General features: G+C 42.5%; 25 protein-coding genes and 30 non-coding genes across 91 annotated transcripts; 15 read left to right on the top strand and 40 right to left on the bottom strand.

Annotated features, from left to right (window-relative positions):
* Positions 1 to 56,364: 56,364 nt before the first annotated feature.
* fam72a (family with sequence similarity 72 member A) lies at positions 56,365 to 59,969 on the bottom strand. Its single transcript, XM_037251009.1, has 4 exons — positions 59,211 to 59,969; positions 58,981 to 59,058; positions 58,293 to 58,417; positions 56,365 to 58,197 (listed from the first exon to the last, which is right to left on the bottom strand). Exons 1-4 carry the CDS (start codon positions 59,480 to 59,482, stop codon positions 58,103 to 58,105), a joined length of 570 nt encoding a protein of 189 aa, XP_037106904.1. The 5' UTR covers positions 59,483 to 59,969; the 3' UTR covers positions 56,365 to 58,102.
* A 492-nt stretch (positions 59,970 to 60,461) lies between these two features.
* On the top strand, positions 60,462 to 94,334 carry srgap2 (SLIT-ROBO Rho GTPase activating protein 2). Of its 2 annotated transcripts, none has more exons than XM_037251007.1 (23): positions 60,462 to 60,979; positions 80,383 to 80,575; positions 82,726 to 82,888; positions 83,723 to 83,785; positions 84,234 to 84,449; positions 84,535 to 84,663; positions 84,736 to 84,957; positions 85,040 to 85,141; positions 85,226 to 85,423; positions 85,486 to 85,570; positions 85,832 to 85,859; positions 86,084 to 86,114; positions 86,988 to 87,048; positions 87,245 to 87,322; positions 87,411 to 87,545; positions 87,633 to 87,738; positions 88,662 to 88,886; positions 90,218 to 90,297; positions 90,559 to 90,757; positions 90,910 to 91,047; positions 91,168 to 91,381; positions 91,456 to 91,566; positions 91,767 to 94,334. In XM_037251007.1, the coding sequence occupies exons 1-23, from the start codon at positions 60,913 to 60,915 to the stop codon at positions 92,313 to 92,315; spliced, it is 3,393 nt and encodes a 1,130-aa protein (XP_037106902.1). In that variant the 5' UTR covers positions 60,462 to 60,912; the 3' UTR covers positions 92,316 to 94,334. The 2 variants fall into 2 exon arrangements, with proteins under 2 accessions (XP_037106902.1, XP_037106903.1); XM_037251008.1 differs by having other exon boundaries at positions 60,463 to 60,979; positions 90,577 to 90,757.
* A 414-nt stretch (positions 94,335 to 94,748) lies between these two features.
* Positions 94,749 to 100,186, top strand: ikbke (inhibitor of nuclear factor kappa B kinase subunit epsilon). The gene is made up of 21 exons (XM_037251547.1): positions 94,749 to 94,937; positions 95,228 to 95,321; positions 95,421 to 95,558; positions 95,656 to 95,785; positions 95,863 to 96,044; positions 96,272 to 96,432; positions 96,499 to 96,609; positions 96,740 to 96,919; positions 97,007 to 97,203; positions 97,314 to 97,372; positions 97,468 to 97,559; positions 97,661 to 97,762; positions 97,856 to 97,913; positions 98,104 to 98,216; positions 98,278 to 98,354; positions 98,426 to 98,465; positions 98,540 to 98,641; positions 98,870 to 98,966; positions 99,210 to 99,304; positions 99,380 to 99,451; positions 99,524 to 100,186. Exons 2-21 carry the CDS (start codon positions 95,232 to 95,234, stop codon positions 99,585 to 99,587), a joined length of 2,160 nt encoding a protein of 719 aa, XP_037107442.1. The 5' UTR covers positions 94,749 to 94,937; positions 95,228 to 95,231; the 3' UTR covers positions 99,588 to 100,186.
* A 413-nt stretch (positions 100,187 to 100,599) lies between these two features.
* rassf5 (Ras association domain family member 5) lies at positions 100,600 to 120,366 on the top strand. Of its 4 annotated transcripts, none has more exons than XM_037251548.1 (6): positions 100,600 to 101,399; positions 111,457 to 111,578; positions 117,098 to 117,211; positions 117,414 to 117,717; positions 117,794 to 117,909; positions 118,140 to 120,366. In XM_037251548.1, the coding sequence occupies exons 1-6, from the start codon at positions 100,670 to 100,672 to the stop codon at positions 118,281 to 118,283; spliced, it is 1,530 nt and encodes a 509-aa protein (XP_037107443.1). In that variant the 5' UTR covers positions 100,600 to 100,669; the 3' UTR covers positions 118,284 to 120,366. The 4 variants fall into 4 exon arrangements, with proteins under 4 accessions (XP_037107443.1, XP_037107444.1, XP_037107446.1 ...); XM_037251549.1 differs by lacking the exon at positions 100,600 to 101,399 and adding an exon at positions 104,400 to 105,118; XM_037251551.1 differs by lacking the exons at positions 100,600 to 101,399; positions 111,457 to 111,578 and adding an exon at positions 113,273 to 114,012.
* A 2,237-nt stretch (positions 120,367 to 122,603) lies between these two features.
* Positions 122,604 to 132,055, top strand: dyrk3 (dual specificity tyrosine phosphorylation regulated kinase 3). Of its 2 annotated transcripts, XM_037251378.1 has the most exons (6): positions 122,604 to 123,394; positions 125,249 to 125,358; positions 128,099 to 128,304; positions 128,404 to 128,707; positions 128,810 to 129,226; positions 129,310 to 132,055. In XM_037251378.1, the coding sequence occupies exons 1-6, from the start codon at positions 123,352 to 123,354 to the stop codon at positions 130,042 to 130,044; spliced, it is 1,815 nt and encodes a 604-aa protein (XP_037107273.1). In that variant the 5' UTR covers positions 122,604 to 123,351; the 3' UTR covers positions 130,045 to 132,055. The 2 variants fall into 2 exon arrangements, with proteins under 2 accessions (XP_037107273.1, XP_037107274.1); XM_037251379.1 differs by lacking the exons at positions 122,604 to 123,394; positions 125,249 to 125,358 and adding an exon at positions 125,800 to 126,566.
* An 11,261-nt stretch (positions 132,056 to 143,316) lies between these two features.
* mapkapk2a (MAPK activated protein kinase 2a) lies at positions 143,317 to 151,928 on the top strand. The gene is made up of 10 exons (XM_037252874.1): positions 143,317 to 144,093; positions 147,821 to 147,960; positions 149,050 to 149,114; positions 149,204 to 149,283; positions 149,366 to 149,492; positions 149,583 to 149,658; positions 149,735 to 149,859; positions 150,167 to 150,252; positions 150,333 to 150,413; positions 150,494 to 151,928. Exons 1-10 carry the CDS (start codon positions 143,854 to 143,856, stop codon positions 150,641 to 150,643), a joined length of 1,170 nt encoding a protein of 389 aa, XP_037108769.1. The 5' UTR covers positions 143,317 to 143,853; the 3' UTR covers positions 150,644 to 151,928.
* Positions 151,929 to 154,862: 2,934 nt separating this feature from the next.
* il10 (interleukin 10) lies at positions 154,863 to 156,855 on the bottom strand. The gene is made up of 5 exons (XM_037252904.1): positions 156,576 to 156,855; positions 156,429 to 156,488; positions 156,176 to 156,340; positions 155,088 to 155,150; positions 154,863 to 155,004 (listed from the first exon to the last, which is right to left on the bottom strand). The coding sequence occupies exons 1-5, from the start codon at positions 156,744 to 156,746 to the stop codon at positions 154,894 to 154,896; spliced, it is 570 nt and encodes a 189-aa protein (XP_037108799.1). The 5' UTR covers positions 156,747 to 156,855; the 3' UTR covers positions 154,863 to 154,893.
* fmoda (fibromodulin a) lies at positions 156,187 to 183,862 on the top strand. Of its 3 annotated transcripts, none has more exons than XM_037252880.1 (9): positions 156,187 to 156,295; positions 157,783 to 157,850; positions 180,856 to 180,928; positions 181,385 to 181,752; positions 181,885 to 182,007; positions 182,588 to 182,728; positions 182,790 to 183,057; positions 183,242 to 183,435; positions 183,505 to 183,862. In XM_037252880.1, exons 4-8 carry the CDS (start codon positions 181,408 to 181,410, stop codon positions 183,391 to 183,393), a joined length of 1,029 nt encoding a protein of 342 aa, XP_037108775.1. In that variant the 5' UTR covers positions 156,187 to 156,295; positions 157,783 to 157,850; positions 180,856 to 180,928; positions 181,385 to 181,407; the 3' UTR covers positions 183,394 to 183,435; positions 183,505 to 183,862. The 3 variants fall into 3 exon arrangements, with proteins under 3 accessions (XP_037108775.1, XP_037108777.1, XP_037108776.1); XM_037252882.1 differs by having other exon boundaries at positions 181,379 to 181,752; XM_037252881.1 differs by lacking the exon at positions 180,856 to 180,928.
* Positions 160,738 to 163,208, bottom strand: il19l (interleukin 19 like). The gene is made up of 6 exons (XM_037252907.1): positions 162,883 to 163,208; positions 162,496 to 162,654; positions 162,348 to 162,410; positions 162,087 to 162,239; positions 161,377 to 161,439; positions 160,738 to 161,156 (listed from the first exon to the last, which is right to left on the bottom strand). Exons 2-6 carry the CDS (start codon positions 162,643 to 162,645, stop codon positions 161,055 to 161,057), a joined length of 531 nt encoding a protein of 176 aa, XP_037108802.1. The 5' UTR covers positions 162,646 to 162,654; positions 162,883 to 163,208; the 3' UTR covers positions 160,738 to 161,054.
* LOC119123625 (proline/arginine-rich end leucine-rich repeat protein) lies at positions 164,601 to 170,359 on the bottom strand. Its single transcript, XM_037252877.1, has 7 exons — positions 170,092 to 170,359; positions 167,551 to 167,968; positions 167,283 to 167,468; positions 167,046 to 167,203; positions 166,638 to 166,834; positions 165,563 to 165,638; positions 164,601 to 165,495 (listed from the first exon to the last, which is right to left on the bottom strand). Exons 2-7 carry the CDS (start codon positions 167,962 to 167,964, stop codon positions 165,405 to 165,407), a joined length of 1,122 nt encoding a protein of 373 aa, XP_037108772.1. The 5' UTR covers positions 167,965 to 167,968; positions 170,092 to 170,359; the 3' UTR covers positions 164,601 to 165,404.
* zgc:113307 (uncharacterized protein LOC553753 homolog) lies at positions 175,616 to 178,349 on the bottom strand. The gene is made up of 5 exons (XM_037252878.1): positions 178,060 to 178,349; positions 177,244 to 177,572; positions 176,852 to 177,176; positions 176,430 to 176,747; positions 175,616 to 175,809 (listed from the first exon to the last, which is right to left on the bottom strand). The coding sequence occupies exons 2-5, from the start codon at positions 177,544 to 177,546 to the stop codon at positions 175,658 to 175,660; spliced, it is 1,098 nt and encodes a 365-aa protein (XP_037108773.1). The 5' UTR covers positions 177,547 to 177,572; positions 178,060 to 178,349; the 3' UTR covers positions 175,616 to 175,657.
* A 6-nt stretch (positions 183,863 to 183,868) lies between the features above and the next one.
* slc6a14 (solute carrier family 6 member 14) lies at positions 183,869 to 188,514 on the top strand. Of its 2 annotated transcripts, none has more exons than XM_037252833.1 (15): positions 183,869 to 184,530; positions 184,659 to 184,803; positions 184,868 to 184,999; positions 185,461 to 185,622; positions 185,690 to 185,804; positions 185,881 to 186,013; positions 186,100 to 186,240; positions 186,367 to 186,502; positions 186,670 to 186,762; positions 186,853 to 186,978; positions 187,067 to 187,185; positions 187,248 to 187,347; positions 187,433 to 187,542; positions 187,898 to 188,065; positions 188,178 to 188,514. In XM_037252833.1, the coding sequence occupies exons 1-15, from the start codon at positions 184,465 to 184,467 to the stop codon at positions 188,337 to 188,339; spliced, it is 1,908 nt and encodes a 635-aa protein (XP_037108728.1). In that variant the 5' UTR covers positions 183,869 to 184,464; the 3' UTR covers positions 188,340 to 188,514. The 2 variants fall into 2 exon arrangements, with proteins under 2 accessions (XP_037108728.1, XP_037108727.1); XM_037252832.1 differs by having other exon boundaries at positions 184,647 to 184,803.
* A 6,836-nt stretch (positions 188,515 to 195,350) lies between these two features.
* On the top strand, positions 195,351 to 198,339 carry LOC119123634 (sodium- and chloride-dependent neutral and basic amino acid transporter B(0+)-like). Of its 2 annotated transcripts, XM_037252897.1 has the most exons (11): positions 195,351 to 195,425; positions 195,516 to 195,648; positions 195,820 to 195,960; positions 196,201 to 196,336; positions 196,433 to 196,525; positions 196,596 to 196,721; positions 196,808 to 196,921; positions 196,990 to 197,088; positions 197,174 to 197,283; positions 197,640 to 197,807; positions 197,891 to 198,339. In XM_037252897.1, the coding sequence occupies exons 1-11, from the start codon at positions 195,385 to 195,387 to the stop codon at positions 198,041 to 198,043; spliced, it is 1,314 nt and encodes a 437-aa protein (XP_037108792.1). In that variant the 5' UTR covers positions 195,351 to 195,384; the 3' UTR covers positions 198,044 to 198,339. The 2 variants fall into 2 exon arrangements, 1 of the variants encoding a protein (XP_037108792.1); XR_005098111.1 differs by lacking the exons at positions 197,640 to 197,807; positions 197,891 to 198,339 and having other exon boundaries at positions 196,808 to 196,917.
* Positions 198,340 to 201,477: 3,138 nt separating this feature from the next.
* lrrn2 (leucine rich repeat neuronal 2) lies at positions 201,478 to 206,476 on the top strand. The gene is given in 3 exon segments (XM_037252811.1): positions 201,478 to 201,632; positions 203,278 to 204,965; positions 204,968 to 206,476. Coding segments are annotated over 2 exon segments (2,319 nt in total). The 5' UTR covers positions 201,478 to 201,632; positions 203,278 to 203,590; the 3' UTR covers positions 205,912 to 206,476.
* A 195-nt stretch (positions 206,477 to 206,671) lies between these two features.
* elmo2 (engulfment and cell motility 2) lies at positions 206,672 to 219,395 on the bottom strand. 7 transcript variants are annotated; one of them, XM_037252812.1, is made up of 23 exons: positions 219,246 to 219,395; positions 217,509 to 217,576; positions 217,285 to 217,381; positions 217,147 to 217,187; positions 216,540 to 216,612; positions 216,413 to 216,463; positions 215,797 to 215,966; positions 215,540 to 215,639; positions 214,960 to 215,111; positions 214,456 to 214,534; positions 213,953 to 213,988; positions 213,520 to 213,570; positions 212,704 to 212,826; positions 212,415 to 212,534; positions 212,200 to 212,304; positions 212,005 to 212,113; positions 211,798 to 211,934; positions 210,591 to 210,754; positions 210,343 to 210,455; positions 210,143 to 210,250; positions 209,904 to 209,986; positions 209,596 to 209,673; positions 206,672 to 208,983 (listed from the first exon to the last, which is right to left on the bottom strand). In XM_037252812.1, the coding sequence occupies exons 3-23, from the start codon at positions 217,360 to 217,362 to the stop codon at positions 208,783 to 208,785; spliced, it is 2,172 nt and encodes a 723-aa protein (XP_037108707.1). In that variant the 5' UTR covers positions 217,363 to 217,381; positions 217,509 to 217,576; positions 219,246 to 219,395; the 3' UTR covers positions 206,672 to 208,782. The 7 variants fall into 7 exon arrangements, with proteins under 7 accessions (XP_037108707.1, XP_037108712.1, XP_037108708.1 ...); XM_037252817.1 differs by having other exon boundaries at positions 214,966 to 215,111; XM_037252813.1 differs by lacking the exon at positions 219,246 to 219,395 and adding an exon at positions 218,660 to 218,893.
* Positions 219,396 to 219,555: 160 nt separating this feature from the next.
* trnay-gua lies at positions 219,556 to 219,643 on the bottom strand. The gene is given in 2 exon segments: positions 219,556 to 219,591; positions 219,607 to 219,643. It is a non-coding gene; the product is annotated as a tRNA-Tyr (tRNA).
* An 89-nt stretch (positions 219,644 to 219,732) lies between these two features.
* Positions 219,733 to 219,820, bottom strand: trnay-gua. Its single transcript is given in 2 exon segments — positions 219,733 to 219,768; positions 219,784 to 219,820. It is a non-coding gene; the product is annotated as a tRNA-Tyr (tRNA).
* An 82-nt stretch (positions 219,821 to 219,902) lies between these two features.
* trnay-gua lies at positions 219,903 to 219,990 on the bottom strand. Its single transcript is given in 2 exon segments — positions 219,903 to 219,938; positions 219,954 to 219,990. It is a non-coding gene; the product is annotated as a tRNA-Tyr (tRNA).
* A 94-nt stretch (positions 219,991 to 220,084) lies between these two features.
* On the bottom strand, positions 220,085 to 220,172 carry trnay-gua. The gene is given in 2 exon segments: positions 220,085 to 220,120; positions 220,136 to 220,172. It is a non-coding gene; the product is annotated as a tRNA-Tyr (tRNA).
* An 82-nt stretch (positions 220,173 to 220,254) lies between these two features.
* Positions 220,255 to 220,342, bottom strand: trnay-gua. The gene is given in 2 exon segments: positions 220,255 to 220,290; positions 220,306 to 220,342. It is a non-coding gene; the product is annotated as a tRNA-Tyr (tRNA).
* An 88-nt stretch (positions 220,343 to 220,430) lies between these two features.
* On the bottom strand, positions 220,431 to 220,518 carry trnay-gua. The gene is given in 2 exon segments: positions 220,431 to 220,466; positions 220,482 to 220,518. It is a non-coding gene; the product is annotated as a tRNA-Tyr (tRNA).
* Positions 220,519 to 220,792: 274 nt separating this feature from the next.
* trnay-gua lies at positions 220,793 to 220,880 on the bottom strand. Its single transcript is given in 2 exon segments — positions 220,793 to 220,828; positions 220,844 to 220,880. It is a non-coding gene; the product is annotated as a tRNA-Tyr (tRNA).
* A 94-nt stretch (positions 220,881 to 220,974) lies between these two features.
* Positions 220,975 to 221,062, bottom strand: trnay-gua. The gene is given in 2 exon segments: positions 220,975 to 221,010; positions 221,026 to 221,062. It is a non-coding gene; the product is annotated as a tRNA-Tyr (tRNA).
* A 90-nt stretch (positions 221,063 to 221,152) lies between these two features.
* On the bottom strand, positions 221,153 to 221,240 carry trnay-gua. The gene is given in 2 exon segments: positions 221,153 to 221,188; positions 221,204 to 221,240. It is a non-coding gene; the product is annotated as a tRNA-Tyr (tRNA).
* Positions 221,241 to 221,333: 93 nt separating this feature from the next.
* On the bottom strand, positions 221,334 to 221,421 carry trnay-gua. Its single transcript is given in 2 exon segments — positions 221,334 to 221,369; positions 221,385 to 221,421. It is a non-coding gene; the product is annotated as a tRNA-Tyr (tRNA).
* Positions 221,422 to 221,515: 94 nt separating this feature from the next.
* trnay-gua lies at positions 221,516 to 221,603 on the bottom strand. Its single transcript is given in 2 exon segments — positions 221,516 to 221,551; positions 221,567 to 221,603. It is a non-coding gene; the product is annotated as a tRNA-Tyr (tRNA).
* A 94-nt stretch (positions 221,604 to 221,697) lies between these two features.
* trnay-gua lies at positions 221,698 to 221,785 on the bottom strand. Its single transcript is given in 2 exon segments — positions 221,698 to 221,733; positions 221,749 to 221,785. It is a non-coding gene; the product is annotated as a tRNA-Tyr (tRNA).
* A 94-nt stretch (positions 221,786 to 221,879) lies between these two features.
* Positions 221,880 to 221,967, bottom strand: trnay-gua. The gene is given in 2 exon segments: positions 221,880 to 221,915; positions 221,931 to 221,967. It is a non-coding gene; the product is annotated as a tRNA-Tyr (tRNA).
* A 94-nt stretch (positions 221,968 to 222,061) lies between these two features.
* Positions 222,062 to 222,149, bottom strand: trnay-gua. Its single transcript is given in 2 exon segments — positions 222,062 to 222,097; positions 222,113 to 222,149. It is a non-coding gene; the product is annotated as a tRNA-Tyr (tRNA).
* A 94-nt stretch (positions 222,150 to 222,243) lies between these two features.
* Positions 222,244 to 222,331, bottom strand: trnay-gua. The gene is given in 2 exon segments: positions 222,244 to 222,279; positions 222,295 to 222,331. It is a non-coding gene; the product is annotated as a tRNA-Tyr (tRNA).
* A 90-nt stretch (positions 222,332 to 222,421) lies between these two features.
* On the bottom strand, positions 222,422 to 222,509 carry trnay-gua. Its single transcript is given in 2 exon segments — positions 222,422 to 222,457; positions 222,473 to 222,509. It is a non-coding gene; the product is annotated as a tRNA-Tyr (tRNA).
* A 93-nt stretch (positions 222,510 to 222,602) lies between these two features.
* trnay-gua lies at positions 222,603 to 222,690 on the bottom strand. Its single transcript is given in 2 exon segments — positions 222,603 to 222,638; positions 222,654 to 222,690. It is a non-coding gene; the product is annotated as a tRNA-Tyr (tRNA).
* Positions 222,691 to 222,784: 94 nt separating this feature from the next.
* trnay-gua lies at positions 222,785 to 222,872 on the bottom strand. The gene is given in 2 exon segments: positions 222,785 to 222,820; positions 222,836 to 222,872. It is a non-coding gene; the product is annotated as a tRNA-Tyr (tRNA).
* Positions 222,873 to 222,966: 94 nt separating this feature from the next.
* Positions 222,967 to 223,054, bottom strand: trnay-gua. The gene is given in 2 exon segments: positions 222,967 to 223,002; positions 223,018 to 223,054. It is a non-coding gene; the product is annotated as a tRNA-Tyr (tRNA).
* A 94-nt stretch (positions 223,055 to 223,148) lies between these two features.
* On the bottom strand, positions 223,149 to 223,236 carry trnay-gua. Its single transcript is given in 2 exon segments — positions 223,149 to 223,184; positions 223,200 to 223,236. It is a non-coding gene; the product is annotated as a tRNA-Tyr (tRNA).
* Positions 223,237 to 223,328: 92 nt separating this feature from the next.
* trnay-gua lies at positions 223,329 to 223,416 on the bottom strand. The gene is given in 2 exon segments: positions 223,329 to 223,364; positions 223,380 to 223,416. It is a non-coding gene; the product is annotated as a tRNA-Tyr (tRNA).
* Positions 223,417 to 223,510: 94 nt separating this feature from the next.
* On the bottom strand, positions 223,511 to 223,598 carry trnay-gua. The gene is given in 2 exon segments: positions 223,511 to 223,546; positions 223,562 to 223,598. It is a non-coding gene; the product is annotated as a tRNA-Tyr (tRNA).
* Positions 223,599 to 223,692: 94 nt separating this feature from the next.
* trnay-gua lies at positions 223,693 to 223,780 on the bottom strand. The gene is given in 2 exon segments: positions 223,693 to 223,728; positions 223,744 to 223,780. It is a non-coding gene; the product is annotated as a tRNA-Tyr (tRNA).
* A 93-nt stretch (positions 223,781 to 223,873) lies between these two features.
* trnay-gua lies at positions 223,874 to 223,961 on the bottom strand. Its single transcript is given in 2 exon segments — positions 223,874 to 223,909; positions 223,925 to 223,961. It is a non-coding gene; the product is annotated as a tRNA-Tyr (tRNA).
* Positions 223,962 to 224,055: 94 nt separating this feature from the next.
* On the bottom strand, positions 224,056 to 224,143 carry trnay-gua. Its single transcript is given in 2 exon segments — positions 224,056 to 224,091; positions 224,107 to 224,143. It is a non-coding gene; the product is annotated as a tRNA-Tyr (tRNA).
* Positions 224,144 to 224,237: 94 nt separating this feature from the next.
* Positions 224,238 to 224,325, bottom strand: trnay-gua. The gene is given in 2 exon segments: positions 224,238 to 224,273; positions 224,289 to 224,325. It is a non-coding gene; the product is annotated as a tRNA-Tyr (tRNA).
* Positions 224,326 to 224,418: 93 nt separating this feature from the next.
* On the bottom strand, positions 224,419 to 224,506 carry trnay-gua. Its single transcript is given in 2 exon segments — positions 224,419 to 224,454; positions 224,470 to 224,506. It is a non-coding gene; the product is annotated as a tRNA-Tyr (tRNA).
* A 94-nt stretch (positions 224,507 to 224,600) lies between these two features.
* Positions 224,601 to 224,688, bottom strand: trnay-gua. The gene is given in 2 exon segments: positions 224,601 to 224,636; positions 224,652 to 224,688. It is a non-coding gene; the product is annotated as a tRNA-Tyr (tRNA).
* A 94-nt stretch (positions 224,689 to 224,782) lies between these two features.
* On the bottom strand, positions 224,783 to 224,870 carry trnay-gua. The gene is given in 2 exon segments: positions 224,783 to 224,818; positions 224,834 to 224,870. It is a non-coding gene; the product is annotated as a tRNA-Tyr (tRNA).
* A 94-nt stretch (positions 224,871 to 224,964) lies between these two features.
* On the bottom strand, positions 224,965 to 225,052 carry trnay-gua. The gene is given in 2 exon segments: positions 224,965 to 225,000; positions 225,016 to 225,052. It is a non-coding gene; the product is annotated as a tRNA-Tyr (tRNA).
* A 156-nt stretch (positions 225,053 to 225,208) lies between these two features.
* arfgap1 (ADP-ribosylation factor GTPase activating protein 1) lies at positions 225,209 to 231,820 on the bottom strand. 9 transcript variants are annotated; one of them, XM_037252863.1, is made up of 14 exons: positions 231,625 to 231,820; positions 231,246 to 231,314; positions 230,894 to 231,003; positions 230,487 to 230,658; positions 230,074 to 230,174; positions 229,920 to 230,006; positions 229,718 to 229,832; positions 229,580 to 229,636; positions 229,453 to 229,485; positions 229,214 to 229,243; positions 228,675 to 228,731; positions 227,792 to 227,851; positions 227,307 to 227,362; positions 225,209 to 227,220 (listed from the first exon to the last, which is right to left on the bottom strand). In XM_037252863.1, exons 2-14 carry the CDS (start codon positions 231,303 to 231,305, stop codon positions 226,881 to 226,883), a joined length of 1,278 nt encoding a protein of 425 aa, XP_037108758.1. In that variant the 5' UTR covers positions 231,306 to 231,314; positions 231,625 to 231,820; the 3' UTR covers positions 225,209 to 226,880. The 9 variants fall into 9 exon arrangements, with proteins under 9 accessions (XP_037108758.1, XP_037108760.1, XP_037108762.1 ...); XM_037252865.1 differs by lacking the exon at positions 227,792 to 227,851; XM_037252867.1 differs by lacking the exon at positions 227,792 to 227,851 and having other exon boundaries at positions 227,307 to 227,356.
* Positions 231,821 to 232,915: 1,095 nt separating this feature from the next.
* rh50 (Rh50-like protein) lies at positions 232,916 to 234,658 on the top strand. The gene has a single exon (XM_037252853.1). The coding sequence runs from the start codon at positions 233,067 to 233,069 to the stop codon at positions 234,507 to 234,509; it is 1,443 nt and encodes a 480-aa protein (XP_037108748.1). The 5' UTR covers positions 232,916 to 233,066; the 3' UTR covers positions 234,510 to 234,658.
* Positions 234,659 to 240,131: 5,473 nt separating this feature from the next.
* LOC119123633 (translocon-associated protein subunit alpha-like) lies at positions 240,132 to 243,248 on the top strand. The gene is made up of 9 exons (XM_037252896.1): positions 240,132 to 240,275; positions 241,070 to 241,188; positions 241,257 to 241,350; positions 241,421 to 241,548; positions 241,628 to 241,762; positions 241,885 to 241,961; positions 242,260 to 242,338; positions 242,447 to 242,540; positions 242,625 to 243,248. The coding sequence occupies exons 1-9, from the start codon at positions 240,206 to 240,208 to the stop codon at positions 242,687 to 242,689; spliced, it is 861 nt and encodes a 286-aa protein (XP_037108791.1). The 5' UTR covers positions 240,132 to 240,205; the 3' UTR covers positions 242,690 to 243,248.
* Positions 243,249 to 243,471: 223 nt separating this feature from the next.
* Positions 243,472 to 247,323, top strand: LOC119123645 (neuritin-like). Its single transcript, XM_037252911.1, has 3 exons — positions 243,472 to 243,738; positions 244,269 to 244,422; positions 245,154 to 247,323. The coding sequence occupies exons 1-3, from the start codon at positions 243,687 to 243,689 to the stop codon at positions 245,386 to 245,388; spliced, it is 441 nt and encodes a 146-aa protein (XP_037108806.1). The 5' UTR covers positions 243,472 to 243,686; the 3' UTR covers positions 245,389 to 247,323.
* A 393-nt stretch (positions 247,324 to 247,716) lies between these two features.
* sys1 (SYS1 golgi trafficking protein) lies at positions 247,717 to 250,407 on the bottom strand. Of its 2 annotated transcripts, none has more exons than XM_037252908.1 (4): positions 250,253 to 250,407; positions 249,386 to 249,626; positions 249,233 to 249,300; positions 247,717 to 249,097 (listed from the first exon to the last, which is right to left on the bottom strand). In XM_037252908.1, the coding sequence occupies exons 2-4, from the start codon at positions 249,545 to 249,547 to the stop codon at positions 248,857 to 248,859; spliced, it is 471 nt and encodes a 156-aa protein (XP_037108803.1). In that variant the 5' UTR covers positions 249,548 to 249,626; positions 250,253 to 250,407; the 3' UTR covers positions 247,717 to 248,856. The 2 variants fall into 2 exon arrangements, with proteins under 2 accessions (XP_037108803.1, XP_037108804.1); XM_037252909.1 differs by having other exon boundaries at positions 250,326 to 250,388.
* Positions 250,408 to 250,979: 572 nt separating this feature from the next.
* On the top strand, positions 250,980 to 255,393 carry LOC119123619 (peroxisomal succinyl-coenzyme A thioesterase-like). 6 transcript variants are annotated; one of them, XM_037252860.1, is made up of 12 exons: positions 250,980 to 251,127; positions 251,637 to 251,757; positions 252,551 to 252,754; positions 252,980 to 253,079; positions 253,380 to 253,570; positions 253,631 to 253,803; positions 253,948 to 254,064; positions 254,264 to 254,349; positions 254,515 to 254,608; positions 254,690 to 254,770; positions 254,854 to 254,989; positions 255,077 to 255,393. In XM_037252860.1, exons 2-12 carry the CDS (start codon positions 251,649 to 251,651, stop codon positions 255,175 to 255,177), a joined length of 1,392 nt encoding a protein of 463 aa, XP_037108755.1. In that variant the 5' UTR covers positions 250,980 to 251,127; positions 251,637 to 251,648; the 3' UTR covers positions 255,178 to 255,393. The 6 variants fall into 6 exon arrangements, with proteins under 6 accessions (XP_037108755.1, XP_037108752.1, XP_037108757.1 ...); XM_037252857.1 differs by having other exon boundaries at positions 252,521 to 252,754; XM_037252858.1 differs by having other exon boundaries at positions 251,001 to 251,127; positions 251,626 to 251,757; positions 252,521 to 252,754.
* Positions 255,394 to 255,666: 273 nt separating this feature from the next.
* inpp1 (inositol polyphosphate-1-phosphatase) lies at positions 255,667 to 258,439 on the top strand. Of its 2 annotated transcripts, none has more exons than XM_037252876.1 (6): positions 255,667 to 255,884; positions 256,759 to 256,964; positions 257,045 to 257,105; positions 257,174 to 257,374; positions 257,450 to 257,624; positions 257,704 to 258,439. In XM_037252876.1, the coding sequence occupies exons 2-6, from the start codon at positions 256,761 to 256,763 to the stop codon at positions 258,191 to 258,193; spliced, it is 1,131 nt and encodes a 376-aa protein (XP_037108771.1). In that variant the 5' UTR covers positions 255,667 to 255,884; positions 256,759 to 256,760; the 3' UTR covers positions 258,194 to 258,439. The 2 variants fall into 2 exon arrangements, with proteins under 2 accessions (XP_037108771.1, XP_037108770.1); XM_037252875.1 differs by having other exon boundaries at positions 256,753 to 256,964.
* Positions 258,440 to 258,744: 305 nt separating this feature from the next.
* On the bottom strand, positions 258,745 to 265,707 carry dnajc14 (DnaJ (Hsp40) homolog, subfamily C, member 14). Of its 3 annotated transcripts, none has more exons than XM_037252829.1 (7): positions 265,597 to 265,707; positions 263,077 to 264,460; positions 262,856 to 262,962; positions 261,745 to 261,864; positions 261,501 to 261,661; positions 261,316 to 261,418; positions 258,745 to 261,145 (listed from the first exon to the last, which is right to left on the bottom strand). In XM_037252829.1, the coding sequence occupies exons 2-7, from the start codon at positions 264,271 to 264,273 to the stop codon at positions 260,848 to 260,850; spliced, it is 1,986 nt and encodes a 661-aa protein (XP_037108724.1). In that variant the 5' UTR covers positions 264,274 to 264,460; positions 265,597 to 265,707; the 3' UTR covers positions 258,745 to 260,847. The 3 variants fall into 3 exon arrangements, with proteins under 3 accessions (XP_037108724.1, XP_037108726.1, XP_037108725.1); XM_037252831.1 differs by having other exon boundaries at positions 263,077 to 264,456; positions 265,597 to 265,678; XM_037252830.1 differs by lacking the exon at positions 265,597 to 265,707 and adding an exon at positions 265,518 to 265,578.
* A 565-nt stretch (positions 265,708 to 266,272) lies between these two features.
* nab2 (NGFI-A binding protein 2 (EGR1 binding protein 2)) lies at positions 266,273 to 271,143 on the top strand. 2 transcript variants are annotated; one of them, XM_037252843.1, is made up of 8 exons: positions 266,276 to 266,486; positions 266,636 to 266,692; positions 267,235 to 268,149; positions 268,216 to 268,349; positions 268,643 to 268,694; positions 268,806 to 268,920; positions 269,017 to 269,205; positions 270,863 to 271,143. In XM_037252843.1, the coding sequence occupies exons 3-8, from the start codon at positions 267,241 to 267,243 to the stop codon at positions 270,958 to 270,960; spliced, it is 1,497 nt and encodes a 498-aa protein (XP_037108738.1). In that variant the 5' UTR covers positions 266,276 to 266,486; positions 266,636 to 266,692; positions 267,235 to 267,240; the 3' UTR covers positions 270,961 to 271,143. The 2 variants fall into 2 exon arrangements, with proteins under 2 accessions (XP_037108737.1, XP_037108738.1); XM_037252842.1 differs by having other exon boundaries at positions 266,273 to 266,486; positions 267,235 to 268,349.
* Positions 271,144 to 271,353: 210 nt separating this feature from the next.
* zgc:113184 (uncharacterized protein LOC553745 homolog) lies at positions 271,354 to 274,113 on the bottom strand. 4 transcript variants are annotated; one of them, XM_037252902.1, is made up of 5 exons: positions 273,953 to 274,113; positions 273,555 to 273,680; positions 273,194 to 273,477; positions 273,049 to 273,100; positions 271,354 to 271,790 (listed from the first exon to the last, which is right to left on the bottom strand). In XM_037252902.1, the coding sequence occupies exons 2-5, from the start codon at positions 273,664 to 273,666 to the stop codon at positions 271,690 to 271,692; spliced, it is 549 nt and encodes a 182-aa protein (XP_037108797.1). In that variant the 5' UTR covers positions 273,667 to 273,680; positions 273,953 to 274,113; the 3' UTR covers positions 271,354 to 271,689. The 4 variants fall into 4 exon arrangements, with proteins under 4 accessions (XP_037108797.1, XP_037108798.1, XP_037108796.1 ...); XM_037252903.1 differs by having other exon boundaries at positions 271,590 to 272,414; positions 273,953 to 274,112; XM_037252901.1 differs by having other exon boundaries at positions 271,734 to 271,790; positions 272,902 to 273,100; positions 273,953 to 274,112.
* Positions 274,114 to 274,330: the final 217 nt, after the last annotated feature.

Here is a 274,330-nt window from a genome sequence, read left to right as displayed (position 1 = left end):
GTTATTGGAATTCTGGCTATTCTGGCTCACAAAAATATGGTAAAATCATGCCTAAAATTGTGAAAGAAAGAAAGAAAGACAATTTTGATACAATACTTGAATGTAATGCATATGAGATGAACAAATTACACTTTTTGTTTTCATTCTACCTTTCAAAAGCTTTCTGAGGTCATTTTTTGTGTGAGAAGATTTTCAAGAATCTTGAAGAGGTCTCTTCACTTCTTTATTTTTTCTTTACCATTCAGGACACTGAAAGTGAGGTCATCTGTGTGTATACTGTCATTTCGTGTACTGTATAGAGACTTGGAGCAATACCGAGTCAAGGCTCCTTTTTCTTTGATGAGGGACACTGAAGTTGGTCAATTGAAATAAAGTGTGAGTGGGATTGGAGGAGGCACAGATACAAACCAAGTGACAACACCTACAAAACCTTGCTGATTTGTTGTAGGGTGTGTGCTCTTACATTATTCCAAGATGAATACCACGAACTATACAGCGTTGTGAAAAAAATAAAGAATAGCCCAGTGTGTGCGTGTGCAAGTGTGTGTGTGTAAATGTATCCAGTGCTGTATTCATGTGGCCAGTGGCTTGTAACACACACCTTGTGTGTTACCCGACACCCCAATGCACACGAGTCTGAAACACACACACACACACACACACACGCACTAACACAATGGCCCATTATCTTCTGCGTGTGTCACCTGGCTTCAAGAGCCCCATCGCGTTTTTATTCAGAGTATTTAGAGACTAGCCTGAAGCCGACTATTGCGCTCTACTTTAGACATTTTTTTACCCCCCCCCCCCTCCCCTCGCCTCCCTCCTCCCGCTGAGCCCATTAAAGACCTACAAGTTTATCAGACCTAATGTAGCTTTAGCATAAGCAGCCTTTGCCTGTGACGCACATTTTCTGCCTATCTGTACCACTCAGTGTGCAGAAACCTCACCAATACTATCTCCACAATTCACAGCGAATGGTCCCCGCTAACAATGCCAATTAGTAAGTGCACACAATGCACGCTTCATCTCCCCTCCCACCTGTCAGAAGTACACGCGGCACAGCCTCAAAAACCTGAGAAAATAACTTCCCTCTTTTCTCTCCTCCTCCGTACAACCTTCTATCTTTTGCGTTCGGCTTGTTTTATGTTTGTTTGGTTTGTGCTGTGAAAACTCCAGGAGAAAGTTTCATTCCTCTGCCTGTTTTTTGTGTGCAAAAAAAAAGAAGTGTCTATTGGGTTACCAAACAAAACAAAATCGCAAGCGACAAGGTCGTACCCTCCAAACTCAGCACTTGGCAGTGAATGGAAGGATTTCACAGATATCGTAGATTGAGAAGAAAACCGTTTTGCCACCTGGAGCAGTCCGCAACTCCCTACTGCCTATCATCTTCACTCCGTCATCACCTTGAGGCCATTCCTGAGTTCATCACACAGATGAAAAAGTGGATACAGCCTTTCTGATGCTAAATGACGATGCGTTCATTTCCCCGGAGGACGCGGAATCCTGTTTCAACTATTCTGTTAGCTGCCCACACACAAAAATGCTTGTTGAGTGTGTATGCGGGGGCTATTTTGCGTGTATGCATGTGTGCGTGTATGGGAGAGACTTTAGTGTTGTGTTTCGTTTGTAAGAATGCAGTGGAAAATGTGTCTCTTAAAACCGATGCTCGTATCTGGAAGGCCCTTTAGGTTTTAGTAGCGTTTGCTGACGAGGCATACATACTACTGGATTACTTAAAACACACACATAAATACACAACTTTACCCAAGCCGGCAAGTGTCTCACACGGAGATGACTAATCGGGGTGTAAGGTGGTCTCCAAGTGGTCACTTCACAAATGTATGATCTTCCTAGGCAACAATTTGTCATCCGACTGGGAAGCCTTCTTACCGTTCCTTATAAACGTACTTTGACGTGCTGCAGGCATGTCAAGGATGAGCGGTCTGTGCCGAATTCAAAGGGAAATAGAGGTGCCACTAATCGGCATCTAATGAAGTTGCCTGTGTTTATGCCCACAACGGCGCAAACTACTCTTTGTTAAATCCACCAAACTCTCAACTTAAGCGCGTAACACTTCCTGATTGGCGCATTCACTTTTTCATCTGCCTTAAGTTTCACATGCCTTTTACTTTAGTAATACTGACGTGACTAAAACCATGACATAAATAGTCCTATAATACTGTATAAGGTTTTTTGTATACTCAAAGATGAAGAATGAGTTTAACTTTCATTTTTAAGTTTTCACATCCTTTCATGTCTTTCATCTCAAGGTCAAGAACTTTGGACCCAAATAAATGGCTGCAATTTCACAGTGCTCATAAAGTAGTTCCCTTTCTCTTTCTACTTCATTAGTGCTGTGTGTGTGTGCGTGCGTGCGTGCATGCGTGCGTGTTTTCCTGCGGTCTTTGTGTCCCCCTATCCACATTGATTTCGCCTTACGACAGACGGGGTGCTCTTACAGGGGACAAAGATGGAGTGATGAATGACTGAAGGACGCTTGTTTTCTCCTCTCCCTTTGATTAGGTCACAGACAAGACGAAAGGTCGGAGGTCTTGAAACCATAAAGATTGACGTCTAAAAAACACAAAAAAACTCACTTTACTCGGTTCAGTAGGTCTCCACTTACAATTACTGATAAATTGTCAACAGCCTCCACACGAAATCCCATTTGCTCACACACATGGCCGACTGAAGTGTATAGAGAGCACACATGCTCACACACTAAAAAAGCCTTTATGGTGGTCTGTCTTACTGTACATACCCCTGTATATAATGTCGAGTGTATGTGTTGGGGTCAGACAACCAAATTCCAGCGGAACAAAGTGCTGTTTGTGTAGTCTACCATGAAAGACTTTTGGAACACACTAAAAAGCTGCACATACATTCATGTATTTTTCTATTTTGATGTTTTGGCATTTCTCCACACTCAACTAACTCGCACAGTATTTATTTTGTCTTAAAAATTCAGCTTTTCCAAAATTCTGTCTTCTGTGTTTGTTGTGGTGAGGGCAAAAAAAAAAAAAAAAGAAGCGTTTTGGCTTGTGTCAGTAGAAATGTGCGACAAAATTGTGACGCAATCTGTAACTTCATTTGGGAAAGAATATGCCTGATGTCATCGCCTTATGCTGATTTCATTTTGTGTAATGGCCGAAGAACCGCCACTTAAAAATTCTATCATGTTGGCCACGGTCTCATTATAGATGAGAATGCATGAGCAAATCTGCTTAAGCTGCTTTTTCAAAGTTCACAATAGCCAAAATGAGTTCAAGAGGATTTTTTTGGTTGACTTCCCAAATAAATAATTGTTGCCTTTGGGATGCCCCAACGTTTTAACTTGATTGTCTGAGTTCCTCACAGGGTGATATTTGTGTGTGCGCGTGTGTGTGTGTGGTCTTAATGTAGTGGCGGGCTGTGGAACGCAGAGGTCAAGAGGAGGCTGACCTCTCCACCATCTGAAAACTGGTGAGATGGAGGAGGGGTGAGGTGAAGGTTGTTAGATGCATAACAAACATACAAACACACGAACAGCTACCTAAGCACCACTAAAACTATCGTGTTTGAAGTCCACATTATACGACTTCTGCATTCTGCATCCAAGATGAGTTTGGTACGGCAAAACTTGACAGCCCTGACCTCAACCCCATCAAACACCTTTGACACGAATTCCAACAGAGATTGTGAATCAGTGACTTTACAAATGTTCTTCTGGGGTGACCACCTCCATATTTTCGCTTCCTGTTTGTATAACAACCAGGTGTCCGCATACTTTCAACAATTCATTCACACCTGACTGCCTCCACTTCCCTTTTTACTTGCCTCTCAGTTTTAGGCCCCTCCCCGCCTTCACACTTTTGTCTTTCAGACTAAACAAATGTAACTTAGCTGGGAAACATTTCTGGATCCAGATGCTGCTCCTCTCTTGGTCCCTCATCCCTCAGTGCACACCCCGTACTACTCCACACCCACCCCACTGACCTTTGACCCCACCACTGAGTTGCTCTGAGTGCAGCAGCAACTTTCTCATTGTGACAGTTGGGAGTCTTTTCTCAAGAAGAGGCCGGTCTTCAAGTGTTTTTAGATGTCGGTATGATTAGGAATAGAGAAAATGGTCAAGGTGATGAGATAATTTACACCCTCAAAATTATACAATCATTTTTAGGGATTTTTTTGTGTGCATGGTAGAATTTTGAAGATACACTTTCACATAAACATTCACATCCAGTATTGACTACAGGTGATGGCAGGGCCCACCATGACGGTGGATGTGACGCCATTCCAAACAGAAGTGGGGGCCACCACAGCGAGACCCACACAGACAAGCATTTCAAGCCCTATGGTTATATTTCCCACGAGTCTGTCCAGTTTTACAACGCCATTAATTTAGAGGGTGCAGATTTTAGCTCCACTTCGGCCCACATTTGTCCTGAAATAAATCAGAAAATGAGGAAAGTAAAATCCAAAATGTGGGTCCCTAAGCACCCTTGGTATAATTCCTTGCACTGGAGCAAGGGGAGTGAGCTAAATATTAGTACAAGTACATCCTTCACAGTCCAGGCTGGCCCACCCTGAGAAGTATAGCATTTGCCCGACTGACCCTCATCATTTAAGACCTCCTTCCTCTTCACCCATTCCTTCAATTTTGCCTTATGTGTATGTTTTTTGTGTGTGTGTTTAGGGGGTCTCCAGTGATTCCCCCGCAGCCGCACAGGCAGCCTCATTTGAGCGCTTTTCTAAACATCACCACCTTCCGAATAAAAGACAAAATGGAAAGAAAAACAGGACAGCAGCAGAAAAAGGAGGAAATGTTATTTAAAAGGTACCAGACCGCAGCATTTTCCACTGATATTATATACTCCCTGCCCAATCCAATATATATACAGGCCACAGGCCAAGAATGTAAAAATAAAACACATAGACCCAACATCTGGAGCAAAATGAACAAAACCTTCATTTAATCTGACCTGAATACAGCATTTTACCATTTCTACTCTGGCCTGTCTCACACACTAACTCACTCGCAGAAATTCTTTTACATTTACACATTCTTCACAAACAACCTATACGGGGACTTATTTAAATTTGCGCGTGCATAAATGGGATTGAATTGAGTTCACTTGCAAACGGATCTGGAAGCTGATCTATTAGCCTCTGAATGAGCTACGGCAGGGGTGTTAAACTCTGGCCCGCGGGCCGAAACTGGCCCGCAGTGTAATTACATTCGGCCCGCGAAGACAAATTGTGCAACGAGTTTGTGTCAATACTAAAATCTTCATTTTCAAAAATAAAGATATTTCTAGCCATTTTTATAACCATTCATTCTTTTTTTAATTTTGAACAATTCTTACTAGATTTTAAAAGTACCGTAATTTTCGGACTATAAGTCGCGGTTTTTTTCATAGTTTGGGTGGGGGGGCGACTTATACTCAGGAGCGATTTATATACATATATATGGTTTTTTTTCACTTTTTTGGGCATTTTATGGCTGGTGCGACTTATACTCCGGTGCGACTTATAGTCCGAAAATTACGGTAGTTATTCATTAGTTTGTTTTGTAGCCTACACTGTATATAATTTGAGAATTCATACCTCTGCATTTCCGTTTGTCAAGATTCTTTTGCCATACGGTGACAGTTGGTGGTCACTAGAGCAGTTTTTCGGGCAAACTGTCCCGAGAAACTGTCCCGAGGTTTAATAAATGCACATACCTGTAGTACTCACTCAGGGTGAGTTAGATCGAGCAAAGGCTGGCAATTGCAGTTTGCCAAAATTACAAACACAATCGATTTAGTAATATGTTTGTTTGCCTTTCCCACTAAAACTTCCAATTCTGCCACTTATATATAATATTTGGTTTTGGCTATCTCCCATGGTTCAAAACCCTCTTTTAAATATGGGATACTTTATGTGCAAAACCATCACCATGGCGACAACAAGCCGGCCTGCCGTTGTCCTCGATCAAAAAGGTACATTGTTTCTTGGAAAAAAGCTTTTGGGTTTTTGTCTGTGTGTATGTCCACATTGTTGCGATTCGACAGATCTGTGGGTGTGTTTTGCTTTCTCCACTGTCCTCCCTTCCTCCTCTAGAATCAGTTAATACATGAACAGCATCATGATTGAATATTAATAATTCACATCAGCTCTCCCTGATGACTCATTACAACCCTTCAATCGGGGAAGGAGCTCGAGGAACGCAGACGAGGCTTTGCAAACGCATACACACATTTGATTATTTTCACATTTTAAATCCTGAACATAAATATAGATTCAGATATACTATATAACATTCCAGCATATTCCAACCAATCATGTGTCACTTGTAAAATGATCATCAAATATCAGCAACTCAAGAAACACACATTATCATCCACGGGGAGTTCAGGTGCACTTTATGTGAACTTGTCTCCCACCGACTCCTACATGCAGAGTTAAGGTAGAGAGATTTTGCTGTTTTTATTCTTGCCAGTGGTTAACCTTTTCGACACCCATGCAACAAGAGCTTGAAACATTTAGACGGTGTGTTTGACACCTTTTGTCAATGCTAGTTAAAGATCCTTAATTTCAAAATGCTATGTTGCATGTTACAGTCCCAGTGCCAGTAAAAGTTTCATGATGATGACAGTTTGACCTTTAAAAAGATAACAGTATTTGCAGTTCCATTATTTAAGTTGTTTAGACAACTGAAAAAAAAAAGAGGAAGTCCATGCTGGTGGAGCACCCTCTGAGGTTACACTGTATTCCAAAAAAAGTACTCCTGCATTTTGTTGCATGGTGTTCATGTGTTGCAATGCATATCATCAATATTTTAGCTAACTGTGCAACATTAGTTTCTACATTATGATTATCTAGATGTAAACATAAAAAAATATAGTGAAGCCCTTATGTGTGTAGACAGCCTGTTTAAGTCATCTATTTTTTTCCTACAAGAGTGCTTTCTTAAGATTTCCTTTAATTTAGCGCAAGATTTATTGGCGTGTGACTGCAAGCGTGATAGTCAGCTATGCATTAATACATAGCTGAAGTGAAACCTGAATAACTTTTGTAAATCTTCCTTCACTGAAAAAATAGTATTTTGTGAAAACGTCTGTATTGTGTTATTTTTGGCTACGGCAGATCAGTGAGGAAATCGCTGGTTACACTTACACTACATTTCTCACTCAAGCACACACACAGAGGGACACGTTCACCGCCGTGCATGCCGAGCCATTAGCGGAAAGCAAAGTTGAACACCTTGCCGACTGTGAGGTGCGTGTCAATCGATGGAGGTTAAACCCGGGGTTCAAATATAAACAGCTGGATAAGTCACAATCGATAGCCGCTCTCCCTCAGCAACTGGTCAATACTTCCGCACCCAGACACAGTCCCAGCAGACCGAGAGAGAAGACACTGGCCGGATGTCTTTTTTTTTTTTGTCTTGGTGATAAGGATGTTAATGAATAAATACAATCACACACACAAACATTCTCCCTGAGTAGATAACACATTAGTGACGGTAACTCAATAGACAGTTGCGCTAAAGAACAAAATGCTTTGTATTGATTTTTTCTGACAAGCCACAATAGCTTCCAGCTCAAATGCACTTTATCAAACCATCTGTCTTACTTATAATACAAACACAGATGAAATATGCACAAGCAAATAAGAGTATATTTATCATGGGTTACACCGTCAGGGCAAATTTTGCTCACATAACAGTCAATGAAAACTTTATGATGGCGACTGTTTGTAAAGTTTCAAGGGGTACCCCAACATAATGACTAATAATGCTTGTTGTGAGCATATATGAGGTCTGGATTGTATATTTTGCTGCTCCATGTTTGAAAGGAGCAGTTGTTTAAAAAAGAAATTGCAATTCGATCACATTATCAGAAAAAAAATGGAAGGCCAGCTTTTCTGTCACAGTAGCACGGTCAAAGTGGAAAGACTCTCTTTGTGAGTGCACGTGTTGATGCTGTGTGTGTGTTTTAGTGTCTACAGTAAGCCATAGAGGAGATGGACTCCATATGTAGTGTGTTTTCACAGCCCTGAAGGAAATCATGACCATAGCAGAAAACCCACCAACTATTCCACTAAGGTCTCATTTGTCTGTGTCTTTGTGTATGTGTGTGTGTGTGCACCTAGTGAGCCAATGTGTGTGCGTGTATCGGCATGTTATTTGTACAAGCCCGCTTGTGCACATAATAAAAATATACTTTGCTTCACGTTTGCATGCCCGTCCAAGTATGTGTGCGCTCGCATGTGTGTATGTGCTTCTCGATGGTGATGAGTGGGCGTTGGTGGCGTGACACTACTGCATAACCGCTCAAATTAAGTGTTCTCCACTTTTGCGGAAATGGTTTTTTTTTTAAATGTACCCAAATGCAAAAAGTAATGCCAAGAATGGACACACACACACACACACACAATCAACTTTCAGTTTGATCATCAGAGAAACATTTGGTCAGTGTTTCTCGCCCTCTGTGTGCAAGTTATCAAGGACAGACATCGTGGGATCGCATTGTCATCCTGTTCTCAGTCTCGTCTCAGTGAAAAGAATATGTGGCGACCATTCTCACCTAGACACAAAAGTGAAGGAGAGATTGGCTGATTGCTTCTAATGCAGGCTCCAGCTAAGCTTTATCACGCTGATAAAGTTGGGAGCTCAGAGCTATCAGTGGTGGCAGTCCGAAGCCAGAGTGAAGCAAATCATTTACAGCAGTCGTCTAGAATGCAGAATCTATTAGCTTAGCAATAGAAAATATGTTAAATTTAGATCTGTGAACATAAATCGATTAATCGACAGCTATTTGACGATCAAAATTGTAATAACTTTAATAATGGAGTAATAGTTTAATTGTTGGTTAGTTATATTTTTAGGATGAAATAACAATAATAGGTTACTGAGAAATTGAGAAAATTATTTTGTAAAACATTTTGAAACAAAAAAAATTCATCCGATTATTCGATGGGAAATTAGATGGTATAATCGATTCCAAAAATATTTGAGAGTGAATAGATGAATATATGTGACAGAGAAACAAGTAGGCTACTGACAGGTCCTGTTTTTGTAGGGAAGAAATAACCAAATGGGAACTATATCGGGGATACTGGATTGTGCTTAGTTTGAAAAATATCAAAAGCAAAACGAGAACAGGTGTAAGATATGAAGCGGTCAGAGGGCCATAAAAATAGAACAACGGGCATCAGTGATTACCTAAAGAGCCGTACACTCAAGAGACAGAGGCTCTTTATGATGGGATCAATAACCATTCATGGCTGGCTGCTCTGGAACCAGAAATTTTTCCTCTAACACACACAGATCAATAGAGGTGATTACCGAAGTTAACCCTTCACACTCTGAATCTCGTCATTTGACTGAGGACACTTAAAGTCTGATTTACTCGAGGGTTGCAAAAAAAAAAAAAGGATGTAAAGTTAATTGGTCATGTGGCAGCTGATATTATTTGGGACCACCAAATTTTATCCCAAAAAAAAAAAGAATCCTTTTGAATCATAATAATAAAGTCCACTGTCAACACTGAAAGGTAATTAAGTAACGAGCCATTCTTCTTTTGCAAGATTTCACCGCACTATTGTGTGTTTTGTTGCGGGATGACTCAATGTGTAAGGTCAAGCCTTCTCTCTCATTAGTTGCGACCCTCGGCAACCTCTTGTCATCGCAGGTGACAAGCGGGTCAAAGAAGATTACACTAATTATGAGAAATTCGAGATGCAGAGTAGCGAAACGTAGGCAGAACGTTAGGAAAACAAAAAGCCGATGTTGTGGTAAATATGAGGTTGTGACATGATGGGATAATTCCGTGTTTTACTTCTGGTCTTAAGGTTATTATTAGCTAACGATAAGAGGTAAGTTGGTCCCTTGACACAACTGGGACAAACAACAATCATATGAACGGGACTTGCTGAGGTTGACCCAAATCCATTAGCTTTCAATCACAACTAATGGCGCCATGCTTCAACTATTTAGCATGTACATTTGTTAGCTTCAACACATTTTTTGTGGCACTCTTCTAAGATGAATATTTGCAAAGTGTAGGAGGAAGTACTAGCAAATGAAACAATAGGTGATCCCTTCCTGACCGTGAATTATGGCACTAATATAAAAGATTTTTCGGAACAAAATTTATAATAGACAATATTAATTCAAAGTGTAGCGTCAAATTAAACCTGATGGTGAGTGAACATGAACAACAGCCAGAGTTTGCAATAGCAAGATTTGAATGTAGCCTCACAAATGTTGAGAGTCTGACCAGAGCCACACTCCAAATTTACGTGCTCAAGCGCGATTCTCAAAAATGGCCATTCACATATCCATGATCGTAAAAGTGTTTAGCGGTGCCTGAGCGTGCACGCCAAACGAATGAAACCCGTCAGTCTCTGCTTCTGTCTCTGATAGGTTGATTTTCTTCGGGTGCTCTGGTTTCAACAATCAGTGAGGTTTTTTTTTTTTTTTTTACAATTGATATTTACCATATTTCAAATAAGAAATGATAAAAAGTGATTTTCTGCTACATTTCCTTTTAGTCGTGGTGGTCATTTATTTTCAATGCAACGACCTTCGATCTAGGGCTTCCTGAGATCTTTCCATAACTAGCATAGGACGTGCCGATGTACAAACAGACGAGCTTAAATATCTGAGCGCCTCTGGTCACGACGGCTGCGGGCACGGGGTGGGGGGCATTAAAGGTGTTTTATAATTCAAAGTCACTCTAAAGCGATGTATATTCTGAAACGGCAGGGTGCCAAAGGAGCATGCTTGGCATCAGAGGGTAAGAGAGCCAGAGCGAGCCTCAGAGGGGCCAAGATAACGAACCATTAAACTTGGCACCGCTGTCCGAAATCCTGAGGAGAGCGCGATGGAGCATCTTTAAACACTGTCATTTGACTTTGAACAAAGTGACTTTTTAAGTGAAAGCAGCCATTTCCCCTTTTCCCCCTGTTCTTTTTTTCTTCTCTCCCGTCCACATTTTAATGCTCCCTGCTCTATCATGTAAATCCCCATTCAAATTAGTTGGGCATTAGAGCCCTCAGCAGTAATGTCAGAGAGACTGAATGAGATGGGGGACTTAAGCACCTAACGAACAATGAAATTCCCAAGCCTTGGGACAGGACAATTAAGAAGCAGGCTTAGCCAATGATGAAAATTTATTGCTATCTAATACATATTTCTATTTTCTGAACACTAACCAATTTGAATGTGATTAAGGGGGGTGGGGCGCTTCATTAAAGAGATGCGGGCTCTCAGAGGTCGCTCGGAGAGGAGCCTTTTGATGTTAAATTACAAATACGGAGGAGAGAGGCATCGCCATTGTCTTTCGGGGTTCCGAGTATTGTTTTCGGCGGTTCCCCTTAAATGGGTTAGTTAACCCATCGCTGTCCAGAAGAGATGCTAATGTGAGGAGCCTCGGGAAGCCAGAGGGGGGGGTTGCGGGAATGGAGAAGGCTTTTTAGTGGGATTATGGACAAAATAAATGCCTTTGCAATTCTTCCTTTCATCTGAATAAAAACATCCAAGCATTCATTGGTTTTTCCTTTTTCCGGCGCATCCAACTATCTACCGGCCATGCGCTCAGCGGGCGCCGCCGAGCGCTGCTGGAGCCGACTGCACAGGAAGCTTTTTCCAAAGGGGAAAGCACAGATGGAGTGAGACTAACAAGACAATTGAGTGCAGATTTGAGCTTAATGCTGCGGACAGTTTTCTTTTTAACTTGGCGAAATATGTTTTATTCAAAACTCCAGACGAAAGTTCAATGACTGAGAGGCTTTTATTTTTGGATAGGGTTTGTCTTATGAAGTGTAAACATATTGGGTCAGTTAAGCCTTCTTTTGACCAATTTGGGACCGGATCCGTTTTATTGCATTGGTATTGAGAAGATCAATGATGAATTAAACAGAAATGTCCATCTTGGCGGTTTTGTCATCAGTCGATTAAAATGTTTGTTTTTTCTCATGATGAATTAACAAAGACTGAAACATTTCCTGCTAATTCTGATAATTCTCAAGCAAAACATCAATTCTCGGTATCCCAGAACCAACCTGCACGTCTTCCCGGAATGTTTAAATGTGAGCAAAAGCAACATAGAATTTGTTATCTAACCATCCCGCTTTAAACGAGGTGCCATAATTTAGGTCCTCCATGAGCACGGCAAACTGCGCATATATCTTTTCCCCTGAAAAGATTAATTTGTGTTAATAAATGCGTTCTCAGGCCTAGTTTGGCGAGAGTAAAGGACATTTTCATTAACTTTCTTTATATTTAATGTTCAATTAGTTGCGGGTATAACCGGACCATAATCAGATGGAAATATGGGCAAGAATTAATGCCCTGACAGGAAGAAAGAAAGACCAAGGGACCAAATTGAGTGTGTGTGTGCGTGCGCGCACATGTGTCTTCATAAGACTGTGTAACTCTGCTCAGAATGCTAAATATGACGCACAAGGTATTAGGTCTCATAAATATATTTACAGAGATTAGTTAACTTATTTACACGAGCACACATATGTGTCAGGAGCGATGCCTGGGGGAGGCAAGTGGGAGGGAAAAGAGGTTTAGCGCAAATGCATGACATGGAAAATAGAAAAATCAAACGCTTCCTCGTGCGGGTGACGAGCACTTTTATCATCCTGATAGGCGCTGTTTAGTGTTGTGTGCATTCGTGTGTGTGTTTCTCTGTGACTGATGCGCCGTGTTGTGTTGCGTGTCACGCTGAATGATAGGATTACTCATTTTCCCCTTAGCGGAACACAAATCACTCTTTTATCCGCCATCATTGAATCTTTCCAGGGTTAAGTGTTCATGCTCGCAGCTTCTCACTGCGCTCCGATGCGTGTGTGCGTAATTGTCTACTTTACACAATGTGTTTGTGATGTGCGGCAGAATATTCCATCACACTTTTGGAGGCAACGTGACAGCAACAACTAAACGATTGCTAGAAGACAGTGATGTGTTGTCTCGACTTGTCAGAAAAACACACACAAAATATGAAGCGGCTTGATTTGAGTGACATGTTGAATCAAACACAATAGATTTCCAGGGAAAGAAAAGAGAATTGTGTGTGGGTGAGGGATATCGGACGAGATATGAGGTCAGCGTCTGGTGATTCTTGGCCTCCAGTCCAGCAAGAACACCAGAAGGGTTGATGGAAACCATTTGGGTCATTTTTTGAAACTTGCTGGTTGTTGTGTGGGTCAAACTTGAATTTGACCAAACCTTATCAATGCTTCATGTTTGCATCCTTTGTGCTGAATAGGAGTGGAGGTGGGCATTGTGATTGAAAAATTGATTGTTGGGATTGGTGAAGAGCAAGTTCACTTTAATATTTTGCAGGGGCAGGAATGTTATTGTAAGATGCGATGATCAACTCAGCAGTAACTAAATTCAGTCACACCGTGAATAACATCAGTCGTCGGGCTATTGCCGTCCATGTAAACAAAGCCACTGTAGTCTCTCACGTCTGTGCCACGATAAGCGAGTTAAAAATAATCTCCGGTCATAGTCTGTGAAATTTCTCTACATACGCGATGATCATAGATTTCAAAATTCCAAGGCTTGGTTTTGCTTGTTTCTATTTTTTTGATGCACTCCATCCATACGAATTACTCTCCTAGTTTCAAACAATTTCATGCTCCAATTCGAAAGCCTACTTGGTTCAAAGATAACAGGGGGGAAACATGGAGGAATTTCTGATCATTTGGTTAAGATCCCCTCTGACTTCATTAGCTGCCTGTAATAATTAAAAACAAACAGGATCAAATTGACCACAAATGGAATTTTGGGTGAAAGCCTGTCAGCAATACAATCGTGTTGCGTAGGGGGAAAAAAACATCATTTCAATTACAGTCTAAGCTGTCTAAAGCGGGGGTCCGCGATCTGGCCTTCTGCTATGAACTTGGGGGGGCTTTTGCAGGCTGTATCTAGCCGAGGGCTCGCAGGGACTTGAACACAGACGATTACTGAGGTAATTTGGCTGAAAGCCCACTTGAATTGGCCCGGACCCTCGATACTATCAGCTTCACAATTAACCAACAAAAACAGATAACCTCCCAATCTCGGCAAGGCGTCGCAGCTATAATAGCTCGCCGGTGCTGGCCGACAACACACACGCGCGCACACACACACACGTTCATAAACAGATACAGTAGCGATGCACACGCAAACCTAAATACACTGCAGGGATTTCTCTCCAATTAACATGCATGCAAAGCAATTTAGAAGCCAACAAGATGTTTTTGTCTGACTGCTCCAGGGTAATTTAGCACTTGTGTTTCCGCACAAGCCCGCCATGGCGAGGAGGAGGAGAAGGAGGAGGAAGCAAAGAGGGGGTTAGCAAAGTGGAATGGATTTCTTGATTAAAAGTGCCCCTCTCACCCCTCCTTTCTCTCGGCATACAACGGCATGAGACTGCGGCCGAGCACACGCGGCAAACATGCAGCGAATCCATATGGCCTAATACAGAGGCGGCATCATTGTTAATTTCCTTTGTAAGCCGTCTGCTCCCCTGGCCGATTTAATTTGCGGTGGCGTTTTAGAGAGCGCTGGATGGGAATTGAATTAACAGACATTCGTCCACTCGCACATTCTCACATGGTGTGTCCGTTTTCCGTCGCGTTCAATAATTGGACTTGGATTACTGTTGATGCGAATGCATGATCACACCGATCACGCCGGCCGGCGTGCAACAGATGTCCACAGATGGTTCGAGGTGTCTGATGCGCTTTCCGTACAGTTTTAGAATTTACGCAGTCCGACGAGGAATGTTTGTGAGATGGAGCGGCACTTTTGTCGCGGCTTTTATCTTTTATTTGCCATCTTTGTGACTGGATCCCCCGTGGCTGGTTGCGCATCTTTCGCCCACGCACTCACGCAACAGACTGTTTGTGATCCTGACGAACTTGCCAGGCAATTATTTGTCGACAAAAGACGAGTAAACGGGCGGAAGCGTACAAAACTATAAAAGCTTGGAATAAAAAGGGAATATTACAAGAGAAGACAAATATATCAGAGTTTCCCACCTTCCTCCTCCTAACCCTTTGACGTAATTAAACCTATAGTCACTTTCAATTAGGCAGCCTTTCTCCCCATGCACGCCGTTATGTAAAAATTAATTAGTCAATTAGCCAATTAACATGCGAGCGGGCCTTTGTGTTAACGAGGCTTTTACAAGCTGCAGCAACCTTGAAGGAATGGCCGACAGGCAACAGACGCCATGGGACTAGTTTACGCCGCAACGAGTCCACACACACAGACACACACGTGTACGCAGACAAACGCACACACAAACGTCACCTTTAGAGATGCTGGAGAGTCAAATACAAAATTGTAACTACAATACATGCCTAAGCCAGCATAATGGCTTTGCATAATTGTTCTCATTGAGCACCCAGAAAATATATCACACACATACACACACCACAAAATTAGGTACACTTGTCAAACCTACAAAAAAATAAAAATTAAAAATAAAATAATTGTGATTTACAATGTCTTGGAAAACATTAACAGTTTATTTTTGTGGATTAACTTGATAAGTGTTCTAATATTTTTATAGTTTTCTACATAAGGAGGGACAAAACAATTTGAAATTTGATGGCTTTTGTAGAAAAGTGTCGCACTTATGTTCCAATAAATGAAACGTTTACTGCCTTACTCCCGTGACGTCTCATTTTAGTAACATTGAACATCCACAACTTCAAAGTCATTGATGTGTCTTTAAATTATTTTTGTTGTTGTTGTTCCCAATGCAGCCTCCCTGGTCCACAGATTTTTTCATCTTTGACCCTCCCTGGACCCCAGAAACCTACGCAACATCCCGTTACCACATACCACATCTGCACTTGCTTACTTATTTTACACCCGGCGGTTGATTCGACATCTTTCATTAGCTGAATTATGAATTTAGTAACTGGCCTGCTTTCAATGTTATCTCTCTGAGCGCCGCTGATCAAAACTTCACAAAGCGGGCCTTCCTCTTTTAGGCTCACGCAAATCACAGCAGTTTATCTTTACCGTGCACTGTACACATACAATAACACCCCCTCGGCAAGCCACTTCTTTCTTGAACTTTCTGACACACCGAGACAGAACCAAGTCCAGTTGTGTCAGCGAGCGTCTGGTCTGTGTCTGTGTATAAATACAGCCGCAGAGACAGCAGTAATGGCTCCCGCTTCAAATAAACAAAGTGCAAAGAAGCCTCCCTTCCCTGCCTCTCCATGACCTAAATCACAATTGGACGACACCCCACTTCCTCAAAGATGGACGTTCTCAAGGAGACGGGCGCTCCGCCGGCAGACCTGTGGGCGAGAACGCGTGTGCGAAGAAGTGAGAGGGCGAGCGAGAGGGAAAAGCGGTGGCGGCCGGGGTTGATATATACCACATGTTGCTAGCGGCCCAGACACAACAACTCCCCTGCATGAGGAGGGGTGTTCTTAAAAAAAAAAAAAAAAAAAAAAGTCAGGAGATGGCGGAGAAGTTTCTGCTGGAGTTATTCACGGTATAGGAAGGAGCTGTCGCACTGGCGAGTTTTAAAAAGGGATTTTAAATGTGCCTTATAGTCCGAAAAATACGGTAAATTTGGTAACCCCGCTTGGCGGGAGGATGAAAGTTTTTACAATGTTGAAGTTGGAGGTGGAAGGGGAATAAAAACGCCTAGAGGTCATAAAAAGGTTTACGTAAAAGAGTCCAGTGATCAGCCGAACAGTCCCAAAAAAAGAACCTGTCATTTTACGCTCAACACACACATACAAACACACACACACATTTTAATGCTGGTAGTGGAGATCCCTCTTTCAGTGGAGTGTACCGGCCTCCTCAAGAACGTTTATTTTTGCGTTGGGTCAATCTAAACAATCCCTTAAAAGGGATCGCAGATGTTTATAGGGCTTCGCAGAACAAATGCTGCCTTTCTGACCTGCAGATGCACACAGACACACACAATGGAGGACACACGCACACACACACAAACACACTCCCTCAAGCAGAAGAAATGGTGGCAGCTGCTTATGTCAGATCATCTCAATCACGTGCAAACCTTTGTTGAAACCTGCAGAAACTTTGACCTAATCACGGAAATTGGAAGTTATTTTTACAGTGGAAATCAAATAAATAGAACGAAGGCTGCTATGTGTGTGTGCTTGTTTTGTTTATTTTTCCTTCTTTTTTTAGCAAAAAAAAGGCTTGTTAAAAAGGCTACCCACTCTGCTTGAGCACTAAAGCCTATCGGACAAGCAGTGTTTTAGTGTAAACATACTGCTTTTCCCCTTACATGGCCATGTGCTGCCAGACTGCGTGTATGTGTGTGTATGTGTGTGTGTGTGTGTGTGTGTTGAGGATGGTTGATTATGGTCATTATTAAGCAGCTCCGAGTGTGTGCGGAGGGAGCCGATGTTGGAGAAAAATGTTGTTTAAACAGTGCCAGGTGTTTTGTCATTGACACTGCACCATTTCACGGAGCTTGCCCCTTGCTCACACACACAAACACACACACACACACACACACAGCTGTATGCTCCCACTGTGGCACCAAAAAGCCCATTTAATAAAAGAAGAAAGTGGAAGAAGTTGAAAGCTGCCGAGATGCCTTTGTTTGAGTCAGTCGAGGCCAGTGGTTATATCATTTGCAAATTGTGTCTTGATTCGACACTTTCCTGTCACTTCATTACTTCTATCTGTGGCCATATATGGCAAATAAATTAAGTTGGAGTGTTTTTATAGCCTTAAGAAAGTACAGTCCCCCATCAGAGGATAATGCGCCTTTATGATAGTGACTATTATAAATTTCGGAAGTCAGGCAGGGATGGGAGGGGGCGGGGTGTCGGTGGCTCCCCTAAGTCTTGGTAATGAAGCTCAATCCATCTCTCCTCCTTCACGCACACATATGCTCAAATTGGCTCTGAGGGCACCCAACACTGAGATTATGACCGCCTGACCATGAAAAATTAACAGGTTTATCTCTTTCCCCCCTCTCTCTCTTTATGGCTGTTACACCCTCAGCCCCCACTCCGACTGTCCATTCCACTCGTCTCCAACTCCGGCCCTGTGATACTTTTCCAATTTTCCTTCAGTGTCTTCCAGAAGCCCAGGGGAGGACCGGGGGAGAATGGAGCTGTGATTAAGTTGATACATTCCAGATAATAAAATCAAACTTGGCTATCGTTCTCGCCTCTCTGCCCCTCCGCCCCACCCCTTTTCCTCTCTGCTCTGGGCAGTCTGGTCAACGATAGACGAAGCAGACGAGGACAATGAAGGAGACGGAGCGGTCCAGATACGGGACGGGTTCCTGCGGCTCCCTTTGGCTTGATAGCTTCCACTTGGCGGTGTCACCGACGTTGGCGAAAAGTTGAGATACTCTCAAGTTGTGCTATCAGTAAAAGCTTCTGTCTGTCTGCTTGATTTGATGCTTTTAGCTCCTGCTCTGCAACTTTAACAATTAATTTTGTGTAGATTTTTAATGAGGAAAGTCTTAGGTTGATACGCCAATCAATCACATGGTTAATGTTAGAATGATTAATTAGCGCCTCTGCTGGTGGCATCTATGTAGTGCGCTCTATTTTGTCACAATTGTTTCAAGAGGCACTTCATGTTTTTTTTCTTGATAGAAAAATGACAAGCAGAACAATTTCAAAATCATGTGAAGTTAAAAAGCAATTAGTGTCACTTATTAGAGCAGTATCAAATTTACATTAATGCAAGAAGGCAATTCAGTTCCAAAGAAAACAATGACAATCAGCAACAAAATCAACCCACTTCCACAAGAAGAGTGAATGACAAAGCGTCATACGCAACAATTCTCAAGTTACATTTTTCTATCGAGCTCCTTGGCAAAAGACTTGATTGGCAAAAAGAAGCGTCCTTGACACACACACACAAACACAAAAGGCTCAGGTAAAAACAGAGCAAGGCGAAACGGACAGACAAGTGCTCTCCTGCCAACGGAACACTTTGTTCCTCCAGAACGTAAACATACTGATTTATTTCAACAGCGCTCTTCAAACAGGGCTGCCGCTCTTCCTCACATCCTCCTCCTCTCCTGTGCAACTTTGCTTTCTCCACAGCTCTATTCCCTGCTGCTCCCCAGTGCCCTCTCTCTTTTTTGGAAACTTGTGATGTCTGTGTTAAAACTCACAAACAGCGGTGGCCCTGATCGCCTTTCTTTCATGTTCACCTCAGCGCCATTCCCATGCGTGCAAAAAGGGAGCCAAGCACTCCAAAGCCACAAACCGGCCATCGCACAAGATGGCGAGATGCTGAAGAGAGCTTTGCGCTACAATGACAACTCAAACCCACCAAATGAAGCTTCTGTCATTTTTTTTTCCCCCTTCCCCTCATTACACACTGCACTCGTTGCACCCCCCCCCCTCCCCATTTCTCTTAGGATCCAAGTTTGATGGCTTGCGCTGATTCCAGCATCAGCCAGATTGACAGTTGACATTCTCCCTTCTTTAAAACCATGTCCTACTCTTTTATTTCCCTTGCTTCGCTCAGATTGCAAGGCTATTGTCAGAGGTATAGCACTGGTTGCAGGGAGTGAGATAGCAGCTTTCACCGTCCTCCGATTGTCTGATTTCGGTGGCTGTGGTGAGTTTAAAAGAGGTGAAAGTGAACACAGGCCGAGTACGGCGGGAATAAAAGGGACAAAAACTATGTTGGGGAGTAGACAGATAATAAAGCAGATGACACTTGCTTTGCTTGTCCGGTGTGCTTTCAAATGCATTTTCCCCTGCTGTATACATTATTGACGCCATCATTGACCCCGCCCCCAACTAAACCCGAGGAAAGGCTTCCATGGCACTTGTAATTGAGTTTGTCCATGTGGAAAAACAATACGAGGCAGAAAAATACTTAATGCCCGGTATTTTGTATACATGTCAGATCGCATGAGTGTAAGTTTAAATTGGGGCCGTTGGTGCATTGTGTGTAAAAGAAAGAAAGAAAAAGAATGTACAGGACCTGCCAAGGGGATGAAGGAAAAGTATGTTTCATTATAGCTCGACATTGTCTAAAAGTAACTTCTTTGGACAAGCAAGCTTCATGTAAATATGATCAAACTGTGTAAGATATAAGATGTACAAGATTTTGTATACGATTTTTTGTTTTAATCATATAGTATTTGGAACCGCCAGACCTTATGGAATAAAAACCTAATGACTAATTTCAAGACATTTTCTACCAGGCTCCAAATGTTACCATCATAAAACTTTTGTTAACTGTACAATGTTTCAGGTAACATTTTTCTTGCCATTTGATTGATATTGAATCTAAACTAAACATCAAATCAAACAGCTCGCTCAGAAAGTTGACAACAGGAATTCACTAATTAATTGTATTTATAATATTAGAACATGCTTTTTTTTTTTTGTTTCCTTGTCATCATCACACCACCTTGTCATCGGTATCATCATTTTGCATACCAATACCATCATTTTGTTTTGAAATGGATATGGTATCGTATTCGCCCATCCCTAGCTAAAATCACATTTTTATTATTGTCTTTTGTCTCTCATGACAATCAAGCTCATCAGACAGTACAATTGAATTAGCGACATGGATTTTTTATTTTTTTATTTCTTACAATCACTGGAACACTATTTATCCAAGCTTTGATACAGAATTTTGTCTATATTATATAAAAAGATGGCAAAGTGGATGTGATGCAGATTACTATTTAGTTCTGACAGACAAAGATAAAGAGGTGTGTCCTCTCTCGGGCCTGTCTGTCGTCCTTCCCCGTGCCACTCGTCAACCCGTGCGATGTGTAGAAGCCAATCCCATAATAAAGAATGCGGCCATACATATTCATGATAGAAATCTAGTAATTAGTAAAACCCCCATGTACGCACACACACACGCACACACACACACGTACACACACACGCTTCATGCATATGGATGTCCTTGGCAAACAAAGGCAATGGCAGTATGGGGCATTCGCTATTAACAGACACGTCCACGTGTGATGTCACAGATAGCTGCCCTTCCACTCTTATCCACACGCTCACAAACAAATGCACAAGCACACACACACTTTGATACACACTCGCGAGCAAGATTGAGAAGGAGGGGGTTTTCCCCGGCTCATCAATGTAGACCCTATAATTTCCTCCCGGGGTTGAAAAAGTGCATTAAACAGCGCAAGATGACGACTCGCTCCGACGCACAAACACACATTGACAGCCCTGCATCACTGTTGCATCACTAAAAGATCTTGAGGCATATTTAAGAATCTCAACCCTGGTGGGATGCTGCCTTCTCAACTCCCATGTCTCCACAAACACTCATCCGCAAGCATGCGTTCTTTCTTTAACGTGTATCGCTCTCTGCACGGAGAAAAGAGAAAAAAAAACATGAGAAGGCCTAAGAGAATTGGAACAATCAATGCAAAATTGTTGCGTCATGCGAAGGGCGCTTGTTGCTTTGAACCTAAAAGGTTTGGTGGGTTTAACTTTTGTGGAACGCGGGTTTTACGGCATCTGACATTCTGAGCCTATCTCCCTGGAGAAGTTGCATTTCAGTTTTGCTGAATTAGATTACACACAAAGACAAGGAAGGCAAGCGAGGAATGAACAAGAAGCGACAAGGAGACAAACTCATACGAGAGTTTTGTTGAACTTTTGCAACATTTCTCACTAAAGACCGACTGACTGCATGTTCCTGATTGACCTGATAGAATTTGTTGCAATCAGGGTTGATTATGTGGAATGGATTGATTAACCGTGTTTGAAGCAATTAAATTTAATTATTTAAAAAAAACAAAACAAAACATGTGATGTGATGTGTTTTCTCTGGAAATGTGAAAAAGGGATGTCGGTACAAGTGAGGGACACCAAGATTTTTTTATTGGGATGATTATTAACTGTTGCCGTGGGGACAGTCACCAACCAGTTTGGCTTCTTCTAATGTGGGGTTTCTACAAATTATTGCCATTCAGAAGGATCTGAGGCAATCGTAAATCTCACTCATGAATAAACGCCTGCTTTAATATTCATTTGGCTAAAATGACTCAACACGTTTCAGACTGCAGACACACACAAACACACACACGCGCACACACACACACACACACACAGCAACCTGTTTGTTTTATGGCTGAATAAATGTCCCGCTGTTTTGCCTTGGACTTGGTCGACTGCCAACCATTTATACCTGTATAAAATAAATCTGTTAAAAGACGTCAATACCATTCGGTGCAACGACCATCATTTCTTTTCTTCTGCCCGTGTGGGTTCTGAAGGACTCAATATTATCTAGAAAAGAGTTCATATTTTACAGTATTTTCTTTCCAAAAAATAATGCCTGAGCATTTCATTTAACTATTCAACAGTTAAGTCAATAGCTGAGCTGTGAACATCGAGCAAATGACCCTCATTTAAGTATTTTCGAAATGTTAACGAGCCGGTACCACTTGAATTACGGATTTTCATTTATTGAGCAGAGCAGTAAAAACACAGAACATCAGCTTGTTCAGTGACTGATGGATCTTTTTTTTTTTTTTTTTTTTTACTGGGTTCTCAGAATCCGTCATCACGAGCCGGGACCGATCTCCATATGCACGGATGCCAAATAAGTCTCAATACGAGCCGTAATCTTTCTGAGCGGGGTCGTCTACAGTTGTAATAGGTAATGTATAAAAGAGCCTTTTATGTGCTTGTCAATCAGACGTGAGCATAGTGAGAAAATGAGGTTTGCCACAAAGAAACCTAGCCTTTTAAAATAATAGCAGTCAAGATCAATTTAGCAGCTCGGTCACGTTACCATATGAATTTAGAGTTGAAAAAAATAAGACCGTAATACTTTCTGTCGTTATGTGAGAACGGATTGTATGATCTAATGTTTAAGTTGTTCTAAATGTTTGTGGGTTTATTTTTTGGGAATGTACAAAAAGATATTCCGCAATAGTTTCAGCAAAGCTGAAGAAGCCCTGTTTGGTTGCTTTTCTGCTATGGTTTATTAAAAATAAATAAATTGAAGGTACAATAAGATTTTTCAGATTTGTTTTTTTTTTTGCCTTCCTTGAAGTGTTTAACGGCACATTAAGAGTGTTTCATTTTTCACTAAAATGAGAATGACTAACCTTTTATGGCAATTTAGATGAAAATGTTAAATACTTCAACTTAGATGGCATGTGCAACAAGTAAAAAATATTATACCAAATTGTTGGAGCAAATGACTCCAACTATACTTAAATTCCAGTTTGTTTTGAAATCCCCAAAGAACACACTGCATTTGACTTTGGCGGTTCCACTAGAATAATATTGATGAATGCAATTTATAGATTGTAAATGTGTGCAGAAGATATAGCCTAGAGTAGCTTGAACATTTGGTATTCTTTGAACTTTAAAGGCCTACCTGCAGGCTTAAATACACTCCCCTTTAAAAACCCGCCTAGTTCATGCATGCAGCATCATGCAAATAAAAGATGAGCAAAAAAAAAAGCAGAGGCTGTCAGTCACTAAATAAAGAAAGACATACAAAAGGCTGCATTTGCAATCAGATGTTTATTGCTAGCAAAGGCCAGCATATGAAAAGGGGATAAACCATCAGATGGGGAAAGATGGAGGGGGGAGGTGGCGCAAGAGTAGTTCAATTCATCAACCTACCCCCTCCTAATGCAATGGGAGATTAATTAATTTGTTTGTGTGATTGCCACAGCTCACATACACACACACACACACACACACACACACACACACACACACACACACACACACACACACAGACACACACGCACACACCTCAGCATCCCGTCGGGTTCTCTCCCTCCTTCACGTTTGTGTTTTAATATGTGGCTGGTGCACGCTATCTCAGGTTCCACTTCCTTGTCTTTTGTTTTGTTTTGCTGAGCCTTATTTCAAATTATTATTGCCAAATTGAGTCTTCAAATTATCATTTTCATTCAGACTACTTGCCGCACAATTGTGCGAATGGATTGCATCGATGGCTTTTTCCGAGTATGAATCATCGCAGCCAAAATATGAAGTAGAAAACAAAAAAAGCGACAATATTTCAAGATTTTTGATTTAAATATTCTCTCTCTCTCTGCTTCTCTCCCTCTCCCACACACATTTGGTAATAGTTATTAAGATTCCAAGCTGTGTTCCTTCCTCTGTTGGTTTGGAACTTCAGCGTCACACTGGGAAGTTAAGGCTCTTAGGCTGCCTTCAGTCCACTTCCCTCTTCAGATGGGACACCATGACGAGCGGGGTGCTCAGGAGGAATGTGGAGGACTACTAACTATTTTTCCAACCTCAACCCCGCGCAGATGACAATACGATAGTTGGGTGTGTTCTTATTCTCTCTTCTAGTGTGTGATGTTGATGACAAAAACGAGAAGGCCGTTGTGGAATTTAGTAAGAAGAAAAGAATCGGGTCTAAAAACATCCACATTATCGCAATGTGTGTACCCTGTTTGAACTGGTCATAAAAGTCTTGGCTCCGAGCCACAAACATTGGACTACACACACCTTGTGAGTGCCTGAGCGAACTTTGGAGGCCAATAATTGGAAGTTGCCTCGCTTCAGAGAGCATGACAGGAACCAAGAGCTTTTTCGCACTGTTTGTTTGCAGCAGTTGGGCGCGACTTGGGATAGGTCAGAGAACCGTGTGGCCCTGCTTGGCAGTAGAGGTGTGGAGGGAGGGGGGGGGGGGGGCAGGAGAGGGTTAAATCCGGGCTGCCATGGCTAATGCTTCAATCTTCTCCCCCCCCCCCCCCCCCCCTCCTCTCTCTACAACAACACAGGATCAACAAAGACAGGATCAACAAAACTCTGACCAAAATCCTCTGACGCACTGACACAGAAAATTCCCAGTCTTCCTCAGGGTGCACAGGGGACAGCAAACACACGCACACTCTTGCACACACACACACACACACATACACATATATCTCTCCAACTGCTTAGGGAACAACAAACAAAGGAGGTAAATACAGCTGCAGACGAGTAGGCAGATAAGAGCCAATCCCTTTCCCCAACTTGTTCCGTGGCTCACTGGCTACTGACTGCCCTCTGCGGCCGGCTGCCTCAGCCATGCCTCTTACACAGCACAAACACCTGCTGCTTCGTGCTTGGACTCTTTCAACCACAGCATCCTTTGCCAAACACCAGAGCTCCAGAGCTCCATCCAAAACTTTCCTCCAGTTGCGGCCTTCCCTTTCATCACAACCCATTTTTGTCAGCTCACCAGTTCGGCTGCGTTGTCATGCCAAGTGTCTTGACTTGCCGCAACGCAGATTAGTGACATCAAACGCAGATCTCAGCACTTTGGGGATGAAAATGCCAGACGAGCTTGTTTTTGAGTGGCGCAGACAGAGCCGGACGTTACTGTGTTTGTGCACATGTCTGGATGGAAAGATGGAGTGATAGACTCCCTGCAGATAGAACGAGAGAGTGATAGGGAGAGGTGGTGGAGGAAGACGAGGAGGAGGTGCTGCTACACTCAGACGAACTGCATGCAAAGGGCGTTTGATGTAAACCAGGAAGTTAGTTCTGTAACTCCATCTCCCCGTCCCACCGACTTAGTGAAGGATCGCGTAAGGAGGGATGAAGGAGGCCCTTGTCTGGAGAGCCAGGGGTTTTCCACATCTGTCCTCCGCATTGTAGCCAGCCTCTCTAAACAGCCCGGGAGTCTGTTATGGCTGCGGGACACACACACACACACACACACATACACACACAGCAGCTCCGTCTGAGTGAGCCTTGTGGAACGCTTTAACACTGATTGCAGTTAAGCGTTAAATCATCCATACTAAAGTTACCAGAGAGAGAAAAAACATCAGGATGCAATTCCTCCCCCAGAGATGTCTGCATTGGTGTGTGTGTGCGTGTTTATGAAACAGCAGTCATGCAACACTTCCCTGCCTTCTGAAGGGATCCTTGTCTTCCTTTTTTCTCTCCTCTGGAATGCTTTGACACACACTCGCCCATTCTTCCTTTGAGGCATTTGACATGTTGCCTCCGCACCCCAACCTATCCCACACCGTGCCATGATCTACGGACCCTCACCTCCCAAAAACTCTGGAGGGAGAAGAAATGGCAAGCCTTTCATACTTTCAGTGGGTAGGTGCCAAGTCAACAGGGATGCGTACGTTCACCAACACGGAGGTAAGAACAACTACAGTTACGCAGATACACAAAAGTACTCACGTGTGCCCCCTGTGGGCAAAACAAGAACATCATTCAACCCAATCTCAAACAAAAATGAATTGTGTTAGAGAACAGTGAACGCTTTTCCTGTAATTAACAGCTTTTTAGGATACAAAAGATTTGGATTGGTATATTGTGATGGGTGTCAAATTTGAGAGCTTCAGATTTTCCATTAGCCACAAACAGAACCAAATTATTTCAAAAACAATCCACCGCAACTGGAAACTCTGTCGAAAGTCAACCAAATCCGAAATCAATCAGCGTCACACAGACAGCAGTTGTTCCGCAATTCAAATTCCACAAGTCAGGTCAACTTGTCGCCATTTCTTTTGTCTGAATCCATTTTGCAGCAAAGCAGCCCAGGCGTCGCTATTGTTTCTTTCATTCTCTCCATTACAACCATTTGATGCTCATCTCAGCAGGCTGACATGTCATTGTAGTGGGCGTTTGACAGTCAAACACATTTCAACGTAATTGCCACCTCATAACGTCATAATTACCATCGACGATGCAGTTCTCACTCCTGAGTGGCTTGGCAATAATGGGAGCGTTTTAATGATAGGTATGTTTCATGGCGTGCGCGCGCACACACACACGCACGCACGCACGCGAGCTACTCTGGCTCTTGTCCAGGTTTGCTTTTCTTATCATCTTGCCATTTCTCTTCATGAGGATCTCTCATTTAATTCAATTAAAACTTTTAAACAATCTAATTGGAAACAACTGCCTCGAAAAATTAAATTACATAAACAAAACTATCCTGAAAGATTACGTCTAATATTGGGCATCTGGGCCTTATTAAGCGGCAGTAATAACAGTATCAGCACACGGGGAGGACGGGGAGCATTTTCTGCTGTATTAGCTTTGACTGGCCGTGCGAGTAGAAGCTAACCTGTGTGTCGCTCTACAAGGCTAAGTTTATTTATTCTCTATTAGGGCAGGAGCAGACATTAAACCCAAACAAGCCAGCACGGCTCCCTCCCCTTTCCATGTGGACATTATATATTTTTTTTCAAACCTCTCTCTGGCCCTTCCAATTAAGAACATATGGAAATGGGGCACAGTAGAAGTGAACGCATGTCAAGCACAGGTTTGTGTAAGAAGGTCAGAAAGTTTTCTTGAGTCTGAAGGATGAGTGGAGTAAACATGTTTTAATTTCAGAAGGACAATGTTTGAGTTTGGCCAGACAATTTGCTTTAAGTGCTTAAAAAAAAATTCCCATCTCTGATCAAGCAATGTTCCAGAACACTTTTGACACGCCGATACCAGATTATTTCAAGTTATGGGCACTCGCGATGACAACCAATACCAGCATCGGCTGCCGCCTTGTGTCTGTTTAACGATAAGGAATGAGAAATTAGAATAATAGAAAATTGTCATTAATTTCATGTGATTTAAAGGAAAATGCCAGATTGGTATATTTTCACTCGCTCTTTCTTTGAAATGATCTGTTATTGTTTTGGGGGGAAATTTTATGTATGCAACGAACTAGTGGTATCGGAACTTGGTATCAGTGACTACTCAGGAATTGAGACCTCGTACGTGGATCAGTCTAAAAAAAAAAAAAATAAGAATGGAATTTTACTAGTTTTAACCTGAGAGGTTCTCTTGCATATGGTGCTACTGAGCTTCAGTGAACAGTGAGTGGTTGTCTACAGCCCATACCTGCTGTCCAGTGCAGAGCAACACTTTTGTTAGCTGCAGCTGTTGTCAAGGTCAAGCTTCTTTCTCAAACCTTCTCCCCTCAAACTTTCTTTCCCTCTGATCTCTTCCTGACCCCGGATCAGCCTCTTGTTGCCTGTCTTTCTTTGCCTCTACCACTTCTCTGCGTCTCTCCTTCCCTCCCCTGCTGTGGTTTCAACCCGTGTCATCACATCAGAGTCGACAGCTCTAATCACTGTGCAGGCTGTAAAACATGGCAGGGACTGACAGTGGGGCTCAATGTGCACACACACACACACACACGCACACACAGACACACACCTTTCCCTTCCCTTTACACGCACATCCAAATGCAGCAGACACACTTTGGTGGGCACACACAATCGTGCACATTTCCACTAATGCGGGCATGTGCCCAAACATATTCAAGGAGACTTCATCTTTTACACACCCGCTCCACCTCGGGTGTATTATTGCACCAGTTTCCCGCCTATGTTCTTGTGCAACCCCAAACATGGTGTTCCTGGAGGAACAAAGGAAGAACTGCCAATCAAGGCCTGATCCACCTAATCCTCAGGTAAGACAAGAGCTTTACCATGAAAGACTGTCACAGGCCAGACAGAGGAAAACACACTAGCGAGTGACCCGGTAAAGCAACTTTTTTTTTTTGTGCCCCCCCCCCCCCGAAGCAGATTTCACTGCTTACCGGGTCACTTGTGGCCCGCAAACCAGGGGTTTGACACACATAGGATTTTTGAGGGCAGACAAGTAAAGTTTGGCGATTTCTATGAGTGTTCCCATTCAAGGCAAAGCAAGGAAATCCGCAATTAAGTTTCATTGGTATTCAAAATAATTTGAGTCAGCTCCGAGGAGGAGAAAGGACTAGTAGCTCTCAAGGTTAGTCTGATTGAGGCTCAAGTGGGCTTGGTGTCCTTGTGTGGTCCAATCCGTGCATTCTTTTTTTTTTTTTTTGTATTATACTTTGTGTTTGTAAAGCTTTATGCGAGTGTTGATGCTTTGCTGTTTGCTGTGTGTGCATGTCCATTAATGAAAAAAGAAAGGCTATTGACAGCCACTGGGCACCTGATGCAAAAGGAATCTGATTTCAGTGTTGGTAGTTTATTACAAACCTTTCTGCATTCATGGCAACAAGATCACATCGTCAATAGAAGACGTATGCTTGAAAAGTTTAAAAGGTTTTTATTCAGCCAAACGCAGATAAGACACATAAAAACAGTTCAAGGAAACAGGCAAGATGGTCATATGAAATGTCGAAGCACAAATGATCACAAGCGTAACCGGAAGGTTGTCCACAGATATCACACAAAAAAATATTTATTTTTTTGCAAAACTCAAAGAATATATGCGGACAAAGACGTGAACTGATTAAGCCATCTCGGATTGTTTGTCCTTGAGCGTTATTGTGATGGAGAGTAACATCAATCCATCCCCTTAAAAAACATTGGCACAAGGAACGATCTTTCAGGCACCTGCGCTCAAGACAGAATTTCACCAGCGAAAACACCTCAAACTCTCTTTCAAGGGGGAACAATGTGGAGTGCCTCCGCCAATCAAGGCGCAAGGCTATATTTTCAAAAACTTTGAAATGCCGTGTATTGATGGCACGGGGATGTTTACTTCCCCGAGATCGGCCATTATACGATTCCAATGTATAGCTTGCACAGAGCAAAAGATGAATTTCAAGACGCTTGAAGCCTTTGAGAAAAACTCGCAACAAGATCAACGTTGCCAAAAAGAATACAAGAATCTCAAACCACAATATTTATCCTGTAAGATAAGACATATGGCAGACGGTGTAAGTGATGCGCGTATCGTTTTCCATGAGGCCCTAAGGGTGTGTGTGTGCATGGCGCGTGTGTGTGAGTGCGTCAGGAAATGGACAGCTTCACGTTTATCCTTGCTCGATCAGGTTGCAAGTGAGTTACTGCCATCACTTCACCCCCCATCACCACCTCAGGGGCTTGGGTGGTATGTCATCGTCGATGTGACACCCATACTCAGTGGCATGCCTGTACACACACGTGTGTGTGTGTGTCACCCCCCTCCATCATCATCTGGCAAGACAGTAATGGCCGCCGTAGCAGATTCGAGTTTCCCTGTGGGCTCAATCCAATATACGTCATCAGTTCCACTGAATGTGTGTTCTTCATTTATCAAAACAAAATCTGGAGACCACAACAAGATTTGTTGAAGTCTTCACTGAGGTCTCATTGGACAAGAATGTCATGCCAGTTTGAACTCTGCAACTCAATTTGTTTAGAACGCCACACGTGCACGACCACTGTGCCCTGACTGGCCAAAATTTTGATTGTGGGCTGAAAAGGTGTTGTATGGAATGTTAATGATGTTCTATTCAAGGGTGTCAATAAGCCGTGACAGCCACCAGAATGAAACCCAAGCGGCTAAGTGCAGTCCAGTCATAACTCATTGACATTGTTTAGAACTGTGCTCTTGTCTACCTCCAACTTTTGTTTTTCAACTTAGCTTTTGAAGGCCTCCTTTCGAGAGCTGCTTGCGTGATACACTACATAACCACAATTAATAATCCCACCAGGGATTTAAATTCGCATGCTAGGCCCAACCACCACAAGCTACAACAACCCTGCGCAACAGCTGTAACAAAAACCTCGCAGACCTCACAGACTAGTTCAAAGCAGAACTATAGAATAAAATACATGTACATGCACAAGAATGAACGCACCACAAAGTTCTTCCCTGCCATGCAAATAAAGTTTCAAAGATAAACACAATTTATTCCAAGCATTATTCCATAACGTAATATGTTCTGTTGTTTACTGTCCAATGTCACCATTGTATATAATTTACAAATTATAGAAGTGTCTAATAGAATTGAGCATATTTATTTTATTTGTTCAAGTCCAAAGTTGATTTTCATTCAAATATAAATGGATGGATGGATATGAATACTTTCCGATTTCTTTAGTCTTCCATGAGAGCAAAAAAAGGTTTTTGAAGCGGTTTTTTTTTTTTTTTTTAAGAACTTTTCAGAGGTATTTATTTATTGGTTTATTTGATATATATTTGATATTATATATTATTTTATATATATATTTATTTCTATTTGAACTCAGTTGTAATCTTTTGATGTTGCACCTTGGGAATCTGTCAATGCAGTAAGGCTGCCATAGCGTTTTGATGATGTTCCAGCAATTGCCCCCAATCCGAAAGAAGAAGAAGAAAATCCATTGTATCGTAGCAAGGGAATTGAAGCCGACAAATGGGAGTTCACCAGTGTATTAAAATGAAATTATATGAAACAAAGCTGTGAAATCATGAAAGGTTGCAGCTCTGATATCAGATAATAGATTATTTCTTGTTCAGGTTCTGCGGATGCGCCTTTCCTAAACCATTTCTCTTGCAGGGACACTGGTGCCATACATTATGTCAGTGTCACGGCAAATACGTGTGAATGGGATGTAATTCCCCCAGTTTAAGTCCCTTATTTCCATTTTGTCATGTTTGAGCGCCTGTCATGCTTTTGAACAAACATTGACATCATTAAAATGCAAATGCGCTTTGGATGGCGGAGGAGACAGAAGGAGATCTCCGGGCTGATACGCACACAAGAAGAAACACACACACCCAAACTAAGACACACACAACTGCCAGTCGATACGGCAAACATTCGTGAGGAAGCGATTGAGTACAGTGTGTACAGTGTGGGAGCGTTTACGTTCTAGCATGGTCTGAATGTGCTCCTGCCCTTTATTAAGAAAAGGGGGGGGGGGGGGGTAGCGGCCTTCACTTCAGGGCCCCTGCAGAAGCTCAGGGAGTGGCTAAGTGGGTTAACCCAGAGGCCCAGTCAAAGCCTGTGGAATGGGTAAGTGGGTCACCCGCCCTCCACTGAACACTCAAAGGATCCACTCTGACTCCTCTCCCTTTTTATTATTAGAGCTGGTCTAATGTGTGAGGGGACCACAGGAAGGAGCATGACACTCATCTCCATAGAACTAAGGCAAGATTGTCGCAATGTATGGAGAGTATATGTTTTTGCAACTACAAAAAATAAACTGCTGACTCTGCTGAAAATTGAACCAACCCAGGGAGTTGGCGAAAAGAGAGCCACCATACAAGTCACTGACAGTAAATAATGGAAAACCTTACCTGACCAGGGTGCATCTGGCCCAAAATCAGTCAGCAGGGATTGACTCCATCATGCCTGTGACCCTAAAGAGGAAAAGCAGTGAACAGAATAGTATATGAAATATGAAATGTAACCACTATTAGACCACTATGAGTTGTAATATTGTGTGCAAGTGGCTCCCACACAAACAGAGTGAGTGTTTCGCAACGCAGATCAACAGTCCCTGAGGTAACAGCCGAAATCAAGATCTTATTACTTAAGTCCCACTCGCTCGCTTTCTCTCTCTGCCTCCACACACACACACACACACACACACACACACACACACACACACACACACACACACACACACACACACACACGCACAGTGGCTTGTCAGCTGCCAGACCCTGACGTCTCCTTTCATGTCGGCCAGGCCTCCGAGAGAAGCTGAGAGATGCTGAGGGGCGCGCCGAGCCTCCCAGGGCTTTGAGCGGCGTTTGATTCCTGCTAGATAATAGCTGGTTCACTGTCAGCTTCTGGGATGATCAGTTAAATCCTTAATCACCGCCTGTCCACTTGCATGACAGTTGTTTTTGGACCCGATGAGAAAAGTAATCCCACGTGAGAAGCAACAGGGTTGAAAAAAATATAATAATCATGTGGTGGAAGGGATCTGAATGCAGGTTTATTTACAGGAACTGAATTTTGTCATTGGAGCGTGTGATTCTCCAAGCCAAGAACTTTTAACCGTCAGCATGACAGGAAGAAGGTTGACCGTTCCACCTGTCTTCGAACCTCCTTTTTCTCCTATTTCAGAGGAAGAAAGAAAGACAAAAACGGTAAAGTCGTCACCTGTCAGCCTGTCCTGTAGTCCCGTCACGGGCGGAGTGGCGTGGGGAGATGAGCGGCCTTGATCAAGGCTACTTCGAAGTAAGGTGCTGCCACCGCTGACAGCCTCTCAACTCTGACCGCCGCCTCCTTTAAGATGGGGGGAGACAAAGACGGAAATTTCAAGTTGCTGTCTTTTTGTTCAGTTCTAGAAGTCAAGTTCAGGTTCAGAGGGCATCAAAGGAAGTTTGGGAAAATTTGGGCACTGACACTTTTGGAGAGTCGTGAATTATCTTTGTACAAATTCAAAGGATTAAATTAAAGTGAATGGGGTGATCTGGAATAAAATCTGGATTGTCATGTTTGTTGCAGATGAGGATAAACCAATTTTATGAACGTGATCAAGCAAAATCATTTACTCATTTCATGTGATAAAATGAACAGTCAATCCCCCAGAATTTCGCATCGGAGCTTTACTCACGGCTGTTTCTTGGAGTGCATTGTTACATTGCTCGAAATAAACCCACTTCAAATACAGTGTTGACTTTTTGTGGGATTTCCGACTGAATTCTTTTGAGAACACAAGGACTTATACAGCTTATTCCTTCCGCCTCTTCCTTGTTCCTGCACATCCATCCTCACTTTCTCACAAGCACCATCACGCGCACAGAAAGATGCTATTGTGGCTTCGCTGTAAAAGACGGTCCCGTACTCAATCGCCTCATTTCCACATCTTGACCTTTGACCGCTTGATTCTAGCCGACGGCGCTCGGCTGCAAGGCACAGGGATTCTTTCAGCCAATCGAATCGGAGCGCAGCTGAAGGTCAGCGGGTCACCGTCGCACCGTGTATGGAATTCCATAGAGCGGGAAAGGTCAGGGGTCACACTCAATCACAGCCCGCAGAGCCAAGGAAAAACATGACTCCTAAAGCCACAACGCACAACAAACGGTGATACATGATGACGCAACCTGATGATACAATCTAATGGAGGCTCTGCATTGTTTTATTTGCCATCAATAATGGTCACACCATGTGGGACTTTCCAGGATGGGAACATTTGGAAAGTACATTAGAACCTTGTAGTCATACGATTCAGGTTATGATCCAACGCTTAAGAAATTCCATCAAATAAACAGAAAAGTGTTGAGCCTTATTTTGATTTGCAAAGAGTTACAGAACATCAAAATACATTAACCTTTCAGAGTGGCTTTTATAAATGTTTTCCACGGTACGCCATGTTTTTTCTTCTTCTCACAATTCAGCAGGTCATCAACACCGCCAGAATGATATTCAGTTACGAACTAAGCAAGGGTATTTTTTTTTTTTCGTGAGTGTGTACAAGTGCATGTGTCAGTCAGTGAAGTCTCAGAGGTGCCATCTGCAAATCTATTGAACGATCGTCAAGAGAATTCCAATCTGTGCGCGAGTGCAATCTCCGAGGGAGCATGCAGGCCACGTCTGCTGCTTAACACTCACTTTCATCACGCACACGCTCAGAAGTGACAGTCCCTGTCTACAAAGAGATTTAAAGCATCGCCAAGAGACCTGCCATCTCTTTTCCCCTCTCTGTCTCTTTCTCACCCATGCAAACACACAAACATGGAGAAATACCCGCACAAAGCTTGCAACAACGGGCCCGATGATGTCACCCAGAGACGTCTTTTAGTCCCACATAATTTGCCATTATTCTTCCTAATGAACAAGAGTGAAGCTGTTAAACGGTTCCCCTTTCCCATCCCTCCTCTTGTCTCCCATAACCCTCCGCAACCTCACATCCCGTCATCCCCGCTAAATCTCCCTCGCATTCCGGGCTCCCTATTGACAAGTATCCCCAGAACGCACCGGCAAACACAAGGCCCACAAAAGGCGGAGCGCCTCGGCTAACAACCGATACACAAAAACACAACAACAAAGCGGTTGTTGTCAGGCTGTTAAGTCCTTGCCACTGTATCCGAGGGTCGGGGAGACGGTAAGCAGACAGTGAGAGGGAGAACGGGATGAGATGGGCTTTGGAGAATAAAAGCCGGCTAATCCTCACATTTGGATATGGGGAAAACGCAGGCCCGCAGGAGGAGGCATCAAAGCCCAAGCTAAATTAGCCTCCATCCGGCGAGGCAGAGGAGCAGAGAAGAGGCATGCGGAGTGAGAGGAGCGCGGAGAGCTAGTCTCCTATGGGCCCAGATTAGCAACACACACTCATTATTCTCCAGCATTGCGCGCAAGCACACATGCACACACCACCGTGCCCACAGATTAGAAACATACACTCATTATTCTCTCTCAGCGGGACACTAAACCCCAAAAATCCAGCACGCTTGCTGGGAGCACTTGCACGGAGACTGGCTAACCGAGTAACGGGGCCCATCATTGCCTTTGTGTGCATTGTTAGCTAGGCTGGGAGCTAGCACCTCGCTGGGAGTATCTCCGTGTGTGCGAGTGTGTTTGAGGCGGAAGGGAGAACAGAAGCTGGCAATTTGGATGGGAGGAGAGTGGTAGTTTCATTCAATGCCACAAGTGGAAGCCCTTCAAAACATAGTACATTAGGAAGTTGGGATTTGCACGTTTGGGGCCCTTCATCATCATTATTATTTTCCATCCATCCATTATCTGTACCGCTAGTCCCCACGGGGGTCGCGGGCGTGCCGGAGCCTATCCCAGCTGTCATCAGGCAGTAGGCGGGGGACACCCTGAACTGGTTGCCAGCCAATCGCAACAGCCATCCGCAGTCGCACTCACACCTAGGGGCAATTTGGAGTGCTCAATCGGCCTACCAAGCATGTTTTTGGCATGTGGGAGGAAACCAGAGGACCCGGAGAAAACCCTCGCAGGCACGGGGAGAACATGCAAACTCCACACAGGGAGGGCCGGAGGTGGAATCGAACACGCACTCTCTGAACTGTGAGGCGGACGTGCTAACCAGTGCCCCACCACGCTGTCATTATTATTATTATTATTATGTTTATTTATTATTTATTCATTATTATTAATTATGATTAATTATTGATTAATATTATTTATTATTGTGGAAGTGAAGACAAAAGCTAACAAGTTATCCACACACATCGCTGCATTGATACGTAAGTCCCAACATTTTTTTTTTTTTTCTGGCATTTCCAAAATATTTGTGAGCAGTCATCCTTGCACCTGCCTCACAGATGTGATATTTAAAGACGTAAACTCTGACTTGTAAATCATTCAGATTTGGCAGGGTTGCGCAAACTCTTTTCCGTGATGTGTCAAATAAACAAAGGTTTTATGATGCCAATTAACAGTACGGCTCTGGATTGGATGTTTCAATATCTGTGTGACTGAGCCGTGTTCCAAAATGCATTGCGCTTGACCTTTGAGGTTCGACTTCTTTAAATCATAAAACAGACGAAAACAACCATAGTGGTCTGTGCAGAACGCTATGTTACCAAGCAGGTCGTTTGCTCTCCCACTCACTCACACACCCTCACACACCACCAAGCACACACAGTAGCAATTATGGCAATCAGCAAGCCGACCCAATTAGTGTTTCCTGCTTGTTAAGCCCTGGGGGTTGGCTGCTCGACCACCTCACTTTGCATAACTTAATCTGCAATGACAGGGTGTGACACCCAGACTTCTGACCCTAACTAGCTGCCTGTGCGTGCATGTGTGTGTGCATTTACAAGGCATTTTATGTATTATAAGGAATTTTGCAGGTCCTCAAAATGTCAAACGGATGTTAAAGTTGCAATTAGGTCCAGGGATGGGGAAACTGGTTTTTAGTTACGTTATGAAGAAACACATCATAGGGAGACCGTCTATCGATTGCGATTGTGAATGCGAGCGAGCGCGAGAAAGAAAACGCCTATTTGTCCAACCTATGTGTGGTTACAATTTACAATCACCAAATTACTCCCAGGTTGAGGGAGACCCGCGAGTTCACAGATCCAGGAGAGGAGTACGAGATCTGGGCCTGATTTTGCAGCTACCTCCCGTTTCTCTCATGGGGGCTTTCTCCTCCCTCTTCTGCCTGTGCTACTTACAGGCTGATGGACAAGTCTGTTAATATGCAGCACGTGAGGCGAGGCAAAACAAGGTCTTTCCAGAACAATTCGCTGCCGCCCCACACACACACACCTCGAAAACTTCCACTCTCGATTGCGACGGGAAGCTTAGAAGTAAGCTCACCTCTAGCAGTGGTATGATTGTTCAAATTAGTTTCATGGTTAAACACTTGGGCTGTTATGGAGTGAAAGTGAGGCCCCTCCCCTTTTTGGTGAGTGGTTGCCCCCGTGACACATGTTGCCAGGCATTAAAGCTGACAGAAACCATGGTTACTGAAAACAAAAGAACTATTGTGGTGGTGTGTTTGATCGTAGTGTGTGCGTACATGCGTGTGTGTGTGTGTTTGAACTCAGTGTGAACTGCATGGAGTCTGCGGAAGCGGGAACAAAAGCACAGCGGCGGGCAAGTGCGGCCATCACCCGGATTGCAAAGAAAAGAAGGAAAACAACAACTTGTATCTTCTTCGCCTCTCAACTTCCTCTCCTTTCTGTACTTTGAAAGTCTCCATTTTGCATTCATCCCTTTCTTGACTGATTTAAAAAAAAAAAAAATAAAATTATGTTGTTGCTTTTTGTCTTCTCGCCTGTTCCGAAGCAAGGAAGGCATAGCGGGAAGTGTTTTCTACAAATATCTCTCTGGTGCCAATTCCATTAAAGGCAGGCTGATAAACAGGCTAGGATAATTAAAGGGGAGTGATAAATAGTCCTGCCTTAATTAAAGGGGAGTGATGAGGACACGTGTCGAAATGTTTTGTTAGCGGGCCAACGGACAGATGAAGGAGGAGAGTAATTGCTTTGGATTAATTATTTGGATATGGGCAGCGAGAGGGTACACACATCTCTTGAGGGCTCTTTCAGGATGGCGGGATGCACGGGAAGGAGGGGCGGCAGGAGGAAGCATAGCGGGCTTGGTATCAGAAAAAAAAAAAAATGGCTTCTATCGCCCTTTGGCGTTTAACAGCCTTCTGCTGTTCAATGAAAATTCTTCTGGCTGGTCAAGGGAGAAAAAAAGGCTTTTCATATTTTCCAGTAAATACTTTCACACCTGGAGGCCGAGCGGCTTCACTGCAGGTTTCCACTGAGGAGCTGTCAGAGGCCAATTACCTGAATCACGGCTGCCTCAACTTCAGTTATTCTTTCACTTACCCTTCTCGTCTTCCAGAAACCTTGTAGGCCTATTCGTCTTTTTTATAGGCCAGGTTAAAGCTTCAGATGAAAATGTCTGAGATTTAGACTCATGGCGGCACAGATGAAAACTGAATGATGAGTTGCAGAGTAGCAGATGTGGAAAAGCAGATTGGTTGGAAGCAGGGATGTGAAATTCAATTTTGATTATTGCACTCCACGATTACAAATACGGCATCATCTTAGAAAAAAAAAAACGATTCATATGGAAAAGAATATTGGTTGTAAGTAGGGCTGTGCAATTAATTGGATTTCAATTATGATAATCGTTAAAAAAAACAATTCACACTAATTTTGAGTTGTTTTCAAGCAGGCGCACATGAGACCAGCTTATCAACATAAAAGTGCAAAAAATATATATTTTTGATCAAATTGGGGAAAAAAGGCTTTGATTAAGGGTCATACAAATGATAGTCCTAAATATCAAACAATGTGTTACTGTGTTTCTTTGCTATATCATTTTTCAAAGCTAATAATAAGAATCCTGAGAGCTTGCGACTGCCCCTCTGACGCACTCATAAATGTTACCTCAGTGCAGCAAAGAAAGATTTACAGCCCATATACAGTACACACACACGCCTCACCTTTCCACCTCTGTCCATGTGTGTGTGAGAGCAGGTAGGACCATCTGCGGTGCAGATCACAGACAGATGTGCACAGCTGCACCACCAGCCCAGATCACCTTACATAAATACTTTACCATGTGAGGGATTCATTTGGCCGCATTAATTGACGGTAAACTTGCTCCGTAACGCCGGCCCCACACTAATGCGGGCCCACTCACACACACACACACACACACACACTTAAGATAAAAAAGGAAAACACAGTCCTGCATCACAGGTGGCTTTCTTCACTCACAGGAGCAACGAATGGGTAGCCGGTGGTAACTGGACGCTGATCAAAAGCAAGATTGACATAAATAAAGAGCCTGCAGGAATGCATTGTGCAAACAAAATATGAGCTGGGCCCCCAAACATTCCCCAGAGGGGAGGGCTGAGGAGGGGTCGGCGAGGGGGTGAGAGGGACGGGAGGGAAGGAGGTGGAGTCCAATACTTCCCTTTTTCTTTATTCCTTCTTGTACTCCTGTCCCTCATTTGCCGCCTCGGTGAGACAGACAGACAGACAACAACAGCGCAACAGATGTGATCGATGTTTCCTTTTGGGCAGCCAAACTAAATATTAAAACAGATGTTAGGAGGGCACAACGGAGTAGATTTCACCCCTCCAGTGACTGTCTAATGTTCTGCCACCTTTTGTTGTCACTTCTAAACTGGACTAAAACTCGCTTGATATTTAATCCTCGCTCAATGAACCTTTGATATGGTAGCCGTCACCCAAAAGCCCCTTGAGGTTTGCGTACACACCACACACACATATCTACACGTGCGCACACACACGCGCAGAAAATTGCCCTGGGGAGTTTCTATGTATCTTTCGGGTGTCTGTTTGTCTCCATGTAAGGCTTTAAATCTAGAGAGGAAAACAAAGTGGCATAGTCCATGTAGACACACACACAGACACACACACACGAATGGCCGCAACACTACCATAAGAGGAATTTACTGTTGGCACAGCATGACCAGCCCGCGCTGGGACATTTTTAGTTTTTCTTTCCAAAACAGAACCAAAGACCACATCATTGATACAAAAAAGACACTCACGTAGCAGAGAGGACACGTGTTCCGAGGTGAACAGATTGCACTCATCAACACAAAGGATCCCAAAAGAAAATATTTTCCTTGAATTTGTAAAGCAGGGCTCGCTGAGCTTTTGGAAATCTACTTTTTGGGTACTGATTGAGGTGAGAGGGCAGTTTCAAAGTCAAAGTCAAAGTCTGCTTTATTGTCAATTTCTTCACATGCCAAGACACACAAAGAAATCGAAATTACGTTCCCAATTCGATTTCTTTGTGTGTCTTGGCATGTGAAGAAATTGACAATAAAGCAGACTTTGACAGTTTGATGCACAGTTCTGAAATAAATTCATGCAAATAACTTTTACTTATATTGTTTGTTATTAATAATTTATCTGAAGACAGTGATGGTGTTATTTCTCCTAATAACAACAAAGAATGAGTGTCTCAAACCATTGGGGAGCAGCAGCAAGGCGGTAAAAAACAAATTGCAGGTTCGAGTCTACAGGGCCAACACACACACACACACACACACACGTCTCCACCTGTCGACAAACTCTCAGCGGGGACTGAGGCAAACCTGTCAAGCACCTGTTCACCCTGAATTCTGTTTATTTGGATGTTTGGGAGTGTGCGTGCCCTGGAGCAAGGCACCCAGGAAAGGGTGAGAAGCCCCTCAGGTGGCAATAGCGCTCCTCGGGGGCAGAGGAGAGGGTAAATCCCTCTAAGGTGCCCCCCAGTTCTAAAACAATTGTGTCTCCGAGGTGACTGGACACATGGGACAGGTGAAAAATAAAAACAAAAATCCAAGTTGAGCACTGAGGGGAGTCTGGGATTCTCACCTTATTGTCTCCTCGTGGAAGAAAGAACAGCTTTGATGAAGGAAGAGCGGGAAGACCGGAAAGAAAAACAAGGCAAGGTAAATCTAATTACAGGGGGGCCAGATATGGCAGCAACGTGAGTTAACACTAAGACAATAAACACGAGTCCCAGGCAAGCATGCTGTGTGCGTTCGCACGAGCGATAGGCACAGGAGGAGGGCAAGAGGGAAAGACGAGCCCATGTTTGTTTGTACGTGGCTGTTTCTCAGGCCCCGAAAGCTGGCATTCCTGAGCCGCGCAAACACTCACAACTTAAGCGCTGACATTTCATCACAGGCCAGGTCAGATCTCAGTACACGCCCTGTGGCAAAGCTACACTACATCAAGACAGATACTACAAATGGCCGTCAATAAAGCACTCCGCTTCATAAAGGCTGTTGGTGCTTTATGGAATCCACCGGCTTGAAAAGAATCTGTTTTTAGAACACCAAGTTAAAGACAGAGTTTGGAAACATGATTGTGTTTGCAGCAAACTTTGCATAACGGCCAAGAAGACTAAACAAAATGCCTGAATGACTTCACTAATTGATGAGCAGTGCTTAAAAACGGGACATTTCCCACTATCGTATATCTTCCTCCGTTCCATCACGCTCGTTCCAACTTTGGCCTCGCAGCAGGTCTCGCTCACTCGCACCTGCCTGCTTTGTCCGTGCACGAGTGTGTCAGTGAAACCTAAACACTTGTAAGAGGAGCTTTTTCCAGTACAGACACTCAAAAACAAACCGCTGCCCCACGCAGCCACATAAAAATGGTTAGAATTGCAAACTGAATGCTCCACAGAGTCGAGTGTATACGCGTACTCCATCCAGACTTTCCAGGAGGTCAGAAATAAGGAGGGGCAGGTGGGCAGCAAGCTGTCGTATTCATGCGCTTTCATCATGGATGAAGAATGGCCGTAAAAGGCAAAAGCATCACGCTCGCAAATGCTTACTGTAAAGAAACGGGGAGGGAAGCGGAGAGGGTACGAGATGCCATCGGAAGAGGTGAAGAAAAACGTCATCATTGGTCATCACTCGTTACGACTACGGTCCGTTAGGAACTTGAGGGATGATTTCCGAAAAGAACTGGGATAAAGTTGGTGCACCTTACCTGGAATTGGAACTACTTGTAAAATGGCATTAACTTAGCAACCCCAGTGACGTGTCTGTTTTGGCTGCTCAGCAACAATATGTCTCAAATCAACTGAACTTCTATTCACATGTTCAGAAACTAATAAAGAAGAAAAAGTGACAAGCCACTCCACTTCTAACACGCCGTTTGCCAATGTATCGCTAATGTGTAAATGCTTTTATGTGCTTTTGTTGTTATTATATTCACTGACTTGAATTAGCCTGGACCAGTAAAAAACACACACACACATACACACAATAATGTAACAATGCAAAGAGGAAAAACATGAGTACGAAAATTAAGCGTGAAAGTAGACATCCGCCAATGAATAGAGTAAACCACAGCAAATGAAGAGATGCATCAGGATGGAGGAGTATGAATGGAGGCAAAAGGACAAAACGGCGTGAGGCTGATTTGTGTAATGCCATTGTGGAAATTGACTTTTAAATGCAATGTTACATTTTGGCACTGGTGGAGAAAGAAGATGGAGGGTCTATTTTTTTGCTTAATATGAATAACAAGATGGAAAAGCAAATAGAGGAGTGAAGATAGCGGCCAGGAGGAAATGCATTTGTGAGGCACAAAAACAAAAGTGCAACAGATTTCATTAATGAGCTTAAGAGTATTTCTTGCAACTTGGTCGTTTGGGTGCTACAATTAGGAGCATTTTCTCAGCAGAACATAATGTGAATGTAGAATGGACAATATTGTTGTTGAAAATTGGGTAGAATGGGCAATATTGTTGTTGAAAATTGGGGATAATGTGTTTTGAGTGGTGTGCTGTGTTTGTTTTCCTAATCACAGCCAAACTAGTATTTTTTAATAATTCTACAGAATGTTTTTAAAGTGTAATTTTCACTTTGATTATCAGTATGTTTATGTGTGCGCCTAGTTAAAATAAGTTAGACATGATTTATCATCATTTGCAATCATTTACAGTCCTTTTATTCTACTTTTTCATTTTTGGATTAATTGTCAAATTTGAAAAAAAATAATTTGTTGTCATTCTGCTGCTGTACAGCTAAATTTGTGATTTTATGACTTATGATTTTAGGTTGTGGATTTGTGATTCTGCCATACGTGTGTGAAGAGATTTTTTTTCTGTTCCTGTATATGAAAGTTAAAAATTTTAACACTTTAGTTAAAACAATGAAAACAGTGAAAGGTGTCACAATGGTGAAAATTTGACGATTGGTGCCAGATTACTATTAAAAAAATCCATTAATTCTTGATGAGAATTGTTAAAAACCATCACCATATTGCAGTTTGACTCAACATTTGGATTGCGTTTAATCCAGACAATTGCAAAAACAAAAATGCATAAACTCCAACACAGGTGGCCGTATCAGGAAAGAATTTGTAAATATAAACTTCCTGGAATTGAACTTGCAAAATATTTCATCTCTTCACCCTGAAAGCGGATTTGGAACACTTAAATATATGGTTTACTGAATGATGCTTCAGAGTTTACATAGAAACACAGGTGCACCCTTAAGCAGTGCCTTCGCGCCAGTACAATCAGCATGTTTATACAAAATGTCAAGAAGAGCCGGCTCGCTCTGACAAAACGCACCGAGTAAAATTGGGAATTTCCACCACCACGCGTTAAATGGCGTAAACCGCATTATCCGTCTGGAAACTACACACACAGAAACACACACACAGAGTGCGTCGTCACTGACGACGACTGATGGTGGAGTCGGCGGGGACAGAGGAGTCAAACAAAGAGGAGAAATATGAAGACAGGAGGAAACAGAGAGCCAAAATAAGCGAGGAGGAAGCAGAGCGACGGAGCACAGGATGAAACTGACACATATTAGAACAAGCAGGACACACAGAGAGAGATTTCCCTTCCTGAGCGCTCATATACAGAGATTAGTGGGGGCGGGAGAGAAAAATGGAGAGCGTCGCCTTTTTTGCTAAAAAAAAAATATATATATTAAACTGCAAAGAAAGGCGAAACTTTTTAAACCCTAAAAGCGTTCTTGTCACTGAGTCTTCTCCCATAAATTTACATTGAATTATTAACGTGCACGATGTGACTGAAGTGCAATCATTTTTGATTTGTGAGACTATCAACAGCTTAGATGTATTTGGACAGGTGATGCACTTGGAATGAATGGCTTGGTTAGTTTAAGAGAAATTAAGTACCGTCTGGAGTTGGTATCAGGCAATGTTTATAACACACTGCAGATGAATAAAATGGACATAAAATGGACATTAGCACACAGAAGAAGATGCTAAAGTGGGAGGAAGCTAGGTAAGAGGCCTAATCTAAAAAAGTGAGATTTTACATGTGGCAAATGTTGAAGCCTTGGCGAAGGTGGCGCAGTGTGCCGTCCTTTATTTTCCTATTAAACTGTGAAAGTTATTGAGTGCGGATTCTATTGTCGGATCCTATAATCATTTAAACAAGCAGCATTTTAAACTGCTGCGAAAACAAGGCCATTCTCACCTTACCTTCTGCTTACAAATAAAAGTGTAATTGATGTGCAGTCAGCTCCCAGCTCGACGTTTTGTCTTACGCTTCGCCGGAAAGATTGTGACATTGGAATCTCAGCGAATATTTTTGTGGACCTCCGGCGGGATCTGAGGTAAATTTAAGACGAGAAAGAACTTTTTTTTTTTCTCATTGCACATTTCCACACAAAGCTCCGTGGCCTTAGCAGGTGTGTGTATTTTGATTTACTTCAGGGAGAGACTATGAAGGTGAGGAAAACTAATATTTCTCTTGAGAGAGATTGATGTGATCTGTTCACAAGCGTCATTGTTTGCGGATGATTTGAGACAAGAGCGCCCGTTCTCAGCAGACATTGCTGTCGGCGTGTGTGTCAACAGCAGAGCGCGAGCATCAAGCAAAGAAATTGCTCTATTATTTTAGCGACTGCAACAAATCAGTCTCTTCACCTTTGTCCCTCTCGGTTGCTGGAGCGAATATGGACAAACGGAGCCGGCGCACATGGGAGCGGCTGCTCGTTCGTGCACTGCATAAGCCCGCCGGAGTGAATAGACCCTTTCACGTCCACAGATAAAGGAATGAAGGGCAATAAACTGTGTATACTTTAGTCACTAATACACTTGAGCTGTCCTTTCATGCTATTCAACCGAAGCATCTCCGAGGGGAAACATGGTCACACACTACTGAATATGAATAAGAAAAAAAATGTTAGCATTGCTGGAATGTTTATTTAGTGTGATGCCACTGTCCAAATGGACATCTGCAATCTCATCATAAATGCCCACCACTGTTAATGTTTCTTTAAGTGACAACATGAATGTGAAATGCAATGGAACAGACAAATATAATTTTGTAAGCAACATTTGACCCAGCCTTAATAAATGAAAAGGGAAAAACTAAAAAAAAAAAAGAATTAAAGTACTTACTCACCTTTTAATATAGTGAACCTCTTTGGATTCTGTTGATATGGTGGAACTTTCCATTCCTTTCCTGTTTGAGTGGAATGATCTGGAAGTACATGGAGAAAATGTTTGGATTTTAAAGTGCAAACTTCCACCCAATAAAACCATCTCATCGCAATATGGGTTCCTCCTGACCAAATTGGATGGAACAATTCGTTACCCACAATCCTTAGCAATATTTAAAACATTGCTACGCTTACTGTCGTTCTATGCTAAAGTAGATAAATATTGAACAAGTTTTCAATCTATAATTGTCAACTGAGACGAATCACTCTGAACTCACACCATGAACATGATTATCACTCAAGATGATAAATTTACTTTTACTTTATAACACTTTTGTGCCAGAATTTTCTCTCTATATTCAACTGGAGCAATAATTTAGACTCTGACATCAGTCTTATATGGGATTTCATTCCAAATCAGTAAGCTTCTTAAAGAAAGTTGGAAGAAAGGTCACATGAGGTTTGGAAGCCATCAGCTCTGAACGAAACTAACAGAAACTAAGACGAAAAGCAAATCCCATTGTAGTCTTTCGTATCCACACTCTACGACAGACACAATCAGGTTTCGAATTGTAATGGAGATGGCTCTGGATTGAGTGGGTCATGTGATTACTAGAAATGTTTTATATAGGTGAGCATCGGAGGTGGACACCAACAGTCGCTTAGCGGACGAAGAAGAAGCAGAAACATATGGCGGTCACATCTGTTCTCCAGCAAATCAAGTTGGCTGGAGCACATTCAAATGAGACAGATGTTTGCAAGAGAGCTGCTTCTGGCACAACGCTTCGCGGTGTTTAGATGTTTCTAGCTAAGTGAAGATGATGGGTGACTACAGCGCAGGTTTACTGTTACATGTTAAAAGGCGGATCTTTGCATTTGTAGTTGATAGCGTGATGGCTAAAACTGCCAGGAATGGATTTTTTTTTTTTATGTATGTTGTAAAATTTGAGTTTTGTTTTTTTTGCAGTGGTTAACTTCTTTTTACACTTGTGTGACAAAAGTCACATGGGCAAGGTGCATGTAACAGGACTCCCTATATCTGTGCCTTTTTGTTGATCAAACTATTTTATTTTTTAGATCCTATTCTCAAATGTGTTTTTTGTACTGATTGAAGTGTTTTCAGACTTGGAAGTAAGCCCAACTCCTTACTCATATTCCAGTGTTCTAAAATTACTTGTAAATTGCTAACCCAACCTAATGTTTTTTTTAATTATAGTGCATTTTTGCTTTGCAACATTAATGCATTTATTGAAATTATTTTTTTAACTTAATGTGGATTTTAAAAAAATGACATTGATCAGAAAAATAATGCACTTTATACATACATCATTTTGCTAAAATGCTGCATTTTGTTTATTTATGCTGCTTTTCATTGGCACTAACAAAGAGGAAGAATTTACCTTTGTCTCAGCTCATTGTGTGCAGGTCTCTGTGGAGTATCCCCCCCACACTGGAAGAGACAGAACCATATAAAAGCTTCATTAACTCACAACAATTAATACATTCATTTCACAAATCAGTAATCAAGGCTAGTGATAAGACAATGCAACACACATCCTGACTGCATTGACTTCAAATGCATTCATGCAGGCAAAATGCAATATTATGTCTTTCAAACCTGCTTTTCCTTATGCTAGGGATAATTTGAGTTAACTAACCATCCAACTGCCCTGTCGCCCTGCTGTCAGTTAATATGAAAGCTTACAAAGCATTTAAATTAAATATCATACAAACCTTGTGAATTAGGCCAAGCTCGCCTGAAGCTCACCTGTGTTATCACACCAACTTCCTGCAATGGAACAACTTCCTATTTAAATACTGCCCCTAGTGTTTGGGAAGGGAATATACAGACTAAGAACTGACTTCAGGCAAAATGTCAGGGATTACACAGCATGCAAAAGTGGATATCTTGGAGTTTAAGCATAAAGACAAGACTTTGTTTGGTTTTGCTTGGGTTGGGTTCTATTGTTGTCCAAATCATGTATAAAAATTGAGTTAGGATATATTTTGTACTTTCAGACATCATGGAAAAACATGATCATTTATGATGCACTGGATAGTTTAAGTGAGACAGATTTTTTTTTTTATTTAATTGCATTCCTGAAAAGTTGGAGAGTTATGCTTGATTATGTGCTGTAAATTCAACATAACACCACATGATCTGTGAGACAAGCAGGTGGTTGTCTCATTAAATTGTCACAAAATGTATTTGTTGAGGAAAAAAAATCAGCTCAAACCAAGCCAGTTCTCCATCCATCCATTTTCTGAACCGCTTAGTCCCCACGGGGGTCGCGGGAGTGCTGGAGCCTATCCCAGCCATCATCGGGTAGTAGGCGGGGGACACCCTGAACCGGTTGCCAGCCGATCGCAGGGCACACAGAGACAAACATCCATTTGCACTCGCACTCACACCTAGGGACAATTTGGAGTCTTCAATCGGCCTACCAAGCATGTTTTTGGGATGTGGGAGGAAACCGGAGTGCCCGGAGAAAACCCACGCGGGCCCGGGGATAACATGCAAACTCCACACAGGGAGGGCCGGAGGTGGAATCGAACCCGCACCCTCCTAACTGCGAGGTGGACGTGCTACCCAGTGCGCCACCGAGCCGCCTCCAAGCCAGTTCTCTTCTAAGAAATTTCACCACTATTTCAGAGAATACAAAAATGGAAAAGAGAAATGCAAGACAAGTTTTAAATTATTGTTGCAGCCTGCAGGTAAAGAGAGCATTCAGCAAAGTAATGTAAAATGTATGTGAGAACTACCACTACCTGTCAAGCCTCTCAAGCCCTTTTGCACAAGGAAGGTCAAACATCCTAGCGAGCAAAACCTGCTTGAAATTGAAGGATAACGTTTTATTTCAGTAGCAGCAATAGAATATTTGTTAGCACTTTAACAAATGTTCAAAAGTACAGTGTCACTTTTAGTCATGTCTTCATAAAATGTGTTCACAATTCTTTATTAGGCTTGATGGGCCACACTTGAGGAAAAGTGTCGGTACTTTGTTCTTTTTTTTTTCCAGATGTGTCACGATAATGAGAAGCGTCAGGTTCCATCAAGCAGAAGAGGCCCGGTCCACATTACAGATGCATACATCACTGCCCTCATTTCAATATAATAACACCTGTCAGGCCTGATGATGGCCGTTCATGATGGCTCAGTCCCGGACCCACGTGTGCCCTCTCACATCACACACCTGCACGCACACGATTACCAAATCAACAAAACACATGTATCGTGCGACACGAGAAACTCAAAAGAGAAATTACTTCACATCTCCTTTGGTACATACAGTATACGTACCGTATTTTCCGGACTATAAGGCGCACCGGACTATAAGGCGCACCTTCAATGAATGGCCCATTTTAAAACTTTGTCCGTACATAAGATGCACCGGACTATAAGGCACACCATTAATGCATCATGTCAGATTTTTAATCCAAATCAAATCATTCTCCATTTTATCTTTTTTATTTCAACTTCAGACGCAACAAATTACTTTATAATCACAAAATAACGATCCATAGTCTTTTTGATTCATGATTCATTGTCTTCAGCGGACCGCTTATGATTGATTTCATGACACAATGCATCGGGCCAGTTTAAATTTAGGAATTTGGTCCATATATAAGGCGCACCGGACTATGAGGCGCACTGTCGGCTTTTGAGAAAATATTAGGTTTTTAGGTGCGCCTTATAGTCCGGATTATACAGTACTCCAAATTGCCCAGAGGGGTAAATGCAAATATGGACGGTCCTTGTGATTTAATAGCGATTTTGCACGCTGCCCAAATGTTTTAACATCATAACCATCAATATATGTTACAAATCAGAATTAAAACGGAAGAAAAGTAAAATAAATGTGGAAAAACATGAACACCTCTAACAGTATCACTTAACAGAACTGTGCGGGGGGAAAAAGTTCCATTGTGTTTAAAATCAGCCACGAATCAAATGTTTCTGAGAATATATCACACTAACTTCATTATTACGAGATCATCTCTTGCTGTGTGTACTCGAACGGTGAAGAAAGGAATAAAGCGAGCAGGTCTGCTAATGAACTTCATACTGAGGTTGGTCACTGCAGGCTGCTGTCACCTGCTTTTAACGTTTAACCAGCGGCCGCATATGTAAAAAGTATTTCTCGTGCACCGGAAACCAAGAAAGTGTGTTGTTGTGTGCACAATAGACACACACACACAGCAGGAGCAGTAGAACAAGGCATTACCATAAATTCATTAGAGTGGTTGGGCAGCATTTCTAAACATGTAGAGATGTTGTTTACAATGTGCGACTGGATGGATTACACAAGTACACACAGACTAGCGCGGGGAAGGCTCCCATATATACACACTGTTTACACTGACGGAGGAGGAGGGAGAGTGGGTTCGAGCACATCGCGGCACAAAAGTCCCTGAGTGGCATGTTTTACACAGCGAAATAAACATTGAATAAAATAAACAGCACTCCACTGTGTCAGGCCGCCACGCGCATATAAACTCTGTTTCGTGTGTGCGTATGGGCGCTCGCAGGTGTCGACGCTTCTATGCGTTCATCGGGGCCAATAATGGTATTTAAATGATGGTTTATGACATAACCCATGTCTGGATATCCTGGTTGGGTTTAGGTATAAAAAAAAAAAAAAAACTCATTTAGGGTGTGGGAGGGGGGTGCTGAGGCTTGGTCGCCATGGTTGCAATAATAACAGGAGCAAAAAAAGAAAATCAGGCTGCTGTTCTGGACTGTTGCGTTAAAACGTGCGACAGAAAAAGGAGGAACATGGGAAACAAACAGTGGTCATGTGAGTTGATCTCATTGTGGTCTGTAACTTTTAGAAGTGGAACATATAAACAGGCTCCATAATTGACTTACAGCGGAAGTGTACACACCCCTCTTAAAATAACTGCTTATTCGTATGTTTGAAATAAAAATGACACTACGATAACTCGCACCACTTATTTTTCTTCACTAAAAAAATGCAGATGACCTTTGACCTCCACCCATTCAGTTTTGAAAGTCCTCTTTAGGGTTCCAGGTGAACTCAAACCTAATTTCCCAGTTTACTATTGGTGTGATGTTGCCCTGATCTGGTCAGCAGCCAATCACAGGGCATTTACAGACAATACTGTTTGTGTTATTTTGTTAACTATTTTGCCAACCTGAATGTACACGTCTTGTTCACTAAAATCACCTGCTGAAGTTTATTGGTAGACTTGAGGTGCGTTTAGTGACTGCTCACAAAATAGGACATCTCAATGACTCGTAATTGAGCACACTGCAGGGGGTACGTGGACACGTGGTTGGGTGATTTATTGATATAAGCAATCGTTTCCCTTGGGGGTACAAGCTTCCCCGGGAGAGGAGATGGGACTTAAATACGAGCATTAGATTTGAATTACTGGTGGTAGTGGCCTTGACATTAAGCATATGAGGCTAAAGAGAGGATGTGCACCAAAGGTGACAAGGGTGTTGATACAAAAAAAGACAAAGGGATTCAGTGAAGACAGGATGAATTTATCGCTCCTTGGAGAAGTGTATCTCGACATGATGGGAGGAGGAGGAAGAGAGGTGAGGGCAATCAGACAGGTTGGAGGAGGAGAGCACACACAGACGCGTCCTGTTTAATGTCTGGCTGACATTTCTGCTCTCCATTGCTTTCCCGCTCCCGATGGAGACAAATGATCCGAGGGGAAAAAGGCGGAGCCAACGGCGTGCGGATGGTAGAGTCGCACCTCTCTGCTTTGCGCTTCACTCAAGGGCACAAGTCCCAGACAAGGTCACGGGTCAAGGTTCACAGCAAGGGCGACCAATGGGGAGGTGAGCAGATCTAGGCGGGACCAGCCATCAGAACTCTCTGTGACATTGTCTCGTGATTTGTCGTATTGAGCGTTTGCACATCCGTCATCTGGCATGCGTTCGGGCTATGTTAAAGATGCATTTGGAAACTTGGGAATGCTCTTAAGGGCAGTTGAGAAGCTACCTTGTAGCTCCCTACTTCAGTCCTTGACTAAAATTCCTTCTGGATTCCGTCACTCTATTAACCCGTGCAACCCGGCTCCCTGCATGCGTGTGTGCGCGTGTGTGTGTGTGCGGAGAGGCTCGCATTCACTGTCACTGCTCTGTGTCTGGTGCTGATTTCATTGCACTAAACGAAACCATCTGCATGCTCATGTGGAATCTCACACACACTCACACATGCACACACATACAACACGCACACAATGCCGCCTCCTCCTACCCCATCAATTGACCTCTAAATGCCGGTGTCCATATCAGCAGGTGAAGGATGTTAGCGACCAGCTTCCTCAATGACCCTCATATTCATCCTGCATGAGCGCAGGCTGCTACGTAGGTTAGCAGTGGAGTGATGATATTAAACGGGTGCCATCATGGTATGTTTTGTCTGTAAGCAATTGCATTAAAAGTACAAAGGCAATTTTAGCAAAGTATAATTGAGGAGCATGGAAAGACAAGGGTGAAAACAAAAACTGTGAAGAGACAAGAATTTGTGTTGGTTGGCATGCAAAAATTAGTTGACATCACAATTTGTCAGGGCTCAGGTAAAAACTGTGATGTCATTTTCAAGTGTCAAAATGGCCGCCACCTGAGCTGAGTAAAAATGGGTGAATTAATATTCTACAAACACAATGCCCAGCAGAATGCTATGTTTAGACTAGTGGATGTGCATAAAACATACTGGAACAAATTTTGACTTGAAAATTTGCTGTTAACCAGCGTCACAGACCACCCAGCCAATCACAAGGCCCCTATAGACAAACAACCAATCACATGCAAGTACATATACTGTATGAACTGTATCTATGAAGGTGTTCAATTTAATGATGAACCAGATGTTTGGCCTTCTGCATTCCACAGAGTGTCATCCGAGCCGGTTCAGTTTCCCCGTCTGGTTGAGTCACCGATTCTCGAGAAGCTGCCGTGAGCGACAGAGACAACAGGCAGCACAGGGCCTGAGAACACTTCACTAACCCGAGCGGTACCAAGACAAATAGAGGGGTGATTGCTTCCCCGTGGGCCATCTGGCTTCTCTTAAGGCAAGCGGAGGGGAGAAACAGGGTGGGCGTTGAATGTGTGCGCACATTTTAAAGGCTGCCACTTTACGTGGGGTAGTTCAAACACATGTCTGACTCGCCGACCAATTACAGCCAATCGCTGCTGTCGGGCCGACTGCTTTCGCCCGTCAATAAAAAACATTTTGTTTGGGCCCGCTCAGGCCTCACTTGGATGGCCGCCCAGCGGCGCAGTGGAATAAAGATCAGCGTGATTCAACGGAGGAAACCAAGGGGTGAGTTTAGTCACTGAGGAGGCAAAGGGAGGGAGGGGGGGGGGGGGGGCGGAAGGGGGGCACAGTCTGACCCTGTGAGCATGACTGGGTGTGCAGACTCAGGTAAGGATGTTTTCCATAGCATGGGCGTATTGCTTTCCTATAGCATGGCAGTTATTTTAAGTGTTTGGACGAGGTCCCGGGTGAAACCTTGAAGCCGCCACCTCTGAGCTACAAAACCAAGCACCCAGGACCGCAGATTTATTTCAGCTCCAGTGGAACAGACAGGAAGTCCAACGCTTCACATTCAGGGGCAAGCCTGGGTCAAATCAGGGCCCTGCTCCATGACGGCTTGCTGGCCACATCGCCACCTGGTGGGTCACTGATGAACTGCGTCATCCACATCATAAATCCAATGTCGTCTAATCCTGTACTTGATGCTTTGTAATTCATATTTCACTCCAAACAAACACACCTCTCACTTCCTGTGTCGCTGCTCTGCGTCTTCTCTTTCTTTTGAGACTTAATAGTAAACAGAGAGGCAGTGGGCAGGGAACAATCCACACAACGGGGAAATAATAACTTAGTTGTCACCACAGATACACACTTTTATTACTGCCAAAGTACAATGATACATCTGGCTTCTGTTAAGCGTAGCCCGGCATTACGATTATGTTTGCAGTAAATCACCAGAAAATGAATGTGAGTCCGTTTAGATCTACACGCCCAAATGGATGCACACTTAAATGGGACAGGCCTTTGCGTTCCATATGAACATGAATGGACTCTCAAAGAGTTAAAATTTTTGTGCGAGTCAGTTGTTGTTGTGAATGCACATGAGTGTGTGTATGGGCTGAGGAATGCCCCTCCCAGATAGAAAGTAGGGGGCCCGGGCCAGGGGCCTCACAGAGAGAGAGAGAGAGAGAGAGAGAGAGAGAGAGAGAGAGAGAGAGCTTAGCAAGGGGCCCATCGTGTTTTGTTCTGTTCCGCATCAATGGGACATCAAGCCGGGTTTGGGCCTGACAGCACCCGGATTAGTGACTCTCTCTCCCGAGCCCTCCCCCTGCATACATGCACAAACACACACACACATACACACACAAGTGCGCATGCACTGACAAACATGCAAACATACTTGCAGAGAATGGGCCGACACACAAGTGCTTGAGTGCTAGATTGTAATTTGCAGGTGGCTACAAGCAGAGGACAGCAGTTCTAAATAATGGTGTGTGTGTATGTATGTGTGTGCACGCGTGTGTGTGTCTGTGTGCGTGCGTGCGTCATTGCTAGAAATTACGGGAATTTTTAGGATTATAATCTCTTTAAATGTTTCTTTCCCAAAAATTGCTTAATCATTCTCATTTACATGCGTAATAATTTTGAATTCCCCCTCAGGGATCAATAAAGTATCTATTTAATTAAACTACGACAGGCTGCATCAATGTTAGATGGTGAAAATAATAGTCACTGGTCAGAAATAAATCATCTCATTTTATTGTATGACAGTCTGCTGATATCCAATAACAGAACACGAAATTTAAATAAATAAAATTAAATTGTCAGAATTTTGATAATTAAACGCTTCGAATTTTGAATGTCATGTTTTGCTGGACTTTCAATGGGTTGCACTCTTTTGTGCACTTTTTTTCCTCCCAACACTGCAACATTAAATGACTTGAATGAATCTCATTTGCAACCAGTAGTCCACATTAGGGGGGTGTTTTGTATATGCCATAGAAAATATTGATTCTGAACCAAAACTCAAGGTTTTCTCACAAACCTGCTGCTCTTTTGTTGAGCACAGGATACTATTAATTGATGTCCTGAACTGCAATCACACCAAAGATGAGATTTTATATGTTGACCTTCTCATGAAGTGAGACAATAATCACCATAATAAATTATAGACATTTTTTTTAATAATAATTGAAAACCATTTTTTTTAAATAACCGCTAAAATCATTTAAATTATTTGGTTAAACATAACAGCATTGATGTGCAAAATCTATTGTAAGGGCTTTTGGATACACACAGTGTTTGAATTGGGAGGAGGCTTGAAGTTGGGGGGGGGGGGGTCTTTGGAACTGCTCCCTAGTGTGTGTATGTATGCAACAGTTCATACCTCGACTGGACCTTCAGCTGACAACAAGTACGTTTGATGCCGACTACTGTTGGCCTGTGAAGTTTTCAGAGAAGCAATCCCCTCCTCCCTTCTTCTTCCGTCGGTCTGGGCTTTGGGGAACACATCCATGTCGGCTCCCTCCGGTTCCCCTATGACTTAATTAGAGCTCTCTGATTCTCCACATTAGTTTACTGTATAGGAACAACTTTTATCCCTTGCTGTAATCAGCTTGGCCACAAGAACAGAACACAATTTAAAAAAAAGGGGGGTAGAGGCTGTTTGAAGTTTTCTTTTGTGTGATCTTGAGCACTTGAGCAACAAAAGCCCAGTGCAGCTGGTCTCACAGTGGAGCGCCGCACGGACGAGTAGGCACAGAACCTGCAGCCTACAACACCTGCACGGTTCGGTTTTCACGACTCTCCACTTCCTCGCATTTCACTGAATGTGTTCATATTCCACATGAAAATCATTTGGATGCATTATTTAAAAGATGTCTCCCTGATGAAGTGTGTCCCTAAAGGGAATACATTCAGCCGTTTATTACCATTTGCCCTCCTCACCCATTGTAAAAAGATTTTTGTGATGAATTCTTGAGGTGTCATTAATATGCATAATCAGGCAATGGCAGACATTAGCCCTTTTAGCTCTATTATCGGGAGATGGCCATGACAGACTGCCTAGTTTTATGAACCTCCTCGTGTTTCTTGTATGAAATATTCTCCTCTCTATGATGGTCAAGGTGACCTCCAATTTGATGGTTGTCTATGCTATCTGCCTTTAAGGGAGTAGTTCATTATTACGCGTTTAATATCAATAATGACAAAAATAGTATAAAGCTGACAAACTTTATGAGGCCTTTTTGATAAACAAGGCGCTTTGGATGTATTTGTACAATATTGCTTAAAAGAATACATGCACGTTATGGAACGTGTTGAATTCAAATATTACAAAAATAATACAAAGAGTATTGTTGCGAAGTCGAAGTCCTTGTATTTGCGGTTATTAAAATGCAGATTTTATGATTCTTAAAGACAGGTTTGCAATCTGGTTGTCCCTCCACTCCTGCGAGACCTCGGGTTATATTCATGGTACAACTACGCCATCTAGCGTCACAGTATTTTGTTGAAACTGATACATTGACGTATCGCAGTCATTCCTATTCCATGCAAAGACTAAAATGCTTATTATTCAAATATTATATCGGTGATTATAGTCTTGAATAAAATGACTCTAAAATGATTTTGTGTGTAGTAATTCTTGGCCATTGAAAAGATTATATGAATAATGCACCCACATTACTGGTTGGATTTGAAGTCTCTCTAAATACAAATTATGTATCAATAAAATTAATTTCTGCATATAATTTGTGTGCCCCCAATTTTACATTCCAGCAGACTATAGTTTTGTTGCAGTCTGACTCATGCCAAACAAAAATCAAGGTGAAACTTGGAACAAGGCAAAACAAAAAAAGAAAACTTAATTTACTTACTGGTGTCGAGTTGCCGTTGTCACAAAATAGAAGTGTATGGACTATGAGGTATAGAGTACGTTGAATTTGTGTGTAAAGAACTGGTGAGCCTTTCTATTCTATAGAGCCCATCAAAACTATCATGAGGAATTGTTTTGAGTTTTAAACATATAAATGTTATTTTGAAATTGCATAATCAAGAAAATAATTTTATTTCCAATTTGGATCCATAATTATCTGCTTGACGCCAATTCCGCTTGTGCATGCAATTTTATATCTCATCCACAAGAGGGCGGTAGAGAACTGATCAAAACGTCAATAGAGCACTAACACTTGTTTTCCGGGTGGTGTTTGTTTTACCTTTTTTTTTTTTTTTTTTTAAATAAGCGTATAATTTGTCTTTGACTTGCACTATCGTTTCCACGAGTCTGATATTCAATTAAAATAAAAACAGCTTTCAATTAAAATAACCTGTGAAACTTGACGTCCTGTTTCAAACAACCCCAAAAGAGTGGTGGGGAGTGTATATTTATTATTTATTTTATTTGTTTTGAAAAGGAAAAAAAAAGCTTTTGATTTAATTCAACAATAAGCAAACAAAACAACAATCGTTTTTCCAAATTATCAATTCAGTTTCAGTGCAATTCCAAAATATAAATTTTCAGCAGGGCAAGAAATTAGTTATTCACTTCATAAACACTAAAAATTTTTTTTATCATTATTATTATCATGTGACTATTGTCATAACCAGAGAAAGTTCAGATACCTTCTTGTGGTAGACCGACACAAACACACATACACCCAACCGTACAAAAGCAAACATCGAATGAAATATGAAATATATTAAATGCACATTACAAAACAATGCACTTGTAAACGAAGATTGTAAACAAAAAGGAAGCATGTGGAAGTATTTGGTCTTAAATAACAGTTTTAGTGGTTCACTAAAATGACAATTGTTATGGAGACTGTCAGTCTTATTGATAAGTTTGTTTTGCTTGTGCACAAACGAAAGACAACTGCAGAGCAGGAATTTGTTTTTGCTTCAATAGAAAGGACAAAAGATGCTAACTTTAGCATCTTAGCATGGTCTCAAGGAGGGCAACGTGGATTTCAAAAGTTACTATAGCCAAACGAATGTTGAAACATCAAAACGTGAATACCACAATCGTCATATGATTCAGAAATGAGGAGCATAAATAACTTGATTCTTGTTGAATCACTGATTAGTTTTTTTAAATATATTTACATTTTTTGGTTGCAAATTCTCTATGTGTGTGTTAATATTACAGGGTTAGGGTCTATCTTTGACACCTTTGAAATGTTAAACTGTTACATTAAACACATCCTGTAAAGTCCAAACTCATTCCCCCAATATTTCCGATGAGAAAACCGATTTGGAAATCTAGCTACATGACGATTGCACTCAATTATGATGGAAACCCAAGATTCAATGTTTCACTTTTTAGTCATTGTCCTAATTTAGAGGCGCTATCGTGACACGAGTACATACAAAATCAAAACAAAACAACCAACATTAGGCCCCTTTCAAATGTGCTAAATAGTTCAGGCAGTGTCACAGCATCACACATCCAGTAGGACTTGGGGCATACGTGCGTGCACATGTCAATGCATCCCACATACTCTACAATTTCACTTTGTGTAGCCCATGTTGTCCTTTAAAGCCACTTTGCCATTTTTTTCCTCCATTCAAAGAAACGGTTTCATATTGCCACACTTGACTGCTAAATTGATTCTTATTATACTAGACTTGGAGTAATTGTGTCAGAAATCCCGGCTTAATTTAAGCACAGTATGAGATTTAATGATTGGAAACTGTTTATGGGCGTACCTTTAGCTTGACAGCAAAAGCTGGTGATGATTTAATCGCAATTTACACAGCATGAACACATCGTGATAAGAAGCACAACCATCGCGCTGTTTTCTGGGGAGTCAACCTTTGGAGTGTGCCATCCTTCAGGCCCGACTAATCCCCGTGTGTGTCAGAGCAGGTGTTCTGCCGCTTGCCCAAGGCCAAACACTTGCTGTGACATCATTGATTGGGGCGTGGCTTCAGGCGTAATTTAGCCGAAATAAAGCAGCGCCTTTTAAGTCCTATGTGATTTTAAAGTACACTTTAAGGTCGTCCTTGTCTTTCACTCATACGATTCCACCTCTCCACTGGTAGCTGCTGCAAAGTGTCTCTGGTCATCCATTTCCATCTTTACCTGATGCACTCCTCCTCGGACGGGCTTTCAGGTTCCTCGTTTTCACCGTCGTCCAGTTCGGGCAGATCTCTCCACAGAAGCAGATTGAGACCTGCCCACGTGGAGGGTTGTCAGGTGATTAAGTACACATATTTTTGTGACTTTAGTGTACTGAAATTCTATTGCAACCTTACTGTTTGAACAGACCTGAAGCATCCAATCTGTTGACAGTGGAAACGGCGTCACTGTTGAACATCCACAAGTGTCCGTTATTACAGGAGAGCAGACAGGGTTTACAGGGGGCCACAACATGATAGCCAACTACATTACCACTGGGAGGGGAAACAAAGCAGAAGCAGAAGTCAGCACTTTACAATGAACCCCAACTCAAAAGTGCTAACTCCACTATCGGCTGCGGAACAAACAGTTTGTTTTCAACCTGCATGTGACAACAACAAAGGAACGGCACACAAAAGAAACACCGCGTGATTTGTTATTTTCACACTACTCTTCAGCTAAAGAGAATTATACTGGAATAGTTTGCAAATTATAGTGTAAACAATCGTGACAAAATCAGTCAATCATAGATGCTTCTTATAATATTTAATATTACATGTGTGCCACTGTTCTGCTGTTCCTTGTATGTTTTGGTAACCTTATTAAGAGAGGGACAATTAGAAAGACCTCAATGTGATTCTACACCACTGGAAAGTACATGTCAGACCAGAAATCACAATTACCCCATGAACTGTGGGCAGCAAATGATTTTTATTTTTAAATAAGAATACTTAAATTAAGTAACCGCTGTCTTTGTTGCTCACTGCCATGATGTAATTTAAATAAAAGCTGTATGATACGGCCCTGGTGAGGAAAATGAATGAACCGCTTTACATACCACTTGAGACATGCAATGTCTCTCAGTGCGCACTTGCAGCTTTCAGTCGAGTAGCAGCTGGCCACAAAGTCAACAGTTCTGTGTCAGGTTGAAGAAAAATAAGTTAAGAACCCAGAAGACATTAGACAGAACTATATCGCTCACACTCGCTGTTGCAGGAAAATCTCGACTTGGCAACAGCTGCGTTTGTAAACAAAGCTAGCAGTAGTGCTAACGTCATTAGCACTTACCTATTTGGAGGTATATCAGTGGAAAAGAGCTGAACCTCGGAGTCTGCAAGAAGCACCGATTTCATGCCTCTCGTACAGAGCACGCTGTCACAAAAGATGCAGTTAACCTGGGCGACGCACTTATTTTTGAAATTAGCGTTGGACGTCGACATGCTCGTCCTGCACACCGCCTTGATGTTGCAATTACAGCAAAAAGAACAAAAAATCAGTGACGTTATCCGATTTCTTGGCGTTTTCGGATGACAGGGGTGACTTGAAAATCCACTGTACATGCGATGGTGTGCCTTTCTCAACGCGCGAACACAGCTAATGTTAGCTCTTCCAATATAGTACAAGAAACGAAATCCGAATTAGTATTTTAACGTCAGACAAAGAACCAAGTCGGCAAATTTTTAAAAATACACCCAGAAATGGCGAGTAACACGATTGTTTACACAAGCAGTTCCGCGTTCATGCAGTTGTAGTTAAAAGCTAACCGAATAGCTGTCAGTGTTTTGTTTACAACTTTCTGGAATTAAAACCACTTCCTGAAACAATCTTTGAAAAGAACCCAGGCTTAGCTCTGATTGGCCAGACGCCACAGCGCCGCACACGATTGGTCAGGCATATCATAAACCCGTGTTTAATTGGTTATATATTCTACATAGGCGTGACCATTCTCAGTTGATTCCTATGCTGATTGGTTTCTTTCAACGTCATTTAGACTATTACAGCCAACCGCAGACTCAAAACCTCTGTTCTATTCAATTAGGCGGGGCAGGCTTCATGACTATGAAAAGTTTTTCCTTGACCGGAAGTGTAAAACAATGGTTACGTTTTAATTGACACATTACTATTTCAATGTCAGTGAAATTCTTATCAACGTTATAGAGATAGTGTCAAGATAAGACCAATTTGTATATTAGTTGTAGCTTGGTAGCGTTGGTGACTACTTCCGGTCTTTGCAAGTTATTTGGCACTCTAAATTATTGCATGCAGCATATGGAAAAACATTTTGTCGTTTAAAATAAACTGCTCTCTCGCCCCCGTTTCAAAGCAATTGTGTACTTAATGTCTACATTTGATACAAATATGTGTGACTGGCATTCATTAAATAAAAGAAATCTATTATTGTTTAAATGAATTAGACAAGTATTATTTTGCTTTTGAAGGTTGCCTTAAGTGCTTCAAAGATAGACTTGCACGCGTCCATCCTTATGTCATGTGCAGTACGTAGTGTGGAGGAACTGCCAACCCCTCCACTGGTTCCTCCTCTCTCTCACTACTTCATGGGGTGAGCACAGATCATTTCAGGCGGGATCGAAGGAGTAAGCGGACGCTTCTGGAGTGCATACTGACAAGTTATCGCCGTTTCAGAGGCGGGGATGTATCTCCCTTTTGACTTTAAACGCTTTGCAGCACAGCCGGTGGCTTAGAGGAGGCGCGCATGAGAATTGTGCAGCAGCAGAAGCAGCGCCAAACTCACAATGCGCCCTCAGTGAACACACGCAGGGAGACAATACGGAGCGGCGGGCTCAGCAAGCGAGGAGACACATTTTCTCATCTGGATTCCCCCCTTTTTTTTTTTTACCCCATTCCTTCTCACCTAGCCGCGACGCGGATATTCTCCCCCAGTCCCCCCATCAAGCTTGTTTTTATTGCCCAATTAGGAGCAAATTGACTTTACAGCGTGGACAAGTGGTTTGCTCTCCAAACTCCAGCCATGACGTCTCCGGCCAAATTCCGAAAGGACAAGGAGATCGTGGCCGAATATGAAACTCAAGTTAAAGGTAAAACTTTTCAAAGCTTCCCAAGCGAAGATGCAACGACGCTTTAATAAATGAGCAATTTTGTCGTATTGATAGTATTTTTTATCTGCTGCCAACATCTCCCGTTTATATGTCAATTATTCGTCTTCTCATAATGTCTCTTTATTTATGCGTAATGATCGCAGCGACTCTGATCCGACGTGTGCTCGCTCATGTGGTCGCTCGCCTGCTAACGTTGAGCGCAATCCGCCAACAAAGACAGAATGGGGGGGGGAAACGCCCAAGCTTCAGTGTTGTTGACCACCAACCGCTTGTTAAGGTGTAAAAGCTCACGCGTTATTTGCTGTTTGTCCGCTAAGTACGACAAGCAGAAGGCTTACAGTTTCAACATGGAACAAGGCAGGGCGTTTTCTCTCTCTCTCTCTCTCTCTCTCTCTCTCTCTCTCTCTCTCTCTCTCTCTCTCTCTCTCTCTCTCCCTCTCTTTCTCATCACTGTCTCCCGCATGTCTGTGCTGCAGGCTGCTGAGCTCCGCATACCGCCCGAGCATGTGTGCCTTACACGTTGCAACTAATCGGAGATTGTTCCTTAGCGTCCAATGGTGTTTTGTCCCCCCCATGCAATGCATTGGGGTGAGTTAAAGCCCCATTGGTTGTGTTTGTGGATGCTTCTGTCGTCAGGCAGGCACGCTGGTAGTGGCTGCGCTCACTGGCCACTTTATTAGGTACACCTGCACCGCCATCTGTTGAGGTCCAAAACAAGAGATGCATCAAAAAAGTCTTCCTTTTCAAACATAATCATTCTTGACAGTCATTATATAGCAATGTATTTTTGTCATTGTTGTAGTTTGCAATGGGGAATGTGTGAGAACTGTTTAAAATAGAATGCCTTACTTTAACAATGTGGAAATGAGAACTTTTTCTGACCTGTTTGGTGATCCTTTGCCCTGATGTTCGATTTAAATAATGGTCCTTGTGATGTCATAGTGTATAGATTATCTCCCCATTAGAGCCTTTTTTTTTTTTTTAATTATTGTAGTCTTCAAGTGGTGAGCATATTTGCATCACTATAGAGAGGTCCAGGGTTCAAATCTTAACCCAGGCCCACCTGTGTGGAATTTGCATATTCTCCCTGGTGTGTGTGGTGCGCCAACTTTCTCCCATAAACATGGTTCTTAAGTTTATTGAGGACTAAATTGTCCATAATTGTGTCTTTGAATGCTTGTTTATTGTGTAAAGTGGTGAAGAAAATGTAGAATGGAGTCTGTGTATTTATTTCGATCTATTGCAGGGTTTGAGGAAGTGTTAGTCCTGCAGTTGTTGAGCAATGTAAATATTGTGACGTCCTCTTAGCGCTACCCGCCAAGTAAATCAACAATTTAGACCGTTGACATTAGCAAACAGGAAACACAATGGGCACTGAATCCTCTCTCTCATGATGTGCAGTGTTTCTCAAACAAGCAAATACTACTCGTCCAGATTGCCATGTGTAGTGGTCGGAGCAAATACATGTGCTTCCATTTTGTTCTTCGTTGGCTGCCAGTCATGTTGCAGCAAGCTGAAAAGCAAGTGAAGTTTTCTGCGTTCAGTATGGATGTTCCATACCACTTTTTTCAGAACGATACTAGTATGAGTAGTAGTTATCGATGCCGATACCAAACACCGATAAATGTAGTAACTAATAGTTTTGATGCATTAACCCCCCCCCCAAATTTGATAATAATAATAATATATTTTTCAATATATGATTAGTTAGTGGAAGGCAGGTACACCAGGAAAGAGAATGAAAGGCTTTTGGAACAGAAGGTTTTGGCTACCGCTGTAATTGGCCTAGATGAGTAGATAAGATGGGTCACCACCTTCTCCGTCACATGGGCTTCTCGTGTTCCATTCAGAACAAGTGGTCCAGTTACTCCCAATCCTCCTCCTTGCCCCTCTTGTTGTATTTGGGTGTGAAAATCTGGAATCGCTCAAATCATGTCTGTGTTTATCTGGGAGCTGGAATAATCTTTTTTGCTTCTGCGTGGAAGGTAAATAAATGTAAATCCCACCTCATGGCTTAAGTCGATAAGGCTTCTGCAGCGTGATGGTGCAACTATAGGACATACAGACAGACTTGGGGGGGGCGGACCTCAATCAAAGCAGCCCACATTTTTGGCTAGCTGTGAGCAGCCCTCAAATTTCTTCCATTTTCACCATCTGTAGAAGTAATGGCCAGGTGTTCAAATACTTTGGTCTTAAAAAACAACACACAGGATAAAGGAAATTTGAAAGAATGTTAGGTGAGCAGTGTGAACCTTTAGTAGTAGAAATGTTGCAACACAGATGCAAATGCTTATACACCAAGGTAAGTAATGAGCTTTTCATCTCACGTTTGGAGCGCTTACTGTACGTACTTTTGGAATTGAATCCTGAAGTGGACTCTGCTTTTCAGAGAGACTCCGGCTCGCTCAGAGTTGGGCACTGTCACAGTCTTCATGGAACTGCATTTATTCAGCCAACACAGTACTCCTGTTTTACTAATCAGCCAGCTCGCCATAGTAGCCAAAAGAAAAAAAAAACAGGAAGCATTCCATGTGAAAGCCTTTCAGAATCTTTGACACACTTTGGCATTGCATCTGTTACGGTTCCACACAGTTGTTAATCAGCGTCTTCCTCTGTGAACCAAATTCCCATTCACCATTAATAAAGCTTATTGATCTTGCTGTTTTTGTGGTCTGTCTGAGACACTAATAGCAATATCATAGCCGTCCGCTCTGATGGTCTGCTTGAATAACTCCTATTGATCGTTCGACTCTCAGCAACTCGCAGATGGCCCCAAAAAGGCATTTGGGAGCAGCATCTGTTGAAAATTCACAGCAGCAGACATGATGATCTTTCACCCTGAAAGGGGACGCGAGGCGTGTGTGTGCGCGTGTTGGTGCGTTAACTGAAATGGTGTCGACTTGCCTCCACGCACACCGTCAGTCAACCGCATGTTTGCTCGGCAACCAGTGAAACATACGATTTCGGATAAATGGCCGCTTTCACTGGCTCACAATAGGAAAGGTGTTGACACAGCACTGGGTTTGTCCGCAAACAGGCTTGCGTGCACGCGCGTCTGTAAGACTATGCCCGGACATGTTATTTCTGTTGTGTTTGATTGATGCACTGTTGGTGGAGAGAAAAATCGAGTGCAGTTAGGATGGCAGCTTTGAAAAGCACTTCATTACCTGATGGCGTTTACAGCGTGATTGTTATTGCAACACTGACCCATCTTCATTGTGGCTGTGAGAAAATGGGGAGCTGTTTAATTAATGACACTTTTTACCGATGATGTCTGTGTTTAAATGTTTAGCGTCTGCCTGTCATTTAGAAAGAACACCAGCTAGTACAATTAAACAATCACAAGAAGTTAATCACACGCCTTTAAACCAAAACATCTGCTGAACATAAATGGCATTGGTTTATCACAGTTCATTATTGTGCTAGGTGAGGGATTGCGAGGTTGCTTTTTGGAGTGAGCAAAAGTGTTTCAGTCTGAATTAAGGATCTGCTGACAGAGCTGAAAAGAATCAGTCGGGAAGGATGCTAGCGTGAAAGTGGGGGTATGGAGTCGGGCTTGAATACACACTGATTGTGCTAGGAAGCTTCCTGTCTGTACAGTACTCACACATCCACGTACAATTGAGCTCTTTACGTTTGTTCGGCAGCATGACAAAAAAAAAAAAGCACTGCTGAAGGTTATTTTCTTTCTTTCAATGACTCAAATTCCGTCTTTTCCTGTAGTAAATAACAGAACCAGCTACTCCGCCTTTGTTTCAGGTGCAGTGCTGAGTCAGCAATGGACTTGACATGGCTAGGGGGTGGAAAAAAAAACATTGATTTTCTCTATCACTCTACCAATCTGCTACTTCCTCATTCTTCACGAGTGGGTACACTATAATAGCTCACTATGTGGCGTCTTTTTAGCTGTAGCATTTTTGCCAGTTATATACAGTAGACACTCAGCCATGTATGGTCTAATCTGTCCTCCTACATGCTGTCAAAGGATGAGAGATAAAATGAGGAATGTCAGCCATCAAGGCATCCTCCACGCTATGTCGATGAAGCGGGACAGGTGAACGACAACATCTGGCATATCAGATGTTGCGCACGGTCGCCTGATTAATGTCAGCGAGAGATGAAGCGATGCGAGTGGAGTACCGGAGTGGATCGAGAAAGGGAAGTAAACACGCCAAGAAAAGAAAAATGCACACGGCCGAGCCGGGTAAGGTCGGAGTTCGGCTGCGAGATGACTGCTGTTCATTCGAGCCAGATGCTCGCCGTGCTCTGATTGGGCAACAGATGTTCAGTTTGCCGTGGTCGGCTGACGGAATTCCTCTCGGTTTCAGGTGTGTCAGCTTTGGTTTCAAAAATATGACGATCGAAGGCAGTGACAAATCACTCGATAGATTTTGGAGCGCTTCTGTTTTGCACGATGTCCACCGAGACATCGTTTTGTGCTGCCTATCACTTTAAAAGGAGACATCTGTTTATTTTCTCTTTCATTTTTTTCATTCTGGTACTCCCTGCTAGTGCCTGCGTTTAGTTAATACTCTGCCTTTTTCTCTTTGGCTCTTCAGTCTCTTTAAAATTCCTCTTCTGAGTCCACATTCTTTTTGATTGGCCAATTTGTAGAAGCCTGCTGAAAGGTAGAGCGTCCCTGTGCATTGTGGGGGAGCGGGAGCTGATGACCTTATGAGGTCACCCTTATCTGGATGACCTTCAAAATACATTGAGACATATTTATATGTTAATGCTTTGTTCCAGAAAATGGGGAAGTCCGACATTTCCGACCCCTGACTAGAAAAAGTGCAATGGTAAGCAACTGTGAGTTCCTCCTTGCAAAGTAGAGAAAATCAGTCTGGTACACTCGTCTGACATAACATGATGCCTACAGAAGAACACCGCTGGGCCTTGAGTTTGAAATATAATACACAAATAAATCGGGGAAAGAGGAAATAATGTCTGTTTGTTGTAGTGCCATGCCTTTGGGGGGAAAAATGTGTAAATAAGCCAAGAGCATATAATAAAAAAAGACTTGACCCCTTTAGCCACTGCAACAGCACAACAACCACTCAACAAGCGCAAGAATGTGAAAAGCTGTCGATCCCTTCCTCCCTCACGCTCATTTTCAATCTTTTTCTTTCTCTCGGCCCACATCCACTGAACAATCGGAGCATTGTGAAAAGAACCCGCCGGTTCTCCGCTCATACTTTTTGTTTTTCTCACTCCTCCTTGCTCCCCCCCCCTCCCCTCTATCTGTCATTCCGTCTCCCTCCTTTACCCCTCATCATGTTTGACAGCGGCGATGACGTGTGACACACACCAGCCTCCTGTTGTGCTTCAAAGCGGCTGAATGGCCTCTCGGTCTCCGCATGTGCAGACCACATTGCTGACACACAACCGGCCGCGGATGTTTGTGCGAGTTGACGAATGCGTCTTTAAAAGCAGATGGGTCTATCTATATAAAGGCGAGGAAAACTGCTCATATCCTCTGCAAAACAATTAGAACGGCGAGCAGATGAATAGGAAGAGGCCGAGTAAGGGGTGCGAGAAAAAAACAAGTGTATAAAAAGCTGCACAATGGAGACAGGTTGTATTTGAACAACCCTTAGCCCGACAACAAAGGGAGGAGAGGCGGTGTGGAAAGAAAAAAAAAACACTTGGGAAATGAAAATAATTCTAAATAAAATCTTAACCCTCTGAAATCATTGGTGCCACCTTTCCTCTCCGGCAGCAGCTTGTCTGTGCACGTAGGCACACTTGGTTGCTACGGTTACAGAATTGCCCCCATTTTTCTGGGTTTGGAAGGAGCATGAAGGAAAATGAGGAAGAGTAATGTAGATTTGTCTTCCGTGTAGGTCCCTCTGGCTAATCACGTTATCGCGCACGCACGGAGCAACACGTGCACGCACAACGCCCGTTTTGAGTTCTTCCTCTGTTTTCCATTTCTTTGTTTCTCCATGTTATTGCTGTTGATTCATATTTTTAAGGCTGTGTGCACTATAAATATAGTTGAAGGATTGTACAGCAGAGCGAATGTCTGTATTGAGTCGATTCTGCACGTTCAAACTCGTAAGCAAATGGCTCCCGTTTGCAACCCCTTTCACCTCTCCTAATGCTGTTTTAATGAAGCCATTCATCAGCTCGTCTCCATTGAATCTGCATTGCACACACACGCGCACACACAGCCCGTGTACTCGCTCGCCTCTTTTCTTCTGCATAAAGTGAGGACACAGTGTTCTTTCCCCCTGGTTGCCATGCGGATGCACCAGTTCTGCTGTTCCCAGCATCCACGCTCGTCCAGAGGGAGGCTGAGTCTTCCCCCTCTTCTGCTGGTGTTTGTTGCCACACATGCCGGCTTGTTTTAAGTGCTGAAACCGAGATTTGCTACCAAGCCGTTTTGAATGTTGTGGTTTTCTTTCCCACAAGCATCGGAGACAATCGCATGACACAACACGGTGGTGTGGTTCAAAATGGTTTGGAAGTGAGCCAGCATCAAATATGTTGTTTCCTTGTAACTTCTTTAATTGATTGAATTAATTCTACGGAGTAGTCTTTTTGTACCCTTTCCAAACTATCTGACTGAAGTAAAGCTTAATGATTAAATATGATGGCATGTTAGGAAATGCCATTTTATAATGAGAGCCTCACCGGTGACTGCTGCAAGGCAACGTGGGCTGGGCCGTTCCTCATGAATGTGGTCAAACACGCCTTCAGATGAAGTCTTTCATGTGCACACTCGTCCCGAGCCTCATGTTTGAATGTGGGTGTGGCAAACATGTTTGACTTAAATATTTGTTTGTGTGTTGGAGGAGCTTGTCGGTGTAGGTGCCAGGAGAGCTGTTAAGGAACTCGCAGCGCATACCTGGGGCCCGATATTTATCTCAACGTGCCCGTTGGAGTTCTCTTGTTGGTGCTTCTTTGCAAGCATCGCCATGGGGTGTGTGTGTGTTTGTGTGAACTCCAATCTGAGAAGTGTGACTCGTCTCTCATGCATGTTTAAGTGCATCCTGAGGCATCAAAAGTATTTTTCAGAACCTTGTATGAACTGCGCAACACGCGTCAACCACCAAGAGAGGGACATTGATGGCAACGTAGACAGTTCTGAAGACACATTTGGCTGACTGTCCCTCAGCAAGTTAATAAGTGAAGATGTGTGGAATTTGCCCTTTGGCTCACTTTTAATATTACATCCTAGTTGCCTTTCAGTGTGGTACATTTCATTAAAATCTTCAGAAGACCTTGAGAGATTTTTTTACTAAAATATACCGTCGATATAAATATTTCAAATGCTTTTGATTGAGGTCCTCAGTGTCTGGGCCACCGCTACCAATGGAGCTCTCCAAACGCTCTTCGGTTAACTGCATCTCAAATTCTTCCTGTCTAGCGTCCTCCCCGTCGTCTTTCATCTCCGCTTCCATCGTAAAGTATGCATAATTCATATTCTTTACCCCAGAGTTGGTAAATACTGCAGCGTGTTTTGGGCTGCCATTTGTTTGCTGCTGCTGGGTTTTCGCATTTTGGGCAATTGTAATCCTCACGGAATATCCATACTCTAATTTACAGTAGGACTGAAAAGCTTCTTTCATGATGTCATTTTCATACCTGAGATTTTATCACGTGTGCCACGGTCGCTTTGTCGTAGCAAAGTTCACAAGCTTTTTTGTTTGTATTGGCAGATGGATGTTTAGTACACAAGCTAAATGTTCATGTTGCCATAAATCAGCCAAAGCATCTCAATTGAGCGGCGCACATAACTTGAACGATGAGCTTTGTTTTCTAATAACGGGACTAAATGATACCAATACGTCATCATTATCTTTATGTAGCCGAGCACGCTGAGTCTGCTGTCGTCTCGCTCTCTCCTCCATGCGCCAAACCGACTGTGGAGGGTAGAGGACCATGTGCCTGCCCGCCCTGTGGGACTCCCCTCTCGGATTACGGCCTTCGCCTCTCCCATCATTCTCCCTCTGGTGCCCCCTCTCCTCTCCCCTCCCCTCCCCTCGACATTCCGGCTCAGTCCGTGTGCTTCAAACAGAGTGGAAATGGGAACATCCCTCCCCTTTATACATGCGAGCACACATACTCATTCCCGTTGTGCAGTGAGCCATGCGGGGCGGGAGTTGTATGAACTCACGGTGACATTTACTGTCGGGCACAACATTAGGTGGACCACCGCGAGTCCATTGGGCAAATATAAGAGCTGTATAAACAACTCGGACTTCAACCAAATTGAATAGGAAATAAAAAATGATCATTACATTTGAACAGGGGTGTTTAGACTTTTAAAACTTTCAGTTTCATGAAATTGCAACCTTTATCATCATTACATGACTTCACTCATTGACAGAGAAATCTCACGGCTCCGATTACATTACATAAGCGGACGTTTGTCTCAGGTTCAAGTAACCTTAAACGGTTCCTTCACCTTTATAGAGCCACAAGGAAATGAATCGTTGGTTTTGATTGACAAAAGATAACATCACATTGGCTCACACAGCCAGCGCTATTCATTTAACAAAATATTTTGTCTTTTCTCTGCCGAGGAGTTGTTTGTTATGCATGAAAGTGAAAGCCCATGGCGGATATAGGCCAAGGAATAAGATCACGGTTCACTATGTATTAAATAATGCATGAAACTGAGCTGCGCAGTTCATATGTATTCAAGACGTGGGCGATAATTAAAGTCGACTTTGGGACCGATCCAAATCGGGATTGTTGTGGCTTGGCTTGGCGGAGGACTGGATGTGTCATTTTAATTGTTTGCGGTGATGTAACAATACACTGCGTCATGCTAATATTACAACCACCGCATTGCAGCGTAGTTCTACTCTACTCATCATTTATTATTTGGATGCGTCTCTTGGGGAAAATATTCTCGAGTATATCTGATTTGCTGCATGTTGAGTCGTTTCTTAGACGGGACGACTAGGAGGAAAAGAAAAAAACACGGGGTCTGAGGGGTGCTGACCTTTGGCACAAAGGATTTGACCATCAATCACCTCATTTCATTGGTGACGGCAGGATCAAGAGGCACACGCATTTTACTGGACCCCCCCTAAGTAGCTTTTTTTCCCCCTGAATCATTCCACCCACTCTCTCTGTCATCCATCTCCTTTTCTCGGAGGACAGTGGTGTTAAAGGTGGCAGTCTGTGACACACAGATGCACGCACACAGCCACTTACTGTGTTCAAAGGTTGCAGTGGGTGGCAACGGGGCTTGAATGTGTGTGTGGGACTCTTGTCATGCTCTGGTGGTATTCCCGCTAAGGAATGTTGTGGGGAGACTTTCCCACTGCGGTGGTTGAGCTTTTTAATTGATTGTAATCTTGGAGTAATCCAACATGCCGCCAGTTGAAAACTACTATACTAAAATTACTGTGTAAATAGAAACAGCCATGTTCACCCACTGTGCTCTAATTTACAAACCGCAGGCGCAATATCAATGAACGGGCCTATCTTTAAAAAAAACAAAAAAAAACGTAAGACACGCCGGGTTAAAAGACTTTTTTTTTTTTTTTTTTTGTGAAGAGTTAAGTTAAATATTTTATTGTAATTGTACCATGTGTTTATTTGATATGATTAGCGCTATTCTGCTAGGATCTGTCCGGTTGAATACATCAGGTAGTACTTGCCATTTTTAGTAATTTTCAGGTCCATTACCTTTTTCTGAACTAACAACCTAAATCAAGATCTGGTAAAAAAAAAAAAAAAAGTAAAGTGTGGAAAATAGGTTCCAGAGTACCTGTTAGCTTGAAAATAAATGCTCATATTTCATTAGTTAAAGTGCACAAGCATACATTTACATACACCCAGTCATTGGACGAAATAATTTTGTCTTTCCAATATCAATACCCAGCCATGTATTCCCTTTTTTTCCAATCATGAATGTCCGCAATGATTCCTAAATGAAGACATTAAGAAGCTTTTTTTTCACGTAAACAAATTTAACAATAATGCTGTTTTCTGCAACACGGCTTAAGTCCCAAATTGGCATACGTAATGCTGCTATTGTTTAGCTGTACAACGCGCGGACACTTACTGCCTATTGTTTGTCAGCCGTAATGGTCAGGAGGGCTTACAGTATGTATGAGTCATGTTCCTGCTTGTATCCCGCTCCATTGTCTCCAGCTCTCGCCGTAGAAGACAATGATGGCTACTGTCCGTGCAGTGTCATAGCTCACATACTACTTACGTGGTCCATATGCACGCTGCAGAGCTGGCATCAGTCCAATCGTTCCACAACATAGAGGCCATTTTGAATTCATGAATTATGGTCTTGTCTTTGGTACAAGAGGGAGAATGCGCCTCGTTTCTCCGAGGGGGTGAGTGATGGAAAGATGAGCGACAGTTTTTTTTTTGTAAAGAGACATTGAAAAACCCGGGGAGAAAAAAGAGCAAGCTCTTGTCTGAAGTGAAGCAAATGAACAAGTGAATGCCTGATGCATTTGAGCTTGGAGCTTCAGAACAACGGGGAGTCTCCCAGATCAAACAGGCTTCCTCTGCGGATAAGAAAAAAAAGGCAGGCCAACAGAGAGAAAAACACTGGCTGTAGAGAGATAAAGCAAAACAACATGACAGCCTTTTGTAGTCTCTCACAGTTTAACAATAAACTCGAGTAATGACTGACTCACTTGTCTACTTTACCTTGTTTTGTTCTCCTAACGACGTGACTGCGGGGTATCTTTGAACAGGTGTGGGCCACATGTCGTCCTCCGGTCTGCTATGACCTTTGACCTCTTCTAATCCCGGGCTCAGAAACATGCTACGTGCTCAATTATGAAGTGTGATACGCTGCCTCCGAAATGAACTCGTAATAGGCATCTCATTACATTCCTTGTGGAGTAGCTAACATTCACACCAATCGCGAGCGGAGATACAACTAGTCTGCTTTCTTCAAAACACGTTCACGTGATATTACTAGCTGATAATTATATTTTGAAAAGTTTGTATTCCGGAATCGAGATGATCCAAAAAATTGACATGTATAACTTGTAGTATGACATTCATTGCTACCATGTCCACGTTCTCTTGAGCCTGAGCGATGATCGTGTTCTTGTCAGCCTCAGGCAGCTCTGCGTATGTCGTCGAGATGCATTTTTATGACGCGGCGATTACACCCAGCGCATCAAAGTGTTGTCTTTTCTCACTTCCACTGGATCCAGCGTTAATAATTCAGCTCCACCAATGGCAACAGCACTGCTTTCCTTTCCTTGCTTCTGTTTAGCTCCTTCCCATTTTTCCTTCCATCTGCTGTCTCAGCTGTCTGTCCAGAATCGCTTACACCTCCTCGGCCTTTCTCGCACTTCCTGTATTCCTAAGACTTGCTTTCTGTTTTGATAAGGATTTCATTCCTGATGGGTCCACTCCCTCTCTCCTTATTTTCCCTTTTCTTTTTGAGCCTCCTTAGGGTCGTTTTGTAAGGTCATGGAGCGAGGAGGAAAGGGTGTGACCACCCACGGGAGAGGACCCTATTGTGTTGGACCGACTGAGACATGTCCTGTCTTTGATACGGGACACACATATATTGGAAGTCTCCGCGAGGGATTTTGTGGTATCAGACGGTCCATGACCAAATCCAGATAGCTTTGTTAGTAGTCAAGGCAGACCAGGCGCCATCTTCCCATGGCGTCAAGGATGCCAGGAGAGTTACTCAAGGTTCTAAATCTGAAAGTCTTCCTGAAGCAAATTATCAGCAACCTTAGTTCAAAAATGTGTTTGGAAGGAAGCAGCCTCCCAAAATGAGTGCAGCAGTTCAGATGAATACTAGTGGGCATGTTGCTTATTACCAGATCCACCAAAATGCAATTTATAATTCAGGATCCAGTTTATATGAAGGGAAAAGATGCCTGAGATGATGACATTTGAGCTGCTGGGACATTCATGCGGGTTGGTATGTCAGAACTGCAAAGCGGGAATGGTTGTTATGCGTGTGGAGGCAAAACAATGGCAATTTTACCAAGCAAGGTCATTCTCAGAATCACCTGAGGTGAGTGTTAGTCACTCTGCATCAGTTTACAAACCCATAAATAGTGAAAGGGAGTGTGGTTTTTTTCCCTCTCATTAATATTGTGGTGCTTTCTAAAGGGAGATTTCAAAGCTTGCTTGAGGCGAATGTGAGTCTTGCGTTTTGTGGAAACATGAGAAATGCGTATTAAGTGAAGCTATTTTTCATGTTTAGCCTTGAATTGCCCTACGCTGAGGTTGCGTGTGGTACTTTTCATTGTCAGTTTTGCTAGTATAAGCTTCATTGTATCAATTCTAGGCCTTTGACCATGAAGACCATCCTTGGCATATTTAACGCTCAGTTTTTTTTTCTTCCGTTTTTTTATTTGTACAAAGCTCTGTGAAATTCTTGAATGCCTATTACACAGCACACAATCCTTTTAGTTCCACATAACAGGGGCATGAATTTATTTTTCATCTGTCTTCCTTCCTGAACAGTTTTCAATGAACGATGTCAAATGGAATTTAACCTCAGATTATTGCGCTTAATTTAGAAGTAGCCTGATTGCCATCTCAGTGTATGTAAACTTTATTTCACGAGGTATGTTAGCCAGATACTATATTTGACGTCACTTTTCTGCAGTTGTTTTAATACTACGAAAATCTTGAGGAAAAAAACCAAATCCCAGCCCAGCCTTTGTCTGACTAACACCCCCCCCCCCTTTTTTTCTATTGCAGTGGTTGTTTTGTGCTGAGGTGTAGAGTTCCAGTCTTTCCTTAGAGCCTCTTCTTGCAGCTTGCCCCACTTTTTCCTTCCCCTCCTGTCAATGCACCACTTCCAAAGATGCTTTGATGGGAACGGCAAGGAGTGGCGGCGGGTTTGGGGAGAATCTTTATCAAGATGCTGAATGCGATAATCACCATAGGGATTTTTTTTTCCCACCGTAGTAGTGTATTTAAACATTAAGCTGTATAAACTCCCCCAAGCCTGTGATACTGCACATCATCGCCATGTTCTCCACGGAATAACAACAGAGAGGGTGCGGCTGTTATTTTCCTCATATGCTCCATTTAGCTGTATCTCACAAACAAATCTACAAAGTACTTGTGTACTGTTAAGAGGCTGTTACTGCTATACAATGGATGTACAGCAACTCCGGAATGCTGACTCGTCATTTGTGAGGTTTATCCGACAGCCTGTCTTATATATTCGGTTCTTGTACGTTTTGCTGTTGGCGGCTGTCTCGGTCATCAGTGCTCATCGTCCTCGTAGTTTGAGATGAAAGTTGGAATATTTTTCAAAGAGGAAGAATTCCTTTTTTTTTTTCAGTGTCTGAGAGAATGTATTCCCTTCACTCATTGTCTTCTCGTGGCATGCAGATAAGCATCACCACTTGCCAGCCATCAGCAGATTTGACCCCTTGCCTCCGTCTCAATGCTTCTCATGTCCCTCGGAATGCCGCGATAGGAATTTTCTCCTTTATGCATACACGCCAATCGAGATGTTACACGCGTGAGAATCCGCCGTGTGATTGAACCCAACCCTTCACAACTTTCAGCTTTTAAGATGAGAACAATTAAAGTCAATGTTGCATTCAGACAGCTGGTGAGTTCCTCCAGCAGCTTGTGCTGACGAATCAATTTCCGCGAGAAGTAAAATGGAAAATTACTATTTAATCTACAGAGAGGGTGTTTAACGCCATCCCTCAGTCAGTGGAAATATGACAAATATTAAACAGCTAATGGAGACATGAGCTGACCCTTCGCCCGCCAGACGACGTGTCTGCATTTGAATGGCGTCCACTCCCACCCACCCATAGCTACTTTCATTTTGTCGCATCTCTTATAGATCAACGCTGTAATGCAGAGAAGGTTGAGCCTGACACACACAGAGTGAGACAAGCAGACACACTCAGCGGGCTTCTTCCCATGCTTGTGTTGGGGATTAATCAAATCCCCTGACTGGCTGCTAAGCTGATTAAGGAGGGTGTTATGCACTGGCCATTTGGAAACACTGGAAAGAGTGCACACAGAAATATACACGTGCGCAAACACACACACACACACACACACACACACACACACACACACACACACACACACACACACACGGGGAGACAGTATAGCTTAATATTGTCTCTACAGCTGATCCAGGATGGTATCATACATGTGAGCTGGTCTCACCAGGTTTTGATATTTCATCGAACCTTTCCCAGACAGATGGCACTGATGGCTGTGTACGGTCGTGGTTTGCATCCCTTCGGCAAAGTGTGTGCGTGTGTGAGAGTGAGCGTGACAGAGATGGAGCCTGCTGGAAGAAATTGAAGCCCAGATGGCTGCGTCCATCAGGGACAGGAAATAGAAGTGACACCAGGTGCATGGTCATGCGAGCAAAATGGAACATCATTATGATTCTCATTTTGTGATTAATTGAATTGTGTGTACACTACAGGATGAGCACTTAGTTTTAAAAACATCATGTTATGTTAATTTTGGGATCTCCCGCAGATAGTAATTAATATAATGTGCATTTTGCTGCTGAAGTCTCATCAAGTGTTAAAAGACTTTGATACTCATTTTTCAAAGTTTGCAATTTACAACATAAATCTGTGTGAGTATGCATCCCCCCAAGAAATGGGTTAGTGGAGCAGGCAGGCACACCAAGTGAGTGAAGAGTTAGTTAACTTTTGATAAGCAGCCCTTTTCATTATGCATAGAACCCCCGCCTTCGCCTCCCCTCAATCACAGCCGGCCGGCAATGCCGCGGAGAGTAAAAGAGCAAAAGCAAAACGCCTGCCTGGACTGAAAGTGATCTGAAACTAAGTTCTATTGTTCCAAGTGTTTTATACCATTTGGTTGACATAGGAGACCGACCTCTGCCTAGTAGCACTGCAAACTCTGACCCCCTGACCTATAGTCCAATCTCGGGCAAGGAACCCCGGCAGGGAGTCCACACGGCTTAGAGCCCGGCTCACAGAAACTTCAACACCCTTCCCTAGTGCAAACATCTCATCTTGCACTCTTCTGACTGAATCATGAAGCCTATGAAAAGGTTAATGACTTCCTGGCCTGGTCACCAAGGTGAAGAGAAGCGTAGAGGAATGTACTCCTGCTGATCACGCCCCCCCCCCCCCTTCTATCGCTGACCTTTTGTCATCTCCTCACTCCTGTTCTTTGAAACATTTGCATAAAATTTAAAACAAAGTATTCTACTGATTTGATGGTCACACTATCTTGGAAGCACTTCCGGAAATTGTCTTCCCATCACTTGTTTTACATTCCTTTGGTCATTAGTGGTTTAATTGGTCCATGGGTAGTGTTTGTTTGTGGTTCTTAAAAGTTAGATCTGTCTTTCCATGCTTGGTCAGAATATTCCCTTGAGTTTCAGTTCTCATTGTAATAAACCAGAACTCACATAGAAAAGAAATCACATTGTGACATCTGAAATTCCCCTTGGTCATAGGGCACACAAAATTCCCCACTTCTCCATTGTCCTCATCTTTGCTTCTCACATACTTGATCGGGCTTCTTTGGTTTTGGCACACTGGCAAATTTTCCATGTCTTGAAGTCAACCAGCCTCATTAAGACAACACCTCGTTTCCTTAAATTGGTGCGATTTGGGTGACAGGTTTCATTCCTTTCAGTCCATGTGTGTGTGTGTGTGTGTTTGCAGAGGAAATAAGTCGACCCAAGAAAAAGAAATCGTCTGGACTCGTTCATTCCGGCAATACTTTCCCCTCCAACACTTTTACTGTACTGTAATTCTATCTTTTCCTATACTCCCCCTCTTCACATACTCCTATGTGTCTCTAAAGTCAAGTAGTATTCGCAAGGCATGTCTGGAACTAATAGATTCCACCCTTCTTAAGAATCCTTTTAGGAAATACTACCTGCAACCTAAGGCCATTCGACTGCCTTGAAATCGCATCTGATAGGCCAACCCAGCATATATATAATACAACCAGCAAGTTGAGTATTTTTCTTCCGTTTTTTTTCAGTGACTCACTCCACAGCTGCCTCCTTTTCTTCAGGTTTTTCATTCAGACCCTCCCGCCCCCTACACAGGCACAACTCCGGCCTCTGTGCACATACTTCCTGTCGTTGTTTTAATATAACCCTCCCATGTGCTCCCTATGGGCAATGAACTGACTTCCTGTTTCTCTGTCGTCTCTTCCTGCAGAGAGAACTGAATGACTGTGATGCTGACCCCCCCAACTTCACTCGCCAACGCTCTGTTCTCCTATTTTCACTGTATTTCTCTCATACTCTCGAGCATCGATTGTCAACCTGTGGTCCGCGGCCCTCTAGTGGTCAGTGGCGGTATGCCAGGTGGTCCACAAAATTGGAAATGGAAAATAATTGTAACATTTTCAAAAATAGAATTGATTTATTATTTAAACTTGATTTATTTTCCAGCTAATTTTGTGAATCCCATCCAAACTATGTCAAATGTAGCTGGGGTTCCCAAAATAGACATACACATGCAAATAAATAGCCTGTATTGGCCTATTCTACTTCGGTGCAAAATAAAATAATATGGTCCCTGAATTGCTTCTTGGTTATAATGGTGGTCCCTTGGACAAAACCATTTGAAAATCCCTGCCCCAGAGGATAAGAGCTCACATCGGTACAATTCAAACTTGTTATAAGCCCTGGAGAGCGTTCGGCAACAACTGACTGCAATGCCATTGTTTTTATTTAGAATCCCGATCATCTGTATTGACCAAGTATGCTAAAAAAAATAACGACGAATTTGTCTTTTGTAGCATAAGCAACTATGACAAAGACCATTTACGTCATGCAAGGGCACTATTAGTGACCAATGACAGCTGTGCAAACAATGATCAGAGTCATAAAGCAAAAAAAAAGTGAACAGTAGTGCGGTAATTACAACGCAACAGCTGTGCAGATGATGCAAATAAATCCAGTTGCAGACAAAATTTTGACCTTAGCAAGTAGCAGGCAACTTTTTGTAACATTTACAGCTTGTGAACACAGAACGTGTCACACTGATGGGGGGAAAACCTTTTACGTTTCTAAATTAAAACTATTATGAAGGTATCTCAAAAATGAATTCACTCATTAATTTAGTTTAGCTCAAAGCATCAGCTAGGCACCACCAGAATGGTGGACAGATTGAGTTTTTTTCGCAATGTCATTTTAGAGAGAGAGGAACGTCCATTCTGGGCTCCACCCAGAGATTTTTATGTGACAGGCCCTTTGGCAGCACCTTTGGATGCTTGAAAATTTCTAACCGCACGCTAGCATGCGTTATGTTTGACTGATTTGAGGCAGCAGCCTTAAATCTCAGACGTTTGCGGTGAGCAAAATCTCTGCCAAAGACAATGGACCATCTTTCAGCTCCGTGCAAAATGCGCAAGTGAAAACGAAGTCGGGGTTGTATGACTTGATAGAAATGAATGAAAATGTAAAACAAATATGTCGCATATGGAGTTATCATGGTGGAGCATCAGTAAAGCAGAATCCCAGATCCAGTTTGCAAAACCTGCTCTCATCTGCCTGGAAAATATGACTGGGCCTCCTCTGGAGGGAGTGGAGGCGCCACATTCCACTTCACATCCCACTTCTTTCTGGCTGAAGGGATGATGACCATTACAGAGGGACGGCATCGACCTGCGCTGTGAGCGCCTCGCCTCCTCGCTGTACGATGGACATAGATGAAAAAGCCGACTTTTTATTACGCAAGGAAATTAAGCTCAACAGCCAGGATCAACAGTGAGCTTGTGGTTGCCAGTGGTTGAGTCATATACCCATAGATTTGGAGTGTGCTTTTAGGAACACCTCGGTGTGTTCCAGAGCTTAAGATGGAATTTGGGCCTTTTTATTACAATAAAAATTATGGGAGTAGTCATAATGTTGCATGTCACTCCTAAACCTGCTTCTCAGCGCCCGCCATCTTGATTGCGGTCCGCATGTCGGAGTGCTGCAGTGTTTGCACAGTGTGGTATGCGTTGTTGTTGTCCTGTGACAGTTAATTACAAGGCTGTCTGTCACCTTGTGGTTCTGTGGTCACAGTCACAAGAGGCCGCGAACGATGGGCCCTGACTTCATCCCTGTCATTGACGGCGTTTTGCAATGTGGAAAGAGCTCACAAATATGCGCACACCCACACGGGACGGAAACAACAATTTTTCACAACAGGTTATTTATTGATTCCGACACTGTGTGAGAGACAGATTGGGGATGAAGCATGTGCGCACAGGCACCTTTACAGATATCCCACCTCTTTTGTGGTAATGAGGAACTGCACTCTCAGCTATAAAGCACAATGGCAGCATCAAAGAGGCTCTTGGCTCAACAGACGAGGGACTCTTGCCAAATCTGCCTGCAAATGTGCGCTGCAGTCTGCGCTTGTGTGTCAGGGAACTTGATGGTGAACAGGAGCCAGGATGGAGGCTAAAACACATTGCTTCCTGCAGAGCCAACATTCCCGAGGTAGGGCAGCCGCGGTGGTACACTAGCCGTGACCGAACAGCCCGGTTTGTGCGTGCGTGCGTGAGGTTTGTTGTTTCTTCCCTCTTCCAAGGCTACACGTGCAGAGTGCACACAAACTGTTGGCAGGCGGCTAGGAGAGCATAGCATTAATCTGTCAGCTGTCGGCACTGATCCATTTATCATTGATGTGTGTGCGAGCGTGTGCACGTGGCGACTTGCTTCCTGCGACAAAGCTGCATTACACGCCATTCTCCAGAGGAGTTTTTCATTGTGATTGAATATATCAACAGAGTGCACTCTATTATAATTAGAGATCGGATTGGGGGGCGCGTGATAAGCCACAATACATGTGCGGAAGACAATTTTGGGTTATATATAGAGAGGCATAAGAGAATTGTAATTATGTGTGTAGTTAAAGGATGACAGTCACTGAGGCTCTTCGATTGCTTTATTCCTCGAACAGGATGCACATTCATTAGCGGAAGTATCGGTCGGCCAGTCACTCTGCGCGCACAGTGACCTGACTTGAACCAATGGTCAAGTTTCTATGCCCATCCTGTCCTTTCATCTGAAATATTCAGTTGAGCCTTTGTATTGTCATTAAAGACATCTGACACACTATACAAAACAAATAATTTTATGACATTAAATGAGTCATTCCTCTTTACATTTTTGTACAGTGTTGTTAGTGGCGGCGCTAAAGGGGGAACCGCAGGGGCGGCCATCCCCTCCCCCGAAACATGCCCGGCCAGATAATTTGCATTGCTATAGTGATGACGTGTATTATAAATATTAATCTGTCATCATAAAACTGCAGACATTATAGATTACGTTCATGTGTCACATGACATGAACAGATTTTGGGTGGTTATTTTTTTTTTTTTAATCAAATGCAGAATTTGAATTCAAAGACATTTGACATTCAATGTATTGTGGTGCATTGAGATCATCTTAAAAAAAAAAAAGCCAACAAACTTGTCTCTCCCTGTCTTGACAGAAATTCGCGCCCAGCTGGTGGAGCAGCTGAAATGTCTGGACCAGCAGTGTGAGCTGCGGGTGCAGCTGCTCCAGGACCTGCAGGATTTCTTCAGGAAAAAGGCGGAGATTGAGATGGACTACAGCCGCAACATGGAAAAGCTGGCCGAACGCTTCCTCACCAAGACACGCAGCACAAAGGACCATCTGCTGAAGTATGTAACAGACACACACTTGGCTTAAAGACGACAATCCAAATAGTTATTCTGTGTTCAACTTTTATAAATTGCACGGATGAAATGTGTACTTGCTCAAAACACAACCAGGTTGTGACTGAGTCAACGTCTGTGTGGTATGTCCAGCTCCAACACGTGGCACAAAAGGTAACTAAGATAATTTAGCTAACTTAGCTTATTATCATGTGGATTTTGTAAAATTACATTGTCATACCATATTTTTTCAAACCCAGACACAATTTTTTTTACTTTTGACTTCAAAGTCATTGATATAATCCCATTTTTGTAGCCATTTTAAAAATCCATACTGATTGCCATATTTTATTTTTCTCAAATCCTTCAACATCTGGAAAGTTCTCCACCCGGCTGCTACTGCTGTTCTGTCTGGGTGCCACATTGGAATTTGAGCTATTTTTCGGCTATGTGTGCACACGTCCCCCTCCCCTTTTTTTTTTTAACTCCTAAAAGTGTGTGGTCACAACACACTGAATTCAAACACTGTAAGGTACCTAAAGTTCTCAATGTAACATTATATTTTGATATATTTGATTTAAAAAAATAAATAAATAAATTTACACTTTGTGTGCCCACGCACCTCCTCACCACATCTCTCTCTCTCTTTGCTTGGATGCCTCCAAAGGACTCTCCTTTGAGTTCTTGATCGGATTTCACGCCGAAAATCCCCTCTCACGCCGGGCAGCACAAATGAGCAGCATCAGCATCACAGTTCAAGCATTGTTGAGTTACTTTTCTCGATCGAGTGTTAAAAGTATTTTGCTATAAGCTGCTTTGGAACTTTACATGAGCCTGGCTAGTCACGTCATTGAAGTCGTAAAGAAGAATTGTGCTGGCAGCAATGCTCCAGCTAATGCTATGTGCTTTGATCCCGACTGTAAATGACCATTTAGCATTTCCCTCGAATGTGACTCACTGCCTTCACCTGACCCCAATGCTCACTGTCGTTCCACTAAGTGCACCATGTGACCTTCAAAAGAGGCCAATGACATTTTCGTGTTTACATTGCGAGAACCCAGAGCTGGGCAGAGGTAGCTTGTTATTTTATTTCACCGCAAGTGCTGCAGTGCCACTGTGATCAGGAATTGGCTCAGGGTTGTGAAATTAAAGTTAATTTATAGTTTTCTAGTAACCTTTTAGATTTTTAGAACATGTTGTGCTTCTTTGATTGTATGGTAAGATCAGCGATAATAATCAATTTGAAAATGTAAAAAAAAAAAAATTGAAAAATGGAAAAACCAATAATACAAAAGTCTAAATTGTTCCCACATATGTATTATGCTCGGCCGTGTGTGACGACTATTTTCCATACCACACACATTTAGTCATCTGACCACTGAGAGCCGGTACCAGCCTATCACATCATGGTCGATGACTCAAACTTAATCCAACAATTTGACTCAGTGCCCCTCTCTGAGTCAAAGACTTCCTCTGTCTGCGTGACCCGGTGACCTCATCAATGTGTCCACTATTGGCCTCTTCAAGTCATTTAATGCACCTCTTATCACACAAAGACTTTCTGTCATCCACTTAAACTCATAATCCATTTTGCTTTCCTGATTAGCCATAGATAACCCATGATTCTTTTTTCCCCCAATGGGCACAGTGAGGCGAAATCAGTGTGACATTTCCAGTATGAGAGGAACTTCCGAGTCGTTTTCTCATCTCGTTCCCTTTTTTTTTTTTTTATGTGTCCTTTCTTCTCTGCAACAGCTGTGCTTTTTGGGGAGCCTTACCACTTCCTGCTGGGTTTTGTACCCTGGCTGAATCCCCTGTTTGGGTTGGCTCACTGACCTGCTGTGTGTGTGTGTGTGTGTACGTGCGGGAGACACACAGGGTGGCTGTTTTCTGTATAAATCTGTCTGGGCGTTCTCTCCCACCATGGCTGTTATTCCAACGCTTGTTTCATCTTGATGAAAAACAGCGTGCTGTACAATGAACTTGTTTCTACCTTTAACAAGCTGTGGGGCCTCATGGGCATTCGTCAACCGGATGAAAAGCGGAACTTCAAATCAGATGAAAGACTTAATGCTGCTTTATCCGAATTTATGCTTCGATGGGGGTGCCTTGATTGCATTTTAAGACTTGTTCTCTATCATTGTCATTCTGTGCAGGAAAGAGCAGAGCATCTTATCTCCGGTGAACTGCTGGAATTTGTTGCTGCTTCAGGTGAAGAGGGAGAGTCGTGACCACGCCACTCTGTCGGACCTCTACCTCAACAACATCATTCCACGCTTCGCACAGATCAGCGAAGACTCAGGACGGCTCTTCAAGAAGGCGAGCAGACGTTGTGTCTCATTTGGCTGCGAACATGCACATGGCATCTGCTCTTAATAATTCAAGTCATTTTTATCCAAATTCCATCATCGGCGCTTTTTGTCAAGTGTTGTATAAAAAGAAATCAGGATGTTTTGTATGTAAAACGTCAATGACAGTCCAGCATAGAGCAGCTCCACAGAAAAAAAATAAACATCACTATATTTTCAAGGGTGTTGAGAATTTGGCTTAGGAATCAAGTGGAGCAAAGTTTAAAGACTGGACTTAGCGGAAGAATGTCGCCCGTAGAATGCCTTCACTTGTAAGAAAGATCAGTGTGTGTTTTAAGCGGTCTGGTATGATAGTTACAGCCAGATGGGGTACGAAAACTGGATGGGGGGGGGGGGGGGGGCACTCAAGTCAAACTGCATTAACAAGCTTTCTGTCAGGACATAAAGTTGTCTTAATATGTTTTTTGGCGCGGTCTTGTCGAGCCAGAGGGGCAAGCACAGGCCAGAGGAAGAAGTTCAAAGGTCAAGATTCACAGTTGACGGATAGGACGGCTCAGGCATAGCTGATTACTTTTAGATTGCTGTAGGCCGACCGCTTTAAAGCCCGAGGCCGGGGCCGGGGCCGGGGCAACCTCACTTGTCCCTTGTGTTATCTCGTTTGTCCACTCCAGAACCCTAAATCGTTTTGCTGTCTCTTTCTCTCCACACACACATTTATCCCACTCATCCTCATCCTGACCTTTTTAACTGCTTGGGATTCAACTTCCGGCCATCCAAGTCTGATTTAATGCCTCTTGCCAGTCTTTTCTTTTGATTCTGTAACTTATTTCTTTTGTCTACCCAGAGCAAAGAGGTCGGCGTACAGCTGCAAGAAGACTTGATGAAGGTTCTCAACGAGCTTTATTCGGTAAGACAAATCAAAAAGTTGAGTGTGATCTTTTGTTCGCTATGCTACAAGACCGCTAACAACTTATTTGTGATTCAGCATAATCCTCCACCAACTCGCGTCCGTCCAGCCAAGTTGTGACGTGTGCTTGCCTGTTTGTCTTTGCGACCAACGTTTAGCTGTAGCTCAGCCCGCCAATTATAGTTTGCAAAGAGTTATAAATAAATCTGGTTTAAATGACATGCACATGCAGACAGACTCATAAACAAAACAGGGACTCTCTTGGGAGATTTGAATCAGAAAAGTGGAGTGCCGGTCGCCCAACTTGGGCTGAGCAAGCTTCGTGTACTACTTTCATGTGTTTGACCGCTGGCGGGTGGAATGAGTGTGTGGCTACGACAATTGCGGAATGCCCCATCATTTTCCCGGGTGGGGAAAAAACGTTGTGACGGAAATGTCATGTTCCCAGGTGATGAAGACTTACCACATGTACAACACAGACAGCATGAACGCAGAGTCCAAGCTAAAAGACGCCGAGAAGCAAGAGGAGAAACAGATGGGGCGTTCCGGTCGCCAGGACGACCGCCAGACCCCACGCTCGCCAGACACCCTTGCTAGCATAAAAGCTGACGACAAACCCATCCGCCGTTCTAGTGTCAAAAAAATCGAAAAAATGAAGGAGAAGGTGAGTGGCGACAAGACGCCACATGTTGTGAGAGCAACCTGTTTTGGGCCCTTGTTCTTTACCGCGCGTTCCGTCGTCATCTTAGAGACAAGCCAAGTACACGGAGAACAAGCTGAAGGCCATCAAAGCCAGGAATGAGTACCTACTTGCTCTGGAGGCCACCAACGGCTGCGTCTTCAAGTATTACATCCATGACCTCTCTGACATCATCGACGTGAGGATGAAAACACTTTAAAACAACGACGGGCAGGATTAAGCACTTAGATCTACATTTTTTTTTGCACAGTGCTGCGACCTGGGCTACCATGCCAGCCTCCACCGTGCCTTGAGAACCTACTTGTCAGCAGAACAGAACGTCGAGGTGTCCAAACACACTGGTCTGGAGACTCTGGAGGGCGCCGCTGAAAGTCTGGAGCCCAACGGAGACAAACAGAAGCTGATGGAGACCTACAACAATGTCTTCTGCCCTCCGGCTCGCTTTGACTTCCAGTCGCACATGGGAGACATGGTATTTTGGAATATCAGCGGCATCTCAGTATTATGCCATGCGCTTCCACACCACTTCAAATTAAACCTTTATGTGTGTATAGATGGGCGTCATGTGTGCACAGCAGCCATTGGAAGGGGAGCTTCTCCAGAGGTGTCAACAGCTTCAATCCCGACTATCCACACTCAAGATAGAGAACGAAGAGGTTAAGAGATGTTTTAGTATTACTTCTCCCCTTTGGTAATTCATACCATGCTGAAGTTTTTCCCCTCTCTTTGCTGCTCATCAGGTGAAGAAGACTATGGAAGCCACTCTGTCCACCATCCAGGACATGGTGACGGTGGAGGACTACGACGTGTCCGATTGCTTCCACCACAGCAACAGCATGGAGTCTGTCAAGTCGACGTTCAGTGAATCCTATCTCAGCAAGCCCAGCCTTGCCAAGAGACGGGCCAACCAACAGGAGACGGAACAGTTCTACTTTGCGGTCAGTTGTTGCTCTTCGGCGCGTAGTTGAACTACACACTTCTAATACTGTGCGTTGTGTAGAAGCTGAAGGAGTTTCTTGAAGGCAGGAACCTGATCACCAAGCTCGAGGCCAAACATGACCTCATCCAGAAGACCATAGGCGAGAGTAAGTGTCCTTCAGACATGTATGTGGAGGTCACAGTGACTGTGACCATATGTGGAGGCAGATGTGTTGAGGAGGGGAAGGGGGGGGGGGGGGGGCGCGATTGGGGGTCTTCCTCAGGAAATGTCTGCATTTCCGCTAGCGAGCAGGAAGGCCTTTGTATGTGTACGCTGACTTCTTCCTCTCGTGTCTCCCACTTCTATTCTGCTATATTCATCTTTTATTCTCCAACGTCCACATTTATCCTGTCTCTCCCCCCTTTAGGTCAGAAGACCGACTGTTGCCTTGCCAGGTACGTGCGGTGAAGGAAGGAAGTACAGAAAGGCACACTATCTTGGATACATATGCCTCAGTGGGGTTTTCTTAATTTCTTGGCACTCTGGGCTATTATTTTCAAGATATTCTCAACATATGTGTCTGTGTGAGCAAATTACCAGAGTTGTGCGCGTATAAATAGGCACTCTTGCGACTTAATGACAGAGTGCTGTTTCTCTCTCTCTCTCGCTCTCTGAATAGTGGACGGAGAAACTCTGCAGTACGGAAACAGGTAATTATCTGTCGTGTGAGTGCGTAGTTTTGTTTTGAACTCATTTTCCCACCGTCGCCACCCGTAAGATATATTATAAATATATTTAAAAAATAAATAAATATACAACATATTTGGAAGCATATACACACAGATCTGCGATGGAATTAATACAATCTAATGGTCTTGAGTGTAGTGAGAGACAAGAGGATAAAAAAACAGGAAATAATGTTTGGAGCGCCCCCTTGTGGCATGAGGTTTGCCGTGGTGAAATACACAAGTGTAACTCACTTAAATTGTCAGCAACATTTTAATTATTAAAATTGATATGTGTTCTAACTGTGCTAGCAACATATTGTGACAGGCAGGACAATTATTTGGAGGTACAATACGTGTGTTTATCCACCGATTGTACAACAGAATAAGTCATTTTCTCGGCTTTGGCCTAAACAAGCCCAGATGTCACACTTGAGTATACCAAATTGTGAGAAAATTGCAATGACCTAATTTTACTATATTTTGCGACACTCTTGTTGGGAAATTGTGAGAATAAACTGGGTTGCAGTGTCGAGTGACATTAGATGTTTTTGTAATGGATTCAATTAACTCATTAGTCAATTAAATATTCCCTCTGATATACCCTCTGAAAAATCTGAAACAAAGGGGAAAAGTGTAGTCTCCTAGCAACAGCAGCCCCTCCCCTCCCCACGTCTGGCACCCTTTCCTCCTAAACGTGTGTGCTCTGATGCATGTGCAGCAGCAGACGTGTGATGTAGTCAGACCTCCAAATAGCAAGCATGGTTGCTTTTGTTTTATGTCCTTGGCAAGCTTCCTATTTGTCATCCACTGTTGGGTGCACTTTGTGATGCAAACAATGTTTCCCTCCAATTTTAGGATGCAGGTGAAGCCATTCCCCTCATGGTTGAGAGCTGCATCCGTTTCATCAGTCGCCATGGTGAGGAAATTCTTCCGTCGAGCGATAGGTTTAGCGGCAGCCTTTACTGCGCACCGATTGGTTGCATTGCAGTCACGTGACCTGTTTTGACCCGAGGAATCTTCGAATGAACAAACTAGATATCCAATATCCAGCATGCCAATCCCGAGCATGAAAAATGGATGTCGTAAAAGTAGCTGTGATTATGCCCCTGTAGGTCTGCAGCACGAGGGCATTTTCCGAGTATCCGGCTCCCAGGTGGAGGTCAATGATATCAAGAATGCATTTGAGCGAGGTTCGACTGCAATTCATAGAAAATATACATCCCTGCTTCCCTTCCCTCCATCTTATCACTTTGCTTCCCTCCATCTTCTGGGTTACAGGCGAAGACCCACTAGCAGGAGACCAAAACGACCATGACATGGACTCAATTGCTAGCGTCCTCAAACTCTACTTCAGAGGACTGGATCATGCCCTTTTTCCAAAGGAAGTGTTCCATGACCTCATTTCCTGCGTCTGTAAGAGTCTCCGCCGACAATCTTTTGTTTTTCCAACTCGTTATTGTGTGACTAATCCCCCTGGGTGTCATCACGGTTCTGTTCCAGCAATGGAGAGCCTTCAGGAGCGCGCTGTCCACATTAAGAAAGTGCTGCAATCGTTGCCGAGTGAAACACTCATCATCATGAGATACCTGTTTGCCTTCCTCAATCAGTGAGTAGCAGGACACACACGCACACATTAAATGCAATATGAGAACCTCAAAAATATTAATAGTTGTCAGTCAATAAATAATAATAATAATTGCTATTTTACAGTAATGGTAATAATAATAATAATAATAATAATAAAAGTGCAGTTTGGTAGTTTTGTACCTTTTATTCTTTCCCTTGAATACTTCCAAATCAGATTTTTCCTTTTTTTTTTTGACGCTCGGGCATCTGCCCCTGACATCAGCAGCTTTCTGTCTGCACACACTGTTAAAGGTAAAATACTGTAATCCAAAATTCCCATGATAACTGAGATGAGGTAAACTTCCTGTGAAAAGGCCGAAGGAGGCCCTTAAAGGATTTTGTTTTCCACCATTCCACTCTTGAAAAAAGACCCCCCCCTCCCTTTTCTAGTTGATTTATAACCTTGTATCATATTCAGCGTCTTGATGAGCGCTGCAGGCTTACATTCCCTGCAAAGCCAGACTTTTTGTCAGCTGACATTTGAAGCCACAGAGATAGTCTCAAAAACTGAAATAAAAAAATCCCTAACAAAGTTGATCACAGGGCAAATGAAACTAGATGGACAGCTGAAATGTGAGACGACTGAATAAACAAACAGACAAGTCTTGTGAAGCCAGAAGAGGAGCTTCTACTTTAGCCCCGGGGTGATTTACAGCCTCCCAAACAAATCGGCTTCTTCTCACACACTCCAATACCCTCACTTGTAACTCAAGTGAGGCACTGATGAAGGAGTTAACAGCAATTTGACACAGGCATGCATTCGGAGTTATCTCACAGGCCTCATTTGTGATTGGTTGCTAACCAGTTTTTGGCCAGGACCAGCAGTAGAGAAAATAAAAGGATGCCCCATAAAATGAGGATAAAAGGTGAATTTGACACTAAAAGACTTCTTTTTCCTTCCAGTTTGTCCCAATACAGTGAGGAAAACATGATGGACCCTTACAACCTTGCCATCTGCTTTGGCCCCACCCTGATGTCTGTCCCGGAAGGTCACGACCAGGTCTCCTGCCAGGCCCACGTCAATGAACTCATTAAAACTATCATCATCCACCATGACAGCATCTTCCCGAAACCGCAAGACCTGCAGGGCCCCATCTACATCATCCCCGGAGCTGGTGACGACTTCTGGTCAGTGGAGGCTCAACAATAGAAGGCGCTCGGGCGCAGAGCTACCTACCGCCCAGCTGAGTCACAGTGAAAGGGACAAAAATTAATGAAAAGTCCTAATAAAAAGATTTCAAAATGTATGAACAATTGTTTTTAAGAGGAGCAGGATAGTGTAGTTACTGATGAGGTTTGTTTACCTCTGGCATCTCAAAAGTAACGTTGAAACTGAGCAGCTGTTAAAGCCGACGTCATTTCCTCCCTGGCTCCATTCAACGGGAACGTGACGTGGCGGCCATATTGGATATGGCTCAGCGCAGATTCTGCAGTGTATAAGATCATGTTCGACTCAAGGAAGTGACTTCAACATTTTTTGAGAGGAGAAGTGCACGCCCAGGCAGCGAGGATAAGAACAGGTAGGGTGGATTTGTTGACTTAATCGTAGGTTTCTCGAGTTCGAATCCCATCTCGAGTAAAGTTCTTAAAAAAGGCAAATGTAAACACTTTTATACGTACATTTAATTTTTATTAAAGTGTCCGTCCTGCCAAAAACCGCCAGCCGCGACTGCTTCTAGTAAGGTGAAAGCGAAGATAAGAGTGGTTAAAAAGTTGAAATGTTGAAGTAGCAGGACTGCTTCAACTGGCAAGAGGAAGCTGCAATAACAAAGCCAGAGTAGAGCGGTTGGCAGATTTCAGTTACAGAGGATTTGAATGATTTGGGGGTGAGGAGCCTCAAGTTCTTTTTTTGTGGTTTTGGTCGGTTGGGGCCACGAGGATCAGCTTACCCGCCATCACGCTGGAGATTAAAGTGGCGCCTGACCACATGTCACATGCACATATAGACAGACATCTACATATTGTACAAAGGTTAACCTTTGCTGTAATGACGAACCACAGCAACAGTGATGAATGCCTCTAGTAGTTGCAGAATTCTCCAGATCGCATTTATGATTTCCAGACCCCACCTGATTTGGTTTGCAAACTATATTGTGTTGTTGAGAGATTTTTTTAAGACTCTTACACTCAATACGAATGTTGCTCTGAAACAATCTCCATCAAACAAGAGTCAGAGGTCAGGTCAAAAAATAGTACATATTTTGCGTAAATCCACACACTTTATTTTTGTCATACATTTGGTTAGAAAGTGTGTGTCCCTATGTGAATCAACACACACACAGTAAGGGATAATCTTGGCCCTGTCCGACAACAGCATTGTCAGGTCTTGCGGGATATGATCTCAGTGATGTGTTTCATGTAACTTCATATGACTAAAAAGATGAATGTCGTTCAGTCTGCAAATTGTACACACGGCGACATTCTGGTGCAACTTTATCTGTTCCTTTTGTCTATTTCAGTGACAGTCCGCACTGTGAGCCCCCACTTGTGCAAGAGCCGGCGCCCGACAATGTGTCCGTTGGTCACAACAGCGAAGATGGTGCGTACTCCCAAGAAACCTCATCAAATTGCTCCTCTTATGATATCTTCTCTTTTGTGGCTGAAAGCTTTTGAACCAGCTCACATCCCGCTGCTTGATTATGCTGCTTTGTGTATTTTTTGCAATGTGCGTCGTCACCAAACAGAAGCACTAACCTGCTCGACATCGCTCTGGCTTCCCTCCCTCCCTCTCTCTCTCTGTCTGTTTTGCATCACCCACTCTATCGCTTCCTGTCTCTATCCGCCATCCTCTCAACATCAGGCACCTTGGCTGTTTCAGAGTCCGACCCAGTTGAAGCCATTGCTCGTTTCGACTATTCCGGCCGGACCAGTCGCGAGCTGTCGTTCAAGAAGGGCGCGTCATTGCTTCTGTATCAGCGAGCGTCCGATGACTGGTGGGAGGGGCGACACAACGGAGTGGATGGATTGGTGCCACATCAGTATATTGTGGTCCAAGACATGTAAGATGACAACGTACAGTGTTGACAACCTGCCTCAGAGGGAGATTCCATTTGTAGCTAGTTGTGTATTTCTGAGTCAGCAATATGAAGTCATGTATTGAAAATTCATTCAAAGTGGAAAAAGGGGAACATCTCAGACTTGATTATTTTAGGACTGATGGCGGCCGTGGAAGCCCAAAATCGGATGCGGACACCAGGGACCAACTGGAGGAAAGGGTTTCCACCAGAGGCAGCGCTGCATCTCCTACTGGTGCCCATGTGGCTGATATCTACCTGGCCAACCTCAACAAGTGAGTTGTACCAAAACATTTTATTTGTATTTATTGTTCACAGACAAAGTTACAAAATGAATTCAAAAAATCTGATTTGTCATTAAGATAGAAAGGTTACTTAATAATGATCTCATTCAGGATGAGGAAACGTCCCGAGTCCGGGAGCATCAGAAGAACATTTCGGAGCTCAGACAGCGATAGTCCAGGGGCCAGTGGAGGTGGTGTGGGAGGGGTCAGGACCGCATCACTTCCTGTAGGCGGCGCTCTGGTGAAGGAGTCTGTGGAGAAACGGCCAGTTAGTGCTCACAGCATCCTCAATTCTATCACACGCCATTCCTCACTGAAGACCAAGGTACTGTGACTTGGAGATTCAAAATGATCAAGCCAGGGACTTGCTACATTCATAATATGTTTATGATGACTTAGGTGGAAAGCCCTCAACTGCGCAAGTCAACTCCGGCAGGACGCTCCAAGAGCTTCAGCAACCATAGACCTCTGGAACCTGAGGTCATAGCTCAGGTGGATCACAGCTCACAGGTATTAAAAAAATATTGGTTAGAAACTTTAACTGATAACTATTACTATGTGATTGGCTCAGTACTGGCATATCCTTCTTTTTTTTAAGGGCTGTAAATAATTGACAAATTCCGCCTAGCAACAAGTGACTCACAATAACTTTGGATGATAATTTACAGCCGCTTCTAAATTCACTTAATGCTTCTCTCTCTGTATTGCAGGACATCGAGGCAGCCATGAGTTGCGCTCTGAATGAGCTGAGGGAGTTGGAGCGACAGAGTAGCTCCAAACACACTCCCGATGTGGTTCTCGACACACTGGAGCAGCTGAAAGGTGTGAGCGGTGGCGGAGGAGGGGCGTCGGAACCCTCCAGCCCGCTCCACTCCCGCCTGTTGCGGGACAGCGAGGGAGGCTCCTCACACGCCCACCCACTCCAGCGTAGCGCCTCCTCGGCCAGCGACGTGCCCTCCTCCTTCCGAGCTACCAAAAGCCAGCCGAGGACCCCCCTTCCCTCCGCCACGTCGCCTTCCCTATCCTCTTCCTCGCTCTCCTCGTCGGTTCCTTCCTTTAGAGAGCTGCGCCCGCCGGCGACGAGGCCCAAGCCGGTGGTGTTCCCGAAAAGCGGCGGGGGGAGTGGCAGTCCCGCCATGGGTTCCCCGACATCCACCGTGCCACCTACACCGCCGCCACCGGGGCACTCACATTCCCTTCCTCATGCGCCTCCTCCACCTCCTTCATCCCAATCTAATGATAAATCCTGCCCGGCTTAGCACCTCATTGCTCCAATTGGAATCTGATCCTAACGCTTAAACCAGCAGGTCGGAAGCACTTAGTTTGTTATACATACAGTAGATACTTGCTAACCCACAACACACTGTAGCATTTAGACAACACAATCCATTTTCCAGCGGCACATGGTTGCATGACAGACATCTTGTCAATGATCGCAGCACGGAGAGGATTTTCAAATCTTTTAAAAGGGAACAGGTCAAACGCGCTCACATGAGGAAGAAAAAGCACTGTGTTGCTTTTTTTCTTGAATACTTTTTAAGACCCCGTAACGATCAGAAGGAATTGTTTGATTCCTAAGACGAGACTGTGAAAAGTTTTAAGCGCTCTTGAAATGAAACACTGTCTTGCTGCTTCACACGTGGAAGACTGGAGATGAACTTCTGTATTTAAAGACTGGGCCAAATATCAGCACGAGTGCTATATTGGTCTAATAAAATGTAGCCTAAAGAAATACAAATTTAGGGGTGGGGAACTGCAAATAACAAATAAATGAATTCTCAGTAAAACTTGTATAAAAATCCCAGAAATGTTGAAACCATAAATATCCAGTATATAATAACAAACATTTGCTTGACTGCATTATTTTTTTCATGAATTTAATACGGCTGTCAGAGACGGCCACTGTTAATAAAATGGTTCCTCAGCCCTAAATAAAGCAATAAGAATAATGAAACGCTGGTAGTTTGAGGCATTATGCTGCTTTTCTCCTGCAGCTCTTCTTCTATGTGTAGGGGACCACTGAAAGCCAGCATTTTTTTTTTTTCTTCTTCTTTGTAATGTTGGACTGTATACACACATGTTCTCCACAGATGTGTGTGTGGTGTTTTGTGGCAGCTAAACACCTTTCAGGTTGCATGCTGTGGCCATTTGACAGCAGCTTACGACTCGATGGCTGACATCGTTTTATGTATCTGTGTAATGCCAGCGAGATGATAACTTAAAAAAAAAAAGACAGCGTGCTCATATAATTATACTTCACACAGCAGTAAAAAAAAAAAAAAAAAAAAAAGTTGAATTCTTCTAATGTTTATGTATGTTAATCAATAGGGCAACTGGAACCTTGGTGCTGAGGGCTTTTGTGTTTTGAGCACAACCAACCACTTCATCCAATTTCATGTGAGGCACCGTTCTGTTGTGACTTCTTCACTGTTACAGTTTTATGGTCAAATGTGGAGCCTTGTTGCTGTCTGGTTGTGTCCTTGTGTGTGCCGCGATGAGAGCATGATGGGTGGATGAGTCCATTACAAGAGGATGGCCAAGGCAAATATTTTTTGTCACCCGTGTTTTAGAATTTTGCAATAGCGCCACAAAACCTTTAGCTAAACAATCACAGAACTTATAAAGGTGGCCAAAGAACCCGTTTGTTATTACAGGGAGTAGCACCAAATAAATGTATCTTTCCACAAGTATGTAAATTAGATGAGGATATGAATTCATAAAAGGGTAAAAATATTTTTCTGCACATCAGACACTGCATCACGCTCTCCCATGCATTGAATTACACTTTTTTTTGTTTTCTATAACTCTATCATGATTGTGTATTACTGTGTATTTTTGTTGCTCTTACCTCATCGAAACAACTGGAGGGATTGTGACTGCATGCTTGTGCACACACACAAACATGGATGTGGGTGGTTGGTGCATTTGTCTGGTCTCGAATTAGTCATGCACTTGAACAAAGTTGGCTTTGCGTGTGGACTAATTGTGTGCAGTTGACTTACCAGATTATGCATTTGTGTCCATTTGGAAACGGCTAAAAAAGAGAGAAAGAGACTGTAATTTCAAATTTATTTATAGTCGTCTTTGTATTACTGGAGAATCCTGTGTTCAGATGTACTTTGTATATACAATGTTGTACATTACAGAGGTACACTCTTGTTTTTTGGTACAATATTGTACAGTAATATCAATGGTGGTTTAATCAAATAGGCCTTATATAATTCTATGTGTAGTTATTGTTGTAGAACTTTTTTTAAATAAACATTGCTTGCTATGAATTTTGACTTGTATTGTCTTTGTGTTCAAACTGACAGTTTTTTTGAGTAGCTTTCTGTACTGTATAAAACAACCACCAGTGCTGTAAAATGAACATTGAGCACTTTAACTACAACTCCCAGAAGCCACCTCGCCCGACTCCAGCACTTAGGGGATATTGCTGTCGTAGCGTTTAATTATTTGAAAATAAACAAAAGTGATTTCAAATAAACTATTTTAAAACATATTGCATGTTTTAATATTGGTATTGCAAATATTGTGATTTCCCATTTTAACCCACGGGGCGAGCTATTTTCTCTCGCGAAATAAATTGTTGAATCTTTGCATCTGTTTTCTCTAAAGTCCACATCATCCGATTTTTTTTCGCTTAGAACAAACATTTGGACATTGTGTCGCTTGTTTGAAATAGTTGACGTTCGCATAATCAGCTTCATTTCCGCAATCAAAACTGAACCATAGCAGCGAGCAGACACTTCCTCCAAGAGTCGAAACAGTGAAATGTGGTTAGCAACACCGCTTTGAGATAAAAATACTAAACGTTTTGCTCATAAACGAAGGAAAGAAAATTCCGCAGCAGCAGCCAGCGTAGACATTCAACCATTCAGGTGTGGTTTATTCTTCAACGGATGTTTTTAGTCCATATCGATTTACAAGCACTTTTCGGAGACGGACGACTGCTGACACTACTGAGCTGTACAATATAAATAGAATCTGCCATTCCTGCTAAGCTAATAAAGATCATGGAATTGAAATGAGTTGTAGAAAAGTTCTGGTTGACATTTTCTCATGACTAAGAGAAATCACTCTTCCTAAACTATCTTTTGTATTCACTGTAACGATTAAGTAACTAACTTGTGTCCATTTTTCTTATGTTTATTTTATGCTGCCATGTCAGAGAGATGACAGCAAGCACCCCTAGCTACCTGTGGTCCTTACAGGATGTCCTGGGTCAAGGGGCGACTGCCTGCGTCTACAAGGCTCGAAATAAGGTAGCCTCTTGTTTTTTTCAATACACGTGTTTGTTTACCTCATCTCCATATCTCTATTGGCCTTTTGTTACTATTGTGTGTATGATGTCATTTGTTTAGCGGACGGGTGAGTTGGTAGCCGTCAAGGTGTTCAACTTGGCGAGCTACAATCGCACACCCGAGGTCCAGATGAGAGAGTTTGACATGCTGAGGAAGCTCAACCACAAGAACATTGTCAAGCTGTACGCTGTGGAGGAGGTAAGGCTCCCCTTTCATGCAGGGACATGTAATCGAACGTTGTGAAAACTGGAGAAGTTAAACATGAAATGCCAAATGGAGTTGTTCTCTTTTGCAGCTGCTATCCAAACAGAAGGTCCTTGTCATGGAATTTTGCTCAGGGGGAAGTTTGCTCAACCTGCTTGAAGAGCCAGAAAATGCTTTTGGCTTGTCTGAGACGGAGTTTCTCACTGTATTGCAATGTGTTGGTAGGTGAAAGTTGTCATGTCATTCAATGTACACGGGATCCTTTGTCCCTTCAGTGCCCCCTCCCATTCTATTTTAGTGCAGGGAATGAACCACCTTCGTGAGAACGGCGTGGTGCATCGGGACATCAAACCCGGCAACATAATGCGGCAGACGGGCGAGGACGGCAAGTCGGTCTATAAGCTGACTGACTTTGGAGCAGCGAGAGAGTTAGAGGATGATGAGAAGTTTGTGTCCATCTATGGAACTGAAGAATATCTGGTAGGAAATCTCAGTAAAAGGAGCTGTGTGTGATATTGGTGTGCAGCAGAAATAAGATTTACAACGATTGTTTGAACTGCCAGTCATTTCTAACTTGTCTCATTGTTTTCATCTGTAAGTAACTTGAAACATTTGTGACCTCTTCTGGGCAAAATGATTAACGCACCAACAAAGTTTTATTTCACTCCTCAGCCATATTTTTCTCGTCCACTTTTGTTTATGTACAGCACCCAGACATGTATGAGCGTGTGGTGCTCCGTTCGCACCACCAGAAGTCCTACGGAGTGAGCGTGGACCTGTGGAGCGTCGGGGTGACCTTCTACCACACTGCCACGGGGTCTCTCCCCTTCATGCCGTTCAGGGGGCCTCGAAGGGACAAGCAGACCATGTAAAGTCATAAATAATGCCAACACTTGTTTAAGTTATTGTTATTAACTTGCGATTTGTTGTGCAGGTACAAAATCACCACGGGGAAACCGACGGGGGCCATTTCTGGATTGCAGCGGGTCGATAACGGCCCAATAGAATGGAGCTCATCCTTGCCAGACAGCTGCCAACTGTCACAGTAGGTCACGTCCCTGAATATTGAAACTTGGTTGTTATTTTAAATAACATGTATGATTCATAAAAAAATCATTGTGGTTATGATGCTTTTCTTCATTCTCAACCCATGTCAATTTTTAATGTCTCTATAGGGGTCTCAAGATGCATCTGGTTCCCGTACTTGCCGGTATACTTGAGGTAGACCAGGAGAGGTGTTGGGGCTTCGACCAGTTCTTCACGGCCACGACGGACATCCTGCAACGACAGCCGGTGCACCTGTTTGCTCTCCAGCAGGCTATGGCGCACTGTGTTTACATGCATCACTACAACACGTGAGCCTGCTCCAAAGTTTCTTTAACAACACACGATTGTTTGTGTTGGATAGCCATAACAGTTCTTGGTTTTGTCCATCTACCTAGGGTGAGTGGTTTCTTTGAGGAGGTGGCCATGCAGACTGGAATGGATGTCCAGCACCAGCAGCTGCTCTACTTGGGCCATGAGCTCCCACTAGAGGGCAGCATGAAGGTGGTCAACCTCCCTCACACGACAGCTGCACGGCCTCTCATCCTGCTGAGTCACGGGCTAGAAGCAAACAGCAGCCTCCCCTTCAAGGAACGTAAGACGCACTTTGATTTACAGCACATCACTATAATTGTCTGCTACAGTCTGCAAATTGATATGCAAGTATATGTCAATAACTTTCACATGCATGTATCCCATCTGTAGCAGAGACGCCGATCATCCCGGCCAAGTTTGACGTCATGGCCGACTACAACTTCACCAAGGTAGCGCCGCTGTTATTCGTTACGTTCTTGCCACATGGGGAAGAGAAACACTTCATCAAGTCATTGTTATCTTTCCCTTTCTAATGATATTGAAGTTAATAGTTGGAGTGGTCCACCAATATCTGAGGATGATACAACTGCTGCACTCTCACAGAGAGCTGTTACTGGAGGGATATTACAGTTACATGTGAGGAGCATTCTTGTTCTTAATCGTGACCCCAAACCGGAATTTCAAATAAAAGTAGTGACAAACAGAAAGCACAAATAAACACGACGACTGTATTTCAGGATGAAGTTGTGCAGGGAGTGTGGGGAAGCTATGCACAGTATTGCCCAAATCAGCATTCGACTCAAGTCCTGCCTCGGCTTACAACACAGGATCGGCACCCTGTGAGTCCGCTTGCACACAAACTGAGCAAAATAAAAAAAAAATGTCCCCCTCCCATCCTAACGTTTTCCTCTCACGTCTTTCCTATGACCAAGAGATCACCTCGCTTCGGAAAACCAGGGTGCAGCTGATAAGAGTGACAGGTTGCAGCAGGTAAGCAATGCCATGAGGCGCTTAGCTTAAATTGGGTCACCGGAAATGTTCGGACTAGTTTCAGATTAAAGACGAGGGAAATATGTCTTCGGGTCTGACCTATTTTGGTTTGGCTGGAGAGGGAGACAATATTAAGCCCAGTAAAGCTGACGTGATTCATGACACAATGTCGCCGTCGTCATCCTTGCAGGTCAATGAGCACCTGCCCGGGTACGCCGCAGGCATTCGGGAATTTCAGAACCGCCTGGATCGCTTCCAGATAGAGCAGGCCAAGCTTGCCGAGACCCTCAACAGTGATAAAAGGTACAAAGCAGGAAGTTGCCATTTTACGCTGGTCTAACTTTTTATCTTTCGTCTCCACCAGCTGTCAGAAAATGCAGATGCTTCTTCAAAAGATCGTGGCCATTCATCAGCTTTACCGTAAAGACAGACTCGCAGGCAGTATGTACGCGTCTCTGAACTTCACATCCATATTCCTGTTGGCCCAACTTGACTTGTTATTTTCTCCACAGAATTGTTATACAACGATGAACAAATTCACAAGTTTGAAAAGTATGTGTCACACTTAGCCGCCCTCCCTGCCTGAGAACTTTTTCGTCTCACCTGCTTCTCATCGTCTTTGCTAGAATCCACCTGTCCTCCCACATTAAGCGGGTCAAGTCTCTCACCAGAGACAACTGTGTTCCAAAGTACAAGGATCTCTTGGACATCACTCGGACATGGAGCAGGTCAGAGCATGTTTCAACCACAGAACTAAATTCTTCACCTTGGCCCATATTAGCGTCACTTTAGACAGAACCTTTTGGTCAATACACATTTAAAGTCCCCGTAAAGTGAAAATAAAGGTTCTCTGAATTTGACACACCACTGAGAAAAGTGTTGTTAACAGACATGACACGTTTGAATCATTTCAAAAAGAGGCAAGTATTTATAAAATGTTCCTACTATGTCTGCAGAGTTTTACTAGAAATGCAGAACCATCTACAGGACTTCAGTTCCTTCAGCACAGGCATGGTGGCTGATCTTGAGATAACGGAGCAGCACCAAAACAAAGTGAGTCGGAACCTGTGGCTACTTGTCAGTATCAATGAAAACTATTTTGTTGTGCGTGAATGTAGTATAGTTTCATTTCAGAGGTTTATTCGATTTAGTGGAAAAAAATAATTGTCACAATGAATGGCAAAATTGCCCGTGTGGAATTTGACCTCATTTTACTATTTTATATTTGATATATATTTTTCGTGACTATTTTTCGGTTGTAATTCTTTTTTTTTGACTTGTTTGAATGCAACATAGACTCTGGACAGAATCTTGGTCACGCTACAGCCAAGCAGAGCAGGACCGCAGCAGCAGGAAATACCGCTTAGGGACAAGGAACAAATGGTGTCCAAGTCTGTATGCTTGTCCATCTGTACAAATGTAGATGACATATAGTTGGCATGCTAACACGTCTATCTTTGTTCCAGAATGTACCACCTAAAGGAAGAAATGGAAACTCTGGTCCAGGAACTGCAGTGTAGCAACGCTATTATTGAGAGGTCAGTAAACGCCACCGCGCTTAATGTACTGATTTATTTCAGCGTACGGCATATCCTTCTTTTTTTCCGCAGTCTAGAAGCGGTGAACTCCGCAGTGGCTGCGAGGCCGAGCTTGAGCCGGCCCGCCACACTGTGACGGCGCCTCGTTTTAATTGCCTGGTGAAGGCTTGCGGGATGACTGCTGTGATGCTATCAAAGACTGCCTGCTGCAAGGGGAGCTGAAGACAGCAGATTGTGAACCAATTAAGAGATAAGATTCACAGTTGGGGGGCAAAACACCACAGAGGGATTTTTTTGGGTTGCCAGCGTAATACATCCCTATACCTCGAAGAAGCAGAAGTTTTCCATCTCACTATCAAACCAAAATGATCAATCTTCCATGATGTTTTATTTACTTGAAGCACACAATGTGATTGATCAATCAAAGCCACTTCAGTAGTTTTCATTTGAAGTCGTTTTCTAGTTTGTCCCTGTGTTTCCATGTAGCAAGTAGTACTATTGTTTTTTATGTTATCTGCACAAGAAAAACAGGGTACTTACTCACAAAAGGATATTTTGTTAATTTAAATGATGTCAGGCTATAATGTACTCTTTCAAACGCTTCAATTGTACATCAGTGAGTCTACCGTATTTTAATATTTGTTGCACGAGTAGCTTTCATTCTTATTTGTTCTAGGGGGTAATTTTGTCAATATAAGAAAAGTGAAAGTAAATACATATTTAATGCCCCCTTGAGTTTCCATGAACGCTTCTGTGATTATGACTCACTATGTTCTGAAATGTTAATCTTTAAAAAAAAAAAAATGTTGGGGGTGTTTATGTGCAGCTCGGAGAACAAAATGTCATAAGTTTCATACTTAGTCTCTGCTTATTTAAATGTCCTTTATGAATTTGTGAGTCTGTTTATGTCCGTGGGAAATTATGGAATACCAACCATATGCAAGTTATTGTTTGATTACTTGTGCATTGGTCTAATTGGTAGCCAAAATATTTAATTTGAAGAAAATATGGCATGGTTCAGTCAGAGCTGTCCTATTATAGTCCACTTTTGATCGGAGCGCATTCACTTTGCTTTGCGAGCGCGCCCGCAGGTTGTGAAAAACTGTACGAGGCTGGTGACGTCACGGGGACTCATTGGCGTCAGGCGCGAGTCGAGTCAACATTCAAGGCACGGAAGGAGCACAACACGCCAGACACATTAAGCACTTAGCAGTCGCGATGGCTTCTGCGAGTGTGGTGGGCCAACACCCGGCCCAGCACAGACTGGACTCGGAACCGCTTCTCCGAGTCTTTAAACCGGCCGCCAGTAGGAAGAAAATCACCCTTCCGAGGAAGTCTTCCTGGGAGAAAATGATGTTGAGGAGATGCGGTTCCGTCACCGCTGCGAATCAAGCCGGAACGTGCCATTTGCCTGCAGGATCAGCGGCTGATACGACAGTCGGTGGGTGCCGGGGAGCTTCGTCTGCACCCGCTTCGCCACGTAGCCCGGACCGAGCCGGGCAACAAGGCAGCGGCGTGCGCTCCGACTGGCGCTCCCCGGTGCGGGGAGACACTCAGGACCGCAACGCGGAGGCTGCGCTCCAGCGTTCCCCCGTCGATGTCACGAACAGCACGTCGCTTGCTGCGCGGCACCGGCAGCATCTGCACAGCGGACGGGAGCATACCAACAAAGAGGTTGCACACCAGAGCTTTTTTACCTCGGGGTCCTCCCGGAACGAGAGCGGGGGTCTTCCTTTGGACCGGCTCACACAAGGCAGGACCGGAGTGGTGAGGTTGGCCCGCACCGAGCCTCCCCGCAGAGAGGCCTGGGCCATCTTTCCGCGGGCGTCCGAACTCCAGCTGACGGTCGACAAGGGCGCAGGACACCGGTTCGAAGCCAAGGCAGTTACGCAGGACTGGTGTGACGCTTGCAGCCGCCAGATCACCGCACAGGCCCTCGAGTGTCAATGTGAGTACTCCAATATGTATGTGTATGCTTTTGCCACAGTAGAGTGGTTGTGCACAATTTTACCACACTTCTAGTAACAATGGACTCTCTACTAGTGTGCCCATAGTTGTTCTACTAGTCCACCCATTTGCAAGGACAAAGAGCGTAGTAGTAGCCAGACCTTGACTGCATGCTCAAAAGTCCTTCCATATACAAATAGGCATTTTAACGACCTCAAATGTTGCACATTTTATGGATATCCAATGTGTGCATACTCCAGTATGAGTAGTCGCAGCCTCCCATCTCACAAAGGGAGTACAAGTTGTTGTGGTAGCTGACATTTTGCTCCACAGATGCTGCCAACATTTACCCATGGAAAGCTCATTATCTTGTCCTTCCAGCTTTGCCTCCTTGTTCTCACTCCAGGATTTACGGCTCTTGTTTCAAGAGAAAGACCGAAAGGGAAAAAAATGCTGGTTTTGTCATCTTGAGCGATGTGTTGTCTTATGCATTCCAGAAAGAAGCATTTAAAATGGGGCCTATTTATTTGCAGCCTGGTGAATATGTTGGAAGTGTTCTGCCGGGGTCACGTGCTTACTGCTGACATCACAAACACCTGTACTGCCTCGGTCAAGCCAACTAGGTCACAGTGGTTTTGGCTGCTTTGGTAGACATGTTTGCAAGCAGTGTGCAATAATAGATTTAGCCTTTCAAAAGGACCTATTATATGCATCTATAAAGAGATTTTTGCTTTATCATCCATTGAAGCAGTATCATAGATTTTAAAATAGTTGTAGAGAAAAAGGATAAAAGGGATGATAGACAAAAAGTAGCGTAAGATGCGAGTCAGAAGGGTTACAATATAGAATGCGAGCAAAGCCTAGCGAGGAGGTCCGCAGCACTGCAGGGCTGTCTGATTTAATGTTCCATCAGCGAGTGGCCGCCCAGTGAAGCGAGAGCAGAAAGATTACCACCGTTCATGAGTTTCTTTGGAACGCTCACACAAAAAAACTTAAATACTTTTATCGTTTGCAGTTAAAATTCCAGCTGCTGACCCTAAGAATAAAAGGTCCACTCACTCTGCAGCGTATTCTCACAAAGCATTAGATGTGCAGAAATACGGGGTAATTTAAAAGTCGCCATTTCTGGACTAAAATAGAAACTGCCCATGCATGCGCACATGATCTACTTTCAACTACACCCATGAAATAACAGGGATGGAGTTGGGAGTTCCTGCAAGCAAAAACAATCATTTTGTGATGCGCGTGATACTTCTTTATTTTGTCCTGTCCTTCACTCCGTCTGCCCGTTTACGCTTTACGCTTTTCTGCATGTGTGGTTTCTCAATGTTGTCTCAGATATTATCAAGAAGAACCGATGGCTATCTTGTTTTTAACATGACTTTACACTGCATCTGAAAAGCCTGGGAGCGAGGGGAGGGGGTGGGGGGCAGGTTGGCAGCCAGTTTAATCCCTGCTATGTGTCTCCTGCCTGGGATTATGTCTGATGGATGGAGGGATTGGGATTACAGGCATGGCTGACGAGTCAGATGTCACATTTGGTTTTAATTAAGGCTTTGAGGCCGACCGTGCTGTTGTGGCACCATTTAGCAGCTACCTGCACTACTTGTACTGTATGTTGACTGACATTATAAAGTTTTTTGATTTTTATTGTGCTGGGCAAATCTATTTTAGCATGCTTGTCAATTTGGCTAAAGCTCCCCTGGCACACTTGCCAATTAAATGGAAAAAGAGTAGGCAACATTTTAGAGTTCTGAAAACCAGGCCTAATTTGTGGCGCAACGCAATTCCTAATAATTCCCATGGAGTCCGGAAGTTGGCTCTACATGTGGTAAACAGTGTACATTTGTGACAGCGTGTTCTTGGAGCACCTGAACAAATGTTGAGTAGTCTTCATTTTTCAGTCCATCTCTTCCTTGGTCTCTTTTGGTCTACAGTACAGGCCTTGTTTGGGTCAATTCTCTCATCTGTTCCACATTGGTTTTCCACAATGCGCCATTCACGGTGGAAGCAACCCTCAAAAGAAGCTTCTGTTCAATGGCTCACAAACGTCTTGTCCCGATCAAAGTCTTCTTAAAAACATTCCGCTTGAGCTAATGAGTCTTCAGTCGGAAAGAAAATGCTGACTGAAGAAGAAAGACCATCATCCTTCTAACTGACCCCATTTAACATCTGTTATGGTTCATGTGTTCACTGTCAGGTCTTTTTCCAAACGAATATTAAACAGTACAAGAGTTTCCATCATGCAGTGGAGTTTGGATTTATGATTGTGATGACAAATTGAGGTTAGGAGATGAGAGACATGGTATAAGGAGCAGGACCTTGTTGCCACCGTGCCCTGCACACAGGAAAGACCTTCAGGCAGTCTATATTTAGATTGCCCTTGGCAGTTGCATAGTGCGACTGCAGAAGGACAAAGCAAAGACACTCCTCAGAAAATGTTACCTTAAAGCTTTGTGATTGTAATAAACAGCGGGAGCACAGGTGAAATTAAAATAACGGCGGAACCTTTAACTCAGTGGTTCCCAACGACTCTTGAGTAGTCACTCATACCGATACCAAGTACCGATACTACTAGTACTTTTGATGCATCAAATCAAAAATGTCAATAATGATGAAACATTTCAAATCATTTCTAAAATACCTTTATATTGCATTAAAGCATTTTCCTTTTGAAATGCATGAAATGAATGCCCTTTTTCTATTATCTTTTTCTATTTTCATGCATGTAAGTTACATAAATTGCATCTTATCAGGCATCTGTCAAAGATGTATGTCTTTAGTTCATCGTAAAAACACCACAAGAGGGCGGCCAGTGCCTCGATATAAAACCGTGTATCGGCCCGATACCGATACATGGTATCGGTAATCGCCCATCCAACAAGATCTTACATGCCTATTGGACCTATGAAACTGGATTGCAAAGAGAGGATGAGAATGAATAAAAAACAGGTTGCAAGAAGGTGAAGGCTGGAAGGAGCAGGAGGAGGAGGAGGAGAACCGGTATGTGTCGTACAATGACGTTGATATCGCATGCTGGGGTCTCTGTCTCTTTAAGCCAGCCACACAGCACTGCAGAGTGTGGGTGCTGCAGTACAGACCGTCAGAGAAGCGTTGAGATCACAGCAATCGGACCATGGAGAGAAAAGTAGCATCTCGGGGCTCGGAGGTCCGAGCAAAGTGAGAGGCAACAGAGCACTAGCGGGGCGAGGAGTACCGGCGGAGGGGTGGCAGAGCGAGCGCAGAAGGGGCTCTTCGTTCGAAGCGTGGCACCGGTGGCAGAGTGGCTGCGCTGGGATGGCAGAGGGGGGCCATGGGGGGGCTGGCGTTGGGGCAGCCCTCTGGGGGACAGGAGCAGGCGGGGGCAGCAGCAGAGAAGGGCCAGCGAGGGCTATGGGACCATGCCCTCCAGATGGTGCCACCATGCTCAATCCATGGCACAGATAGCACCTGGCCAAGACGGAGGCGGGAGGGACACAGGGGGCAGGTCCAGGAATGCAGAAGGAGTCACGGTGGGGAGAACATTCTTTGGTCAGGTGTCTCTTCGTCTGGACGAGGTACGGGGGGACTCGGAAGGGGAAGTCAGCGGCGCCTGCTTCGGGCAGGTATCGCGCCGGCTGGGCCGACTTTTGAAGAGGCTGCCCAAGTCCCGATCGTGGAGTGACGGCCTGAGGATCCTCCGGAGGTCGGCCTCCAACGGGTCGCTGCTGCCCACGGCAGGTATGACCGCAAGAGTGCAGCTCAGGCAGAACCGGCAGAAAACTGGGAGTTCAAATTGTGCATGAACGGAGGTCCGCGTTGTTGCGATGAAAAGACGGATCGGTATTTTGTTTCCCAAAGGGGAGATGTGATGAGTGGACACTTTTTGTCTGCGTGGCTCAAAGACAGGCTGGGAGCCAAAATATGTGGATACTGTGTGTGGATTGTGACCATTGCTCACTTTCTGTGCCCCATCATGTGTGAACAGCCTGCACAAAGAGTCCAGATGTGCTGAAATCAGCAGAAAACAGAACAAACAGATGCAGACGGGTCTGCAATCGACAGAAAGAAAAAACTGGAAAATCCAATTAACTATTGAATTTCATATTTGGAGCAGGATGTTCATTCGTACGGCATCGATTGTTTTCCCTTGTTTCCAAATCCAGCTCAACTAATGTAGCTTGGGACAGCAGATTGATGAATGCCTCATGTAACTCAAGTGCAAACTGGTAACAAAAAAAAGCTGGCCTCTGCAGTTTTATTGATTGGCTTCCACTGCAGGAAACTGACAGCTGAAGTTAAAAATAGATAAATAAAAAAGATATTCCATGTTTTTGAGCCTTCCCCTTCCCAAAGCAAAGCAGCCTGTGTTGTCACAAAAGGCTTTCGAAAGGATCAATAGCACAGGATACCGCAAGAAGATAATAGATATTTTTAGATGGCGCTCCCAGTAAGGAAACCCAGTTAATCCTCGCTCCCTCCTTCTTTGCTATCCTATAATTATCTTCTGTCACACACGATCTTGCTTGGTCCTACTTTAAGGACATTTTCTCAAACGCTACGATTGAAGTTGGTGACTTTAGTGGTTAGACATTATGACTTGGCAAAATTACCTGCTTGAAACCGAGTTTAATAAACAAGTCTGAAATTTGAAAACAAAAAAAGCACGGGTAGGTTGATGCTATAATAAAACTGGGTTGTCGGCAAAATGGCACGCTTAGAAGCAAACGTGACATACTTGCCAAACCGTGTAATTATAAGGACGGCGTCGCCGCACGATACATCGGCCTACATGAATTTCCCCAAAGACTTACCATCTGTAACACAGATAACTGGTTGAAAGGATTGCGTCTACCCCTTGGGGAGCTAAGAACAGTTAAAACTGTTTTCATCTGTATGAATTGCCAGTTTGATCTCTGATTTAGAGATAAGCTCACTGAGACTGAACTAATACGTTAACCTTTAAACCTTGACCTTTAAACCTTGTCTTTAGTCGTAATCTTGAGTTGTATTCTGGCAAAAGTTGCAAAGAGGCATTACAATAATATTTAGGTCATACTATTTTTGGAAAACCGACTGTTTGGGTCCAAATTTCAGTGGGACTTTACCGAAAGGGCGGAGCTTAACAAAATGCAGTCTGCTGATTGGCTGACAACGAGTTGCAATGGATTTGTATTGTGTTGAAATCATCAGTGGCATAAACCGAGTCACTCTGCAGTGATGTCACACGTTAGATCTCACCAGCCCACCCACACAACGTGCTTTGGAAGAACAAGCCGGATGTATGACGTGTTTTTTTTTTAGAGGACTAAAACAAAAATATGAAAGTAGGTCTGAAATAAGAAGCGAGTGGGATCATTTTAAGTGCTCGACGTGGGCGAGTGTTTCACAACTAAAACAGTGATGTCATGCATGTATTACACAATATAAATGTCAACTCTGTGTCAATTTACTTTGCTGCACTAGTTACAAATGTACATAATTTGCCAACTGATTCTAACTTCTGGGCTGGAATGCACACTAAAGCTTTTTAAGTCGTTTTTTTTAGAGATCCATGTGTGTCAATTCCATCATTATTGGTCAAATATCTGTATATTTAACAAGAAACAGAATGCACCCCAGTCACTGTTAACTTACTCACCATGAAAGCTTTTAATTCTATTCTATTGCGCGGTCTGAATTCACACGGTGAAAATAACCACCAAAGTAATGGTGTGATGGCCGCCCACGTGAAAGCACCACTTTGAGACTTCAGCTTCTTCCATTTGCATCTCAGCCAGCAAAAATCCTTTCCCAAACAAACACAATTAAATTCTCCTCTTGTTTATTTGGTGGCGTCTGCATCTGTTGCCAGACAGGGAGAAAGACCATGCAGTAAAATAATATATCATGTTGCATCCACAAAGAGTTTTCTTACCGCGCACTTAGTAGGTGAGTGCTTATTAAGACAGCAGGCAACAATATGTTAAGTGCATCAACTTTAATTCCTCGCGATATCGTGAAGGGATGGGCTGCATTAGCTGCGCCGAGAATATGGATAGCTCTTCTAAATGAGCTACGATAGGATGATGGGATCAGACCGGCTAAAAGATGCTCTTAATTCCCTCATAAGACGCCTTTTGGGTTCTTTTGCGACCGCGTTAATAGCATGGCTTCAGATTTAGAGTTGCTTAAACTCGGATTTACCCCTCCCTCCTCACCTAGATATGGTGAAACAACAATGCGACCACATCATGTCGCTATCTGGTGCCGTACAGACATCCTAACACAACAACCAGGCTAATCTCCATCTTTCCCCTCCGTCTCTGTTCCACACCTACTGTCTGTATGCTTCAAAATAAAATACTCCAGTTATCCCCAGCCTGTTTCTTGAAGAGGCCATCGCAAATTACGGAAGATTTGGCTGATGGCAAAACATTCCGACTCCCCGGGCTTCCAAAGAACTCTGAGAGCATTGAGTTTGCAAAATTGGAGTATATCTAGAAATGTTCCACTTAGCAGGCCTCCAAAGAGACAAGCTGAGTGCAGTTCACAACTCAAGCGCAGTGATGGCTCTTCACGCAAATAGCACATTTAATAATACTGTGCTAAAGGCTAGCTTTGTTTTATTATTTTCTACAGTGTGCTTTCGACAAAGTTAAAAATAAAATAGGACAGGATTATGGAGTTAAAATCAAAAAGCCGATGAGTCACACATGGGATCAAGGGGGTATTTAAATTTTGGCACAAAACTGGATTTCTACTGGTGTACCACATGGTTGCGTTCTAGGGCCTCATCTGTTTGTTTCAAGTCCCATTTTGTTAATGTATAATGAGGTGCTTTTGTTATTTGGCTTCTCTGATGTGGCTTAGTAAAGTACGTGACAACATCACATTATTGCTGTGATTGTTGGTACAGCTGTTATTAGGATTTTTGCAACACACCCTTGGCTCAGCCTCATTGTGTTGCGTTTTTCTTTCATTTCACATATTCATCCACATCATCACTTCTCTCTGTCTGGAAGCAGTGTCATTGACGTTTGGAAGTAGTCTGACTGGAATGTTGGGATGCGGGACGTGTTTGGTGGGGGTTATGGTGGCGGTTGGGAGGCATCTTGCAATGGAAGATTAGCCGAGGTCAGCGGATTATAGCAACACACAACATCGCAGTAGACATAAACTTACTTCCTTGCAAAAACTGAGACTGAAATTGAAACTGTTGTCAGTGGTTGGCAAAGAAGAAATGACAATTTTTTTTTGCAGAGGTATTTGATAAATGGCCTGTTTTCAAGTTGTACACCTTGAGGCTTCTGCTCCAATAAATACAAATAAGAGTTAAATCCTGTCAATGAGATTGCAGGAAAACTTGTAAAATCCACACCGAAACAATCAGTGACATCATGAAAGCTGGGTGGAAAAAAAATGTGGACTTGAAACTGAAACTCGACTCTAGCGACTTGTCATCGTAATGTCAGGTTTCTTTGTTTGCGTAACCACAAAACTTTACACAGATACCCCCTCAGAGTTCTCACACTACTAAAAACCAACAACACAGTAGACACGACACACTGGGAACAAAAGAAAAATTGTCAACATGCCTCACTGACCTTTACAGACATGTGGGTCCATTTGCATTCACAAAGGCTGAACTGCAGCCTATGTGCATGCGCACAACAAAGTGGATCCATTTTGATTATGACCAACATAAAAAAAAATCCAATTTGTCCGTGCAGACTGCACTCTTGAAATATTGTTGTTTAGTGTGATACAAATCTGTAGCTTTATCTTATCGGCGTGGGAATAATGTGATTGTTTGGTGAACCATGACATGCTGGTAGAAGCATTATCATCCTGCTGTGGGCATGTCAGAAAGGAACATTTCCAGCTCCGAGTGTTCCTGGTGTTTTCCTCACACTTCACTCAACAGTAAGACAGTTAAACACTCCTCCCAAAGTTGTAGCTGAGCAGCCAACAATAACCATCATGTCTGGAATTGAACATGACTGCGCCAATTTAGGGATCTGCTTTTGTGGTTGCTTGCCACAAGGGGGCAGCAAAGCGTTTTATTTGCAGGTAAAGCAATCGGGAAAATAGATTAATTTACTCTAATTAATACGTTACAGTTTAGGAATTGACATGGCACGCTTTGGCGGGTACTAATTTAGTTCATGTCCCCCCAGAAAGAGCATAGCTCAAGTAGACGACATATTTAAGGAGTATGGTAAATGATTAAAAATGTTTTGTCCAGTTTAAAGTGAATTATCTGTGTGGTTCCAAAATGATCCCTGCTTAGTGATGCGCCGCTGTATTTTTTTTAAATGATGTCATGCTAAACCAAAGTGACTAAATCGAGGCAGGAAAGGAGTTCCTCTCCTCCTTTCCTCTTCGAATTTCCTTACCCTGCCGTCTTTCTGCAGTGACCTCCAAAGAGGTGAGCGCAACACAATCGCTTATCTGAGCGCTGGCCTTTCCCTCCCCGACACATCCCTGCTGTCAGCAAGACGCTGCCTCCCTGAGCCATCACTCCCATCACATTGCGACTCTTCTCACAGGGCACCTAAAATGTCTGTGTGTACTCTGACGCACACAGCACAGTGCAACACCCAAAAGGTTGAATAGTCCGGAAACTGTTCAATTTGATCAAATTGAAAAAACTAAACAGCACTTGTGGCATTTGGCGTCATCTGCGTTAAATCATGTTTTTATTTTTTTACAATTGGTGACAGGGGCATTTATTGAATTGCAGCTGCAGGAATATGTACATAAAATATGTATACATGTTTATGTACTTCGGTATGTTTCTCCTGATTGAAAAAGGAAGTCATCTATTTGAGGGGGCTGTTTATTTATCTATTACCCGCCAACTAATTGCAGCACAACTTTCGTTGGAGTCATGGCCTCTATTTGAGAAAATATTACCATACAATGAGCCAAGGGAAGCTTGTTGCCATGGTTACAGGGCTGATGCAGCGCTCTCGCTATGATTTAGAATTTGATACTTCTGCATCGCAAAAGTTGTGCTGGGAAACATTTTCTTAAAATGACCCATAGCTGCATCTTTTGTCTACAGTTTATTTTGTCATTCCCCATGCGTGTGAAAAATTTGAAAGGATTAAGAATCATTGTCGCCTCCAAGCTGCAGTCCTATCGTTACCCGAGTGCTTTTAGAATCTCATTTTTTTTGCCTTGTGCATGGACTTTGTGATCAAAGGCAAAGACACTTTGAGTTTGCGTTAAGCCTCTGGCCACAACAACATTATTTTGGGGACGTTTTAGGAGCAGAATGTAAATGCATTCCTGTCAAGCCAAGCAGTAAAAGATAGCTAACAGTGCCAGTGCTGCTATTCTGGTACCTTGTGTTTGTAAGTGAATTGTCAGTATTCTCGTGTACTGCATTGTGTGGTATCCATTTCATGGTCCTTTGCATGTGGGGTCTGTTTGAAGGATCTGGTTTATTTATTCAGCTGCATTTGTTCTTGCTAAGAAAATATAAAATAAAACGTGATATTGCTGTGCTTCTATATGGATCCAATCACAATAAAATGTAATCTGGAGTAATGAGGTTTTTAATCATGTAATTGAATGTGAATTTGAATCTTGCCACTAGGGAGCGCTGTTGTCACTATTTAAAGGAGGTTTGCATTTGTGCAGTGGTTTTCAAAATGTGGGGCAATGAGTCTCCCACGGAAAGAAAAAACGAGAAACGTTTAATACATGTGCACAGTTACACTCTTCATAAACGAGGATTTTATTCATGCTAGATTACACTCAACCCAACATTTGCCCACGTCTACACTTCAATTGTGTGCAGAAAGCTATTGCTACGGTATTATTCTTGAATTGTTGACTTTTTAGTACTACTTAAAGGCAATATTTTATAATAATTTCAAGTCAGGTGAAAAGTCATCACGTCAAGTTTTTTTTTTTACTGTCTCAACTCACGATACCAAAACATTTGTCTGATAGATGCACAGGAATTAGAACCAAATTAACTTTGTCCTAACAAGATATTTTGCTCTATGCAGTACCTTACAACATCAATAATGCAATTAATCTGTATGATGCATTTAGTTTGACTGCTATGTTTTTGCTTTCCTCAGATTGCACCTATACCTGCCATCTGGAATGTGAGAGACAAGTCCAGTTGGACTGCAACCAGAAGGACAACAAGCCTGAAGAAACTCCATTTCCCAAAAGCCACCGCTCCACAGCAGAACACAGAGTAAGCATTTGAAATATAATGTACAGATGCATTACATATAAAATAGCACAGGTGATGTTTGTGTCAATTGCACAGTGCTCACCTCAACATCTCTTCAAGCCCACACTGTTACGTAAGCACTCTCTTCTTTTAAGACATTGACAGTAAAAGGAAGTCCTCTTAAACATAAACCAGACCTCCATGACTGGCCAAATTTGTGGCTCAAGGATTATCTGATATCGTTATATAAATCACTTCTCCAGGCGCTTCTATCTATTGTGTGCTAAGCGCTCTTGGGCTCACAGCTGCAGTCACCCACACACACACACACACACATGAACATGCGCTTCAATTCCACACGAGTGCGAGTCATACGAACACACATACCTGCATCATAATTTTAGAAGTCAGTGGGCTGACGAGACCAAATTAGAACCTTGGTAGCGAGCCAGGTAGTACTCCACTTTGAGAGAGCGTGAACAAACCCACTTGTGTTATCACGCTGACCCCAAAAATGTTTGAGATAAGGGAGCGAGTGACAAATGAAGGCTTTTTTTTTTTTTTTCGCCAAATGTCACAACAATTATAGAGTCTAGCTATAGTTGTATGAGCGAGCGGAAACGCTGCTTAATGATTCAATTTAATGAGCTGAATATACAGCTCAGTGCTACTGCGAGGAGAAGGAGAGAAGGCGATTTATTTCCGTTGTCTTCTTTACTGTCTTACTGTCATTTGCTTTCCTTTATGGCTCAGCGTCCGCGTTTGTTTCAGGGATCAACTGTGTGTAGGTCAGCAGAAAACAATTCTCGATGGCGCGATTACGCTTGTAAAATGATTTGCCTTTGTCAATGTGTGTGGCTTTACCCTTTGTTTGTGCCGGCGTTTGGTTTTATTATTATAATGTATTGACACTTTAAATAATCTTACAACTATCTTTTGAACGTATATTCAAGAAATCCATTATGTCAACCACGAGAATGTTATTGTAATTTAAAGCTCAAAGTGCCACAGTGAGAAGCTCTTATGTCAATGAAACTTTTTGTGGCCAGCGCTTTTCATGACTGGCCTTACAAACACAACTCAGAGTGCATTCGATGAATTTAAAACCACTTTGCCTTCCACGTAGCCACAAGGACATAGATGTAAACTGCGTAGAGAGAATCCAGATGAGGAGACCCTATCTCAAGTTGCGAGTAAATCATCACCTGAGTAGATTTGAACCTTGAATTACACACACATAGAAAATACATGCACATACAAATGTAATGAGTATTCATACATTTGAGTGTTTGGGGAATTGGTGCCTTTCGGAGCACGGGTCAAAGGGTCGGAGTGAGGTTAGAGGTCAGTTTAATCATTCTCGTGTAGGTAATCTCATTTTTATTACCACTAGATCAACTCTTGGTGACGGATTTACAAAGTCCATTAAAATCGAGCCATTTCGAATATTTCGAACAATAGTTTTGGCTATTTTGTTTTCCTGTCATTCAGTGTAATCATGAATTGAGCTGAAATGTCATTCGCTATTTGAATTGTTAAAAGATGACATAGCAGAAGCTTCTCTTTTTTTTTTTTGTGCTGGTTATTGTAAACTGGAGTCACACAGCCCAGCTGCTAACTTCTCACACGGCGCTTTCAACCTACACACATAACTGCCATCTTCCCCTACGGTACGACCGTCTACGCGTGTTCCTGTCATTTCAGTTCAGTTGTGGCACGCAACGATATGTAAAACAGGACCTCAGTCATTGACTTTCCTCTCTCTTGCTTCAGCGAGAGGAAGTGATGTTGCACTGCAGAGAGCGGGGGAAGGGGGAGTCTGTTCTCAGGCTGATAACCACAGATGGTCGAGCGAGGCTGCACGAGAGAGAGTGAGCCAGAAAAGCCCGTGAAAAGAAAGAGGGAGAGGGAAGCACCACCGTTCCTGGCTTGCATTGCCAAAGCGACACACTGAAGAGGAGAACGTACGTGGCCGCACGATGTAGATCAGCCGCTCTGCAAACTTATCAGCATCACTCAGATGATTACCAAGAAGACAGGATGCGGTGACTGTTAGTTTGCAAGTGCAGTCAGGTGGGTTAACTTGACACCCAACTGTAAAGTGACTCCAGGACACCGGAGGACAGGTAGTCTCGAGCTTAAATGGTGTCAGTGCAACAAAAGTCTCGGGGAGGAAGTGAGTGACATCTATGCTGCTTCGTGGATTTCCTGGTCCCCCAACTCCTGCAATCGCCGTCACAGGTGGGGACTCAAAACCCTTTGAGGGAAGTCTAGTTAGGTTCAAGCGGGACTTTGTCGAGACCTCTCCATGACTGTCAACACGGAGCCGACCCCTTCCATGACCAGCAGTAACAGCATGAGCAGCGGGTATTGCAGCCTGGATGATGAGAATGAAGACTTCACTTTCTTCACGGCCAAGACCTCGTTCTTCCGCAAACCGGGGCATTCCGTTAAGGTATGAAACTTTTGTGGGTATCCATGGCAGTGAGCAAATGAGTCGCCGGTGGTTTTTTTTTTTGGCCAACTTTGGTTGTGAAGACAAGAAAAGCAGAAGTCTGAAGAGGAAGTGGTTATTACTGTAAGCAGCCTCTTGCTGCATGTACACATGGAGAGTCATCCATTATTTAGTAACATTGATCACGTCAAGCCTTGATATCTCATAACTGTATCCGTCATGGTAGGGCGCACATGGATCTAATATTGTGGCATGTATGAAGGCCACAACATCGTTTTTAAAATGAGGTAATCATGTCAACCTCTTCGGTGCGTGGGAGAGGTTTCCGTAGAAACGAAGCTAATACTCTTCAGTGCGTGTGCGCGTGTATTGGCCACCGCTTAACTGTAGCAGGTCATTTTTTTGCCGTAACCACGGCAACTCATTTTTTTTTTCATCACGCAACACAAAGGCTAAACATGATATTTGCTTGTGGCAATACTATGCATGCTATTGCTCTTGATGGAGCACTAACTCGTGTAATAGATACTAACCTCCTTGAAAGCGTTTTGTTCCTTCGAGAGGGATTTAATAGAATTGCATCACTGAAATGTTTTTATTTCTGAAGACACTGATCATGTTAATGGTTTCTATTGATGGGGAAAATGAAGCTTCATATTTACTTCATGAAGCAGTTGTATTGTATTTGAACCATATGTATTTTTTGACTCCTCTAGATGGCACTCGCTGTTCAACAAAGACTACGCTGACTTGCCTATATTTAAACCAAATGTAGTGAAGGCCTATGTCAGAAAGGCACAACCCACCTCTGTATTTCAGTCATTTTTGTCAAATTTAAAAAAGAATTAGATGAAAAACAACGATTTATAATTTTAGTTCGGCCATTCTGCCAAAATGAAAAGAAAACAAAAGCTCAAGTAGCATAGCGACTCCACCATCGTCTCGCCTTGTGTGTCTAATTTGGCCAGGGAACAATCCCTAAATAATTGACCGGCTGTGTAATCAGCATGTGCGCTTGGCTTTGCTGTTAGCCAGCATCACTGTTGTCAGCTAGTGAAGCATGTTATCGCTTATAGCCTGAGGAAGATGGTTGTAAATGACATTATGGCACTGAACTATAGAAGGGAGTGTCTCCTCTCTACTGGACATTGGCAAGCATGCATGTCCTCTTTTCCACGGGTTGGAATATGAAAAGTAGTTTGTGTGTACACTGTGAGCTGCAGCGCAGGTGTATTGGTTAATGGTTAGTGCATCGTCTCTTTGCATTTGAGCTTTTTTGGATGTTATGAAACACACATGCAAATACTGAATGTTACTGGCAACCTTTCAAGCAGTCACATGACCTCACTTGTCCGGTCTCATCAAAATGAGAGAGCATTAACACATCCTTATGTCACCCTGAGGTGTGAGCGTGTCTGGAAATATTTGTGTCCTTACGTCACAATCAAAGCTGGATTGAATTCTGCAACAGGATTATATTCTTGATGTGCTCTCATTTAGTTGCCATCAAGTATCTGAAACAATGAGATAAGAAAGAAGTGAATCTGATGGCAGTCCTATAAAAGGGAGAAAGTGTGGTGGGAGGGTCCCACAAAGTTCGAAGCTACAAATATTGTTTTGTAATCACTGTCGCTGGTATGCAGAGAAACCTGCCTGTGCCTGTGATGCATTTCAAAGCTCACACAAACGCAGGAATTCCTGCGAGGGTCTTTTCAATGTGCTTGCCTTTGACATGGGAGGACCTTTAGATGCATATCATACATATTCCCCAGATGCTTTTCTTAGCCTCCAATTGTTTCTGTTCATGCTTGAGTATTACGTAAGCAGCTCAACTTTCAAAGTCTGATTTTAAAGGGGATGTCAACTCAAATATGCTCTTTGTAATTTGTTCTATGCGGCACCACTAGTCAAAACAGTATTACAAGTATATTTGTGGAGACTAGTAACTCGTCATGAATCAGGATTAACAAAATGGGCAGGAGGCCACAAGTTGCTTCATGTTCCAAATAAATTTGCTCTTAATTTGAAAAGAAAAAGGTTCTCCTCCTGTCACCAATGAAATGAAGACTTTTACAAAAACATCATATACCCTTTGTTTAAATATAAAACATGATGTTCTTATCTTGCCGAATACTAACCAGGATGAACTATGTAGATATGTGAGCTTTGTGTGCTGTCTATATCCATAGACATACAGTACACACATTTTCTCACGTGATAAAAAAAAAATTCCAGTATTCCAGCACGCAACCTGAGGACTTCCCTTTGGAAGCAATTCCTGACCTGCATTCGCTTACTCCTTTTCACAGTCTCTTTCCCGCTCTCTCTCTCTCTCGCTGGCCCAGATAATGCAAAGGAACAGAGGAAGGAAAAAAAAATATATATATATATATAAGATAGAGAGGATGCATCCCCGTGTACTATAAATAACCTAGTCAAACTGTGTTGCTAAGGCTGGCTCAGCAGCTTCTCTTTCATCATTTCTTCTAGCCCTTCGCCGTTCTCTACATCCCCCCCACCTCCACCTCACCCCCTGCTTCTGCTGTCATTGCCTCTTCCATCCCTCACCCTCCTTCTCTTCTACATAATAAGTGCGAAACATGGCACGGTGTCAATATTCGGGTGCAGTGATGCCGACTGAGTTGTTTGTGCACTTCATATGCAACATTTCCTGTTCCACTTTTCAACGGCAAAGCTGTTAGCCCGGAAGAGCACATTTAAATATGAATATAAAAATGTTGCCATGCATTCTAATCAGCTTGAGTCAGAGGAGCATATTACAATACATTTCAATACATCTTTATTTATATAGCACTTTCACAACGTATGGGTTTGGAGATAATAGGAGACAGGAATTTTATTGAGAAGCAACCACTGCAGCTACAAAACGAGGATGCGCTGACTGTGCTAAGCCAAGCAGAGGCCCTCATTCACCTTGTGTTTGTATGAGTGTTAAAAAAAAAAAAAAAAACTTTGCCATCAATTCATGAACGGAGTTGGTGCCTTCCTGGGGGAGGCAGCACCATCTTGTGGCTAAGATCAACATTGCATGATTGCGTCTCTCTTTCTTTCTTCCTGGCAACAGAAGAGTGAGGCAAAGGAGGAAGAGCAGGGGGGCGTAAAAGACCTTCCTGAAGGAGAGGTGAACACCAGGATAGAAGAATATAACTCCAGAGTGTCAGAGAATGGCATGAAATTGGTGAGTTGTCATGTCCTGATCTTTTCAAAATAACAAATATAAGAGAACTCGGGAAAGGATATTGGAAAACATAGAATTGGGCAGTAATCCTTTTCACAAAATGTCATGCCAGTTCTTTCAAACTTTGCTAGCTTCATAGCAAACAAACATTGACAAGCTAAGGCCAGTGCAAAATAATACCCACCCTTCTTTGTGCTTGCAGGCTTCAGACGGCTCCTACACGGGTTTCATCAAAGTCCATCTTAGGCTCAGTCGACCCGTCACAGTGCCGGCTCTGGAGGAGCCGGTCCTGGGAGCTCCTGATGGCTCCCCATCAGAACGCCAAGACTGTCGGCAGGGTGAGGACAGAACCTCCTTCTACCTCCCATGTGACTGCGTGAAACAGTTGCACATCAGTTCCACGACGACAACCAGAGAGGTGATCCAGGGCTTGCTGAAGAAGTTCATGGTGTTGGACAACCCTCGCAAGTTTGCCTTGTACAGACAAACGCATCGTGATGGACAAGGTGAGTAAACACCTCGAAATGTCACACAAACATACAATGGAACACATTCCAATTGGTTAGGTTTTGTTTTTGTCAGATTTGTTCCAGAAACTTCCTCTGTGCGAACGTCCCCTTCTTCTCCGACTGTTAGCAGGGCCTGACCCAGAGCAGCTCAGTTTTGTCCTCAAGGAAAACGAGACTGGAGAAGTAGAGGTGACCAAGCACACATTTGTTCACATTGATTGTACGCTTCTACGGTCTTTCCAATTAGCCAATGCTGTGCTGCCATCTTGTGGCATCTTAGGACATTACAGGAGTACAAAAACTGCAAATAGCTTAGTTTGGCATCAGCACTTGTCCGAAACCTTGGTGGTCTTGTTTGGAATGAAAAGCCATTGACACCCAAACGACTAACCGAAATATAATGTGCATTTTATCAACAGTGGCATGCCTTCTCCGTCCCGGAGCTCCAAAACTTCCTGGTCATTCTGGACAAAGAGGAGGCGGAGCGTGTGCGAGCCGTGCAGTCTAAATATACAATGTATAAGCGCAGACTACAGCAAGCTCTACAGCAACACGACCCCTGACCCCCCCGCCCTCACCTGGTACCATGTGACCTCAACACGGGGAGAGATTTAACCCTTTCAACACTGAATGGCCACCTTTCACCGCTCCAGTGACCTGCCATCTATTCAAACAGCTTGGAGACGTACACACAGACACACACGGGCTTTCTCAGGACAAATAGTACACACGCACACACACTCTTTGCTCCAGGAGACTTTCGGGGTGTTGGGACTTTAGCAAGACTGGGACTACAAAGTGTTGTATTGCTTTTAAGAATGACCCCTTCTCTTCCTGCTACTGCTGCTACTGCAAAGTGTTACTTATGCATGAGTCTCTTTCAGCTCCCAAACATAACCAGACACCCATTTAGAATGAAATTGAACGCATGATTACCTTAGTAGAATGAAAGGACAATCATTCCGAGTGTGTTTTCTTTCACTGAAATGTTGGCTGTGATGCGCAAGAATTAGGTGTTCATTTGATTGCTTGAATAGAAGAGGAGGGATGGAGTGGTGCGAAACGTTCGGGGCTGTCTGGTGAACAAAGAAAAAAAGCTTTAAAAGCAATTTATTCAATCCTAGAGTTAAGCAAGTGATAAGTGTGTGTAATAAGGTCCAGCCTCCTTTCAGGTGACGAATGTCCGAGGTCCACCTGCAATTGAAGCCATTTTATGACTCAAAAACACTGTTTGTGCGCATTGGATGATTCTATTTGCAGCAAACTCAGAGGAGCACATCCAACATGGTGATTTTAAAATGTGGCAAACATATTTGTATGCTTTTTCAATTGACAAGTGGCGCTTACATTGACCAGCCCCAACATTTGGCACAGAAGTTTTCAGAGAGCTCGTCAAGTGTGCTGTTTATTTAACAATTGTTTTCTATTGTGGTTGTAGTCATTATAATCCTAGCCGTATCTAATTACACATAATTATTGGCTCACAAGTGGTTATTAAATATTTTTGGCTGTACCAGTACTACAAGTTTGATCAGATTGTGCTCAACTCATTTTAGGACTAAAAAACCCCAAATCTACTATCTTAAGAAAAGGCTGTGGGCAGCAAAAAAAAAAAGAATGAACCACCAGTTTGAAATTTCCACAGGTAACTTCCACGTGAATTAAAAGTAACAAAGAGAAAATCATCATGAGGGTTATGATGTGCCAATGATGGGTTTGTGATGCATACCATGTGATAACTACCCAAAGTAGACACTGGAAAATCATGGTTTGTTGTGTTATGATGAATATCATTGTTCTTTTGGCATCATTGTGCGTGTGGAGATAATGTGAATTTTTATTTTTTTATTTTCTCTCACACATGCTCATGTGGCCTCTTATCAAAACGTGCATTGTGTGCATGACTTCCATCTTCCAATTAAGTTGCATGAATGATAAATCTGACTTCAAATCATCTTTTTAAGCAATTTCATGTAATATTTCAACCAAAGAATTTAATAAATTCTCACATAATTATGTTGTCATTTTAAAATAAACGATAAGATGCCACTTGTCCATTAGCACTTTGTTAGCTTAATACCATAGTTGCGTGAGTCATATTTGGACATTTTCGGCAAACAAGAGTTCAGGTATCTCGATTTAACTCTTAACGTGGTATCACAACCTGACTGACAGAGAATCTACACAGATTTTTTTTTTTTTTGGACTGGTGATTTTGCTATTAAGCTAACAAAATGCTTGTTCTACTGTGCAAAAGCAGAGCTGATCCTGCAGGCAGTGCCTTTTGTTCCCCGTGTGCTGATGTAACTGCACATGTGCCCAATGGATGAAGTTTGTCCCCGAATACAGGCGGCTCCGTATGCGTGCGCTTGTATGTATGCAAATATTTGGTTTTCTTTGAACTACTGTCACATGTTACTTCACTCTCTTCCATCATTTGTCATTCCAACAAACCATGTAGGCGTGTGTCTGACTGACTGTTATTTATGTAATTATATGCCCAAGGGTTGAGGCGTTGGTTGTCACGCTTTTTGACAACTTCTTTCATTTGACTTGAAAAGCGTGTGATAATTATATCAATAGCGATGTACAGACTATCAAAGTGAAATAATTAATAATAATAAAAAAGTTAGCTCTTTATGGAAATCATCTTGATGGGTTTGTCATTTATAGTGTGATTATTGCATACCAGTGTTGGATGGTTCTGTCACCTTCTTGAGCTCATATTTCAGTTTTTTTTCCTTGTACTACATGACTCCACGTGGATAGACAGATTTACTCTTGAGCAAAAATACACCTTAGGTGGGATTAGGTTTCAAAAATTCCTTCCGCACAGATGGTCTTCCCATAAAGTTGCAAACGACAACAAATAAATAAAAGGAGAATTTAAAAGTGTCACAAAATCAGATCAACAACTTTACTCATCATAAACTATAATCCCCGCTCATCTAAAAACATAATGCACACATATGTGTGCACACAGAATACATTTATCAGAACATCATCAGCCACAACAGAAGGTGATGATGTCACATGTTGGGCTTGGTGCAAATGCATGCAAAATCCTCAAGTTGTGATTTCGTGTTCACAGATCCTGATAGGCTCAACACATACATGTGACCTAACACCAACATTCCAACCCTTTTCTAAGGCTTAAAAGACCAGTTCTAGTTTGAAATGGCATTCAAATCAACAGGTGCTCGTGTCGATCACAGACCCTGAGACCAAATACAGTCCGGGCCCTTGAGCCACCCCCATAGGCTGCACCTGGTCTAATCTCTTGGTGGCATGTTTGTTAAACACGGCGAGGTGAGGTCTGTGATTTAGAATGCTGACACTTACACCTTGACCTTTTTGGAAAGAAGCGCACGTCTATCGATTATTACACATAGTCACCCCAAGTCCACGGGCTAAGAATAAGGCGCATGAGCTTCAGAGTAGCTGGAGGGCAACGTGAAAGTGTGTCAAGATGCTTATTTATGGCAGTGAATATAGGCAGGTCCCCTTTTCTCAACTATGAGAAAGAGTTTAGTTTAGCATCAGCGCCTGTCCAGCATCTATCACCATCTTAATTTAGCCTTGAGCCCTTCTCACGCCGGCCTGATCCCACTGTCTATCCTCTGCACTGCTGCTCACTATATCTAGCCCACTGTCTAACTCCATATGCTCACCAGTTTAAAGAAGAAGCCAAAATACACAGGTGAACATAATTTTTTTTTTAAAAAATCCTACCTGTGAGGCACTCCCCGTTGATTCCGGACTAGCCCATGATTAATCAGTTCATCATTCCTTTGTATTCATCATTTCAAATGATGTCACCGATTGTGTAACAAAGCCACTCAATGATGATGCGGCCTGTGATCCTTGCAATGCCGATCCCCAAAGTCAGTGCGGACCGCCAGACAGGGACGGACGGGCGGGGGCAGAGGGATGCTTTCATTTTAGTGGGGAAGATGGACTAAAATGAGAAGCAAGTAAGGAGAGAAGAAACAAACTCCAGGGAATAAACTGAATACTCTCAAAGTAATCGCCAACATTAGACGGCACAGGGCATGCAGGGAGCAGACCGCCAACAAGTCTAATGAGGATTGGAAATACCAGGTATACCTGAGGTTTTTTTACTGCATGCATTCTTGTGGTTGACACTGACACTGGTGTACTGTAGAACCCTATTGCATCATAGTGAAAACTGTTTCTAATGTCATCTGCCATGCAGGTGGCGCAGTGCTGCAAACTACAACTTTTAATCATGAAATAACAATCCAAACTCGATTTGGATCCTATCGTGTCGGTGGCACTAATGTTGTGATAGGACACCATTATTATTTTATGTATTCAGTTGATGCATTGGAGTTCTACAAGTGTGCTAACGCATTTTCTCTGTGTTCTCTGCCACTCCTTTAAACACTTCCGAAAGAATTCTTCTGGGATCTTCTGCAGGTCCATCGTCACAGCCGTCTTGATGCCGTCCATATCTTCGAAACAGGTGCCCTGATGTCCACCTTGAGCATGTGAAAGAGAGGAAGAGGGGGAATCACACGGAGCTAAGTTAGGTGAGTTGGAAGGTTGCTCCAACAAGAGGAGGAAAATTGGTGGTTTGTATTTTTTGTTTCACCGGTCCTTTTCCATCAAGGCTCGTTTATGAACTAGAAGGTCAGAATCCTATGCATGTATTGGCTTGTGAGTATTATCATTCATTCAATGTTGAACTGCATCTCATGAGTTCATCTAACAAGGCTTAAGCAGCACTGGCTCAAAAGTTGGGAACTCGATTCAAAATGCTGTGCACATTTCAGCGCCACCAGGGGGCGCGCCTTCCTCTTTCTGACCTGGAGTTCCCTCTAAGCCCCTCCCCGTTCCCCGTCCCTCTGCCCTCCCTACTCTCCGCCTGCCTTCTCGCTCACCCCGGGAGTCTCCGAAGACGCCCATAGCAACATCGCTGCGTCGAATAAGATAGTCGCACAGTCGAGCGGACGGATTAAACGCCGCCGCTTCGCCGCGCTGACTACAGGTGTTCTGCGGAAAGGCCACACTTGGGTCGTCTGCGCCGTTAGCATGGGGCGAGAGCACCGTTCGCTAGCTTGTTTTGGATAGCCGAAGCGAAGCAGCCCCCCCCCGCCCCTGAAGCCATCCCGACGGAGTTAGCGTCGCCCTTCGCTAAACACCAAGTCTTTAACGAATAAAGACGGGAATGGTGCTCTGGAACTAGTTGTTTGGCAGACAGAGAAAGGCGAGGGGCGCACGGAGCACACCGCCGAGCTGTTCCGTTTGGACTTGAAGTGGTTTTTTTCGAGAGAGGGAGCGGCTCCCCCGACGGACGCGGTTTGTTTTGTGGCTAGCTGGCTAGCGAGCTGAAGGAAGCGACCCCCCATCTCCAGCGTCTCCCTGCTGCTACCTCGGCTAACATTAGCAATCCACACAATAAAAACACAAGTGTGTGGGGGGGAAAAAAACCGCAGTTCGGACTAACTTTTAACTCGAAAACTAACTCCGGGCAGTTTGGTGGACTCTGCGCCTGATACAAGCTTCGATAAAAGTGCCATCAGCTCAGTTGGCCATGTAACTTTTTCTTTACGATTTTCTGGGATTTGTCTTCATTTCGGATGCTGGCATCACAAACTAATTACAACCATGATGATCATAAGCAGAAAGCCAGAGGGCCCAATCGCAACAGGTAACAACTTTGATGTCTATCTTTTGTCGTGCTTTTGTTTTTCTTGTCTTTTTAGCAGGAGGCCCTCGTGGAAGTTTTCACCGTCGGGCGACGCTTTGCATTTGCATAAATGCCTTGTGATCGAAATGGCAGTGAATTCGCGATTCAGTCACGTTTTGGCACTTTATGGTCAAGCAGCCGTCTTGATCGTGGAAACATGAGTCACTCTTTCTTAGAAGTCCAATACGAGACTTGCTTCTCCGTGTTTTGGCACACGTTCCAGGAAACGCCGATGATTTTATTTACTTGCACGCTTTTAATTTGCTCCCTGCACGAGGTCATTATCAGGAACACGAGTTAGCTTTTATTCTATCACGTTTTGGCTGCATTATGTTTGAACTTGAGCGAAACTGCAGTCATATTTCCTCCTATACACTGGCCTTTACAGCCAGAGACAGTCTGTATAGTGTCCCGGTTGTAGATTAGGGGTAATAGTAGCTTATATTAAGGGTAAGGTGTTTATTTCGGGGAGGAAACCTATGTCCAAACATCTCATTAAAATTAATTTTGCATCATTGCTGTCTAACATGAAACTTGTATCTCAAAAATGTAATTAACTGAATTTCATTTTTATCCAAACACCACCTAAAATTTGCTGTTATTTTTGTGATTGATAACAACTGACTCATTATTTTATGAGACAGCCTTGGCACACTGTATTACACACATTAAATAACTACAATATGTTTAAAAATCAAGAAATACAGCCACGTAGTAATTGAGTATTTGTTTATTTGAAGCGAGGCATCTGATACTTGTTTGACTTAGTTTTTGTTGCTGTTTTTTTCCATGCATATTTTATCATGTGCTCATCTAGCACGCAAACAGGAACTGTTATCTCTTCAGCATCATTTTTTGAGGAAATAGCATTTTTATTTTGTTGTTTCCCCTTTTAGGGGTTTGCCCCGAAAGCGAGCGGATTCTGTTTGAAAGTGCTGTGCCCCCGCTGAGTGATTAGGACTTTTCAGAAAGCTAATGGGGTTCTGTGCTTGGCTAATATTTTGCACCTGAGACCTAAAGCCTATATTTGCTGTGCTGTGCTGCGCACGTCTAATGCGTGGGTATCCAAGCAGCAGGTCTAATCTGTTCCGGTGCAGGTCTGTTGACTTGGGACACAAACTGTGACACACCTGCCCCGTGCCCAGAACCGCTCTCAAGGGCCACTCGTCGAGAACACCAGTTGTTTGGTTAGCTGGAAGACAAACACGTCGGCAATGTAAATGTTCATCGGCTGGCTCCTTGCGGCGGCGGGACGCTGCCTAACAACCGTCGAGCCCAACAGCCAGCTGACAGCCCTTGTCATCTGAGAAAGCACCTACGAGCTTGACTCATTCATACGTTCAGCCTGTTATCATCTCAGATGAGGCGACGTGACCCCCACGCACGCCTCGCTATTGAATGAGCCCCTTTTGGGAGCACACCTGACCTGGTAGCAGGCTGGAACGGACAGATGGGCAGATGGAAAGATGCTGTCGTCACACGGGCATCTGTTACCCCCATTAGGCCAATAATACCACTTGCAGCGCTTGCAATCTGGGACCCTAAGCCCTCACCTAAGCTGGTCAGGTCGCTGGCATGCTCTCGGGTACAATGTACTGCTCACAATACACGCATCAGGTGGATTGTCGCAGGAACTGTGCTTTCTCCAATTTGTTTTCACAACATTGCAGTCGATTGACGAGATAATGAAGGGGACTTTGCGTTGGCCTTTTTCCGTCGAGATTAGATGCCACGTTTTCATGCATCCTTGACTGACTGCGTTATTGATCGGATGCTTTCCCTTTGATCACGTTGCCGTGTTTGTTCCCCCTTTAGCGCGTCACGGTGATGGACTTTACGACTCGTACATGAGGACGGACCACATCCTCAAAGAGGAGGCAGACAACAACAGTCCTTCTGGCCTGCCCCCCATGCCCAAGCTCGCAGTAAGCAAACACACAAACAACCCGAAGGCAAACAAAGCTATGTTTCCTGTCTTTGAGTCTCCAGACATCCTGTTCCTCGGAGAGATGCACCCCCCCCCCACACACACACCTTGTTTGTTTCTTGTCATCCCATTAACTTGACTCTGTTTCTCTTATACGGTTGCATGGCAGTGAGATCAGCTCATCCCTTGACTTCCGCCTGTCTCGTGTACTTTTTGTCACTCTGAAGCTTCTATGGGGATTAGCTACCGTAGACGTGTGGAGCCGTTCACAAAAGTCACGGTTCAGTTTGACAAAACTGAAGATGCGGTGTTATGCAAGTATGACAAGTATGAAAACAGTAGCTTCTAATGACATGTTTGGTAGTTAGTGTTTACATTCTATAGCTTTGCATAAAAACGGTTTTCAAGCCACTGTCATAATGCTCGTAAGAAATACCAATCATTGATTTAAAATAAATAAATGACTTTGGCAACAATCATGATGTTTTGAAACGCCATTGTCCTCTTCAATAAATTTCGTATCAATCAAATGGGATGAATAATGCCTGTAGATTCAAGCTGGCTACCCAGCTTTATATGCCACCTGAATGGCCCCGTTGGCACAAAATGTGCACGTAATGAATGTCTAAAGCCTCTCGTGCCAAAAGGGGCAAAATGGTGTGGTTTAAAGTCTAAAGATTTATTGGACTTGAAAATGTGACCCACAAACAAAATCACTAATCAACAACCCCCCCCCCATCACTGTTGTACTGTGCAGTGTAATCCACCATCAGTGGGCCTGCACAGGGGTTAGAGCATGTTCATTCTACCACAGCCACTCTTCTTCTTTTGTATGTGCTGTCACGCTGGCCGAGGTAATATCCTCAATTGAATGTAGCTGACAGAAGCGCGCCCCAGTTCCGTTTGTTGGAATGCACAGAGATGCTCGCTTGAACTAACAGAACCACGTTTGTCATTGCTGGCCCATAAACAAATTTGCGTGGGATTGTCCTTGTTGAGGTTGCTGGTGCTAAAAAAGCTTTTGTTTTGTTTAGCATTGAGACAAGTTTTGCGGGTTTGCTGCACGTGAGGAGTTGTGCAACTGCCAGCACGCGCTTACAGGCATTTCTCTTACAGCGAAGAGATAAGCTCTCCATCTGTCGCACTTTGCGCACGAGGAACTTTGTTGTCCCCCTCGTTCAACAACGTTAACCTTTGGCTCACTTGGTGAGTTTTTTTTTTTACCCCGAATTGCTCCCGGAGGCCCGTCAGATCAATAATCAATCACTATTGGCGCGTCACTCACTGATTGTTGTGCTCGTACATTATGTGCGTCTCAATCGATGATATTGGCAGTACAGTTTTGGGAAGAGCAGCTGCGGAAGGCCACAGGGTCAGCCATATAAATCAAGATTTTATAGTTGCTCGTATGGAAACGCACCCTGAGTTGTCTCGCTTTGCCGGAATGCAGGATCAGTGCTTTTTATCTTCATGACTTCTTTCTAATTAAAGCGCAAATATTACCATCCATTGTACATTTCCCGATGGTGCGGCTCTGCATCGAATAAAACCAGGGGTGCGGCACCTTTTCTCTACCAGGACCTATTTCACTCGTCACAGGTCATACTTAATGTATTGTTAAGAAGCGAACGAACAGACACATCTGTGGGCTGTCGTGAACCCCACCCCTGAACATTTCAAACCGGTTGCAGTGAGGGTGGCCACTACCATGATAAGTGGAAAGCTTGACGACTAAAATGTTAATATATAATGGTTAACATATACACAAGTATATTTTTTAATGCAAAAATGAGTGCATAGCAATGAAATCTGCACATTTAAAACATACAATTAAAGTTTACACCGACGTGATCATTATCAAAATTCTGAACATTCTTGTATTCACTGCAAAATTGGATCAAAAGCTTACTTTTCAAATGGATGGCATGTAGAAGTACCCTCATTTTAATAATAACTGACCGCAGATCTCATTGTGAATATTTCTCTTTCCACCAGTCAAGAGTTTAAAGGACTGAATTCCAGGCGGTTGGTCAAACAAAACTCTGATCTGAAACTCTTCTAAACATTCATTGTTACAATGTCACCAAAAATAGTCAATCTGAAAATGTGAATGACTTCATCCAGTCATACACACGATCTGTTCCGATGTAATTGTTAGATATATTTGTGACAAGCAAACAGAAGTTTGTCAAGTTTGATTGTTTTGTCCGGGTGGGGTGGGGGGGGTTCAGGGTTTGCCTATCAGACTGGATCTCCATCCGGTTTTACTGGTTTAACCTTCTGCAATGGCAGACGGTCTGTGTGATATTTACTTTGGTTGTCAAAATGTAGGCCAGTGTCGAGAAACAAGACTTCAGACTAGTGGTGCGCCAAACGATCGACCACCAATCATGATTAGTCGATTTACGTGGAAAAGTGTGTGATTAATCAAAGCCTTTGATGGAAGATCGCACAAACTGATGCCGCTCGTACTTTGAAGCCTGCAGCCAATTAGAGGCGACGCCTTCCCTTTGCTTCACAATGGATCCTTGCTAAATTGATATCAACATTTCTGTGTAGGCCTGCCTGACGTCGGCTCATCCCAAGAAGCCGAATGATGGCTCCATTTCCAATGTAGCCATATTTCCTTTAGCGTTTCTAATTCTGAAGGTTTTGTTGTAGAATGGCACAATTTCATGTGCATTCATTGTTTCAAACCTGTTCGGTCCATCTGATTGCCTCTTCTTCCTCCTCTTCAGGCAGTCAGTAACAAGGGTGTGATGAGGGATCAGATAACCGTACGAGGTGGCCAGCTGAAGGTCAAGTATCTGTACGAGGACTCGGCTAACAATCGCAAGATCAGTGCCATTACCACGGTTGCACCTCCAAACAACGGGACCAGCGGTCAAGCGGCCACTAAGCCGGCACCACCCACCACCTTGTCCAAGGACCACAGCGGTGACAGGTGGGAAAGAAGAAAGAATTTTTTTAAAAAAATGTTACATTTTGACTAACACGAAAGGGTATTTGCTCACCACCTGGCGTCTGCTCTCGTTTATCACAGCTCCGATGCCAATAAGGGCTCCAATGACAACTCTGGCTCTCAAGTGGTTGCCAATGGAGGGAACACGACCAAGCTGTGTGGCCCTCTCACGCCAGAACAGGCCGTGAGACTCTACCGGTCTCAACTGACCAGCCTTGAGCAGACGGAGATCCACTCCTACTCGGACGTCTACTTCGTGGGACCCAACGCCAAGAAGAGGTCCGCCGTCGCCGGCGGCAGCAACAATTGCGGATATGACGACGAGCAAGGCGGTTACATCAACGTCCCCCATGACCACCTGGCTTACCGCTACGAGTTTCTCAAGGTAAGGCAGAGGAGATGCTCAAAAGCATATATTTGCACACGTATGCAATGTGTCAGATCTTTACAGTGCCCTATTCATCTGCCTCCCTTTTGCTGTCCTCAGATTATTGGCAAGGGCAGCTTCGGTCAGGTGGCCAAAGTCTACGATCACAAACTGCAGCAGCACCTGGCTCTGAAGATGGTCCGCAATGAGAAGCGTTTCCACCGCCAGGCGCAGGAGGAGATCCGTATCCTGGAGCACCTGCGGAAGCAGGACCGCAGCGGCACAATGAACGTGGTGCACATGCTGGAACATTTCACCTTCCGCAACCACATTTGCATGACCTTCGAGCTGCTCAGTATGAACCTCTACGAGCTGATCAAGCGCAACAAGTTCCAGGGCTTCAGCTTGCCCCTGGTCAGGAAGTTTGCTCACTCCATCCTGCAGTGCCTGGAAGCCCTGAGTAGGCTCCGAATCATCCACTGTGACCTCAAGCCTGAGAACATTCTGCTCAAGCAGCAGGGACGCAGCGGCATCAAGGTATTCAAGCGCACCTGCTCCACGAGGCCCGCCGGCGACTTCCTTCTCTAACTCGCTCACCGTCTTGTTTCCTCTCCCACCAGGTGATTGACTTTGGCTCCAGCTGCTTCGAGCACCAGCGCGTTTACACATACATCCAGTCTCGCTTCTACCGGGCTCCCGAGGTGATCTTCGGCGCTCGCTACGGCCTACCTATCGACATGTGGAGCTTCGGCTGCATCCTAGCCGAGCTGCTGACGGGCTACCCGCTTTTCCCCGGAGAGGACGAAGGCGACCAATTGGCCTGCGTCATGGAGCTGCTGGGCATGCCTCCTCAGAAGGTTCTGGATCAGGCCAAAAGAGTAAAGACCTTCATCAACTCCAAGGGCCACCCCCGCTACTGCGGATCCAACACCCTGCCCACGGGGGCCACAGTGCTGACGGCGTCTCGCTCCCGCCGTGGTAAGTTGAGAGGCCCTCCGGCTAGCAAAGAGTGGAGCGCTGCGCTCAAAGGTTGCGAGGATGCCACCTTTATTGACTTCATCAAGAAGTGTTTGGACTGGGACCCGTCATCTCGGCTGACTCCCAGCCAGGCCCTCAGACACCCTTGGCTCTATCGGCGGCTGCCCAAATCGCTGCCCGCGGCCGATCGGAGCCAAGGGGCCCCCGCCAAGCGCCTCCCCGGGGATCACCACAGCACATCCTTCCCTTCCATCACAGCCAAGGGAGGATCAGGCCTGGGCACCGCCGCTGCTAACAACAAACTGAGAAGCAACATGTTGGGGGATTCAGGCGAGGCCATACCTATTCGCACAGTCCTACCCAAACTCGTCACTTAGAGACAGACAGAGAGAGAGAGCGCCACTCATCTCCTCTCTCCCTCCTCCCCTTCCTCCTCCTCTGCACTTCTCAGGAGGAGTCAGAGCGCAGGAGGAAGTGGAGTCTAGGTTTTAAAATGGTCGCTTGTCCTTTGTTTTTTTAACTGAGCGGTGTCGACACCCCAGTTTTGGCTTTTTGATATTAGCTAAGCAAACGAGAGACGACACAAGAAAGAAAAAAAACCCTCTCATTAAGTTTTTCTACAGAAGATTTCCCCGGGCGGCTGTGCGGTTTCTATACAGTCGTTGATTTAGATCATGCTTTGTACAAAGGTGTGAGTGTTTTTAATGTGAATTTGTTCCCACGTGAGTGTTTTTAGTTGGCCGCACTCAAATGCCTCACTCTTTCTTATCAAACGCTCTGAGGAGTTAAAAGGGCTACAAACTCCCTACTTAGCTCACTAGCAGACAAAGCTTTATTCAGTCAACAGTTGCAGTCCAAAAGAGCACACTGACACATTCAGGCAACACTTTGACGACAGCATCATGTAGTTTCTGCAATAACCTTCCACCTCTTCTCATCGAACTCTCTACCTAATCCCGGTGCTAGGCAATATGTGACATTAGTGTGTGCGTGAACACGTTCGGCTTGGCGGTGCTACTGCGGGAGACATGAAGAGCGATCGACGTATGTTTAAAGTCCCCTCGTCCTGAAGGTTGAAGATGAAGTGTCATGGTCTCACTTTGCTTACTGGCTCCTACCTAGCCTCCTGCCCGAAGCCATATAGTCGTGTTTTAGGACCACTAAAATGCACTTGTTTTTTTTTTTTAACAGTGTAATGACAGCTCATGTCTCCCTACTGGAGAGGGTGGAATACCGTTTAAAAGAAACACAAGCTTAATGTTACCGAATGTGATAATTATGAGCCATTTTCTTTCTCTTGAGAAGAGCCAGTAGCAAAGATGGCCCTCTGTGGTACCGATTAGAAGGCATGTTTCTCAGGGAGACATACTTGATACATCCCTTCATCTTACATAGCAGGGTTCCCCAACCACTAGACCACAAGCCAGCTGCACAGAGAGACTGAACAAATGAATAATTGATCATCAGAATCATTTATTGTTTTTGGAAGAAAAAAAAAAAAAAGTGTTCCTCTTTCAAAATGTTAATGAAAAGAAAAGAAAAAAGCCAAATAAGGAAAAACGATTTAAAAAGACAATATCAACAGTCCTACCTAAGGTGCGGTGTTATAACTCATTGATGCACCAAAAGTGATGACACAATAAAAGAAATTACGCCAAGATCAGCACAGAGCTCCCACTAATTACAATTCCATTCTGCCTGACGGAGCATTGTAAATGCAACCATTTGATTTAGTTTATTTGCTTGTCTGTTGAAACGTCCACTCTGCAGCGCGTTAAAGGTTGGGGAGCGCTGCTACGAAGGCTGCCGTTTGCGTACTGTATAGTTGTGTTGCCGTGACGCAGCGGCGCCGCAAATGGGGCCCGGCCTGCGTGCTCCACAATCTGACCTAGATTCACTACCCCCCTCCCCCTTGTTCTCGTACTGTCATCTAGGCCAGGGAACCTTGTCAACCCAATCATATATATATTGAATTATGGTGCTGTTCAGTCACACACAAATTTACAAAGTAGTCAGGTGCACGTTGTATGGACCACACTGCTCAAAGACTTGTCTATCTCATCCCTTGTTTTCTAAGTAAAACTGTCAGGGATTTCTACTCCATTGTTGTTGATTATTGTTTGTTTGAATAGAAGTGGTTTCGATTGCGAGTCACTCCCAAAATGTCAAGTGGAAATCAAATCCAAACACGGATTCAGAAGACAAGATGTATGCTGTCATGTTGTACTCGTGGTGTGCGGTATAGTAGCAAGATGTTTGCTGTTCCAGCATGAGATCACAATCTTAAAAAGTTAACTGCTGAGTGATGACCAGAAGAGAAATGTAAAGTAACCAAATGAAGTTGTCATAGTTTTTTTTTTAAGAAAAATAAATGAAAATGGTTATTAACTGAGTGCCAATTGACTGATTTCAATAGCTGTATCAAAATTATTCACTGGGCGGCGGGTCAATCACACTTTTGGGATATTAGGCGCATGCGACCTGAACTCCATCAGACAGTTTTGTGGATGCTTGTTGGAAGGGAGATTTAGACCCGTTGTGTAATCATCCAGACATTATCTCTGCTAATAAGTAGTTATTACGTCACTAATTTTCCCTTAACACCCTCACGTAGGCCCTTTGCTCGTATTCATTTTGGCGTGCTAACAAAACAATGGTGAATATTTTCCACTCTGACGCCACTCCAATAGATGCACTCAAGTGTTTCTAGCAAAACTGTCAGAAACAGACTTCGCAACGGTGGCATGAGGGCCCGACATTCACAAGTGGGGACCCGTGACTGGTACGGGGATACTTCATCTGGAGGGCCGGGCCGCGCACACCTCCCCGTGATGGCCGGAGGTATCTCAAATGCTCTTTGGTGGAGAGATGTGAGCCATTGTCAAAGCACATGCTGACTCAATTAGCCCAAGATTAATGTTTTTGTCATTTGACACCTTGGTTATGAAACAGTTTCCAGCGATGCTCACGGACACCTGAATAAGCTCTCGGGGTGAGATAAGGGGACAGAATCGGTGCCCTTGACTTAGTATGACACATTGTTCAATCCCTAGTACCCCAATTACCAGTAAGGGATTTTCAACCATCAAATGAACTTGGCACTTAATTACATCACTATTGTCACATTGAAACGGCACTACAAAAGTGTGACAAAACTCAGTTTGAGCCAAATTAGAAAGTAATTTTGATTAATATTTTGGGGGATTAATACGTTAGTAACGCTTTAGCCTAGTTATAATTTGTTGATTAGTTATACAGTAATCCCTCGTATATTGCGGATAGTTGGTTCCAAAAACCACCCGCGATAAGTGAAATCCGCGAAGTACGGTCACCAACAAGAAGTACTGGGCAGGCTAACGAGTTAGCGGAAAGATGCTAATTCTCGATCGTGCTTACACGCGAAATCGGACTTCTTAAGGAATGTAAATGAACATTTGGAGCAATACTACATTGTCCTAAAGGTTAGACACATGTTTCCGCAATTTGTACGTTTCATTTTGACTTTTAAACGTTTTTTTTAATTCGGGAAAAAAACCCGCGATGTAGTGAAGCCGCGATAAACGAAACGTGGAGTAGCGAGGGATCACTGTAATTTGAGTACACTGTTTTGATTGGCTAGTAGGTTTTTCGAATAAAGGACGCTCCGGAAGTGCACGCAGTGAGGTCATATCTGTTTTTGACCTTGTCAGTATCCGGTGCCTTATGAGATCGACGGTGTTTGATGAAGTGAATTGGCCGTGTTATGTTAAACGTCTTATGTGGTGTATTAAGATGACATTAAGAAAGTAAACTTAAGCGAGCAATCCTGAAACGGAACCGTCAAACTTTGGTCGGAAAGCCGCCACGCACGCCATCACCCGTGGTGGGGAAGCGCAAATCGAGCAGTGTGAGGCGATCGTGGACACGAATCAACCAAGGCGTTCAAAAGTGAAAGAAAACTCAACCGTTCCGTGAGTACACCGAAGTAATGCCGAAAATGCATTGGATAAGGATACGAATCAGAAAAACTGAATGGTGGTTCAACAGAATTATTCAAAACAAATTCATGAAACCAACCTGGACAGAAACGATGGTAGTGTGGAATTCATGTTGGGCTTGGTGGGCCAACAAATGTGTCACAAGTGATGACTCAATGTTATCCACTTCATGTTTCTAAATTACATAGAAAAGCACACGGACTCCACATAAAAATTCCCAAAAGTTTTTAAAAATCATCTTGATGGTATTCTTTTGGTAAAGCTGCGGCCGCTATTCTGATGGGTCAAATGCACAGGTCCGATTTTGGTTACGTCTGTGGGTGTACCTGACAAATGAAGATAATGAGTCTTATTTTTATTGCCCTTTTAAGTCATCATGCCATTTGTGCACCATTATTTGACATTTAATAACTGGGCATGTCCTCACCATGTGACGTGCAGCTCCAACCAAAATAATCAAAATGATGAAATAAATACTTCGCCAACAACGCCTGGATATGTTTTGAAATACAAAGGTAAAGATCCATTGTATGCATCATACCCATTTCTGATAACTTGGAACGATAAAAAACGTTACCCTGTTAGCTATTGTGAACTAAATAAAAAATAATTTATGACAAAGTCAGGAGTCAAAAGAATGGACTGAATCTGTACTTTTACCACTTTACTTTTTTTTTCCATCACAGGTGCAGAAGCAAACAAGTAGAATTCCCGATGTGCTTGCAAAAAGCTGATGACTAATTGTCGAAAGCGCTTATCGGCGTCACTTCATACGCGCGACAGCCGAGTTGCGACTTGTCAAACAGGTTTTTGTGAACGCCAGTCTCATCTTTACCCGCAGGCGTACAAAGTTTTTGGAATCTACCTATGAGCGACGGCCTGCTCAGCTTACACACCATATCCCGTAACATTTGAGTCCTTCGTGTTTTCGTGCAGGCTGGTGTGTCATATCTGCAACAACCAGTTGAGCAACCAACCTTACCTCCATCACAGTTATTGTGGAGGCTGTGTAATCATCCAGACATCATTATCTCAGGTAGTCAGTAGTTACTACGTCAGTATTTTTCCCCTGACACCACCACGTAAACCCTTTCGTTCATTTTAGTTTCAGTGTGCTAATAAAAGAATGATGAGATTTTCCACTCTGCCACTTCAGTAGGAACACCTGCACAAGTGGTGTATCAAGAATTCATAAAGACAGCAGTACTCCAGTGACCTCATTTGATTCATGATTGATGTGGAGGCTAACCCAGCTAAGTAAGAGGCAGGCTACAGCGTCGATCATGCAACACATCTCATTTCAGTTGACATTTATTAAAGGTATAGTGACAATTTGATCATTTACTGCTAAGATTGTCTAAATGCTTCTGTGCACTAACTGTATCCTAGAAAAGAATCCCTCAAATTGTGCAGCCAGTCAACTATTATCTAAAAATACACACAGTTCAGGCTCAAACATCTGGCAGCACTGTTAAGTTGCAGTAAACAGTTTCTGGAAAATCCAAAGAGAATGGAACTATAATTAATGCTTATCACACTGTTTGTTATGTTTTCCTCAATGCAGGTCTTCCTTCGTCATGTCAAAGAAGCTTAGATCAATCCCATTACGCAGCAACCCAGTCACCTTTCTGACCATATGCTTCGAAGCTCACCTGTCGCTATTTGGCATACTGACTTGTGCTCTAATCTCACCGCTGCCATGCTCGCTGAAAAACAAAACAACAAAGTAGCACAAACACATTGGACGTGATTTATTCCTAGAGATTAGTTGACTTCCAAATTTAGATGTAATGCTGTTAGCGAGCAGGGAATCTAAGAGAAATGCTAACAAAGAGAATTGACTCAATGAAGGAAGTAAGAAATGACTAAAATTTCCTGGAACAAGTCATTAGAATGTAGGTCAGTGCTTCGTATTGGGGTTAGGTCATCAGAGAACGCCTCTTTTGTTGCACTGTTTGCACGTTATAAAGCATTGATAATCTCATTTGTCTGATGTTATGGCAATGAGGGCAAGTGGACAAGCTCAACTTCACTTCTATTCTCCCCCCGTTTTCAACTTTAGAAAGCATGCAATGCAGCTACGCCCACACAACTATAATAAACTCACATAGTCCTGGGTCAGCGAGTGTATACACACAAACACACACACGAGAGAGACGTACGTGTGGTGCTTCTGGCTGTGGACCACAGGGACAGCTGACTCTACCAGTAAATGGACGAAGCGGGACGTGCTAGCTTGCGTGCATTTAACTCACCATCCATTTTCCCCCAACAAACACACACACACACACACACACACACACACACACACACACACCCTTCCAGACACATGTCCTCACATGCTCCACAGCAGATTGCAGTCTACTTCTTGGTCATGCATCACCCAATGACACAGCTCACACGCCACAGCTGGGCACGTCTTTACAAGTTAAACCCATCACACACAGTTTGGCTGTCGTGGGACCATTTGCCCACTCAATCTATCATCGTTTGACTTCCCTCACAGGTTGGAGAAGGAGCTTTGGACATGTGCGAGTGGTTGAGAAGGCGAGCTTATTTACAAGTGATAAAAGATACAGCTAGCTTTCTGTTGGCATTAGTTGGTCCAGTTATTCCGGTTATTAGTCCCCCGACTGGAATAGACGCTGACTCATTCTCCGTCTTCACGGATGAATCTGTCTGTCTGTCTGTCTTACTATATATAACTCGATATACAGTATATGTGTGCTTGATGTGTTTTGGTTTTATCTTTCCAGTCCTTCTTATAGACCCAAATGGTGGAAGGTCCCCACGGCAACACTCGAAAGAAAGTTTGAGGAACATTACCGGCATGTTGCAACATCAGTTATCAACCTTAATGAGGATGTCCAACCACATTTTTTTTTATTTGTACTAAACAAATAAGTTCTGTGTGGACTAATTGACATCACAGTTGCCAGATCTCTGGTCACAACCAATCACGGCTCACCAATTTACTAAAGCTGAGCTGTGATTGGTTGTGCAGCCTGATTGTATTGAACACCAATTAATATGAAAATTAGTGGAAGATTGTTGAACTGGGTCGTACCAGTGGAGTCTAAGCACGGTTCTGCCGTTAAAGATAATCGTACCTAATACAAGAGTGAAAAAACTTTTTTTTTTTGTTCAGTTTATCATCAATGAAGCAAAATCTATGGACAACAGAAAGTGCTGTGTTTATTTCACATGATAATAAACGTGATTGAACAAGGTCAACATTTTGACGACTGGACCGGTGTCCCGTTTTCATTTTTTCATCCCTGTCTCCCTTGGAGCAGCTGCTGGGTGAATTGTTGTGCTGAGAGCTTTTTCCATGTCAGACTTTGGAGGGCTACTTTCCGTCTGCCTGTGACAGGAAATACACTGACCTACTGAGGAGAGAGCCAAAATGAAGATCGTATTTTATATTGTGACCCTCCCGCCAGAGCGCACACACTCCCACGGATTCCTCTGAAGGGGACGCTTGAATATGGCCCACCAACGCCACATCAATAATTCAGTGATTCTGCTCTATGTTCGTGTTTGTTTTACCGCTGGCTGAACATGAAGCATCAGCGCTATATTAGTGAATTAACAGTGTCAGGAAATAATAGGATGCTTTGTGACTCACAGTTGTGAAATTGATTTTTTTTGGGGGGGTGGGTTGTAATTTTTATACTTTGAGGATTGCTGGTCACATGTTTTGCCTAAGGCAACAACACAATCAAGACCTTGTCATGAAGGCGTATACACACACAACATGTGCACCATAGAGCAAAGGCCTCGTGAAAGCCATAAATAATGAATGGTTTTCACGAGGAGCCATTTTAACGTGAAAATATAAGCAGTTAATTGCAGTATGTTAGCTAAGACTTTAATTTGCTATTGAAGAGAGGCAGGTTCTTTCAGGTTAAAAGAAATTCAAATAAATAAAAGACCAAATTAACTGTCAGTGATTCCTCCATTGGGCTGTATTAAAATAACTTTTGTTCATTGCATAATTTTCATGGAGCTTTGAAAAAATTGATCAGTACAAAGACCTGCTTAGGGTTAAAAGTCACTCCTTCACTGATCAATACGTCTGAGAGTCAAGCTGGAGAGTTCACTGCTAATCCCGTCCACGGTCACGTACACTGGATGCAGTGTATTTAGCAAACTAAGGGCAGCATACACTAATAATTTCTATTTATGCCCCCCGTGAAAATGGCTCGTGATCCTGCCTTATACATTAGCACGTGTGCGCCATACGCTTCAAGTGTATATAAGCACTGTTTATTTTTACATGCAAAAACAAGCAGTGGTCATTATGTGCAGCGGGTCGTGATCTTGACTTGAGGGCAATGCAGTATGTGTTTAAGGACAAGGCTCCGGGAATGGAAAGCCACACCAGAGGGGCCTGCTGGTGTGTGGGTCATATGTCCGTACAAGGACATAGTCAAGGCAGGAGGGCCTTCATACCAACCCTGTACACACATGTCTGCGAGGGTGTGCACAACTGTGGCAGCGATGGGAGGGGAGACGGCGGCAGTGCCAGCTGGGAAGCTTAAAAATAGCGCCGAGTACGGGATTGCAACTGCACGGGAATCTAAGAACACATGGCCGCCGGTCCGGTTGTAATTCAGTGCGGATTTCGCCAGGCTAAGTGACGACTGACGAGCCGAGGGCGGGGGGGGAGTGATTAAACCGAGTTGCCGGAGAATGTCTGTGCTTTGATGGGATTTTGTAAGAAGTCACGGATATGACAGGCAGGACCGTCTTCAGGTGTCACCCGGGCTAGTAAATAGAAACATACTGCGGTGAGGATGCTGGCTTGATATGGCGGGGCAGTGGGGCACTAGGTTGAGTGTGAGGAAGGTGAAACGTGATGGGGATCAGACTGGTAGGATTAAAGAGCACTGCACTGACCTCGACTCATGCACACAACAGAGGGAAGGGATGAAGAGCCGAGGGGAGGCTGCTCAGAACAGAACAGCTGCTCAGTAAGAGAAAAGAGCAATGTGCCCACCCTCGAGTTAATACAAAAATGAAATGACAAATGCAAGCAAGAAAATACATGCACGTGCATTCAGAACTGCCAAACTGTAAAAGTGATTTCATTCGGAGGATAATCTCATGCACAAAGTGGCTCTTTCACCTCACATAATCTCCGTTTGGATTAAGATGGATTAGTGGATTACAAAGGTCTACCCATGGGCGAGAGATACAGGCAGACAAGAAAAGAAGATAGCTGGAATGCAGATTCAACGGATCAGAGCTTGGAGGCACTCATTTCTGAATTATGTCAGCGCTAAATAATTATTCATAGCCTAACTAAATGTTGTGCTTTTTCATTTGATCAGTGGATTAGTATTTAGTGCAACGATTGTCAACCTGTGTTCCGCGCTCCTCTAGTGGTCCGTGGGGATATTGCAGGTGATTTGTGAAATTGGAAATCGAAAATAATTGTAACATTTTTAAAAATAACATGTTTTTATTACATAGACTTGATTTATTTTCCAGCTAATTTTGCCCATCCAAATTATGTCAAATGTAGCTGAAATTCCAAAAATAGACATGAGACAGGTGCAAATAAATAGCCTGTATAGGTCGAACTACCTTCGGCACAAAATAAATTAATATTGGTCCACGAGTTGGTTCTTGGTTATAATGGTGGTCTCTCGGACAAAACCAGTTGAAAACCCCTGATTTAGTGATTCTGTAAAAATAACGCTGAGGAAGATCAGTGTTAAATCCGCACAATGCTTTTAAACACATCCTGTAAATGTGTCACTGTTGGTCATTAGCCATCATGCAAGCCTGAGGCCCGAGATCTTGTGTAGTTTGCGTCAGCTGTACTAAACACTGAAGTGGCTAAACACTCGAATGTGTCTGTTTATGATGAGCGTGCGTGCGTCCTCTCTCCAACACTGGGTCAGCGGCCTGAATGAATCATGGGGAGAAACGGCCGCATGATATTGTCACGTCTGTCTGTGAGGAGAGCCGTCATGGGCCAAAATGCCGATAACTGCAAAGACTACCTCTGTGTGGGACAAGTGGAGCATGGTCAGCAAAATCCAACCTGCGTTATGAGGCTCCGAGCCAATGAGAAGAAGGAGTGGGCGTGTGTGAGTGTGTTTGCTAACAGCGTGAAAATGAGGGCAAAAGAAGTAGGCTAAAATAATTGTCTCTTGTTATCAAAAGCCCTCTTGTGCTGTTGAGAGCAATATGGGCTACAGGAATGTTCATGTGACTAAAACGTGACAGCCACTGCTCACACATACACTAACTAACAAACTGTCGCCCTACTGACCTGATAACAAATGTCGAGTGGTGGTGGGTGGGGTGAAGGTTAACTTTTAGAGAGCGAATTGAATTTTCACTGTGTTCATATATGAACGAGGGATTCCCGTGGTGTGTTGGAGAGACGCTCTTTTTATGGATGACAAAGGTTACATGGTGCTCTTTGTGTCCTTGCATGTGCTGAGTTGGTTGCATTGTGGACGATTCTGTCAAAGGTGAACGGGGGAAGGTCTTTTCTGTTTGGCTTATGCACTTGCACATTTGTGTGTGTGGGAGAGAGAACATGCTTTTACTCATGTCACATGGCTTTTAAGAGTACCTCACCATCTGTTTTTGGACAAGTGGTTAGCGTATCCACCTTTTAATTCTGAGTATGAATTTGAATGTTCTACCTTTGCTGGCACCGGTTTTCTCCTTTTGATCTACTGATCAGAATAAGCTTAACTAATTCGACTTTGAATAATGGGTTTATTATTTCATTTTCACATTGTTTGTTTACTTGTTTGTTTTTATGACATTTATTTGCGTGTGTGTGTTTGAACGTTTGTGACCTTGCCGCTGATAAGTGTAATACAAATAAAGTACAATTAAATTCTGAAAATAATGTGGCCCTACTCCAACTGACTTTTTCAACATGGTTTGACTTTGGAATTTCCGAGTCTGTGTTTGCGGAGTGTTCTGCGGCGGGACTTGCTATTTTCTTTGGGGGGGGGAGTGTCACTGCACTTGTGGAAGCTTTTTGTGTATGTGTACAGTAAATCCTTGCAAGTATCCACCCCTTGACAAAGGCGAGTATGGACCACAGCTCACATTGCTGGAAAGTTGTGGTAAACTTTTTGTATGATTTCCTACAAAATCTCTTGTGAAAACACACGTCACATTCAAAAGCTCTGACCTTGAGTGTGTGTGTGAACACAGAGAGAAAAGGGAAAGGATTTCTACACTTTTGAAGAACTGCTAGAAACAACTGAGGTGACTAGAGAGCCAAAAAGGATGTAAATAAACCAACACAGCCGCACCAACTGACATTTAGTTCTACTTTCGTCTAAGGTCGTGAAGACGAAGACGGCCTTAAATGATCTCACATGTAAATATAGGTTTTTGGTGTTCGACATAGCAATTAGAGAGCGACGGCGGGACAAAGTGGGAGCGAGAGATCATAGCTGGGGGGGGGATCATGAGGGGATCTGTGTGCCTGCGTGCATCACAGGGGTGAGCCGGTTCAGAAGGTCCCATGTTGGCCAGGGGGCTCGCAAGTGTTCAGGTGCTAGAATCCCCGGGCAGAGCAAATGCTGACCATGCGTCTATATCAAGAGCTGGCTTGGGTTTCAAGCCCATGCGCTGATGGAGGATCATTCGGAGAAATCGCCTGGAATAACTGCTGCTCCAAATTGGCTTTGGCTAATGAAGAGCGGAAGGTATAGAGAGATGATGGATCTGTGGATCTACCCCCGACCGCCCTTGGAGACTTTCTTCCATGAGGGATGTTTGCGGAAAGAGAGACGGCTCTCCAAAAGAGAAAATGAAAATGTCAGCATTCCAAAATCCTGCAGCTCTGTGCACAAGCCACACATTCCTGGTCCTTCACAGGATAAACAGTCCAGCAGCTATGCACGAGAATCATCACAGCATGGAAAAGTTGTCTGGTTTCGTTAAATACATCTCGGATTTGCCTTGGCGGAGAAAGACAATGGGGAACACACTGTCCTGATCTAAAGTCACGTCACAGCTCTATAACTGGTGTTAATTCATCAGCACAAAGCTGTGAAAGCTCAGCCAGCACACTCAAGTTTCAGACATCTCTCACAATAGCCGGGTGTGTAAGAGTATTTAAAAGATACGTGCGTGTGTGCATATTTGGGATCCATGACCCGGGGTAAGAAGTCATGAGACGTGTTTCTTATGTAACAGTGACAAAACTAAAGTGAGCCCATATTATTACCATGGAACCCGAACACAACCATTGACACTTCATTTGGACAAGGAAGTGAGTAAATTTTAATTGAATGCAATATACACCCTCACAACAAGTTCAAATGTCTGTTAAAGATTCATCATGTTAGCTCATCTCAAACTCCCATAGCAATGGTCTGAAATTCAAATTAAGATGCCGGTTATTGTCGCAGTGGTTTACACTGTTGTCTTTTACGTAGATAACTTTGGATTGGACCTGTGATTTAGTATAAAGACAATTTAATTTGATTACGTCCAATTGTTTTATTAATCAATGCAATTAAGAGCTGTTTGCCTATTTTAGTTTAACTACCTGAGCATGTCAATTCAAATCGTGAAAAGAAAATTTAAGATGAAGTATTTTCAAATGAAAATGAGCTGCGGTACCTACAAAAAGTAACATATCATAGACGTTTATAATAGTAACGCTTTAAATGTCATCCAAACCCCACGTCCTGTTCAAATCAAATATTATGAAAGGCCTGACATCTAGTGGTTACAAGCAGAACTGCAGTAAACATCCGATGCGTCAATCAGTAAGTGAACGCGATAAAGAATTTGATCACATCAGTTCGTGTCTTGAACTTTTGTATTGCCACGGCACTTAACATAAATGTAAAACAATAAATATTATGTTTAAATGTATATAATAAATAAAATGAAATGTTTTTTTCGTTTGCGTGGAATTGTTTTACCCCTGAGAACAAAACCTTGTACTTTAGTCCATGAACCTTAATCAAGATGTATTGACTGCATTCTGAAACGGTCTTCTACATGTCAAATAAGAAGTTAATAGTTTTATTTTAAAAATATATTTATAGACCGTCATACGTGTCCATGACCATTAGGAAGTAGGGGCGACAACACTGCCAATCAATCACCTTAATTTTGCAACCTTGGCGCGTGTCCGTGGGCTGGCTGGCTGGTTATAGAGATTACCAGTTCTATTTTTATCTTTGCAGCTTTTACTATCATAACAGAACAAGTGGCTCTCGACTGAAACCGCAGTCAGTTACGACCTGAGTAAATGCATGAAGTCCAATTTACCAACGCCTGTTAAGACGCAGAATACACTTTCTTTTGAAATAATGTGAAAATAGATGTGAAATTCCCCCTGTCTTACAGTTTTGAGAACCATTACGGCTCCTCCGCTTCTCCGTTTTCTTTCCCCCCACCCACAAATCTTAAATACCCCTGATTTGTAGAACAACGTGTCAAAACATCAATATACTACAAAAAAGCAGCATACAAAAAAATCACAGGAAACATTCATTCGAGGTCACCAACTGATAAATCACTAAGAAAGAGTAGTTTACAAAGAAATTTATTTTAAAATGTAAATAAATGACAAAATACACAAATAATAAGACAAGCCTAAAATAGAATTTTGGGTCCGCTTCTCCTTTAAGTGCCGTAAACAAGACTATGACGTCAGCAGTAAAACCTGCCCTGGCTGGGTGTCTGACTTGGCCCTCGGAAAAGTGAAGTGTTTGCTGTGCCGCCTGCTAACCGAACTTTCTTCGCCGTGCCGTTCGGATTTCTTCAAGTTTTTTTTTTTTTTTAATTCTTGTTCGACGGTACCTGCCTGGCAACGTGCCTCTCTAAAACATTTTTTGAGGGGATGTTAGGCGAAGAAAAAAGTTCTTGGATGATCCGGTGATCGGCAGCCAGTACCAGAGATGGATAAGCTAACCGAGAGCTGACTTGTTAGCCGAAAAGTCAAAGGTCAAGAATAGGAGCGAATGGACATGCTAACGACGAGCTAGTTTAGCATTCTACCGGCTAATCGAGTGACTTTGTTAGCGTCCGACGAAAGCTGGCCGCTGTTTGCTTCCTCGGGCCTGGTTGCGACACCGCGAATAGTTTGTCAAAAGGAAGCTAATCCAGGAAGAAGTCCCTGCCTTGAAAACGGACTTTTGATCAGGCCGGACGGGGGAGTTTTGACACGAGAGCTTGTCGCTTAGCCCTCAGACGAAAACAATGCTATCCAACGCACAGAACCAGCCGCTCTTTCCCAACCCGACCGGGCAACAGAACCCCGCCGGACAGCCTAACCCTGGGGGCCAGTTTCTCCCCTTCCTGAGCAGACCCACCTTACAGATAAAGAAGAACGCCATTACAGACGATTACAAGGTGACCAGTCAGGTGCTGGGGCTTGGAATCAATGGCAAGGTGCTTGAAATCTTCCAGAGGAAGACCGGGGACAAGTATGCACTAAAGGTAGGCTCGACTCGAACGCAACATCGGATGTGTTTACTCATCTAAGCGAAACCCATTGTCTCACATGAAAAAAATTCCCTGCCGGTTATCTGGGTCTCTTCCTGCTTGAGCTGTCATAACATGCCAAAGCGAAAAAAAGTTCTAACACAATCTAATCTAACACAAATGTCACTCAGGAAAGAAATGCACTATGCATCTAATTCTTTCCCATTTAAAAATCGAAATGTGTCAGATCAAAAGCGATCTCACTGAAAAGTGGTTGACCAAAAAAAAAAGCCCAGTTTCTTTCACTGTGAATTGAATTACAAATAAGAGACAAGAAAGTTTACGATTTCACAAAGTGACTGATGTAATAACAGCTAATTAAATAATTCTGGCCTTTGCTTTCGCTATAGTACAAATTGGATGTAAATTCATTTCAATAGACTAAAATACTTCAGAATTAGATGACATTTGGTAATATGAAAAAGCAAGCTCCCTCTTACCAATTTGCTTGAAGAGTTATCCCGCCTGCCCGCGAAAAACACTGAACTTACTACCTGAGAATCATCAAATAAAAAAAATGAGACGACGATGGGATTCCACTGTACGTCATATCTAAAAATAGAAGCCGAAAACACTTTTTTTCAACTAGTGTGAGTGCATTTTTCTGAGATGAGCTCAACCAGACCTGTCGTGACATGACCACACCATGTAATGACGGAATCGGGCCTATTGTCACATAGCTATTTCTTGGGCCTTGACCACATGGGATGTTTGTCTTTCCAATTTCTCAATTGGATAAGGCAAGTTTTCATATGAACAGCCACCACTATGACATACTAATGTCAGGTGTTTTTCTGGTGAAATACTTCTCAAGCCGTGAAGTTCCCTAAAAGCTGCAACTCTGTTTGTGAAGCTCCTTTTTAGGGAACATGCAGTTAGTCAATGATTAATAAATACTGTCATATATTCAGGTGCTCCTGTCAAAGTGTTGGTTTTTTTGGGTGGCTATTTCTTTCTGAGGGGGGACAAAAATCGATTGCACAAAGTCACAATTTGAAAACATCCTGTAAAAGTTAAATAACTGGGTCACTGCTCTCCGGTCTTCTCATACGTGCTTCAAGTGACATGCTTTCCGCTCTTCTCTGCTTGAGACGTGTTGGGCCTGTCTTGGTCCTTGTATACTCTCATACCGCGGAAGTAGTTTGGTGGGAAGATTTCCAAGTTGCATTTCTTGGATGGATGTGAAACTCCAAGTAGTGATGCAGGCACCCTTGTGAATAATTGGCCATCTTTGAGAGAATTTGCATTAGGAATGTGAACGTACAAAATTGTTTCCTAAAAATCAGTTTTAGCTGGATTCAGCAATTCCAGTTCAGTCACAGAGGAAGTGCTTGGTCATTTTTCAGTCACGAGACGCAAAAGTGAGGAAGGATTGTGAGGGAGGCCATGAGGAAGGAAGAGGCTGTGGCCTTGACCCCCAACCTTTCTTTTGAGGGTTATATTTGTGTTATTTACGGAGTCGGGGCTTTTACTACTTTGGCAAGGATTTGGTTTTCTTCAGTCCTGGAAAGTTGTGAATGAACAACTGAATTATTACAGTTAATACAATATTACAGTAACTCGCATGATATGGTTGGCATAATATTTACGGAATACTTAAAAAATAAACAAGGCAATTGACAATTCACTCAGTTGTGTGTGGCGGCCATTAAGAGGAAATATTTTTCGTGAAGCAGTGTTAATGCTTTCCCCATTTGTTGTTTCAATTTCACTCTCACATCCTCCTCAAGGTCAGCCACTCAGTTTTATGACGACGTTGCACCCCGCGACATTTAACGTATTTACCCATTATGTCATTGCTAGCTGCCGTCATAGCTATCGAATGCAAATAAAGTTTTACTAGCAGAATGGAATCCAAAATATGTCCTGCTTTTACATCAGGGGAAATCTTCGCGGAAAAACCTGTATTTATTTACGTTTCAGAACACGCAACTATTTACAGTCAAAGTGGCTGTTTGTCGAGTCTTGTATAGTTGAACAGATTTCAGTAATCAGATTGACACATAAACATGTTTGCCTCACACCAGGCAAACACATACGTGAGCATATCCTTTTGTAGAGTTTGGTTGAATCCCTAAGAGGCTTTTATGACTGATTCAAGCTTAAGCGTTGCCTCTGTAATCTCGAGTTCACCGCCTTATCACCCTTTAAGCGTGATTTCTCCAGATCTATTCTGGCTGTGGCTCAAGTGGCAGGTGGACACTCGTGCATCTTTCCCTCACCCCACCTCCCGGGTGTCCTGCCAGTAGGCTCTGGACGGAGCCTTTGTGTTTGCGTCAGGAAGTGTATTGTTTGCCCATCTGCACCGTCCTCCTCACCAGGCTTCGGGATTTAGTCTCAAAGAGCCCACAACAGATGGGCGGGCCACACAGTTATTGACAAAAAACACTGGGGGTGTTATGTATATATTTTCTTAATGAAGGAGTAGGTGGGACGATGGGGGGAGTAGTGTTTGTTATATTTAGATTCAGCTTTGGCTATTTTAGTTCATGGCCTTGTCTCTTCTTACAGCCCTGGCTCGTTCCTCTTTGACATTTCAGGCCCGGGCACAACAGAGAAAATCACAGTTTTAATGTTACTGCAAATGATGGCGATTATTGAACCCGATTAAGATAAGCCTTTTATTTAAATGTGTTAGTTGGTTGATCTGAACATTTCAACATAAATGACATTAATCACCATAGTTTCTATAAAAGCAACAAAAGAAAAGGAATATTTTGACTACTCGCAATACAAGAATGGTGAAAGAAAGTTGAGGAAAAAAATGAGATTATATTATGATCAAGATGATTGACCATGTTGATGAATTTGAATTTACTCATAGTCTAAGATGCAACAAAGCAGAGCTAAACCTCTCTTTCCCCGACGCTTTGGAGGGAGGCATATACTTTGACACACACCCCCTTTCTTTTTGGGCTTGATGTAAAGCAGTCATTGTCAACCGGTGGTCTGCGACCCTCTAGTGGTCCGTGACGGTATTGCAGGTGGTCAGCAAAATTGGAAATGGAAAATCTTTTTACTATTTTAGAAAATAAAATTGGTTCATTATTTAGACTTGATTTATTTTCTAGCTAATTTTGTGAATCATCTACCCATTCAAATTATGTCAACTGTAGCTGAGATTCCCAAAATAGACATGAGACAAATATAGAAATAGCTAGCTATAAATAGCTGGTATAGGTCTATCCTCCTTTGGTATAAAATAATATTTCGTCAAAGCGGTGGTCCCAGAGTTGCTTCTTGGTTATAATGGTGGTCCCTTGGACAAAACCAGTTGAAAGCCCCTGACCATGATAAGTGGCAGCTGCTATTACTGCTATTCATTTCTGGTTTTATCATTAGAGAATGTGTAAATCAATGTCCCATACAATAAAACATTTGTACATTATTTATTTTGTTTGCAGAAAACCTCAAATAAATAAATTCGCGTCTAGGCTCAAAACAGAACCTCTCGCATTTTTTTTACTCGCAAGACAGCAATTAGCTGAAAATAAATCATTGGCAAAGACCAACTCCCACCACAAGAGGGCGCCATATCTGCACATAATCATCTCTGCAATGCACGGTCTACATTTCGCCAAATGATGGCAGCATTGGGCTTCTTTTTGTCTCGTGTGGCAAGTGATTCAATTTACCACATGCCTGGTCTTCATTCATTTCTTATTTCTGTCCCATTAAACAGATGCTGCAGGATTGCTCAAAAGCACGTCGAGAAGTGGAGCTCCACTGGAGAGCATCGCCTTGTTCCAACATTGTCCGGATAATTGATGTCTATGAAAACCTCTATCAAAGCAAGAAATGCTTGCTAATTGTCATGGAGTGGTGAGTTAACGAATTCAGAAAATAAAAGGTCCCCCAGATCAAATGCAAACAAACCTTTTTACCCAATGTCAAATTTAATGGTGTCATTTAACAGATGTCACTGCTAAGACAGGCAGTTTCTTCTCATAATTACGTTCCTTTATGTGAAGTCCATTACCTCGTTCATGACTATGTAAAATAAGTGTGATCGAAAGTGTGCGTCAATGTGCATTTATTGGCACCATTCTCACCTCTGATGATAATTCATCATCCCATACAGTTCAAGAACACAGATGTGGAAAAGAGACGGCCTAAAGATAAACAAAATGCAAGCCAGAGAGGCTTCTCATTTGGTGATCAGTAGCGCAACCGAGCACGTGCAACTGGCGTTTCTCCGTAAGCAAAAGTGAAAGATTTTGAGAATATCGAAGTGTGTTGTGGTTAGAGGCTGTCCCTCGCTTTAAGACCACGCGCGCCTTACTCACCTCTGATGATAATTCATCACCCCATACAGTTCAAGAACACATGTGGAAAGCGAGGGCCTAAAAATAAACAACATGCAAATCAGAGAGGCTTCTCATTTGGTGATCATTGGCGCAACAGAGGATGTGCAGCTTGCGTTTCTCCGTAAACAAAAAGCGAAAGATAATAGATTTCGAGAATATCGAAGTGTGTTGTGGTTAGAGATCCTCCCTCGCTCTTTACATGCATGCTGGAAGAAATCATTTGTGCAGTCATGCGTCTTTGGTCACAGACACAAACCCGAAATCGTGATGATGCGAAAGCACCGGGACATTTGACTGAATCATGTCAAGCCAACTGATTAGCATATTCCCATGCATCACTTCATTCAGTTGTACCGCTAACCAATGTTCACAGACACAAGAGCAGAGCCTGTGGCTAAAATGATGACTGTATTAGCAAGTGTGCGCGTTCCATAAATACAAAAATACGTGCGTTTAATGACCATTCACTTGCGCATTCATTTCAAACGGAATAAAATGATTAGAGTGTCTCGCCATCACTCATTTAATTGGATTTTCCCAATTTGAATTGCTCACAAACTAGCAATCATTTCAACATTGAAAACAGATGTATCTTTTGTTGCAGCATGGATGGAGGCGAACTCTTCAGTCGAATCCAGGACAGAGGGGATCAGGCCTTCACAGAGAGAGGTACGACATCACGCCGACTGCATTGCCGTACTATAATGTACCAGTGCTGACATTCATTTCATCTTAAACCCGTTTATTCCTGATGCCAGAGGCATCTGACATAATGAAAAGTATCGGCGAGGCCATACAATATCTCCACGCTGTCAACATCGCCCACAGAGATGTTAAGGTAAGCGTGTTCCGTCACCCCTCTGTTCGGAACAGTCCGACGGAGAAGTGACATCACTCGCTTTATGTGAAACATCCCGTAGCCGGAGAATTTACTGTACTCCACCGAGAGGCCCAACGCTTTGCTCAAGCTCACCGACTTTGGCTTTGCCAAGGAAACCACCTCACACAACTCCCTTGCTACTCCCTGCTACACGCCGTACTATGTTGGTAAGTGTTCTTAGCTGCATTTTGTAGCACGGCATTGCATTGTTCGCGTTTCTCTAAATGTTTTTTATGTATTCATTTCACTTCCTACAGCTCCAGAGGTTCTGGGCCCAGAAAAATATGACAAATCTTGTGACATGTGGTCTTTAGGTGTCATTATGTATATTCTGTAAGTGGTGTCTTTTTTTAACGTTGCATCACATGAGATCATTTGGTCGGTGCAACATGTAACTGTTCTTCTCCAGGTTGTGTGGGTACCCCCCTTTTTATTCAAATCACGGTCTAGCCATTTCACCCGGGATGAAGAAGAGGATTAGGATGGGGCAGTACGAGTTCCCCAATCCTGAGTGGTCCGATGTATCAGAAGAAGGTAAAAATACGACGCATGTTCATTTTGAGTTTGACTGCCAACATAAAATTGCCTGAGCAAAAATTAGAGTCAACTCAAAAAATAAATGAATCCAGTAACGGTTTCAGAGTTAATTCTAGAGTATTTTTTTAATGTAGTTAGCCTTGATTTAACCAGGGATCCCTCATTTAGATTAAATATCTTTTTCAAGAGGTTCCCGGACAAGAACAGCAGCACAGGTTTAAAAAAATAGAGTAAATCAACAGCCATCTAGAAAACTACAAAACCTTAATTGAAAAGAACTGAACTTGAACTATTCCAATTGCAGCTAAACAGCTGATCAGGACCCTCCTGAAGACGGAGCCCACCCAAAGAATGACCATCACAGAGTTTATGAATCACCCATGGATTAATGTAAGCACAAGCCCCTTTCAGTTCAATCATTTTGCAAGATGTTATCCATTGAAGCCAGATTGCTGCTTGTGTCCATGCAGCAGTCCATGGAAGTTCCTCAGACGCCCCTGCACACTAGCCGGGTGTTAAAAGAAGAGAAAGACGCGTGGGAGGATGTCAAGGTTTGTCACTTTGTCCTATTTGATTGTTTTTGGTCTACTGCTGCTGCTGCTGAAATGTGCCAATATGGCTCATCTTTCAGGAGGAAATGACCAGTGCCTTGGCAACCATGAGGGTTGACTATGAGCAAATAAAGATTAAGACCATTGAAGACTCGACCAATCCGCTGCTAACAAAGAGGAGGAAGAAAGCCAGCAATGCCATTGCGGACGCTCAGTCCGCTGCTCACTAAGATGCACTCGCAGATTGTAAAAAGGAAGCAATAAGTTGTCGGGGTGTGAGTCACACTGCATGGATTTTTCTCAGTGTTTTAATATGCCTAATGTTTTGGAGAGTGCTCTTTTTTTGTTTTATCAAGCATTTTAATGCCCCCCTTTTTAGATAGGTTCTTGATCTGTGGTTTTAGTTGAACGAAGAGATTATCAATTCAAAAAAGGCGAGGAGAAGCACTCTGTTTTATTTTATTTTTTTTTATCTCAAATGTCATTTTAGCACTCGAGAGTAGACGAAGCCCTCCCTGTTAGCAGTGTCTCGCTCCAACTCGTGAATGTTAAACAAAATGGCAAAATCCCCAAAACGAAACGGAAGGCAGTCCTTGACATATACACCATGTAAGCAAATGTATTTTGAACTGACGAGTGGATTGTAAGGACTATCTTGCCTGGAAATGAGCAGGGACTGTTGGCTCATTTTGTGTGTGTTTGAGGCTCTGTTTGTCTCAGTGAATGTTCCCGGCAGGGCCATTCTGACCTGCAGCCTCCGCTAACCTTTCTGGGCTCTCACCTGCCTTAAGACATCCTCATTACAGGTCCAGTCTTCGGGCAGAGAAGGTTGCGCCACCCGCACGTAGCTAAAAAAAAAAAGGAAAAAGATTCAATTGTATTTTTTCACGGATTTTTACAGACATTTCCGCACATGCCTTATTGACTTTTTGTTTGTGGCATTTCGTAACGTCATGTTTGGCTGCCAAATTGCAAGTCGATGCGATGCAGATGGTGCGTCGGCTTAAAGCACTGCTTGGACCTTTTGGCGATGGTGTTTGGTATCATTCGATCACTGTATTAGAAAGATGGGAAGTGTGGGTCCGTGTGTGTGTTCCTGTCGTCTGGTGTGAGAAGAACAGTGGGACACAAGTGGTTAGTAGCTGCCATTCTTTAATTTCTTTGAACAACAAGTGCACCTCCAAACGTCCTGCCCGAAAGTACGAAAGAGCATCTCTTTGTGTGACACACCAGCAGCAAGCTATCGTCACAATCACGGTTCCTCTTCAGTGTTCTCTCCATTTAGGACCTCCCAGCTCACTTGGGATCACGGGAACGGATTGTGTTCCTTCATTTTTCTTTCTCTTTGTAAGTACACCAACATTCTGTAGCACATATTTCGCACTGTAAAAAAATGTATGTTGACAAAATCTTTTACTTTTTTTTCCTGCACATTTTAGTCTTTTTTTTTTTTCTGTTCAATTGCAACTGCCATACTTTTGTCTGCTTGCTTTCAATTAAAACATACAAACCAGGCCTGCATCTTCACAAGGTTTTTTTTCTGCTATTTCTTTTCAATGTAAATATATTAATTACATCTGAACATTCAAATATGGTGATCACGTTTGAATAGCAACATGTCCATCATAATTGAATAAAACAGAAATCAGTTGATTAGAACACAAAAAGATGCTGTTTGTTTCCAAAAAGTTGCTGACCCCTGCTATTTAGACTCAGACTTTCCCCTTATCTCAGGGTCAACTTCCTGGAATATGCCCATTTCTACAGGCTTTGGAAACAGCCCCTCTGTACTTTTTGTGATTTACAAGGCACGTTACTGAGCTTCCTTCTCCGCTCTAAACGTGACAGTTGGCATGACAAGCACTTTTTTCAGCAGCCATCCAGTTTGTCAACGGAGCAGATTAGCTGCCAATTTGTCTGAAGAAAAAGCCCAATGATGTTAGTCAGCCTTCAAATTGAGAATCCAAACATCTGGGTGATATCTGGCGTGAATTGTCATCAAAATATCGATCAAAAAATATTAACTACATGTTTTATATATTTATATTTATTTCTTTATATATACAGTCGTATGCAAAACTCCTGATCATTTTCATGATATTCCTTTATAAATCATTGGTTGTTCGGATCAGCAATTTCCGTTAAATCTATCATATAGCAGACAAACACAGTGATATTTGAGAAGTGAAATGAAGTTTGTGGGATTTACAGAAAGTGTGCAATCATTACTTGAACAAAAGTAGGCAGGTGCATACATTTGCATATATATATATATATGGATATATATGTGTGTGTATGTATGTGTGTGTATATATATATATATATATGTATATATGTGTGTGTGTGTGTATAGTATATGTATTTTATTTTTTTTTACATTTTCAATTCAAAGTTTATCAAGATGAATGCCATGTATGCTCTACGACGCAAAAATGTGTATTCCAGCCAGCACTCGTGTTTAAAGGCACGTTTGTCACGAGTGTGCCATCTCAGAAAAAAAATCCCAAACCTGCCAATTGCAAACGTTATGACTGAGTCATGTCTGTTGACCTGTGTTTCTTAAAGTGCAAAAAAAAATCCAAAAAGGTTGTTGGTCCCCACAATTTTTTTCTTTTCTGATGCAGCTTTCCAAAAGTCCAGTGCTCATGTAACAGATATGACTCAATACATATGAGCAATTTTGTGCTTGGCATTTTTTTTTTTCTCCGACATTCAATATTGAAGATTTCTTTTCCAGGAAATGTACACATTTGTGTCATAAAGGAAATGTGCTGGACTTGATATACATAGCTTCTGTTTTCCCAGATAACCCTTTTCAGAGGATGGGGTGTGGTTTTCAAAGAGGTCCATTTTTAGATCTGTTTCGATGTCTCATGTCAGCCTCAAAACTGTTTCAATGACCTCAGTGTTTCACGTGGCCAGTGAATGACACACCTTTGTATTTATGTCACGTTATTTGCAGCGGTGCGCCATTGTGCTTCGCATCCTATGATTCATATCTGCTCACGCAGGAAGCAGCGTGACCCACGTTTGACTAAGTAGTCCAAGAAGTGAGACATTTTTTGCTAGCACGTTTTGCAAAATTCGGATCCTAATCGTTGGACTTTCCGGTTTCTTCAATTAGGTCCTCGGTCATATTTTGAATCGTAAGTTTAACGGGCTGTGAATATGGCAGCACGTAATGTGCGCACAAAACTTCAAATATCTGGACAAATAACTCAAATTGAACTTCATTGTCATTTGTCTTCTTTTGAATACATGCATCTCACCAAAAGGTAAAGGGTACATTTTCATTTCAAATTTTTATAATTAATCTACAATAGGTTTTACTTATTTTTTTCTTGCTGTTATCTCAATCGATTCATAGAGATATTTTATTTTACTTTTAGTTACTCGCTTGACCACCTCATTTTCATTGTCAGGAAGCAATGAAGGCGCCACATTTTTACACACTGATATATTAACAGAGAAGTGAATCTTGCTCTACTTAGTTTTGGCCCCTTAAAACACAGCTTTGTCATGCCATGGTCATCTTTCCTGGATAGTTATAGTGGATGTCATCCATGACTGAAAGTATCATGGCTGCCATATTTTGAAATTATGTTATTAGGTAGTGAGCTGTAAACAGAAACCCACGAAACATTTTTGTTTTCTAACGATTCAAGCTCGAGGTTGCTATCCTATTTTACGTCTTACTAATTTTTACAATGTAAAAGGGAAAACTACGGTTTAGCATCAGCCATCATCAGCTTGAGTATTATCAGTACAGACAGGTGGCAAATAGTTTCCCAAGAAACCTCATGCGCAGGTTTTATCGTTTCTCCATCATCTGCTAGTCAGTCTCATCTCAGTCACCACTGCTACTTTCACAACGTTTTTCAATCTTCAACTATGTTGACTGACACATATGTTGACTACATTTGGTCGAAATAAAACCAGTTCGGTTTCAGTCATCAAATCAATCATTAGGAAAGTGTTTTTTTAATTACGATTGTTCTGTTTAACCTTGCGTGAGTGGCATACCATTGCATATGCAAGGGCTATAGAGTTCCACTTACGGTAAGTTTAAATTAGGGTGAGGCGGCGGCGGTGCTGCTGCTGGTAAGTGGAAGATCGAGGTCACGTTTGAGGTTAGTGCAGCAGCATTTTGGCTTTACGCTAAACGTGACTCGACTGCAGTGATGTAGGGTGTAATGTAGTGAGTCATTTGGTCCTCCTTATACGTGCACAGAAAATATCAAAGGAAGCTTTACATGGTGGCAAATCCTTTATTAGTTACACATTTAAAATAAATAGAAAAGTACATTGAAACAATAAATATTTCAGCCGGCACATTGGATACAATATGATTCTGATGCAGAGGCTTTTCATAGGCACATACTGTGTTGTCAAGTGGTAAAAAAATAATATTAATCTAATTTCTTCCTGAGATGAGCAAGTTCACATTGATGAGGGTTAGCGAGTTTATTTTTTATTTTTTTTACAAGGACACAGCTTGGTTCTTGAGACGTTTGGAAGCCAGATATATTTCAATGTAGTTAAAAAGCACGTCCAGCTCGCCCATGGCCTTGTACACACCTTTGTTCTCCATCTGTGGGCAAACACAAAGCTGGCTTTAGAAAAATTAAAACTGCCGCTGGTGCTAGCATGATTGCGCAATGCAGGTGGACTCACCTGAGTGTAGGTCGTATTCAGTTTGACGACGTCAAACTGCTTCTGGCAGCCAAAGTATTTCCTCTACACAAAGAAGAGGGAAAGTGTGTTATTTAACATATCTGCAGACTTTGACAAATGCGTGCTCCAATTCACTTCCCCTTTTGGAAGAACGGGATGATGCACATAATACACGTCTTATTTTTTTTTTCAATGCGTCATGCTCCTTCCAGTGAGCCACACAAGCAGTGACTTCTTCCTTATTTTTTGGGTCATGCTGCTGATGCATGTGGCTCATCTTCTGGAGCGTCAGTGATTTATCGCACAATTAGGATGGGACTTTTGATTCAATGCTGAAGGGACTTATCCAAACACGTTTTATGACATTTATCTTTGAAACTCGAAATAACATGGAAAACAATTTAGCTCAGTGTTGCACAATGCACTGTACAACCTAATTACCACATTATGTTAAATAAATTAATCCTGCCTTAATGTGCAATAAATTCAATACACAAGCACAGCCAATGTTATATATGCTAGCACGTACCATGCATTGGTAAATATTAAATTTACATTATGCTCAAATTTGAACTTCAATCTATTTAAAAATGATTCCTAACCCTTTTTTTTAGTTATTATTTTAATGCTGGCCCACCAAAATCAGTGTTGGTGAATTGTTCGGGTATCTGTATTTTTCTTGAATATTTATTTTTGCGCCACTTTTTACAGTTACTCTCAGCTATGTTTGAAAACAGTTGTTTGTACTTGTCCTTTTTCCTTTTTAAAAACGTTCATTTAAATAGAATGAGATATTGCGGCAACAGTTTGGAACATGAACTGGGGGGCAATAACTTTATGACGTAACTGATTCGGAGAATTAAGATATTCCTTATCCAGGACCTTATTGAAGTTAATTTGTAATATGAAAATTAGCTGGTGTAATGTTTTATAACTAGCTGAGTTGTCTTTTTTAAGTGACAATAAAAATGCATTTGGTTGTTTTTTATTATTATTAATTTTTCAGTACGAACGTGCGAGTCTGATTACGAATTGGTAAAAGAACAATAGACGCGTAAAAGACGCATTTTTCTACATGCTGTACTCACACATTTGGTGACATCTCTCTTCAGCTCATCAAATATCAGCTGGATGGACTCCACATAAGGTCTCAACTCACTAGTGTCCTCCGACACCCCGGTGATGGCTGCGGGCAGAACCGTGCCAAGGTAAAACTCCAGAATAGTGTTCATGGCATGGCAGGCAAACGGCGTCTGAGTACAGAAAACAGAAACTGTTAATGGTGCTGATGATTACCAAGCTCAGATGTAAAACACTTGTCAGAAAAAAAGAGGAATTTACTTTAAAAGAGTCTTCGATTGTCTGGTCTAGCAGGACAGTGTCCAGGTCATCGTTAGCTTCCTGTGTAAATAAAACAACGCGTCAGACAAGTGCGGGGGTTTGCTTTTCGCGATGCTGTCTTCACGGACATCGACGTCTCGTACTCACGTAAAAATCCCTGATCTGCACGTAGTCTTCTCGCAGCCTTCGAAGCCTGCCGGGGAAGCTCTCCACGAAGCGGCAACATTGGTTGTTGCACTTAGGACTGCAGCACACGTTGCCGAGGAGCAACTGTGCAGTCAGGAACAAGAGAAGGACGGAAAGACAGCCGGTGCGCATGATGCTGGATGGTTGTTTTGGGCTTTTCAGTCGAGAGACCCTGTGGAAGTGGATGCTTATTTCTCTTATTATATAGGCAAATTTGGGCTGAGTGGGAAGTATGGGGGGAAAAATTCTTAATGCTTAGAATTGCTTAAAACACACGAGAAAGTCCCCCTCCCCACCCCAGACTCGTATAGGCTATTACACATAGGCTACTCCACCCATTACATAGGTTGTTGTAAATGAGTTTCCTCTCGAAATGTCCGGGGGGGGTTGAGGTTGGGGTGTCCCTAGATTTCAAAATTACAAGAAGTCGTTTTGGCGGCGTAAGTTTTTGTTGAAATTTCTACGTTTCTACAATATTATTTTGAACAGACTTGACTTTGGCTACAGTTAACATCCAGTAATTGTCAGTCAGTTGCCCAAAATCAAAAACAATCTGATCACTCTATATATTTTTCTCATACTGTAAAAATCTGACTTTGTTTAACATTTTGATGAATCTTTGGATTTACATACTTGACAACTGTCTTGGTTTAGTATTTTTACAATTTATCAAGTCATGTTGAAAAATGTGCAAAAAGTGCGACTCCATTCAGCGTTATTAATGAGATGTTTCAAAAATGTACTATTAACTGAACCCTCACATTGCAACCAAACTTAAAATTTGTCAATACAGAGGTGATATAATGATGAATGAAATTTGAACATCTTTTGCTTTTGTAATCAATGGCGTAGCCAAGCCGGGGCGAGCCGGGGCGGCGCCCCGGTTAGGACTCCCTGCGCCCCGGTTGAAAAAAATCGAGCTTTTTCGATTCTTCATTTTCATGCCGTTTTTTTCTTTCGGTCTTGCGCGAATGTGCTTGCGCTATTCTATGTGCGCGATGTTATCCATTCACCGTTTGCCTCCCGGACCCGGATGTTGTTTTAGCGATCAGCGAAAGGCGTGGGTGATGTTCGATTTTTTTTCCTGTGGGCGCGCGCCCCTACTGGAAAAATTCCTGGCTACGCCACTGTTTGTAATGTTTGTAATTTTTCTTTCGTTTTGCAACAGTAACACCAAAGGATAGAGTGACCAATGCTTACTGAAAGTGACAAGAGAAGACAAACAAGTTCTGTGAGGTAAGTTGATGCTAGTAATATAGCCACTGTCTGGTTGTTCTCATAGGCAGTGTTAAGATTTCAAATGCATTAATTGACACTTTTGGTTTAGACTTTTCATTTTAAAAGTTGGGATTAGAAAATTGCTTCAATTTCTATTGCATTCATCATTAATGTTTAAAAGATTGCTCTGTAGTGTTTTTATTACAGTATATCACTTTAACACAATTATAAGTGTAATTGTGTAAAAGTTAACGATTCTATATTGCTTCTTAAAGCATTGCCTGTAAGTATGTTTTGATAGCAAGCGTTGGCTCCATAAAGAGCTAAATCTGTGGAATCTAAACAAATCAGGAGGTTAACCAGCACCCACAATGGACTCTGCTCAGATTTAAAAGGTTCTACTTTATTAGAAATGAAGCAAACAGACATGCTTTCATTTTGTACTTTGTGGGATGTCCCGTTCTTGTGTCCCGTGTCCCCTGTCCATCTATCACGATCACAATTGGGTAACTTTGGTATTTTGAAGCGGTGCTAAGAGTCATTCACACAGCTTGTCTCAATTGGGTCAAGTTAATGTTAGATAACCTGCTGACACTTGAGTCACACATTAAATAGAAATAGTACACAAACAGTGACAAAGAGTAACAGCTAGCAGTGTGGTGTAATCTAATAATCGTTCAAAATATTTAGATTTAAATGTAAATACTCAAAGAATCAAGATAATTATTTTTAACCTGTATTCTACTGTTCTCCGTTAGTTCAAGTGTCGAGAGCAAGACCCTGACTTGGTCGTTGAAAAATATTCAGTGGCTCTGCCTTGAATCAATCTTGATTTGCTTCGGAATGGCACGCAGTTGGTGGGAAAAAAAGTTTCTGCTCGGCTAAGTGCACAAGCACAAGCGCAACATTATGCTACGCCGTTCACTTACTCAATTCTCAATCTGACTGTGCAGTGGCACTGTGGCTAAGTGTGGGAAGGAGACCTTGACCATCTATTTCCATTGTCAATTCAACCAGCAATTTTCAATTGTGTGTGTGTGTGAGAACGAGTTGCTGACTCATCATATATATTGGACGCTTCCTCTGTTTCCTTTCAAGTTGTAAAATAAAAGATAAATAAACATGAGAAGTTTTTCTCGTGTAAATTCATGCGTTGGCGTGCCTTATGAAGTCATTTTTAAATAGTGATTCACACTATTTTCCTCCAACGCATTCTTCTTAATTTCAAACTATATCTAATATGGTTGGTCTGAGTTAAAAATTCTATGCTGCACTTAGAGTATATTTTACAATTCAAGTCATATTTTCCAAATGGCGATAAAGTTTTGATTATAAATTGAAATTTGAAGATGTTTAACAAAAATCACTTTTTTTCTCATTTTGGACAAGAGCCTATGTATATGCTTTTAGGTAAGCTATGTCGTGGTTTTTCTGTGTCTGTAAATCTGCTGAGCTGAGAATTTGTGACTCACGTGCATAGGCATATACATATGTGATGCAGAAAATGAATGGCAATACTTGATTGCGTCACTAAACATTTTAAACACTGTGGTTGCCAACTTTTATCCCTCAAGTGTGGTTTGATGTGCTTTGCATGCTTTCCACCTTCTCGTGCATCACGGTTGCAATTGTCTGTGCATATGTTTCGTAAATATAAAGTAGATTTCAGACGACAAAGTAGTTACAAAGCAACAATATAGGAAAATAGAGCCCTTAATGTATTCATGTAAACATACTTAAGAACATGCATAAAACTATCTTCAGTTATTTTTGTCTTTTATTATTTACAGAATATTTATCGAGTTGATTGAGTTAATCACATTTTTTTGGCACCTTTGCTATATGTTGAAAGTTATGGTTATTTATTCCACTAAGTTCTCAACATTTCCTCGAGCTTCTTTCAAGGTTACCGAGTAAGTGAGTCACCAAACGACTGTTTTTTAAAAATGGCCATTCATCTATTCTACAAATTTTAGTTCTGGGAAATGTGACTGTAACGTAACGTTTGAGGTCACACAGAGGTGCCGTGGGTGTCTATAGACATACTGTTCCCTATATCAAAGGCTCGGTTTTGTTGTGATAATTCTGTTATCGTCAGTAGTAAATTTTGGTAAAACACTCCAGGAACACATATGCAATACATTGTGAGTCATGATACACGTGCATCAAGAAACTCCTAGAAAACTCCACGAAATGTTGTTTTGCCTTTACAGCTGACTTTTTTAGGGGTCCCAACACTGGTCCCAGACAACCCAAGTCTAGGTCACTAAGACACTCACGGTATAAACCGGCGTTTGCGCCTTTGTGGGAGTAAACACAATCGGCTTGTTTCCCGAACAATGGAGGAGGCACACTCACTAAATACAAAATTTGCTGTATGTGATAATTGCTGACTATCTATATCTCTCTCAATCTATCTATCCATCTATCCCTACCTATTCTGTCAATACCTGTACTTACAGAAGAGCCTACAGTGCACTTTAGCACCCTCTGTTGATCCAATGGAGTTGTGTATGTATGCGCGGAGGTCTTAAGTCATTTAGTATTTTCTCTGTGCGTGGGAATATATGTTTGCACTACCCTGTGTAACGTGTTGAATCAAGTGGTTGTGGTTGCACTGTGTGAACCATTTTAGCTCAGTCATGCTTTGGTTTCGCTTGAGGGCTATACTGTAGAATACGTTTTCTCAGAATTGAACATTGTATCAAGATAATTGTGAGCCATCCGTATTTCTTGTCAAAAAGGGAGCGGATTGCCACAGAGATACATATAGTTATCTCGTGGTAAGTTTGGTTGGTCATTGTGCCCCTGAAGTACTACCATCGGCCTTGTGTGAAAAAATTGCCGTGTCATGAAAAAACTTGTTAGAGTAGCTATAAAAAATAGTTTATTCACTTGTGTTGAAACTTTGAGAAAAGATACATAATAGAACAACAGGTACATTCAATTCATATTCCAAACCCTTATAAAAACATGCGCAAACAATAATGCTCATCATCAGAATCTTTTGTGATATTAATGAAAATGTACAAAAACACATTTCACCCCCCAGGTATATAAAAATTCATTTATCTACAACAAATGGTAGGCACTGGATAATTAATTCATTTAAATAATTTGGCCCAATTACACTGGCCTACAAACACATACTGTTTGGAGTACACGGAGATACTTGATCAAAGTGCAGAAATGTCAAAAGTCACTTTTAAGTGACCTTTGCAGTCATAATGGTTGCGTGCCTGATGTCTTGTCCACTTCATCCATCCAATTCAGTAGTGTGTCCAGCTCTGCTACGCCTTTTATCGCCGCCTTGCTGGTGTCCAGCTGGGTTGGGAAACAACAAAGGCATAGATGGAGAACTTGAATAATGTTGATGCAATCACATTCAGAGAAGTAGGTTAAGACCTATTACAATATGAATATTGAAGTAGAAATGATGCATTTATATTCAGAATCCAAGTCAACAAACGTTTGCCTGACTTGTTAGTGGAGGTCAGTGTTGCATACAATCAGTCATAAGGCAAATAAAAAGACATTGATTTACCTTGTCATACTCAGTTTGTAGCGAGTCGATTGCTTTGTGCGTGATCTCATTGCAGTCGCAGTGCTGAGGAGAGAAGATGGGGGGGCGTTAATTCCCCGTCACAACACGTTTATGAGCAAGCCGTTTGCGTATTCATTCATTGTCCTTCTGTTGTCATAAATTCGGTGCTATTAATGTTGTGCTGGTAAATTTGCCATTTTTAACTCATTCACTGCCAAGATCTATTTGAACGGAGTTAGTGAGTATTGTTGATGGATTTAAATTTAGGGACCTCCTGCAGTCACAATATTTGTCTTTAATCTTGAATGCAATCCATGTTTTTTGTGGACTCAGCGTTATTGAAGCGAGATAACACTTTGAATTTTTTCCCGCTTGAAAACACAAATCTCTCTCCTTCCTCCATGGCTGTTTATATGTGTCATCAGAGACAAAACAGAAAATATACAGGGCCACTTTTTGTGATTTTCTAGAATAACAGTAATCTAATTACTTGACTGGGAGAAGTAAAGTAAGTTAAGTAATGTTGGTTGGATGAGTTGTTACTGGAAAAACATGCACATTTTGGAGTCAACTAGTGCACAGTTTTGACCACACTAGTAGATGCTCTCCTATTCTTTGCAACTATAGCCCTGAATTGTCTTAGTCGTGAGGAAAAAGGTCAAATCAGCTCATCGGTAGGATATAAAATCAATGCTCATGAGCACACTTACACATTTGTTTATATTCCGCCTCATGATGACAAAAGCGTTAGCCAGGGCGCTGGCGCTACGTTGCCCCTCTGGCTGATTGGAGACAAAGTTGCGGAACACTCTCTCCACGTAGAAGCGGAGCAGCAGGCGCAGGAAGCAGCATGTCTGATCCTCCTAAGGAGATCCCAAAGGTTACGTCACAACAGTCCCATGCCAATGTTGTGTATTACTATTATCAGGAACTCCCTTTTAAGCAACAGTCAGACCTCAAATTAGACTCACCTGAACTTCTCTCATTGCTTCTGGGCTGAGAATCCTCACTCGCATCTCAGTGTCTTCCATCATCTAATATAAAATCCAAAGGAGATAGGATTAAATATCCACACCTGCCACCTGATGTCATCGCTCGGAGTGCTGGTGGCAAACGTACCGCTTGCGGACGTATTTCGGAGTAATAGCTGCGTAGCTCCGACTTGTGGACGCTGAAGGTGCATGTGTTGGTCAGCGTGAAGGTGAGCACAGGTTTAGTCACAAAGCCCATCAAGAGGCAGAGTGAGAAGTAGAGCAAATTTGTCAACATTGTGGTTGTCTGGAGGAGAGACAGGAGATAAGGAAGTGCAAAATTACAATCAGTCATTCATGGTTACCACTGCTGTGTATTTTGTGGTGCAAGTGTAATTTGGGGTTTTAAATTTTCAATGAATTTGATCAAATTTGTTATTCATTTGTGCCAACTACAGTATTTAATCTCATGAAGTTGTCTAATCTTGTCATGGAATCTGCAGCGACCCACCACCATCACTGTGTTCACACTCACCTGTGTGTTCACCTGTACTCTGGAGAAGATTCCAAGGCTGGCTGTGTCTGTGTTCCTCCATGCTACCTGTTGCCTCTTATAGTCCAGCCAGGGGGATTTTGGCAGCAATAGTATTTTCCATGCATTTCAAAAATCAGATTAGGAGGAAGTGTTGAAACAGGTATTGTCTTTTAAAAAGAGACATCAATTAGAAATCCCCTGCTCCCTCAGGATTACACAATTATTTAATGACTCATTCATACAGTAACATCAATCTGGTTCTGGTTCGGCAGAATAACGCCACCACTACATTAGATAAAATGATCCAAAGCCAACTTTTTTTTAATGCAATTATTTATATATTTGGTATGCCTGAAATTAGTCACAATATAGCCCGCTCGATATTATCAAATACTTTTTGGATCCATTTAAAATATTTTTTTTATAAAGCAGTCTTGGGACTTTACTGTAGTCAGACAAGTTCGGAGTGGAAACACCCAGTGGATTTGCTAAACTGCTAATTCCATTTTTCAAAAATTCTCATGGAGAAAGGTGTCATCAATAAACTGGTTCATGGCAGGGTTTCCATCTCTCTGAAAGTGTGGATTGAAATGCTACTAGTCTTGGCCCTCTGCCAGCTTCAATGTTGTTCCTTCATTTTTGCATTTAATTTACTCGTCAAACCACAACAAAGTATTGTGACACATTGTAAACACAAAAGAGCCTTCAATTACATTGATGTTTATTTCATAAAGTCTGCAATCATTATCTCACACCACACAACAGATGAACAATGACAAATATTCATTGTAATTATAATGTCCTTGTAGAAGAGAGACAGCTGCATTGTGTTTGTAAATCCAGCCAGCATTTAATAGCTGCAGTTTTTTCTCTTGGCCAGCAGAGGGCGACTCCACTAGTTGGAAGAATCATTTGTTCTATTACGCAACCATATTGTTTGGTTAATAGTTTCTGTCGTGTCTAGAGCCGAGTGCAATTACCTCTGCCTAAGAATAGAACCTGGCAGAAGTTTGAATAAATTTGTGGTTTTATTAAGTATCACCACCCAATACTTATAATTAAATTAATGATGGTTTTAAGTTTTTTGCAAGAACGTTTAACCTCAGTGACGTAGCCACTGGTAAGGAAAATGGAAATAATCTACCTTTACAATACAACCCCCAAAATGGCTCAGGGTGTCAACAAAGCAACCGTTTTTTTATTTTAATACAAACTCCCAAAATCCTTCCGAAAATGCAGATGAAGATGAATTATACAGGGTCCGGCAAAATAATCGGACACATTTGTAGGTTTAATAAAATACAAATAAATTAAAGAAACAAAAACGTTTTTTTGTTTTTTTTTGCAAGTATATTTCAGGGGAGCGGTAGTGCCCCCGCATCCCCCATCTAGCTCCGCCAGTGGAGGCAGGATATTTTTCGCCCACCACCACCAATTGTCAAGTTATCTTTTTTGTCGCCCCCTAAAGTTTTCTACACTTGGGTGGGGGAGTGAGCACGCTAGGGCGGACCCTGAGTGGAGGCATGCCCAAAGCCCCATGTAGCTTAAGGTTGTTGAATTACACAACAGACAATTTATATTGATCACCCATGTTTTCAGTGGGTATGCCCGGAAAGTTGCCAGTGTTTTGTAATCTACAGTAGTTGAAAGCAAAATAATAGCAAATATGTTTTCCATACAGTTGAGCTTTTAATATTTCAGGAATGAATGACTGAATATTTAAATTCAACACTGAGCCTTTATTAACACTCTTGATAATTGCTTTCATAATTGCCATAACATGACTGTTTTTGTTGAGCTGCAAGTGATGTCATTATTTCCCACGCAGCACTTGTTCCCGCCCGTCATACCTGTTTTGCAACCACACACTTTCGTTTACCTCAAAGAGAACAAGAGAAAGCTTGTGTAAAGTGTAGTACATATATTTTTAATGAACCCGTTTTATTATCAATATTATAAGGTGGTTACCAAAGAATCTTTAAATCCAACTTATTCACATATTTCAAAACTCGTAAAAGATTCCAATGCTTCTATCAATAATTCTAAATAAAAGAAGGTACAATACAATGTTTATTCATTGAATTATTATTTGTACAAAGCTTTACACAAGGAAAAAAGAATATAATGACATTTTACTTGGAATAACGTGAAAAATGCATGCACATTTAGGACACTTCCAACTACACAGTAGTTAACGTTTAATGTTATTTTTTCCCGCTCTACTTATGAACATACTAACTACATATGTGAAGTGTGTCCATCAATGCGCTTGTATTCTCAGGCTTTTCAAGCATTTGTCTTGATTTTTTTTTCTTCAAACAACAACACAATACAATAAGCACTGATACATTTATATAAACAGTAAAGTGCATCATAATATTATTAGGCAACTCCTTATGTAGATATCTACCTGGAAAGTTAATGCAATTTGGGGAACCTTGCAGTACTACGTCATAGACAGTTTCACAAAGCGCACGCACGTGTGACAGCGGTGCACGCCTCCTTGCCTCAAAGTTGTTTCCCTAAATAACGATGGAGTGGAGGTGTCTAAAACACATGATGACATCCAGCGGTATGGGAGGGCTGAGTTGATTTCCATCCAAGCGCAGGTACCTGAAGCAACACTAGCCTGACTTAACATGTCCACTCACCACATTTTGCTCCCAGGTGTTTGACTCACCTTAGCATCGGGATCTGGCTGGGATCACTCGGGTCGACCTGCAGGCTGCGTGGGCAAATTAGAGTGCCGTTGATGCCTAGCCAAGAAAAGCACAATGAATTTGCAAAACATAGGGGAAACTTAAGTCATTTCAAAGTGCACTTTCGTTGAGGATCAAAACATCCCAAAGAAATAAGGTGTGGTACAACACAGGGGATTTGTTAACATTGCTAAATGTTCACTACGTCTTTGGTAACTGTGACGGGCTGTTGAATGTCATTGAACTCAGTTTTAGTTTACACAGATGAAGTCTAAACAGTTTGGTCTATGAAGGTTCAAATGAAAGAGCGGCAATAATAACATGTTTTAACTTTACACACTCATACTGTGTAATTAGCGTCAGTCCAAATATAATACAATTATATTTATCAAGGTTGAAATTGGGCATAGGCATTAATCTATAAACAGAAACAGCAAACCATATTTACAGACATTAGGAGAAGCGATTCTATTAAAACAAACAACAACAACAACAAATTGAATGTTATGCTAATACTAATGTTTAAACTGTCTACAATCAAATCATTTTTATTTCTAACAAATTTAGTGCAGGGTTGAAATGACTCCATTTGATTTTGCATTTCTGAAGTATTAAAGAATTATTATGTATGGTATAGGAATCTGGAATTTAATACAAATTTTTCATGACCAGGTATTTTCCCCCCACCCTATACATAGTGTAAAGGTTTACACACACCCTATTCAAATTTGTTATGCTTGTGTGGAAACATTTTGTGTTGTAAGTTGATACTGAATTGAGACAGAAGTCTGTCATTCGTCCAAAGCAAGTGTTTGTTAAAGACACAAGTTTTGTCTTGTTTGATTTAGAGCAGACTATCGTAGTATAATCCCACCCATTCATTCAGCTCATCCTCACAGGTGTCACGGCTGTGCCTGAGCCTATCGCAGTTGACTTTGGACGAAAGGCAGGGTACAACCTGAACTAGATGCCCCGCACAAGTTGTAGAATTATGCAACCAAAACTAATGACGCCTACGCATGGACGACCCGTTCCAGCGAGGTGCCTTGGCCTTACTCTCAATGGTGTTGTGATTGAGGTGCAGATGCTCCAGGTGAGCGCTGAAGAGAGGAATGGAGGCCAGTTGGTTGTGAGCGAGCTGCAGGTCCAGCAAGCTGGAGACGTTGAACACGGCAGTGGGGACACCTTTGTCACTCAGGTGGTTGTAGTTGAGCCTCACAAAGGCCAGGTGAGAGAAGCCTTGGAAGTAGTCTCTGAATAGAAGAATAGAGAAGAAACTTTCTCAAAATGTTGTATTCCGACACACATCATAATATTAGAAATGGATCTTAGTACATTGCAATTCTTTATCACTGCCATTCAAAATTATTAACGTGATTGAAATTGATCTGAAGCTCTCTGAGTCCAGTGAGTTTTGTATGTGATTTTGTTGACTGTATAGCCGCACGGCCTCTGTATACTTGCTTTGGGATGTCCTCGATACGGTTTTTGTCGAGGAATAGTTGCACGAGGCTGTTGGGTACGCCAGCGGGCATCTTTTTTAGCACATTGTGAGCCAAATTGAGCTGCATCAGGCTGGACAAATCCTTGAAAGTGTTTCTGCCCAGGTCATTGTCGCTCAACTGGGAAGGAAGACGTCACGGGGATGTTGATACAAGATGCACGGAGAACACACAAGTGCATCCAAAAAGAAAGTTTCACCTGGTTGTGGTAGAGGTCAAGTAGGGTCAGGTTTCCCATCTTACTGAGGGCACCTGCAGGTATTTTGGAAATACGATTCTTACTGAGACGGAGCTGTTCCAAACTTGCTGGAAGGCCGGAGGGCACCTCTTTGAGCTGGTTTCGTTGGGCATAGAGGTACAACAGCGCAGGTATTTTCTGGAACACCTACTCAAAGGATAAAAATAGAACATTGTCAACGCTCCAAGCATTTTGCAAACCCACATCAAGCAAGGGAAGCCCGTCCTACCTGTTTGTCTATCCGGTGAATACGATTGTTTGCCAGGTTGATCCAACGGATCTCTGTGGCATTAGCGAAAGCTTCCGCCACCACCTCTGAGATGTAGTTATTTTGAAGGTACAGATAGTGGGTTCTGAACGGGATGACGGGGATCACACGGATGTTCCGGTTCTCGCAGTTGAGAGAGTTGGGATAGCTTGGGGAGCATAAACACTCCCTGGGGCAGTCGGGGTAAGGGGAAGGCGGGCCGAGGATGAGCGGGGGGATGTCCGTTGGCTCCTGTGGCTCGGGCTGGGGGACGGAGGGCATCCTGGGGGTCGTAGGGCGCCTGGTGGGCTTCCTTGGCCGAGGCCTCTGGGTCAGCACCGCTCCGATCAGAAGGAGCAGCACCAAGGCAGAGAAGAGTCCTGTGGGGGCCTTCATCCTCCTGAATAAACATGTACAAAGATTTGATATACATATAATGTGAGATTATTTATGTGAGTTTTTGATTTGTGTGTGTTTTTTTAATCTTCTAATGTAGATGAGAATCGCCACACAAAGAAAATCAATCATCAAGATCGCACAATGTACGAGCTACAGTGCCAGTTTTGACAGCATTATCACTTTGAGAGAAATCATTTCCCCACCATTGTTGAATTATTTTTTATATCTCGTTCTTCTTATTCAGTGCTGGAGAGTGAGCAGAAATCAGTAAGTCGGGAGATGAATATTTAAATGTTGAAAGAACCAAAGCAGGGATAAAGACTCTTTTGTCAGGGGCGCTCCTGAAGGAGACTTGAAGAGGGGGGAAGACTGTAGGTCTGGAAGTTCCACGTGTGTGCTCACTACTAAACTTACATACGGCTGCTTATGGCAACAGTATGTATCTGACATGCTTACATCACCACTCATGTAGCTTCATGGTGGAATTCCATGGTGGAATTTCCTTTTCCCTCTCAGTCATCCAGAGCCTTCCAGACCCTCCTTTCATATCTGACAGCGAAAGAACCCGCCCTGCGACCTCCATTCTGTGAGATTGTTGTCACGTATAAATATAGCCAAGATATCTTCATTTCCATATCGTAAGGAAGTGTTTTGATTATTTGCTTTGAATTGAATCCTCAGAATATGGCGTAACTCCGATTTGATTTATTTCTACATAACGACATTATATAAACAATGTGAATTTTTTTTCTTCTGTTTTTTTTATACGTGGTCCTCGGAAGGAAAAAGTTGGGATACCCCTGATTTGGAGTCTTCAATTAACAGCACGTGAATGCTTTTAGGAATGTGGAAGTACCCGGCCAAAAAAAACCCCAGCAAGCATGTGGAAAACATTCAAACTCTAAATAGGAAGTCCCGAGCTGAGAACCTCTTGATGGTGTGGCTGACATGAGGTATATCGCCCCATGATAACATTAGCAGTAGCATTTTACTAGTTTTATGTGGATTCCAATTTTCAAAGTGCTCTTCTATTGGATTGTTTTGAACAGAGCAAGGTGGGCCTATATAGTGTGCCACTGGTTGTAAACGGAAAATATCATAACAAACAAGTCTCTCACATGTTTTGATCAACAAAATAAGTGGTTTCATAATATACTGAGACTAGTTGACATGAATGTGGAGATCAAATGCTAATCAAAACCACATAACTCATTTTTCTGTTTAAAAGAAATATTTAACCGAAGCTGAAGTGGGCAAATGAATTGTTGAGTCACTCGACCCAACAACGTATAATTAGACCTTGCTCGGCGTGATGTCATCCAAACGGCTGCTTTTGTGTCTCTCATCAACAGCCTGGCTCGTAGGCCAGGAAATCTGTAGAAGCGTGTGTCTTCCTCGCCAACACACTGCAGCAGTTTTCGTATGTGAAGGCCAAACATGTTCTCATGTGGGTGTGGCCGGCCTGCATTGGCTTTTACAAAGAATGTACATCTGTGAATCCATCAGAGACAACCGCACGTGAAAGAATCAATAGCCTACAGTCAATAAAATTGTTAAAATCATCGACAGTGAGATCAGAGACTTTAGATTAGTTTACTTGTGCATTATTGTCCGTTGAGTGGACGCTGAACATTTAAATCCTTCTGCAGTAAATAATACTTCACAGTAATCACGATGCAGATATTAGACTAGAACTAGTGACGGAAGAGGCTCAGCAGGTTTTTTTTTCCAACACATCACAGCAAATGTTGACATATGTGTTTATAAAAAGCATGCCTGAAAGCTTTTCCCTGTTACAAAATATTCAATTCTTGCTTTTAAACCATCTGAGTCAAAAGAAATCTTTGTGATGAATGGGGAATGTGGCTAAATCAGCATCAGGCAAAATGAACCTGGGAACAATTTTGGTCAGTTTCGGAAAGTTTGGGATTCATACATGAGGAAAACAAGGATCTGCTGGAGTGGCAGGTATGGCACGGCACAGCACAGCACAGCGTTGCCATGGAAACACACTCTGGCATTTGCTGTACAAGTGCCAACATTCTCAGTACACAACACCGCCTCTGTTTTCACACCCAAACATCACTGTAAAAAACAAAACAAAAAACAAATAAATTTCCTTACCTACCTTTGGTACCTGCCCTCTTTTGTCAAGTCACAAGTTGTGTCTTTTCTTCTCTCTGCCTTTCGCCCTCCTTTCGTCTTTAGCCGTCCACTCCCTCTCTCCCTCGCTGTCCCTCACCCTCCCCATCCTTATTCCTTTCCTCTCTCTCTTTGAGTTTGGCTTTTTTCCCTTTTGAGGTCACAGTGCCTCTTTCTTCACGACCCGTGATTTTGACTCTTCAGAGAGTCCATCTCGGTTTGCTTCAGTGAGCAAGTAGCACGGTCACTGTGGTGTATTTGCACGGATGCAAAAACGTGGGAAAGATGGAACATTAGATATTTGCTCAGAGCCGCCCAGCTGGGATTGCATCGGTCCCAATAGCCCCCCCACCCACCACCCGCTCTTTGTTTCTCTCTTTCTATCCCCACATCCTTGTTTAGATGAACGCACACGCATCTCATCATGTGTTTTTCATTAGCAGCATCCAACCCCATTATGCATCCATGACTTTTTTCCATTTGTGTCTAAGTTAAATGTGCCAGACTCATACGTACCATCTAAATATTTGCAAAATGAAAATTAGGACAAACCCAATGACCTACAACAACCACCTTTCCTCAGTGATCATCAAAGTTAGGTTTTAAGGTTTATTAAACAATATACCAATTTTGACTGTTGCAATACGACTTTTTATGGGCCTTACTGTAACAGAAGTCATTCTTGGTCGTACCATCCATAGTCAGGATTTCATAAAATAAAATGCATACATAACTTTTGCAACACACTTATAATACAAGCAGAATCTAGTCTCAGTAAAAAAGTTTGCTGAACTTAATCTACCACATAATGCCGTTTTATTTGCTGTCGCTTTGCTTACAGTGTGCATTTGCTAGCTAACAGCCAATCAGATTGGTTGGTTAATTTGCTGTCTATATTGAAGACATATTGATGGGCTGTTCCCTCCAATTGTGGGTCGGTCTTGTGCTAAAACGGGTAGTTAAGCGTCTTTGGAACACGTGATGTGTTTTTGGAACACTCACCCCAACCAAGCCACCTGATTAAGAATGATTGCTGAATAACTGCCCATACAGTTATTGAAGCATTTGTGATGACATGGAACAGATGAATTCAATCCCCAGGCTTGTGACACAAAGCGGAGCTAGGCCAAACATCTGGTTAAGGCTGACCTCAACCAGAAATGGAAAAATAAAACATTTGTATTCATTCACTTGTGATCATCTCGTTGTGGTTAAAGTTGATTTCTGTTTTTAATGCATTTAAGTATGCAATCCCGTGGAAAGCAGCTTTATGTGTACAAAGAAAAGAAAGCAAAATTAACTTCAGGTCCAGTTTGTGCCACACAAATTCTGTGAAGTGTTTAAATCTGTCAAGGAGGTTTGAACATAAACCCGATGATGCTTGTTGTGGCTTTTTAGGGAACATGTATCTGCGGGATGCCTGAATTGTTTCATTAGAGGTTGTGAATACACAAGACTATTTGTGCGGTTGGTTTCTGCATGTGCAAACTGTGTCACATGGCCTGTGGAATGCAAATCTTCTGGCTCGTAGTGCTCAAATCCAAGCAGATGTTTGCACGGAGCTCCTACCTGTTGATTCTAGAGCCGCGATATTTATTGAGGGCTCGCAATTGCTTTTACTGCAGGAAACATTAAAAGCAGACGGCCCTTTTGCTAGCTAAGCAGCTGCTTTCCAAATGGATGATGAGTGAGGCAGGTTCAGGTCCAAAATGGCATCTAGTAGAGAATAATCCAAGAGTCATCTTCTGTTATCTATAAAGGAGGAGCAATTGGTGATTTGTAGAGAGGATGAGTGGAATTTTGGGCAAGAAAGAAAACAGTGGACAGGAAATGATATTCTCTCCATCATTGATCGTGTTGTACTAAAGTGGTCACATTGAGATGAGAAAACATCACATCCTGTGAGCTGTGTGTGAACATTCTTGTCTTTTTCATGCCGCACCCAATCGGTCGTGCAAACGTCGGGCCAAATTCCACGTCTCTGAATATCTATGAGCCAACAATATTGGCTGTTAAAATCCTTAGTCTCAGCTTTTTAGTCATGTCACTATGTCTGTGAAAAAAAAGTATCATAAAAAAAACAAATATTTTTGTTGTAAATCATTTACTGGTGACACAATGAAATACGACAAGAAAATTTATGTCTGATGGAAGAAAATATCATTTGTTACTTTTCTTTCTTCGGTTTCCAAGTCCTAGTTTAACTATATCAGCTGGAACAGGCCAAAGAGCAATTTTCTCACTCTCTCGCTCCCTTAAGTGAGTTGGGAAATAAAATAAACCCCCATAAAAACAGATATAGACTTCAACAGACTTCCACCAAGGCCAGAAACAAAAACTTTAGATTCAAAACATCTACGTGCTGTTCTACTCCAGTCCTGTAGGTGGCAGACGTGGCATAATGAAACACAGACGTTATTTCCCCACAGAGCGCTACCTACTGGATCTGGCGGGTCACTGCTTCACTTGACCAAAATGCAAACAGACATTGACATAAAAATATACATAACAATTCTTCAAAACACATATTTATGCAATTAGCATCAATACTTTAACTTTCATAACAAGTCATAATTATTAGTTAATAGACGGTGGTTTTTGTTTTATTAACCACCAAGGGTGATTAAAAAAAAAGCTGTGCTCATGCTTGAGTTATTTTCTTCTATTCTGACAAAGTCACCTGCACCTTTCACAGTTGACAGTTGACTCATCATAAAACGCAACACAGACGTGGTTGAAAGACTGAGCGAAGCTTATGTGTTCCGTGACTTGTGTCTAAGGCGCATTGTTTCAAGTATGCTGTTCCTGAATCCAGTTCAAAATTTAATTGTTGCCAGAAGTTTAAAAAAAACACAAGTATGTTGCCTTGTATACAGCCGTTTAATGCCTTGTTTAATCAACTGGGTAGAACGAGATCATTTTTTGCCGCCTCATTATAATTAGCCAACTTGGTGTAAGGTTCGACTGGCTTGTTAAACATGTTTCTATGTAAAACACCATTACTAAAGGGAAAATCCAGCAGAAGCTCAATTTTTAAATCCCCAGCTGATTCAAACTCTGCAAGTAATGGAAAATGCTACCTGATTGTATGATAGGAAAGTAAGACTCACACACACGCTCTAATAATATTGGTGGTGATTTTGAGAAGAAAATCTTTCCTCTCGGAAACCAACACTTGGTTGCTAATGTTCAACTGGTGTCTGATCTTGCCATCTGTTTTAACTCTTGAAGTTATGTAAGGTGAAAATAAAATGGTGTTCCATAGGAATTACAGATTGTGAACTTTACCCAATGTTGACATTCATTGTACCGCACTTTTCTACAGGTAAAAAAATAAATACAAACAAAACACTTCCACCTAGCTTGTAGAATTACAAGCTACAATAAACCTGTCAAATTACGGATGCTTTTTGCAAGCTTCAAATTATTTTTTTGTCTTTTACCTTTTGGCCTCTTGTTATTTTGTCTTGCTGGGGTATGATAGAAACTTTTGGGCCGTTGAACCTCTTAAAATTCCTAAAATATCAAGGGTCCAAAGTTCAAAGAAAAATCCACAAGTGCTGAAATCAGGCTCAAGCAAGCTCAGGCAGTAGGCTGGCTCCCTGTGAGGCCGTATTTTTCATCGTGTGTTTGGTGTTGCCAAATACTTTATTGTCTGTCCTATTCACTGAGAGTAATGATGGCGCTAGAACTAACACAAGCTCTATTTAAAGTTGCTTAGCTTGCAAAAAGTTGCCACAGATTTCCAGAACCAAAACAAGGAGCGACTAAGAAGCATCTGGAAACATTAACAGTGTTCATGTAACTGCAAATACAAAAGAGCTTTGTCTTTGGTTTTGCTTATATGCTTGAATTGAGTGCTGTGTATTTGTATGTTATGCGCTATCATTGCAATTTTTTTTTTTGCTCTGGCAGCACAGAAGCTGCTCGGCACAGCAGCTGGTTCTGACTCCAGGTTTTAAAAGTATAATTCATTCTATTAGTGAAGACTGAAGAGATTGATTCTGTTTTTAAAAGTTATCTCCTTGGTGAGTTTTTGTGGGAGAGATGTTTGTTGCTCTCCATAATAACGTTGATTTTCATCTAAAAAGTCATTGGTGAGCCTTGAAGATATTTCTGTAGGTAATATGATCAATTGATGTAGCATACGGCCAGGTCATAATGTGCTATCCGCCCCTGGAGCGCTTCCTTTTGCAGCATAAACATCTGACATCTGGAAGGTCCCTCAAAAACCTTTTGGAGGGATGCAGCAGTAGTCTGGCTTTGCAAAACAAGGCCGACTTAATGAGAAGGCAGTAAAACCAATTCTAATAGAGAGAAAAAACGTGGGGTAGGGGGGGGAGTTGGACCAGCTCCCAGCTCCTCTGAAGTACCCTCATTAGCATCTAATGCCGATATTTGTTTCTTTGTTTTAGTGGGACTGACAAGATGTGCTTTTAACGTGCAAAGCTTGGCTGCTGTACAGTGCAAAACTTGTCATGTAACTTGAGTTTGTAATCAAGAGGATAAATCCGCTCTCGAATGAGACTCGTATTTTATGTGAATCTTGGCCCAGACACTGTGAGCCTGTTCAGACCATCACAAGTACTTTTGGAGGACATGGTGTCACCTGGAAAGTGCGCCTGTGGCTGCGCAAGATGCAGACTCAAAAAGTCTAGAAAAGCAAGGTTACAAATGAAAATATTGATGGAAGCAGATTTGAACTTATTCAAATTTATCACTTGGGGTTCATAAACGTCAGGTTAGGATTCTCCCTCCATCTGACGGAAAACAAGGCCTTAAAGCAGACTTTAAGTGGGGAGAACTAGTGTCATCAGATGATTCATGCCAAAGCTATGGCACACATCGCAACATAAATAGTCTTTCTTCCATTCTCGCTACGATTTTCCCTGTTCACACCTTCACTAAGTGGGAACTTCACTCACCCGGCCTGTATTGAAGTCAAGCCAATGTACAGCATTAGTGACACAATGCAGGTACAATTGAAATGGAATAATGTTGAAACTGGAAGTGTAATGTTCCCTGTTATATGAGAAGACTGTGTGCGTACGTGACCCCAGCAGTCGATGTCGTCATAACCGTTGCAGCAATGGCTGGCTTGAAACAATACGTCGAAAAAAAAAATACGTGCGGCGAACAAGTGTTATTAGGCAAATCTGGAAAAGCAAAGGTCATTGAGGAGTCTCACGGAGAGCTGGTTACTCACTTGGTTAAGATTACACAATTATAAGGAAGCAAAGCCATTTCTGGTGCTGGGTTATTGCATTCGAGCATCTAAAAGATGAACGGGGATGCATGCTCATCTGCAATATTGGAAGATGACATCAGTTCACCTCCCACCGCCGCCGCTGTGGTGAATGAGTCAGTCTGCCCAGAGAGCGCTACCGCGTTTGTTATGGCGCCAACAATTTCTCTTGCGTGTTCTATTTCATTCAGACAGACGTGAGACAGCATGTCACACTTGATGTCAAAACATGAGGCCAAAATAACACGCTGCACAGCCACATTCAGGACTACACGCAGGAGTTTATTTTCATTTTCGGCATTTCTAAATGAAAATATCTTGAATCACTCTCAGACAGAAGACCCAGTCAGAGGGCAGATGCCGGTAGGACAGCTCGTTGCCGTCCAGTCGTAGGCTCTTCAATCGGGAATAAGTCAGACGTCCCACTTCTCTGCAGAAACTAGTCAGGTTGAACTCTAAGAACACATAAGTCAATTATTAAGTCCGCATTCTGACTTGGTGACTTAGTCTTTGGGTTCATGCCGTGCTCTGTTTGTTCATTAGAGGAACTGGGCCAGTCTGTGTTTCCTATTCCACCTCACAGGTGCTGTGGTTAAAAACCGCCGCGGTTCTTTTCAGTCATAGCGCGGCTCTCGGCCCAGACCGGGAGCGCTGGCGCGAGCAGACTTTTGCTTGGCGTTGTTAGCAAACCTCAAAGGTGTGTGTCACCACAGAAGTGTTTTGCTGTCGTTTGTCTGCTTGAGACACTTCTCACTGCAGTCTTTGAGCGCTAACTATTATCGTGAAATATGGCGCTGCAGTTGAGGTCCAATCCACAGCAGGTCAGAGTGATGAAGAGCAGATCGAGAAAGAAGAGCATCGAAAGTAGAACGCCATGTGCTTCTCGCTCATCTGGCATGACTTCCTCTAGTCTAAAACCATCACAGATGTTTTCATAGGAATCTCACTCTTCTATCTCCTCCCCTTACTCTCTCTGCTCTTTGCTGATGTGACTTTTTTTTTTATCAGCTGCTGCTTATTTAAATCTACCAAGTATTTATAAGTGCATTCCATGATGTGTTTATGCACAGCTCACCTTTGATCTCATTGGCTTGCAGGTAGAGGTGCTGCAGGGTGATGGGGACTTCGGGGATGCTAGTAAATTTGTTGTAGGACAAGTCCAGTTCCACCAAGGTAGAGAGGTTGAAGGCCTGAGGGTGGACGTTGCCATTTTTCAGGTCGCAGTGGCTTAAACGAAGGTACTGAAGGTTGCTGAATCCCAGGAAACTGTCCTCATCGAGCCCAGAGAGCGGGTTTTTAGATAGATAGAGCTGCTGCACGTAGGTTGGTAAATGTCTGGGGACCGATGAGAAGGAATTCCCTCCGAGGTCCAATAAGTTCAAATTAACAAGACCTGAAACACATGTGTCCATGCTCAGAGGTGACTTTGAACCTCCCATGGTCCTAAAACCCAAATAATAAAAACACCAGTCAACAAGATGAGTAAGACACCGGTACCTCGCAACTCTCCTTCTTTGATGGTTTTTAAGATGTTTCCCTGCAGAAGCAGCAGTGTCAGGTTCTTCAGGTTCTTGAAAGCGTCGGGCCCGATGCTGCTTATTTGGTTATAGGCCAGTCGGAGCTGCTTGAGACCGTCTGGCAGGTTATTGGGCACTGAGCTCAGGTTGTTGTGGTTGGCAAAAAGATGAACCAGTTGGCTCTGGTTTTGGAGGATACCCTGGTCCAGCTGGTCACTTCTCAAACGGTTGTGGTCCAGAATGAGCCAGTGAAGTCCGGTGATGTTTGCCAGAAATGAAGAAGTGAGGGAAGAGATGTTGTTGCGCTATAGAAAGAAATGTGATGCACTGAAATATAAAATAGAGAATGGCCTTCTCAAGATTTCTCCCTACCTGCAGAAAGAGGTACTGCGTTCTGGCTGGAAGGTGCTCCGGGACATCTGCCAGGCCTCTGTGGTCACAGTAGAGTGCCGTTGGCCACTGAATGGGGCAGTCACATTGTTGCGGGCAGGCCTGAGGGTTGTTGGCTCGGTACCAAGCCGCATCCAAGCGACCCCGCAGGCTCAGCACGCTGGGCTCACCCAGCAAGCGGTCGATCCACAGGGGAACGCCGCCGTAGTCCGGGTCGGCCAGAGTGATTGTGGAGGCCACGGCGAAAGCGCACCACAGCACCGACAAACACAACAGCACAGCCATGGAGACGAGATGGCATCTATGGAAGCCTGCATGGAAGCATGTGCGATGACAACTCAGATTTGAAATTTGCCTAAAATCAGATCCCATTGAATAATAATTGTCTTTAATAATAATACAAACAATTTTGGAATTATACATTCAAATGTAGTATACAGTATATGTGTGTGTATAAATATTTGTATTTTTATTTGAATGATACTTCTAAGCTTGGAAAGCAGCATTTACACACAAATGCAAGCAGAGGCTCTGGGTTTTTCATAACAATATGTCATCAGAGAGGCTTGCGTCATCAGTAAGCATGTGCGCAGTGTCACAACGTGCAAATGACACTCTGGCAGTGTGAAAGTACAGCACGTGCAAAAAGTCAAGCAAAGAGGAAAGTGGCGTCGAGTCATTCCAAGAAAGTAACTCTCTGGCAGATGGAAGCAAACACTAATTAGACTGCCACATTTCCAGTTTGACAACCCTGTGCAAACAAATTCACTATTGAACCAAAGAAGACCTCAAATTTACCTTGATGTTTAGAAGAAATGATTGAATTCCCAAATGAAGCGCTCAGCGTCTTGCAGGAGCACTGAAGACTGTGTGTGTGTGTGTGTGTGGGGGGGGGTCAGTGTGAGAACTTTCATGCTATGTTTATTTGCTCTCTAATACATTCCTCTTTCTCAAACAGTGGCGCCATCCCAGACTTCCTCCATGGTCTCCCCTCGCTAACTAGGCAGTAAAGTGGGGAGCAAACATGTCGCATGTAAAACAGAGATACACGTGCAAATGCATGCAAGTGCACTTCGCTGCAACTTTAGCGTGTGTTTGCGTGTGTGTGTCTTTGTTTGTATGTGTGTGTGTGGGGAGGAGGGGGTAGTGTTGCCTTTAGGCCTTTCACAGAGTACCTGGGGATCCAAAGAGACCATTCTGAATGTGCATGTGCCTGTGTGTGTGTTTAAGCGCCTGCTTTCCCACATCACAGAGGAGACAGCATAAATGACTCCAGACTTTTCTCCCAAATAGGAGTGGGTTTCGTGGTGAAAATGTTGAGAACAAAAAGAAAGATCGCATGTACAATCCTGTACAATCGTAATAAATCCAATGCTCAGTTGGATTTGAAGCTTTGGTGCACATGGCAGCTAACCATGGACAATCACGACCGGACAGAAAGAAATATTAAGTTAACAATATGTTTATTATTGTGGTTGTACTTTGCAGTGGTGTCGACATATATTGACTGACCATAAGGAAAATTAAAAATCAATTATGTTTTATATGTTTATAGCATACATATAAATACACATATAAATACTTCACACAGATTTGGTCTACTGTATTTTATATAGTGTCATATTTGCGGGCTTTTAAATTCAGCATGCATTGGAGGCCTTATAAAAAAATGGACAGCAAATTAAAGTTTTTATCGAGCCATGAATGTTAATTTCATAAAATGTGACAACAAAAAAAACATGATTACTTCACTTGTCTTATCACGCCCACATAAAGTTGCCCTCAAGTTGTTTCTTTAATGTGTGTAAATAGAAAGATACTTAATTTTCTTTTGTCTAAAAGGTCACATTTAATTGCCGCAGTTTGAAAGCGAAGTGAGTCATTTTCAAAGGAAGTGTAGTGTTGAAAGTTTCACTCCAGGGAACTCTATGTTAAGGATTGATGCTTTATTTACTGGCGATTGTGACATTAAATAAAATCTCTGCAAGCAATATTACTCAACTGTCTGTAAAAGTCCATTGTGTCTATTTGACCTATTGCGTCAAGAAAAAAAGACCTGACCTTTTTGAGTCATCCTAAAAATAGTCCATCAAAGCAGATGGGTTGGGTTAAATATAAATACAAACAAATATATATATTTAAAGTTTATGTATTTTTTTTAAGTACGGGAAGTCAGATAATATTACTTTATCAGAATACACTTTCAAAAGAACTACATTGTATATTCCATCTCCCTTCTGATTTTGTTATCTTATTAATTATTATTATTTTTTTAATTTTGAGCCCAAAATGCACTATCACGTCCTTCAGTTAACTGTGTGGAACTTCTCAGCATTCGCAGTAGGGGACAGTGTGTCTTAGATGTGTACCGGTGAATTCGGAAAAAAAATAGTTTGATCTCTAGCCTGATCTTCCAGAAAATGGAAAACCACAGCTGATTTTAATATAATTTGGACAAGTTATAAGAGACTAACAATGAAAACACCATCCATATAAACCTCCTTTCACTATGTGTGAAAATGTCTTTGTGACGCAACGTTCATTGCATTTGTGTTTGCAGACATCTGCTTTTCATTGTTTACTTTATATTGTTCATCTCACGGAGAAGCAGATCGCCCACGTGTAGGCATGCGAGCAGAGATGTGAGAGTAAAAAAGGCGCAAAAACATTGCTCCTCTTGTTGAGCTAAGGGTGGGGTGGGCAGTTGTGGGGGTGAGCGATGCCGTGCTCAAGGGCACAATGTCAGACTCAAGCGGGATGTGATCCTGCGATCCAAATCCCAAGACCTTACAGATAAGCAGTTGCTGCACCTAAAACTTTGTTTCATTCAAATTTTTTCCTGGTTCAAAGCAGCAAACTGCAACAATAACCCACATCGGCAAAACTAATACATCTTCATCTTATGACTATCTTAACATATTTTGTGGGTTTTACCGAATGCATAATCTAGATCAGATCCGTATGAAACATGTTAACATGATAAATGAATTAATATTTTTTTATGATTCAGCAAATTGGATCACCAAAAGTAACATTCTTTTGGCGAAAGGACAAAAAAATGAAGAGAGTGGACACAAAGTCAGATGGTATTAGGGAAGCAGGAAGTGACCCACATTAAGTCCAGACAGCCAACATGTGGGCAAGCTCACATGTGAGTTCAGTTAACCCTTTCGAAGCAACTGCTTGGAGAGGAAGCTCAGCAACAGATGTGAAGTTTTGCGAAACAGGCTGCATACAGAATAAATCTCAGTTTTGTTTGATTGATAGTCACTGGCAATTCAGGGAAATCCTTTCATTACAATACGCCCTCTAGTGGCTGAGAGCATCACAGGTGATGACATTATGCTCATATCTTACTCATTGCTTTAAAACATTTTTCTCTCATAAATTTACAAAAAAAATCATCAGGTTGCAGGCACAATGATATTAGGTATTGCACTTCTAACAGTATTTGCACAATGGTCGATAAATATGTTCTCACCTGGGTGTTAGAAAAGGGGTGCAGGAAGGTGGATGGTGGAGTGGAAGAAACCATCACGGTGAATGAGCAAAAAAGGGGCGGAGACGTCTATTTTTTTTGTTGTTGTTGGTTAGTGTGCCCTCCAGTCTTGGGACCATTCGGACACAGCGAGGGTGAAGCAGAGAAGGGGCCTGTATTGCTAAACAGGTAAAATGTGTAACCGTGTGTGTGTGTGTGTGTGTGTGTGTGTGTGTGTGTGTTTGCATGCATATATAGGAATATGTCTGTCAATGTGTCGCAATTACAACGGTATGAGGCCTAAAAGGAGCTCCATTAGCATGTGCTGATATGATCATACGAGCGTTTTTCTTTGCTCCTCAGACATTGAAAATTTGGACCAATTTTGAGGCCCAGCTACAAAGAGTGCATTGTAACCATGGCATTTTTTTTTTATACTTCCTCCTTGGGTTCCCTGTGGATTAAGACTTTGAAGAATGTTGCTCCCCGCGGGCAATCCCATTGCAGAACTTTGCTAGTGGTGGCTTTTGTTTCTGTATTTGTTTATTTAACTGTAGCATTATAGCATGCACCTATAAAAGCAAGGATTTTATTTTGCACCCTTTTGAGCGTGCTAATTCAATAACTGTCACCATTCAGGTTAAAGAGGATTTTGCGTGCGTGCTGCCATGCATCCGGTGATCCTCCTCTTGTCTGCCTTGCTTGCACTCCCTCCTTCCCATGGCCAAGATCCTTTTGGCTGGCTGTACAGCCGCCGGAGCTCCGTCCAAATGGACACGGCAGGAGGCGAGTGCCCCCCTGAGTGCGACTGTCCCCCGACCTTTTCCATTGCTATGTACTGTGATGCACGGGGCCTGACACTCATGCCCGACATCCCTTCCCGAATGAAGTACTTGTACCTTCAAAACAACGCCATCTCAGCTATATCTGACTCAGCTCTGGTTAACGCAACCAATCTTGTGTGGCTCATGATGCACAATAACCGACTCACATCTGATGGCATCAGCGAGAAGGTATGTTCGTTAGTTGCAAGGGCACACAAGTTGCACGTTGGCTCGAGAGTGATTTAGAAACATAGCAAAGCTTTTCAGAAGCGGCAAGATTGATTGGTGCGCTATTTATCAGGATCCACATGTTGTTTTTAGGCCTTTTCGAAGTTGGAACGACTGGAGCGTTTTTATTTAAATCACAACAATTTGACCAGCATCCCTCGTAACCTCCCTCGCACCCTTCGAGACCTGAGGATCAACCATAACAACATTCAAAAGGTAACACTTGCTTGGCAGCAGTGGTGTCGCTTGTGGGCGAGGTCACTCATTGTGGTAGATGGATACTCATACAAATAATTTCACAGAAATAATTACGATAATAATTATTCATTAAATGAAAGTATTTATTTATTACTCAAGTGGTTTGAGGAAACTGATTGCAATGATTCATTTAAGTTTAATAAAGTAACTCAAACAACTTCGATATTACCAACTAAATTTGTCTCACTCTTTTTCCACCGTTTCGGTTTTCCAAATGTATTCATTTTATTCCATCACGGCTTAAAAGGAGCTCGATGATGCACTTTGGCATCTCCCAGGAGTTTCCCCTCCCCCTTTATATAAGAACTGAGCTCCTTTGTTCACGCCGGTGATTTTCTGCCAATTGTCAGCTACTTACATTTCTACAAACTACCGTGTGCAATTAGCTAGCTAGCTAATCCACGAAATGGATGACAAAGTTTACAGAATACAAAGTTTGCCTTCTACCAGTTCTGTGCATCCTTTATCAATTTGCACCTTGTTATATTTTGCTGTTGCTCATTAGAAGACCATATAATAACGTATACTTGTTGCCTAGGTAACACCTTCAGACTTGGAGGGAATGGATAACCTCACAATCCTGCATCTCCATGACAACGCTATCACAGACATGGGTGCGTCGCTCAAGTCCCTGACATCCCTCACGCTGTTGGACGTCAGCGCCAACAAGTTGACAAAGGTGTGTAACTTTGTATGTACAAAGTAAGAGCCTTTGTATATGCCAAGTCTCTCCTCCTAAGGTGCCAGAGGCTCTCCCTGAACAACTGCACCAGCTCTACTTGGACTCCAACTCCATTGCCTCCTTGCCTGAGGCCTTCTTGGCCGCTTTCACGCAGCTGCAGTACCTGCGAATGGCCCACAACCAGCTCACAGACAAAGGCCTCCCTTCCAACATCTTTAATGTGACGGGCCTGGTAGAGCTAGATCTGAGCTTCAACCGCCTGGAGAGAATCCCTCTGGTCAGCACCGCCCTGGAGCATCTCTATCTCCAAGCCAATCACATCAAAGGTAAGAACTGGCGGGATTTTATTAGCTACCAAAACGTCACATGCAGTCAGAGTTCATACGACAGAGTGAAAATTATTGAAAGAAATGTGCCAGCTACACGGGGCCATGTTTTACGGTCCCATATGTGTACGGATGAGGTTCATGTCAGCAGATGATTAATTGTGTTTGCGTTGTGCCGTTGCAGAGTTCACATTGGGGAGTTTCTGCAACATTGTGGATGTTACCAATTTCTCCAAGCTGCAAACTCTGCGGCTGGATGGAAATGAGATCAGTCAAGAGGATATCCCGTCGGATTCCTCGCTCTGTCTGCGTTTGGCTTCCAGCATTGACGTTTAATCGTGCACTCAACCTTTTCAGAACATCGCTAACATTAGCCACTTTGTTATGCAGTACTTTGCTCCTGCCGTGGGATTATTTTACATTCAGACAGAAGAGAGTATTCCTTGTCTTGTGGTTTGTTTTTGAATATTTCTGTAATGTACTGTGACTTTTCTTTCCCTTTTTGATATACTTGAATATACTTGATAATCAAATAGAATTAGATATATTGTATGACAAGATTGACCTAACTCTTGCTTCGATCAGCACGTGTTGAGCTTTAAGGTAGCTAGTAGAGTTGCATTCGCAAGATAATTGTTCATAAGATGACAAAGCTTGATTTTGTACAAGTGGACGAATGGTATTAAAGATGTTTTTATTTACTTTTTGCATGGATAAAACATACAAAAATGATCATATCCGTGTACTTCTAGTCTGTTCATCCACCAAATGATGTATTGAGTATGACTGTAAATTTCAAGTAATTGTATGATTAGACAAATGTTTAAAGTCAAACAACATTTAGTATGTACATTTGAATTTTGTATGTATTTAGTATGTTTAGTTTGTGCATTTTGAAGCGCCTCCGTCGTGTCACAAAAGCTCCAAACCTTATCAGACATCAAAACTAAATATTGTTGCTCCATCACTATTTGGCATTGTCGAGATTCTGTGTTAATTAATGGCCTCTATTGTCAGACATAAACTCCCCCCAGTTGTTCTCGAGGTAAATAGATAAGATTCACATGCTTTGGGTCAACGAGGTGAGACAAACTTTACAAGCCTCGTGTTCACAACAAAGAAAAGGTCAAGCGTTTTCCAAATTAATGAAAACATTTTGTACTTGTCTAGGCATAGGAGGGTGACACACACACTCGCACACACACACACAACTATAGTGCAAAGGGCTTTTTGGCCCCATTTAGTGGGAAATACCAGTACGCACTCACACAATGGCATTTCAAGGGCGGTCAAGTGAGTGCTTGTGATTGGTGGAGAAGCTCCCACTTCTCAACCTGACCGAGCCTTAAAGAGAACTACCTGAGAAAATTCGATGAGGAAGAGTTCAGGAGAACGTGAGAGGAGGACATGAGGGAATACCGCTGGAACAAATGGAAGGATTTTATTTCGTCAAACCCCGCCGTTGTTGACCAGGTACTTACTCGTTAAAAATCGATTCTGTTTTGGGCAATTCTATGAAGCCACACAAGTTGCAATAGCATTGCTAAACACATTGTGGCACTTGATTAATGTTTTATTGACATGTCGAGACATTGCAACAGAATGTGCACGTGGACAAGGGTGATAAGAGTACCGATCGAGGCAACTGGGCCAATAAGAAGGAGTACATCCTTTCTACCATTGGCTATGCCGTCGGCCTCGGGAATATCTGGAGGTTTCCATACTTGGCCTATAAGAACGGCGGGGGTAGGTGTATCTGATAACATCTGATGTGATACGAATCCTCTAACCTTTTCCTATCTTTGAGCAGGAGCCTTTCTGATACCTTATTTTGTGATGTTGGTACTGGCCGGAAGCCCTTTTTACTTCTTGGAAAGTGCATTGGGGCAATTCTGCAGCCAAGGCCCGATTCACGTCTGGAGAGCAGTGCCGATCCTACAGGGTAAGATTTGCAGACGATCGTACCTGATTATAGATTAACAATGCGTTTTATTTTTATGACTCCCTTGCAGTTTTTTTTTTTTTTTTTCAAGGACTTGTGGTCACAAAATTGAAAAGGCCGCCAATTATTTACTTTCAAATAAACTAGCAAATTGTATTTCAAAACAATTGTGCCCCCCAAAATCTGTAATAACAATAAATAAATAAAAAGTCTAAAGCCCATTTTTCATCTTTACAAAACATCATGAACATCAAAAATGGTTAAAAAAATAGACTAAAGGTGGCTTTAGTCAAACCAGAGCTAATCTACAAAGTCTGTTTTTTTAAATGAATTTGTCATATTCTCCGCATTGTTTGACTTCAAGGGAATATTTCAGTTCAGACACCAGGCCAACAGGAAATTGTGCTTCAGGGGAAGGAACACAAATGTGAAGAACAACCCATGTGACTCTTGCTTTTCAGGTGCTGGCATTGCCATGGTGATTTTGACCTTTATACTGTCCATCTACTACAATGTCATCATGGCCTACAGTGTGTACTACATGTTTGCCTCCTTCCAGTCTCCTCTGCCCTGGTTCGACTGCTTCAGTTGGACCAACAGCAGCTGCAGCGACGCTCCTGGAGGTGCTTTTAAAAATGTTATAGATTATGTTGGTCATGAAGTATTGATCCATTGTTTCTTATTTTCTAGTATATTGCAATATAAGTGGTGCTTTAGTGGCCAATTGGAGCCAAGCAAACATGACCTGTCCTTCATCCGACATGATCTTGGCTGCAGTGCAAAGCCCCAGTGAGCAATACTGGGAGTAAGAATGTTCCGGCTTCAAACATGTTTTTGTCCATTAGTAGATTTGTTTTTAAATGCTGGCTCCTCTTTCACAGTCGCGTGGCTCTGCAAAGATCCGCGAGTATCGACGAGACAGGTCCCATCGTTTGGCACTTGGCCCTCTGTTTGCTGCTGAGCTCTATCCTTGTTGGTGCCGCACTCATCAAAGGCATCAAGTCATCGGGAAAGGTAAGTCAGAGTTGCGGAGCCGTATCATATAAAATCTGCTTTCTGGAGCTTTAAGCCATTTTAGAAAGTTGACCTTTTCCCTCTAGGTTGTGTATTTTACTGCAACGTTCCCATACGTGGTGCTTGTGATTCTGCTGATCCGGGGAGTGACACTAGAGGGAGCCAGAGATGGGATCCAGTTTTATATTGGCTCAGAGTCCAACTTGACTAAGCTGGCTGAGGCACAAGTATGGAACCAGTTGATTGATTGATTGATTGATTGATTGATTGATTGATTGATTGATTGATTGATTGATTGATTGATTGATTGATTGTAGTTTTGTTATGATATCAAGCATCATCATGTGTTTCAGGTATGGAAAGACGCTGCGTCTCAGACCTTCTTCTCTCTGTCTATTGGTTGGGGCGGAGTCATAACACTTGCTTCTTATAGCAAATTCCACAACAATGCCTTGATGGATTCATTAATTGTCACACTCACTAATGCTGGTAGGAGCATGATGAACATTGTTTTGGGGAAGTAGATATAAGCTCTCCGGGCAATTTATTAGGTACACCTCGATCAACCCAATCCAAAAGTTGTAACAAAAATGTGCTTTTAAATGGTGTTCACTTTTGAGCCCTAAAGTTGCAGTACTATTTTCCCTCTTTGTTAGGCACCAGTGTGCTGGCGGGTTTTGCCATATTTTCCATTTTGGGCCACATAGCTCATGTTTACAAAATGCCTGTTGGGGAGGTGGTGAAGGAAGGTGAGTCACACATAATGTCATCTAAATATTAAGTTTATGAGGCTTTTATTGTAGAGTTTGGGGGAAAAATGTTTTGGTGTTGTTGTGCAGGTTTTGGCTTGGCCTTCATTGCATACCCAGACGCTCTGTCCAAACTGCCTGGTTCTCCAATCTGGTCCTTTTTATTTTTTTTCATGCTGCTGACTGTTGGTCTGGACTCCCAGTTTGGAGCAGTAGGTGAGGCTTCACTGTGCTGGATGAGAGCGGCAAACCTCTCTGTATGGTGTGAAACTTGTTGATAAAGCTCTCATGTCAATCCTTCTAGAGGTGATCATCACATGCCTGATTGACTCCTCTCCTAAACGCCTCACCTCCAAACATGGCACCTTGACCATATTAATCAGTGTACTTCTCTTCCTCCTTGGTCTACCTTACGTCACACAGGTACATCTTTTAAGCACGTTTCTTATCGTCGTGGAAGTATACCTGCTCCATTTTGTGTCCAGGCAGGGATATATTGGGTGACTCTTGTTGACCAATTTGTCGCAAGCTGGGTCATGCTAATTTTGGCTCTCTTGGAGATCATTGGTTTCATCTACATATATGGTAAATATGACAACTGAAACAAATGGAAGTGAAGTGCATAACTACCTTAAATATGGGGAAGATGAACATGTTTTTGTTTCTTAAGGGGGAAACTCTTTTATTATGGACGTTGAGATGATGATTGGCAAGAAGAGTTGGAGTTATTGGTTCTGGTGGAGAACATGTTGGTTCTTCATCAGCCCCTGTGTTATAGTGGTAAGTGTACACTCCATGCACCTCGTTTTTAGGGCCTCTCCAAAAATTTACAGTTGACCTACACCAGATACATGATGATATAATATAATGATGTTGGGTATTAATTGTTGTTTGACTGGATATATTTTGGGTGAACTTAGTCTAGTCTCCCCCTGCGCAGATTTGCACTGCACTTTGTGCCAGACTTGCTCTTATAAAAAAATAGAGCCCTAAAAAGGTGGTGATTGTAATTAGCTTTTGACTTCAGGGACTCTTGATTGTGACAGATTGTGGCTCGAAAGCGTGGGTTACTTACTTTACACGTGATTCTTATTTGGTCTCGGATGACTAATTTTACATTACTTTCATTTTACAGGTGATTCTTATCTGGTCTCTGATGACTTTCATACCCCCTACCTATGGAACGGTCCAATACCCAGCTTGGGCTCTGGCTTTGGGATGGTGCATGGAAGCGTTTATCCTTCTTTGGATTCCGCTCATTGCTCTTTACAAGCTGATAAGAGCACAAGGAACATTGTGGGAGGTGTGTGTACGTGCAAGCATTCATGCATGTGTATGCCCACGTTGCTTGATATTTTTCTTATGAATGCCATAAACACGGAGCCTCAATTTTCTTGCTGTATGACTTTTCACAGCGTGTGAAGTCACTGTGCTCTGCCTCGGAACATTGGCATCCCTATCTAGACATTCATCGCGGTGAGCGTATGCAGAAGAACACTGCAGTGCGCAGGAGGAGCTCCAGTAATCTCAGCAAACCAGAACCAAGTCTAAATGTCATCTCCAGCTCAAAGTTCTGATTAATGTATTTTGAACCAATTTAACTAGCACACAGGTGACAAACTCACATCGAGCCACTACACATTTTGGCCTTTTTAAGCAAATCACATATTTTTGCTTAACTTCAAACAATTTTAAAAATGCAAATGATCTTGATTTGACACAAATTCGTCTATTCAATGGACTTCTTGTTGTCGAACCACTTTTTAAAATAAATGATTGCTTTAGAAACGAGTTATTCGTCATTCTGTTTGTGTATATGTAAAAATAATTTTTGACTGTATGGTTTCATAACAGCAACCAACATCGGCCAGCGTGAGTCTAGTGACGTCTAGTGGCCATTAGGTAAAACTGCATCCACCGAACAGTTGGAGTAGAAACAAAGCCAGCAGGTTACTGTTTGTTTTGAATAAACTAATGGGGCTTCCTTTGCATTTTGCAGCTCTTGAAATTCTGAGATTTAAACTCACCTGACAAGAGTTTTGGATGGAAAGAATACAGTGTGCAGTAGTGTGGCTCGTGAGTGAACAGTTCGTTCAAAAGAACGAATCATTTCAGTGAACGAGAGCAAACAAATCACTTCCTAAAGTGGATTCGTTTTTTTTTTCCAGTTCATATGACTAGGTGTCGGTAATGCGCATTGAAGCTGGTGCCACCTCGCCGTAAAACAAAACGAAGAAGAAAATGACGTAACTTCCCGTTCGCTAACCACCTCATGGACACTTCAATAGGTACACGACACGAGGTAAAAAGAAAAAAAGAATAAATAAATAAATAAATAAGAAAGTGTAGCGAACGATTCTTTTGAACAAATCTTTAGGGAGAGAACCGATTCTAAAGATTCAATTCACTTAAAAACTGGACTGCACATCACAGTACAAAGGGTGCAGACGGCCGGAGATTGCCAGGGCGATTTAGCCGACTGGTTAGTAACACGGCCTCTTGCCTGGTAAGAACCTGGTTCGATCCCAGGTATGACTTTATGCCTGTATGAGCTTGTAAATACATGTAAATGTATTGTATGTATCTAATACATACAAAAATAAAATTCACTTTCATTGAGGCTTTGGCCATGATTTTTCCCTAATGAAGTGGCCTGTTATTAGGAACACCTAAAAATGGCGGTGTATCTCATGGAGTGTCCGAGTGACGTCACAGATCAAACAGCCAATCAGAAAGTGAGGGTGAGGGCGGGTGTGGCACTTTTCACTTAAACCAGGGGTGTCGACCTCCAGTCCTCGGGGGGCCGCGTTCCAATATGTTTTCCAAGTGACCCTCGTTAAGTGCACCTGCGTGAAAGTTTTAGCTCCTGCGGAACGTGAAAGGAGCTAAAACTTTTCACGCAGGTGCGCTTAACGAGGGTCACTTGGAAAACATGTTGGAACGCGGCCCGAGGACTAGAGCTTTCACACCCGTGACCCTTTGACCATGATATTTCCCTAATAAAGTGGCCTGTTATTAGGTACACTTGAAAATGGCGGTGTACCTAATGGAGTGTCCGTGTGATTCCCTCGTTAGTGCACCTGCGTGAAAAGTTTTAGCTCCTTTCACGTTCCGCAGGGGCTAAAACTTTTCACGCAGGTGCGCTTAACGAGGGTCACTTGGAAAACATGTTGGAACGCGGCCCCAAGGACTAGTGCTTGACACCTGTGACCTTTGACCATGATATTTCCCTAATAAAGTGGCCTGTTATTAGGTACACTTGAAAATGGCGGTGTACCTAATAGTCACCGAGTGACGTCACAGATCAAACAGCCAATCAGAAAGTGGGGGTGAGGGCGGGTGTGGCACTTTTCACTTAAACCAGGGGTGTCGACCTCCAGTCCTCGGGGGGCCGCGTTCCAATATGTTTTCCAAGTTACCCTCGTTAAGTGCACCTGCGTGAAAAGTTTAGCTCCTGCGGAACGTGAAAGGAGCTAAAACTTTCACGCAGGTGCGCTTAACGAGGGTCACTTGGAAAACATGTTGGAACGCGGCCCCGAGGACTAGAGCTTTCACACCTGTGACCTTTGACCATGATATTTCCCTAATAAAGTGGCCTGTTATTAGGTACACTTGAAAATGGTGGTGTACCTAATGGAGTGTCCGTGTGATTCCCTCGTTAAGTGCACCTGCGTGAAAAGTTTTAGCTCCTTTCACGTTCCGCAGGAGCTAAAACTTTTCACGCAGGTGCGCTTAACGAGGGTCACTTGGAAAACATGTTGGAACGCGGCCCCAAGGACTAGAGCTTGACACCTGTGACCTTTGACCATGATATTTCCCTAATAAAGTGGCCTGTTATTAGGTACACTTGAAAATGGCGGTGTACCTAATAGTCACCGAGTGACATCACAGATCAAACAGCCAATCAGAAAGTGGGGGTGAGGGCGGGTGTGGCACTTTTCACTTAAACCAGGGGTGTCGACCTCCAGTCCTCGGGGGCCGCGTTCCAATATGTTTTCCAAGTTACCCTCGTTAAGTGCACCTGCGTGAAAAGTTTTAGCTCCTGCAGAACGTGAAAGGAGCTAAACTTTTCACGCAGGTGCGCTTAACGAGGGTCACTTGGAAAACATGTTGGAACGCGGCCCGAGGACTAGAGCTTGACACCTGTGACCTTTGACCATGATATTTCCCTAATAAAGTATGTCTGTCTGTCTGTCTGTTTGTCTGTCTGTCTGTCTGTCTGGCTCATGAGTGAACGATTCGTTCAAAAGAACGAATATTCAGTGAACGAGAGTGAACGAATCACTTCCTAAAGTGCTAGAGTTAGAGCTAGGGGTTAACCCTACCCTAGCTCTAACCCTAGCTCTAACCCTAACCCTAACCCTAGATCTAACCCTAGCACTAACCCTAACCCTAGCTCTAACCCTAACCCTAATCCTAGCTCTAACCCTAACCCTAATCCCTAACCCTCGCTCTAACCCTAGCTCTAATCCAAACCCTAACCTTAGCTCTAACCCTAACCCTAACCCTAACCCTAGCGCTAACCCCTAATTCCTAGCTCTAACCCTAACCCTAGCTCTAACCCTAACCCTAATCCTAACCCTCGCTCTAACCCTAGCTCTAACCCAAACCCTAACTTTAGCTCTAACCCTAACCCTAACCCTAGCTCTAACGCTAGAACTAACCCTAACCCTAACCCTAATCCTAGCTCTAACCCTAACCCTAACCCTAACCCTAACCCTAGCTCTAAACCTAACCCCTAACCCTAACCCTAACCCTAGCTCTAACCCTAACCCCAGCTCTAAACCTAACCCCTAACCCTAACCCTAGCTCTAACCCAAACCCTAACCCTAGCTCTAAACCCAAACCCTAACCCTAGCTCTAACCCTAACCCTAGCTCTAACCCTAATCCTAGCTCTAACCCTAACCCTAATCCCTAACCCTCGCTCTAACCCTAGCTCTAATCCAAACCCTAACCTTAGCTCTAACCCTAACCCTAACCCTAGCTCTAACCCTAATCCTAGCTCTAACCCTAACCCTAGCTCTAACCCTAACCCTAATCCCTAACCCTCGCTCTAACCCTAGCTCTAACCCAAACCCTAACTTTAGCTCTAACCCTAACCCTAACCCTAGCTCTAACGCTAGAACTAACCCTAACCCTAGCTCTAAACCTAACCCCTAACCCTAACCCTAACCCTAGCTCTAACCCTAACCCCAGCTCTAAACCTAACCCCTAACCCTAACCCTAGCTCTAACCCAAACCCTAACCCTAGCTCTAACCCAAACCCTAACCCTAGCTCTAACCCTAACCCTAGCTCTAACCCTAATCCTAGCTCTAACCCTAACCCTAATCCCTAACCCTCGCTCTAACCCTAGCTCTAATCCAAACCCTAACCTTAGCTCTAACCCTAACCCTAACCCTAGCTCTAACCCTAATCCTAGCTCTAACCCTAACCCTAGCTCTAACCCTAACCCTAATCCCTAACCCTCGCTCTAACCCTAGCTCTAACCCAAACCCTAACTTTAGCTCTAACCCTAACCCTAACCCTAGCTCTAACGCTAGAACTAACCCTAACCCTAATCCTAGCTCTAACCCTAACCCTAACCCTAACCCTAACCCTAACCCTAACCCTAACCCTAACCCTAGCTCTAAACCTAACCCCTAACCCTAACCCTAGCTCTAACCCTAACCCCAGCTCTAAACCTAACCCCTAACCCTAACCCTAACCCTAACCCAAACCCTAGCTCTAACCCAAACCCTAACCCTAGCTCAAACTTTAAACCTAAACTCTAAGGAAATGTATGGTTATATGGGCCAGCACACGGGGAACTAACTGTGTTGCAAATTTTCTATGATAAAATATTTTAGGTGGCCCTGAGATTCGAACCCGAGCCGCTGGGGTGAGAGCCCAGAGCACTAACCACTACCCTATGGAAGCCTCGCTCATACTGCGTGGAACATGTATGCTTTTATGGAGCAGCTCACAAGCGAATAGTATAGATCAGTGAAGACTCCACAGCAGATGTCATCACAACACATTGTGTACACGAACACCTAGCAAAGTACATTTTAAAATGACACTTTCGAAGTACCCAAAGTTAAACTTACAAAATAAAACCCATAACAAATAAAACCTGAGATTCGAACCCGAGCCGCTGGGGTGAGAGCCCAGAGCACTAACCACTACCCTATGGAAGCCTCGCTCATACTTCGTGGAACATGTATGCTTTTATGGAGCAGCTCACAAGCGAATAGTATAGATCAGTGAAGACTCCACAGCAGATGTCATCACAACACATTGTGTACACGAACACCTAGCAAAGTACATTTTAAAATGACACTTTCGAAGTACCCAAAGTTAAACTTACAAAATAAAACCCATAACAAATAAAACTTACACAAGAAGAGCCCTAACGTGGCTTCGTTGAACGATTCGTTTGAACTAATCTTTTGAGTGAACTGATTCTAAAGATTCGGTTCACTTAAAAGAATTGGAATGCACATCACCAGTGTGCAGTGAACCACTGGAGATGAATATGAGGAGCAGATACATTTGTTGAATCCTTTATTTAAAGGACAATAAAATCGACTTTTGGGCCTGCTGGTGGATAGCATTGAAGACGTCAATTTTTCCGATCAGTTTCACTTTTAACCACCTGGAAGCAGCTGCAACAATAAAATGTGGAAATCTAACATCAACCCTCCCAAAGACGCGCCTATTCTAACAGATCAGGTAAGACGGGAACTTCAAATGTCATAGTTAATTAATTTAGAGTTGAATCATTGTACAGATGGCAAGTAGAATGTAGCTCACTGTACTGGAGTAAAAGTAGTCCACCCTCAAATAAAAGTTAATTTACCCCAAAGTTACTTCTGTAAATATAACAGCAAATTTAGTTCACTTGTGATATACTTAATCAGACCCCAGAGTCCGATGGTGTGAAGTTCTTCATCATTCAAAACTACAACCACAATTAAATAATACATTGTTAAACTAATATCTCTTAACCAGGTCAATTGAAAAATGCATTATTAGCTTTGTATAGGTATACACCGAAATTTATATATAGCTCTTTTTCATCTGATTGTGGAGGCAGACATACATGTTCATATTATTATCTCTTACATATTTTCTTGGGAAAGTATTTGAGTCTGAATAGACCAAATTTAAAAAATAAAGAAGGCCCTTAGCCCTTGAGGGTCCATTTCAACTTTGACAAACATTTGCACAATCATTTCTGTCCCCCTGGCTATTATAACATTACTGTTTATTTTTTATCTTAGTTACCCGTTTTACACTTGACATCCAAAGCAAAGAATTGTTTTAGGCACCTGTTCAAAGGAAGAAAAAGTGTTGCAATAAAGAAACGGCACTGTACGAAAGAAACTGGGGGGGGGGGGGGGTGCAAACAGTCAGTACAGTAGCAATACACCAAAATCAAATATTACAACTGTTTCCACCATTAAAACGTAAAAACAGCATTGGCACGATAGAGTATCAGGTAAAGTGTTGCATGAACAACATCTCTGTGCAGGATCCTCCTGCGGTTGATGGCGGTGATGAGAATCCAGAGCGAGGAAACTGGACCAATAAGACAGAATACATCCTCTCTTTGATTGGTTACACAATCGGTCTGGGAAATATATGGAGATTTCCTTATTTGACCTACAAACACGGCGGGGGTAAAAGTTCCACGTTAGAAATGCTTTGAATGACGTGTGAGAGTTACAAATGGATTGGTGATATTTGTTTCTTTCTGTCAAGCAGGTGCCTTTCTGATTGCCTACTTGACAATGTTGGTTTTATTCGGGACTCCACTTTACTTCCTAGAAAGTGCTGTTGGTCAATTCTCCAGTCAAGGAGCAGTCAATGTATGGAGAGCCGTGCCTCTACTTCAGGGTGGGGAATCCTTGAATTCACTTGAGTGGTCTCAGATATATTCCTTTAATGTTTGTTGAAGAATCCATGCAAGCAACCAGCTAAATACTAATTTTAAAAAAAGTAAAAATGACTAAAATAAAATCCAAAGCAATATTACTGCACATTTTGACCCATTCGCAGGGGTCGGCATCGGAATGATCATTTTAACCGGCCTGATGTCGATCTACTGCAACGTCATTGTGTCCTATGGCATCTTCTACCTGTTCGCCTCCTTCCAGTCTCCTTTGCCGTGGCACGTGTGCCAAAGCTCAGCCGATACAAACTGCAGCGACGCATCTTTAGGTACTCCTTGTCGAGTTGAACAGTGTGAGATGTTTGAAGGGAACAAAGACGTCACATGCTAAAAGACAACACACACATTTTTTAAATAGAACTCTCAGTGATCATTGAATTACAACGTCAGCACAACGTCTCCTAGTGGCAACTTCCATTTAATTCTCTTTGCTGTCCATTGTGATTGATTTGTGGGCAGTGTTGAGTTCATCAATTTTAAAATGAACTTTTTCAGTCCATAGTTCATAATTAAATTAATTGTGGGGACTTCACACTGTTTTCATCAGTGCTTCCAAGGGGGGGGGGGGGGGGGGGGGGGGGAAGTAATTGACTCAACATCTCTTCCATTTTAGTACATTGCAATACAAGCAGTGCTTTAGTGGCCAACTGGACTCAGGACAACAGAACTTGCACTTCATCTGACAAGATGACACTTGGGGCCCAGAGCGCCAGCGAGCAGTACTGGAAGTAAGGATGTTCTTATTCACATCTTCAAACACATTAGCAGAACTTAGTTAATCTCTTTGTAAGTGAGAAGTGCTTTCCCTTCTCATTCAGTCGCGTGGCTCTGCGGAGATCCAGTAATATCGAGGAGACGGGTCCAATAGTTTGGCACTTGGCTCTCTGCTTGCTGCTGAGCTCCATCCTTGTTGCTGCAGTACTCATCAAAGGAATCAAGTCATCGGGAAAAGTAAGTCAAGCTCTTATCTTACATCTACAACATCAGACGAGAAAAAGCAGGAACATATAAATTGAAGTCAGTGCTTCTGATTGCGTTTTGGCCAGCAGAGCAGGCCTAGCTAGTCTCAATTGGCCACCCCTAGAATTGACTTTTGTTGATATGTACTGTCTCTCTTTACAGGTTATGTATTTCACCTCTTTGTTCCCGTATGTGGCGCTTGTGATCCTGCTGATCAGAGGCGCGACACTCGAAGGAGCCAGAGATGGCATAGATTTCTACATTGGCACTAACTCCAACCTAACAAAACTGACAGAAGCAGAGGTGAGAAGTAGTGAGCATTATGTATACTGAGTTTGGTCATGTGACATTCACAAGCTGAGCTGCGATTGGTCGGTACGTCTGAGCAACTGTGATGTGGACAGCAAGTGGCGAGATGAATAAAAAACAGGTGGATTTTAAGCAGATTGAATTGTGATACCGAAAATGATGTTTGGCCGTTGACATCAACAATCTCTGCCATCTTCGGAGCCATTGCGAAATAACAAACAAATGTATTTTTAGGTCTGGAAAGACGCGGCAACTCAGACGGCGTTTTCTCTCTCGATTGCTGGTGGGGGACTTATAACTCTTGCTTCTTATGGCAAGTTCCACAACAATATGTTCATCGACTCTATGGCTATAAGCTTCATCAACCATGGTAGGCCAACAAACGCACGGCAATCTAGATTTGCTTGAAAATAAAGCCTAATGTTTTTTGTGTGTTTTTCATGTGTCAATTTCAATGCCATTCTAGCAACAAGTATCTTAGCAGGCTTTTCCATCTTTTCCATTTTGGGTCACATGTCCTACATCTACCAAGTTCCTATTGACGAAGTGGTGAACGACGGTAAGACATTTGACAAAGCACAAAATCCAAATGCTATTGTTGTTTTACGCAATGAGCTATCTTTACGCAGGATTCGGCCTGGCGTTCATTACATATGCAGAAGCCCTGACCAAGCTTCCCATTTCCACTTTTTGGTCAATCATCTTCTTTTTCATGATATTGTCATTGGGCCTGGACTCTCAGTTCACAAATTTAGGTAAGGTCATTGGATGCCATGCAAATTGCAAATGGCCACTTTATAATGAAGCATCGTCGTCATTAACGCCTGTTGTCTTTCATCAGAGGTGGTCTCCACCAGCATCACTGATGCCTTCCCGAAATCAAAGCGGGCCTACGTAAGCTTTGGTTGTTCCTGTATCGTCTTTTTATTAGGCCTGCCATTAGTCACAGAGGTGCGTCTGCGGATAAGTGCTATTACAGCGATGTCTTGTAACAATGTTCATGCGCAGTTGTCTGTGTGATAGGCGGGAATATATGGGTCAGTCTAATGGATGCCTTTATTGCAAATTGGGTACTGCTTGTTTTGGCTCTGATGGAGCTCATTGGCTTCATCTACATATATGGTAAGATTGACCAAAAAAAAAAAAAACCACAGTAGAAACACAAGTAGAAATAATTTGTAATTTAAGTGTACACATTGTGTTGCAGGTATGAACCGATTAATTGAGGACATTGAGATGATGATTGGGAAAAAGAGCGTCTGGTTCTGGCTATGGTGGAAAGCATGTTGGTTCGTTATCAGCCCATGTATCCTGTTGGTAAATTCAACCTCAATATTTCCTTTTTAATTTAGATCATTGCCTCGCGTATTGATTTCAAAGGGAATGAGCCCGCTTGGATGCGAAACAAGTCAGTTGTGTTCACACCCACAACGGCTGTAAATTGCCTGTTTTAAAACTGCACCAAGCTGAGTCTGCGAAAATATCCAAACTTTTCATGCCCGCCTCTGCGCAGATTTTGACAGCACCTCACAATAGATATCCACTGGACATGAAAATAAAGCAATTAAAACAAAAATGTAGCTGTCGATCAGAATGTTAGTAATTTCGAGTTGCTTCTGAATCAGGAACTTGTCTGAGGGGAATTCTACTAACACCTAACTCCTGTTGTCTAGGCCATCCTGGTGTGGTCTCTTAAGTCTTTTGAGGCCCCCAACTATGGAGGAGTAAAGCTCCCATCTTGGGCGGTGGCATTGGGTTGGTGCCTTGCTGCTCTACCACTCGTATGTATCCTCATCACTGCAGTTTATAAGCTGAGCAGAGCAGAAGGAAATCTTTGGAAGGTGTTTTGAACAAATTTTTCACACAAAAAAGGTGCGGAGTGAAGGTTGTGACCTCGATCCATAATGCAAACTATTCCTTGCAGCGCATAAAGTCACTGTGCTACCCTTCGGAGGAATGGCACCCTTTTCTGGACATCCATCGAGGAGAATGCTATTCGGAGGAAAACCGCAGGAAAAAAGCCTCAAAAACAACAGATGGTGAACAAATGTCAATGGCGGTGTTCAGTAGTATGTGACAATACGGAAACGTGACACTATTTATGAAATTTGAACTTGAAGTGAAAAGATGAACATTTCTACACCCTTCCTTTCTTATCACTGAATTAAAATATGGCAGCAGAATACGTGACAAAAGGAGACATGCATTTCAAGACTACACCTCATATTCATGTCTATATATACAGTTGTTGGATCATAATTACATCAGGTACTATGCAGTGAAATAAAAAAATCCATTCATCCATAATTATGCAATTTTCTCCACTTGCTTCAAGTGCACTTATGTATGCAATCACAGCCATATAACTCTTTCCTTTATCATAAAAAGCAGCACGACTATATCCATTTTCTGCTGCAATAATTATCCTCAACTTACTGAAGCACTTAACAAACTCTCCCCTGTCACGTTTACCATGGCAACCACACACAGAGAACCTGCAGATAAACATAGACCTGTTGCTGCCACCCACGCAACACACACACACTCAACATGTGCCATGAAATGTCTCCGAGAAATGATTAAAGAATATTGCAAACTTCAACAGAGAAGTCGCTGAAAGACAATCAAAACAAGAAAGGGGAATATGTTGACGTATACACCCGGGAAGAGATGATGACAGCACTTACGGTCTACAATGTCACTGTTTCATAAAGATGTGACAGTTATGAGTTACGACAAAGTGAAAAGCATTCACTTGTTAGCCTTTTCTATGAATCTGTGTTTCCTTCTGTTGCCCCTCCCCCACAAACTGCAGGCTCCTTAACATCCTGTTGTTATTAGATACTGCAAGCCTTGTCACCATGGCAGCAAATTCCCAATTTCCCGCCCATGTGCGCATCCCCCACGTGTGCGCACACAATGTATGTGTAAGTGTGCGTGCGTGTGTGTGTTGGTGGGCGGGTTGTGCTTGAGTCCCTACAAGAAGTCCTGTACGAGAAGAGCCACCTCAGTTGATATGAAAATTTCAGACATTTTTTTATATTTTCCAATTTACGGTACGAAACAATCATCCCTTCATTTTAAATAACATTCAATTCAATTGGCGCTCTTGCAAAACTGCTGCTATTTGAACACATGCAGCTTTTTTTTTTTTTTGCCTTGAAAGAGTTCTGAGGTTGCTGAGAGGAGCCATTGGGCCAGATCTTAACAGCTCTCGCTGTGTGGTGGGGCAACTTTTCCTTAGCTGATAGCAGCAAAGATATATGGTCTGACTGACCCACATACACTAACACCTTGGTTTTTGTAGCCCCAGTTATTTTTCTCCTCTTGTTGCACATTGCGATGTAATTTGGGGAGGAGTGCTTTTAATCAGCATGATTCAGATCCCTGCTATGATTGTCAAGATATCTGTACTGCGACTGCTGACGCCGTCGTATATATGCCCGAATGCAGCGTTAGCTTTAGTAATAAAATTTAGCTTTTGGGATGCTAACAACAGCATGAGTGACAGCTGTGAAGTCCCTGAGTTAGATAAAACAAACTCATTTAGGTTCTACTTATTTTTATTTTTTTCCCCAATAATGAGATCCAATAAAAGCGCTGCACCAAAAACATTACGACGACAATTTTACGGACATTACAAACTTTATAAACGCCACACAAGTCGAGATTCCAACCTCAGACTGTGATGCAGGCGCCAAAACCACTAGTGTACCATGCTGATCATTTTTGGGAATTCAGAAATGGATCTCACATGTGCAGCTGTACCTAATGAAGTGACCTATTTTGGGGAGGGTGGAATTAACACCACACCCAGAGTAAAACAAAAAGGTGAGACCGATTCAGTATGACTGATATGAAGGCAAAATGCAACGATAAAAGCACACAACCCCTCTGTGTTTGCTATGGAGACCTCCTCTCTTTCGCTTCCTTTCAGCAAGCTACCACTTATCCTTGCTGCTTTTCAGTCAGCAGGACATGTGGGTGTGTGCAAGTTTTTGTGTGCTGGCTGTGTCGTGAATCCGGCAAATGAAGGGAAACGTATTAGAGAAGCAAGCTGGACTTAGGTGCACGCACACTCTACACGTGCGCGCACACACAATCAGGAAGATCTGCCCTAAAGCTGCAAAAATGGTTTGTACCTTAGTTGACTCACTTGTTGGACAGCCTCATGAATGTATTTCTGTTCTTCCTCCTATTTTGCACAGTTGCGTTCTCCCATCAATTCAAGTGCTGCAAACTCTCACAAATTCATAACTGTAAATGAGAGTTCAAAGAAAAATAGCAAGATTATGTCGGGGAGTTTCCTTAGGTTAACACTCTGAGGGAACGAAAGCAACAGCTGAATCACAGTGGATGACACAAAATCAAATCGTAGCACATGAGCAAACACACGCACACACACAAACACACAGTGATATTACGATATGGACAATACCTGCAATGGCTCACATGAAGCTTTCATTGTGGCGCCGGTGTTTTCTTGTTCCCAGTCCAGAAGCTGTATTTCTCTTCTTCATCATTTAATTAGCACTCTAAGTGCTGAATAAAAAATGTATGGCTGCAAGCAGTTTTCGCAGCTGGCTGCACCATTGGACTCTTGTTGCCATTCACATCGTTTTAAACTGTCTGAAGACATTTGATACTGTTTATCGCATGCTTCAAATGAAACATATATTTAATTTTTCTGTTTAGTTTACTGCCACAATGAATGAAAGGGAAATGGGCTCTTTATTGCTTCTGGAAGCTTTATTGCATCTTTTATTTGTGAAATGGTTGTGTCTGACAGGATCTTAGTTACCCACATGGGAGACTATCTATATTGAATTGAATGAAAACATGTTTTTTTTTGTTTTTTAAATGACAATAAAACAAACAAACTTGCATTTTTCTTCAAATACATCAAGAAAATGAATTTTTGTGATACGTTAACCAGCTCCACAAAACTCTGCCATAGCTATTAAGGCTACACTGAAAAAACAACTGAAATTTACAAAACGGTTTCCAAGTACTGTAGACTAGTGTGAGACTCCAAAAATCACATTCTGATTCATCTATTCATCTCTTTCAGATTTTATCCTGTTTTCAAATCACGGCTGAAGGCTTTCAGTGAGTGGATTTGTTTTGAACAAGAAAACTTATACCCAGTGGTGCACCTAATCACATTAAGGGAATGCATGAAACTACGTAAGCACAGCAGCTTTGCATGAATGTCGACAGTGTCAGTTTGATAAGAAGATAAGATAAAATATTTATTTTCCCCAACTAAACCAGATGCATACAGAAACAACCTGTCATCCACACACACTGTATCCCACTGCAAGTATTTTTCCATCAGCATGTGACAGAGGAGAAGAGAAGAGACGAGAGCGAGTGAGGCAGGCGATGGAAGAGGGGAGGCAGGATGCGAGCTCTGCTGCAGAGCCAAGAGAGAGAGGGAGAGAGAGAGAGAGAGAAGAGAGAGAGAGAGAGAAGAGGAGAGAGAGAGAAGAGAAGAAATAGAGAGAAATAGAGAGAAATAGAGAGAGAGAGAGTCACCAGCTCCAGTGCAGCATAGACGTGATATTTCAAGAATCTTAATTGTGTGGCTGAGAGGGAAACGAGAAATAACACCCTCCGAGGTGTTCAAGGCTGAACACAGCGATGGAGTGATCCTTGCAGCTCGGGTAAGAAAACAGAAATGATAGCACAGACATGTCGCCGTGGATGCATGCATGCATGCATGCATATTTGCTCGGTGTGAGTGCTTTACAGATGGAGAGGAAAAATATGATAAGTTTGTGGATACGTGCATCTGCAGCAACAGCCTGCGTTATCATGCGCCTCTTTTTTTTGGGGGGCCAGTAACAGTCTCTATCCAGGTTCTCCATCTCTGTCAAAAGCATCCCGCACTCCTGCATGTAATGCCTCCTCTGAGTACATGCAAATGTATTTACGTTCTTCATACAAGCAGTCATTTGTCACCTCCAGCAGCTTAAAAAAAAAAAAAAAAGCTTCAAGGTCTAGCTCGAGTTTGTTCTGAGATAAGAGGAACAGCAGAGATAAGCATGTAATGTTCTTATCAATGTGTTAATGAAAAAGCTGGTGTGTTTTCTTTTAGCTCAAAGCTTGAAAGCACGGGAGGCACTCAGCTCAGATGTAATGCTACAGGTGAACAAGGAGGTGCGAGTGGCATTTTACAAATATGAAAAGCTAAGGAGGAATCCATTTTTCCACGACCACTAAACAGTGTTTTCTTTTAGAATTGAGTCCTTCGAAGTGTCTAAAGAACAGAGAAATTCTTGTTTGTGAAAAGTTGCTTCTAGAAAATGCATGAGCTGCAGTATGAACATATCACAATGCTGAATATATTTCTGCAGATCTCTCTTCTGTTTTTTTAAAATTCATATACTTTGAATCAGCATGGATACAATCAATTAAAGAAAGACACAACTGTCACATGGTCAACTATGATGACAAAATGGTGGGGGGGAAAAAAGAAAAGAAAGCCAACCAGGGTGATACTGAGGAAAAAGAAGCTCCAGTTACCAGCAGTATGAATTCCAAAAACTTCTCAGGCATGCAGTCAGCGCATCGCTCTGCGTTCCTGAAACTAATATCGTGACATTTGAGAGTAAAAGGCAAAACATCCAAATTAAATGGCCGATGCATTATTGAGCAGGTTGCACGGGAAAGACGAGAGAGTGGAGATGAAAGCGAATGGCTGATGGAAGATTGATAAGGACCCCGGGAGGAAAGATCTGCACCGAGATGATGTTGACACAAACGCGCTGTCGTACAATACTCACCCGTCCATCTTTGTAGAATGTTTGCTGCCGCGGGCATTAAAGATAGCGGCGGACTGGCAAAAGTTCTCTGAGTCGGCAAGTTGAATGTAATGAATGGCTGAGCTGCACTGTAATTATTTGCATGACACATACACACGATAGAATGAGTTGATAGTCATGCTTGTTTTTTTAAATGTACAGTGGCATGATCGTAAAATGCTTCTCTCTCAGCACTCACAATTAGTCAGACAATGGCGAAAACATTGATTCGGCGCTTTATAGATGCAGTCAAAGGGTTCCAAGCCCCACTCATGACTGTCTTTAGTGTTATTCTTATCAACTGGTGCACAGATTGGACCAAAACAAATTACAAGCAAAGGAACACAGCAAGAAGAACCCTGTTTCCATGGCAACAATGCACTAGACCTTGCTTTGACTTCTTTTTACAGATAGCCATGCTTATGACAATTGCTACTTATCCATCAGTGAACTACACTTTACTCCACTTTCTATTTCTTTTTCCGTGTGTGTGTGCGCTTGATAGAGCAGCAAGCAATGAGCCAAGAGTCGTCCGCCCGCCGCCAGGATGTGAGATTGATGGCGTGACAAGAAAAAGACGGTCATCATGTTCTACCACTGCAGTCCGAATTGTTCCTAAAGAGTCACACGGTACATTGCCTGTGTGCCAAGCGCCTCGGTATGATTATCCTTCCCCGTTTGCCTAAGAATTTCATACCGGTGAAAGCGATTCTAACCATCTTCTGCCATCTGAGCACACTCTCCGACAGTTGACTTCGTCAGATCTCAACAAGATCTTAAAACCTTCTCCAAACGGCACCCGTGACCCCTTTAGGATTATGAGGCCAATGTTGATGCTTCTACAATCACAGTGTCTCCTGTTTGTCAGTGTGTGCGTGCTCGGAGCGCTGGGCTCGTTGCCTCAAGCGCTGCCATGGCACGTACCCTGCCCAGGGCGGTGTGTGTGTCACATCAAGCCGTGGTTCTCGCCAGACTCGGTTTACCACGAAGCTCCCACCGTGGACTGTAATGACCTTCTGCTGACTGGGCTCCCGTGGCCTCTGCCCTTTGACACACACACCTTGCACCTGCAGGGGAACAATCTGTCTGAAATGGAGGTGGCTGTGCTTCACGGGCTCCCCAACCTCACTGATCTTGACCTTTCACAGAATCACTTCAGCTGTGTCAGGGCTATTACGCAAAACCTGTCTCTGCCCTCTCTGCTGTCTCTACACCTGGAGGAAAACCATCTCAGTCACCTCCCAGAGGCCTCTTTCTCCTCACTGCTGGCTTTACAGGAGCTCTTTCTCAGCCATAACAACTTATGTTCTATCGCACCCGGAGCCTTCACTGGCCTGAACTCTCTCTTGCGTCTGCACATTAACAACAATAGACTCGCCACCATTGATCCAAGGTGGTTTGAGGCTTTGCAGAACCTAGAAGTTCTCATGCTTGGAGGAAACCCAGTAGAGACCTTGCCTGAGCAGGGTTTCCTAGCCTTGAAATCCCTCCGCAGTCTTGTTCTTGGTGGTATGGGCTTGAGAGGTTTAGCTGACAATGCTCTAGATGGGTTGGAGGATCTGGAGAGTCTCTCCTTCTACGATAATCAACTGATCAAGGTGCCCACTCGGGCTCTGCAGAGAGTGAAAGGACTCAAGTTTCTTGATCTTAACAAGAACCGAATCAAACTGATCAACACGGGAGACTTCCGAGATATGGTCCACCTAAAGGAGCTAGGCCTCAACAACATGGAGGAGCTGCTGTCCATTGAGAGAGCGGCGTTAGAGAACCTCCCAGAGCTGACTAAACTGGAGATCACCAACAACCCCCGACTGTCCTTCATTCACCCGCAGGCGTTTGCGCAGCTGAGCAGGCTTGAGAGTCTCATGCTCAACTCAAACTATCTCAGTACTCTGCATCGTCACACCATGAGCTCCCTGCCCAGACTCCAGGAGGTCAGCCTGCACTCCAACCCACTCCGTTGTGACTGTCTGTTTCACTGGGCCGCACAGGACGCCTCCCACCCTCACCGAGACGCACCGGCCAGCAACCAGCAACCATCTCGGGTGGTGCGCTTCATCCAACCGCAATCGACGCTGTGCTCAGACCCACCAGACCTGAAGGCTCGTAGGGTGAGGGAGGTGTCCTCCAGGGAGATGTCAGCCTCCTGCCTCCCAACAATCGCCAGCGCCTCGCTGCCCTCCAGCGTGGGTGTCAGAGAAGGAGGGAAGCTTCTTTGCACTGTAGGGCTCTCGCAGAGCCGCAGCCTCTACTTTACTGGGTGACTCCCACAGGGTTGAGACTTGGACCAGCTTTGAGCAACACATCTGAGGGACCAACAGCTTCTTCCCTCACAGCCACCCAAGGAATCGCATCTGTTTCCAGGATCTCCCCCAACCAGGACCAAGGTGATTTCCCCACCAAACGCTATTGGCTCCTGCCTGAGGGAACTCTGGAAATCAGAAAGGTCACCCCGAAAGAAGCCGGCTTGTACACCTGCATAGCTGAGAATACTCTGGGAGCTGATACACGTAGTGTTACCGTGTCCGTGCAAAGACGACACAAGACAAGGAGAAGGGTGGTGGATCCTAACCCCAAGGGCCCTTCATTACTCAAAGCGGGGACGAGTTTAAAGGTAATGGAGACTGGAGAACACTATGCTATAATGTCCTGGCAGAACAGGCGCAATTTCCCATCAACTCGTTTGTCCTGGCAAGCTATGAGCTCCGACGCACCCGCATACACCATACGCATCCTTGCCGGCACATGCAGCTTCAACTTGACCCACCTGCAGGCAGAGACGTTTTACAGAGTGTGTTTACATTTAGGCACCGGTGAGGGCAGCAAGCATACCGGCGAGAGAAGCAAAACAAGCAGGAAACCTCAATGCATCTCACTCAGAACAAAGCAAGTGGCAGAGCCTCGGGCCAGCCTGCAGCTCAGCCCGCAGTTGACGTCCACTGCCGCGACACTTCTGATGATCCTTGCGCTCGTACTCATGCTGCTGGCGGGCCAAGGATGGGACAGTGGAAAGCACCCGAGTGCTCTTTTCCAGGAAATCAAAAGTCATAAGGCTCTGATCATCATGCAGAAGACAGAGGGGAGCAACAAGAAACAGCCAATGCAGAGTGACAAACTTCTGTTCCATCACGACTGCTGAGCTCATCCAAATGACAAATGCAGAAACAAATACTAAATGTCATTTTCTGAAAAGTCACAGTGATGTAGGAAAGATTTGTATTTATTTTATATAAAGTATATATGTACAGTATCAATGACATTGTTTTGGTGTTGAGACACATTGTAAAGAATTCCTTAACCCAAACCAGATGGATTTAAACGGGGCCATGGCACTCAGTGCACAGCGAGTGCATAAATCCAATATAAAGGACTGCTTTTGGCTGCTGGGCTGAAAATAAAGAACACTTGAATTCAGTCCAAGGACATGTGTTACATTTCCCATCTAAATGTCTCGCAGACTGAACCATACTGTAACCAAGCAGACGGAACACTGTCTGATAACTGATCCAAAAAGAAAAAGTGACTGCTTGTTTTGTTCTTGTATGTCAAAGTGATTGATGCTTAGCGCTCAGTATCTTGGACTACTGTTCTTATACAGCTTTCCTCGCCTAACATCTGATATCTTCATTCAGCATTAATGATTCTCAAAGTGATTGTGTTAAATTCTATTTTGAGCTATGATACAATAAATCTTTTTAATTTAACTATTGCTGCCCCACTCTTTTTCCTTTCACAAATCTGATATAGAGAACAATTTTCCATATTGGTGTGTACTTTACACCGAATTTAAAACACCACAGTTAAGAGACTGTTGTAAAAAAAGAATATATATATATATATTTTTTTTTCCTTCAACATATATATACATATCATAAATTAGCATACTAGCACAACTAACTAGGTCCAGAGAAATACTTTGGTTACTTTGTATTTATTGACACCGAACATTATACAGTACATTTTGTCCAATTAAGTCAACACAATACTATATACTGTATACACAGTTACTATAAATGTATACCATATTTAGACTAGTTTTTTTTTTTGCTGTTGTATTTATAAATCAACAACATACCATTCAATACGGTTACAATCAAATGGAGAAAAGTACCAGATGCAAAATCATACTGTCAGCATATCTAATGCAAAAGCACTTCAGTCATTGAGGTTAATGCTGTATGCTAAATTCAGCTGGAATTCTGTAATAGCAGCATCTTTTCCATAAAAAATATGAAACTATTACAACATCCATTAGTAGTTAAAAACAGACACATCTTTCCACAAATAGCATCAATAGTACAGGGATTTGCAATACTCTTTAACCATACAAGACACATTACTATGACATCATCATTGTCTGATAAAGTGCCTAATACTAAAGAAAAATGTTTACAAAAAGCCAATATGAGCTTTAAAAACATGATTTGGTAGCATTGCAGTCAATGCAGCACAAAAAAATACTTCAAACATAAATTGCATGCTAAAAAAAGGATTATACAAAATGATGATGTTATTTCAATATCATTCTCCTCACAGTGTACAATCATTTACAAAAATATAATTCTATTCTGCATTAGCAAATGACATCATTGACATGGTTTGTACTAGATTCAACATTGACATGATGAAAAAAACATTTTTAAACAATAACACTTCAGGCTTGATACCATGGCCACTGTTTTAAAACAACAAAAGTGTGCTAATTTGGTACAATAACCAAAATGACAAAAACGTCTACAATCATTCAATATACAATACGGCAATGGTTTCTTCAGAGACATTCTCAAAATATATATAAAAAAAAAACAAATTCTGATCATTGCCACAATTGTAACCATAGTTTTAGTACAGTGCAAAGCTATGGAGGGAAAAAAAAAAAATAAAACCTGATTAGCACAGTAAAAAATAAAACCTGATATAGCACAGTATATATTACATTCTTAGTTTTTTTAAACATGATAGAAATTCTTCTGACTGATGATGGATGCATTACTACTTAAAACATACATAAAATAAGTTTTAACATTTTCCTCCAACTATATTACAGTATTGTGGTTAGCACAGCTCTTACAACTTTGAGGTTCTGTGTCCAAATTTCGGCTCACGTTAGATGAGGTGGGCTGGAGCTGAATGAATAAAGCATATTATTGCACGTCGCGGTGTTTAAAAACATTTATTCTTTCTTTACTTGGGAGTGGGAAGAGTTTGTTGTTGCCAATACTTTGAATATGCTAAAGAAGTTATGATCATTCATAGTTTTGTCTACCAGTATTTGGAAATAATTCCGAATTGATAAAACCGTAAACACACAACAATGCATGTGTACACGCACAAGATTCGGATGAGGTATGAGATTAATACAATCACAAAAAAAAAAAGTAAAATATATTAGTACAGTGGAGCCCCCATAGTTGAACGCCGCTAAAGTTGCTGAATCATCTTGAAATAATATTCCTCAGAAGTCAAAACGGGAGGTGGGAGGTTTAGTTCCCAAATATTTGACTTCAGATCAGTGAGCATTTCGAGAATGAACCCCAAGGGCTCTATTTTCATTACCACCCCAAGAGGTGTTTGACAAGGCGGCATATTTAAAAAAAAAAAAAAAAAAGGGGCAGTTTACAACGTTGTCGCCGTGAACACAGCTGACTCGGCCAATCACAGTGCTCCTCGCATTCCTTCAAATGTGGCACACTCACATCTCGCATGGAGACATTTCTTTGCAGAGAAGGAAGCAGCGATCCGTGCATGACCGGAGCATTGTCACTCTCCCTGCTGGCTGGTGTGCAGACAGAAAATGTAAAAAGGTGCCGACCTCATTTAATGTGAGGTGACTTAATATGTCCGTGGACCCCGTTACTATTATGTAATATTTTTGAGTTTTAAATTAGGACGACTTCGCCTATGGAGGTTCTACTGTCACTTTTTCCTGAATCGCACACCGCAATATTGGTCAAAATAGATAGTATGCACATTCTTGACCTTTGCTGATATGCTTTATAATCAACACACCTCAACTGTAGTTGTAAGTGAAATTATAAGAGCTTGGCTCCTTTGGAACAGGGGGTGGAGCTTCTGGGATTGTGATGTTCTCAAGGTCCAGGAGGCGGAGCTTCATCTCCATGCTGATAAGCGTGTCCAGGTCACTGCGTGTCAGGTCACTGCTCATCTCTCTGCCCAGCAGCGCACACAAGCCGTCCGTCCAGATGCAATACTGCTCCACAGACAAACGTACAGACCCGAAATGACTGCAAGAATTGCGAGTCACAAGAGGGTGTGACGTGCAAGTATGCGCCACAACAAAGCACACCACCCAAAGTCCTCTTTTCCATTTTTGGGATGAAAAAGATCCAGATGGAATTTTAAAATGGTGGGAAATTCCATGAAGTCATTCCAGTGGCATTGCAACTCGCGTTCCCTGCACATCTATCTTGGCTTTTCTGTCATAGGCTGTCTTTTAGTCACTGCTCATGCATTTGGCTACCAGTCATTATCACTCAGTACGAGATGTAAATTCTTACTGTCAGTGACCTGGCAAAAGTGGTTGCTGCAATACTACATTGAAGATGCGGCAATGCAGGTGAGAGTATAAACTGGTATTTTTGGTCTTTCGGGAATTACATCTCTAAAGCTGTATTTTTGGCTTCTCCAAAACCTTTTCCAAAATCAAGTCAAAGTCACAATCATAAGGTTTGACATTTCCTGGACAAACCCATTTCATTATTTTTTTGTTTTTAGGAGTACAAAAGTGATTTTTTTTTTCGAGATTTGTTTCCACCATCCAGTGAAAGATTATCATTAAAATAAGTTGGGGTAGTCAGCCTACCTCATATTTGTTGGGCGCAACAAAGTTGAGCGTCTCATCCGGATCGTAAAGGACCGAGAAAGCCAACTCCAGCACCTCCTGCGACAAGAGACCAGTTAAGACAGTGAAATACAGAGCAAATGAAAAAAATGTGTAGATTAGTGTGAAACTGTTCCTTGTAGAGCCCGCTCGTCGTCACGTTGTGCCGCATACAGTATTTGTCATAATTATACGGGTTCTTGGGTAAAATAATCCTTGAACCACTGAGGTGTGTTCTCAAAGCAACTATATTTCAAGATTAGAATGACTTTAACTTTACTAAAACCTACCTTGTTTTGTTTCAGAGCACTTTTCTCCTTCATGTGAGGGCAGTCCTTCCCAGTCACCACGGACTTGATGTCAGAGACGGGGACTAGAGAGAAAACAAAATGTGATGTTCTCCAATAATGGCCTAGTGTCAAACTCAAACCATGTCACATGACTCATTTTTGAGCAGCATTATGCATAAAACAATGGAAACGATTAGATTTCGATGGCATATTTTTGGTAAGAAGAAAGAGAACCTTACTTTTGTCACTAAGCATCTCAAAAGGCACTTCACCCTGAGGTGATTCATCCAAGTCCCCGTAGTGCAGCACTTTGTGATTAAGAGAAAGTCTGCAGAACCAAAATTTCTCTGCAACAAAGGCAGAAATGCTTAGCTCAACAAAGTTAACAGAAGCCATACTGTGTTTTTAAACAAAAAAAGTGATTGTATTGATGTGGTACCTTGCCTTCGGCGGTTCCCCACTTTTCGGAAACAGCTGCCCTCGCACAGCCGATTGAGTCGTTGTTGTTTAATGAGCTCCAGAATCTCAGGCTGGATTCTCTCGCGAAGCTCACTACCTCACATAGACGGCATAAACCACAAAAACACATTTGGATGATACATGACACAGAATATTTGTTTTGGAGAACATTTAAGAAGTGTGAAATTCCATAGCTAATAAGATTTTTTGGGGGGGCGTGGCACTGACATGATGGGCGGGGACTGAAAGTCATCCTGGCTCATTCTCTCGGACTGTCGTAGTCGCAGTATCTCGGAGTAGTTGAGACCTCGCAGCTTGTTCTTCAGCTGGTCCAAAGACGATGGCTTCATGGCCAGAGCTCTGGTGATCTGCTCTCGGACCACCTGCATCACCTGCTTGGAACGCACGTCCTCATAATAATTTGCAATTTCTCATTAAGAGTCGCCGAGTTATCTTGTCAAGCAAAAACGAATTCTGTCGGAAAAAACAACTTTTTTTCATCTCAAGTCATTTATATTCAGAAATGTACCCAAGATAAACGACCGGTGCTAATTTGATAAACAATAGAATGCGGAGACTCAAAATGTGCTCATGTGGAGGAAGCGCTCTGAACCCTGCAGCATTAAGAATTTAGCTGTTGTGTAATATTAATCGCAGTAAAAGCATTTCGGCCGCCTACTCTTGCGAGATTCGCACACTTACACAAACAGCACAGTCCTCACTGACTGTGGTTAGACGGATGTGCTTTGTTGACTTTCACGCTGAGTGATGGAAATGTGATCTAATGCAGCTTTCACGATGAGAACACAAACACACTTTCTCCACAATGGGAGTTACTCGTCTTTCAGAATAATAATTTGACGTTTTACCACGCCCTCCCCCACCAAAAAAAAAATTCAATTGTAAAGTTTGAAAATTGAATAAAATAAGAAATCAAACACAAGCTACATCTTTTGTAGCTAAAAATGCTAACACAAATGAGATAACATCTCTTAGCATGAAGGAAGCAGTGCAGGTCAATAATAAATCAAAACCTTTTTGTTCTTGTTCTCAGGTGTGAACCCGGGGGCTTGTTGTTTGAAGAGGAATGCATGAATAATTTACAACCCACTAGAAACTCAAAATTAATACAATCAGTGCACCTAAACAAATTAGTATGTATCTTTCTAATGAAATGATTTTCAAGCAGAAAAGCAAATTCAATCACAGTTTTTGTAATGTGAAATGCTAGGTTTTGACAAAACCACTGGCTTTCTAATCACATATATTTCTCAGTTTGTTTTGCATCCCTTTTTAAGGAAATGAAAGCTTAGCAACTAGGAAATGTGCACAACACTTTCTGGCCTAAACCTAAAGATGAGCCATCCTGTAAAGATCTGTCCATAAGATTGTAGATTTAAATATTTAGGCCCGTGCTAGCGAAGACCTTACTGACCTTATTAAAGTCCTCGGAGGTGGCCCTCATCTCCTTCCAGGTTTTATTGAGCAGCTGGATGCAGATGCAGAAGAATTCTTCCCATGCTCGGTCATGAGTGAAGAACATGGGGTGGTAGTCATTGCAGCCCTCATTAGCTTGTGAAACAACAACAAAATTAGTGAGGCATGGAAATTGCCATATCATGTCATATTCTCGTGCACTTACGCAACTCTCCAACTTGGAGTATCTCACAAAGTATTCGAGTGAGGTCGATGGCACACCGGCCAAAGGGACATTCATGCTTATCCTCGCGACTACTGTTTTCCAAGACAATCTGTCAAAAACGGGAAGACGTGATCAAAATGAGGATTTGCTCATATCTGGGAGTTGAGCAGCATCCTGCCATGAGTCAGAACTTACACGGATGTATGTGTCCTGATGGACCTTGGCCAGGTACAGCATGTTGTCCAGAGCTAGCATCCCGGGTGGAGTCTGTGTGAAGTCCATAGCAGGGTTCACATGGTTCTACATTTGAAACAGAAACATTTTCCCAAAAAAAAAAATCTGTTTTGTTAGAATATATTACAAATATAATATTCATTCCTTTTTGTTCTTTTAAATCAGAGGCAACTTACCGTAAAACCTAGCATTTTATAATCTTTAGCATACAACGTCTTTCGTTTTTCTGTGCCAGTGGGGTCATTTTCTCCATCAAATGCAATCCTCCGCAGCTCGAAAATGACATCTCGTTGAGTCTGAGTCACACAAATCAGCACAGCACGTTTAGGGACTCATGGCTAAATCCAGAAAGATATTCTCCAACCACATTTTAGGCCACACACCTCCAAGATTTTCCAGTTATTATGTTGCATAAAGTAAAATTAAAACCACACACACACAAATCTTTTTTTTTTTCATTTTTACCTGGTCATTAGGATCCATTTTGGTCATCATTCGTTCCTCCAAAAGATTAAAGGTCAACACCTGCAGAACATACAGCTGATGTGCCATTTCTGCTTTGATTGGTCGATTTCCTCTTATGACATGCTGGAAGGAAAAAATAAAAAATATTATTAATAAAACTGAGATGTTGAAACTATCCTCTGATCATTCCTAATGATTAATAATTAATAACTCCTGGATTAGTACGTAGATGCATCTCATTACTTTTTCCATCTAGGACTGACTACATGCCATAGATAGATGGCAAAACACTATTTGGACTTAGTCGTATCAAATTAGGATCCAGACATTGCTATGGTCCAACAGTCATCATAAATGCATCTCAGTCTTGGAGATTTGTTTCCAGAGAGCTCACAATCGCGATATTGCTCCAGGAAATAACACTCCACTGTCTTCCTCATTTGCAGCCAGCTCAGGGAAGCACTTCCACACAAGTTGGTGCCAAAAGGAATCATTCTGAGAGCAGAGGTTTTTTTCCACTTCATGGACTTCATGCCATATCACATTTGATAGTTCTGCTTCAACACACTTCACGTTAGCCAATCTTTGCACTGGCTGAGCGGCTGGTCCAGATGCGCCCGCCATGCGTCATCCGAGCCTCAGTTGGAAGAACACTTTAAAGAGGAATGGATCATAATATTTGGGTTTTAACGATGTTCTGTATTTTCTTTCAGCAGTAGTCATTTCAAGTAGTTTTAGACAGGGATTAGATAATTTGATGAACACAGCATTGCTACATACACAGTCATTCTGGGGTAGCACGTGCGGACTACTCACATTCAGAATAATGGAGCGCAAGTGCTTCTGCGCCAAGGTGCTGGCCATTTCCTGTCAGCAAAAAACAGACAACAAAAGTGAAATGATTAAAAGACTAAAAACAATTTGAGCAAAATGTCAACGTTATTTATTACACACAACAAACATATTGGTACAGATTTTAGCGAGGGAATTTTACAGACATAATTTGCTTGCAAGGGCCATATAAAATGATTTGGCGGGCCAGGTCTGGCCCCCGGGCCTGAGTTTGGCACAGAGCCAAAACCTCCCAGTCACAACATACACTACATAACAGTTTGAACCAACACGAATTTGTGTAAAGTGCAGGCAAGTTGAGGCTTTGTTCGAATTTGCATGGATGGTGTGGCAGCTTTAAACAAAGGAAAGGCCTGTGGGGTGGAGAGGATGATATGGGATGCCAGTGTGTACTCACAGTGAGGTGCTGCTCCAGCGGGTTAGTGTACACCTCCTACAAATTCAAGGGAGGGGGGAGCAGGAGGTGGATGTGCGGTGGTGAAAATAAAAAGTGCACACATGGACAATGAGATACAGGAACACAACACTGACAGGCATGCACAGAAACAAAGAACAACACAGCACAATTCCAAGATTCTACAAGGTCTCCCAAAAGTCACGTTAGCTTTTTGTTTTCCATTTGGAGTTCAGCACTTGAGAAGCATTTTTGGATGTCACACTGCTCCTCAGCATAGTACAATTTACACTAACATACAAAACAACAAAATTATGGCAAGTGAAAACACAGAATGGCTAGTAACTCTGGGAAAGCATAAACCACAGTGGCTGCTGAGCAAACAAGTTCATGTCAAGCCCTGTTTAGGAGTATACAATATTCAAAACAATAATGTCCTCAACTACTATAACATTCATCTACACTCAGTGTAAATGTTTTTTTTTCCCCTACAGTGGTGTACTAACCTGCCGTCTGTCCTCGGGTGCTTTCAGGAAAAGAGCATTGATGAGGGCAATTGCATAAGTCTGAATCTCTTGGTTTGACCTGCAAGGATATCAAGCAACAAACAAATCCTGTTAGAAGTATCTTGCTCCATATACCTGAGCACAGAATTCCTCAAAAAAACTGTTTTCTAATTATAAATCTAAATATAGGGTTTTGTTTTTCATTTCTCACCTATGAGTAATATTAGTGGGTTCATCAAGTACCTTATTCCATCATGTGATGATATCGAATATTCTAATGATTTTAGGACAAATCCATGACTTGCTGCATTGATAGTTTTGGATTGGATAAAGTTAACGTTAATGGAAGTTTGACTGAATGATTGATGCCCTCCTTTTATGAGCATCCCTGATGCATTTAAAATAAAAAATAAAAAAGTACACATCAAACCCATAGCAGCGCTTCATTCATCTAGCCTCCGAAATTAGAGAGCAAAAAGCCCCTGTGCATGTGTGTGTGCTCACACTTGCAGGTGCCCGATGAGCTGTCCCACGGTGATCTCCTGAGCCACTCGGTGGTAGAGGCTGTGGCTGTTGAGTACCATACTCTCCAGGATGGCCAGAGAGCGCTGCAGAATGGACACGTCCACCATAGGCTGGTTCACATAGCCTGCAATCTTTGGGAAGATAAAAGAAGTGAGGGGAGGGGGGGCTCACGATAAAAGCTTCTGCATCGTACACTGCTTGTGAATCATTATTATTGTTATTACTACAGCAAAGACACTGGGGAAAGGAACAGCCCTGTTAATGATGAAATGTTTCTACAAAAGAGTTATATTTGTTTACTTTGAGAAACTCTCAGGGCCATAGTAAAGCTTTCAGAAAATACACACATGCATGCACACACACACAGTCCCACACACACGCACACACTGAGTGAGCTCTAGATAATCTCAGGCGTTGCTAGGCAACTGCACCCACTCATTTCCGCTGTGTAGGAAGCAAGGAAGGTCAAAGTTAAATCAAAGCGAGCAAATAACAAGGACTGAGACACCGACACAAGTTGAGAATATGCAACTGTGAAATGTGCTCTGATGTGAGGCACCTGCTTGATGAAGGAGAGTGAGATAAGATCCCAGGATACAATGCCGTGATCCATTAATTCCAGGAATGCGGTGAGGGTGAATGCCAGCATTTCGCCGAAGCTGAAGTAAGAGGACAACATTCATATCATTTAATGTGCCCCTGTACATATAAACATTATTAAAAAGAAAACTAGATTGAATCACACATTACGTAACAAGAAAGGAAGCTTTCATGTTTGCGACATGACCAAAGTAAAAACTAAAGACGGAATCTCACTGGGTGCCACTCTCGACGAGGCGGGCCAACGTCCCAATGCCCTCCATATTGATAAACTCTGCGGCAAACGTGGTGTCTGCTGACAGCTTGGCCAGCTCCTTCAGAGCTTCTAAGCGAGCGTCAATCCCATGGGATTGGATACGCTCCAGGAGCTGACGAGCAGCCCGGCCCTGTCAGCCACAAGAAAAAAAAACATTATCAAACTGATTAAATTAAAAAAAAAAATGTCACTGTACAAAACGACAGTAGCACTTGAAAAGTAATGCTATTTTTCAGTCGACTGAATATTTTGTGGTTGGTACTGTAGTGGAGATGTCAGAATCCGGTTGGCAGTGAAACAAACTGTTCTGCAAAATTGGTAAGTTCTTCTCAAAAAAAAAAAAAAAACACTGAGTCTAACATGTAACAATCGCTCCACTGACAAGAAACACTGCAAGGGCCACAATGCTGATTGAACAACACTCAAGAATTGCAGTCATGTGTACCTGTGTTGCATTTGGGTTAAACAATTTATTCTAGGTCATAGCAAAATAAAATGACAACATCTATAATATCATATATAACTGTAATCAAATTGTTTGATTGGAATTTAAATGTAAAATTAAATATTACTCACGGGCGAAATGGCTAATCGAAGGATGGTCCCGTTCTTGATTTCACTGCGACTCTAAAGATAAAGTTTGGTGCTTACTTTTTTAATGATCACAGAATAGTGGGTGACAAAATAGTCACATGAAGCTCACCTGTTCTGTGATATAAAGCTGGGGACCATCAGCATAGCGCAGAGCAAACTGTTCGGAGCCTGACAAAGACCATCTGAAAATTGAGAAATACCATTTATTCTTTGGATACCAAGTCAGCCACACATGAGGATTTTTATTTTTTTGGTCAGAGCTGTGAAAGTGGGTTAGTATGTAAAGCTGAAAGGAGCAACATAAATTACTATATTAAACGGAAGCTAAAGAACACATTTGCAAGCTATGAACTGATGCTTTGCGAACCATAGGAGGTCTCTCATATTGCTGTCTTCTTGCATCATAAAGTCTTTACAGCAAACAACCCAGTTAAAGTCTATTTAAGGCAAGGGGGGAAAAAAAACTTAAGCAAATCTTTTTTCAACGAGCGCATTTGCTGAATACGGAAGCAGTTCATGTTAACACGGTTCCCGCCCCTTCAAAGCTCCACAACAGAAGAAATTACATCTACTGACATTGTGCATTATTTACAAATTACAGATGACCGAAACTAGAATTACACTTGAGTGCACTAAAACAAAAGAAACTAGAACGACATCCAAGAGTAAATGCTACGAATGGTTGGTGAAATACCAAAATACAGAACAACGCTTACCCATCACAGACTTCACGGATGATTGAGGTCAAAGGTCGTTTCTACAAACAAAAAAAGGCAGAAAATGCTTAGAGTTGCATAAGTTTGGAGACGGGAGAAAATTATGATATTTCTGATTCTGTTTGATAACACACAGACCTGGTCCATCTCTATAAGTTGAGCATTTGCACCCGGCCATTCAATAGCCACCTTCACGATGTCAGCTGGTGGGGGCATGGCTACCTTTTTGTTGCCACTTGCAAAAAAAAAAAAAAGTTCCATATTTACGTTTAGATGTAAAATGACAGTCTGAAGTAATTTGCCCTCTCTTCACAATCTACAGAGGAATTCAAGTTTTGATATTCAATTTATGAGCCAATTACCTAATGAATAAATGTGAATGGGGTCACGCTGTTGCACACCACTGCTCTAATAACCAGTGTCTGTTCCTCTGTGAACACAACACAAAAAAGGTGTTAGCTCATTTAAATGCACTGTGACAAACATGCAGCTTGAGGTAAAATTTGTGTTGTTTTTTAAATAGAATACAACTCAGCCATTAAATGTGAGCCAAAGGTATCAGCACGGATCGCTTAATAATATGAGTTTGTATATTCCACAATTGTATTGCAAGGAAAGTGAACTTACTATTCATGCAAACAAAGAAAATGCCATCTAATATGATCAACCCCAAAGTCTTCTGCCTCAGACATCGTCATCATAACACCAGTGCAATGAATAATATTAATAATGGCTGTGTTCTATTCAAATGTGCCAATAGCAAAGGCTCAGCATTTGTATGCTGCAGCACCAACTGGCTTTGTGAGTTCTGGAACAAAGCCACCAGCAAGCACCCTGTGAGCGATATGAATTCAGTTTTGATGAATGCTGAATTTTTAGTACACCTCTGCCAATGGAGCTTTTAGAGTGCTTGCTAAGAATTGCTGCTGTGGATGACATTTTGAGGATTCGGTGTTAAATGAAAGATCTGAAAATGAATAACTTCACAAGAGAACCCTTTTTTTTATCATTAGTATTATCATTATTATAGTATTATCATTTAGTATTATAAGTTCCTTTGCAACAATACAAATACTCTTTAATTTTCACTTTCATAAATCAAGTTTCTTGGGAGCCAAATTAAACCGGCAATGTTAAACCAAACTTTGTGTCAACTGTTGCACAAAACAAGAGGGTAGGTAGGTCAATGCATGCAAGTGCAGGGTGCAAGCAGTGACAACATTTGTCAGCACCAATGCCCAGCAGTAGCATGCGTTATTGGTAGCATAGCAACAACCGCTAACTAGCCTTTAAAAAGAAAGCTTCAACTTCTTTGACACCTAATTTCACCAGTTTCCAAGGCCACCACGTGCTATTTTTAGCATTGTACAAAATGTTCGGATGCCGTAGTTACCAAGAGGTTTGCAGTTTTATTTTCGGTCCGACAGGAATGCCTAACTTTCATTTTGCTAGTGGGCTGTGGCGCCCCCTACGTTGAGACGACATCAGTGCAGATGAATGACAACAAATCTACCAAATTGGTGTTAAAAATCGTCTGCTATGAAACGCAATAGTGTCCGCCTCCGCCTGTTGAAAGATGGTTCGGTTTGTTGGCAGCGTTACCGTGCAGCTAGCTCCCATAAGGCATGGCTGTCTGTATGTATGTGTGACGGTGAGACGTGAAGATGCATTCGATTAATTAAAAGGAAGTGTTGTAAGAGGCAGAGTTTGAGTAGCGGTCAATCCCGGATGACGCAGGACAGAATGATTTTTATAAGCAGCGGTGACTGGCAGAAGATGAACCGGATGTAACCTCAAAATATTAACCAGTAACAGCGATTAGGCGAGGTGTTAGAAGAACGTCACTTGGTGCAGAGGTGAAAGTTGCTCTAAACGCAAGTCAGTAGCCTGCAAAGTCTAATCGGAAGTGTCGCCCCTCAAACAACGTGATTCATGCATCTGTCTGCTTCCCCGTTGCAGCCATGGAGCAGCGTGACTATCGGTATAGCAATCTCGTCTGGAAGATATGTTCAGACTTCGGGGCTTCACAATGAGCCCCGAGATGGAGCCAATGATGGAAGCGACTGATAGTGTTCGTGTCGGTGCTCGGTGTTACTCACCCCGTGTCTGGGTCATCGATGATGCTGTGAGCATCCCCCTTCTCTCGTTCTCTCCGGTGAAATACTTTAGAAGAGCAGCAGACACTCCTCCAACGCCTTGTAGGCGGGACGCAATGCAAATGTCACATCTTCCTAAAATAAGCACAGAGGACACACAGCGTCTTGCTTGTGTTTAAAGAGCAGTGTGGGATGAATCGTAAATGCCTGCCCAGAATAAGCACTGTAATATATATAATCAGCACAATGAATTAACTCATATACAATGTGATATTGATTTATCTGATTAATAAAAATGGGTAGGAAAAGAACATCCTTCGAGCCGGATTTGAACCAGCGACCTAAGGATACCAGCATCTTACGCCTACAGTCCTCCGCTCTACCAACTGAGCTATCGAAGGTGCAGAAATCTGCTCCACATTTTTGCAGAATGACCAATTATCCCCTGAGCGTGCTTGATTAATGAACTCAAACGGTGGGGAAAATAAATTCCTTCGAGCCGGATTTGAACCAGCGACCTAAGGATGTCAAAATATCGCTGCTACAGTCCTCCGCTCTACCAACTGAGCTATCGAAGGATGTGAATTTACTGACTCAGGAGTATGATCAATTATTCCCCGATAGTGCTTTACATGAAATCAAATGGTGGCGTAAATAAATTCCTTCGAGCCGGATTTGAACCAGCGACCTAAGGATATCAACATCTTGCTCCTACAGTCCTCCACTCTACCAACTGAGCTATCGAAGGGACTGACATCTGCTCCACATTTTTGCAGTATGACCAATTATCCCCTGAGCGTGCTTTACATGATTAATGAAATCAAACGGTGGGGAAAATAAAATACTTCGAGCCGGATTTGAACCAGCGACCTAAGGATATCAACATATCGCTGCTACAGTCCTTCGCTCTACCAACTGAGCTATCGAAGGATGTGAATTTGCTGACTAAGCAGTATGATCAATTATTCCCCGATAGTGCTTTACATGAGATCAAACGGTGGCGTAAATAAATTCCTTCGAGCCGGATTTGAACCAGCGACCTAAGGATGTCAACATCTTGCTCCTACAGTCCTCCGCTCTACCAACTGAGCTATCGAAGGGTGTTGAAAATACTGTTGTCTCATTCTTAGAATACAACCAATTATCCCCAATAGCACTAAAGTCAAACGGTGGAGTAAATAAGTAAATTCCTTCGAGCCGGATTTGAACCAGCGACCTAAGGATATCAGCAGCTTTTTCCTACAGTCCTCCGCTCTACCAACTGAGCTATCGAAGGATACAAATCTGGCCTCATTTTTACAGTACAACCAATTATCCCCTAAGCGTGCTTTAAATGACTAATGAAATCGAACGGTGGGGTAAAAAAATTCCTTTGAGCCGGATTTGAACCAGCGACCTAATGATGTCAGCATCTTGCTCCTAAAGTCCACCGCTCTACCAACTGAGCTATCGAAGGTACTAAAATCTTTGCCGGAGTTTTGCAGTATGACCAATTATCCCCTGAGCGTGCTTTACATGATTAATGAAATTGAACGGTGGGATAAATAAATTCCTTCGAGCTGGATTTGAACCAGCGACCTAAGGATGTCAGCATCTTGCTCCTACAGTCCTCCGCTCTACCAACTGAGCTATCGAAGGTACAAAAATCTTTGCCACAGTTTTGCAGTATGACCAATTATCCCCTGAGCGTGCTTCACATGATTAATGAAATATAACGGTGGGATAAATAAATTCCTTCGAGCCGGATTTGAACCAGCGACCTACGGATGTCAGCATCTTGCTCCTACAGTCCTCCGCTCTACCAACTGAGCTATCAAAGGTACTATAATCTTTGCCACAGTTTGCAGTATGACCAATTATCCCCTGAGCGTGCTCATGATTAATGGAATTGAACGGTGGGGTAAATAAATTCCTTCGAGCCGGATTTGAACCAGCGACCTAAGGATGTCAGCATCTTGCTCCTACAGTCCTCCGCTCTACCAACTGAGCTATCGAAGGTACTACAATCTTTGCCACAGTTTGCAGTATGACCAATTACCCCCTGAGCGTGCTTCACATGATTAATGAAATTGAACGGTGGGGTAAATAAATTCCTTCGAGCCGGATTTGAACCAGCGACCTAAGGATGTCAGCATCTTGCTCCTACAGTCCTCCGCTCTACCAACTGAGCTATCGAAGGTACCAAAATCTTTGCCACAGTTTTGCAGTATGACCAATTATCCCCTGAGCGTGCTTTACATGATTAATGAAATTGAACGGTGGGGTAAATAAATTCCTTCGAGCCGGATTTGAACCAGCGACCTAAGGATGTCAGCATCTTGCTCCTACAGTCCTCCGCTCTACCAACTGAGCTATCGAAGGTACCAAAATCTTTGCCACAGTTTTGCAGTATGACCAATTATCCCCTGAGCGTGCTTTACATGATTAATGAAATTGAACGGTGGGATAAATAAATTCCTTCGAGCTGGATTTGAACCAGCGACCTAAGGATGTCAGCATCTTGCTCCTACAGTCCTCCGCTCTACCAACTGAGCTAACGAAGGTACAAAAAACTTTGCCACAGTTTTGCAGTATGACCAATTATCCCCTGAGCGTGCTTCACATGATTAATGAAATTGAACGGTGGGGTAAATAAATTCCTTCGAGCCGGATTTGAACCAGCGACCTAAGGATGTCAGCATCTTGCTCCTACAGTCCTCCGCTCTACCAACTGAGCTATCGAAGGTACCAAAATCTTTGCCACAGTTTTGCAGTATGACCAATTATCCCTTGAGCGTGCTTTACATGATTAATGAAATTGAACGGTGGGATAAATAATTTCCTTCGAGCCGGATTTGAACCAGCGACCTAAGGATGTCAGCATCTTGCTCCTACAGTCCTCCGCTCTACCAACTGAGCTATCGAAGGTACAAAAATCTTTGCCACAGTTTTGCAGTATGACCAATTATCCCCTGAGCGTGCTTCACATGATTAATGAAATATAACGGTGGGATAAATAAATTCCTTCGAGCCGGATTTGAACCAGCGACCTAAGGATGTCAGCATCTTGCTCCTACAGTCCTCCGCTCTACCAACTGAGCTATCAAAGGTACTATAATCTTTGCCACAGTTTGCAGTATGACCAATTATCCCCTGAGCGTGCTCATGATTAATGGAATTGAACGGTGGGGTAAATAAATTCCTTCGAGCCAGATTTGAACCAGCGACCTAAGGATGTCAGCATCTTGCTCTTACAGTCCTCCGCTCTACCAACTGAGCTATCGAAGGTACTACAATCTTTGCCACAGTTTGCAGTATGACCAATTACCCCCTGAGCGTGCTTCACATGATTAATGAAATTGAACGGTGGGGTAAATAAATTCCTTCGAGCCGGATTTGAACCAGCGACCTAAGGATGTCAGCATCTTGCTCCTACAGTCCTCCGCTCTACCAACTGAGCTATCGAAGGTACCAAAATCTTTGCCACTGTTTTGCAGTATGACCAATTATCCCCTGAGCGTGCTTTACATGATTAATGAAATTGAACGGTGGGGTAAATAAATTCCTTCGAGCCGGATTTGAACCAGCGACCTAAGGATGTCAGCATCTTGCTCCTACAGTCCTCCGCTCTACCAACTGAGCTATCGAAGGTACCAAAATCTTTGCCACAGTTTTGCAGTATGACCAATTATCCCCTGAGCGTGCTTTACATGATTAATGAAATTGAACGGTGGGATAAATAAATTCCTTCGAGCTGGATTTGAACCAGCGACCTAAGGATGTCAGCATCTTGCTCCTACAGTCCTCCGCTCTACCAACTGAGCTATCGAAGGTACAAAAATCTTTGCCACAGTTTTGCAGTATGACCAATTATCCCCTGAGCGTGCTTCACATGATTAATGAAATATAACGGTGGGATAAATAAATTCCTTCGAGCCGGATTTGAACCAGCGACCTAAGGATGTCAGCATCTTGCTCCTACAGTCCTCCGCTCTACCAACTGAGCTATCGAAGGTACTATAATCTTTGCCACAGTTTGCAGTATGACCAATTATCCCCTGAGCGTGCTCATATGATTAATGGAATTGAACGGTGGGGTAAATTAATTCCTTCGAGCTGGATTTGAACCAGCGACCTAAGGATGTCAGCATCTTGCTCCTACAGTCCTCCGCTCTACCAACTGAGCTATCGAAGGTACCAAAATCTTTGCCACAGTTTTGCAGTATGACCAATTATCCCCTGAGCGTGCTTTACATGATTAATGAAATTGAACGGTGGGATAAATAAATTCCTTCGAGCCGGATTTGAACCAGCGACCTAAGGATGTCAGCATCTTGCTCCTACAGTCCTCCGCTCTACCAACTGAGCTATCGAAGGTACAAAATTCTTTGCCACAGTTTTGCAGTATGACCAATTATCCCCTGAGCGTGATTCACATGATTAATGAAATATAACGGTGGGATAAATAAATTCCTTCGAGCCGGATTTGAACCAGCGACCTAAGGATGTCAGCATCTTGCGCCTACAGTCCTCCGCTCTACCAACTGAGCTATCGAAGGTACTAAAATCTTTGCCACAGTTTGCAGTATGACTAATTATCCCCTGAGCGTGCGTTACATGATTAATGAAATTGAACGGTGGGATAAATAAATTCCTTCAAGCCGGATTTGAACCAGCGACCTAAGGATGTCAGCATCTTGCGCCTACAGTCCTCCGCTCTACCAACTGAGCTATCGAAGGTACCAAAATCTTTGCCACAGTTTTGCAGTATGACCAATTATCCCCTGAGCGTGCTTTACATGATTAATGAAATTGAACGGTGGGGTAACTAAATTCCTTCGAGCCGGATTTGAACCAGCGACCTAAGGATGTCAGCATCTTGCTCCTACAGTCCTCCGCTCTACCAACTGAGCTATCGAAGGTACCAAAATCTTTGCCACAGTTTTGCAGTATGACCAATTATCCCCTGAGCGTGCTTTACATGATTAATGAAATTGAACGGTGGGGTAAATAAATTCCTTCGAGCCGGATTTGAACCAGCGACCTAAGGATGTCAGCATCTTGCTCCTACAGTCCTCCGCTCTACCAACTGAGCTATCGAAGGTACTAAAATCTTTGCCACAGTTTGCAGTATGACTAATTATCCCCTGAGCGTGCGTTACATGATTAATGAAATTGAACGGTGGGATAAATAAATTCCTTCAAGCCGGATTTGAACCAGCGACCTAAGGATGTCAGCATCTTGCGCCTACAGTCCTCCGCTCTACCAACTGAGCTATCGAAGGTACCAAAATCTTTGCCACAGTTTTGCAGTATGACCAATTATCCCCTGAGCGTGCTTTACATGATTAATGAAATTGAACGGTGGGGTAAATAAATTCCTTCGAGCCGGATTTGAACCAGCGACCTAAGGATGTCAGCATCTTGCTCCTACAGTCCTCCGCTCTACCAACTGAGCTATCGAAGGTACCAAAATCTTTGCCACAGTTTTGCAGTATGACCAATTATCCCCTGAGCGTGCTTTACACGATTAATGAAATTGAACGGTGGGATAAATAAATTCCTTCAAGCCGGATTTGAACCAGCGACCTAAGGATGTCAGCATCTTGCGCCTACAGTCCTCCGCTCTACCAACTGAGCTATCGAAGGTACCAAAATCTTTGCCACAGTTTTGCAGTATGACCAATTATCCCCTGAGCGTGCTTTACATGATTAATGAAATTGAACGGTGGGGTAAATAAATTCCTTCGAGCCGGATTTGAACCAGCGACCTAAGGATATCAGCATATTGCTCCTACAGTCCTCCACTCTGCCAACTGAGCTATCGAAGGGTGTGACCTAAAGATTCCGGCATATTGCTCCTACAGTCCTAACAGAATTTGATGGGCAGCAAAACAGCACAACAAAGCTTCTAAATTCTCAGAGATATGATGTGTCATGTTGTGCATGTTTTTTTTCCCATGAAAACAAGGTCTAAGCAGACAAAATGCCAGTGAATGTACAACACAATTTATTCAACACAGAGATCATGTATACAGGTGAAATATCCACAGTCTGTGGCCTGTAACACAGGCTTGCCTCATGGGATTGCTGCTGGTGAAACTTGGAAGGGAGCAACTTGACAGAACCGCACTTGAATACACTGAACATTTTGAGGATTTAACAGCAGCTGAATGTTTTAATTTTCACACTACAGAGCTCATGCACAACATCAAAAATAACATCTGTCATGAGAAACATTAACATAGCATAATTGCAATGTTTTACAGGCACAGCTGCTGAGCATTTTTTTTTTTTTTTTAAATGTAGAGTTAGGTTAAGATTATACAGCAGAATAAATTTTGTCTCGTGTTTGTCAGCACCTGGATGCATTTTGTTTAGCATTCAGCGACTTACCCCAGCAAGATATTGGAGAATAATGTTTTTAAAAGAATATTATGGTGTGTATATATCATGCTGTCATGACACGGGGAGGAACAGAGTCATCGAAGAGCTCGGAGGTGACAATTTACAAACACGCATAATATGAGATTTTCCATTTACAAACATGTAAAACTCACGGCATCACATGAACAAAGTCACAACAAGCTGACATGAGCAAAGAGGTGTTTAAGGCTTTAACACATCAGGATACAGGACAACTGTTCTTGGAGTGTGTTTTTTTTTTTTTTTTTTTTTTTAAATCATAGTACTCTACTGACAGTGAGGCAATTTAAAGTTGCTGCCATTCCTTTTGTCTTGTTTTAACATAAGATGAAATCCCCATCGTAATGCGGACACAACAAAGAAAGACATATCGCATACTGTATAGTAATTTCTTCGAGGTAGAAACGGAATAGAATAAGGTTTTCTTCATCAACTATGACTTAAAGGTGGATTAAAAAAAAGTAGCTATCTTGCACAAAGCATTTGTCTTCCCAGAAAAGCACCAAAAACATTGTTTGTTTACCATATGTGTAAATAAATGTGTTTTAATGATTATAACGCGGATCATCCGTCCGTCTGTCTGGATGCATTGTTTTAATTGTCTCATTGCCATAAGATGGCAGCAATTTATGTCTAAATGAAACTCCTCAGCTCACGTCAACATACTTCAGTCGCCACTAGATAGCGCCTGATCACAAAACCAGGCATTAAGTGCCCTGCAGGGAATAAGGATAGGTGCAAATAGACAAATCCGTGACAGCAAATTTGCATTTTTTCACAGATTCATTTATGCACACTATCAGTGCGGCTGACCACAAGATCAAGAATAGCACTAGCCATTCTGTATTTACAATGATTTACAGTACCAACAGTATCTCATGCGTCATTTTCTTTTAGAAGTGAAATGAGCAGCAATATTACAATGTAACAAGTATACAGGATGAACATTGACTTATTTAGCAACGGGGTCGATACCACTTTCTGTCATGGAGTAGTCAATTGGAATCTTATATACACTGATTATTTTTTTTCCTCGGGGCGATATAAAACAAGTCCGAGTCAATATAGTTGTCATTTTTATGAATAAGACTTATCATGCAGTTAATGTAAACCTTGGGCATGTGTTTAACGTAGAGCATTAGAATGGACTGACAGGAAGTGTTGGGCAAAACACCTCCTTCCCAGTGCTGGTGGGATGATGAGTGAAAAAGAGGCAAAGGGTTGGTGAGATGATTACCAGTCTGCATTACCCCAGGCTTCCTCGGCAGGTTTCGTCGGACTCTTTTTGGTCTTGCCATCTGCTTTCTCCCAGTTGTTGTCCCAGGCCTCCCAGCTCTCCTCTGTGCTGTGTTTGTTGTTGGATGCCGCATCTGAGCCCCAATTGTCCCAACTGTCAGAGCTCTTCTTTGCAGAATTATCTGCAATGGTCCAGCTGTCACTGCTTGGGGATTTCTTTGCTTTTAGGGAGCTGTTGCTACCAAATGTTTCCCAGAAGTCCTTTGAGGCAGGCTGGGTGGAACTACCCTGATATCCCTCGGTAGCATCCATGTTCTGGTAGCTATCTCCAGCGGCCCTAAACACAAGGATACAATTTCACATTACAATTAAATTTGGGGTGTGGCATTTCTACTCGACTACTTTATTTCAATGTATAACTACCCGTCTTCTGGTTTTCCCGAGAAAAGATTGGTCAATTTGGCACCAGCTCCCTGCACCTAAAGGAGACACTATACTTTAAAATAGATAGAAAGTTGACACACAACAGTTATCTTGTGCATTCAGTGACTACCAATGTCTTTTTTTTTTTTTTTTTAAATATCATTTATCAATAACATTTAATATTTAATGTATAAGTCTTGACAGAACAAGAGACAGTGATGATAAAATAACAAATGCTGTGCATATAAATACTCACCACCAAAGTACAAATGGCAGCAAGAAAAAACAACAGAACATTTCATTAATATAGACATACATACATTTTGCAACAAAACCAGTCTCTCTTGAGGGTGGGAACAAGGGCACGTGCCTTGCACAGCTATTGTTTTACAGTGATTTTTTTTTTAATATTAATTATTACTGTTGTACGCTCACAAGACTGGTTTTGTCCCTTCAGTTTGGCAGAGCTCTGCCATCCATCCTACCTTGTTTGCCAACTCAGAGATGCCGACTGTCATTTCATCTAGCAATTTGCCATCTTTCACCTGGATGAGCCAAATTGTAATAATTTCAACAAATGGTATGAATACATTTTTAGTACAGTTACAGTGGATATAAATCGTCGATACAGCCCTTGCGATGATATGCCAGGATTTTGTGATGTTTATTAAAAGAATTGCGAGAAGCTAGAAGATGGTGTGCACATTTGCGCAACCACATTTTTCCAACTGAGCTGAACAGGTCATAGGTCAACATAGGTGATTTTTTTTTTATTTTTTTAAATGATTTATGTTGGTCTTTTTTTTTTTTACATCATAAGAATCTGGCATTTGAATAGGGGCGTGTGTAGATTTCTTTTCTTTTAATCCACTGTATATTTAAAACAGCAATCATTTTTGGCTGATTATATTTATTACAAATGCCTCAAAAAAGTTAGTTAAATGCAAAGAAATGCGGCTACAATCGTTTTCAATAAGGGGAAAGAGAAGCGCATGCTGCAGGTGCCTAATCCATGTCAACTGTACATTATAAGGCAAAAGACTGATTTTACCAGGCCGACTCAAAACCTAAGATATGTATAGATTCATATGATATGGTCAAGCAGGTGCCAAGAACGATGGCCCAGAACCAGAAGGGGTGGAGAAAAGAATTGACCATTACAATTCTGCAAAAACAACTTCAATCTCCGTATCCCCTAAACTAGTTAGAAGGTTAACTTAATAATGTACTGGTTTTGTCTTATAATGTGAGTTCACATGAAGCCGTTAAGTAAGCAGTGTCAAAAATAGCACATTCACATCTAAAACTGTTTTCTTTTTAAATGCTGCAACCCACCACCAAACAAACAACTTCAAACATCAATGTTACCTTTTCTTGGGTAGGTTTGATAACACTTTCATTTATTGTGTGTCCTAACTCTGTGGCCTAATGGGAAGTGAGAGGGAGGGTCACTTCAATTAAACAGATTCATACTGACAGTTTGGCATGAAGTGACTAATGACTATTCTTGTGCCATTACACATTGACAACACAAAAAAAGCAAAACTATATAAATGGTTGATTTTTTTGTTTGTTTTTTAATCCCCATCCACTAATACAGTGACCGATGGGAGAAAATTAAAAATGTATTCTTTCAGTTATCCATAAACTCATAGCACATATTTTATGATGCAGAAGCCAACAACCCACAGGTGACAGCCACCATTTGTGAAATGTCTCTTTGCTAGCAAAAAAATGATCTAAATCGTGCAAGCAGAACAATCCGAAAATAAAGTGACACTAAAATAAATGTGCACTAAGCAGAAAATATTCTCATGCAGACACATTTTCTTCTTCTTTCTTAAATGACATGACACAAATACAAACATGATGCAGGAACAGTCTCATGCGCTCATTTCTTGCTTTACCGGTTCTGGGGGCGCTTTATAGCCCCTTAACTACATCCAGAGAAGGCAAAGAGATATTAAACGTAACTGATTAGAGATCATCATGCCTTTAGATTTGAAATGTGCAATGAGGCAAGTATTTTTTGTATTAAATAAACAAAGCATTCAGTCTATGTAAAATAAACTAGTCATACATTTAATAATGTATGTAATCACTTTTGTGTGTACCTGAAAGACGTCACCAACCATATCAGTCTTACCTTCAAAGTTGCTTGATTTGCCAATTTTGTTGTCTGGGTGGGAAGAAATATGAATATGTTAATAAATATTTGTCTCCGAAACGTTACCACTTAAACTGTAATGGTGCAGCAAATGTTGGATTCTTACATTATCTTTTGCTATGGAAGCAAATTTGGTGGCCCCAACAGTGAAATTGCTCCAACCCTGCAAAACAAAAAGAAAGCAGGATAAATGAAAAGCTATGACAGTCAAATGAAAGGCTAACTGTTTACAACATGGTCTTACTGAATAAATGGAGGTCATGGCATTGTTTATGAAGTCATCTTCCTTCTTTTCAGGGGTCACTGTGTTGCCAAAGCCAACATAGCGATTCTCTTGATTCCCACTGTAACCACCTCCACTGAAAAAGAGATTAATCAAAGTCATAAACTTCTTAAAAAGAAAAAAAAAATGGAACGATCCTTGATAGGACGATCACGCTTTCAACCTCTGATAAGAGTTGATGTCATCACTCAACCAGTCTTCAAATGCTTTATCACCAGATGTGGCGGAGTTCACTCCAGACCCCCCGGAACTGTGGCGCATATTCGCAGTATTAATGACGAGTCATTTCCTGGAAACAAATTTCCCTTCGGTCTTACCGGTGAGAGGATGAAAGGCTGCTTTTGGGTTGAGGTGATGCCCAATTTTTGGCAGATGATGTTTCAATTGACCACTCCTTGCCCTCTGCTTCGGTGGCAACCTGACACATCCAATAATAAAGATGAACAACAGGAATTTTATGTTTCTTGAGATGACATTAGACATTGAAGTTGAGACAACCAGGCTGGAAATGTCACAAGAAACTGACACAAGATTTTACAAATATTAATACTCTCCATTATCATTAATATTGTTTTTACATTTCCTAATCACCTTGGACAACTTTGAGGAAACAATCATTTGCACCACTTGCATACTTAAATGAGATGTAAATGCCAAAAATGTTAAAAAAAACCCTGTTGTTAATGTTGGAACATCGTTATCGCTTAAAGTAACTCTCTTGTCATCTTACCTTGTCCCTGAATAGCGCAGCAGCTCGGCTGTTATACTTCTCCTGTAAATTCCAGTTGGGATTGTAATCATCTTGGAGTTCGAGAAACAAACGAAATTTGCCATTCCCTCCCGCTTTCATCTTCTCAAGCTCAATATCTTTCCACTTGTCCATAGTGACAGAACGTACAAAACTGTAAACAGAAAAGACGCTACAATAAATGTTAAGTAATATTTTAGAAACAAAAAAACAATAGGTGAAGTCTTTTGGTAATCATTTGTATTTTACTACGCTGTTATTAGCTAACTGCTGCGTTACGTGGATTACGATCATTTAAGGGTGTGTCAAGGATGCAGAATCATGAATTGAGGTCAAAGTTGAAAGCTGTTGCTCTCATCTCTGAAAACACGTGAGATCATTTTCTCTACCTGAGATGTACCCCCAAGCCTCTGTGTTTTCCAGAGCATTCCAGACATATCCAGATTCCATAGGTCACACTAACCCACTGCGGGTTGAACGCCCCACACTCAAAGCACAACTGTGAGGGATAAAACAAAAATTCAGTATTCATTAGATATGGTTGCAAAGTATGCTGTTAGAGCTTGCAGACACTATTAATATTAATGGTTTGGTCCCCTGGGGAAGAAAGGTAACTTTCTTTAATGGTGATTTTACAGCAGCATTCGCTACCCACAACACCACATTTGCTTACAAGTTTTTCTAAGTGGTTTCAGTACATGTGTAGCAACCATAGCTAACTGGCTTCCTCTGTGGACTTACATTATTTTCATCTTGCGTTCTGACTTCCTTCAAAACTCTTCTTGTTCTTGGACTGGCCATGTTGATTCACTGGCAACAGATGGAACAAGATGTTATTACGGTGGCGCTGTGCTCTAAAGTGACTTCTAATAATAAACATTGTGTTGATGAAATTTTAAATATATTTATTGCAGAAGTCGGAGAAGCACTATTACTACAGAACATTACTGCTCATGAATGAGCATGGAATCTACAGATTTAATCTATCGACGTTTACCGCACGACGTGTTCATTCTCAACATTTAACTATTTCACTTGTCTTGAGGTGTTGCCAAATAGATGCGATGACTGAACACCGACAAGGCTAGGTTAGCCACCGAGCTAGCGCACTAAGGCTTACCTGTTGGGTTGGCGAGCAACAATGTCAGAAGATGCGGTAAAATACACCACACACGTTTCACTTTACTCGCAGATATTAAGATAGTGTGATGGGGCGACTTTAAAGGGCTGTCAGGCCAACAGAAATAAAGAAAATGAACTACTGCTCTGTCAAACACCAGCAGCCATGTTCCTGTTTGCATACGTGGGCAGTGCAATGCATTGTGGGATTCGTTTCTTCTTCCTGCTACTATTTCGCCTCAGGTTTAAAAAGTCGTGACTCAGCGAGTCTGGCGTTAAAAATAATAATAAATAACATCCGACAAATGAATGTGTCATTTGTTCACGTCAGTGTGCTGCATGAAGTGATCAAAAGGTTCTATAAACTATAATTTGTTGGATTAATTCATCCGCTTTTGCCCGCAAAATACCGTTTGTCAAAATGTATTGATTCAATTCTGTAATTCATTTTTCTCAAGAAATCATTTATTTAAATTCATTAATAAAGGATTAAGATTAGTGATATTAAAATTGAACATTTAACGTTGTTTTTTTTAGGTAATGCGTACAAAATTTAATTAAAAATGAAATTGGAATTGTTTATTTGATTATTTGTTTAATTATAGGATAAATACTAAATATGGAAAGGTGTTCTGTTCTATCAGGAATGTTTCTGGTTTTATTTTTTCTTCATTTTATGTTTTTGTTTTTGGAGATTCCATGGAGACATGTCACAAAATAAACATGCATTTTGTTCAAATGTAATATTTGCTTTGCTACGTTAAACTGAAGTTTGCATTAAATAACAATAGGCCGGACAGTATTGTCGAAAAACAAAACTAAGACTTGCCTTTTGAGTCTTAGTTGAACATTATTTTCTCTTTGTATGAAACTGGTATCTTTTAATTTGTACTTGACCATTTATAAAACGATGTTTTGATTACTGTAATCTGTTTTATGTGCTGATTTTATGGGTCTTGATTCATCCTTTGTCTTATAATAATCAATATAGTTATTTTATCTAATGTTATCACGCTGGCTTTCATCACTCTCATTTTGTGTAACTGTTCAGTCTTAAATTGTTGATATTAACTCTGTTTTTTCTAAGTCAAGCACTTTGCGTGAAGTAACAATGTTTTTAAACAAAAACTATTATATAAAATAAATAAATATTGATTAATTGATTTACTTGAAGTAAAACAACTGCTGTATTATAAAGCATGTATTTTATTTATTACCTTTTTTTGTTGTGATACAGCAGAGGGGGGGAAAGTTTCCACTTATGAGGGATTAAAGTGCAGTCCCTTGAGTTGATACGCTGTTAACCTTAACCTATTACCTGCATGGACTGGTGCTCTTTTACCATTGTTATTAGCTTTCCTTATCTGATTAAACTGATTATAAAAGGAGCTGTTAGTGCAACTGAGCGAGTATGAGATCAGACCGCCGTTTGCGTTCGTTACCATGAATACGTCAACAAGTTTCCGAGTGCGTCTTCCAGCATTGGTGTTAGTGTTGGAAGTGGTCATCTTGACTCTATATGCCGTCTTTGTCACTTACGATGACGACGCCAATGCCAAGATGCAAAACAATGAGACCGAGGCGATGGACAACAGCGTGTATCACGACTATCCTTTCTTCGCCGACGTCCAAGTGATGATCTTCGTCGGCTTCGGCTGCCTGCTGGCCTTCTGCCGCTTCTACGGCTTCAGCGGAATGGTCTTCAACTTTCTTACGGCCGCCTTTGCCATCCAGTGGGCAATCGTCATCCAAGGCTTCTTCCAGTTTTACCACGATGGCAAAATTCACCTGAGCGTCGTCAATCTTTTGTATGCAGAATTTGCATGCGCTGTGGTGCTCATCTCCTTTGGGGCCGTGCTTGGGAAGACCAGTCCGGTGCAGCTCCTGGTAATGGCTTTGCTGGAGATCCCCGTGTTTGCTGTGACAGAGTGGGCTGTATTGAAATACATCCGGATAAATGACGCCGGCGGCAGCATTCTTATTCACTTGTTTGCCTGCTACTTTGGTCTCGGTGTGACTTTTGTGCTGTACCGCCCGGCCCTCTGTAACGGCCACTCCAAAGAAGTCACCAGTTACCATTCTGACATCCTCTCAATCATGGGAACCTTGTTCCTCTGGGTGTTCTGGCCTTCCTTCAACTCTGCGCTCACCTTAAAAGGCGACGATCAACACCGAGCGATCCTGCACACTTTTATCGGTCTGAGCTCATCCACTCTCACGGCGTTTGCACTTTCCGCAGTGTTCAATAAGAGAGGCAAGCTCACAATGGCCGACATCCAGAACGTGACTTTGGCAGGTGGTGTGACAGTTGGAGCGTCAGTGGACATGATGATTTCTCCTTCAGCCGCCTACGCTTTGGGCATCATGGGCTGTGTCACTTGTTTTTTTGGGTACAAGTACCTCAGCCCCTTTTTAGCACGAAACTTGAAGATCCAAGACCAGTGTGGCATTCACAATCTACACGGACTCACGGGCCTCATTTCATCCACGGCCGGAATCTGTGCCATCCTGCTAGCGACCGAGGAAACCTACGGACCCAGCATGTACCAGATCTTTTCCCACTGCGCTCCACCTGAGGGAGATCCAAAACTGCTGGAGCTTCAGATGCTGATCCCCGGGTTGAAGCCGGGCTTGGGGCGTACGGTACAAGAGCAGGCTCTCTACCAAGTGGCAGCGATCTTTTCCACCATTGCACTTTCGACTGTTGGTGGACTGCTGACTGGTTTGGTCTTGACACTGCCAGTCATGGCTTCGCCATCGGATGAAGACTGCTTTGATGATGAGGCGTTCTTTGATATGCCTCCAGATTTTAATATCCCGGAAAATATCAAGAACTCTCTCACCTGCAATGAAGTTGGTGTCCATAAAAATAAATTAGCTCCATAAAGTCTGAGCAGACACGTCGATGTTTCCCTGCCATTGTTTACATATAATATGAGTCAACCAATGTGTAAACTTCTAATAGGTGATTTATATGTTGTGAATCATTATGACTGTTTTTTCTATTTATTAAATACATTTTTAAAAATAATAAAGGTGAAGACTCCTTTTTTGAAATACAAACAATAACTGGTATTACTTCAACACAGGTCAACAAATACTATTTCGTTAATCAGTCTAGTTTATTTATTGAGTCCTTACAGTAAAACTAAGTAGTGCAGAGTATAAGTAGGTGCACAGTTGGAAGGTTGCGTGGCTGCTTTTATGCAAATATCTCACTTTCATCATCAGTACCCCATTTCCTTTGATGAAGCGCGACTGCTTATCATCGGCTTCCGGAAGATAACGCCACTGTGTGAGATAATAATGCACCTTACCTACAAACCAAAATTGAATCTTGAAAAAGAGACTTGTATTGCCACCCACACTAAGTCATTGATTAGATGAGGAGAAGAACAATCAGTCAGTCATTTAATAAAAGCACGAAGACTAATCTAATTTAGGTCTGAATTTTGGCCAGTGAATTTCCGACATGTAGTAATAGATCATTTTAAAGATTATTTCATATTCTTGTCGTGTGCAGTCCTTAAAAACGCGCAGCATGCTAAAATGTCCAGTTTACTCTACATAGGTGCGTTAAAAACGTTCTACCATCGCTAATACATTTCATGCTTCTTACCGGATATTTCCAAGCCTGATAATGCAACATTCCTCAAAAGAACATTTGTGGCAATAATAGTCATCACCAGTGTTAAACCAGATGATACACACGTCACAAGCTTCCTTGTATTTACAGTGCAATATTTTGAATGATAATGAACTTAGATAGAAACACAACTATCTGCAGAAACTATGTTTTACAACCGTATTTACAATTTTACACACAAGTATTTATTGCATGACATTGATACTTGATACAGTATCACAATATTGTATAATACTGTATTTTTAGTGCCCAAATTCTATCCATAAATCATGTCAATTTAATCGTATTATTTTATTTCATTACAATATGATGGTACACTGGTTAGCACAGCCGCCTCAGAGGTGCAGGGTTCGAGTCTGACTGGAATGTGGACTGGGATGAATAGAGCACACTTATTGATTAGATAACGATTTAGATCATCAGCTCTGACTTAAAGATTATATAAATAAAAGGGAGATCATGGGTCACCAATATTTTTCAAATTGAGAGCTACTTCTTGAGTACTGACTATTGCAAGGGCCTTCCAGTTTGATATACACTTCGGTAAAAACATTTCTTCAAAATATCGTTTTTAATCATTATTATTAATGAACTGTAATCATTTATAACTAGTGACATTCATTTATGTGAATACATCATTGTAATCTCTCTAAGCTTATCCAGGTAGACTACATATTAAAATGATTTTAATTCTAACATACTCTCGCAACTTTGCTAGCTACTGAGATACTAAAATTTACAGTAATCAAACGGATCAGTGTTAAATCAGTTCATGACCCAAGCAGTACATATAGTCACTTTTTGAACTTTCAAATTTAGTTTGTAGGTGAGGTGGCAAAGCATACAGTATTATCGCACACATGTAGTGGTATCACCTTTGAAATGCAGATAATAAGCAGCCATTTTTCATCAAAAGGAAAAGGCGACTGATGATTAAGTAATACTTAGGTGTCGTATTAGCCTCAAATCTTCAAACTGTGGTTTATTGTACACATTTTCACCATGAAACCTAAATACGCATCTCAAATGACGTATAGAATAAAAATGGATGAACAATACCACAAATCTATGTTATTTAATGTTTAAGTGTTTAAAAAAAAGGGTCTGCACATTTACCTTAATAAGCATTTATTAACTACATAGAAACAACAGTCATAATGATTGATAACACACACCTATTAGAAGATTACGCTTTGAATGATTCACATCAGATATAATAGATAACGGTGAAGCATCAGTGTGGTTGATCAGACTTTATGGAGCAAATTTATTTTTATTGACATCAATGTTATTGCAGGTTAGAGAGTTCTTGATATCTTCCAGTCCATTAAAATCTGGAGGCATATTAAGGCATGCTTTTGTGCTGTACACCGTAAGCCTGGCTTCAACCTGAGGATCAGCATCTGAAGCTCCAGCAGCTTTGGATTTTCCTCAGGTGGAATGCGGTGGGAAAAGGTCTAGTACATGCTGGGTCCATAGGCTTCCTTGGTTGCTAGCAAGATGCCAGAGATTCCAGTCTGTGCAGATTGTGAATTCCACACTGGTCCTGGATCTTCTTACTTCATGCCAGAAAGGGCCTGAGAGACTTTTATTTAAAAAAATAAACAAACAAGCGACACAGCCCATGATGCCAAAGTGTAGGCGGCTGAAGGAGAAATCATCATGTCCACTGACGCTCCAACTGTCACACCACCTGCCAAAGTCACGTTCTGGATGTCGGCCAATGTGAGCTTGCATCTCTTATTGAACACTGCGGAAAGTGCGAACGCCATGACAGTGGATGAGCTCAGACTGATAAAAGTGTGCAAGATCGCTCGATGTTGATCGTCGGCTCTTAAGGTAAGCGCAGAGGTGAAGGAGGGCCAGAATACTGAGGGCCGGGCGGGACACCACAAGTAGAAGTAGCAGGCAAACAAGTGAATAAGAAAGCTGATTGACATTGGCGTCGTCATAAGTGACAAAGATGGCATATAGAGTCAGGACCCCTTCCAACACTATCACCAATGCTGGCAGACATACTGGAAACTTGTTGATCTGTTCATGGTGACGTGTGCTCACGGCTGTCTGATCTCATACCCGCTCATTTGCTACTAATAACTCCTTGTATATGTAATCAATTTTATCAGATAAGGGAAGATAATAACAATTCATGCAGGTGACAGGTTAAGGTTAACAAAATATCAACTCGGGGAATTGCCCTTTAATCCCTAGAGGAACGTTTTCTCCTCTCCTGCTGTATCACAATAAAAAAGATAATTCTGTACACCAAAATACCAATTTTATTACAACACATTTATTTTACTTGTAGTCAATCGGTATTTATTTGTTCAGTATGTGTTTTGCACAAACATTGTATTACTAGGTCACATAACGTGTTTGCCAAATTCATGCAATATTTACACACATACAGCAGGGACCGAAAAGAGAGCTAAGAACATACAAAATCAAGAGTGAACTAAATAATATATATATATATTTATTTATCTATCTATTTTAAAATATTGGTTTGAATGGGGTTGATTATTCAAGATAAAATTGATGAGATTAAGAGTAAAATGAATGATACAAAATAAGACAAATGGCGAATCAAGAGCTATAAAAATATGATCACTAAAAGCTAAGCACAAAATAAAAGCAAAAAGTTCACTTTAAAAAAGATGAAAACAATCTTTCAATTACATTTGAAAATAGAACGAGACTAAAGACTAGGTCTAAAGGTAAGTTTTGAGTTTACGTTTAAACATATCATTTGGCATATATGAACTTCACTATGCCATGGCCGTTTTAACCTCAAGGACATCAACCAATAAATGATCAACAGTGCCACCTTGTGGTTAGAAGTTGACAGTTCGACCTGCCACGGCTCTTCTCAAACACGATTAGCATAATATTGCGCAATGTCTGCGTTGTCGTCAGTTTTGGTGCGCTTGGTTTGCACAGAAGCATACACATCCGTCACGGTAGTATCTGAATGCGCGTTTTTTTTGCCTTTCTTTCCCACTGCATCGGACTGAAACACGACTGAGTATTCAACCAGAGGAGAACTGCCAGCAGACTTGTTCTTGGAGCTCTTTAGGTCCAGGTTGGCGTAACAGTCTGGACTTTGTGGCTGAAAAGAGAAAATAAAGAGGATCCCTATGTAATTGCTTCACTTAATTTTATTTTCAACTACATGGTGATGGTAATGTGCTAACTTCCTTTTCGTTGTTTTTGCAATAAAGTTGTATAAAAAAAAAAATAAACCTGCGAGTCAGGGCTTGGGCTCAGTGGATCTTGCAGAGATGACGAACTGACTGTCAAGCGTGAAGGATTGGTTTCAGAAATTTCAGTTGCACCTGAGAACGAAATGTTGAAAGTCGACACAAATCCAGAATGCAAGAGGAAAATTCCCAAAATGACTTACTAGTTTGCATACAGCTGACGTTTCCATATATTGGATTATCACTCATCTGTTGGACACTCTGACTAAACAGCACATAAAAGAAATGTGTTTTTGATCGAGGGTTGCAGTTTTAGAAATACAAATATCCTATATTATTTGGATTAGGCAAAATTTAAATACCTTTGTCTTGACCAACATTTTTTGTTCTCTGATGAAGCATACAGAGGAACAAATGAAATATTAGATGACCAAAATACATTTGTTGAACTGTTTTAAAGGCAAATAAATTGATTACCTGAGCAACATAATTTTAAAACACAAAAAATAATATTGCAAGAAAATGACAGTATCAGTAATCCACTGATCACCCAGAAGCAGAAGCCAGAACCATCTGGCAAAGGAGAGAACAGAAATGACTTGATTACAGATTCATTATATATAATACATTATATGAGAAAAATTATTACGCAAATAAACATTTTACTTGCGGGATTATTCATTGGCTAACCTATTTCATAATTTTGCCAGTTTTTGTGTTGAGCTTTTAGTGTTTCAAAAAAGAGCAAGAATGAGACAACAATGACCACACACAAACATGCGACACACTTTAAATAAGGCATGCACAGGTTGAATAAAAGTTAACCATGCACCCTCCAACAATGCAATACACAACACTGTAAATTAACACACCAAAACGGAACATAGTAATCTTTGTAAAAGCAAAACTTTCGCAATATAGCTTAGATCTACACTTAATGATCGAGATTATGACATGAGTAATATCTATTTCAAGACTTACCACTTGTGAATAGGCAACAAGAACAGTTTGACATGTTGATGATTCTGTGATCACAAGCAGTTTATCTGCGCTGACTAATTTCAATGGTGACTTGCAAGCTGCGACTGTCTTCTGAGTAGGCACGCTGAGCACGAAAAACTGTTAGACAGGATGTGAGCTTTGGCAGAAAACCACAAACTGAGAATAACACCATGTTGAAAAATAAAGATTGAGCATAAAATCTGGCTTAATTTACAAGATCAACAAAAGAAGGTGCAGGGGAAAAAAAGGGGTGACTAAAGTATAACATTGGGTTTCGGCAGCATTTCAGACATTTGATAATTGATGCTAGCAGAGATTTGGGAGGTTATTCACCAGGATATACTTGGGTAGCAGGGTGTTAAAAGTGGTTACACCCAACAGGTCTGAAATTGGTTTGAATCAAGGCCTAACCCTTCCTGTGTGGTTTCTGCATGTTCATGACCGTGCCATTCATCGGAGCAAAAGAATTAATTAGCAATTAACAACATTCTGGGGTAGGCGTGTCAACATGCCCCCCCCCCCCCAAAAAAAAAAGAATAAATATTGAAAATCCGCTTGTGCCGAACCGCCAGGCAGTAAAATAATGTCTGACCCCCCCCCCCCCCCCCCCCTTCTCCAAGGATAGTCGATGGGCGGGTCTAAACTCTCTCCAGCCACGCCCCTTCCAACCGCGTCTCTCTCTTCTGCAGAACGCTGATGTGTAACTAACTTCAGTCTGCAAACTCGCTCCAAAAATGTTTACTTTCGGATCAAAAATGTTGCTGTTGCTCCTCCTGGCTTTCCCCTGCGGCTTGATATCTATGGGTAAGGTATTTTTAGACCGTATAATTTCTTTTTGTACAGTTAAAATGCGAATAAGACTGTCAAACATATCGACGTGGCATATTTCCCATGAGAAGATGTGAAGCCAGTCGGCCGTGTGCATTCTAAACTACTTTTCTTCATGATCTGAAACGATCAACTTCATGGATATTATTGATCGTCTACTAGTTTACAAGCGCTCATTCGGAATGAATGAATGAAAGTTATCGACGTCTGCTAGCGTTAAACGTGAGGATTTCCCACATGCGCGGACACGCACACTTGAATTTATTCGCCAGCAAGTACGCAGATGTTTTAAATTCATCTCTTTAAACTTGAAGTGTGTCGATGGAGCAACACGCCTGATGGGACACGTCACCATAGGTGAAATACAATTTGGAGGGTTATCTGACGTCATAGGTCAAGCTGCCCTACTCTGCTGCAGTGTAAATTTGTCCAAATATTCTTTTTATAAAGTGAATAAAATATAAAAAAAATTAAATTCCATTGTGACTTCCAGTACTTATCCTCAATTTTATATTTTTGCAATATGAATAACCTCCAGATTTGAATTAGTGATTATCATGCATGCATCTATGGAAAAAAATGTTTGTAGTATGCTCAAAGTAGCTGCAAATGTTTACAAGAACTAAGCATACATTGTCTCCATTACCTTAAGATGAATATTTTGCAGGTGACTAGCGAGTGTGTGCATCTAATCAAACTGCTCTGTTGCAAATCACTATATGTACAAAATTATGAGAATAAAAATCTAAAATGTCTTTATTGTTGTGCAGGGAGAGTGTCTGCCAACACTGAATCTTCTGAGGACATTGACCCAGATGCATCTGTTGATGAGGAAGAAGAAGATGACGAAGAAGAGGTGCCGGTGGAGGAAGATCAGATCCAAAGCTCTGTATGTAAAAAAAAAAACTGAGAGGTATTATTTTCCAATGGACCTCTAATAACACAATTGTATGTCAGGAAGGAGATGACGACGATGACTCTGACGCGGATGAGAAATTGTTAACATCTCACACTGATGCCGACACAACCATCGTCTTCACGACAGGAGAAGGTGAGTCGGTTTTTCTTTGGTTCAGCATTGCACTCTAATACTCATCTCCTTATGTAAATAAATCCTTTAGAGTTTCCTGCCAATGAGATTGTGAGATTCCTAGTGGGTTTCACCAACAAGGGCAGTCAGGATTTCACCGTTGAGTCCTTGGAGGCCTCTTTCCGTTATCCCCAGGACTTCCAATTCTACATTCAGAATGTAAGTCAGATCAGGAAGTAACGATATTTTTTTCAGAATGACCACCTCGTATCCTAATAGGTTTTATTTGATTGCGTAGTTCACAGCTTTGCCTCTGAGTACGGTGGTTCAACCGGGCGCGCAGGCCTCCTTCGAATATTCTTTCATCCCAGCTCAGCCCATGGCCGGTCGTCCATTCGGTCTCGTTATCCTCCTCAACTATCACGACACTCAGGTGAGCCAGTACAGTATTTGTCATTATGTCCTTTTTTTTTTGCACCGACGACCACATCATCACAAAAAAAAGATGAAATCGCTATCTTTTGTTCATACTGAATGTTTGTGATTGTTCTTCAGGGCTCAGTCTTTCAAACCGCCATTTACAACCAGACTGTCACCATCGTTGATAAAGAAGAAGGACTGGATGGTGAAACGTAAGGCATTCCTCTTTTGTCCTTTTTTTCATAGATATTTGAATTTGAAAAGAAATAATGCTCCCATTCCATCAAGTCTTATTTCACAATTAATGCCCACAGAGCCAGCTTGCATTTCCCTAAAGTGTTGTCCTACCAAACTGTAAAAGGAGGTGTGAAATTGGAGTTGTCAGATTTTTAGTGCAAGAAGCTCATCCGCTTGTGATGCCTCCCACCTTTCTATTGGTTCATAAAATGTATGTATCTTAAGAAACATTTCCCAGACTTAGGCTAATGGCTGCGTTATGTTCTTTTGCAGAGTGTTTATGTACATCTTCCTCAGCGGGCTAGTGGTGCTGATGCTCTTTGCGATGTACCAGGTTCTGGAATCACGGACGGTAAGTATTTTTAAATCAATTCTACGATTTGAATTCAGAAATTCCCCTGGTACTCTACTGTTGGATTTTTTTCCTTATATGAGGAAGGTTGTGAATTTTGTTTTTCAGAAAAAGAGAATCTCAGTAAAGTTCGAGAAGGGCACTGTTGGGAAGAACGATGTGGACATCAGCTGGATTCCTCAGGAGACTCTCAATGCCATGAGTAAGTTCTTTTTTTTTTTTTTTTTTCTCCAACTATAATGTAATTGAGGAAATTTGATCCTAATTTCTGCTTTCTATCTCTCAGACAAAGCTTCTCCAAAAAACTCACCACGGAAACGAACCAAGCGGGCAGCCGGAGCGGATCAATAAAGCTGTTGCCTCTCCTTCAGTCAACATAAAGTCCACGAGGATTTCGAAGCTCATTTCCTCGCACATGTCTGATGCGTGATGAATGACAGTGTTTGGACTTGTTTCAATTTCTGCTCCGCTGCTCTTAGCGTTGACATCTTGACACTATCTGTACTGATTGTTCAGTTTAAGTTTTTTTTGTTTTTTTTTGTAACGATGAATGTTTCTGTGTGAGTACACAGGAAATGGGTATGGCTGAAAGCATCTCAGCATCTGTATGTGATACAGTTATCAGCCTTATCTGTCCGTGCCATTTCATAGGACCTTCAAAAAAGCCATTTGAATTAGAATCTTTATAGTCAGTGTGCAACAATGCAATGCAATTGTGATTTTAAAAAAAACAACACTACATTGTGTCCTTGAAGTGACATTTCAAAGATAGCAGAGTGATGGCAGCTGCAATTCGAACAAAAAAAGGTTTTTCTACAGGTCGTTGGATGATTCCGAAATGTGTCTTGAAGGGGTTACAGACTTTGTTGAAAGACTTTTTGGAGAAAAATAAATTTTACCAAAAAAAAAAGAAAAAAAAGATGTTTTTGTTTTGTGGCATACAGGTTTAGCAAGTCTTTTGATCTTTTATTTACACATCCTGCATGGAGATGAGCTGATAAAAAGATGAAGCAGCGTGATTAATCTGTGATGTATCAAGGTTGCAGGAGGGAGAGATGGAGGAGGCAAGGATGGAGGAGGGAGGGGGCTGCCCGCTTCCGAAAGGGGGGCGGTTAGCTCATTTTTCCGTCGGAGGGGAGAGACAACGTCATCGACCGGAGCAGGGAAGGGCTTTGTGCACACACCCACCGATTGTTTCTTTTTTTTTTTTTTTTTTTTTACACTCTTGTACTGAAACACGACTCGTGTCAAAATATGAGCAGCTAATTTTCCCAGCGCCTTCTTTTTGTTACTCCAGGTTCCTCTAATCCGATTAACGATCGCATCACGGAGCGTGAAATGGGATGACATGGGATTGTTCACGTCGACCAAGACCGGGGAGATCCTCGGCTTTGCCTTAGGTAAGACATCTCCGTGCTGTCGTATTTTTTTATTTTTATACATCTTCCTGCGTGCAGCCATAAGTGTGACATCAGTGCTGTACACGCCTGACGGGAACGTTACATGAGACATGTGGTCGATGGAGTACACGCAGAGATTAAAAAAACGCAAGCAGGCGCAGTAAGTTTTTTTTTTTTAAATGCCCGTTAGCGAATGCTTCTTTTTACTTGGTCCTTCCAAAATGTCCTTCTGCATTTCGAGGGGGGTGAGTGAAGTTCAAATGATGTTGCCCAAGTGATTTGATTCAATTAAACCCGAGAATTATTTATGTATGAGCTCTTCAGAAGTGTCAAGTGGAGATGTGGGACACATTTAGAAAGAATTATAATCTCAGTCAACCTTTTTTTGTGAAACATTATCAAGCGTCATAATGGTCGACACATCTGCCTCACAGTTTAGAGGTTCTGGGTTTGAATCTCGTCTAATATCCTCATCAAGATTCAATTGCGCTCTCTGTGGTAACAAGATGTCACCTGCATGTGTATTTCAGTGATCCTTTCCATCTCCATGCTGGTGGATTCATCAGATGTGAATTGTGACAACGTTTACAAGGACTTCTCTGATTGTGTCCTGGAGCTGGGGGAGAGCATGGACAACTATCAGGAAAACGTGACCAGCGAAAGGGGAGTGGCGGCTGTGTGCAGGTGACACAAGATGAAACGTGAAAATAGATCAAATGTGAATACAATTTCTAAGGTGTACAACTGCAGCACCATATCGATTTTTCTCTGCTTCTTTTTTTAGCTTTTGGGCCGGGGGGCAAATTTGGCAACGCAGTGCACTGTGATCTAAAACCGCTATTATAAAGAGCATTTTTAAATGACAACTGTTTGTAAAAGGAGAGTTCTCGATCAGCTCCAGTGTCAGATTTCATTAGATGGAGAGTGTAAAGAGTTCATTTTTATCAGTAAGATCCATGACTGAGCAGAATAATGCAAATGCAAGGAAAGCTCGGCATCTCGTGACAAAAGCAAAGAGCGCAGTCCATCATCCGGGAGGAGGAAGACATCCAGTATGGTGCTGAGACACTGAGCCACTCATCTAAATAATTTATGACTCTGCTGGAGTGGTAATGAAATTCCAGGGTCTGTTTTGTCATTGTTATTGCACTCCACCACCGGTTTAGACAGTGATTTACACATGAGCTTTCTGTTGAGGAATTTACTCTCGCAATAACATCAGTGATATTGTTTCTCGCTGGGAAGCGGTTACCATGGTAGTTAAAGCTCAATTTGACTTACCGCGAGCCGCCGTATCCATCGCCGTGATGGATTATTGACAAGTAACTGAATCGGCGACAGCCAGCAGGGATGAATTGTGGATAATAAGGTAGATGATTGGCGGTGCTGATCTGATGATGCTTTGTTTGCCGCAGCCACTGGGAAGCTTTCCACACGTGTGCCCTGACGGCGCTGTCTGACTGCCAGCAGGAAGTCAGTTCCATCTGGGAGACTCTGAGGCAGGACTCCCGAAAGATGCGTTTCCAGGGAAGCTTGTTTGATCTGTGTAGCCCCAGCTCGAGTCCAAGCATGAGGTCACCTGTAGCGGCGTTGACCCTGCCGCTAACGGCCATGTTGCTCACCACCGGGCCCAGATGGTCCTTCATGTAAAGGCGGGCGCTGACGACGAGGAGGAAGGAGATGGGAAGAGTGAGGCCACAGTTTCTATCGGGCTCAGTCCTCGCGAGCACAACCTAAAGCCAAGGAATGCGACAATGATTATCGTGACCTTAGTATCTTCAGTTATAGTCAAACTCATCTTGGAAATCAAATTGTCAAAATGATGTAGTGGTCACACCAATGAAGTGACTTTTAAATCAAAGCACCATGTACTTTTAGTTGAAGAGTTTAACATTCAGCAAACGGTTCCTCTCGTTCTGTACGCTCAATATTGCCAACAGTTAGCTTGTTGCTTAGCTTTGTGCATTACGTTTGCTGTCGGATGCTGGCCATGCATTTTATACCTGGAGATAGAAACGCTTAAGGGATTTGCTATCGCTACCTACTTCTTTGTGCTAAGCTAAGCGTATTTACAATATATTGTAACATCATTTAGTGCAAAGCTATGATCGCTTCATGAAATTCGCATGATTTTATACGAGTGCTCATTCTCACCGTGTGTGTTAGCAGCATTTTTTAAATCAAATTTTAATTTTCATGAAGTTGAAAGGAATTCAGGAGGAGGATTAGCCTTAATTATTATTGGCCTGTCAAATATTAGGAATTCTTCTAATGCTATCATACAATTTAGTTTCTTTATCAAAGTAATATTTCAATGCCCTCCAGGGACATGTTAAAGTTGAAATAAAGATTCTGAGAATTTTTGCCAGGAAAGGAACATTCTAACAATGTTGAAATAAATAGCAAGCAGTAGCCCCTCCTTTTAAAGTAGTTTGGCCATGACAATCAAGCTTTTTACAAAAGCCTTTTTCGCAGCACATCTGTTGTGAGTGAAGTTCCATAGATCCTTTTGACATGCCAAAAAGTGTCATTTTTACATTGTTTTGAACTGTATTTGCTCACCAAATGTTTACATAGGCAAGTCAAATTTGTGATATTGTCAAAGCAATAGAAGCTGCTTTTGTAATGTAACAGTATTTTCAAAATACATTTTTTAATATAAAAAGTGCTTTCATAGTACTTTTAAAAAATTAGGTACAAAATTTATGGTAAGACCAAAACAATACAAAATCTTAGCTTCTCCATTGAAATGTTTGACACACTGACTCATCTACATTACATGTATTTTTTTTCACACATTGTAAATTTAATTATAGAGTGGTGTGATATTTATTGTCATGATCAGTGTTTCAGTTTGGTTCACCTCGGCCCAAACTATTTGACCCTTCTGGTCAATAAACTGCCACAGGCATTGTTTTAATTAGGACATTTGCATTTATAGATCCACTGACACTAACAAATAGTCTCATAAATGTACTGGTAATGAGAAGCGCTATTTATTTCTAATGTCAACATGTTCTGTATTCCAACAGTTGATCTCTTTTTCCTGTTACCTCTCTCGTCGTATATTTGCATGATGACCGTTTTGTGACGGTGCTTCAGATCATTGGGGGATGTGATGATTTGATCGCAAATAAACGTATACTAATGAGCGCATGAAGATGTACGACTAACTCCAAAGCACATCAGCTGCCTTTCTCACATCCGTCACCCATCTTGCACCCTCCCTTCTTCTCAATCGGCATGCTCCTTCTGGTTGTTTCTATTTATTCTCTAAGGTTGCGCAGGTGCTAGCATGATGTCATCCATTGTGTGTATGCGGTAATGAGAAATCCAATTGTCCTCAAGCATGAGCAATATATAAGGTCACTTTCACAAAATGACTCCTATCCCTCCGTGTGTATTTCAAGAGCGCATGATCATTTTTATCATCACAATGATTTGATTAGAATTTAGGGTAAAACTCTGAATGTAAAGTTCAATATCTGTTTTTGTTTGCTGCTAGAAAGGCACACTACTGTTTAGCATACAAGCAATATATGGCGGTCATGTGTTTGTAATAAAGCACCAGCGTTGTAAAACATACGGCTTAAGTCTGATGTCTTCAGAGGAATAAAGATGGAAAGCAAAACGTAAGGGTTGAATCAATATGATGGAAATGGGTCAGATAAAGTTTTTTCTATATGACCCATTTAGAACAGAGTTTCTGTTTTCAGTCTTCCCTCCAGCAAAGCGTTGGTAATGAGGACCCTAACAAGCAGGTTTGCACCCATCAGTGCGTTCCCATCTGCTACTTTCCACCTGGACGTTTTCAGCGGTGAGGCAGTGGGGGAAGAAAATGAAGGATCATGGCCTAAGGTGAAATCTCGTCAGAGAAGCGAAAGCACGGTGGGACCATCAATAGGTTTGGGCATCTGATGCATAGACATCGAATATCTTCCACCGTTTCCTGATTCGGAATCACTCTCTTTCAACCACTGTGAATTGGTAGTGTTTTATTAAAAAAAGCAGACTTTTTTTAATGTCAATAATAGGTCCATATCTCAGCTTCTTTGTATTAAAATAACACATAAACCAGAGTTCAAATACTGGGTGGTATGGGATTTTTTTTTTTTGGGTGCAGCGGGGTTAATGTTTAGGCTGACTGTAAGAGAGAGTATTGAGGGCAATAGTGTAAAAATGTCAACCTCTCATCTTAATCCAGCTGGACACTTATGCATTGCTCATAAAATAACTTTCTTGGAATAGCATCACCACTTTGTCAAATCATTACAATTTAGTTGTAATGTAAAATCACAGCTTTAATTATAGAAGGATTTATGTAAAGCTGTATCGTCAAACGAGTTAACGTAGAGGAACTTCAAAATTCATTAAGCTAGTGTTTTAAAAGCTTGAAGGAAAGACTGCCCTAAAACTGCTCCAGAACTATTTGCGTCGCTCAATCAAATATTTTTGCAGCTCGTCAAAGACTTGTCTGGAACAGAGACATTGTGCTGTCATGACACAGCTGAAAGCAGACAAAAACCTCCCAAAGAGGCCCTCATGTTGTCTGAATATATTATGACAAGGGAAGAGGAAAACAAACACTTGCTGCGTAAAATGCTAAAAACATTTGGTTAAAAATAAAAAAATACTAGCCCAATTTGACCTTGACCACAGGGAGTAAAATTCACTCTGACCGGGGACACCTTATTCACACATTTGATTTCAATTATACACTACTTTTTATTTTAAAAAATTAAATAAAATAGTAACTGCTACTGTTTTGTTATGTGAGGATTGCTCCAATGTTTGTTTCCAACTCAAACTAGGTTGCAGTCATGCAAAGACATTTGACTAACAGTTTACACTCCTCCCCCCCTCTGAGAACAAATATATTTAACCAGAAAAAACAAGAACCAAGAAATCTAATGCAGCAGTTCACACGAGTTCATAGAGAAGATGCAGAGAAAAACTGTCCATAGCTGAATGGAAATTCAATAATAAATAGGCCATCTGATGTGGAGCTTATATATACAGTCCGATGTATGTGCCACATTTGCTTTCTTCAAGCAGTTCGTTCAAGATGTCTCAAACTGTCCATTTTCAGCAAAGTGCCAAGAAAAAAAAAAAAATAATTCAAAGGTTAGACTTGGGTCCAGAATTGACTGGAATGGCTCTGAGCTCAGTCCGCATGCACAAGTACTCTCCGATGACTGCCATCAATGCCATGCAGGCCAAGTTGACAAGCCACCAGGACAAGGAGGAGGGAAAGCGAGAGTTATAGATCCAACAGATGATCAAATGGAAGAAGTGCACCGTGACGGTGAAGTCCAGGCACTGCTTCCCTCGTCGGATGAAGAACCACAAGCCCAGAGCGCTGCGGCAAAGATACCTTCATTATTAATTCACACTGAAGACATAAAAACACACTGAGCGCCGCATGTATTCTTTATATAAAAGTACGGTCCATAAATACAGGGACGAGGACATTATTTTTATCTCCAAGCCTCACCAGGTAAGAGAGTTCAAAGCGAACGCCATCATTGACAGCCTGCCCAACATCGGTGCAAATCCAAGGACCTGACAAAAATAAAACAAGTGTCACCGATCGTATGAATTTCAACACGGTTCAGATTTAAAACGGGTTAAAACGAAGCCCACTCACTTCATAGCTAAAGATTTGGTCCAGTGAAGCATGTGTCGGCACCAGGCTGTCCACACCCGCCAACCACAAGCCGAGAAAGCTGTAGTAGATGCACTGCATCAAGATGATTTGAAGCACAATGAGAACAGGGTCCCAGATGTAGCTTCGGAAGTGGCTGCCCATTGTGGACTCAAAGTGCACGTCCAAAGGAAGCTTTTAGCTGGCCGGGCTGTTAGCAGACATGGTGCTTCGATTGCAAAATCTGAAGAAGAAAAAGAAGATATCTTAAATAGAAGTCCTCATTCTTTCAACCCGTGGTTACATTTAACAGACTTGATAAGAGCTGCTCGCTGTCTTTTTGGCTCTAAAACAGCTTGATGTATAAAGTACGTAATTCATTCAAACCTTGTTCATTACAATAATTAGTATTATTATTATCATCTCACACAAGTTGTGATACATGTGGCATCTGCCTCACAGTCCTGAGGTTTAGAGCTTGAAACTTCGCTCCAAACGGATTCTCCTGAATTGCATATGTAATAGAGAGGCGACGAGCAATTAGTTGCGTGTCTCTTCAATAGTAGCGCGTTCATTGTTTTCCCAACAATTTTGAGCTTGTGATACCCTTTAATATGAACGACACATCAAATGCTGAAAGGGATGGTCAGAGGTTCGAAATAAACTAGCCGAAGACACACTAAGTAAATCGCAATAAAATGCAATACAACACAATAAAATGCGACTGCGTGCCTTTCAGTTCAAGCTAATTGAGCAGATACCTTCCACTCTGGTTTAGCTATACAACAATACAAGTTAGAGTGGCTATTCAATACGAGAAAAAAACGGAATCTCTCAACCCAAAAAAAAGAGTGATAAAACGGAACAGACCTAGTCACTGAATGTGTAAAGATGTTTAACTACATTAATTTAAGGACTTTTTAACGCCTTTTCATTAGCTTGCTAAGATCCAGGCCTGCGTTCCAACGAGACAAGTCCAAAACACAAGCAAGTCACAACGTTGAACCGGAAATCTTTTTGAACCGGAAGAAACATTTTGCACTTTAGTACGACCTTTCAGAATAAAACATTTTTTCAGGGAAATTAATTGATCACGTTATTTCTGTATCGTTTTTTTGTCACAGTTAATCAGTCGGATAAATAGTTTACTACAGTGTAAAATGCCTTTTTAATGTGGTAGGTGTGAACTACAATCAATGACAATAAAAAGCTTTGTAGATTGGTGCCATTCATGTTTTTACACTGTTTTTATGTGTGGAGAATGGTTAAAAGTATCGTACTCTACTGCAATGAAAAAAACTCTAATTAGGGATGTAAAGTCTGAACATGTTTTTTTTTTTAACCTGTATATCTTTCATATTCATCCTCTGAGTCATTGCAATAAATAATATCAACATGAATAATAACATTAATATTAATTAATTGATATGCAATCAGGAGTCTTAAGTATTGGTTATTATTGTATTTATCTGGCCATTTTGTGATATGTTGTATGCAATTTGTCTTTTCAAATGTTGGGCAGATAACTTTATAAACAAAAGTTATAAAATAAAAACTCTTGAATCTTGAAAAGGGCGTGTATGAGACAGTTCAGGGGATTGTTACCGGTTTTTCCACTGTAAAACATTCTGACACGTTAAAGCAGGTCCTGCATAGTTCTCCAGAGATATCTCACACGCATAACTATCAGGAGTTACACCTACCCAAACATCTGGACAAAATCGATTCTTGTGAATATTGTTAAGGTAAGACTTTATACATAATACAATACATTTAGGTTTTGGTTTTACACACAACCTAAATGCAGAATCTTGCTAATTGTAATGGGTCCACCAGAACAGTAATTGGCAGTAAATATCATGTCAGGATATATTATTATTATTATTATTATTATTTAGTATTGCTCAATTCTCTAAGTATAATAAAATCATCCACATAAAAAGATTTATAATTCATAAGGTCAATGAATGAATGGATGCATGGACCCGACTGGGAATGATAAATTCCCCATGAGAACAGGTAAAATGTATGTCAAATTCGTAATATATTAAAATTACAAGCTGACCTCCTCAGCAAGCATTATGTTTATTTTTCTTTGACTCTGCAGAGAGTAAAGTGTCAAAGTTCTTTAGGAGCACATTAACCCTTCGGTGATTTCCAGGATGTGATTGTTAACTCATTCGGGGCTCTATTGAAAGCAGTTCGGAGACATCACAGGATTGTTTCTTGTTTCTCCACTTATGTCCATTTCCAGGACAGACTTAGCATGATTTGGACTCAAGTGCGAGTGGCAGTATGCCGGCATCTCATAGGAAAGTCACTGACTCCAAATGTTGGTCTACACAGAAAACATTGCTGTTTGCACCGAACGGCAGGTAAGAGACAGTGCATGCAGTACAAACATTTGTGTTGGCACATACTTTTAATATTGATAATTGCTCAAGAAAATGTTCAAGCCTCACGTTTAGCTTAGTTTCAGCTAAGCATGTTCTTGATTTTGTTGTTCGGATTGCTTCTAACAGCAAGTGTCATGTTGCTGAGTGGACTGTTTAGCGTTGATGTATAGACGCTGCTTCCCCTGCTTTTGGGATTCACAAATTGCCAATACCAAAGGTTCTGTCTATTTGTTTAAATTAATCACAAGTGAAATCAACTCTTACTTTTGAAATATGCAGAGATCCTCTCCGTGATGGTCACAATAGTCAGTCAGAAACCTCACCATGTTTATGCAAACAAGTTGCTGGACTCACATTGACTTCAAGGTGAATGTTAATGATTAGGCAGCAACTGGCTGCCTCTTGCCCACACTCAGCAGTTTACAGTTATAAATACTGAAACTGATTATTCCTGTTTCTTTTATTGCTGTGAATTCATTTTTAATAAAATATTTCTTGAGCTTATAATAATCATAATAACCACAACAGCTAAAATGAATTGTAATTATTTGAGGACACTGCTAGCTAATCTGCATAGCCATAATAGTCATCAGTCAACATTAGAGTTTGCCCCAAGTGTAGCATGTACAGGCAGAACAAAAAGGGGCCAAGTAGTGACCCTTGAGGGACCCCATATGTCATGGCCATAGAATCAGATTCAAAACTTCCAATGGCCACAAAACAACTCGTTTCCTCCACATAGGACCTGACATTACACACTTGTCTCCACCAGCGATGCGATGGATCAGTACGGGTCCAGCTCCTGTGTTGACAGCAGCTCCAGCCCGTGGCCTGGTGGACGATCCACTCAGCATAAAGGCGGCTTTTCTGCCACCACACCATCCGGTTACATTGTGCGCACAAATGCGCAGTGAGGATGGTGACCTGTGGGAGGCTTTTGGCCACTATAACACAAGTGCAGATGGCACTGTCAACCGTGAGTCATGTCGAACACAGACTGTTAATTGATAATATGTTGTGTTTGTGTGAAATGTATTATTTTTAACGTGATTGGCATAGTTTTCTTAGAATAAAACCATCGTGAGCTGCGGTTGTTTTCAATAATTATTTATTATGGCTCACTGGCTAAAATGAAAATTCTACTCACACATTTGATGTAGCTGCTTGTGATCTTTTTCTGTCCTTCTTGTGCCTTCAACAGTGGCTAGGGATCATTCTGTGGGTGGTTCATATCTGGGACATGAGCCAATGGGTCTCTTCTGGGCCCTGCAGCCAGCACCTGGGGAAAGGGAAGGTTTAAGGCAAGTGGGAAAAAAATCTCCATTGAAGTTGTCTTGTTTTGAGTTGTTTGAGTGCTTCTTGTAGTGCCACAACCTCCTTTCATTATTAATTCATAGTCAGCATAGATGCCCATTGTTTCTCTGGTGTTTTTTCATACAAATTTGAATACAAATAGAGTTGTGCCTTGAGATATTGAGTTATTTGACCACTCTTGCAACCCAAAACAATGAATGGAAAATGCAATTAATCCCTTCCAGTCACTACCAAAAAACGTCAATCAGGCAGACACAAACATTATTGTTGTTGTTTTTTTTGCAAAGGCTGCGCAAGAAAAATGTCGAGATTCCCCACGTTGTGGACATTTCCTTGCTGGAAGGTCACGTGACTCCCAGAGAGCGAGAGAGCGCTGAGCTGGCTGTTGCAACCACTGAGCGCTGGTACATGGCACCAGGTGTTCAAAGAATAGACATTCGCCAAAATGGAGTGGTGGGAACATTATTCTTACCACCAGGTGAGCGCAAATGTGACTCTTCATCACTATTTATCTGACCTAGTTTCACATTCTCTGCAGGCCCAGGCAGGTTTCCTGCCATGGTGGACTTGTGGGGTATGGGTGGAGGACTAGTAGAGTACCGCTCATGCCTATTTGCATCCAGGGGCTTTGCCAGCTTCAGCGTCGCCTTCATGGAACACAAAGATCTGATGGTCCAACTGGATGTTAACTCTGCGGATGCATATATGAAGGCAAGAAGTTAGGTGACACCATGGGTTCAAAGTGTGAGAAAGGCTCCGTCAAGAACTTTCATCACACGGCAGGTTATGTTCATGACTGACATGAAGTGATCAAAGCTGTCTAATATTTTCCTCCCCCCACCCTCTTTTGTTCAGAAAGCGTTTAATATTCTTCAGGATCATCCTCAGATCCACGGCGATCGAATTGGTGTCATTGGTCTCTCGTATGGAGTCTACCTAGCCCTCCGATTGGCCACTCGCTCTGAAGTAAATGTACGTCGCGAAGTTATGTATTGTATGTTATGGCAAACATTTACACATATCAAATCCTTCTCATGTTTTGTGTGGTGTGGTACCTCCGCCACAATCGGTATTCTTTAACTTCATTCTTTATTCATCATGATGCAATGTTGGCAGTGAGAAACCAGATTGTTGCTTGCCTGATATTGAAAAACTTCAATTTATTTTCCAGCCATCCTGTTTGGTTTGTATAAACGGCCCAGCAGGAAGTAACGTGGAGCTCACACGAACCTTTTGCATGCCTAAAGTATCCGAAAGGTATTTGACAGTCGGAGTTTACAGTTAAGGTCATAGGTTAAGGTTAAGGTCAACACATTGTTGCTGAATGGGGATGGAAAACAAATTTTCATATTATGAAATTGCTCAAACACAGCTGAACTTTTCTAGGTGATGTGAAGTTTTCTTTTCAATCTTGATTTTCAGTGCCCAGCGGTTTTGGCCACGGGATGATGCAGGCTATCTTAGCTTTAAGGACATGTCTTTACCCAAAAACTACTCTCCTGGAACCGTAGTGGAGGTGATATGAAGATCATCTTGGCAACAACGAAAAAATAGGAGGAAAAAAAAAAAACGCTTGAAATGTGTCTCATCCTTGCAGTTAGGGAACCTGGCCTGTCCAATGATGTACATTTTGGGTGAAGATGACCAAAATTCTCCAAGTATTGAGAATTCAAACATGGTACATATATATTAATTTATCTCATCACGGTAGATTTTGCTGCACATTTAAAGTTAACGCAGCTCAGTTTATGTGCTTTTCAGATTGACCATGTCCTGAACGCATCCGGTAAATCCCATCTGTATACCTGTTTGTCATATCCCGGTGCCGGGCACCTGATTGAGCCACCTTACACACCGCATGCACGGATATCTGTGTGGAGAATCAAACCAGAAAAAAGTGAGATCACCAAATTGCGATTTGGTTTCCCGTGTTTCTTGTGAAACGTGCATATCTGACCGCTGCCCTCTTGTGCTTCTCCTGCAGTACTCGCTTTGTGGGGGGGTCACACTGCACCACACGCTGCTGCACAGGAAGATTCTTGGAAGAAAATCCTGAATTTTTTGGACGAAAATCTGAGAGCGTGAACTTTATTTCCATTTGATGTTAATGAAATTAAATGCAAAGTTAGATTTTCCACACAGCTCACAGATTCACCGCTAGGGGGAGGTGTTCAGTCGTGATGACAATAAACAAATCTCTAATGATGTACAATACAAGTAGGAAGAATGACCCAGACTAGAAAAAAAAAACGGCATCTATTTTATCTTACGTGTTTATTAAATCTCTATAATGCATCCATCCATTTTCTTTACCATTACTGTAGTCACAAGTGTGCTTGATGCTATATCCAAGCTGACTTTGGACGAAAGGCAAGAAATTATTAACATGACCAGTGACGTAACATGAATAATATTTCAAATGTAATGGGCTTTTTTTTTTTTTTTTTTTTACAATATTCCAATGTTTTGAGACGCACCTGCACTGTTGTCGTGACGTTTCAAGCTGAAAGATACTGGAAGGTCTGATTCGCACATGAACGCATCGTGCGCCCCCGCTTCCTGTTTTGCTTGTGCGCGCCTCACTTCCTGCTTGCTGGGACGTGAACGCACCACCGCTCGCCTTCCTGTCTCTGACGTCAAGAACCTGGAATATAGCAAGAAAAAAAAAATCCTCTCATCACTAATGCAAGAGTCGCATCGAATTATCAGCGAACTGTTACTCGCGGCACCGCGGGACGCTTAAAAGTTTATTTGACCGAGCAGGATAGGACAACGTTTGAAAAGTGTCTTTGGTAAGCTTTTGCATTCCTTTGCTTAAGGTGTGAACCGAAAACATGCTAACGAAAACAATAGCCGCCCTAAGAGCTGCAATGCTGCACAATTATTAGTCTTTATTGGTCGTAAAGCCGAGTTAAAGTCAGAAGACCTAAATAGGAGCTTCTGCAGCTTCTTATAACTGCATCTTTAGAAAACATAACGCAATAGTTATTTTATCATTTAATATTTTGGTATCACATAAGTGGACACCCAGTGTATCAGCTATTTTCCTTCAAACTATGCGTTGCTAAAAAAAAAAAATGGTTTGCTTTCCAAAGATATATCCATCTTAATTATTGTAAACAATTAAAAATGTCATCTACAATATTTGGAAATTAGTTCTACAGTACCACTACCACCTGAACAGGTGACGTTTGGTAATAATAAATATTTTGTATTTGTTTTCACTGCAACTATAAAACGGTTTAACAGTACTCCCTAAATTAAATAAATTGTCTTTATTGTGCTGAATGTTTATATTTGAGCAAATGTGTGTTGTAAGTTTAAAAAAAAAAAAAAACTTGACCTTGAACGTGGTTGATCTTGAAAATCAAAATCAGGGTTAATAGAACTATCCAATTACGTTATTCCATGTAATTAGTCTGGAAATAATTGTTTATTTACTACAAATAATGTACTTTTCCCAAAATATCTGACTAAAACTGAATCGTACAAGAAATTTAGCATAATGGTGGCAGATTTAGTGATGTAATGACCCACATCCTCCCACAGCACTTTTCCCGCCACATGCCCTATATTCATTGGGTGCTATAATTAGCACACCGTATACAAGGCGCACGTCACACTTTCCAACTGTGTTTTGACTCAAATCTCCTCATCGAGATCCAGATATGGCCGAGCTGCTGAGGCTTCTGCTGCAAGTCTCGGAGAAAGCTGCCAATGTGGCACGTGTCTGCAGGCAGGAGGCGCCTCTTTTCCAGCTCCTGGTCCAAGAAAAGACAGGAGATGACAAGAACAAGAAGTTTGTGCAGGACTTCAAGACGCTGGCCGATGTTGTGATCCAGGAGGTGATTCGACATGATGTTGGCACTCAGGTATGAAGGTCACCTTGACCCATGAATGATCCAAGGACTTTTTGTCTTTCATAAATGTGCCTGTTTATGTTTGTATTCAGTTCCCTGAAATGGTTGGCTTCATTCATGGAGAGGAATCCAACAAGTTTGAAAATGGACTTGGTAATTATCTCAAAGTTGATAAAAATATAATGATGGCGGTAATGGCAGACCTTTATTCTGTCTCGCAGGTGAGAGTGTGACGGTAACGGTGCGCGGCAGCGAGGAGGAGACGGCAGCACTTCTGGCCACAGTGCTGGACGGCGACCTGACGGCGGCGGCGCTCCTGGCACGAGCCATCCACCAAGACCCGACCACAGTCGACACCAGTGCGGATGGATTAAAGGTGCCGCTCAGGCCTTCCGAGCTTGGCATTTGGATCGACCCGATCGGTGAGCGTCTCATTCTCAAAGCAGAAACCAAAAATGTCAACGGGGCGTTAAGTGTTTCTTATCTGGTTGATTCAGATGCCACCAGCCAGTATATAGAAGGTCGCGAGGAGGTGCTAGAGGAGGGCCACCTTTCACCTTCAGGTCTGCACTGTGCTCTGGTCCTCATCGGGGTTTACCTCCGTAGCACAGGTGAGCCTGTCATGGGTGTCATCAACCAGCCATTCAACTGCAAAGATCCCGCAGGCGGAAGGTGAGCTGTGCAACTTTAATCTAGACAGTGTTAGTCTGTATTGCTTGAAAAATGTTTCAACCTGATTGTTTGTTTCCAGCTGGCGAGGAAAGCTCTTCTGGGGCGTGTCCTGCGACGACGTCAACGTGTGCTCGGTGTCACAGCCCAAACCTGCACCAGAGAAGCGTCGAGGGCTGTCGGTGGTGCTTAGCTCCAGCGAGAAGCAAGTGGTGAAGGACAGTCTGACTTCCCTGTGCGGACCTGAAAATCTGATGTACGCCTCGGGAGCCGGTTACAAGATCTTGTGCGTCATTCAGGGCCTGGCCGACGCCTATGTCATCTCTGAAGGAAGCACCTTTAAGTGGGACTCCTGCGCGCCTCACGCTCTGCTCCGAGCCCTCGGCGGGGGGGTGGTAGACCTGACGAAAAGTTTAGAGTGCAGTTCTGAGGCCAAGGTAGAATTGACCTATGACCAGCCTTACAGTGAGGGGAAAGGTGCTGACCGCTGGGCCAACTACGGAGGCCTGGTGGCATATGGAGACTGTTCCCGGCTAAGCAGCATTATGGGGGCTCTGAGAGGAAAGCTGTAGTTTGAATTTGGTCTGACGTCACACTCGATTCTGTTGTAGAGAAAGGTATGGGGATATTTTAAAGGTAAACACTTTTTAAACCAAATATATATGTCTATATAAGTGGGCCAAATGAGATAAATTTCTGGGGATTTAAGTGTGGAAAAATGTGTGTTGAGTGCTGGACAGACAGGCTTTCTTCGATAAACACCTTCCAGAGAATAATGTAAAAAAAAAAAAAAAAAGCTGACATAAATGGCTTGAAGAACCTGTTTGTGGACACTGTGAAGGGTGAAAAAATGATCTGGCCTCGAGAAGAGCAGGAGTCTGACCTGTAACTATGTTAAGTATCATTTCATTGTTGAGCTGACCTGTCAGATGCTATAAATATGTCAAGTGGATGGAGCGGTGTGCAGTCATGCTCACCTTCTTCAAACATCTCCTTGTAAGGAGATCATCCAATCACATAAGCCGAACACTGATCCACTTGTAGTATGGCACTTTTGTCTTATGCTACGTATTTATAATGTCACTTTGTTGTGGATCTATGCATATAAACCAAGTCAAACATGTTGCATTTAGGAAATTATCTTTACTTTGAAAACCAGAGAAAGCAGGGGAAACTTACCCAAGAGTGATATTTTAAAATGGTCTGCCAGCCAGGGAACAAAAGCCCCTGATGATTGTCAGATAAAGTTGTTTACAATATTTCTGCATATTCTGTAAAAAAAAAATCATTAAAAGAAAAAAAAAAAACATTGTTGACTCTGCCGTTGTCTTCTTGAACTTTCAAGCGGCACCCAGTATGTCCATCAGTGTACATTTTCATGCTGAGGTGAATGTGTGACAAGTCAACAAATGCAAATTTTCACTGTCAACGTTCATGGCAATTAGAAAACCAAAACCTAAACAAGGACGGCAGACCACAAATTGCACATCATTGGAAAAATAAACCAAAGGCAAACAAAACATAAAATCATGCTACTTTATCAGCAAAATATAAATCAGTTCTTTTCAGTTATAGAGCCACTGCTGAGGAGCAATCTCATTTCAAGCGTTACAAGCCTTTGTGGTTCTGCCATGGCTCACCTGATCATACACCACAAATGCATAAAAGAGGGGCGATGTGACACAGGGAGAGGAACATGGCAGCATCCTGCGTCAACACTGAAATTCTTATTCGGGGAAAAAATATATATATATCGCAACCACTCCAACCCAGAGGCATCACAATGCAGCGAACTTCAGGCTTCTGTGCAACCGCACATGAACAGCGACGTCACAGGCCCCAACACAAAAGGTACAAAACTGACCCCCCCCAAAAAAAATACAAATGTCAAATTCTGCTTGCTCGAGCAACGTTTACACAGTTGGTGTAAACAGCCGAGTTTTCCTGAAGTTATTTGAAGTGATTAGGAATGCAAGCAGCAGAAAGTAGAGTGAACCCTTTATGTTGTTCGATGAAGACATGAAATTTCCCTTCCGTGCTTTTTTTTCCTTATGTTTACAGTAATTTCGAAATCTTTAGAGAGTGATCGTTTAAAACATTTCACATCAGAGATTAATTTAAACTTTGGTAGACAAACTGAGACTTAGATTGTGGAGATACCACATGTTCTTAAAAAAGCTGGGGAGGAAACAGTGATTTGATAAAAGAAATGTCTAATTGCACTGATGAGCAACAGAGGGCAATGTAGGCCACTCATCAGGCCTGTCCCGTTGGGAATTTTGGAAATCACAATGGAGCACAAATATGAATGGGACTAATAATTGGAAAAGTTTCACTGCTTAATGTGTTAACGTGTATACAGTCATGGAAAAATTATTTGGTATTCTTCAATTTCTTCATTTTAATGTCTTGATGCCACGACAGGTGTATCATGTGACTAACAGAAAGACAATGTGGAATGGCGATGCTTTTGGTTATCAAAAAAAAAAAAAAAAGGCTCTGGAATTACTCTTATGAGCTACTTTCAATGTCATTTGTCGCCCCCCCAAATATGTACCTCAACATTTAGGCATTTAAAATACAAATAAAACCGAGGAAGAAAGAGCGGTCTAACATTTTGTCCATAATTGTAGGTTCCAAGCTATTATTTTTTTCCCCCATATCTAAATTGTATATCACCACAGCATCACTGGTAACTCATTCCTTGTCGTGTTTAACATACAGTATGCTGATACTAAATTGGGACTATTGCTCATTGGGCTTTTCCATGTCTTAAAGACAAAAATTTGCAACGTACAAGAGACAAAAACATTTTTTAAATGTAACTTTTAGCATGGAGAATCACTGCAATATCAGTTGCGCTGATGCTGAAATGGATATTGTCAAATTGATTACATTGAGCCACGGCTGGTGCCACCATGGCTTGCAAAGATTCCGTTTCGAACGTACGTGAATGACTGGGAGTGGCAAAAAGCAAGTGAAGAAACGGTGCAATGCGAGTTGGTAGGAAAGAATGGCAAAGCTACAGTCAGCGTGAAGATGAAGCCAACCTAAGGTGAAATGAGAGCTACCGCACCACCACCACCGGCATCTCTTGAACCTTCCAACAGCCTTTCCAAGCAACCTCAATCTCCTCCAGCTGGGATGTCAGCAAGACCCAAAGCGGCCTGTGCTGAATGTCTCCCTGGGTTGTTTTTTTCCGTAGCTGTCTTCATCTCAGCAGACTTCACCTCTGGAAGGGCTTGCGGACTTTCTTCTTCCTCCGAGGCGGAGGTTTGCCGCCCTCCGCACACGATTCGCCGGGCTCGGGCCGCGGGGCCCCCGGCATGAAGAAACCTGTCTGGCCCGGGGGAGGAGAGAACGGGGGTGAGCCGGCGCCGGGTGGGGGATGGTGAGATGGACCTGAGGGGAAGAAGCCCCCATTGGCTGGCATGTCACTGGGGGCCGCTCCCTTGAAGATGCGGTTGAAGAAGTCCTGTAAATCTGCCGGGTTGGCCGGCCCTGGACCGTGCTCTGAGTGTGACCTTCAAGGGAGAAGGGAAGATGTAGGTGAATAAGGAGTATCAAATGTGTCTGCAGGGAGGAGTAACGTCATTGCAAATTTCACCCCTATCTTATATTCGAAATTTAAAAGGCGTTTTGTTTTTTCAAGATCCTCTTCCCATGCACGACCACAAGCAGCAATACACGACACCTGTTTCTGGCGGCATTGCTGTTGTTCTTGGACCCAAAGGAGATGTGATAGGGCACGCGGTGTGTGTCTGGAGAGATGACTATCCTCTGGCAACCCGCCCACTCTGAAACGTGACACAATAACATCAGATGAGAGGTTTTTTCTTTTTATCGACATCTTTGTTGCTTTGAATGAAGAGAAGTTACCTGTAATATCATAGACTTTGCCATCCATGCAGGCAAAATAGGTGATACGTAGGCCCAACATGCTGGACTCGGCCCAAAGGTCGCCTTCGTCGGCGCTATGGCGACGACTGCATTCGGCACAGAAGCGGGCCTCGGCTGGTTCTCGATCCATCTCGAAGCGCCTGCGGTGACAAGGACGAATCTGCGTTTTGTCATTCTCTTCTACGCAAGAGCAAATCTTATTCTGCTGTGCGGGAATACATACTTGTGCTTGCCTTCACATTTGGTACACATCATGGTGTTCATGGCTTCCTTCAGGTCGTCCTGCAGCTTGGTGAGGAACTCGTTCATGGACTTGGAGAGCTCGGTCGCCGCCATTCGCTTCCTGTGACGGGACAGAGCAGATTGCTGAGGGATGGCGACATAGACAAATTTCATTGATCGACAAGACTTAGAGAAGTGATTCAAGGTTGGCCCGCTGCGCTAAAGAATTTGAATACATCATATCGACCACGGTCCATTGGGCGCCGTTGAACTGGACTGCCCTTACACCTGTCTATGGACCCCGTGGAGGCTATTTTGTGTGTTCTCTTGTATTGAGGGGTGCTGGTTGGCCGCTGTTACTTTTTTTCCTTTGTCTTTTAGCTTTGATGGCTTTTATCTTGTGCACTTTCTGACTTTCTTTGTGGCGCCGTTGTGTGGCAGCCTCATGAGAGGCCATCTGTGTGTCTTTTGTATACCCACTCTGTGGTATGGATACTGCTGGGGCCTGAATTTCCCCACCCCTAGGGATCAATAAATATTCAATCAATCAATCAATCTGTTGCTGTGAAGGAGCTGCACGGTTACAATGTAGCTTTCCGCCACTGGGTGGTGACAAGGCACGTGTACACACCCTCTTATGATGAGGTCTGTGATCAAAATTAACAATCAATATTAATCTCATGCTAAATGGGAGTCAGCAGACATGTCGCCATTTTCAGCGCCCTTAACAAGTTCTGCCTTTTTACTTTGCTTTTTAGCAGAAGCCTGAAGGTTTTCTGCTAACAGGGACCACTATTTGGTACTGCTGGTAATTTCCTCCACCCTGACTAATGCCCCAGTTCCAGCTAAAGTAAGAACAGCCTCAAGCAGAAGCGTAAATCACAAAGGACTCTTATCTTTAGTTGGGTGCTTGCTGTACCTTACGCGGCTAGCCACCACAGGCTGATTAGCTATGGCGTTAACTCTTGAGTCTGCCTTTTTCTCTCTCTTTCTGAACTTGTTTTTTTTTTTTATGTACAGCATTTGTTTCGATGTCTACCAGCATCCTTGAATGAATCATTTGTTTTGAGAGATTCCATTGCAGACTCTGTTGTCATGTTACTACTACTCACAGTTCATACTCTCTTCGTGTTTCTGGGTTACTGACAATATCCCAGGCAGCCCGCAGTACTTTGAACGCCTCACCAGCTCGTGGGTGTTTGTTCTTGTCTGGATGGACCTAAAAGAGATGAGATGTGGGAAAAAAACGATTTGTGTGTAGACAATTTATTAGTCATCCATTCATCAAAGACAATCGATAGAAGCATTTGATGTGTTTTTTTAGCCGGCATACCTGGACAGCCAGCTGCCTGTAGGCCTTCTTCAGCTCGGCTTCAGTCGCGTGGACCTCCACGCCAAGCACCGTGAAGGGATCAAGCTCGTCTTCTGGGACCCCAGCCAAGGCCAGCAGTCTTTCCAGCTCCTGACCTGGCGGGCCTCTCCCGGCTCGACCCGGTGATTCGAAGCCGGATGTGTGCACGTGGCCGTCTCTCTTGAAGCACTTTCTTATCCTTTCCACAAAAAGCACCACCCTCTTCCAAAAACGTGAATCCTGGAAAGCTGTCCAATACCGTTTCCCCCTCTCTCCACCAAGCCGGACCAAGACACTTTTCACTCGCTGGGACGCGAGCACGATCAAAGCATAAAGAAGTCTGAAAGTCGATAAGGCAGCTTGTTTAGTCCACTTGAGTGAGCGACCAACTTTATCGGCCACATCCGCGCCTGCGCACTTTGTCCATTTTAATATCCTACTAGCGTCGGCCTTCATTCCCGGTATGTCCGTCATCTTTCCAATGAGTCGCTGCCCCAAGCGGTAAAGTTTCAACCCTCCGGTCTCCACGCCAACGCCACAATTGTGAGTTAAGGTGACGATAATTTCGATCATCATATGGACACAGGAGATACACCAGACACTGAGAGACTCCGACAACATTTCTTTCAAAGCAAACACGAGTTGTTTGCCTGAACGCCTGCGGCCGCGGTTCAGCGGATGATGATGATGGTTGCGCCTGCGGGCCTGCTTGTGCCTGCCGCCGCCCGACACGAAAGCTCCTTTTTGAAAGGTAAAGCCACTTTGAGTGCTTTGCTCGGAAACGGAACCTCCGCTCCTCAGTTTGCACCTCCTTCCTGATCCGAAGCTCCTCCAAGCCGACTCGCCGTTCATCTGCTGCTCCTTTGCGGATTCATCCTCCTCTTGATTTATGACCCGGGAGCTCACGTGACCGTCAGCGCTTTCGTGGTCGTCGGAAACTTCCTCGGTTTCATCCCTGTCCTCCATGGAGCCGCAGCATTCCACGTAACCGATTCCGGAGTCATGCGGGGTGGCGGGGTTTGGGGTGTCCTGAGCATTGGATGTGGCCTCGCGGTCGTCTTCGGCCGCTCGAGTCTCCCACCGACTTGACTTATTCACTGAAGTGGAATCACCCTCAGTGAGCTCCTCATCCGAATCTGTAAGGGCATCCATCTCCCTCTCAGTTGCCACTCTCTCCATTTTCAAATGTCTTATTTTGTCGTGGTGAAAATAAATTCTTGTAGAAGATGATCTCCTAAAGCCATATTCTGCTGCAATATTCTCCCCAGACGCTCACCCCAATGTGAGACTGGGGGCTTCTTGGGTACACCATATCAGCAGCTGATTTGGGCTTTTAAACATTTGCCATTGTGCAGCAGGTAACTATCTGAAATGAAACACAACAGGTTACAAGTACTGAACAAAAAGAACATGTTTGTGCACCATCCTAAATGGTGACACAACAAAAATCTAACAAACATAAATGTCTCTATATTTAGCACAAACAGGACATAAGCAGAAGTCTCATACAAGAGCTGTACTTAATATTTTTCCGAAAAGAAACTGCCAGTGAGATTTGAAATAAGAGCTCTTTCTAACATCGCTTACAGCATACAGAAGATTAATGAATTACAGTGGCTATTGTGTTGCAAGTGAGGGAGTCCTAGACCACCAGCTTGAACTTCAGACATGCTTTTTAATCATAAACTATTCCAGATCATTGATTTCCTTCACCACACCATCATGAAAAAACTGAATGTCAATCCACCACTCAAGTCTACCTGAAAATGTCTTATGGTAAGATTGCACTTTATGTACTAATATTCGTATATCATGACACTGCACTTCTAAGGACGTCCCCACAATGCACAGTCGATTAACATAAATAAAAATAAGATCACATTAATAAATTATACATTATATTCTTTCGCAACTTTACATATTTTAACTTCGAAATTAACCAAATGGTATGTCGCCGTTTTTTAAGGTCTGCCTGCTAAATAAACAGAACCAACAGTTTGACTACAAGCTAATATAAAGTAGGATTGTGTTGCGATTGTGTTGCATAGTTTTACCGATAAAAATAAAACAAAACGAAAACAACAAAAACATTTTCAAGCTCACGTCAGCCAGGTGCTTTAGAGGCGGCTAATGTTAGCAGACGCCCAGAATGTTAGCCTTGGGAAACACCCTACCAAAAAAGGCAGGCGTGCAGGCTGACTAAATGAGTTAAAATTAGTCCCCGTTCGTGTCAGCTTTTTCGTTAAATGTTGAGAAAATGCGTCGACAAAACAGAAACCAAACTACAGATTGTCCTTTAAAGAGAAAACATATCACCGACGAGCTAAGTCTTCGCTAACGACGTGTGGTAACAGTTAGCTGATAAAAGCAGTTTGCCCTTCCTGTAGGAATAGCCCAAACAGTATTACACATCATTTGGGTACCGTGAAGATGCGTATCGAATTTTCACGTGCATTCAAAACAGCTTGTGTTGAATTTATATCGCTCGGATAAGTGTGTAACCTTGTTTATGTCAGACTGCCAGGTGCCCGTTGTGTTGTTTTTATGGTTCTCTTCTTCTTCTTCTTCTTCTTCTTCTTCTTCTTCTTCTGTTCATTTTTAACTTCCTTCTCGTTTTTTTGCCGGACCCTTCCCGAGTCCACCAACACATTTGAGTACTACCGCCATCTATTGACCAGAAGTATCCAATGTACTTAAACAAGTGACGATAGCTAAATTTAACATTTGGAGTTTTTATGTTTTCCATTTATATTTACACACTTACTTATAACTAACTCTTATTTAGCCAACCCCAACACTATATAAATAGACAGACAGACAGACAGTTTTTAATTATTATTTTTAAATGCAATTCAAAAGAATTCATAAAAATTCTGGACCATACTCTTAATTTTTGGGGGCGGAGGGTACTTATTGTGAACACAGTTCTGGTGAAAGACCTAATAATAAGTCTGCCTGATAAAGCACCCTGCAAACTAAGAATGCATGCACAATTTAAAAAAAAAAAAAAAAAAAGACAAAAACTAACAATATACATTGTCTCTTGTATGATTTTTACTCGGGTCTTCAAACTTCCCCCTTAATAGTTCCATGCTCCTGAGCACACATCTTGAAGACGCAGAGGGTTAATCCCGAGCCCCCCACCACCATCACCACCACCCACCCACGTCTCCAATTTGAAAGCCGCCTCTCTACCGGGAGAGGAAGGCTCTTTTTCGGTCAGATGGCGCGTTGCAGTCCGCCCCCGTCATTCTCCAGCCCACACAGCGAGAGAAAGAGAGGCAGCCAGCGACCAATACGGTGCGCCGGAGGAGGATTTCTGCCAGTGATTTCAGACGAGCCACAGTAGGCTGAGGGGATTTACTACGCCAACCTGACGCTATTGCTTCAAGGTAAAAAGGCTGCATTTGAAACGTGGACGTACAGGCAGTGCATTTTTTTTAGCAGCGTTGCAATATATTTAATGGCCTATGACTGTATTGAATACTTGTTTTGACTCAATGAAACAATGACCGAAGATTTTTTTTCCCCATTTGTACAGAGACATCTGTTGTTTGAGAGACTTCTCCGCAGCCTCACTCATCTCCCTGACCTGAAGGTAAGAACAGTGACGAGTTGTAACACTTTCTTAAGCAAATGACTGATAATCAGTTGTGGGAAGTTTAAAAAAACATAGTTACTATACTTATATGTAAAAATCTGTCACGTCTTGACTATTTTTTTCTGATGAGTTCAAGCTTTTACTCCCTCCATTTCAAAAATGGATATTGTTTTTTCTTCTTATTCTGTCAAATAGGCATGTTACTTTTTTCAACCTCTTCATGTGTGAAGAGGTAAGCTTTTGATTGGCTGAGCTACTGAAATCTTGTAAAATAAAAAATAAAAAGATGCCACAACGGTGACAGATTTGGAGAGGCAAAATATTCCACATCATGGCTTTATTTATGAGAATTGTTTGCTGTTGTAATTGGTGGGGACTGTGTTTTTTGTGCCATCTTTTATAATGACTTCTGGGAATTCACCTCTGTTGAAGATTTCAGTAGAATGAGTCAAAAGTTAACATTAACATGTTTCAGTGTCTCATGAGGATTACAAACTTTTAGTCAGTCGGTCTCATTTGTGCTCGTCTTTTGTGTGCAGCGTGCCATGTCTCTGCCACGCACTCTTGGGGAGCTGCAGCTCTATCGGGTGCTGCAAAGGGCCAACCTGCTGGCCTACTACGAAACCTTCAGCCAGCAGGGCGGCGACGACGTGCAGCAACTCTGCGAGGCGGCCGAGGACGAGTTCCTGGAGATCATGGCCCTGGTCGGCATGGCTACCAAGCCGCTGCATGTGCGTCGGCTGCAGAAGGCCCTCCGAGACTGGGCGGCCAATCCGGCCCTTTTCAGCCAGCCCGTTTCCAGCCTTCCTTCCCTCGGGGGGATCCCGCTCTTTAAAGTGGACAGCACGGGTCCCAGCGGATCAGCGGGTGGACCGAGGAAGTCTTTGAGCAACGGGCAGCCGGGGTCACCGTGCGAGCGGGAGGATCGGGCGTGTCTTACGCCCATGCACAGTGGGAGCCCCCGGAGCCCATGCTCTCAGGCCTCCCCCCAGCCACCAGACTCACATTACCGGGAAAAACTGTCTCCCATGGACCCACACTGGCTCAGCCCAGAGCCTGATGGCAACGGCACCTTACCCTCTGCACCGGGAATGGAAGAGGATTCGACCAGTCCGCCGCATCTACCCATAGGCCACCCCGGTCCCTCAACATCTCCAAGCTCATCTTCTGGCCCCGCCCCTTTGTCTGCCTGGCCCGGAGGACAACTAGACGGTGAGACGAGCCGCGCCGTGGCGGAAAGTGTGGAGAGACTCCTCAGGACTCTGCCCCGCTCCGACGCAACGGAAGTGAAGAGTCTGCTGAGGATAAACAAGAAGATTGCCAAAACCGTGGGACACATCTTTAACATGGGCTCCCAAGACGCGAAGAAGGAAGAGGAGATCCGCAAGTACAGCCTCATCTATGGACGCTTCGACTCCAAGCGGAGAGAAGGCAAACTACTCACGCAGCACGAGGTAAAACAAACTATCCTCTCGTCACTTGACTGCGTCATACTCACTCATCTTTCTTCTCCCCTCAAGTTGATCATCAACGAGGCGGCAGCCCAGTTTTGTATGCGTGACAACGCCCTTTTACTCAGGAGGGTGGAACTCTTCTCTTTGGCTCGGCAGGTGGCGAGAAAATGTGCCTACACCTCCACTCTCAAGCATGCAAGGTAAGTGTCTTGCAGTTTTAATATATTTTTTAATCTCGGCTCAGACCTTTATGTTTGGAGCTTGCACGTACAATACAACGTGCGTGGTAGGGTCATTGAACACGCTGCTATGAATTGTCGATTGAATGTTGTTGTTTTTTACCCTAATTAGGACAAGCATTTTCATTATAAAATAGATGAATAAATTTCCTCTCCCAAAGTGTCAATAAAACTGATCTTTGTGGAAAGTAAAATATTGGAATTGGATAAAACAATACAATACAAAATCAAAAATGTTGATTATTTCACTTCAGGTCTAATGTGGAGGAAAACTGCGCGCCATCACACAAAAGAGCAAGACTCGAAGTGAGTTGACAAATCCTTCTTGTGGGAGTGCTTGCGATTATAACGTCTCTGTATATCAACTGAAATAAAAAACAAGTGGTTCAGAATAACAAACCGTGTCTTTACTTCAAGGTGACTGCACCCGAGAGCACGTCGTCGCTCCTCGGAGCAGACAGCGCCGAGGCCTCGCACCAGAGGGCCGATGATGACAGCTTGTCTGCAGAAAGTCCCGACAGCATGTCACATGGTAAACACTCCAAGAAGTTATTCCGACTACTCCAGATGTCACCGTTGCTTCTAAAACTCTATGAACGGCATTCTCTTGCTGTCTGTGCCCTCTCAGATATAATGAGCTCGCAATGCAACAAGTCGCCATCGCCGTGTCCCGTCACCGACAGCTCCAACCCGCCCACCTGGAGTCGCCATCTCATGCAACAAACGCTCATGGATGAAGGGCTGCGATTGGCTCGCATGGTGTCACATGATCGAGCCACCAAGGTCAAATTGGGGTCAGATGGAACTCCCCCCACAGGTGACTTTTCAGATATTAACTTATCATTGTGTGTTTGATTTTATATTATATTATAATAAATGAATATTTTGCAATGATTGCCCTTCTCTTTGCAAGTTATAAAAAAATAACATTGACACCAAAACCTATTTGGTGTGCATTCATAGCTTCCTAGTTAGCTTAACTAGCAAAACACCACAAATGAAATTTAATCTAGACAGACAAAACTGACGTTATGAGGATGAATTCAAGTAAACATGAAAGGCTCTTCCTGGTATCACACTGCCTTATGAGGAAGAAGTGATGTGTCCAAGTTAGTTGTGATAGGCAGAGCGTGGAAAAAGAATTCCGGCCAAGACATGAGTGGGCGTGGATGGAGAGCAAAAGAGGGAGGGAGGTGGTATAGGAAGTACTCTGTGGGCGACAGCACAAGAACCCCCCCCCCCCTCACACACACCAGCAGCAGCTAGCACCGCCACCTCAGCGGCAACTGACGTCAGAGTGCGTTGGCTGCGTGGGCAGAGGGGCGGGAAGGATGGGTTGTGGGGGCGATGGAGTGGGATGTAATTGAGGGGCGTTGCACTGACTCACCAAGCGACAGTGCACCAAAATAACACCTGTGGGCTGCAAAATGGCACAGTCTTTTTTATTCCTCTTCTCCTGCAACCAAAAGGACTGCGGAAATAACAACAACAAAAAGAAGTGACATGCATTTCATCTCTGACGTCAAACTGCCTCACTTCTTGTCTTGTACTTGCCTAACTTCACTTCACTACCCCTGAATATGTTTTCTCATAACTCTTCAGATTTTGTGAGTCACGTTAGTCGGAATAACTTGCTGTTATGGTTCAGTATCAAATGTTACTTTTATTGCTAGCAAAATTGTACGTATGCACAAGTGTATACCCAAGTTTAAATATGTAATTTGTTGACTTTACATTTTTCTTCAATTCAACTGCCGAGATGTTCATGATGTGATGACTTCACTTTATGTGGGGGTGTTTCTTGCTGAATTCCCCAAACTATTATTCAAAGACTTTAGAACACACCACTTCGTGGCAGTGACTAATATTTGCCCTTTAGAGTACTGCAGCAGATCAGAGCCCAAGGAGTGTATTAGAACGCACTTTTCTGTAATTGTGTAAACTTCCATTTATGGACTAAACAAGTGTTTGCCTGCAGCGTGTTGGTCATGAGTGACTCTCAGATAGTAGGAATTCTTTTTGCCGAGATTTCCTGTCGTGCTGCTTCAAATGAAACGAGAGCATGAATATAAAATGCATGGCCAGCAGCAAAGGTGAATAAAAGTCAAACACAACCGTCAGTCTCAATTTATTTGTATTGGGGGAAAAAAGACAATGAAATTAGAAAAATATGTCAACGCCTTTAAACTTTTATTAACTTTTTTTTTTCCAAGTAGCATTTTAATATTCTTAAATGGTATGTTTGCAATAAAAATGTCGGTCTGGTTATGTTAGTGTTTTTCACAAGCAGCAGACACAGCAGAGGCTTTAGCGTAAATGCTAACAACATGAAAGGTGTCCTAACTGGTCCACATATATTTGAGAGGACAAAATTTTTAATTGATGAGTCACCATAAGGATGACAGGAATGTTATTTTCGTTAGAACAATCCTAAGGAAAAATGTCTTTATTTTCTCCATTTCCTGTCTCCATAGAACATGCCAATAAAGTTCCTCCACGGAGCCCGATCACAGCATGCCGAAGCATCAGCCCAAATGTCACCAAAGACAGTGTCAATCACAGAGCAAAGTAAAGTTTATGAATATTAAAAAAAAAAAAAAGATCACTCCACATCGCAAAGGACTCAGGATACTACAGACATGAAGAGCATCCAATGACGATAATATCATCATCATTATCAGCCTGCCGTGAACTGTATGGACCTGTCATTTTGTAAATAAAAGCATCCATTCTGCATATGGAATCATTCAGTTTATTAGGAACAATCTTGTGTGTTCGTGGTGCCTTGATTTGAAATACCCCAACACACAAGGGGGCACTACAACTTTGGAAATGAACCCCCTTTTTAAAATGATTTTAATTTGTGAAGTTTTATTGACATTTTCAAGAATGTACAGCGTAGAACAATTGCAATAATTGTTTTTTTGATTGTTAATTGAACAATAATTTGCCAATTATTATTTTCAGAAACAAAGAACTTTATATTTATTTAAAACTGCATTAACTTAGTCTTATCTCTGTTGTCACTTGAAAAAAACAAAAAAACGTAAAACTGCAGTAGCAGCATGTTCGGCTCTGAAACATAAATATTTTGCTTTTATCGACACATCCACTCCAGGCTGTGCATTCGTTCCACCTGCTCGTCTCTTAAGCATTAGTGACACTTCGTAATTTGCCAACAGATTAGTTACTTAGTTCCAAATTTCAAAAAGTTATTTTATTGCCTAAGGACCGTGTGCTGTATTGCAATGCACACATACTTGTATGTTTGTGTCGTGTGTAAGATGCTGGAGGACCTGCGTCAAGCAGCCAACGACACTCCAGCTGTCATCTTGTTTGTTTTGCTGACGTTCTTCTGTGACTCACGATGATGCCACTGAAACTCTCTTACTTGGAAAAATCCTTACAAGAAACATTGGAACGTATGTGTCATTCTTAAGGAATGTGTAGAACAAAAATCCGATACAAATTGTTGCCATATATACAATTTTAACAGTAGTATCTGCCATACAAATTGGATGAATTAATTTTCCATCAATTCACTCAATTTGAATCATTCTTATTTGAATTCGAGAGGCTAACATGCTAGACTGTCGCATTTTAAGGTATTGAAAGGAATCGCTTATATTTGCCATGACCCGAGTCACCTGTGACCACACCCCGAGCGGCGCAGCTCCCCCTCTTGTAGATTCGACAACCTGCACTCTTCTGCGAAATAATCAACAGAACGCCTCCACGCAGGCTTACAGGATTTACACCGTTCATGAAAAAGCGGCCAAAGTCTTAACTTTGAAGATAATGCAAATGAATGTATTTTAATACAAGACAATTATATCCACACAAGCTTCAATTATTTTCCACAGCGATTATGGAAGAATGACAGGGATTGAAGGCAGAGGAAGACAGTGTCATCAATCAGCTGTCACCAGTGCTAATTAACGCCTTCATTCTCGGAGGCTATTCTTAGCTTCGGTGTTCCCTCCTCAGCAACACAGCACTGAGCAGCTGACAGATAACCAGTGAAAGCTGGATTGCAAACACACACAGTGACAATTTGTTATTGTTTTTTTTCCATTCCAATAACCCAGAGAGGCTCATTACTCTTTGAAACTTATGTAACATCTAAATCTCAAGGCACGCTGTGAAATCTGATACATTAAGTGAAATGATCCATCATCAAGTGTGCTGTGGTTAATAATCCCATTTCACTTAATTGGTCCAGAATTCCAAATTCTGTTTATGCAAGTCATGCATGAATAACTATTACATATACTTAAGTTCCTCTACATGGCTAACCTGTTTATGCCTCCAGCCAACAGTTGCAATATGCATAAAACAGCAGTGGGTGACAGTATCACTCTGCAAACACCTTCCTGCTAACTATTGTGTAGATAGCACCTATACATTTGTCCTGCCTAACCATGATGTCAACAGTTTGAATTTACCTTTAGAAATTCATGCATAAATCATGTTTTAAGAGTTGAATGAGGATTTATGAAGAGGAAAATCCAACTTTATGTCCTTGGCGATGGTAACTAGGTGACGTGGTTGTGGAGATGTTGCAGGAACTCCCCCCTGGTGGTTGTGTGACCCGGAAAAACGGCCTGGCAGAAGTCACACACGAGAGATTGAAGCGCCACGTCTGACATCAGAAATCTACCTGGAATACTCGGGACGTCAAAGCCGAGGAACTGACGGTCTGAAAGAGACATCTGAGAAAATGCAGCACATTTTTACAAGGAAATTGAGAAAGGACATGTTGGTGCAAAAAAAAAAAGTGACGTCTCCTGACGTGGTTAATTTACCCTCTTGGAGTCCGGATGGCTCCCGCCTCCACTGGGAGGATCACTGGAAAACGTATTTATTAAAGGGTCCTGTCCTAATGACATCTTTTGTTGTGCTTTGCCATCAGGTGCCTTCATGCTGAGACTGGACATATCTTCAGCCAGGATACGAGATGTGCTCTCATTTTGTGGGAGCGCATACATATCAGACTGCGCTGCAGGCTTGTGTGCACTTATTGGGTTTCCCTGGAAATGCGCTACGACTTCCTGGATACGCTCGACGGTTAAGTCTCCATTAGGAGCACCTGCAGACAAGTACTTTTACTGAGTCATCATAACGGTTCCACTTCATGAGACCAAATTTTGGAATGTTTTCTTTCACCTTTGGTCATCTGTAGGGTTGTCATGAGACGGTGCAATAGAGCCGCCTGCCTAAGACAAAGAGATCTCAGACGAAGAAACTCCTGGTAAAGGTCTCTGTATGCTGCCTCCATCTCACCTCACCAGTCTGCAGATGTGGAATAATGATCATCATTTAAGATATGATCATAATTTAACAAATGAGCTGCACGGGCAATAATACAATACTGACTAAACATAGGATTAAAGTTACATTTGAAAAAAGTTCATTTTAAGATTAATAGCCCAGAACATCTTGTACACATACACAGACTGCCTCGCATCGTCTCATGATGAGTACTTCAAATATTAGCTGCACCAGCGGGTCAAATATTTAAGTAGTACAATCCGCTGAGTGCACAACAGTAAACATTTACTAACCTGTCACACGTTGAACTGCCGCAGCTCCAAGCGATCCCTTCTATAGCTGCAATACAACCAACCTCATTTTAAGAAAGCCGAAAAACATTTGTGATATGAATTGTAAGCATTGTGGCCCTTGCTGTCAAGCAAAAGGGAAGTGGTTAAAGGGGAATAAGGAAGTGAAAAGCATTTTGTTGAAAGAGGACATCATCCGTTTAATAAGAACGTGGAAAATATTTGTACAACGTCATAGCAAGCGTCATGATCTGTTATGTGACACAACATCAGAATAGTCACAGCACAAATAAAAGGGTGTGTTTTTCTATTCCGAATTTGTTGTGTATCATTTGTTCATTCATAATGTTAGATTCAAGGGAAATATTTCTCAGTACTGGC

This window comes from Syngnathus acus, chromosome 5 (genome assembly GCF_901709675.1).
Source record: "Syngnathus acus chromosome 5, fSynAcu1.2, whole genome shotgun sequence".
In the NCBI taxonomy this organism is placed as follows: domain Eukaryota; kingdom Metazoa; phylum Chordata; class Actinopteri; order Syngnathiformes; family Syngnathidae; genus Syngnathus; species Syngnathus acus.
This window is presented reverse-complemented; position numbering and strand designations above follow the sequence as displayed.

Coding starts and splice junctions, on each gene's coding strand:
- fmoda (XM_037252881.1), top strand. CDS start 181,408: ATGCATCCGGTGATCCTCCTCTTGTCTGCCTTGCTTGCACTCCCTCCT. Junction 182,008..182,587: donor ACCATAACAACATTCAAAAG/GTAACACTTGCT, acceptor CTTGTTGCCTAG/GTAACACCTTCAGACTTGGA. Junction 183,058..183,241: donor CCAAGCCAATCACATCAAAG/GTAAGAACTGGC, acceptor GTGCCGTTGCAG/AGTTCACATTGGGGAGTTTC.
- zgc:113184 (XM_037252901.1), bottom strand. CDS start 273,666: ATGGAGGCAGCATACAGAGACCTTTACCAGGAGTTTCTTCGTCTGAGA. Junction 273,478..273,554: donor AACCCTACAGATGACCAAAG/GTGAAAGAAAAC, acceptor ACTTGTCTGCAG/GTGCTCCTAATGGAGACTTA. Junction 273,101..273,193: donor GCCATCCGGACTCCAAGAGG/GTAAATTAACCA, acceptor GCATTTTCTCAG/ATGTCTCTTTCAGACCGTCA.
- elmo2 (XM_037252812.1), bottom strand. CDS start 217,362: ATGCCCCCACCAGCTGACATCGTGAAGGTGGCTATTGAATGGCCGGGT. Junction 213,571..213,952: donor CGCTGGAGCAGCACCTCACT/GTGAGTACACAC, acceptor TTTTGCTGACAG/GAAATGGCCAGCACCTTGGC. Junction 210,456..210,590: donor TTTCAGTCCCCGCCCATCAT/GTCAGTGCCACG, acceptor TATGTGAGGTAG/TGAGCTTCGCGAGAGAATCC.
- il19l (XM_037252907.1), bottom strand. CDS start 162,645: ATGTTGACAAATTTGCTCTACTTCTCACTCTGCCTCTTGATGGGCTTT. Junction 162,411..162,495: donor CCGAAATACGTCCGCAAGCG/GTACGTTTGCCA, acceptor ATTTTATATTAG/ATGATGGAAGACACTGAGAT. Junction 161,157..161,376: donor TACAAACTGAGTATGACAAG/GTAAATCAATGT, acceptor TTCCCAACCCAG/CTGGACACCAGCAAGGCGGC.
- slc6a14 (XM_037252832.1), top strand. CDS start 184,465: ATGAGGGAATACCGCTGGAACAAATGGAAGGATTTTATTTCGTCAAAC. Junction 184,531..184,646: donor ACCCCGCCGTTGTTGACCAG/GTACTTACTCGT, acceptor TGACATGTCGAG/ACATTGCAACAGAATGTGCA. Junction 184,804..184,867: donor GGCCTATAAGAACGGCGGGG/GTAGGTGTATCT, acceptor ATCTTTGAGCAG/GAGCCTTTCTGATACCTTAT.
- dyrk3 (XM_037251378.1), top strand. CDS start 123,352: ATGATGATCATAAGCAGAAAGCCAGAGGGCCCAATCGCAACAG. Junction 128,305..128,403: donor AAGGACCACAGCGGTGACAG/GTGGGAAAGAAG, acceptor CGTTTATCACAG/CTCCGATGCCAATAAGGGCT. Junction 129,227..129,309: donor AGGGACGCAGCGGCATCAAG/GTATTCAAGCGC, acceptor CTCTCCCACCAG/GTGATTGACTTTGGCTCCAG.
- LOC119123645 (XM_037252911.1), top strand. CDS start 243,687: ATGGGATTGTTCACGTCGACCAAGACCGGGGAGATCCTCGGCTTTGCC. Junction 243,739..244,268: donor GATCCTCGGCTTTGCCTTAG/GTAAGACATCTC, acceptor TGTGTATTTCAG/TGATCCTTTCCATCTCCATG. Junction 244,423..245,153: donor GGAGTGGCGGCTGTGTGCAG/GTGACACAAGAT, acceptor TGTTTGCCGCAG/CCACTGGGAAGCTTTCCACA.
- rh50 (XM_037252853.1), top strand. CDS start 233,067: ATGAATACGTCAACAAGTTTCCGAGTGCGTCTTCCAGCATTGGTGTTA.
- zgc:113307 (XM_037252878.1), bottom strand. CDS start 177,546: ATGGCTGTGCTGTTGTGTTTGTCGGTGCTGTGGTGCGCTTTCGCCGTG. Junction 176,748..176,851: donor CAAAGAAGGAGAGTTGCGAG/GTACCGGTGTCT, acceptor CATGTGTTTCAG/GTCTTGTTAATTTGAACTTA. Junction 175,810..176,429: donor GCAAGCCAATGAGATCAAAG/GTGAGCTGTGCA, acceptor ATGTGTTCTTAG/AGTTCAACCTGACTAGTTTC.
- arfgap1 (XM_037252863.1), bottom strand. CDS start 231,305: ATGGCCAGTCCAAGAACAAGAAGAGTTTTGAAGGAAGTCAGAACGCAA. Junction 230,659..230,893: donor GGCTTGGGGGTACATCTCAG/GTAGAGAAAATG, acceptor TTCTGTTTACAG/TTTTGTACGTTCTGTCACTA. Junction 229,244..229,452: donor CAAATCAAGCAACTTTGAAG/GTAAGACTGATA, acceptor CTCTGGATGTAG/TTAAGGGGCTATAAAGCGCC.
- ikbke (XM_037251547.1), top strand. CDS start 95,232: ATGACAGCAAGCACCCCTAGCTACCTGTGGTCCTTACAGGATGTCCTG. Junction 98,642..98,869: donor ATCACTCGGACATGGAGCAG/GTCAGAGCATGT, acceptor CTATGTCTGCAG/AGTTTTACTAGAAATGCAGA. Junction 99,305..99,379: donor AAGGAACAAATGGTGTCCAA/GTCTGTATGCTT, acceptor TCTTTGTTCCAG/AATGTACCACCTAAAGGAAG.
- nab2 (XM_037252842.1), top strand. CDS start 267,241: ATGTCTCTGCCACGCACTCTTGGGGAGCTGCAGCTCTATCGGGTGCTG. Junction 268,350..268,642: donor TCCACTCTCAAGCATGCAAG/GTAAGTGTCTTG, acceptor ATTTCACTTCAG/GTCTAATGTGGAGGAAAACT. Junction 268,695..268,805: donor ACAAAAGAGCAAGACTCGAA/GTGAGTTGACAA, acceptor CTTTACTTCAAG/GTGACTGCACCCGAGAGCAC.
- LOC119123625 (XM_037252877.1), bottom strand. CDS start 167,964: ATGAAGGCCCCCACAGGACTCTTCTCTGCCTTGGTGCTGCTCCTTCTG. Junction 167,469..167,550: donor TTCACCGGATAGACAAACAG/GTAGGACGGGCT, acceptor TCCTTTGAGTAG/GTGTTCCAGAAAATACCTGC. Junction 166,835..167,045: donor CGTATCGAGGACATCCCAAA/GCAAGTATACAG, acceptor TCTTCTATTCAG/AGACTACTTCCAAGGCTTCT.
- LOC119123633 (XM_037252896.1), top strand. CDS start 240,206: ATGTTTACTTTCGGATCAAAAATGTTGCTGTTGCTCCTCCTGGCTTTC. Junction 241,189..241,256: donor AAGATCAGATCCAAAGCTCT/GTATGTAAAAAA, acceptor ATTGTATGTCAG/GAAGGAGATGACGACGATGA. Junction 242,541..242,624: donor GGAGACTCTCAATGCCATGA/GTAAGTTCTTTT, acceptor TCTATCTCTCAG/ACAAAGCTTCTCCAAAAAAC.
- LOC119123634 (XM_037252897.1), top strand. CDS start 195,385: ATGACACTTGGGGCCCAGAGCGCCAGCGAGCAGTACTGGAA. Junction 195,426..195,515: donor GCCAGCGAGCAGTACTGGAA/GTAAGGATGTTC, acceptor CTTCTCATTCAG/TCGCGTGGCTCTGCGGAGAT. Junction 196,526..196,595: donor TGACGAAGTGGTGAACGACG/GTAAGACATTTG, acceptor ATCTTTACGCAG/GATTCGGCCTGGCGTTCATT.
- inpp1 (XM_037252876.1), top strand. CDS start 256,761: ATGGCCGAGCTGCTGAGGCTTCTGCTGCAAGTCTCGGAGAAAGCTGCC. Junction 257,106..257,173: donor CAAGTTTGAAAATGGACTTG/GTAATTATCTCA, acceptor TCTGTCTCGCAG/GTGAGAGTGTGACGGTAACG. Junction 257,625..257,703: donor AAAGATCCCGCAGGCGGAAG/GTGAGCTGTGCA, acceptor GTTTGTTTCCAG/CTGGCGAGGAAAGCTCTTCT.
- srgap2 (XM_037251007.1), top strand. CDS start 60,913: ATGACGTCTCCGGCCAAATTCCGAAAGGACAAGGAGATCGTGGCCGAA. Junction 85,142..85,225: donor TCAAGATAGAGAACGAAGAG/GTTAAGAGATGT, acceptor GCTGCTCATCAG/GTGAAGAAGACTATGGAAGC. Junction 85,424..85,485: donor CGGAACAGTTCTACTTTGCG/GTCAGTTGTTGC, acceptor TGCGTTGTGTAG/AAGCTGAAGGAGTTTCTTGA.
- rassf5 (XM_037251548.1), top strand. CDS start 100,670: ATGGCTTCTGCGAGTGTGGTGGGCCAACACCCGGCCCAGCACAGACTG. Junction 101,400..111,456: donor ACAGGCCCTCGAGTGTCAAT/GTGAGTACTCCA, acceptor TGCTTTCCTCAG/ATTGCACCTATACCTGCCAT. Junction 117,910..118,139: donor ACGAGACTGGAGAAGTAGAG/GTGACCAAGCAC, acceptor TTTTATCAACAG/TGGCATGCCTTCTCCGTCCC.
- il10 (XM_037252904.1), bottom strand. CDS start 156,746: ATGCGCACCGGCTGTCTTTCCGTCCTTCTCTTGTTCCTGACTGCACAG. Junction 155,151..156,175: donor AGAGAGATGTCACCAAATGT/GTGAGTACAGCA, acceptor TTCTTTGTGTAG/AGGAAATACTTTGGCTGCCA. Junction 155,005..155,087: donor TGAATACGACCTACACTCAG/GTGAGTCCACCT, acceptor GTTTGCCCACAG/ATGGAGAACAAAGGTGTGTA.
- fam72a (XM_037251009.1), bottom strand. CDS start 59,482: ATGTACAGTGGATTTTCAAGTCACCCCTGTCATCCGAAAACGCCAAGA. Junction 59,059..59,210: donor ACTGATATACCTCCAAATAG/GTAAGTGCTAAT, acceptor AACCTGACACAG/AACTGTTGACTTTGTGGCCA. Junction 58,198..58,292: donor CAACAGATTGGATGCTTCAG/GTCTGTTCAAAC, acceptor CCACGTGGGCAG/GTCTCAATCTGCTTCTGTGG.
- mapkapk2a (XM_037252874.1), top strand. CDS start 143,854: ATGCTATCCAACGCACAGAACCAGCCGCTCTTTCCCAACCCGACCGGG. Junction 149,115..149,203: donor TCAGGCCTTCACAGAGAGAG/GTACGACATCAC, acceptor TCCTGATGCCAG/AGGCATCTGACATAATGAAA. Junction 149,284..149,365: donor TCGCCCACAGAGATGTTAAG/GTAAGCGTGTTC, acceptor AACATCCCGTAG/CCGGAGAATTTACTGTACTC.
- LOC119123619 (XM_037252857.1), top strand. CDS start 251,649: ATGATTTGGACTCAAGTGCGAGTGGCAGTATGCCGGCATCTCATAGGA. Junction 251,758..252,520: donor CTGTTTGCACCGAACGGCAG/GTAAGAGACAGT, acceptor TCCTCCACATAG/GACCTGACATTACACACTTG. Junction 254,771..254,853: donor GTATTGAGAATTCAAACATG/GTACATATATAT, acceptor TGTGCTTTTCAG/ATTGACCATGTCCTGAACGC.
- dnajc14 (XM_037252829.1), bottom strand. CDS start 264,273: ATGGAGAGAGTGGCAACTGAGAGGGAGATGGATGCCCTTACAGATTCG. Junction 262,963..263,076: donor ACAGGCAGCTGGCTGTCCAG/GTATGCCGGCTA, acceptor CATCTCTTTTAG/GTCCATCCAGACAAGAACAA. Junction 261,146..261,315: donor AGCAATGCCGCCAGAAACAG/GTGTCGTGTATT, acceptor TCTCCCTTGAAG/GTCACACTCAGAGCACGGTC.
- sys1 (XM_037252908.1), bottom strand. CDS start 249,547: ATGGGCAGCCACTTCCGAAGCTACATCTGGGACCCTGTTCTCATTGTG. Junction 249,301..249,385: donor ACCAAATCTTTAGCTATGAA/GTGAGTGGGCTT, acceptor TATTTTTGTCAG/GTCCTTGGATTTGCACCGAT. Junction 249,098..249,232: donor GCTTTGAACTCTCTTACCTG/GTGAGGCTTGGA, acceptor TCTTTGCCGCAG/CGCTCTGGGCTTGTGGTTCT.